General features: G+C 39.7%; 8 protein-coding genes and 1 long non-coding RNA gene across 16 annotated transcripts; 6 read left to right on the forward strand and 3 right to left on the reverse strand.

Annotated features, from left to right (window-relative positions):
- The first annotated feature begins 5,926 nt into the window (after window positions 1-5,926).
- Window positions 5,927-16,436, forward strand: idh2 (isocitrate dehydrogenase 2 (NADP+), mitochondrial). The gene is given in 11 exon segments (NM_001004799.1): window positions 5,927-6,185; window positions 10,575-10,666; window positions 11,547-11,712; window positions 12,399-12,559; window positions 12,642-12,785; window positions 13,087-13,223; window positions 13,399-13,550; window positions 13,894-14,006; window positions 14,716-14,813; window positions 15,741-15,836; window positions 16,081-16,436. Coding segments are annotated over 11 exon segments (1,368 nt in total). The 5' UTR covers window positions 5,927-6,064; the 3' UTR covers window positions 16,169-16,436.
- Window positions 16,437-29,305: 12,869 nt separating this feature from the next.
- znf710 (zinc finger protein 710) lies at window positions 29,306-95,315 on the reverse strand. Of its 2 annotated transcripts, none has more exons than XM_018092461.2 (5): window positions 94,931-95,315; window positions 37,183-38,676; window positions 36,481-36,672; window positions 33,289-33,463; window positions 29,306-31,416 (listed from the first exon to the last, which is right to left on the reverse strand). In XM_018092461.2, exons 2-5 carry the CDS (start codon window positions 38,656-38,658, stop codon window positions 31,247-31,249), a joined length of 2,013 nt encoding a protein of 670 aa, XP_017947950.1. In that variant the 5' UTR covers window positions 38,659-38,676; window positions 94,931-95,315; the 3' UTR covers window positions 29,306-31,246. The 2 variants fall into 2 exon arrangements, with proteins under 2 accessions (XP_017947950.1, XP_002932284.1); XM_002932238.5 differs by lacking the exon at window positions 94,931-95,315 and adding an exon at window positions 73,594-73,956.
- LOC116409775 lies at window positions 78,720-85,150 on the forward strand. Of its 2 annotated transcripts, none has more exons than XR_004222049.1 (3): window positions 78,720-78,950; window positions 83,325-83,384; window positions 83,793-85,150. It is a non-coding gene; the product is annotated as an uncharacterized LOC116409775 (long non-coding RNA). The 2 variants fall into 2 exon arrangements; XR_004222048.1 differs by lacking the exon at window positions 78,720-78,950 and adding an exon at window positions 79,595-79,646.
- Window positions 95,316-95,624: 309 nt separating the features above from the next.
- arpin (actin related protein 2/3 complex inhibitor) lies at window positions 95,625-105,435 on the forward strand. 4 transcript variants are annotated; one of them, XM_012958820.3, is made up of 7 exons: window positions 95,625-95,727; window positions 95,825-95,993; window positions 96,420-96,495; window positions 97,787-97,919; window positions 99,485-99,691; window positions 99,917-100,083; window positions 102,902-105,435. In XM_012958820.3, the coding sequence occupies exons 2-7, from the start codon at window positions 95,902-95,904 to the stop codon at window positions 102,905-102,907; spliced, it is 681 nt and encodes a 226-aa protein (XP_012814274.1). In that variant the 5' UTR covers window positions 95,625-95,727; window positions 95,825-95,901; the 3' UTR covers window positions 102,908-105,435.
- Window positions 105,436-111,426: 5,991 nt separating this feature from the next.
- ap3s2 (adaptor related protein complex 3 subunit sigma 2) lies at window positions 111,427-144,963 on the forward strand. Of its 2 annotated transcripts, XM_012958920.3 has the most exons (7): window positions 111,427-111,686; window positions 112,202-112,293; window positions 113,169-113,280; window positions 126,402-126,473; window positions 134,462-134,569; window positions 142,044-142,106; window positions 144,584-144,962. In XM_012958920.3, exons 1-6 carry the CDS (start codon window positions 111,618-111,620, stop codon window positions 142,062-142,064), a joined length of 474 nt encoding a protein of 157 aa, XP_012814374.1. In that variant the 5' UTR covers window positions 111,427-111,617; the 3' UTR covers window positions 142,065-142,106; window positions 144,584-144,962.
- Window positions 144,964-171,769: 26,806 nt separating this feature from the next.
- On the forward strand, window positions 171,770-217,876 carry anpep (alanyl aminopeptidase, membrane). Of its 2 annotated transcripts, none has more exons than XM_031899221.1 (21): window positions 171,770-172,084; window positions 194,528-195,383; window positions 196,800-196,942; window positions 198,791-198,933; window positions 200,930-201,059; window positions 201,195-201,349; window positions 201,905-202,018; window positions 203,257-203,400; window positions 203,617-203,682; window positions 203,785-203,850; window positions 205,124-205,299; window positions 207,154-207,227; window positions 208,161-208,294; window positions 209,564-209,619; window positions 210,497-210,644; window positions 211,062-211,153; window positions 212,224-212,334; window positions 212,782-212,949; window positions 213,513-213,653; window positions 214,607-214,688; window positions 216,962-217,876. In XM_031899221.1, exons 2-21 carry the CDS (start codon window positions 194,749-194,751, stop codon window positions 217,115-217,117), a joined length of 2,934 nt encoding a protein of 977 aa, XP_031755081.1. In that variant the 5' UTR covers window positions 171,770-172,084; window positions 194,528-194,748; the 3' UTR covers window positions 217,118-217,876. The 2 variants fall into 2 exon arrangements, with proteins under 2 accessions (XP_031755081.1, XP_031755082.1); XM_031899222.1 differs by having other exon boundaries at window positions 194,682-195,383.
- Window positions 217,877-223,047: 5,171 nt separating this feature from the next.
- On the reverse strand, window positions 223,048-228,149 carry cfap161 (cilia and flagella associated protein 161). Its single transcript, NM_001126563.1, is given in 7 exon segments — window positions 223,048-223,253; window positions 223,830-223,903; window positions 224,629-224,787; window positions 224,950-225,031; window positions 226,326-226,564; window positions 227,287-227,376; window positions 228,032-228,149. Coding segments are annotated over 7 exon segments (873 nt in total). The 5' UTR covers window positions 228,101-228,149; the 3' UTR covers window positions 223,048-223,093.
- Window positions 228,150-246,191: 18,042 nt separating this feature from the next.
- Window positions 246,192-247,458, reverse strand: tlnrd1 (talin rod domain containing 1). Its single transcript, NM_203654.1, has one exon. It carries the CDS (start codon window positions 247,344-247,346, stop codon window positions 246,282-246,284), a length of 1,065 nt encoding a protein of 354 aa, NP_988985.1. The 5' UTR covers window positions 247,347-247,458; the 3' UTR covers window positions 246,192-246,281.
- A 4,633-nt stretch (window positions 247,459-252,091) lies between these two features.
- mesd (mesoderm development LRP chaperone) lies at window positions 252,092-255,668 on the forward strand. The gene is made up of 3 exons (XM_002932237.3): window positions 252,092-252,337; window positions 253,066-253,298; window positions 254,719-255,668. The coding sequence occupies exons 1-3, from the start codon at window positions 252,191-252,193 to the stop codon at window positions 254,975-254,977; spliced, it is 639 nt and encodes a 212-aa protein (XP_002932283.1). The 5' UTR covers window positions 252,092-252,190; the 3' UTR covers window positions 254,978-255,668.
- The last annotated feature ends 4,702 nt before the right edge of the window (window positions 255,669-260,370 follow it).

Raw genomic sequence — 260,370 nt, forward strand, 5'->3', positions numbered from 1 at the left:
TACGATCTTTCGTGCGAACGATGGTCGCACGAAAGATTGGAAATCGCCACGTGTGTGGCCACCTTTAAGGCTAGGAAATGCACGAGAAAGTGTGCTATAAAATAGGAACACATACAGTACTATGTACACTTTGTTTACAAGGATAAGTATTGTCTTTCTGTTGTAAACTATTTTTATCTGTTATATAACTGTTTGCCAGTTTACAAGCACTCATTTGGAATCTTCGAAGATTCCCTTATTCCTGCTTTTCTTTTTTTCTGCAAATGATTAGTACTGTGTCCTCAAAAAACCCAGCAAGCTGCAACATTGGCAAATGGCTCCAACTGATTTCAGTCACTGATAATTATGACTTTGCATCTGTCATGTAAACCTAATGCGTGGATGAGATCTGTCAGGCAAACCTTTAATTTAACTTTTATTATATTTATAGAATGGTGAAATCTAAGCAACTTTTCAATTGGTCTTCTTTATTTATTTGTTTTAGTTTTTTAATTATTTGCCTTTTTTCCCCAACTCTTTGCAGTTTTTAAATGGGGGTCACTGACACCAGCAGTGAAAAAACTATTGCTCTTTGAGGCTATTGGGATTGTTATGTTTTGTAGCTTTCTTTTCTATTCAGACTGTCTCTTATTCGTATACCAGTCTCTCATCCAAACCACTCCCTGGTTGCTAAGGTAACTTGGACCCTAGCAACCAAATAGCTGCTGAGAGCTCCTGAACTGAAAATGAAATCACAAAAAAACTACAAATAAAAAATGAAGACCAACTGCAAATTGTCTCAGAATATCACTCTGTAGATCATACTAAAAGTTTACTAAAAGGCAGTGATGAACTGGGGGGTGCAGGGCCCACCGGGGATGCCGCCCCAGGGGCCCTGCAGGTGCCCCTCCCCAACCGCGTCCACTGCACCCCCTAAACAACCCCAATCCCCCCCGCAGGGGCCCCCACCCTGCATCCTCCACTGAGCGTGCATAAGTTTTATGCATCAGGGAGGAACAGTTGGGCGGGTACCATGAGGCACTGGGATGCACCTGTTTGTCGTTTGGTATAGTATGTTTGCTTTTTTTGAATTGTTTGGTTTAATTTTGAGCCAATAAATGGTTGTTTATTGCACTGACTAAATTGTTTATTGATGATCCACCATACAAATAATGACTCTAGGCAGTGGTAAATATTTACAGAAGTAAGTAGGCAGCAGAAGCACATGCCTAGGGCGCACTTATTTTGAGAAAGTGAGGAAAGGGATGTAATACCATAAAAAATAGTTTATTGCAGGCTACTCTATGCTATCTTTGTCCCTAATCCTTACATGAGACACAAACTCAGTATGGCACAAAATTAGCCTTTTTTATGGATGGATGACCAATTTTCGGTACATAAAATATGAGTCTGTGTGTTTAAAGGGGTGATTCACATTCAGGTAAACATATAAGGGGCGATTCACTAAAGTGCGTTAAAACATGTGCTATTTATAGCATGTGGTAAAAATTTTAGCGCGTCTAATTTTTTGCGTCTTAACGCACGATTCACTAAAAGCATACTTGCGGTAATTTAGACGCGAAGACTATTTTCGCGTGGTATTTGACGGAACGCTCACTAATCAACGCATCGCGCACAAATATTCGTGTGAAAAAAATGCACGCCATATTAGGCATACACGGCATTACTTTCGTAAAACTACTTTTATGAAAATGACCATTTCCCTGCAAACTGGAGGCTGCATCACTCTAGGGCCAACACATACTTGAATAAATCCCACTGCAAAGTCCATATTTTATTGCCAAAGGCTCATTAACTGTACTTTTTGTACCTACTCAAGTAGGTGTTAATTTTTCGCAAAGACAAATGCGATATTTAGCGCGTCTAAGTGTTTGTGAATCATGCATTAGTATTATTTTGGCGCACAAATTAACGCATGTGGTAGCGCGCAATTTAACGCACGTTATATACGACTTAACGCATGCGATAACACTATAACGAATTGCATGTTTTTTTCACGTCTATTTTAACACAAAAAAACATGCGATGTGCGTTATCGCACTTTAGTGAATCAACCCTATAGTATGTTATAAAATGCACTATTCTAAGCAACTTTTCAATTGGTCTACATTTTTTATTTGCTGCAGTTTTTTAATTATTTGCTTTTCTTTTCTGACATTTTCCAGCTTCCAAATGGGGGTCACTGACCCCGCAGCCAAAAAACTATTGCTTTTTGACGTTATAATTTTATTGTTCCTTTTAATTCCTTATCTTTCTATTTAAGCCATCCTCTATTCATTTTTTATGTCTTTCAAACCACTGCCTGGTTGCTAGGTTAAATTGGACCCTAGCAACCAGATAGCAGCTAAAATTCCAAATTAGAGAGCTGATGAACAAAATGCTAAATAATTCAAACACTGCAAATAAAAAATAAAGACCAATTGCAAATTGTCTCAAAATAGCATTTGCTACATAATACGAATAGTTAATTTAAAGGTGAACGACCCCTTTAACAATCAGCTGATGACCACAAACATACTCCTGATCAGGTCAATGATCGCTCTGGTTTGTTTACTGAGCAATCAACTTCTTTGGCAGTCAAATAACTTAGCAGGGCCACACATTGGTGACAACACTATACTGCTGGATGTTTACTGAAATGTACAAAATATTGGCACGTGTTGCAATATTTTTAACCCTTTGATTACTGTGGTTGGCTCATTTGACCTATGTCCTGTAAAGAAATGTGTCCCATGAATAAAAGAGCCAACCACAAACATGGAACATGGTTTTTATGCTGGCACAATAGATTCTACATTTGGTAATACTTAAAATACATAAATGTAATAAAAGACAATCCCCATATGTAATACAAGGCACTAAGTTTACCCAGGAGCAGTAACCCATAGCGACCTCCTTCCTACTGTGTCTCATACCACATGGCACTTATATATATATATATATATATATACACATATATGTATTTATTGTATTTATTATATCACTTGTCCTCCCTGTGTGTAATTTTGTATTCTGTAAGACTGTACAGCGCTGCGTACCCTTGTGGCGCTTTATAAATAAAGTTATACATACATACAATAAGATGTTTGCTTTGTAACAGGCAACCAGTAAATGCTACCTGCTGATTGGTTGCTATGGGTTGGCAAACTTAGCGACTTATTACATAACCCCCAATAAGGTTGCCCAGGAGCAGTAACCCATAGCAACCAATAAGCAGGAAGCATTTAATCGTCACCTGTAAAAACGGGTGTCTTTTATTACATATGGGGGAAGGAGCTCTGTATATCGCCCTTCTAGTGGTATGCTGCCAGGCTCATCAATAATAAGTTGATTATACAATGGTACAAATGCTAGGGAGTATCTGACTGACCACTTCTCTTGTTCCCAGTTATGGTTTGAAAAATCAAAGGGCTAATATTTGGCAAAAGGGCAGAAAAAAAAATTAATTACATGCATACATACATGTGACATACAATCAGTTGACATATCCACCATTATGCACATGCTACCCACACCAGGAGCTCCCAACTGCTGCAAAAGTGGGGTCTTTTTTTTTGCAAAATACCCTGTATATTATCGCTTCCCCTATCCAGAGTGCAGGCTCTGCCACAAGTCCGACGGGGCAAACAATTTTTAGGTGATAGGCTCCCTTTAAAGTAAAATAGGTATACATTGTTTATTTATGAAACATGTTTAATCACTTGTTTTCTGCTTTAGGTTATATAAAAAAATAATAAAAATTCACATTTCAACAAAAAAAAAAAAGTTTATTTTAAGTTTAATCACAGCCAGACCACTGTCAGGTGGGTGTTGCCATGCAAAATGTACAAACTGTTGATATTTAGAGACCATATAATCAAACTATAAACAGCATAATTTAACTTTAAAGATGTTCGCTTTAATTGCAATTCTTGTTTCAAACTGTACAAAACAATTTCAAAACAAAAGTCATGTAAACATCCATTATTTTCTCTCCAGATGAACTAATTATACTACCCTGCACGGCTGTGCTTGGAAAGTTAGGGAAGGTTATGACATTGAGAACTGTTCAGTAGGTCACATTAAATGAGACTTAAGAATATATAAAGAAGGTGGAGCACTATCACACACCCTGTACTCTAATTAGCATAGGACTCAGGTTGATTCACCTTGAGACACCCTGTAACTAAGCAATACAGTAATTACACTGCCTATTCATACACATGCACTTGTGCAGCCTACTCTAGGCAACAACCTTCTTTTATATACACACCATGTAAAAAGTATTAGAATTCAGAGATCTTTCAACCTGAGCCCCATTCTAAAGCTACAACTCCCAGCACCCCCAACAGCAAAAGAACTTTACAGTCAATGGCAGTCCATCAGCAGCTCAAAAGTCATGGAAAATCACAGGGATATCCAAGCTGCCAAATTATCCAGATAGCTGCCTGCTGCCAGGGAGACTTTATTTAAGGCACCAGGGCTGATTTTATCAAGGAGGATGGGGGGGGCAGCATTTGCTCTGGGCTACCACTATCAAAGGGGGTGGGGGAATAAACTGCATCCCTCTAGCTGTTGATAAACTGCAACTCCCCACCATGTCAATCAGTTACCACAACAGGTGGATATACTGCAGGTTAAATATCCGATTTATGCAATTCCCACCCTCACCCAGATAGAACCCAGTCTTCCTGCACTAGCAGTTTTCTTCTCTAGTTGCAACCCAGCAATTTTCCTAAACATACAACCCTCTACCCCAATAAACATGTCTAGCTGTAACACAATTATTTTATCAATTGAGACACTGTGTAAAACAAGAATGTGCCAGTGCACTATACTCTTTTAAATAAAGGAATGTGCCTAAAAAGATGTGGATTTATTGAGAATTTTGCTCAAAACACTCAGCACACTGCATTGTAGGATAGGAACCAATCAGCAGCTAGGCTGACCTGATAGGGAACTGAAGCCTTTGCTTGTGTGATTGCAGGGGGGATACCCCCCTTCTACTGTGCTTCTGGCGGGGGCTGTTAGAACACACACACCCCTCATTTGGGGAGACCATTGCAGATTAATAGGAAGCTCCAATAAAGTGGTCATTTTAAAAGATAATGATCATTTACAGCCCAGAGTGAATCCAGCACCATAAATGATTCATTATTGCCAACAATATTAGGGCAGTTTTAACTTATGCTATATGTCTCCATTAAATAAATGTGCCCAGTAATTTCATGTCACACAAACACAGCTATGTATTGCCTTACCAAATATGCTAAAATGACCCCTGCAACAAAGTTCTATAAGGATAGCCAGCAGCATGTGTTATTAGACTAAGCAGCTCTCCCATTTGCAAACAAGCACTGCTGTGTGTAGCCCCATAGCAAACCCCATATACCCACACAGGAGACTCACTCCCCCACCAACCAAAAGCAAAATGGAAGCCTGCTCCAAACCAACCTCACAAGAAAAAACTGCTAAGTCTAAAAATAGCCTGTCTACCCCATATGTACGTGCCCTGCAGCCTCAATCACATACACTGATATTCTCACTATGAAATCCCATCCACAAATAGTACTTTGTTAAGTACTTGCATAAAGCCAGCCATTAAATGAGGAAGGAGAGAGATTCTCACTGCCTGTGTGGTTTAAACTGAGCTGCGTGTCTCACAAGTCGTTCCAAAGATCAGGTAGAGACCGCAGCCCGACCGCACAGACAGCTAAGCGAGCCCCTTGCTGATACAGGCCAAGGAGCGAGTGCCGCGGCTGCGCTGTAAAGCGCTAAGGGCTCACCTTCAACTGCGCACCGAAATGAATGAAGGAGAAAATAGGACAAGCGCGCCCTACTCTTACTATTCCCGCCCACGTTGCGCACTCTGCCCCGCCCACTGTGCCTGACGTCACTCGTCATATATAATTCGGCGCTGCTGACGTGTGCGCTCTTCAAGCCGGGCGGCACGGGGGTGAGAAAGAACCTTCCAAGCGAAGCTAAAGCGGAAATCTGACAAGCTTCCTTTCTCTCACCCACCGGGGTTCTGCTTTTGTCTTCCCGCCTCCTTCTGCCTTGTTATCTTTCACCAGAAGAGTTAAAAATGGCAGGCTACCTGCGAGCTGTTAGCACTATCTGCAGAGCATCCGCCGCCGCCTTGGGCAAGAACCCTGGCGTGCTCGCCCCGGCCCTCAGCCAGCAGCAACTGCAGCAGCAACGGAACTGTAAGTGACCTGAAGCCCAGTCCCTTCCCGCACTTGCACCCTCTGCTCTGCACCTGATAGCCCCCAGCTCCCTGACTTTGCGCCCCAGCGCCACTTGCTTGCGCCTCTTATACCCTCGTATGTGTCCCGTTACGTACTAGTGCGTCCAGCAGCAGGGGTCCTGGCCTTCATATAGTAGGAGAGATGCGCCCATGGGTGCAGTTATAACGGGATAGTTTGCACAGGGCAATGAGAGGATCGCTAAGATGTGGTGTGTGCGCTTTCCTGGGGTGCCTGGGATGTACTATAGTCCGGCTGGCCCGGTTGTTGCGCACAGCCCATTCATTCCCTCGGTGTGCGTGTAGGGCAGGCTTTGTCCTTGTGGCTACGGCCTCCTGGCTGTATTATGCCCTTCCTGGGGATGAGAGGATTTCTCTAGCACTCGGGAGGATTAGCTGGAACATTTCATCTGCCCCTGGCAAAGGTCACCCTGTAACGCTCTGACCCCCGTTAATCTCACGCTTACCGATATTTATTATTCCCAGAACAGTTACACGTTTGCCCTTACTCGTCCTATTGCCAATTTAGGAAGAGGGAAGGCCCCGCCCACAGGGCCGGGCTTGACTGGTCCATGCACAGATAGTGGAGGGTATAATGGGCACTGCAGATGGAGCCAGCCCACTATCACTTTACACTCATTCATTCCTAAGCTCTGACCAGTCACATGCATGTCACTGCTGTAGCCCTGTCTGCTAGAGCCTTAGCCCCATATGCTTTAGCCATCAGGGTGAATCCAGAGGATTACATTAAGACACATGGTTGGATAAAGCCAATATCCATGCCAACCAATTGATGTGATAATGGCTTAAACTGCCTTTCTAACCTTCTTGTAGTGTCTATATGTTAAATTAGGGCTATTTGACTTTCTCAGTTTAGTTCATGTTGATCATTAATACAAAAGTCTGTGGAGTCCTCGGGCTGGCCAGGGGCCATAATTCCTTTGGAATGCAGCACCTATTCGTGTGGTTTCCATTAAAGCCCTTGCCTGAGTGGTTTACATTAGCGTTGATGAACTTAGAAGATTGCAAACAATATTTTTATGGTTAAGCATCCATTATTCATGTATGATGTAGAACAGTGATCCCCAACCAGTGGCTCGGGAGCATCATTGCTAACTAATCCATTTGATGTTGCTTCCAGTGCCCTCAAAGTAGGTGGCCATCTTTACATTTCTGACTTAAAGACAAATTTTGGAAGCACAGACATTTATTCCAAGCAGCGCCTCCTGCAGTCCACATTGGGCTACCAAATAGCCAATCACAGATTTTATTTCAACACTTTTTACATCTGAGTGTGGCTCACAATTAATCCATTGAAACGGTTAGCTGTGACCTAAATAAAAATGCAAAGGACAGAGGAGATGTTCCTTTCTGTAAATGAGTTGCCGCTTTCAGTACCTCTTGGTTTTTTTCTCAGTAAATTATTGGTACTGTAAATATAGTATGTTGAATACAACAGTAAGGGTGGCAATACACACCAGTATTAACTGCCTTGTGGCAGACAATAAACTGCCAGATTACATGATGGTAAATTACAATAACCATTCCTACGTTTTCTTTGGTTCTAGAAAACTTTAAATTGTTAAATCAGGATTTCCTTTTTTAGTAGTGAGTAGCTGAGGAAAGATTTTATATTTACTTAGTTAAGGGAGTCAACTCCCTTTTTATACTGCAAGTGTTGTCACTGGTAGGGTGAAAAAAGCATACTACCAAACAGATACACCGTTTTAAAAGTTAAATTTAAAATAGGCCTAAAGAAGTGACTTGAGTTTGCATATTAAAGGCCACCAAGAGTAAAACTGAAAAGGCAGTTGCTGTCTGCATGTGATAGAACGTCAGATGGAAAGTATTTGAAGTTTAAATAGCACAGTCCAAGAAACCTGGTGACAAGACTAATATTTAATGAGTGTTTAGCCTCAACATTGTTAGGATAAGGAGAATGAGTTGCTTGGTTTTAGAATAAATGTTACTGCTTAAGGCTCTACAAAACCCACTTTGAGCCTATAGAGAGAGAACATTTGACTGGTGGAATTCCCATACCATATGTGTTGTAGAATGTAGATAAACCGAGTTAATGATTATCAACAGACTTGTTTCTATCTCTTCTCCAAACAGTGAGCAGTTGCATGTTCTCTAATCTCGTGAGCAGCTTGACACTGTATCTGTTTGACCTTCAGAGCTTTTTCAACAAAAAGCGAGGTTGCGGCCTAGTAGATAGTACTTGCATCCAGAGACCTTTTATCCCCGCATAAGTGAAGCTACCGTAAAGCTCCGTGGCCATTTACAACCCCCCCATGAAGTTTCTGTTTATGGAGGAAATGTGGGGCATTTGGCTAAAATGTTGAGTAAATTATTCTTTCAAGATCGTACAGAGCTACAGTCAGCTGTGCAAACATCATATTTCCAAAGTAGCAGGCAGCTCTGGAAAAATCATATGTTAACTGAACTTGGACAGACATAATGCCTGTCATGGTGGTTGTCTTGTTTTAATATAAACAGTGGCTTTTCTTTAACCAGCATTAACCACCGCATTTAAAATGCTCATTTATAAATAACTGTTTTAAATGTTTGTTTGGAAATCTTGCTTTATTTTAATGACTTGAGTATAATACAATCCCCTTGGTCTGTGCTTGTGTATGTATGTATGTTTTAAAGAGTAATGTTTTTTTGTGACTGCATACATACTGAATTCCATACCTGTAGCATAAAAAAATTAAGAATATCATGACCTTCAAAACTGTAGTTTCTAAATTTTATAATGGATATGATCAACATTGAAGCTGTTTAGTAGTTCTGTGTACACCATAAAAATCATGACCATATGCCTTTAAAGTGCTTGAGTTTCTGACTCAAACATGAATGATTTTAGCGAGGCTTTTTTCATTTAAATATTTACTGCTTGCCTACGAGTGCAGCTCAATCTGACTGAACAGTCCAAAGATGCAAATACAGTATATGGCCAGTATATCTGCCAAAAATGACATGTTCCTTCTCTTGAAGAATGATGAATGCGAGAACAACTGATCTGGAGCATGGGTATTTTATGGGTGTGCAACCACACAAGCCTAACGTCGCCATGTGCAATGCCAAACCCCTCACTGAGTTGTGTAAAGGTCACTGCCATTGAAATCTGGAACCCTGGGGAAATGTCCTCTGGAGTGATAAAATGCATTTCACCAACTGCCAGTCTGTCAGCAAAGGCCGGGCTTGGTAGATGCTGGGAACAAACTACCCACCCGATTGCATAATGCATATGGTAATGTTTGGTTGAAAATGAATAATGGTATGGGGCCGATCTCTGTGTGGTTTAGCTAGGGCACCTGGTTCTAGTGATGAGCAAAACCTTATGGTGGCCATACACGTTACAATTTTGATCTTCTGCGACCATTTTGCTTATTTTAAAAAATTATTATTTTTATTCTATGCATGGAACCGGGCAAAATCTGAAAAAGTAAATGTACATTTACTACTTGCTGGCCCTACACAACAAATCGGCAATCCCCCCAGAAGCCTGCAGCCTAAAGGCTACAGCCAGAAGAGAGGGGCATTGTGTTTCTCAGTGACCTACTGATTTGTATAGTTGTGCTCAAACAAACCAGAAAGTAGAATGTGGCTTGAAGTATGTGGCCGTATGAAATGTAGGCATTATCTAAAGTTGGTAGCTTTGTATTATCTAAGGAAAAATCTCTTTAAATCGGTGCTGAACGTTCTGCTTTAATCTAGTTAGTCCTGGACCGAACCTGTTGCAGAGGTGAACGTATAAACTGCATTGTGTTAAGCTTATCACAAAGTTTTGGAATGTAGTATAACTAGCTTTTGTTAGTGGACACTGGATGTCTCAGAAAAGTGCCTTTTGCATGCAGTTGTAGCACTTTTCTTGATCCCCCTAGAACCACTGTGCAAACCAGAATGCAGCTGCCCCTAAAATAAGCACCTTTTTACAACTTTGGATAAAATTGTAAGTGAAATTTATTTTCCACGCCTTTAGTGAACTGCAACTTAGTTTTTTCCATTGACTGGCAAGTAATAATGGAATGGACTGTGAAGCCTATTAACAATGCATACAAAATTATTTTATAAGGGGCAACAAGTGTCTGTCTACAGGACTCTGAGCATAGTTTTCTGTGTGCAGTAGAGCTATGTAAAAACTGAAAAATGTGGCCTCTTCATCCTTTAAAGGCCTTTCTAAAACATAGCAATTATTTGAAATTTAAGGTGAATTTAGGTCAATAATCACACAAGTTTGGCTGCCATGATTAGAAAGGAAACTGGTCAAACAGATAGCTAGAACCCAAAAACTACAGATGTTCAATTAACTAAACCATACTTTTCCTCTGTTCTGCTTATACAGATGCTGACAAGCGTATCAAGGTGGCCAATCCAGTTGTGGAGATGGACGGTGATGAGATGACCCGTATCATCTGGGAATTTATAAAAGAGAAGGTAGCATTTAATTTATGGATTTGTAGAATAACTTGTGTGAGCCAGAAAATGAATTCCCATACCCCAAGCATTAACAGTTGAGTCTGAGAGTTTAAATACACCTATGCTAAAGATGTTCAAACAACTCCTCCTTAGGAAAAATTTACTACAAGCTGAAGGTCTTACTAGCATCTGTACAATGAATTATGCACAAGTATAAAAATCAGTTTGTAGTGACCTGCTTGCAGACCATGTGGCTCAGTTGTTTGTCATCTCACACTTAATAAAATGACTTTGTAAATATGAATTATTATACACTCAGTACACGTTAGGTGTGAGATTATATCAGTGACTGATCCTTTAAGGGGCCTGCCACCCTAAGAAATCATTCAGAATTCTTTTTTACTGTTTGTCAAACAAACTGTATTTACACTACATTATTTAAATCCTATTTCCATAAGTCTTGGAAGTCACAATCACAGCAAGCAGGCAGGTGCTATTTTGTGGCTACAGTAATTGAGGCAAACTTTGCAGCATCCCAAAATCTTGTTTATCTGCCAGAATGGGCGACCTGATGCCCTTACCCGTGCACAGGCTACACCATTATAGAGCCTGGGGAGAAAGGATAAAATAGGAATGTGGAGTTCAGTGACGTCTAAATACAAATGCTAAATAGAAAGTGAATTGCCGGCTGCCTCTGCGCCTAAGGTGTAGAGATGAGGCAGGCAATGTATGATTGGAAAGTGAGATTTTTCAATTCCTTTACATGTTTGAATGTTCTAATAAGAATTTGAGTTAAGTTTAATTTTAAAATGACTTTTATAATACAGCTTATCGTCTGGGTGACAAGTCCCCTTATTTGTTTTATATATATATATATATATATTTTTTTTTTTTTTAGTTGATCCTGTCAAATGTAGATGTTGAGCTGAAATACTTTGATCTTGGGCTTCCGTATCGTGACCAAACAAATGACCAGGTCACCATAGACTCTGCACTGGCCACTCTGAAATACAATGTTGCTGTGAAATGTGCCACTATTACACCAGATGAGGCAAGAGTTGAAGGTAAATGACCTAACTAAAGTAGCCTTGTAACTATATGAATGATTCTGGAAAGTATTACAAATCAGAATTATGCTTTGATAGATTATATGTCAGAAAAAAAAAAAATCAAGATTGTTTTAATACTGTTACTGGTGTGTGTTAAATGTCAGTCATAGAATTGCGCAAAAATGTTTCATTGGTAAATTTCTTATATACACTGGTAAAATACAGCTTCTCCTTTTTCCTTATTAATGCTAGTTAATAACTTGATAATTATGGGTAAAGCCTGTGGAGAAGACCCCAAAACTACACCGTCCACCTTTTATTGAGTTCAGTGTAAACGGCCTGGCACTGTTTGTCGAGGCAATTTTCAGCCTACACATGAGCCACCTGTACAAAGTGTCAGCTGGTTCCCCTTGAAGTCAGTGGGAACCTGTAAAGAGGTCTGTTTCTTTGCCAGGGAAAATGCAGTGTAAAATCCTGTTATGATCTAAACCTTGAACTTTAGGTAGTATCTCAGGCTATGGTGGTCCAAAATGCTGTTTTGAATTGCAATTATCTATTATTATTATGAAATGATGCTTTGTGAGAATAGGAGGAATTGGTTACTCTCCTATGCAAACGCAATCTATTTTTTCCCACAAAGCTTTTCTTCTAAAAACTTAGTTTATGAGATAATCAAACCTTTAAATATGTTTCCCTTCTAGAATTTAAGCTGAAAAAGATGTGGAAGAGTCCCAATGGAACGATCAGGAACATTTTGGGTGGAACAGTGTTCCGTGATCCAATTATTTGCAAGAATATTCCTCGTTTGGTACCTGGATGGACGCAAGCTATTACTATTGGCAGACATGCCCACGGAGACCAGGTTAATTTAAGTTTTAAAAAGTTAAATGATTTAGTGCAAATGTGTTATTGTGGGCCTGTCTTATATTGCATATGTCTTGCAGTACAAAGCTACAGATTTTGTGGTCGATCAGGCTGGAACTTTCAAGTTAGTCTTTGCTCCGGCAAATGGAACTGCCACAAAGGAATGGGAAGTGTTCAACTTTCCTGCTGGAGGTGTCGGCATGGGCATGTACAACACAGATGAGGTATTTTACAATAAAACCTTTAATGCACCACTTTGTACAGATTGTATGCGCTATAGTATATCTGATTTAAGGGTTCTGACTGGTTTTCACCCAAAAATATTTTGATTCAGCAATGTTGATAGGAATTGTAGTAGGGGAGATATCAGCCCTTAGGATGTTGGAACTTGTTAACTAACATAAAATGTGAACCTGGTTTTCTTGAGGATTCAGTTATGTTGCTAAAATATTTCTGCTAAGTTTTCTTTAGAAATGATTTAATTTTGCCTGAACAAAGATTTAATGTAAATGTTTGTCCTTGCAGTCCATCTCTGGGTTTGCACACAGCTGCTTTCAGTATTCCATACAGAAAAAGTGGCCCTTGTATTTGAGCACAAAGAACACTATTTTGAAGGCTTATGATGGCAGGTTTAAGGACATCTTCCAGGACATCTTTGAGAAGTATGTTATCTTTTTGATTGTATTGATTTTCCTATTAGAATCAGGAGTGTTTGGTGTACAAAACCAATAATGAACTGTCCTCAAAAGATTTATTGTATGTAAAATAGAGACAATATATTTTTTTTTTTTTCTTTTTCATTGTAACATTTTTAAAACTTTATTTCTTTCCCATTAGGCATTACAAGCCAGAATTTGACAAACTGAAGATTTGGTATGAACACAGATTGATTGATGACATGGTTGCACAGGTTCTGAAATCTACCGGAGGCTTCGTTTGGGCTTGCAAGAACTATGATGGAGATGTTCAGTCAGATATTCTTGCTCAAGGTATGATTGTCTACACTATTAAGACCAAATGATGTGAATGTTGGCAGTCTTCATTTTGGGTCAGATTGTATAAACACTGCATCTGGCCACTGTGGGGCATACAGAATTTGTTTGTTTTTTTTTTTTACATTTACTTTGTTACTTGAATCAGCCCTCTACTCTGCATACACTGCAGTATAGACCCACTAAAGTCTAGCACACTGCAGCAGTGTATGTTAGTATTGATCCTAGACCTTTAGTACTATTTTAAGCACTATTGTGCAAGAATGTTTCTAAAGTGTCAACTCTCCCCCACCCCTTTTAAATATTGTTGCATATGAATAACTTTACCCTTCTTCTCTAGGCTTTGGTTCACTTGGTTTAATGACCTCGGTCCTGGTTTGCCCAGATGGAAAGACTATTGAAGCTGAAGCAGCTCATGGAACAGTCACTCGCCATTACAGGGAGCATCAAAAGGTCAGTCTGTGTATTGTTTCCCTTCTAGAAACCAGTTGTGACTACCCAGTAGAAAGGCAGTGATGGCCAACTCTACTTTTTTATTTGATTGGATTTCTTAAACAATGCTATATCAAGGGCAATTGTCATAATTCAGTAGAATCACACACTGTATAATGTCCTTTTTCAAACTGGCATTGGACTAGGTAAGCCAGCCTGTACCGTTGTGACTTGGGAATGTTTTAGTTTGCCTCTGCGTTTTTTTGGAAAACATTGGCCCTAAAGGGGTGGTATGTTATAGAATGGCCTCTCCAAGCAACTTTTCAATTTGTCTTTCTATTTATGCCCTCGTATATTCAGAAATCTGGTCTTTCAAACCACTTCCTGGTTGCTAGGTTAAATTGGACCCTAGCAGCTGAACTAGAGAGAGTAGATGAAGAAAAAGCTAAAAAAAAAAAAGACCAATTGCAAATTGTCAGAATAGCATTCTCAACATACTACTAAAAGTATCTTTAGCTGGCTATCGTGTGAAACACTAGTACTGTTTTTGTAACTTTTTATTTGGTAGTATTAAAGCCTACATTCTTTCCTGTTTTTGAGTAACAAAATGCAGTGGGCAAATGCCTGAAACATTTCCCTATAGATACAAAAAGCAGTAAAACACTTAACTTGGCTCTAGTTTCCTATAGCAACATTAATGTGTTTTTTTTTTTCCTACCTTGCATTTTAGGGAAGGCCAACAAGCACTAACCCTATTGCCAGTATTTTTGCATGGACAAGAGGCTTGGAACACAGAGGCAAGCTAGATGGAAACCAGGACCTAATTAAGTAAGCACTGGTTAAGGCATTCTCTTTACCATAGTTGCCATCATAGGTTTCAAAGTTTCCCCATTCAACACATAATGACAACAGATACCATCGGGTTTGCGCTTTTAGCTTTTAAAGTTTTTTTTTAAGAAGGAAAGCCATTTTGGCATTTTACTGCCAATAGATTAGCCACATTAGTGCAAGCTAGAACGCTATTTATTCAGCAGAAAGCTTTACCATACCCAAGTAAACTGGTAGCATAGATCACACATTCTGATGGGTGAGGGAGTGAATTCTTATCGGAGGGGGGGGGGAGCAGGGGAAGGGAGAGGAGCGCTGTGCAGACTCCGCCCCTGGGAGTGAATGATTTTTCTGAGGAAGTCTGATACCAAAGTACATGTCTACACAAGACTACAAAAATCCTGTTTCTTTTGATAGAGGACTCGGTGTAGCTTTTCTGTGAATGCTTATGGCTGTATTGACATAGACCTTTCTAATAACGCTTACTTAGTTTTTAACTTTTCCATCTCATTTAAGAACATTTTTCGCTCCGTAGGGACTTGGCAATTTATCCACAATTTACATAACTTGTACATTGGGGCAGTGATGGGTAAGAAATTCTGTTGGAAGGCCCTGTAGTGTTTCTAGACAATGTGGGGTTTGTTTAGCTCCTAAAAAAACACCCACTTCATAAGACACACATTAATATACCAAACCAGGTCTTGGGTTTTATTCGGTTGTGTATACACTTACAGTTGCTTTAAATAGAAACTGCTGTGTTGGCTGCTAAATTTTAATTAAGGTTATGCATATAGGTAACCTCTGGCACCAGGCTTTGTAGCTGTTTGACAGACCTATGTCTGTGCCCGTGGGGTCTGGATGTGGTCAGATTTGCTGAGTTTGGCTCAAGTTGATTTAATCTCTAATTGGATTCTGTTTCCTTCCCAGCTTCTCTTTAACACTTGAAAAGGTCTGTGTGGAGACTGTAGAAAGTGGCATCATGACAAAAGACTTGGCTGGCTGTATTCATGGAGGCATGAGCAAGTAAGTGCTAGCTTCTTTGGTTTAAAATCCCAAGTTTGTTTTCTTACTGCTGGTCACAGGAGGAAACTGAACTGCATAGTGCAACAAAACAGGGCCCTGTTTGCTAGAGCTATACTGTAATTGCAACCATATTTGGCTTTCAATGGTTAACTGCATAGTGTTACAATATAAACCAAATTAGTCGGTAGACTGGTTAATCTTGCTACATGTCCACCTTACTAAAGCTTCTATTTTTTTTTCCCAGCGTTCGTCTTAATGAACATTATGTGAACACGACAGACTTTTTGGATGCAATTAAGAACAACCTCGACAAAGCTCTTGGGAAGAATTAACATACTGTAGCTTAACAGCCTGTTAACTTTTTTACCTCATTTTTAACCATTCAAAATAGGAATTGCCAAAATAGCTTGGCTCTGGAACAAATTTTTTAACCCATTAAATGCTGGTCGAATTTTTAAACACCCTAAAGTACCGCAACTGAATGGGACTGGTCCTTAGAGTTGCCTGTGTTTAGTGCTGGACCTAAATTTTTAATACACCTTTATTTTGTCAGCAACCTCTTACCTGGTGCCGTGTACAGAAAATAAATATTGGAAGATCTTGTATTGTGGCCCCTACCTTTTGTTATGGGTAAATATTTCTGTAAAATGGTTTTTGTAGTTTTTCAGGTTTGCCTGCACAAACTGTTACAGCCTAACACAATCACATGTATGGGGTAATGTTACTGCAAACTTTGTCCCGGCAATAGCAAAACATAGCAACCATCTAATGTTTGCTCTCAAACCAGTGACCAGCAGTAAATGCTTAATGCTGACTTGTTGCTATGGGATGCTGAACCTGATGAAATGCTACAAGGTTTATTACATTTTTTTTTTTTTTTTTTTTTTTTTTGAGGCCTTACAAATTGGTGGGACCACTGGCTGACTTTTAGGTGGCATACATGGGTCAATAAAAGATGCTGACTTGGCTCCTCCAGAACAAACTGGCACCTTATTTGCCTTTGTATGGAGCCTTCTTACCCTATGCCTGATAGGTATCTGCCTAATTATTAGCAAGATATCCATCAGGCTTGTAGTTGGGTGAAAACTGCATTGAATCTGTCCTTTCCTGACAGGCCTAGTTTCTCTGATGGTTACAAAATAAGTGGATATAATGGTGTGCCCAGCTTTACACTATTGTTAAACTGACAGTTCAATGGAAGATTTACTTGGTCAGATTGCCAGATAAGGGGATCCTTAAGGTCCCCATACATGGGCCAATTCTAGCTGCTGATAACGGTCCCTTAGGGCTCTGGCACACGGGGGAGATTAGTCGCCCGTGATTAACTTCCTGTTCGCGGGCGACTAATCTCCCCGAGTTGCCTACCCCTGCCATCCCACCGGCGAACACGTAAGTCGCCGGTGGGATGGCAGACGCGGCGGGGCGATTTGCGCGAAATCGCGCCGCCGCATGTGCCATCCCGCCGGCGACTTACATGTTCGCCGGTGGGATGGCAGGGGTAGGCAACTCGGGGAGATTAGTCGCCCGCGAACAGGGAGTTAATCGCGGGCGACTAATCTCCCCCGTGTGCCAGAGCCCTTAGACAGATTCGGCAGCTATGTATGGGCACTACCAACAGGCCTGCCTGACTGATATCTGGCCTGAAATTCTCGATCGGGCAGGTTTAAAAATCTAGTTGAATCGGGGACTGCATCGGCTCATTGATGCGGTCCCTGGACAGACTTTGCCTAGACCCACCATAATTTGATCGTTTGGCCCCAGGGCCAAACAATCGAAGTACCCTGGATTCTCCCGATATCGCCCACCTGTAGGTGGGGGATATCAGGAGAAGATCCGCTCACTTGGCGACATCGCCAAGCGAGCGGATCTTAAGGTGCATGGGCACCTTTATCCTTACAGAACCATGGGCTGTTCTAGGCTGGCCTGAATGATTAAACAGTCTAAAATGTGTACAGCGGCTGACTATGTATGTAGATCTCTAGGTGGCCTGTATTATACTATAAGTTATAAAATGACTTTGTAAAAATATTATTGTGTTAAAGATGTTATACTGTATAAAGGGTAAACTATATGCACAAAACATTGTATGGTCCTAACTGCAAGGTGACCGCTTAGGCATGGTGTTGCCACAAAAGTGAAAGTCCTAATAAGAAAATCTCAGGTCCCAAGCAACTCCAGTTAATGAATCCATATCTGTACTTGAATAAAATCAAGGGTCACTTGGCAGCCATGGCTACACCATAAGAACATGCTAAAATTATTTTATGGCAGAGAATTTTCTATCTTTAGAGATTGCTGAAGTTCAGTTTATATCGGTCTCTGGTTGATTCCTTGCTTTGACTACACCCACTTTTATGAAACACAAATATGAAGATAAATATTCTGCTATGGGTTTATACAACATGCGTGTAAAGTGCATAGGTGTATTAAAGTTGTGTTTGTGGTCTTTCCTACATAATTGCACTAATCTGGCTCACAAGATTAGGTAACCTGCACTTGCCAGCCTTAGACTCACACTGGCACTATAAAGGTGAATTTGCTCCCAATATGTGCTGCACCAGGAATGAATATAGCAGTGCCTGGTAGCTGTGTCCTGAGGATGCTGTCAGTTTGTAACTGAACAGCTGGAATACTGGAAATTCTGTAAAACTTCCAGTATTTAGGATATTATTTAAACTTTACTAATCTACCTGAGCCATTGTAATATTATCCTCCAGCTAGCAGAAGCAGGTTAAACTGGCACTATATTCATATTTCTGAATGTTCATTTTAATATCCCTCAACTGGCAGACTTTAGTTACATAGCTTATTTACTTATTGGTGCCATATCTTCTGTAGTCTTGTGGCACAAAAACAGACATTTTTTCCCCCCCTCTCTAACCCAATCCTGCAGATGGCCCTGGGTGCCAAGTGAGCAACACATTGGTAGGCTTGCTGCATTGCAGTGCCTGTGTTTCCTCTGGGTACTTCACTTTCTTCCCACACTCCAAAAACATATATAGGAGAGTGAATTGGCTTCTGATAATATTGGCCGTAGCACGTTAACTTCATAGCTTCACTGGGCCAGGGACTGAAGTAAATGGTGTATCCTATTGAAAGCACTGTGGAATGGTAGAGCTATATTATAGCATTTACAAAATTACTAACTCTACTACAGGTAAGTTACATTTCTACTGTCATTAGTAGATGAGTGGTGTCCCTCCCCCCCATTGGCATAAAGAGCATCCTGACATTGGGGGCTTGACCTAAAGGGGTGGTTCACCTTTAAGTCAAGATTTAGTATGTTATAATCTAGAACTTCCTACATACTAAAAGTTAACCCCAAAGGTGAACAACCCCTTTAAAGATTGTTTTCCTGGGCCCCCTCGCAGGTGGGAGATTCAAATGGCTGTCAATCTCCTACCCAGTCCCCAGGGGACATGTGGGCAGCCCTCCCTCCCCCACTAGTTTTGCTAGGTCAGGCCTTTGTGGCCTGGTCACAAATCTGGGCATGATGATACATGGTGGATATTGTAATGCCATTTTATTTTATTACCAGTCTGAGTGAAGTTAGCTATTTGTGTCTACCATGGTAATGGTAATGGTGGGGGTGGTCCTGTTGGTGTATTATGCCGCACTATGATAGCAGATGGAGGGCAAATGAAGGTGACACTTTTGTGGCCTATGACTGCAAAACTGCTATAGAGGAGCTAAAACAGAAAAAACGGTCTGATTATGCTTTCAACCTTTACTATTTTCATTACCCTTAAAAAGTTACTTTCTTAGCCCTTTTCTCTTGACTTTCAACTGCTGTTAGTGGACCTTCAGTTCTTAGCTTGATGTAGACTCAATTTTTAGTTCAATTTTTTTTTTGTGGCTTCTGAAATGCTTGGTGTGTTGTAGGTTACTGAGCTCTGACCAACTGATGGTGTTGTATCTGTAATGTTTTTATTATATGTTCAGCCTGACCAGTACCATAGAACAAAGTCAGCACAGGTAGTATTCTCCTTGTAGATTTCATATCCCACAGCAAATAATCAATATATAATGCTTGTGTTGGGTCTTGTAACCAATCTTGTATTAATGGACTATACAGTTACAAAGATAAAGAACCTGCAACTTATCCCTGTGGTTAGTTTTGCTCTGTATATTACTTTGTCAAGGAGTAGGCCCTCCCTCTGGCTACTCCTATTGCTGAAACAACATAAAGTAGATCCTTTTAGGGTACTGCCTGCTCAAGTCAGGTGTAAAGTACTCCCTTCTGTAAACTAGCAAATGTAGTACATGGTGCAAGTCTAGATGGGCCCCAGTAGTGTGCTCCTTGCCATCATGTAGTGTGTGCCTTTACCATATTCTAACCAGAAGATGGCAGCATCTCCTCTGCTTGGAGCACTGCTCCTATTTCTTTCTGTAGATGGTTGTGAATTGAATGAAAAAGGGAGTCTACCAATTGTTTTATATTCCAGGGGATGCTGGGTAGTCATCACTGTTATAGACATAGGCTTGCTATCCCTAAACAAGAGAGATTCCACTATTAGCATGCCTGTCTCTGTCGAAGCAATCAAGAGAATGTGAGTTTAAAGGAGAAGTCAACCCAAAATATAATTTTTTGCCTAGTAAAAGAAAACAAAAATATAACTTTGCAATATACATTCATTACAAATTTGCAATGGTTTTTGAGTTATTTGTGAATATATAATTGCTATTAAAAGCAGTGTTTGTCCTTTTCTATTCTCTACCATGGTGGCTCAGACACAAGGCGGCAGACTGACAGACCTGACTTGTTGGAGGAGCCTGGCACTTGCAACATTATTTAAAAAGTAACAACCAGGAGTTCAGCAAATTATATTTACACACAACTTTTAAAGCACTAACATTTTTAAATTAACTGATATTGGAGAGTTGTTTAGAATTATGTTTTCTTTTATAAGGCAAAAACTTATTTTTGGGGTTGACATGTCCTTAAAGAATCAGATTTGAATGAATCACTTTAGCTAGCCTTGGCTACAGAGGCATATGTTATTAATGTACTTCAATAAGTTTCTCCTACTCCCATGTAACTGGAGGAGTCCCAAGCCAGACTTGTTCTGCTGATTGGCTGCTGGAAGGGGGTGATAACTTTCATATTTATCTATAAAAACCCAACTACCACCTGCCTATTGAAACTCTTGTGTAAACCTGAGATTTAAATATTCATGTGATAATCATAGTTACATAGGGTTGAAAAAAGACCAGTGTCCATCAAGTTCAACCCATCCAAGTAAACCCAGCACACCTAACCCACACCTACCAATCTATACACTCACATACATAAACTATAAATACAACCACTAGTACTAACTGTAGATATTAGTATCACAATAGCCTTGGATATTCTGATTGATCAAGAACTCATCCAGGCCCCTCTTAAAGGCATTAACAGAATCTGCCATTACCACATCACTAGGAAGGGCATTCCATAACCTCACTGCCCTCACCGTGAAAAACCACCTACGCTGCTTCAAATGGAAGCTCCTTTCCTCTAATCTAAAGGGGTGACCTCTGGTGCGTTGATTGTTTTTATGGGAAAAAAGAACATCCCCCAACTGCCTATAATCCCCTCTAATGTACTTGTACAGAGTAATCATGTCCCCTCTCAAGCGCCTCTTTTCCAGAGAAAACAACCCCAACCTCGACAGTCTCACCTCATAGTTTAAATCTTCCATCCCCTTTACCAGTTTAGTTGCACGTCTCTGCACTTTCTCCAGCTCATTAATATCCTTCTTAAGGACTGGAGCCCAAAACTGCACTGCATACTCAAGGTGAGGCCTTACCAGGGACCTATAAAGGGGCAAAATTATGTTCTCATCCCTTGAGTCAATGCCCTTTTTTATACAAGACAGCACTTTATTTGCTTTAGTAGCCACAGAATGGCACTGCCTGGAATTAGACAACTTGTGATCTACAAAAACCCCCAGATCCTTCTCCATTAAGGAAACCCCCAACACACTACCATTCAGTAGATAGTTTGCGTTTATATTATTTCTACCAAAGTGCATAACTTTGCACTTATCAACATTGAACCTCATTTTCCAGTTTGCTGCCCAGTTATCTAATTTTGTCAAATCGCTCTGCAAAGCGGCAGCATCCTGCATGGAACTTATAGTTTTGCACAATTTAGTGTCATCAGCAAAAATAGACACAGTACTGTCTATGCCCACCTCCAGGTCATTAATAAACAAGTTAAAAAGCAAAGGACCAAGGACTGACCCCTGCGGTACTCCACTAACCACACTGGTCCAATTAGAAAATGTTCCATTTACAACCACTCTTTGTACTCTATCCTTCAGCCAGTTCTCTATCCAATTACAAATATTATGTTCTAGGCCAATATTCCTTAATTTGATCATTAACCTTCTGTGAGGTACTGTATCAAACGCTTTAGTAAAGTCCAAGTAGATGACATCAACTGCCATTCCAGCATCAAGGTTCCTGCTCACCTCCTCATAAAAGGCGACTAAATTAGTCTGGCAAGATCTGTTACGCATAAAACCATGCTGGCACAAACTAATAGTATTGTGAACTGCAATGTATTCAAGTACCCTATCCCTTATTACCCCTTCCAAAAGTTTTCCTACTACTGATGTCAGACTAACAGGCCTATAGTTTTCAGGCTGAGAACGGGATCCCTTTTTAAATAACGGCACCACATTAGCAATCCGCCAGTCTCTTGGCACCATGCCAGACCTCAATGAATCCTGAAAAATTAAGTGAAGAGGTTTGGCAATCACAGCGCTCAGCTCATTTAATACCCTGGGATGAATCCCATCCGGCCCTGGACCTTTGTTTACCTTTACATGTTCAAGTCTCTTTTGAATTTCCTCCTGAGTGACCCACGCGTCCGTAGCTAAATTACTAGAACTGGGCATATTACAAGGGAAGCCTTCATTATCTGGCTCCTCAGATGTATAGACAGATGAAAAATAAGAGTTCAAAATTTCAGCTTTTTCCCCGTTTTCATCAACCAACGTACCCCCCCGTGATAATAAAGTTCCCACCCCTTCTTGCTTCATTTTTTTACTATTCACATAATTAAAAAATAATTTAGGATTCTTTTTACTCCTAGCTGCAATATCCCTTTCCATCTCTATTTTAGCTTGCCTGATAGCTTTTTTGCATGCTTTATTTGCTTCCTTGTACCTGATGAAAGTTTCCGCTGTCCCAGCTAACTTGAGTGCCCTAAAAGCACGTCTTTTCTTACCAACCTCGACAATAACACTTTTATTCAGCCATAAAGGTTTTGCTTTGCGATGCCTCTCCTTGCTTACAAGGGGGATATACTGTTGTGTATACCTACAAAGCAATGTTTTAAAGATGTTCCATTTTCCTTCAGTTTCCTTCAAACAGTTTTCATGTGCTTTACTTTAAAAAAAAATTCCAATATTTAAAACCTGGTTTCTGGGGGTCAGCACTGCCCCTTTACTAGAACACAGATTCATTCTGAGATTTATTATTTGAATCAGTCATTCAAACCATTGTCTGTATGAGATACATACATTTAAACAGAGTTACACAACACCACATTGTATCCTTTTAAAGTGCAAAGAAGGACCAATTGCAAACTACCTTGGAATATTACTGTAGCAGGGCTTCTAAAGGCCTCTGTGTGTGCAAGGGTCAATAACAGCAGAAAATGAAAGGTGCTTTGTGTCTAACTATAATGTAAACCTACAGCTTTAGAAGCTGAGAGTTTGTATAAATGAGCTGCTATGGTGCGGTCACTAAATCAAAATCATGGTCTCTTGCTTAAATGCAAATCCTAAGTTGTTGGGCTGAACTGATCGCACTTATCATTTCAAGGGACTCGCACAATCTAGTTACGCTTACAGTAATAACTGTAGAGACTCGCACAATCTAGTTACGCTTACAGTAATAACTGTAGAGACTCGCACAATCTAGTTACGCTTACAGTAATCACACAAGGGGTTCCATTGCCCATCCTTTCATTTGACTAGAAATTGCCTGTAAGTGCCCAGTGCAGCCTGGTGCTTATCATTCATTAATGTGGCTCTGCAGGAGGTTTAAATCATTTTGTTTCCCCAGTGTCAAACTGATGCCCCTTGGCACCAGCAAAACTCACATTGGGCCTTCCTACTCACCCTACTATTTGGTCTTGTATGTGTATTTCTTTGTCAGAAACCATTTCTGTATAAAAATAAAGAGAAGAGAAGGATAGATGAGTAGAAGAATAAGGAAGCCGAGTGAATAAAAGAGGGAAAATAGCGTGAAGAAGGGGCCTGGCATTCAGTCCAACACTGGTTCCTCCAACCATAAACTTATAGAGCACCGGCACTAATGTTCAAAATCATCGTGTTGGCTGTTACCTTTATATCGTGTAGCCAAAGGAGCTGGCCAGCTGGACTGTAGTCCACCATATTTATAGGAGAAAACAGAGTGGCCTGTTTAGTTGCTATGGGTTATACTGTAGTACAATCAGATGGCTTCAAACAGCAAGCCAGTAATTTCTACCTGCTTATTGGTTTCTCTGGGTTACTCTGGTGCTAGCAAATCTATGGCCATTTAATACATTACCCCAATTGTTTTCAACAGTACAACATCATAAAAATGCCAGCATCTAATGTATAAAATGTCATTAGATAAGATAGTTAATTACTGTTTTATTATTACAGAAAAAATGAAATCATGCTTTAAAATTTAAATTATTTGAATAAAATGTACTCTAATGGGTTTCTGGATAATGGATTCCATACCTGTTCTAGAATAACTAGTCCTGGAAAAGCCCCTGTTGGGTTTATGGGTGAGATATTCCAGGTGTGTTGGTTGCACAGGTTCTATATAGGTGATGTGAAATGTATAGAATGGTAATATTTGCAGACACCTATAAGTCCTAAATGGCATTTTGCCAGGGATATGAGGCCTGAGCTATAGTTAGGTGAGCATTCCCTTTAAAGCTGTTAGTCTCTTTATGAAGAATAGCAACCATGTGATCACCCAAAGCAAATGGTATTCTGTGAAAGGTACAAAGAGTGAATGTGCCTGTGCACACTGGAGTAGGCTGGGAATCTGAGCTGTAACTATGGCAGCCACTACTCAGCTGGAGAGGAAATGAGCCTATGACAAAGCATTTCTTACATGATCTTCTTTATTGAAACATATTAAACATTGCTGCATTTCACTCATAAATAAAATTCCATTTTCATTTGTTTTATTATTGCCAAGTAAACATTTAATAGGAAACTAAACACAGTAGAGCTCCGCACAGTAGAATTCAAAGGAATCTGGCAACTGTACATTGGGTCCGGAAATGTCCTTATTATTCTAGCACATCCTCTATTAAAGCAATGGCCTGTGGCTGTGGGACTCTGGTGTGCCCCGCGCACATGGGGTTTGGGTGCTATACTCAGTGGGTTAGTTAAATAAGCAATAGCCCCACCCACGAAAAGAACAGGAGTTATCTCTGAATACATGTCCGTGGAACTGATCTCTAGTCATATATTAGTCTTGCAAATTGAGCCATTGTTAATCAGGGTTACCTACATACTGGGGACTGGTTTGCGTTAATCAGTCTGTGGTCATTATGTGCTTTCTGTTTTTGAGTCAGGTCTAGAGTCACAGATTTGTGAAATGCACAAACCCATTCATGATTATAAAAGTTACATGTCTCTGTTTGGCAACAATATTTATTTACTGCACTCTTGAGTCTGAGTACTCGATGCTTTAATCCATATATACTCCATTTAGAATATATATATGCTGATTCACAGTGGTGAATAAATACAGCTTTATATATGGCCAGGGGGACTAATGAGAAAAAAAGAAATAAAAAGAATAGTCAATAGAAATTCTGTATTAACTGTAGGACTGAACAAGAAATAACTGGAGAAAAACTTGATAAATGGCACCAATCTGTTCTCCTTATAGCATTAGAGATTATGCCAATCAGTACAACAATTTGTACAACCAGTCTTCCTTTCCCACCATTACAGTGATACTCAGCATATAATAAGAATAACCCGCTCACCAATGCTCCCAGCAATCTGTGGCTAGCATAAGGGCTGCCCGGTGCTACAGGCCTGGATATAGCTGAGGTTTTGGTTATGTGCTGATAACTATTATTATTAAGAGGTAGTTTGTTCTGTAAGCGCCACTCCAGCGGATGAATTTGGCTTTAGAAAGACATTCATGTGCCTGAATTTTCCACCTATAAGAGCACACATTATACCATTCCGTATCTCTGAGGGAAAATACAGGAAAGAATTTAGAGAATTTTCAATGCACTATGGGGCATATTTATAAAGCTGGGGAGACAATCCTATGGTAAAGTAAAAGGAATAAATGCAATTTGAAGCCACCTATATGTGAAGTTCAGTGAAGGGCTCTAGCCAACAGTGGTTTTGAGTTCGCCAGATCCAATTCAGCATATAACATAAAAAATAACATCATCCACTGGAGAGCCAAGCAAGTTATGTGTGTTTATTTAGAGATGCCCAGCACTACATTATTCAGACCTCTTGGGTCCTTCCTCTGGTGCAGTATGGTAAATAAAATGCATGAAAATGTGTTTATTTTTTTCTTTTTATAAAAATGTTAATTTATAACTCCCCACAATCAAGAAAGTGTAGATGGGATATAATTCTTCACTATTCCTCTACTGAATGTGGATGGCTCATATGTTATAGCCCCTCTGTATTACCCCAGGGGGTCCTTAGTTTAAGACGTGACAACGCTAGAGATTTTACCTGCCCTAAAGAGGCAATGAGTAAGGAGCATGACATGGATTCACATAGATCAAAATGTGAGCAATTCCATGAAAGCATAATGCTAATCAGACTTTCTTTCTTAAGGGTAAAGTATCCTTATTCTATTTATGCTTTGTTCAATTAGGGGGAAATAAACCTAAGTGAAACCCAAAGTAGAAAAAGGGTACACCATTCCTTTAATAACCATTTTCTTCTTTTTAGCAGACACATTTGCTACAAAAATGGCAATATCAGATGGTTAAGTGTTTAGCTAGCCATAATAAGCGATTCTTCACTAGGGCTAACAAAGACTGGGCCTGATTGGGATTATCCGATAATTTGGCCACTTGGCCAAGATAAATTAAAAATTGGCAGGGGTGGTCCACTGGGAAAGGACCATGTCAATGTGCCAATGTGGTCCTTACCCAGTGGGATTTTACAACCTGCCCAATAGATATATGCCTGATTTTCCAACAAGATATCAATCAGCAGACCAAAAGGGCCCCATAGACAGGCCAATAAGCTGTCAACTCTGTCTGGAGGGGCAAAAAGTCAGCAGTATTTATTGATCAGGTATGGCCAATTGATTCACTTTGTATACAAATTCAGTTATTTGGATGGATATGCCATAGGTTTGCCGGTGCATGTAAGTAGTTGATCAGAATCAACCTGAAAGGGTGGAAACAGTAAGCTGTTTGGCACCAGAGTGAGAATATGCTGTAAAATCTCCCTCTTTATGTGTCAGTGATCTGAGCTATCAGTTACATAATTAAACAAGGCCTTTCCCCCTGGCTACTGACGATATATTGGTGGGCAACACTAACAGCAAAGCACAAAAGAGGGCAAAAGTCCTTTAGAAAATATAATCAATATACATTCTTTATAAAGTACTACAGCTTCCGATACATGGTGACAAAACATATCACATAACCACACTGCTGCAAAGCAAAGTCACAATCATGTAGTGCCAATATAGAGCAGGGCCTGGGCCTTCACCACTCTACTCATACACTATATAAAGCTCTGTCTCATTTTGGTAGGAATTCTAGGAGATTTATCTTTGGTCTAATTCATCTTCACTGTATAAAGGAGCCAATACAACATTGACTAAAACAGTTGCAGATAAATGAGGGATGGGAATCTTTAAAACCTCAAATGTTGCAGAACTAAAATTTTAAGTACCCCTACAGCAGCTCAGTTGAGATATGCAGGAGCCCATAATTCTGCAATGTCTGAAGCAAAGAGACTTGCCACAAAGCAACCCTTAAACAATAGATACATTCATGCCTTATAGCCGAGGTCGTCAGACTTTTTTGGGTACAAGTCTCCCTGTACCCCTTTTATGCGGACTTACAAATATTAAATATATATGTATTTTTTACACAGACATATCTGACTTCACATATTGAAAGGAAACCATGACTTCCCTTAGGCCTAATGTAATGCAACCCCTTCCCCCACCATGTCTCATTGTGAAGTGATGGATTCAGGGATCGGAAGTTCCCCTGCTTTCCATAGTAGGCGATGCAGAGATTCTCTGAAAAGCAGGAGTTCAAGTCCTACTTAGTGGAACAAGCTGAATGAGGTGTTGCAGGACACTGTGAGCCTTATGTGGTGGGAAAATGGCTCCTGCAAAGCAAGACAGGCTACATGGTTCCTTCCATTCTCTGGAATCAGGTAAATTTGTGTAAAAAAGAAAATAGATTTATAGTTATATTTTGTATAACTATTTTACGTACAACAAAAAAATAGAGGCATATTTTCCCTTTAAATCACCAGACTGATTTTGAAATGTAGTACTTTTGCTACAAGAGATGTAAGTATCTTGGCCTGTCCATTGCTTTGGGGCAGTGCTGTCCAACTTCTGTGGTACCAAGGGCTGGAATTTTTCTGGCCTACATGATGAAGTGCTGCTAATGGCCAGTTTTGACCACTCCTCTTTTTTAAACTGCACCTTCAACCCACACCCATGTTATCACAAGAGCTTTTAAGACCATACCCACATTAATGGTGCTCATGGCGGTGATACCACACATCATTCATATGTCAATGAATTATATTATGTCATTAAAGACACACCCTTAAATCTATATGCCTCCTCCTCCCCTGTGGATAGCACAGCAACCCCCAGCACATAATTACACACTTTAGGGACCATATAATGACTATTTCCAAATGCTAACAAACTCCTAGAACAAACCCCTGCCAGGTTCACCTCCCACAGGCAGCATAGGGCAGGTATGGCACACACAGGCTGCGTAGGGCAGGCAGAGTATGGCACACACAGGCAGTACTCGGCCTGTCCTATGTTGCCTGTGTGTCCCATACTGTGACTGCCCTACCCTGCCAGTGTGTGCCATTTTGCCTGCCCTATGCTGCCTGTCTGTGCCATAAATGCAAGCAGCATAGGGCAGGCAGTACCTACAGGCACTGCTCCTACAGTCTGTCTGAGGTCAAAACAAGTGAACAATGTGGGTGATTACAGTCTGAGCCTGAGGTGTGAGCACTAAAGTGGTTGAACAATGCAGACACTAAAATGGTGAACAACATATGGTCTTAAAGGTGTAAACAGTACAGTTTACTCTTTTAAACAGTACAGGGGGATTACATCGTGAATCTGAGATGTGAAAAATGCAGGGGGGCGGTTAATCTCAGTACTGATACAATTTAAAGCTTAAACAAAGGTAAGTAGTTACATCAGCCAGACAGGTGGGGGGCCACACAGAGGGGGGTTGCGACCACCAGTTGGACAGCACTGCTTTGTGGTATCTGCTGGAATCACTGGAATCACTGTGTACAGCAGTCCTATGCAGAATAACTATTCAGTCCTTCCTGGTAACCTTGGCATTGTGTGATCCACTCCCCATACCCATTGTAGGAGACAGAATCAGCTCTGAACATTAAAAAAAAACATTTACAACAATTCTGTGCAATGATACAAGTATAAAAAAAAACAACTTTTTTTGATATTTTAGTTACTTTTCAAATATTTTCTCTCCTATTATCAAGACAAAAAGCTTGAGTGGACCAGTGTGTTTGGGCAAAATGAGGTATGACCACGTTGGCATAAAGGGGTGCCCTAATTTCTGATAAAAGCCTTGGCAGAAAAAGGTTTAATTTAGCAGTGGGTCTTCCTGAATATGTTTATTCTCATACATGTGGGTGATCTAAACAGCTTTAGAAACTGGAGGACGTGGACCCCTACCAATGATGTGATTTAAACAGGATGCCAAAGGGTTGTTTTTGACCAAACGGGCCCAACAATGTTCTAAGTATGATCTGCAAATGATCAGTTCTTGCCCAAATAAGAACAATCTGATTTTAATTCTTTGGTCTTCTATGAAAACCCAGTAGGCCTATGACAGTGTAAGCAGATTTATGCAGTAATATCCACCAACTTTGCATGGCCTCCATAATCTGATCCTTTGGCCCACCAGTTGTGCAGCATATAACTGGCTATGGACCTGAATATCTAGCAGTCCATGGAATGGCTGTGTATGTGGATATGTATGACCAGCCTGAACAAGAATCTTCTAGATCCTACTTAACAAGATTATTGGTTAAGTGCTTTTCTTGAGAAGTTAGAAGTTTGGTACTAAGGCTACATAGACACAAGGTTATGGAGAGTGAGAGGTATGGGTGCACTGTTTGACCAGAGAAATAGGGGTTAATGACACAGTAGTGAAAATGAGGTTTCTGTTCCAGTATCCCCAACACTCTCTACTCCCCTGTGTTTCCACTTTTCATCTTTAGTAGAAAGCAGTAAATCCACAAGAGGTTGTAATACCTTATTTACATAGAACCCTTCTCTTTGTGTTGTATGGTTGAGGGGTATGGGACAGATAGTAGAGTTTAGATGCCTGCCTATATTTCACTTTAACTCAACTGCCTCTGGGCAGCTGCAAAACATGTAGTTAATATAGGTCAGGCTCAAAGTCGGAACAGTGCAGAGGTAGAGCTGATTACACTGCAGTTCAAATAAAGAAATTCCCCTCACATTATCACTAAACCACCTGTTACTGTTACGCTGTAGGTAAAACATGGAAGGTGATTACCTGCTGCAGATAGTGGCAGTTAAATGGTAATACTCTACCAGCAAGTCTTTCCCTTTACTCTAAGGTGGTTTTTGGGTTTAATTCACATTTTTAACAGTTCTGTTCCAACCCCACATGAGATTCCCCTCAGTGTAAGAGTGTAAAGCATCTTGAAAGTAAAACAGAATGAGTAGCTGCCCCTAAAAACATCTATGGGCTGCCTGTGTTTTAAGGTCAGAGGACACCCCTAGTCCAAGTGACACTGAAAACAGAAAGTTGGATATACCAGTGCTCAAACTACAGAAAGACAAAAGCCAAGTCTGTGCCTGGCCCTCACCCTGACTCCTCTAGTGTCCTACAGTACAGATTATTTTCTAATCAAGGCAAACAGGCGTCTCACAGCCTAGAGAACTCAGCCAAGTGCCATCTTCAGAAAACCAATGACGCAGTGGACAAGCAGAATCACGTGATTTCTCCTCCGGTGCCTCCACCATTTCTCTAAGACATACGATCACAACAAATACAGGCTGTTTTCTCATAGAGGTCAAGCTCTGATTTGTTTTCCAACATTGGAAGAATGAAACAAAAGACCATCTGGGACAAGTATCCCATGTGTATCAGAGAGCTCATTCTTCACATAAAGATCAATGCTTTTCAACTACAATACATTGTAATAGACCATTTCCTTCATGGTCTGTTCAGTCAGCACATGGTTCTCTGCAGTATTCTCTGCTTCTCTGTAGCCATAGGAACTTTCCTCATAATCCTCCATTTCTTGATGGCCATCCATGTCACGAGCATCTTGGTCTGGCAGGTCCATCATGGGATCTGTAGAGATGCACAAAGCAGGTTGAATGGTGCACAAACGCATTGCTCTTTTACCAATTGTTCTCCTTATCATATTGTTTGTTTCACTTCAACTGTGACACTTTAACCTACTCTAGTAGTCAATAGGAGGTGATTGGAATGTTAATACTTGCTTTCAATGTAGTATTGAGCTTTAGGTATTCTGTTTTGTGAGGACACTTAAAGGGATACCGTCATGATTTTTATGGTCTACTTTTCATTTTTAAATTACACAGTTTACATAGCAAATAATTCACTCTGCCATTTAAAATGTTATTCTTGAACCAACAAATGTATTTTTTTAGCTGTAATATTGGTGTGCGGGCAGCCATCTGTGTATTGTGCCTGAGCTTTCAGAAGGAGCCAGCACTACACATTAGAGCTGCTTTCAGGTAACCTATTGTGTAACTGGAAAAGTCCCAAGCCGGACTTGGATCTCTTACTATTGAGTGCTATACTGATATTTACTGGGAGCTGCTATCTTGCTACCTTTCCATTGTTCTGCTTATTAGCTGCTGGGATGGGGGTAATATCAACTCCAACTTGCAGCTCAGCAGTAAAGCGTGACTGAAGTTTATCAGAGCACAGGTCACATGACTGTCGCAGCCTGGTAAATGAAAAATATGGCTAGCCCTGTGTAAAATTTCACAATTAAAGATTAAAAAATCTGTTTTTGTTTTTGAAAAATGGATTTCAATGCAGGATTCTGCTGGAGAAGCTCTATTAACTCATGGGTTTTGAAAAAACAAAATTCCCATGAGAGTATTCCCTTAAAGAGTGGGGTCTTCGCCTTCTTGTAGACATCTTAAAAAACACAGGAAGGTAAATCAATGTCTTTTTTAAAAGGTTGGTTCACCATTATGTTAGCTTTTAGTATGTTATACTTAGCAACTTTGTAACTGGCCCACATTATTTATTTTTTTACAATGTTTTAATTATTCACCTTTCTCTTCTACATCTTTCCAGCTTTTAAGTGAGGGTCATTGACCCCAAAAGCCTAAAAACTATTGCTCTGTGAGGGTACAATTTAAATTTTTGTTGTTACTTGTTACTCCTCATCTTTCTATTCAGTCCCTCTCCTATTATTGTTTAAGTCTCTCAGTCAAACCTCTGGTTGCTAAGGTAAACAAGACCCTATCAACAAGATAGCTGCTGAAATGCCAAACCGGAGAGCTGCTAGACAAAAAGATACATAATTGAAACACCACAAAAAATAAAAAACAAATGCAAATTATCTCCAAATATCAGTGTCTATGTTAAAGGGTAATTTAGGTGAAGACCCCTTTAACATGTCAAATACACACATGTTAACAAGATAACTTGTTAACACCATTCCATGTGCTGGTTAAATGTATGGAATGTATGCAATACAGCAGCATGAAATCATAACTATTCATTTCCAGGGTTAAAGCTAATACACATCTGTAGAAAATGGAATATTTCTGACTAATCTCTATGATCGCTGGATTGTATATGGAGCTTGATCATTGGTCTGTGATCCCAGGTACAATCATGCCACATTTATCAGCCAAGTGGGAAAGCCATGTTGCCAGTAACGCCCTGCAATACGTAATAACGATATGGGGCCCATCAGTCAACCTGGAACTGCATTCCAACCACTCGGCTAAATGCAATTTAGTCATTGGTAAATGCGTACAAATTGCACCATATCTGACCAATCAGAAGACTGATCCTGTGTTTAGCCAGCTGTTTTGCATAATTCCTGCCTGTGATAGATACACAAGCTTTGGCACTTTATTCTACATCAGTTAACAATGATAAGAATGTGTAAAACAACAACATAAGGAAATGAATACATATGCATGAAACAACACAAAACGTTATATATCATACCTTGGCTGTCTAAACCAATGTCCATAACTCCATGCTTCACCTTCATGTGACGGCTCAAATTTCCCTTCAGGTTGAACTTGCTGGAACAATAGGGACACTTGAAGGGCTTATATCCAGCATGCAGGTGCATATGACCCAGCAGGTTGTACATGCGGTTAAAGGACTTCCCACAAACCTAATTAGAAAAGACAAATTAATATGATAGAAAACACAGTGATAAAGAGAAACACAGGCCTTTAATGAAACAGAACTGTGAATGCTGAGCATAACACAAAGCAAAATGTACGCAAAGCATGTTTATAGTTAATTAAGGGACAACTAAACCTAAACTGCAAGTTGACTTGATTGGGTTATGTTACATGACATTAATGTTATAGCAGGTAGAAGAGCTGTATTGTGGTACTCGTGAGCATGCCTGCCTCTTTTATATCCCAGTTTAACTTTACTCCTCCTGCTGCGAATAACCCCCCTAATGTTGAGCTGCACAGATTACATATAGGCATATTTCTTCCCTACAAATTCCATTTTCTGCACAGGGGATTTATCGTAGATTATAAAAGGAACTCTCTCAGTGGGGCCCCTTATACAGATATAACAGCCCAAGCACAGTTCTTACATCACTGACCTTATTCTATATTGGTATGCTGATTAGATTGGGTCTTATCATAGGCAGCTCAGTAAATATTAACTTTATGGGGAATATTTATCAAAATGTGATTTTAGTGTTTAATACTTACCCATGATCTATTCATTCGTATAGGACTTTTAGAAGCATATTTATCAAAGGGTGAAAGTTAAGGTGGCCATACAAGTTACAATTATGATCTTTTCTGCGACCATTGGATTGTTTGTACACTCCACTAACATTAAGTAGAAACATGCAGGTAGAAACAAAGGAATTCTATCCCTGTCTGATGATTCAGCATCAGTGCTCGATCAAAATTTTCTGTCCGTCCCAATCGACAAGGCAACCAATATCTAAGGTCTTTGCCGATATTGGTCACCTCGTCTCCTGCCATACACGTACCGATTATTGTACAAAACGAAGTTGTGTGTATGACCACTTTATGTATTGAGCTATTAACTCACATTTTGATAAATCTGCCCCTTAATGTAATAAAAATGCTACAGCAGGATAACGGGGGCATGGACATTTAAAGAAGTGCTGCCCCTAGTGGTACTAAATACCTTGCATCTCTCTCACTTCAATGATCATCTTTGCAAGCAAACTGGAAAATGAAGGATGCAAGGGGCTAGGAGTCCCCCAGATAATATGCAGAGGCTGCAGGTATCTGTTCTAGCAATTCAACTTACCATTACATGTTTGTATGATATTGTCAATAATAACAATTACTCTTCATATTTTAGATTTCATTTTTTTTTTTAATTACCTTCCTGTTCTGTCTCTCTCTTTCCAGCCTGAATTTATCCCACCTGCTTGGCATCATGTTTTATTTCAATGCCCGTATTTACCACTAAACCATTACCTAGAGAAAATCTAGTGGCTTAGGATCCAAGGAATATGCCATTTTTTTCAACAGGCAGGCAGATCTGAAAAAAGACATTCCTGACTGCAAGTCTGCAGCTTCTTACAGCAGCTCAATTCCATTTCAAGGCCTGACCTCTTTGTATTATTCAGCAGAGCAATGTAGGCAGGAGTGCGCATGGAATAATAGGAGGGGAAAATGCAATATGCATATATTGTACCAGGTATCTGTGTGTGTGCTAACCTTTTGCTTTCGAAAACCTCTATGCTACAAACTACCAGTTAAATACATATAATGTTTCTTTATATTTATGCTTCTGTCTCTTATGAAGATGCACATTGTTGCTTACGCATTGATATATGTTATAATTTATTAGGGATGCATCCAAATCCAGGATTTGCTTTGGGATTCAGAAAAGACATGGTAACATCTGGTAACATCAGAAGAGGAATAGGCCAAACGCTACATACTACAGGATGGTAAAGCCCGCCTAATAGCATTTGCATTTTTTCATGGGCAGCACCTAATTGTTCTGTTACCAAGAGAGATATGAGCTGGGCATAGAACAATCCTCTCTACTTTTTAAATAAGTAGAAAATACCATCCTGTATGCATTTTATGAGCAACACTATGAGGCCTATTTATTATACTGTGTAAAATGAAATTCGTCAAAAAAGCAGTGTAAAAAGCTGTGTAAAATAAGTGGAGATGTTTGCCATCTGAACGCCAGATTTTATGCCATTATTTTACATAAGTTCCGGCAGAAGAAAAAGTGTGTAAAAATTATGCCAATTTTACACCGTTTTTTATACAGCGAAGCCTGGCAATGTGTTTTTTACACTGCATAATAAATTTGCCCCTAAGTATTTATGTCCACTGGGAGTGAGGCTATGTAGTATCCAAGGGGGATCAATTCCCTCACTGAGGTAGGCTCTCATATGTATAAACAGAAATACCCTGCACATTTAAAACTATGCCCCCATGCTTTAGTGTATTTATATACAGAATGAATAATCCTGGTCTTTTAACCTCACTAGAGGGACTAAAGGGCATCTCCGTGTTTTGGGTGACTAACAGGCAGGTTCCACTATAAAACAGGGTCAGTGGTATAAAAGTACCCACATCCCTAACAAAAAGCCTCTTTTTTGCAAACAAATGGGTGTGACACACTGGTTATCATTACCACCTCACTCCACTGGCCCTTAGATTTAATATAACATACATGTAGAAGTTCTCCTTATATTTGGGTGGGTTTACTCTGGGTGGTCTAGTTTGCCCCAAAGTTAAAAATACATACTGGCTTTTTAGGTGGCTTCTCAGTTTGTGGACCTCTGGTTAGGGGAAATCAGACTGCCAGCTCAACTAGCATAGGAACTGATGTGAATAATTATATGTAATAAGAGGAAACTTTGGTAACAGTGAGTCATTCAAACACTTGTAGCAGAAATGGAATTACCCATTTATCGAAACACTGACTGGAAACCTGCAAATCCATAGCGCAGTCCCTTTTCTGAGGTGCTATGTGTCTGTTTGTTTTTTGCTATTAAAAACAGATTTTCACTCAACTGTATCAGTGCAGAGAACAGAGCATTCTATCTATAATTAAACTGATCCTTATGTTTCTGTAGTCTGTTTATGTTTTGGTCCACATCCTCTGCTATAAAATCTTAGTAGGCCATCAATACAGGGGGAGTCAGACTTGTACCTTGCATTTGAAGGGCTTGACAGGGGAGTGGACTATCATATGAGTCTTCAGCGTTTGCTTCTGCACAAACGTCTTAAAGCAGATATGGCACTGGAATGGACGGACACTGGCATGGATCAACATGTGGCGCTTCATATTGGCATGCAGGGTGAATTCCCGCCCACATACCTCACACTTAAACTCCTTTACTCCCTGAAAGAGTAAGGAAACAACAATTAATCAAAATTACTTTAGATAGAAAATAATGACACATTTTGTTTTAAAATAAATATGTACTGGCAATGAACAAAAGACTAGAAGAACAAATACTGGAGCATCAATAAAAGATTAATTTAGTTAGTTTGTACGGACACAAGAGGGAGCCAAAAAGTTTCTTCAGGGATAAGAACTGTGCTTGGATAGCCAACCTTCACTACCATTATAACTGTAAACATGTACCAAAAACATTAAGAGATACAACCAGGGTCAGACTGGCCCACTGGGATACAAAACTACCTGTGAGTTCAAGAGTCAGTGAGCTCTCCAACCCACCCAACCATTTGCCTTGTACTGCTATACTATGGTCATTCCCCATTTCTGTATGAAAACAAAGAGAAGAAGAATAAAGGTGAGTGAAGATAGAAGGGAAAAATAGCTTAGAGAGTGTGCCTGTGGTCTAAGGTTTTCTGGTTTCAGCTGACCACCAACTCCTATAACACTTACCTTGTGAGTCAGTGAGTGCTGCTTAAGATGATGGATCTGGCTGAACTCCATGCCACACTCTTTACAAACAAATGGTCGAACATTCTGGTGCTTCAACATATGGTTTTGCAACTGACTGCGGTAGTGGAATGACTTGTTGCACTCCATACACTGGTACATGGTAGGACCCTGGTGTGAAGAGATGTGGCGTTTTAATTGTGTCAGGGTGGCAAAGTCCAGGCCGCACTCAACACAAACATGGCAGCGCCCATTCTCATGCTTTACTTCATGAGCTTTTAACTCACTTGGGTAAGCAAAGCCACGACCACAGAATCGACAGCTGTAAGGTTTAATGTCTGTATGAAGCAGCATATGCCTTTTTAGGTGGCTAGTCTGTGTGAAGGCCTTATTGCAAACCTCACACTTGTGTGGCCTAGTGCCTTGGTGCGTGAGAAGGTGTGTTTGCAGGTGGCTTGGCTGTTTGAAGAGTTTATTGCAATGGGGGCAGGAGTGAGGTTTGATTCCACTATGACCCAAAATGTGTGTAACTAGATTGTACTTTGAGGTATAGGATTTTTCACACATACGGCACTGCCACCGCTTTTGCCGGTCTCCAGCTTCCACCAAATAGGAATCATCAATCTGAACATTTATATCTAGACGGTCCAGTTGAGCCTTTTTGTTGCGCTCAATAGATTCAGCGGTGTCTGTTTCAAATTCATTAGGCTCGTGCCATACATAGTTTTGTCCATGGTCTTCTGTTTTTGGGGATCCCACAGCTGGACCAACTGTGTCATTAGGTGGAAGCAAACTAGAACCAAAGCTACATTGCCTCTGCATGTTTTCCATGCTGGGGTTTCCTGGAATCATTGGAATAGAAGGAAGAGGGTATGTGTTCTGCACTGGATGCTGTAAGTGTTGTAGGTGTTGGTAATCCGTCTCTATCTCATGACGCTGTCTCTCCTTTAAGTGGCGAAGTCTTCGTGGCCTCCTGCGAAATGAACCGAGGTCAATCATTTTCACACTGCTGCTCTGCACAGAGCTTTCACTTGCTTGTTCCTGGACATTCTGTAATGGCTTTCCTTCTGGTTCTTTTTCTTCTTTATCAGGTTGAACTGTTACCTGGTATATTTTGCCTTCTTCCTCTTCCCCCTCTTCTGTTTTTTCATATTTAATTTTTGGCACCACCCTTACTGGTGGCCTTTTCTTCCTCCTTGTGAGCTTTTCAGAGTCCAAGGCCTCATCCTCTTGAGGTTCAGCAGCAACCCTTGTTCCTGTGTTCAGGTAAGGCTCACCTTCTGGTTGTTCAGCCTCAATGGGCCCATTTTCTGAAAATTCACTCCTAGAGGCTGGGAAGAAGCCGCTAAGACTAATGGTGGCACCAAAAAGCTCATTATCTGACACCAGCCCTAGAACTGCTGCTTGTGCTAAAGAAAGCACCACCACTGCATCCGTCTGAGTGCCAAATTCCGTAAACCGCTCCATTTTACATACCATCAAGTTGCTGCACCTTCCCTGTGAAAACACAAGGCTCACATTACTATTACTGCTGAAACAAAATGATTTGCCTATAACAGACATTCACTCACCTTCCCTCCTATTATTACTACAATTACCCAAATCCCCTGATGTCTCTAAGGAGATGCCTAAAGCTGGAATTCAAAAACAACCAGACATAAGACATTCCCATTGAAGACATCAATTCCCTAATAACATTAAAACAGAAAAAAAATAATGTTTTTTTTCTTAGACTTTTCTTAAAAAGAGCTAAAGAGACAAACTGCTAATTGTATATTATATATATATATATGCTAAAAGATAACAAAAATTCCTTATGTTATGGCACACATAAGCAGTAATCTCCCCAAATTGTGAAAGTCAGTGGTAATTCTCCAATGTGTCCACCTTTTCTTAAAGACAAAACAAAAAAAATATACAGAGAAAAAATACCAAGTTTACCATTAGCGTAAGGGCCCTGGCACGCTGGGTATTTGAATTGTGCACATCTATTTATATATATTCATTAGTGTTATTAAATACACCTTCACACAGGAGCAGCTCCGCCTCCCAACATTTCATTATCTAGCTCTTTGCAATCTATTTTATCACTAATGAAACAGAATGATTATCACTCAGTTAAAGGAACATCCCTGAAATCAACTTTACTGTCTGCATTAATGGACTATTTAGGAAAACAATCCACCGAGACTGATTATGCCTGTAACAACTTAACAAATAAAAATACAAAATCTTTTCCTCCTGAGAAACTGATCATTAATGTGAATGAGCGTAAATGCTTCCTGTGCTTCTACAGAATTCGAAACAAAATTGTAAAGCCAATAGGCCGCAAATAATAACATTGCTCCTGAAGCAGATGAAACAGTGTAGCGGCAATATGAAATTTAACAAATTCAGTCCAGGGTGAGTGGGCAATGACCCCCCAGTGTCCTAATTTTGACACAAAAGGGCTCATTTGCGACCAAAGGTGGAGTTGCCTTCCACGTTCAGTTGCACGTACAACCCCATTCATTAAAAGGTACTTGTGTCAAAATGTACTTCTTGCACTACTGTAGAGCCCCTGCTCTCCCGTTTCAAACTGAGCACTGCTGCACCTGACAGCTTGTCAGTGGGTGTACTGCACTCACATCTAAAGTAAAATTGTATGTTTTAAGACACACTAGACTGCAGTTAAGTGAAGCATAGCCATAAAAATCCTTTAAAATATAGCTTATAAACAGTGCTTAGTGACATCATGAGTTATAATTGCCGGTTACCGATGCAGTTGGTATCACTGAAGATTGTGTATTATAAGAAAAAGATGAACCCTTTTATTAAATATGAGGATATTAGAGGCCACTTCAGATCTAGCACCTTTGTATGGCCATGGAATTGACTTAAAATATTCTTCTATTTTACAGTAGTGGGTACATCATTCCCTGTATTACCATTTATTTTCATTTATAGCACAGACATGTTAACACAGCACATTATAACAATGATACATTATTAACAAGGTTTGAAATGATTGTTTTTCTACTTAAGTGATGATGGCACACTGGACTCTTTGTTGCCCACAGAAAATTGTTCTTTAAAGGCATTTTTGCAAGATTATGCAATTCAAATGTTTTTTTACCCATGGCGATACCCATTCACTCCAACGGAATTCTATTTTCGGGTGCTTTTTTTGTCTGTGTGTGTGTTATTTCCTGGGGGCAACAGTGCCCCGTGTGCTGTTACCATTAACATCATCTTTGTTTTCAGGCACAAATCTAAAATACTTTACATGACACCATAATCAAAGAGTGCCAGTTATGGATTACTAGTAGTGTAAAAGCATCATAATGGAAAATGCATGTTCAAAGAGATAATCCTATGGGCCACACATGGTCTGAGGATAACTGTTAACTACAGTGGGTCAGAAAGATATTCTATGGCTGGTGATCCGGGGGAATGAGGTGGTAGTGAGATGCAGCAATACCAAGTTACCTCTTTCCTGCAGCTACAACATAAATATATGTTATATGTTCCAATTAAAATGATCTCTCAGATATTTAATTACTTTAAATAATGTCCCTCTCAAAGCTTCTGTACACAAACCTCTGCCAGAAACTGAAATGGATACTAAGGTTCATTACAAGCAATGCTAAATAAACCTACTTTCATATGGATCCCTGGTTGTTCCAAGCCTGTACTCTTGCCCCACCAGCAGAGCATGTTTTCTGGAGATCCACAAAGAAGCATGGGCATAGGTGGATCAATCAGTAACACAGCTGGATCTGTCAGAACTGCTCATCCAATTACTCAACAAAATCGCTTCATGTGTAGATATCCAAAAAACATGCACTGTTGCATATGTATGTATGTGTGTGTGTGTGTGTGTATATATGCTCTTGCGCTTAGGTATAATCATTGTTAGTGGTGCGCACCAACTCGCTGTCTACTATATATTAGTATATATATATATATATATATATATATATATATATATATATATATATATACATACAGTGGCTTGCAAAAGTATTCGGCCCCCTTGAACTTTTCCACATTTTGTCACATTACAGCCACAAACATGAATCAATTTTATTGGAATTCCACGTGAAAGACCAATACAAAGTGGTGTACACGTGAGAAGTGGAACGAAAATCATACATGATTCCAAACATTTTTTACAAATAAATAACTGCAAAGTGGAGTGTGCGTAATTATTCAGCCCCCTTTGGTCTGAGTGCAGTCAGTTGCCCATAGACATTGCCTGATGAGTGCTAATAACTAAATAGAGTGCACCTGTGTGTAATCTAATGTCAGCACAAATACAGCTGCTCTGTGACGACCTCAGAGGTTGTCTAAGAGAATATTGGGAGCAACAACACCATGAAGTCCAAAGAACACACCAGACATGCCAGGGATAAAGTTATTGAGAAATTTAAAGCAGGCTTAGGCTACAAAAAGATTTCCAAAGCCTTGAACATCCCACGGAGCACTGTACAAGCGATCATTCAGAAATGGAAGGAGTATGGCACAACTGTAAACCTACCAAGACAAGGCCGTCCACCTAAACTCACAGGCCGAACAAGGAGAGCGCTGATCAGAAATGCAGCCAAGAGGCCCATGGTGACTCTGGACGAGCTGCAGAGATCTACAGCTCAGGTGGGGGAATCTGTCCATAGGACAACTATTAGTCGTGCACTGCACAAAGTTGGCCTTTATGGAAGAGTGGCAAGAAGAAAGCCATTGTTAATAAAAAACCATAAGAAGCCCCATTTGCAGTTTGCCACAAGCCATGTGGGGGACACAGCAAACATGTGGAAGAAGGTGCTCTGGCCAGATGAGACCAAAATGGAACTTTTTGGCCAAAATGCAAAACGCTATGTGTGGCGGAAAACTAACACTGCACATCACTCTGAACACACCATCCCCACTGTCAAATATGGTGGTGGCAGCATCATGCTCTGGGGGTGCTTCTCTTCAGCAGGGACAGGGAAGCTGGTCAAAGTTGATGGGAAGATGGATGGAGCCAAATACAGGGCCAATCTTGGAAGAAAACCTCTTGGTATCTGCAAAAGACTGTCTTTCTATTTCCCCTCTCATTCGCCCAAAAGCCAAATTGATTGGGACAGCAGGAAGCAAAGAGAATCCTTATCTGCTAATGCACTATGTATTGGCCAATGTACCTTGTCTAATCGCTGAACCTGTGAATATTCATTGTATATTAATATCAGTTTTTAACTTTTGAACCATCATTCATGTGCTGAAAATTGTATCATGTGATTTTGTTGTTATTGTTCAGCTTCAAATTTCTTAACTCCAGAACAAAATAAAATACAGATTTATTGCTAGGATAATAATCTGTAGGCAAGGAAAATGTGACAATACCTGTGCGATTAAAAAAAATATCCCTGTAACAACAACTAGCAATGAATATGCTGCTTGCCACCAATGGATAAGGCCACTACTATAAAGGTAACAGAATAACTATAACCAGGGTAATAAACTTCCCAGTTAGCCAAATGAAAATGGGAAAACTGTGTGGCACATCTTGGCTTTTACCTCACAGAGATCATTGGGCCATATGATACCTTCTCTTCACTGTTGCTATACATGTATTCCCAAACACTCAAGTTTTTCCCAGAGAAGATCTGGAGTACCCAAAATGCCAAAATCCAAACAAGAAAACAAAGCCAGAAGGGTGAAGACTCAGACTGAGCTCATTAGAGATTCCTCATTGAGTGAAGGTGCTGCATAAATAAGACTTTCCAAGAACTCAGCATTTCGGAAAGGGGGAGAGAAACAGTTAAATAGGAAGAGTGTGGTAGAGCCAGACAAAGAGAAAAAAAAGTCAGACGGGGGAGGAGACAGCTGCAGAAACAAGGGACACTGTCACACAGGGAGGGAGGACAGGAAAACAGAGAGAGAGAGAGACAGAAAGGACAAAAAGAAAGAGGGAGGGAAAGGAAACAGAAAGAAGAGGAGGAGGGAGAACAGGCTGAGAGAAAGACAGAGACAGACAGGGAAACAGGGCAGAGATAACATGAGTAATAAAGGCACAATTTTTATGAAACATATAGTTTTAGTGACCGTAACATCCATCTTACCTGCCCGAGAAGTAAAGAGTATATATATTCACATCTGAACATTTTCACACAACTAAATTTGTTTTTCATGATTTTTAATTTTGTAGCCTCCTAAGTTATCAGCATTGCCTATTAACAACTAGAGTTTATGCGTACCTGTGCCATAACTTTGTGTCCCAGAGGCTACTCTGGCACGAGGAATTGGGGAAACTAATACCAAGGGCTTCAGAGGTGCTGCAAAATATTTTCTAACAATATACATAGATGCAGACTGCAGCTCCTGGTGTTCAAAGGCTTCCCCACACACCTTGGCAGGCCAGAAATTAATTGGTAGGGTACTATCAGACACTTAGAGAATAAAATCACTCACACATACAGAACATGGAGGGGAGCTGTGTGTTTTGGCTAAAATAAACACGCTGGGGCATATTTATCAAGGTGAGTAAAATATTTATGCCAAAAAGGTCCAAACTTTGGTGTAAAATAAATGCTATATTTACAGAGCGTTGTTTGTACTGCAATCACAGAGATAATCCATTACAAAAAGCTAATCAGCATATTTTAGAAATAAGCTAAAAGCAGCCGCACTCAATGCTGGGTTTTACACACCGCTTTTTCAAAACTTTTTTCACAATTTTGCACTTAGATATTTGCATAGAAATCATTTAAACACTCTACAGATCCATGTGGTTGTTGTGTTCATCTCATGTGTGATGTGGCACACAGGTCATTCAAAGAAAGATCAGCTTATTTGACAAGGTCCTCAAACAAGCTGATTTATGCCCAATATTGCCACCCAGGTGGGAAGTCAAATCAGGCTGGCCCAACTGTTTGGCCACAGGGCTAACAATCCCATTATAAAAGGGGCTTTTGCAGATCCATCAGGAGTGGACCTAACTCATGGCCTTATTTAGTTCTTTACTAAAAGGATTCTCAAAACTTGGACAATATATATCTTGCTTATCCCAACCAGGTTAAAAACTGTTTGCATGGCTTATTTGATTTCTATGGCTCTTTCTTAAACTGTGCATATACAGCCTTTTCCACTTAGGGCAGGGGTACACAGGGAGATTAGTCGCGCTGCGACAAATCTCAGTTGAATGTAAATCACCGGTGGGATGGCATATGCGTCGCTGCGATGTCCCGCAGTCGCCTGAAGTTCTCTTCAGAGGAAACTTTGGGCGACTGCAGGATATCGCAGCAACGCATATGCCTTCCCCCTGGCGATTTACATTCAACGGACTAATCTCCCCGTTTACCCCTGCCCCAATGGCATTGTGGAGAGATTTGTCGCCCGCGGCAATGGATGTTTGCCCTTATTCAGTCCCTATGCCACAAACTGGCTGACAATGGAGGCCTGCCAGGAGAGACTACATGTTACCTGTCTCATTTTATGGCAGATATCAGTCTTGCAGGCCGTTAGGAAGCCTCTTACCTGTGTCAATACACTGCCAACTTGGCCTACTGGGGCCGTCTGCAGTTTACAACCTACGTTGGCCTCTAAAGGCATATATTTATATGACTCTTAAAAGGATATTGACATTTGAGAAAATTGTGCCTATGTCCTTACCTCTAAGTAATGCACCATTTAACTCTAAAGGTGGCCATACACGCACCAATAATATTGTACGAAACCTCGTTTCGTACGATATTCGGTGCGTGTATGGTATGTCAGCGAGTCGACCGATATCGCAGGAAGCTGCTGATATCGGCCGACTCGCCGATCGGACCAGTTTGAAAATTTTGATCGGGCACCATAGAAGGCGCCTGACCAAAATCTCCCTTCAGCGCTGAATCGGCAGAAGGAGGTAGAAATCCTATTGTTTCTACCTCCTTACCTGCCGATTCAGCCCTGAATGGTGTGTGGCGGATCTGACAATGTTTCGTGCGGCCGATGGTCGCACAAAACATCGTCAGATCGCCACGTGTATGGCCAGCTTAAGGCATGTTGACTCCTGGCTTTGTGCATGGCAATAAGCAGAAAACAGCTAAGTTTCCACCACTGTTCAGGGCCACAGAAGTAAAAAAAAAAAATGAGAGATGTAGAAAGGCAAATACAGAATAGTGGTAGTAGTGCTATAGAAAATTTATTTATAAAAAGCAAAGCATTTTTTAACAGTATAAAGTTTATTTTATTTTACAAGTCGACTTAAAACTAGTCTGGTATAGTAGTGTCATAACATGAGACTGTTACTGCAAGTTCTTTTAATTTCAGCACTCACCCAAACAAAATATCCATAAATCAACCACAAAATATTTAATTTGTAAGCTATCTGGAAACGATAACGAACTGACAAAATGCCCAGTCTCAGTAGACCTTATTCACCAAGATCAGTAAGTAAAGGTGGACACACACAGGCAGATTTCAGCTGCAAATTCTGATCCAGACTGATTATCTGCCCATGTATGGGCACCCCCGACGGGCTTACCCGACCAACATCTTTTATTTTATGAAAGAAATTCACATAACAGTCTTGATGAATGAACAAAAGTACTTTACAGTTACAGATCACTAGTGACAAACATTAATACTGTGCTACAAAGCTTGCTATGCACAGCCCACAATCATATTACGTGAAGGATTTAAGTAAAGGGTCAAAGGTTTCATAAGTAAAACTGCAACCATTTACAGTACAGTGTATTAATAAGTACATCATATCTTACTATGGATATTGTCTTTGCTTGAGGTTCTCTCTGACACTAATGTCTTTGGGTCCCTCTCTGACACCTGCTGGGGTAGTGACCTTCATTCTTGTCTTTGTAGATTCTTCCTGAATTCCATTCCTATCTTTTAAATATATAATTTGCTACAGCTACAATGTATATCAGCTTTCACCACCTTGCCTTCACTATAAATGTACATTAACTGTGTTAACACTGTTAGCCAGGGTGGTGCTGTACAAAAGAATTTATGCTTACCCATACTTAATACATTAACTCATATTCTTTAAATTTAAACACAGGCCCATCGTCCAGGTTGCTGCGAGAAATTACAATAAAACAAGACAAAAAAAATTAATTTGGCTGAGCAAGTATTGCCATACTTATCTTCCCTATCAATATAAGTGGAACTGAGGATCAGTTTTTTTCAACCAATTAGCAAACATAGACTGATTTAAAGTAACATTTTGTCCTCAATAACACCCTGGCTTACCAGTGTGGACCAAAACCCCTTCCCTAAAAAAGGGTTAAGATAATAGCTTCTAATCAGTAACTATACAGGGGAGTGGCTGGAATTTACCTTTAATCTTACAAACTACATGATCACCATAAATGTAGGCTATAGATAGTAGAACATATGCTTCTCCAAAGAAAAGAGTTAAACTGGAAATACCTTTCAAAGGAACTGGAAACAAAAGAAATGTGAAATGTACAGGTGGGTGAAAAACTGTTCTCAGAATAAAAAAAATGTATAAAAGCCTGTTATGTTCATTTTAGTAAAGGCAGAATATACATATATGCAACTTCCCTTGCTGGGAGACAGAGGGAATGGGAGAAGTGCAGATATAAGGAACAGAAAGATATTAAATAAGAGGAAGAGGGAGGAGGCATTGGTCTGTGAGGAGGGGGGACAGAGAAGAAAAAGGAAGAGAGATGAGGCAGATAACAGGAGAGAGAGGGAAAGGGTGAGGGGAAAGCAGTGGAGGGACAAGAGAAAAAAAATATGTATAGAGAGGCAGGCAGAAGAGGTAAAAAAGAAATAGGATAGGAGGGGGTAAGTGATGGAGGAGAGACTGCAAGGGGGGGGATGAATATGCAGGGAGAAGAAAGAAAGAGCAAGACAAAAAGAAAAGCATTATGATAGAAAGAACTAAAGGACATTGGATAAGAGAGCAGGATATGGAGAAGGGAGGGGAAGGTGGAAAAGGCAGGATGAAAATTATGACAGTGGAAAAGCAAAAGAAGAGGAGATGTATTGCTGGTATAGGTACAAGATGGGCTTGTTAGAAACAGAAGGGGCGGGTGAGAAGAGAAAATATGATGGAAAGTGCATGAGTGAAAGTGGGGGAATAGAACATATGAATGGTGGGCTTACAGAATACAGGAGCTGGGACATTAATTACCAGTACTATACAAAAGGTGCAGAATGAGATGGGGCTAGAAGGAAAAACTGAAGGTGAGAAAAGAGAGGGGAAGTAGGCTGGGGAGACCACTGAGACCTATGGAAAGGAAAATTAGATAAGTCAAAAGCAGAGAAAATAGAGGAAAAGATGAGTAGAAGGTTGCTGCTTGGGGGAGCACAGGACAGTTAATACAGAGGACAGAAGGATAGAGTAAATGGATGGATCTGTGTAGGGCAGTCATGCCCAACAGGTGGTCCAGAGAGCTTGTGGCCCCTCTATGCCCACCTGCAGCCCATCCTATAGTACTATAAATGAGGGCATTGTCTGTTGCCTGCACAAACCATATGATGTGCATAGTTATGTTTGCATGCATGCACATAAATATAATTCATAACTATAATTTAATAGAACAATTATGCTAAATACAGTAACTGCTCTATCCACAAAGTTGTACATATATAAACTGTTCACAAAATTACATTTATATTTTAATTTTATACTACAGAGCACTTGAGCCACATTGAGCGTTTCCATCCTTCTTGCAAAAAATCAGCCTTCCTATCTCTGTTATATGTCTTTCCTATTAATAGATGTGGATCCAAGTCTAAAGTTTTACATGCTGGTCTGGCCCAATACTGGGTAGGTGTCAATCCCAGCCACATCATGCGAGGCCCCTGACATCTTGCATGTTTCCTATCACTGCAGCAGGGAGATGGACAGTAGGCGCACAGTGAGGTCAGAGTGACGGAGCAAATCATATAATATAGGTCTGGCGAAAGGCACAAGCAGGGGAGAGCAACTGCAGAGGAGGGTAAAGCACCTTGACGTGAAGAGAAAGATAGCAAAGGGAGACATGGGGGAGACATGGGGGAGGCAGGGCACCGAGGGAGGGGAAGAAATGAAAGAAATGAGGAGACAAGGAAAGAGTGTGCTCTAGAAAGATAAGGGGAATGGCAGACAAGAAGGGGGGCAGAAGAGAATTATCCAGATAAACAGGAAAAAGACAGGGGGCGGGGCAGGCTGTATCCTTAAGACAGAGAGAGGAAGGAAAGAGTGGGAAAATCCTGGGGTGAAAAAAATACAAGCAGGATTAACTGTAAAGAGAAAACAACAGCAGGGGTGGGAGGAAGAAAGGAGGAGATGAAGGGGGAGAGACAGATGGAAGACAGGAGAGGGGGAAGGGAGGGATGAAACCAGGAGTAAAGGAGATGTGTGGAGTGGTGATGGAGAGGAGATATGAGCAGATAAACAGCAAGCTGATACAAAAGCAGGACCTAAAGGAGAAGGAGACATAAAAGAGTTAAAGATAGGGAAGCTTGAGAATCTCTGACAGAGAGCTGAAGCTGTACTCAAAATAGATGAAACAAACACATAGAGCCAAAAAGGAAAATGGGCGATGTAAGTGTTAAAGTAAAGTGTGACGTGCTGCAAGCCCCTGAGCTAGATCATCTCTTGCCCATAGCAATGTGCAGGTAACATTCATGGCCAGGGTATACCCATGTCTCTGTATATACCCCGGTGCCTCACACCCTCTTGTAGGCTCACTGGCTCTCACTGGATTTGGACGGAGAAGCCCCTGTGACACCTCTTTATAATTATTATAGATTGGGGTCTTTTTAGTTGTTACATGTATTTGATTGGTCTGTGTAGTCTAAACAATGTAACTTTTAGATACCCGTTATTCAGTATTCACTCAGTTTTAAAATGTACAGATTAAATGAGCATCAAATGTGAAATCATAAAATGCATTTTCATTATTTGGTTTTAATAATCCTTAAAAGGTAAGCACAGCGATAAGCAAACATATTACATGGTTCTTGTTTGGGAGCAAGACATTTGCTATCCCCTTAAAAGACATTTAAAAGCAAATAGGACATAAGGGGATAACACAAGCCCAAATTTGTAGTGGAATAAATAAATCTTTTCCCTTATAAGCCGATATTGATGAAAATGCATAGGATTACATTAAACAGTAGCAAAGATACTGACTGTTTAAATAAAACAATTGATGTGAATCAGAACTTTCAGCTGCTGTTCATTACATGTGCTGACATCTGGCTGAGAATGCTGGGAGTCCTCATTCACATCACTTGGATGGCAATGGACCTGACACATGAGAAGGGGCTTACCAGATGGTGGGAAATGCCCTAAATCGTTCAGCAATAAAATGTCCAAACACTGGAAAATACGAGCTGCATGCAGGTGAAGGGCCATCATTTGGGTGACAGTAATTCAGAGGGCTACTGTTACCCTGATATAATACTATAACTGATTTTATGCAATTTTCCTACCATGTGCACTGTTGGGCTCCACTAAATCTGGCCATACACGCACCGATAATATCGTACGTATCCTCGTCAGATCGCCACGTGTGGCCACCTTAAGGGCACTAACTGCATCTCCTAAAAGACAAAACTGTTTGGTCCTGGTGGCCCCTGTTTCACTGGATTTTATGAATACCTCCCTGGGCTTATATTAATATGTTTACAGAACAATTAAAAATAATAAAGTAAGTAAACGTAGCCCCTACTTATGTGTAAGGAATATGCTAAGTGGCTTAAAGCATTCCAATATCATTTCATTATCTGCTACAAATTGCAACTATGATGGTTACCATATACCAGGGATCCCCAACCTTTTATACCCGTGAGCCACATTCAAATGGACGAAGTGTTGGGGAGCAACACAAACAAGGAAAAAGTTCTAATAAAAAGTGCAAATAAGAGTTAAAATTGGCTTACATATCCCCTATGTGGACTGGTAGCCTATAGAAGGCTCTGTTTGCCTTTACACTGGGTTTTATGCAATCAATACTCGCCTCCAAGCCAGAAATTCAAAAATAAGCACCTGCTTTGAGGCCACTGGGAGCAACATCCAAGGGGTTGGTGAGCAACATAGTAACATAGTAACATAGTAACATAGTAAGTTGGGTTGAAAAAAGACATACGTCCATCAAGTTCAACCATAATGCCTATACCTAACCTGCCTAACTACAAGTTGATCCAGAGGAAGGCAAAAAACCCCATCTGAAGCCTCTCTAATTTGCCTCAGAGGGGAAAAAATTCCTTCCTGACTCCAAGATGGCAATCGGACCAGTCCCTGTATCAACTTGTACTAAGAGCTATCTCCCATAACCGTGTATTCCCTCACTTGCTAAGAATCCATCCAGCCCCTTCTTAAAGCTATATAATGTATCAGCCAGTACGACTGATTCGGGGAGGGAATTCCAGAACTTCACAGCTCTCACTGTAAAAAATCCTTTCCGAATATTTAAATGGAACCTCCCTTCTTCTAAACGGAGTGGGTGCCCTCGTGTCCGTTGGAAGGACCTACTGGTAAATAAAACATTAGAGAGGTTATTATATGATCCCCTTATATATTTATACATAGTTATCATGTCACCTCTTAAGCGCCTCTTCTCCAGTGTAAACAGACCCAACTTGGCCAGTCTTTCTTCATAACCGAGACTTTCCATACCCTTTACCAGCTTAGTTGCCCTTCTCTGGACCCTCTCTAGCTCAATAATGTCCCGTTTGAGCACTGGAGACCAAAACTGAACAGCATATTCTAGATGGGGCCTTACCAGTGCTCTGTAAAGGGGAAGAATAACCCCCTCCTCCCGTGAATCTATACCCCTTTTAATACAGCTCAGAACCTTGTTTGCCCTTGCAGCTGCTGCCTGGCATTGCTTGCTACAGCCAAGTTTATTATCTACAAGGACTCCAAGATCCTTCTCCATTATGGATTTGCCTAGTGCAGTCCCATTAAGGTTATACGGGGCTTGCATATTTTTACATCCCAGGTGCATGACCTTACATTTATCCACATTAAATCTCATCTGCCACTTAGCTGCCCAGATTGCCAGTTGGTCAAGATCCTGCTGCAGGGATGTCACATCCTGGATAGAATTGACTGGTCTGCAGAGTTTTGTGTCATCTGCAAACACTGATACATTACTCATAATACCCTCCCCTAAGTCATTTATGAACAAATTAAACAAAAGTGGACCCAGTACAGAACCCTGAGGGACCCCACTGAGAACCTTACTCCAAGTAGAGAATGTGCCATTAACAACCACCCTCTGTACCCGATCCTGTAGCCAGTTTTCTATCCATGTGCAAACGACTTCACTAAGACCAATAGACCTTAGCTTAGAAAGCAGTCGTTTGTGGGGAACGGTATCAAATGCTTTGGCAAAATCCAAATAGATTATATCTACTGCATCCCCACATGTTGCTCTCGAGCCACTGGTTCGGAATCATTGCCATATACTGTACTCCCTATTCCTTGTACTTGGTTTTGTTCATAAAAGGCTAGTACTTGAAACAGTTTAAGGATGTAGTTGGCTTCTTTCTGTTATATCAGGCCAGTATAATCACCTTACAGACTGGCTGCTAACAGAAGAATGCCATAGCGATGCTGAAGTGTACAAGGTTAAGACGAGAAGAGTTAAGGGGGGCTGTTGGGTATGTAAAAGGGAGGGGGTGATTCTGTGTCTAGACACAATATGCTAGGAGGACTTGATTCCCACTTTGAAAATCTCTCACAGAAATAGGACATTACTTTTTTACTGCCCTTTCTCAATATCAAAGATCTAGCAAGTCACTGCTAACACTGTAACATGTCCTGTTACAACTGAGAATTAACTGGATATCTTCAGGTGTGGAAATATATATTTCTCTGACGTGCATTTGTCAATGAGGGTGTTCACTCGAAAAAGCTACTATAATGAAACTCTTCCTATGTTTCTGCACTACATCTTCATCAGAAAAAGAACATTAGTCTGATAGAATAGTAACATTACTCAGTTTAGAGTAAAACACTGAACACGCTGAGTGGCTAAATAAATGACTTTGTACTTTTCTCATTCCTAGAGAACCCCCTCCACTGAAGACTGGCAGAGCAAAGAATTTCAGGCAAAAATTAAGCTGGAATTTCAGGTCCCACCGGTGCAAGCACAAATAGGTTTTCAAACTTTTCTGGGTTCAAGCACGCTTTGTGTTTCAATACATGTTCAGGGCCCCCTTTATTAAGAAGGTTATAGAGACTTGAGTACACTGAACTGTCAATCATCCTGCTATGGTTCTAGGATTGTCTAGGGCAGAAAGTAAATCTCACACTTCAAACTACACTTCCAGAATCTGCACCTCATCCACATTACAGAGAACAACAGGTAAAAAGCAGTGGTAATTTTATAATGCAGCAAAGAAGACTTCCCAGTAGTAATATCCAATAAAAGGCATCAAAACTGCCCCTATATATGGGATAACATAAGACAGCATTCGTTCTTCCATTTTTAAGTGCAATTCTCCCTTCATGCTAACCAATAGATTCCACTGAGTTGCAGCCCCTGCTATTTTTGGTCCATAGAGACCAAATGTGATGTGATTGTCCACTGGTCACTATACTTTTAACTGTGAAAAATGTGGCTGAAAATGCCAGGGGAAAAATGAAAAATGTTGGCTCCTTGCATTAAGCCTGTGTAGTTTAACACACAGTCATGTCTTTCTTGCTTTTCTGCAGACATGTAAAATCCTCAGTTCCCTAATGTTAAACTTCTTTCTGAACCCTGTATATTTAGTTACTACATACAACTCTGAGAGACAGTAATTTCTGGAGTACGTTCATGTAATCAAGTCTCTCACCTATTAGAGGTTTTATGTATAGCTCCCTTCAGTTCCTGTATATCTGTTCTGAGGGGGAGGACATACCAACTGGAAGGATAATCATAATCCCTTGCAGTGCATTAATCAAATCAACTACACCTAATCATTATCCCTGTTAGTATTACATCTTCTTCTCTTATGCACATGCAAGAGTAACCACTCTACAGATAACATCAAGCAATCCATATCTGCTCATTCTGCAAAAAAAAAAAAAAAATAATTTCCTTACACCAAAAATACATATTTCAAGGTAAACTATACCTCCTTTATGACATGGGTTCATTCATTCATGAAGTCCACATATCCATCCAAGGTGAGGGAGGGGCTGCATTACACTGTGAGCCTAAGGGGTATTGGGAAATAGTTCTTATATAATATGACTTGAATTCAGTAAGAGGACAGGTAAGTTTATGTAAAGAAAAAAATATGTATTTCTGGAAGTTTGAAAGTGTTGATGCAGCTTTCCTACATAACACCAACTGAAAAAGCTCATGTCTGGAAGGGAGCAGCTTTTCACAACCAACCAAACTTTTTTATATCTCTTATACTGTAACACCCGATCAACCTTGTTTAGTGCTTTACAACCCCACTTTTACAAGCATAATGTTTGTTCCCATTTTGCCATTTCTGAAGCTGTGTTATAGATTGTAAGTGTGGCCCAGGTGGTCAAGATCAGGGACGGGGGCAAAGGTAAAATGCTCCATTCTCAAGGACATTTGGTTAAATTACAGGGCATCAGCCACACCAACAAATTGGATTGCAAGCAATATGGAGTGGAGATTTGAGTGCTCATTAATAAACAAAAGTGCCAAATCACTAAGGAGGCATTTATGAAGGTATGTGTGCCTTTACATACTCCTTACAATCCTGTGCTTAGTGCCAATGTGTAGCTCAACCTGCTTTGGTGAACTGCAAACAACGGGAAAAGTACAGGGCCTACTGATACAAGAGAATCCTGGAATTAACATCTACTATAAGGATATGTTACTTCCAGTGATGACTTAGTGTGCTGTAACTACACACGCAACCAGATCGGTACTGGTTCTATTATCATTATTATTAAGGCAGACTAAATGCAACAGATAAGATTTCCTACATTGTCTTCATTTTCTTCCAGTCAGTATTTGGAACTTCTCCCTGAAGGGGTCAAAACATAAAGCACCTTTGGCCAAAAGATACAAGCTGTTGTCTCACTTCCTACATTAGTTTCCTAGTCATATTGCCTATTGTGTAACAATGTATTGTTCAATTATGAATACATAAATAATTCTTTGATTTTTTTTTTTTCGGACAGTAACACCCCAGTGCAAATTTAATCAGCAGGCTACCCATGGAGCAACTTGGTGATTTTCATCTAAACTGGCAGCTCATAGGCTGAGCACAGGAGGTAGTGTAGCAACATCTTACACCATCTTAAGAACCCTTAGCAACCAATCAGCAGGCAGGCAGCATTTACTGTTTGCCAGATAAATTGCTATGGATTATTAGACTATAACTGACCAGCCTGCAAGATGAACAACCTGTCCATTTACATATACTTGACAGGTCTCAACCCTATTCTGGAGTCACATTGGTAAACCAATTCTGTTACAATCCATACAAATGCATAAACCTCAGTAGATTTAATGAACTAACGTTTGATTACATTAAATGCAAGGTATAGAATTTATTTTATTCTTTTTAAGTAAAAATTCCTGGCAGCCAAGCCCCAATTATGGCTATATTATAGGGCATCTTTAGGCAAACTTTGTATGGAAACAAAATGCAATTTTAAGCAACTTTTAAGAATACATCAAACATTTTCAATGATTTAAAGTTATGTGTAAATTATATATGAATTTAGCTTTTCTTGCAATTTCTTTTATTATGCAAAAATGAGATTCTGGATATACTTTACATGCTGCTTTTTCAAAGTCCAGCATGCTCTAAGAATGCTATAAACAAACGTAAATTTGTACATATGTGGGCTCATAAAAAAAATGGGAAATATACATTTCATACAGAAAACCTAAATGTGCTCAGTCTAAAATATTCAATTTAACAGCCATTTTTGTGCTTACCAGATTGGGTACTATTTTGGTGGCTTTCTGCCGTGTTTTTATTGAGCATATTATGAAGTGTATTATCATAATATTATAGTGCAGCAGCACAACAAGAGAGAGGACATGTATAGAAATGGACTATTCAGCCAATAGGTCTCTGATTTCAGAACTCAGTTACAATTAAACATATTCCTCAGAGTACACAACCTAAATCTTTAGTGAGGCACACAAAGAACAGGCTAAAGTCAAGCACAAAGTAGGGCAGTCCCTTCCTGCCACAGACCTCATCAATATCAGAGAGACCTTTCTGTCTCCCAGTTCAGAACCAATTTCACCAGTTCCACATGCGGCTGTTAAATGATAAATGACAGCTACCTACAACATAGTACAGATCTGTATATTTTTCACCCTTGAGAAGGCAGAATAACTTTTATGCAATTACAAAGAATGTACAATAGCTGCTCTATTACATTTCCACAAGTTTTTTCACAGGCTTGAATTAGTATTTTCAGCCTACTGAATGTCAATGTGATTGCGCTGGGAAAAAATGCAGTGGGCAAAAACCACCCCAATGTAGACCAGACATCTGCAACCTGCGGCCTACACATTCATTATGCTATACCTTTATTGCATTGGTAAAATATGCTACATCTCAAAATTTTAAATGAAATAATATAGCAACATTGAATGTGGGAAGTAGGAAAATGCATCATATAATATTAAAAATGAGTGGAAAAGAAGATAGAGTATGCCAGGTTTTTTGGGATCCAAGTTACTTCTTGCTGTGTGTTGCAGTGTGGATAGATGCTATACAGAGCTGTTTTGGGTTCTTTAAACGTCACTTTTTTTAAAAAAGCCATAAACACAGAGTTAAGGCATCTCAAAAAACGCTTTGAATGACATTAGCATCAACCTGCATTTGTCAGGTGATAGTTGGCCAAAAAAGCTTTCAGAATTTTTCTAAAATATGCAGCACCCAAATGTGACATTGCCCACACTAAGAGCAGCGTTCCATTTCAGAACAGCAAACCAAAATCACTGCATAACCTGCTTCACCATGAAGCCGCACTTCTGTTATACAGTATTACACAATACTCTTTCATTCAGAGCAGAATGGAAATGTGATTATGAGTTATGTCTCCCAGTACTCTGTTAGCCAACTGGTAAACTGAAATATCTAGGGGCCTATTTGTAAAGGTGCAAAAATATACTTTAGAGGGAAAAACTGGAAAAAGTTACAATTCTACAGATATGTTGCCTTTCTTAAAAAGGACAAAAGTGTTGAACATCCCTTTTATTTGTGCTTTCACTGCTCATGTCACTTTCTCCCTCCTTATGTTGCTCTTGCAATTCCCTCCCCCTCAAGCATCTTTTAGGTCTGTCTTCCTTCCATACCTCTCTCGATCTTTCTTTCTCATTCTTTCTGTTACCTTAGCAACAGCTATCTTAGTTCTCTGGATCCTGCGTGCCTTTCCCCCTCTTATCTTTCTCTCTTTTTTCCCCCTTTCATCAATCTCTGCATCTTTTAGTGTTTAAACCTCTCTGCCTTTTGTCTGTCCCTTCGGTGTTCTTCCCCCCATGGGCCTGCACATGGAATAGGAACTTCTTTCGACAAATACATGAAGATCTACTTCTGGTTGGGGTCATACACTGCAAAATAAAATATTAAACAAGATCTTAAATGTTACATTGCTCGCTCCACTAAAACATAAAGGCCAGCTAATGCAACCTTATTGCTATAAATCCCCAGAATCTCCTGTAAGGGAGTTGCTCATTTACACCATTAATAGCAGATATTGCATCACTGCTTTTGAGGTCCAGTCCAGAGGGCTCACCAACTGTACCTGTTCTTGGGATATCATCTCAATCACAAAACCTGTACCACAGCCAGGCCTAACATCTGTGGTAAACATGGCGAGTTCCAATGACTGAAACATTTTTATAATGTTCTTTGTGTCATCGTCCAACCATGAGGAACATGTTTTACTACCCACAAAAACTGTTGTTATTTTTATTACTAGTATGAAGTTGGCACAACCCAATTTACAAAACTATTTTCATTCTGTTATGTTTGGTATGGTCCATTTAAGTACATAAATCCAGTCTGTCTAGTCTTACCTGCCCTTGAACAGAAACTAAGGCAAAGGAATGCTAGAAAATGTGTAGCATTGTGAAGTTGCTTGTTTTGTTACGTTCTACATTCTTTATATATACAGTAGATATAAATATATATATATATATGTGTGTGTGTGTTCCAACCATTTCCCAGGAAGCTTACATTCTCTGTTCCACCCAAAGTCAAGTTATGGGTATAAAAGAGTTTCCTGTGAATGTCAGTTCAATTGTCTGTTTGCTAGTAGCATCCACGGACCTCATTATTGTATCTGAGAAGCCCTATCAACAGGATGTGAACAAAGAAGAACAATGTTCTGTATGGCAGGGATTGATGTGAATGGTGAACATTCTCCATAAAAACCTGTGCAAAGCCTGTTGGTGCTCTCTAGATAAAATGATAAATCAGTAGGGTCTCTGCTCACCTATGTGGCCATTTGGATGCATGCTAGTCTGGGGGGGGACAACATATGTTCATAAACGTGCATTAAGCGGAACACTGGGCCAGCAGTAAAGACTGAAGAATATAATGCAGCCAAAACAGACTGGGAACTGATCCACAATGAGGCTGTGAAGGACCTGCTTGAGAAAGTCAAGATGACCACCAAAACTTCTCTACATTCAGTTACCTGTTTGGTGGCAAATATAATGTAGGCTCCATACTGCATACTTTACCCCTTTAATCGCCAGCCTGCGTTGGTCATTACATTTCTAGGCAATGCATGATGTACAAAGCAACCCAATACTGTAGAGGAAGAGATGTAGATTATAGTATGAACATTTAACTTTTCTGACAACATTGTATAAAGATTTTGTCACTTAGTACTGAATATATGTTCTCTTTAATAAACACTTACTGACAGCAAGAAAAAACATTTTTAGGATTCTTCGAAAAAAAGTTATAAAAGTACAGGCTTTAACCTTTCCTATTAAAGGAACTTCGCAAATGTCTCTGCAACTGAATAAGCCATAGTATTCCACTATCTGGGTTTACTGAGCAATGCCTTTTGCAGGAATAATCCCTCAAAGTGACTTTTTTTTAAAGTGGACCTGTCACCCAAACATAAAAAGCTGAATAATAAAAGTCCTTTTCAAGTTACACATAAAACCCCAATTCCTATTTTTAATAACACATCTATACCCATTATAAAAGGCATTTAAAAATCCCAGCTGTCAATCAGACAATACCTTTAGCTTTCCATTCAGCACTTCCTAGATGTCACTGCACTTCTCACTTTTCCTCTCCCTCCTCATCACCTAATTATGTAGCCAGTGCATGGGTATGGGCATCTGGTCATCCAACAAGATTTAGGGGTAATGCAAAGCTTGCCTTACTAACAGTGTCCACAAAATGCCAGCTGCCTGGTTACTGCGATTTTGTAGTTCCAAGACTAAAGGAAACACGATTTATACTATCTATATAGTGTAAGTGAAGTTTATTTTGCCTGACTAACATGATAGAAAATAATTTTGAGTTATTTCTTAGGGTGACAGGTCCCCTTTAGGAATCTTTTTGGCCACCTGGTAAGTAAGACTACTTTAAAAACATTTAGGTTGTATTTATAAGTTGGAAAAATAGCTACTTATAAAACCTTCAACAATGTAAATGTATTTGACCCAGTAGAGTAGTTAGACATTTCAGGCCCCCAAGTAAAATCATTTTACGAGCCAACCTATAATATGTCATTTTCCATGAAACTGATTGTCAGTGCTTCACTGGATCTCCAATACCTTTTGCACCACCCAAGCCAGAACAGGGTCTAATTTCTCTCCTCTGGGAGAATAAAAACTACTTTTAGATATGTCTATGAAATAGTGGGCAGCAGCCCATAGAACATTACTGATGCACTGCTATCCCATGACAGGCACCTGGATTTTTAGAGTGCGGACTACATGGGGTATGTAGTATTTTGTTAATTAGATAATCTAATAACAAATTTAGAACATATTTAGAAAAAATATGCAAATTTGCAAAATCATAAATAGCCTCCTGCACCAGCATTACAAACTCTGATGTCATGTTCCTGTTCTATTTCCATATTCCTATGACTGGCTAGGCTTCTGATGGGTTAATGAAGAACCCTTATTTCTCGCTGTGAAAAACAGGAATATCTCTGTTATTAAATTAGATAGGCAGCTCATCATTAAAAACAGGCTCATGTCCTACAGCACAGCTAAAACCCACCTAATTAAGGCAAATGCACTTCTGCAAATACTACAATGCAAAGCAGTACATCTAATGAATATTTGCATGAGGACCTCCAATGAATATTGGTTGCAAAATATACAGTTTACATAATTTAAGCTTTTATAGGTGGCTTTTTTTTACTGCAAAATATTAGGTGTCTTAGTGGGTATACAGCAAGCAACTGTGAATTATGCTTAGTTTATGACTTACTGGCAGTTTTGTATTGTGTGTAGAGTATTGCTATGTATGGAGACATGCAAAATCATAAATAGGGTTATGATTTTCTAGAACAAAATACCAGCCAAACTATCAAGGTTATCTTTCTTCCCTATTCATAACGTTGGCACCAAGCATAATTTTTACTGGCCATGTGCCAATCATAACCATGAAGCCACAACATTGCCTCTGCAGTTGTAGGGATTTCAATACTGTGTCCTGTTCCTAACGCTGTAGTTCAGTAACAGCTGGATGTCCACAAATTGGATACCCAGTACTATCTACAAGGAACATATAAAGGAAAAGGTCATTAGGGCTTTTTTTTAAAAAAAAAAAAACAGATATCACGATCATCACCCCATGTTTTAAGAAAGAAAAACACCCATAGCAGAGTGTTCACTCCCTAATGAGAGATACAGTTCAGCAGCAGCTGAAGAGCTACAATTTGAATCTTCCTGAACCATTTAACAGTCAAAGGAAGAGGGAAGTGTTGTGTTATTTATGCCTCAGAGACCAACAATATTCTAGAGAATTCTTGGGATCCTTTATTTTTTAAATGACAGGAAATGATGAATTAATAACTTGTTTATTTTGTGTTTCTTTGTAGCGACAATCCTGTTTGTTCAGTTTTTATCCCATCCCCCATAAAGTAGGGACGGAAAGCTCAATGTAAAAGAGAGAGAGAGAGAGAGAGAGAACACACACACTAAACACCACAAGAGAAACTATAAAAGGAACTAAATGCAGAAAGAAAATGAAAAGAAATAGAGGGGGGTGGCGAAAACACAAAGGAGAGCAAATGAAAAGAATGAGGGAAAGAAATGAAAAAGAAAGGGATTGTGAATAGAGAACTGTACCCAGATGAATAGTTTGGGGATAAAAGAAAGATTGCCTGAAAAGAAACAGCCACATAATAAGAAGAAAAAGAGCTCTCCTTCAGAGGCAGTGCCAATCACAAGTACAATGTGGATGATTCCTTTCTTTTCTCCTCTTTCTACATTCTGCTATTCCAAAGCCAGGCAAGGAGGAGCTGGGAACCAGGAAAGCGAGGGGGAACATAAAAAGTGCTCAGCAATGTAAAGCAAGCAAGATACAGGAATACATGGTGCAGGAGGGAGACATTACAGAAAACGGTGTTATTTTTACAGGCTAAATAGTGTTTTTTATGCAAAGGTGGAATTTTCATAGAAAGTATAGTGAGGGCTGCTATTATACATATTGAGCTGTTTAAACCTTATGCCCAATAGTACAATGCAGTCCCTGCATTCAAACAAAAGAAATAGATTTTCTGATGAGGGATTTCATATTTCAAGACAAGTCTATGCAGGATAAGCCCTGTAGAGTTTCCAGCCTGATTATGGACACAAGTGACAAACTCATGGTCACAGGCAAAGAAACCAAACTTCATGAATCATAGACTTGTGCTAAACTAGGTGTTTAATAGCCCCACACCAAGCCCTGACACCAGTTGGAAGCAGATTTGCTGTGTGAGAATTAGCCTGGAATCTGCACAGACAGACAGCATGAAAACAACAGAGATGCACCAAACCACAAAAGGTATAGGATCCCCATAGAGTCCGTTTTAAGCAAACAATTCTAATTTTTAAAAATGATTTCCTTTTTCTCTGTAATATTTCAGAGAAGGATCTTGTACTTGATGGTAACTTGCATGCATGAATCCATATTGGTGGCAAAACAACCCCATTGGATTTATTTAATGTTTATGATTTTTAGAAGACTTAAAGGGCACCCATTGCCCTAAAATTGGAGGTGTGGGCCAATAGAGCCCATGTTCTGGTTAGGGAAACAATAGTTTAATTATTTTTAATGCCCCCTGCAAGCTCTAGGCCCAGAGCTCCTGGGGCAGGTAGCCATGTCTAGTGATGCACATGTGCAAAATGAGTGCTTCTCGCAGTGCGCTTGTCATGCACACGTATGTGACGTCACATGCATGTGCATAATGAGCAAAAGGTGTGACAACTCTCTGTGCCACAACATGCCCACCAGAACAAGGAGCTCCCTCCTGGTGCGGGTTGCATACTGCTGGGGTAAGGGTGAAATCTAATAAAAAAAAAAGTTTCCACCAACATCTGGCAAGGGAAACAATTTTACAGTAAGGTACGGTGATCCAAATAACATAAAACTCCAGGTCCCAAGTATTCCAGTTAATAGATCCTACACCTGTATTTGGTTCTGGATTTGAGCAATTAAAAAAACATTCAACATCCAAACTCTAAAAGTCACTTAAATGTGACATGCTGGACTGCTGAAGGTAATATTTTCCCCACATTTTTTTTTTATTACTTTTAAGTCTGAATACGCAAATTAGGCTTTGGATTTGGTTCAGTATTCAGCTTAATCCTTAGTGCAGTAAAATTAAAAAAAGAATGATTTGGTGTATCCCTGGAAAATTTTGCTACTGGTTATAAAGGTATGCACATCTAAATAACAGTTAACCCTGCAAAGCTGAATAGCTAAAGGTAGTGCAGTTGTCATAGTAACATTCAAGTCCTAGGCTCATGGCAAGGTAGAAGTTTTACCAGATTATGTTACCAAAAGCACGTCAGTCTAACAACAAACTGCTCCTCTTTTCCCATTAACCAAAAGCAACATTCTACCTTTGCCTCATCAAAGAACCATCCAGTCTCAGTTGAAAATATTTATATACATATTTTCACCTCAAAACTGCCTGTGCTTGCATCTGCACATGATTCCCATAGGCCACATGAGTTATTAGATGCATTTTCTAACTTTCACCAGTGGAAAAACAGAGGGCACAGATCCCACAAACCCCATGGGGTGGCCCATGGGAACAGGGGACCTGCAAGAAGATAGGTCAGGAGGAATGGGGTGCACCATTGGACTGTGAAATTGCACTTTGCCTACATAGTATGTAAATGAAAAAAAGAACATTTAAATGGGACACAGTGTGTGAAACCTGTGGTAATTGTGGCACTTGGAACAAATTCTCCATGAGGGTCCATGGGTACATAGCTACACCATGGCTGGATCTTACAGGCAATACCCTAGATCCAGCTAAAACCATTTTTTTAATTTTTGACAAAATTAGAAAATTACCTACTACCTCTGAATTTAATTGCTACCTGATGTGTCCCCTAAACCTTATTATTTAGGCCTCAGCACTGCCAGTAGATACACTGTCTGGTAGGTCATGTAAATGGAGCTTATACTTCAAATATTTTGTTTTTTCCAAAATACATTTTTGTTCTATTTCTAAGGGAAATGTTAGTAAAGCTGCAAAAATAATTTTGCAATTGCAGTACCACTTCCTGCCTTTTGAAAAATATTTTCTCGTAGACAGCAACAGGTTAAATACTACCAGAACCAGTTTATGCCTCAGAAATGCAGAAAAAAATCTTAATTGACAATTTTCAAATGCAAATGACAGCCCCTACCCATTTTTCCAGCTGAAAGAAATGTACAGCCCATGTTTTATTCCATAAAGAGCATTAAAACACCTTGAAACAACAGAAGAAAAGCCATGGGCTAGTCTTCCCTGTTTTAATGCTTATTGGTGTGAAGAATTTTCATGACAATGTTATGAGGTACCTCAAAGTTTCAAGTATTTGTTTGGGAAACTGTTGTACAGTGAACCCCTCTGTATGGCTATAGATCCCGTAAAGAAGAAAATACACTTTTTCTCCTCGTCACATGAAACTGGCACTCTGATCTGAAATGCACTGAAGAAAGCCCCAGCCAAGACCTTCTGTTAGAATCCCAAACAAAAAGCAAGTTTGTTTGTTAAGGGACAGTCTTGGTGGTATACAAAGCAGCACCTTTAAAAATATATTCAATACCCTGTCATAATGAACTACCGCCGCCTCTCCTTCCAGTGAGGTGACTCCTGACTCCATTCCCCAGGATCTCATCTGTCAGAAACCTGTGCAGGAGTTCACATCACTCACTGTCAAATGGCCAGAGACAGCGTCTCCTCTTCCCACCCAAGAATTGTTGCCTCTGGATCTGTTCTGCGGCTTGGGAGTCTTTATTCTTACAAATAGAAAGAAGAGAGAGATGCTGTAAAATCAGCTTTTACCTTTTATATGATATAGTGAAGGAGTGTGTGAGTTGGTTTAACAGGCAATTTTAGATGAACGACTGAAACAGAGCTATCACAGGGCCGAATTTGTGAAGCATTGCTGATCATTATCCTTGCCAAGTAGCATCTAAATAGTCACTAAAATGTTATTTATGTTTTATGCATAACCACAAGGCATTCATACATACAGCATATTTTTTTTGTAATACCATGAACTCCTGTCTATTATTTAGGGCTGTTGTTGATTCTTAAAATAATTTTATTTAAATTACATCATATCATTCCCTGCCCCAGTAGGGCTTACAATCTAAGTCCCTATGACATTTAGATGCACACGCTGTGGTTAATTTGTTAAGTCCTATTTGCCCTACCTGTATGTCTTAAGAGTGGTAGTAAACCTGGGGGAAACCCACACAAACACAAGGAGATATATATAAATATCTAGGTGGCATCCCTAGTATTTTATATGAAGTAGTCATTTTTAATTGTTTTTTTTTTTATTTGCCTGCCATCCAACAAAATTGTATTGTCACTTGTGCTTTAATATGGTGTCTAATGCAATTCTCAGACCTGTCTATTTGCAGTATGAATCAAGGTACATATTTATATTAAAAGCAAGGCAAAATGCAGGCTCTTTACAGCACTGCTGCCTGGGAATACATGTGACTGATTTAGATAGGGGAGCAGGAGTAATAAGCCTGAACTTAAGAAAGAAGAACCTAAACTATATCATATTATGAAAGCACTTATATTACAGAACAGAACACTACTTTTGTTTGCAAGAAATAAATGTGGGGTAGGATCTCCTTAAGGACACTAAACTGTGCTAAACCTGCCATTGTGCACAAATATATTTACACATTATAATACTTTTAGAAAACTAAATGAATCTGGTGTAAGCTACTCATATCACAATAAAGGTCATCCTACCATGCATAATTAAATATTAAAAAATTCTTACAGAAAAGGATCTATAGCACATAATGACCTGCTCCTAATTTTGAACATCTGAATATTAATCTGAATCCCATATACTACACTGATTATAGCTTGACTTTATAGCTGCAACAAATGTTATGCTGTAATCAAATGTTCCTATCGGTTGATTGAAAACTCTTGGAGGAAGGATCTATACATTCCATGCTTTATAAATAAAGCATAATAATAATAGTTTCCCATTGCTGTTTTAACATGTATACTGTGTTGTCATTGATAAAATGTATAGCATATCTATTTACTATGTAAAACAATGCTTACCCGCTGGCACTGTACAAACACACACACACATGCTCTTATGAGAATATAAAAAGTTTCACTCCATTTGTGAAGAATGTTCCAAAGAAAAATGCCTAGAAGAGATTTCAGCCGCTGAATATTTTATGGGAATAAAAGCAGTATTCATTGTATAATAACATTGCCAGTGAAAAGGTTAAATGCAAATAGTTTTTTAAAAATGTAAAAGATTTACAGGGATGAAAGGATGGTCCACTATTAACACGATGACACAATTAAAGGGATAGTTCACCAGTATTCAGTGTTTTTGGTCTTTTTAACTATTAGCTCCATTTTCTTCTGCCTCTCTCCAGCTTTCAAATAGGACCATAAGCCGAACAACAAATGCTCTGTGTGACTACAATTTCATTGTTATTCTTTATTACCTACCTATCTATTCAGGTCATCTCCTTTTCATCTTTCAGTCTCTCATTCAAACCACTGCTTGGCTGCTAGGGTAATAGACCCTAGCAACCCAATAGCTCCTCAAATGTCAAACTGTAGATTTGCCGAACAAGAATAATTAAAAAAAAAAAAAAAGGGAGAGAAATGGTCTTAGCATATCACTGTTTACATCACATCAAATGCCTTAGATGCCTGTTTTATGCCAGCAGTGACCTTTCATTAAAGTTTTTAGCATCTACAAATCTTACAAAATAAAGTAAAAAAAAGAATACACAGTGTGCATGTTTCCAGAAAACCTGCTTTATAAGAAAGAGGATAAGAGAACAGGAAAGATAAATTTAGAACGCTGGAAAGTCATCCATCATTTTGTACTCTGATTTCCTTCTTCAAGGAAATGATCATGAAACGAGAAAGATTTTCCTCCCAGATTACCTACATTTTCACACACATCTTTAACTACCCAGAGCCATGCATAGGAGTACGGCTGAATATTTCATCTTACATTTATCCAACAACAAAGGGGCTGCCAATCTGATCCATGCAAATACCGATGGCACTAAGGAGAGTCAGGTTCTTCAGCACCATGTTTTCCCCCATATACACCTGTCTAAAATAGGAAAGATTTCTAAAGTAACAGAAATATAATATACTAGCATAACTGGGATTTACCTTTACTGGGTACAGAAGCATGTAAAACATATTTGGTGTCTGCTTTATATAGAACAAAAATTTTTTAACCACTTATCCCCAAAGAGTGAACACCCCTTGCTCTATCCCTGGTAGAAAAAGGGCACAGTCACAAAGTTACTTTCATGCATGCAATCCTGCTAGCATATTCCACAGAGCTGTACAATCTTTATTAACCAAAACCTTATTACACCTATGGGATCTATTATCTAGGATACCTGGGCCCCAGTGGTTTACAGATATGGGATCTCCATACCTAAAAAAACAATTAAATATTAACTAAATCCAGTAGGATTGTTTTGCCACCTATATGGATTCATGCAGCCTAGTTACCATTAAGTACAGGGTACTGTTTAACATGACAAAGAAAAAGAAAATGATTTAAAAAATAAGATAGTTTTTCCTGTAAATTAGAGCTCTCTGAATATTGGGTTTTTTAATAAGGTATCCCATACCTGTAGAAGATTACTACTGCCATCTGTAGTAATGAATGGAGGGCACATAAGTCTGACTTTGCAAGCCTTTTCCCTAAAAACTGCGCATTGCCATAAATACTGAATAACCTTAATCTGGACAAACAGCATTTAACAGAATTTCCCTAAGTAAATTCCTGTATATAAACAAGAGAAGAGCTGCTTCCTCTTTGGTGATTTATATAACAAAAGAAGAGCAGCTTCCTGTTCTGAAGAACAGGAAGTAAAATAAAAGGAAATTGGCTTCAAAAGGAATATTTATTTCTCCTAAGAAAAGGCAAACACATTTTTTAAATGGCAACTGAAAACTTAGTAACAATGAAATAGACCACATGTACCCATGATACGAGGCTGCTGTAGGACAGTACACGTAGAGCAGCAGGCCAGCATGTACAGCAGCCGGCCACTAGCCAAATTAAATTACTGCCCTTTAAACTTTAAATCATATCTCACTGACATCCAGCTCCTAGAGATTGCCCCTCAAGTGTTGATGTAAATAGTGAATAAATAAAGGTTTTTCTTTTAATGGTTTGTGGGGTTTTTGGCTGGTATCAAATTGGCTCACTGACCAACAGTGCATTATGCAGCTGTGGGATTTTGTTAAGGCCTACTAGAGTATATTCTTGCTTTATCAGTGGTATGTTTCCAAGGAGAAAGAGAAACGATACATTTAAATACTTTGTAAATCACTTTCCACTGACTACAATGGGGCAGAAGAGCCATAATGTAGCACCCAGTTATTACTGGTATCTCACAGTTGGCCACAAATATTACATATGTACAGGGCCATGGGGGATAAAGAGCATTTCTGAAGGCAACCTGGAAATGACAAGTAAAAGCAGCAGCTCAAGCAAGTATTATAGCCCTGAACCAATCTGGTCAGGTGATAACCTAGGTTTGGGGAACATTTCATTCCAAGATACTCAGACATTCATAGCTCTGTTTTCATCCATAAAGCATCATAGCCCTAAGCGAGTGTATCCACCAGGATACCAGGACTCTAATGGGAACATTCACTAGTGCAAGTCAGTTTTGTATTTTCACAGAAATCCCTAGTAATCAAATAAACCAGCAACAATAAAAATGAAACTCCAAAAAAATAAAAAAAATCTGTATTATTATTTTAGCACTTTCTTAAATTTGTGTTTTGCAATAAAAATGTCTGCTTTGTGCAACAAGTGACAAAAAGACTTTTGTAAATGTTTTTGGTTTTTTTTCTTATTTGTCTTTAGTAAGACAAATGAAATGCTTCTAAAAAAAAAGCTTATGTTACTGTATCTGGCATACAGATACAGAAGGTTAATATATATTTTGATTTTAGACAATTCTGCAGTTATGTGGGCCTATGTAAGTGAGCAGTTGTGTGGGCCTATGTAAGTGAAACAAAGAACAGAGCACTTAAGGCTGTGTAGAGCTTACATTATGTGAATAATCTTTTCTCTGATTTTACCATACCTGTCTACATAGGATTACATGAGTAGAAGCTCGAGATTTTTTGCCTTTGACTTAGCACCCCTTGCTGAAGATATTCAGCCCAAGCCCACCCTTTCAGTAGGCAATACTATGCCACAGTCATGCCAAATTTAATTTAGTGGCTACAGTGCACGTCAGGGGACATTGGCATTCATCCCACACTGGCAAAGCCTGTTAAAACTACTCATCGGAACCAGGAAAGCCCACATCATGCTAAGCACCTACCGAATGATAAAGATTATGGGAGAAAATGGCAGTTTGAAAAGAGGAAGTCCACAGCATGTGGCTCTAAGGCAGCTTGTAAAGATCATAGCCATGTTTGTTCACACCCACAGCTCAGCTCTGAATGTCTCCAGTATGATCATTGCAACAATAGGATTTCAGAGAGTGATCACAGTGAAACGCCACTGGGATAAATGGGGGGGGGAATATATCTTGGAAATGTTTTGTAATAAATGTGTCTGGTACATATGTTTTTAAACCAAGTCAGAGGTAAAAAGCTGAAGACTGCAAAAAAGCTAACTACAACATCCAAGTTGTGTTAGTGAGGTCTCACGCAAATATTGCTCAGAAGTATTGTCCCTGAAGGCTGATTTATTAAACCAGTGAAAAAAAAGATTGGCACAGTTTTCAAAGGTTTTTGCTATTTTGTTCATTTGATCCCAAATTGCACCTGAGCAAGCAGATAGTGGGACATGGATATTTACTTCCAGGCCCTTCAACTGCATATGATACAGGGGCCCTGTACTAGGACACCCTAGTAAAGCTCCCTTGCTCCTTGTACATATTACAATTTATGGTCTGGTTGCAACCTGATAATTTCCACCATCGAAAAGTCACACCCACTGATTACTGTGGATCTATTTGCAGAAAAACTGTAACAATTTTAGCTTATATTAGAAAAGATGTCAGTGGATTCAAGTTCCTGTGAATCAATTATGGGTGAAGACACCCGGAGCTACTAGTAGCAGCTACTTTTTCATGGCTACTAAGCTCCACAAAATACCTTGCCATAGACAAAACTGAGAACTGCCTCTGCTAAAACACACACAGAGACAATTATCAGTAAATGATCAGCATTGTCTATTTTAGTAGCCATGACAAGTAGTTGCTCCATTTGTCTTCACCCTATACACGTGGCGATCTGACGATGTTTCGTACGACCATCGGTCGCACGAAACATCGTAAGATCCGCCACACACCATTCAGGGCTGAATCGGCAGGTAGAAACAATAGGATTTCTACCTCCTTCTGCCGATTCAGCTCTGAAGGGAGAATTTTGGTCAGGCGCCTTCTATGGCGCCCGATCAAAATTTTCAAACTGGTCCGATCGGCGAGTCGTCCGATATCAGCAGCTTCCTGCGATATCGGTCGACTCGCCGACATGCCATACACGCACCGATTATCGTACGAAACCTCGTTTGGTTTGGTGCGTGTATGGCCACCTTAAGGGTGATGGCAGACGCGGTGGGGCGACTTCGGGAAATCGCCGAAAAAGACTCGTGAGTCTTTTTCGGCGATTTGCGCGAAATCGCTCCGCCGCGTCTGCCATCCCGCCGGCGACTTACATGTTCGCCGGTGGGATGGCAGGGGGAAGGCAACTCGGGGAGATTAGTCACCCGCGAACAGGGAGTTTTGCCGCGGGCGACTAATCTCCCCGTGTGCCAGAGCCCTAAATGTTTGGTATATTCTTCTTCATAAGTAATTCTGAGTTTATCACAGGTCCATGTACAAATGTTGTAAAAGCAGGAATAGCTAATTAGTGGCCCTACAGTATAATTTCAGCAGATATCATGTGGATATTTCTGCTATATCCTGCTATATACTGGACAAGTAGCAGACCAAATAAAACACTTCTGAGCTGAGTTCAAAACTTCAGCAAAACAATCCCCAGCTGGAGGGCCCCAGATTCAACATCTCCAATCTGAAGCAGCTCCCAGCCACCAAGGGGAAACACACACATGGAGGCATCTTTTATTGTAACTATTCATCACTTCCATAATATGCATCTTTTCCTAGAAGTTTGTCTGCTACTTTGCACAACTTATCCATACATGCCAGCATATTTGGAAGGTGGCAGTAGACCCGAGAAACTGAATCATGAAAAAAGAACCATATTGGTTACATGACAGCTGAAAAAATTTTATTTCTAAATGTCACACCATCTGTAAATATATTGTTTTGAAAAACTGCTGAACATGTTGAAATTGGGCAGTTGAGTATGGTTGAGTGCAAGTGTTTTGGTCCTTACACCAAAAATTAGTGGGAAACAAAGTACTCAGCATTGCCACCATTCTGTTGTATGGCAATGGCAGAAAGTATGGGTAGAATCAAGTATGGGTGTGCCCTTTTGGAAGATTGTTGGTTGGACATGCAGTGACACAAGAGGAAAGAGAGGACTACACCCTAAAACTTACAATCTAGTTAGTAACTTACAGACAGAATTAAGATGGTCTATTTTTGGTTTTTTACAATAGATGAAATATGCACTGACATTTATCCAAACAAATCATTGGCATAATCCAAAAATATAGTTTAATGTGTGCATAAAACCTGCTTATATAACTGCAGTTATGTATGTAGTAGTGAATAGCCAACAGTTTGCTGATGCATTTTTCAAAGGAATACCAGGCATTGCTATTGCTGGATAGAGTGCCTTAGCCAAGGCAAGCATTATGGCAGCTCTCACTCAAATGTAAAAAAACGTTCTTCTGTGAAATTTAAAAATGTAGCAGGCCAAACAGACAGTATTAAAGTAATGCTGGCTCAGTCACTTAAGGGCAGCACTGATTTTGTTGCTTCAGCAGCCAAAATATAGACACAATACCTCACATAGAACTGAAAGTTGGGTTGCTGCTCTTTGCTGGTTTGGTGGTCTGTAAGAAATCATTTCTATATATTTTGGTGGATCTGTATATTTCAGCTGCTCTGAAAATACAGAAATTTCACCATAACAAAGTGTGACCCTAAGATATCAAGTCCCGGTTACTTTGAACCTCTTCCAATGGGGCGCAACATCTACTTTGACAGCACTTCTGGTGCATTAGGCCTACCAATTGTGCCTAATATTTCACAGTGTATCAAAGAGGAAAAACCAGCACTCTGGCATACGGAAGGATGCCAAGCTTCACATACTGTACATAAATCCAGTGTAAAGTATTTGCCATCTCACAGCAGAGGGCAAATAATTCTATTACTATGCTCATTATCCCACTGCTAGGCAATCCCATAATCACATGTATAGATTTGGAATGGTTTCAGACAGAGTGGGGAACAATTAGTTATTTACATCACCTACAATATTCATTCATAGGAACAGCTTGTTTTACAACCCTAAATACCTACAGGAATACTAAAACAAAATTGATGAACTAAACCTGATCCTATTACAGGTATGGGGCCCCTTATCCGGAAACCCGTTATCCAGAAAGTTCCAAATTACGAAAAGGCCATCTGCTGCAGACTCCATTATAAGCAAATAATTCAAATTTTTAAAAATAATTTCCTTTTTTTCTAATAATAAACCAGAACCTTGTACTTGATCCCAACTAAGATATAATGAATCCTTATTGGTGGCAAAACAAGCCTATTTGATTTATTTAATATTTAAGTGATTTTTAGCAGACTTAAGTTATGAAGATCCAAATTATGGAAAGACCCCTTATCCGGAAAACCCCAGGTCCCGAGCATTCTGGATAACAGGTCCCATACCTGTACTAGATACCACACCTGCCATTATTTTTGTGGAACCCCCATCACATGTGCAGAAATTGACAGCAAGCTCTAATTACAAAGAAATTGATAACATTTCCCTGAGGGAAGCCAGCAGCTTTTATTTCAGTCTCTTGTAGCAAATAAATCTCAGTATTTTAAGGGATCTTTTTTGCTCCCCAGCTTTAAAAACTACAATTCCCAGCACCCCCTTAATGTGAAAGCTGTGAGTTGACATTTAACGGCTGGAGAGTGGCTAAAGATAGAGCCCTGTGCATAAATTGTACTACTACAAGGGTGCACTGTCTGCCAAGCTGGGCTAGCCAGTATGAATGAGGTATGCCCACCCTCCCAGCTGTTTCTGAATTCTAATCCCAGAATGCATGATAACATCAGCAGCCAGGGAATGTGCATATATGATGATTAAGGGTCACAGGATAAACACTCATCCCAAAAACAGATGAAAGGGTGCTGTGTATTTTGACACTAACCTAATACAGGTATGGGATCTATAGTCCAGAAACCCATTACCCAGAAATTTCTCAAATATGGGGATGCCATTTTCCATAGAGTTCCATTTATGTGCTACCTTGTACTTCATGGTCACTAAAACTAGCATAACCTCCTGTTGGCAGCAACAAAATCCTAGTGGGTTTTTGTAATGTTTAAAATACAAAAGACCCCATATCAGGAAAACCTCAGGTCCCAAGCATTCCAGATAACCGATTTCATATCTGTAATATAATGAATAAGAATTTCTTTAACTAACCCTTGTGTGTGAGATAAATCCTGCTCATCGGCCTGCTGTGTTTGGAGTTGGTGACATTCACTGGCAGAATTACTACAAATATGTTGAATGAATATAATGTGTTTTCTCACCCACTGTTACTAAGCACAGCAGCAGAGGCCGTTTGTGGACAGCTCTTTTTTCACCCCATTTCATAATTTATATTAGTAATCCGAGTTTCAAAGCACAAGCTGGTAGGTAACAGGTTAATGGGTGAGTAAGCAAAAGAGGAGGGGCCAGGCAAAGTAGTGCTTTATTTATAGTTTACTGTTTAGTTGGGCAATTAGCCCATTCCATGCCAGCCACCTAACACAACACAAGTGAGAAACTGATTATACATTATTACTATGTGTAATAAAGTAACCCAGAGATAAACTGTCGCCCTCTAGCTGTTGTACTACAACTCCCAGAACCCACTGCCAGACAATTTGTAAGAGGGCTGCAGGATCAGTTATCATTTACACTGTGGAACAAATGCAGTGTAGCGTGTTCCCAGCAGCTGCAGTTGCACATAGTAGAAGTACAGAGATACATGTAGTTCCTCTGTAGATGGATAATTCCTCTCACCGTGCGCCACAGCTTTAGAACAAAATAGTTTCTTTAAGGCAAGGGCTACTGAGAATGGGGGTTCATGGGAAATATGAAACATGACCGCAAACCCCAATTCAGCAGATATTCTGCCGTGGGAAAGGTTCGCATCCCCGGGCAACCGAACGCTCAGTGACATTGACTTCGGTCTTGAGAGAATTATGCGCCAGTCAGAGGCAGGATAAAGTTTGTAACCATCCTAATGAAGCCGGAGGGTGGGGGAACTTCCAGTCAGAGAATGAATGCACACGGAATAGAGGCAGAAACACGTGCAGTAATGTTTGAGGGGGCAGCTCCCACCTTCACCTTTCTTAGGTTGTCTTTCCCTCCTTCTTATCTCCTTCTCTCCATTCTCCTCTCCCTACCCCCTCCAGACGCCATCTCTCTTCCCTCTATCTCTCTGTCACACAAGTGAATGTGGAAGTGAAAGAGAAGACTACATGTTAGCGACCGATACTCCCCCACCCCTGTGCAAGGCAATGGCCAGGTCCTTCTGCCGAAGCTTCCTAGGGGGTGTAGGTACCATCAATGGGGAATACAGGGGGGAACCTAAATACTCTGTGTTTGGAGTCTCTTTTGCCTAGGGATAGAAGGAAAGAAAAAGTGTTACTTACCCTGAAGGTGAAGTGCAGGAGGATCCAGGCTTCAGGTCAGGCAGGGGGTAGCAGGGTATTTTCCTGTTCCCAGGGTGGGGGAGCAGAGTAGAAGACAAACACTAGCCAGGCAGTTTCTGTTCTGCTGAGCTCTCTTATCTTTCTTTCTCTCCCTCTCTCAGCTCTTTCTGTCTTTCTTTAGCAGGAAGGAAGAAGGGAATGAGGCAGGGCTGACGTGAATGGATGCAAAACAGCTCCTCCTAACCCTGCTTTCTCTGTCTGCGAAAGAGAGAGAGAGAGAGACAGAGGGAAAGAACTGAAAGAGAGAGAGAAAAGCACCCACCCAGCAGCCCTCTATCTATCTTTTGTTTTCTCACTTCCTCCCCTCCTCCACCAAGTTTTCTTTCTCTCTAATCTAACCAAAGACTGGGGATTTTTTCCCTTTGAAACTCTTCTAGCCTCATTAAAAGCAGAAGCTTTTTTTCTATTCTCTCTGTTTTTCTTCCTCCTTTTCTCTTCCCTCTTTTTTAGTGTTTTGGTTGCAGCTTGTGTTTTAAAGGTCAGATCATTTTTCCAGCCTATTGCTATGTAAGATGTTAAATTCTGGTCGCTGTCATACAGAACTTATATGAGTCTGCTAGATACATTTCCTTTGCTGTGACAAGTGTAAGCTCAGGGCTGGCATAATCAGCATTTTGCAATCAAGGGCTATGACACACGGAGCTACTTGTTGCGACTACAAAATACCAGAAAATACCCTGCCATAGACAGTACTGCGAATTTTCTGGTAAAACACGTAAAAACAATTATTAGTATTGCCTATTTTTGGGCCACGACAAATAGCTGGTACAAGTAGCTTCGTTCGTCATTGCCCTAAGGGCTCTGGCACACGGGGAGATTAGTCTCCCGCAACAAATCTCCCTTGTCACAGGCGACTAATCTCCCTGAACTACCATCCCACCGGCGAACATGTAAGTCGCCGGTGGGATGGTACACGCTACGCAGGCGATTTTGGCAAATCGCCGAAGTTGCCTCGCAAGGGATTTTTGGCAATTTGCCAATATCGCGCCGCCGTGTGTGCCATCCCACCGGCGACTTACATTTTTGCCGGTGGGATTGCAACTGATGGCAACTCGGGGAGATTAGTCGCCCGCGAACAGGGAGGTTTGTCGCGGGTGACTTATCTCCCCGTGTGCCAGAGCCCTAAGGGTGAAGACACACTGGGCTACTAGTAGCAGCTACTTTTTCAAGGCTACTAAACTCCAGTAAACAGTAAGAATTGCCTCTGCTAAAACATACATAGAGATAATTATCAGTAAATAATCAACATTGTCTGTTTTAGTAGCCATGACAAGTACCTGCTACTAGTAGCTCCATGTGTCTTCACCATAAAGGGTTACCTAAGCACATAATCAGAGGCTGTTTTGCCCTTTTTCATTAATAATTCTGATAGAAAATAGGGTATTATTATCATTTGAATGATAATTGAAGATCTTGCAGATCTTATTTAATTTAACTATATAAACAATCTGTCTTTATGACTAAACAACAAATTTACAAGGTCCACTCTTTTAAAAGTCTATAAACCTGGTGATTGTTCTTTAATAGTAACCTAACTTTAACACTACATACCTACAGGCAGCTCAGAGGATATTACACTTATTCTGAAAATAGTCAAAACATTATTTTATGCATTTGGTGTTTGTCCCCATAGACCACATAAATCCGATGCCAAAGAATGTACCACACAGGAGCTACACCTCCATCTCCATGAGAATAATTTTGAATGGGTTACGATCTTGTTGAGACAAAGAGGCTACAACAGTCATACCTATCCTCATTAGATCAGTTCTTAAATAATCCAGAATCGTTTTGGGGGCAAAAAATGTAACACACAGCAACCACACCTCCATCTTCGTGGGACCAATAATTAAATGAGGTGCCATCTTTTTGGGGGAAAATAATGTACCACACAGCAGCCACACCTCCATCCCTATGAGACCAATTGTTGCATGAGGTGCTATCTTTTTTGGGTGGGAAGAATCTACCACACATCAGCCACAATTCCAGCCAATTAACATAGCTTGATGTAAATGACAACAGATAACCTTTGGGTGTTTGCAATTTTTCTGGTGGTATCTGCTGCTCATTTCCCTTCATTGTTGCTCTTGGGATGTGTAAAGTATATGGCTAATAGAAGTCACTATAGCTAGAGAATTTACCGTACTAAGAAAAGCACTGCACATGGGCAGCAATAGGAAGTAATATATAGAAATTCACTGTATGAAAATCCTATTACTCCAACATCCCCAAATACCAAAGGCTAAATATAGAATGCTTCATGATAAAACAGTGTAGTGTCATATATGTGTCATAGTTCCCACACACCTAGACATTTGTTTGTTTATGCTTTTTTTAGTTGTACAAAGCAACATTCATTTCTTTGCACTCTTTCATTACCACTATTAATTGCCCTACCACCTTATAAACACCTACATAAGAAATGAGAAGAGTTAAATAAATATACATATATTATTTTTAGCTATAGTATAACTATAAATCTCAGACTCACTGACTGTGATCCTAGGATTCAGTAACTTTATTGCAGATTTCTGCAACGGATTTATGAAACATTGGAAAATGAGTAGTGATCTCTAGATGCCCTTATTATCCTTTATAGGAATCACATGCAAAGGTCAGTGTGGGGAAGTGTGTTTTCAAGTAAGTTTCTTATAAGTTGTATATAAACACTATTTTGCCTCTGTGTGAATGAAGAGTTCTATGATAAGGAAACTCTGAAAAATAGAAACACAAATATATTTGGTAACAAATCTGACTTTGAAATAGGTCCATTTTGTTTGATTACAAGTCCCTAACTGTAGTAGCCCTAGATAATTTTAACTGCATTGCCATGTCTCCAAGAAACAAGAGATGAAACCGCAGCAATATATTCATATCAAGCATTTCAGATAAAAATATATATTTTTAGCTATTCAGACCGTTGATTATACCCTTGAAGCAATTTTAATACACAAATTCATATTCATCTCATCAAAACATTCAAACATATTTTCATTTACTTATAATGTGCCAAGTTTTTCCTGTCATACACAATATGTGGTAAACTTCCTCTGAAAGCTTGTGCAAATTCTCTCTTATAAGGGCTATGGCACACTGAGTATTTTGATCACCCCTACTTGTGGTTATTGTTGCTAACTGGCAAGCATTCAAGTTCTAACAGTGAGTGCCAAGCAACCTGTGGTTCCTTTGATTCAAGTTTATGGGGAGTGATTCGGGTGGCCAGGGTTTTGATCACCACCAAGTCACAACAATCTAAACGCTAGATGTGCCATAGTCGTAACAGTAATTAATAACATCTGGCTACCTAGGTTGTTGGTAGACTACAACTCGTTTGCTGTAGTTCAGCAGTGGAACCTCACCAAAATGTATCATTATTTATTAAAACAGTGCTAGCAAATAAAGCAGGGCTCTATGACTGTTTATAACAAACAGGGGGTCTTACAATACTTTAACAAACAAGGGTTACAGAATAAAAAGAGGACTGGAGGGTCCTGCTTACATAAGATTACAAGGCACCTTTAAGATGGGATTCCAGGAGTATCAAGTAGAGATACCCAAGTAAAGATCCACGCTGCTCCAAACAGTGCTATAGTTTGGAAACCAGTGTAAAAGGTTTGGTATGTCATAATTAATAGATTTTATATTGTATGTGCCTTTTACAGCAGGCTGTGTGAGGCAACCTTCAGTTTTCTACTTACATTCTGGTCTGAAAACTAATGAGTTCTAGGAAGACATGAATGTACTCACTATTATCTCTACTCGCACTGCAAAAGAATCATGAAAAATTCAGCCTGCAGCCATAGATTTGTATCTAATGATCTATCATCTACGTTGCACCAGTTGCTTCTATATATCAAAAGTATTTTGTTACATTCGCAAAAACAAAATATGTTTGTATAAAGTAACTAAAGTGTTATATGTCGTTCATTGGCAAAAGCAGTTTCCTTTGTGATTGTCACTTTCAGTTCTTCAGTGTTCTTACTAAAAAATGCACAGTGGTAAATGAATTTATTAAAAATGCACCCCCCCCCCCCATTTATTATGAATATGAATAGAAAATGCCATACTTTGGCTGTGAAAGATTTTATTTTAGCAATATCAATTTTTGATCACTAGGGGTGCTGTTTTACTGCTTTAATGTTTAATGTGTAAATTCAGAGATGCAATTTTCTATGCTTATGTTACATTTGCATATACTTAAAGGTGTCGTTATTTTCATTGTTCACATAGCTTCAACATATTCTGCAGTTCTTTATAGAGTCTATACATCATTCATATCAGTCCCTTCCCCAGGGGAGCTTGCAAACTAAGGTCCCTATCACATTCACACACATTATGGTCAGTTTATTAAGGCACCAGTTAACCTGCTTGTATGTTTTTGAAGTGTGGGAGAAAACCCGTGCAAGCATAGGGAGCACATATATACTCCTTGCAGATAATGCCATGACTGAATCAGGCCTTGGACCCCAGTGTTTCAAGGCAGCAGTGCTAACTGTTTTTTTGGAGTTCTTGAATAATTTACATATTTATTTGCAGCTTGTCCATTTGGAATTGCAAAGCCTATACTGTTTCTTTGTTCCTATTTACACTAATTGCAAGGCACCAGTGTGGACATCAGAATGAAAAATGAACAGGAGAGGGCCTCCACGAAAAGATAAGCAATAAAAGGTAATAATTACAATAAAAAGGTAGCCTTACAGGAAATAGGTTTATTGGTTGAGGGGCTGAATGAGAAAAAAACAATGTTGCAGCAGACTGAGCATAAGCTTACAACAACATACCATGGGGACAAATAAGGGGTGTATCAAGGGAAAGCAGGAAACTAATCTGGCCACCTGGTGGGAAAGTGACACGGCAGAGAGGTATATGCAATTTGTTGCTCTACATTAGTAGCTTAATATGTACATAGATTCCGAAGCTCTAAACCAAAAGGCAGGGCTAATTAAATTGCAGTCCTCTGATTCTTTATTTAGCGTGCAGCACCCTCAGTCAGGTGGTTAAAAAAAACAAAGAAACAAATAGCAACCATAGTTACACTACAGGCCCTAAGGGAAGTGAAACCCCTAGGTGAAGTTGGGGAAAGGAACCCTGTGAAGGAGATGTAGAGTAACAATAGTACATCCTGTAGCGGCAGCCTCTTAGGAGTGGGAGGAGATAGACAGGGTAGCTAGAAAGAGCAGTCTTGTGGTCCACCAAGGAGATCTAATGTGGGGTAAACTCACTAGTTTAGGGACTTAAATGGTTAGGGAATTCTGCATATAAATCCTTGGATCACCCTTGCGGCAGCCTGAGACACTGTAAGTAAACTCAGATCTGGTAATCAAGGCAAGAAGTTCTTGTCCCAGTTCCTTATTGCTACTTCCATTACTCGCCCACCTCCACATGCTCACTAAAACAGCCCCACCTTCTGTTCGCTAAGTGAGAGTTACAGTCCAACCTTCTCTGAATCCTTCGTCCACCTATTGCAAGAGAGAGGGTAATGTATGTATGTATATCAATGTAAACCAGTTCTGCCTGAGAGCAGCTATATTAAGGAATGCCTGTCTTGGCAGCATAGCCAAGACAGGCATAAAACATGTTGTATGTATCTAATCTATTTAGAATTTATATAGAGCATGTTTTATACCTTTTCCTTTTAATACATGGGTAATACTTTGGATAAAGTAAAATTAATATTTATTTTTAATGTAGGTTCATATTTGTATTTTTTATAAGTATGGACTATATTGCTTTTATACAGTTCACTGGGTTTTGGGGTAACTTCTTATATCAGGGATCTCTAGAGTGCAGCTATATAACTATAGGCAACTTTTGATTCCTAGAACTATCACCCATCAGAGGGTGCTGGAACACTGAAGGTTGCACACTTTTTTTTATTGCTGTCGGTATAAATGTTTGGCTAGCTAATTAATCATAATATGTTCTTCCAGCAGTGAAATAGACTGTCAGAGAATGCTGGGAGCTGCAGTTTAGCAACAGCTGAGGCACTGCAGGTTGGACACCTTGTTCTTGCAGTTTCATAAATGTATTTGCATTACATAAATCCTTCTAATAGTGAGTAATATCATAGCTGTAACTTTATATTGTTTGTGCTAATTATCTCAAATGTAAGTGACAGCCAATGATAATAATATGCTGAATAACTAATGAAGATAATACCAACTAGATTTATTGTATATTAAGATATATGATATTGCAAGGGATGCTTTAATAAACTGAAAATACATGTTCCTTTAGCATCTCACTTCCTGCTTCCCCTGATGGTAATGGCTAACAGCTTCCTGGAGCCGCAGTAAAGTATACTTCCTCTCCCAAATAAGGAGAATTCCAAAAATAAACAAAATACATTTTATATAAAATAAGAGGACTTGTATGCTAAAACATAAGGGTAATACAATCTGTTTTAAGTAAACTTCCTCCCTGCCTGAGCAGCAGATAAAAGATGGATGGTGCGATGGCATGGGAGGAAAAGGATACAGATATCATGTTTCCGTATAGACACTGGCACCAATGTAGCTATTGTGAAAAGAATTTAAAGGATAGGTAAGTCTTTAAAATAAATGATTGTAATATTGATGAGAATGCTATTCTAAGCACTTTTTCATTGTTTTTCCCCCAAGTTTTGAAAATATTAAGGGATATATGTACAGTTAATAGAAATGAATTTTCTTACAACAGCACCATGTGCCAGTCAGTTTCTGACAGTGATCCAGGAGAGGAAATTGTCAGGAGCAAGAAAAGGGCTGGTTCTTCTGGTTAGGAAAAATATTAGACACCTCAGATCATTTTTTCATGTCTTTGCAAAGAACATTTGGAATCTAACATTACTTATGTTATGAACGGCTTATTTTTTTCATGTTAAGAAATATTTTTAAAAATGTTTTTTTTTTAAATTGTATTGTTGTCTATGGTGGTGTAAAAAAAGTTTGCTGAATTTGCCCCTAGAATTCATTTTACCACTGTTGTTTTATTTGTTACCTTGTAAATTTAAAAGAGGAATATTAAGGGAGAACTAAAGCCCAATTAAAGAAGTAGGCAGAAATGTTGTACATTTTGTTTTGGGCTCTGTACCAGCCCAGGGCAACCACAGCCCTTAGCAGGGAAGATCTGTGCCTCTGTATATGCCCCAGTAGCCCCCCATCTTCTCTGCTGATTCACTGAACATGCTCTGTGCTGCTGTCACTTACTGAGCTTAGGGACCCACTGTATATATACTGTGTATATAGAATATAAATGTAACAGTATAAGGCTGATTAGTAATACATTCAGATTCACATTACATGACAGATCTGAAACCAGTGCAATTCGCATCAGAATTGAATAATCAGCCCTGTAGCATCAGCTTATATGACAGACAAATCTCATTTTCTGCTTGATAATTTGCAACAATCCCTATGCTTAGCTTCTCAACAGCTGCCCAGGGCACAGTGAGCATGTGTATTGTCCTGGACAGTTCTAACAGAATCCAAAATGTATAGCAACTGAGACAACTGTAAAGACCTATATTAAAATTTAAGCCAGTGCAGTCTGTTTATTATATAAAATATATATAATTTTAGGGTTTAGTTCTCCTTTAAAGGAGAAGGAAAGGTAAAAATTAAGTAAGCTTTATCAGAAAGGTCTATGTAAATACAGCGATAAGCACATACAGAAAAGCTGCACTGAGTCCACTATCAAAAGAAACAGAGGATTTATTGTCTTCTTTTGTGTATACATGTATTTTGGTATCTGACTTCCTCTCTCAGGAAAATCCTTCATTCCTGGGGCTGGAGTCTCTCCCTTCTCCTGCTTCCCCCTCCCATCAGAATGTGTGAGCTATGCTACCAACGGCTAGAGCTACAGCAGTAAGCTAAGGAGACCAAGCTAAAATAGCAGCTGCTATCTTAAACAAACGGAGAGAGAGCTTCTATGGCTCTTCTGTGGTAAAGCTTTCTGTAAATATAGCATTCTAGCTTGCACTAATGTGGCTAATCTATTGGCAGTAAATTGCCAAAATGACGTTCCCTCTCCTTTAAGTGAACCTTGGGTTTCCTTAAAATAGGGCTCCCCAGGGAATATGGCATGCCATAGCAAATTTTGTCCATACTCAGCTCTGACCAACCCTACTGTGCAACTTTAACTATATTTAATTAGTGGTTGACGTGGCTCATAAAAAGAAGAGGGACAGAATATGCACAGCACTTATTTTAGCCATGCTGACCAATTTTAGCCGACCCACTTCCTAAACCTGCCAGTCCCTTCTCAAGCTGTTAGTTATAGCTTCTAATGCTAACAGACTACTGTTGCACAAGCATGGCAGTCCCCTCATAGAGGAACATTAACTTTTTACAGGTAATTTAAAAGCCTTAAATACTTTTAAGGCAAAATTATAAAGAGCATGAAAAGTCAATGTTATGATATATGAAAAAAAAAAGGTTGGATTTCTGTGTCTGTATATCTTTAAGGTAATGTCAAAGCAATATTGAGCGCTGTCAACATTTTATTATGCCACACCCACTTTTAAAGGCCACTTCCATTCTAACATAGACCACTCCCACTTTTGAATCCACTACATACAATTTACTACAGTAGGACCCCGAATTTACGTCCCCGGATTTAACGTTTTCCCACCTTTTCCACCATTTTGTTGTGGTCCCATTAATTTGTATGCATTCCTATGGGCTCTCTTCCCGGGATTTACTTTTGTATTTCCCGCATTTTACATTGTTTTAAACATTCCTCTCCGTAGCAAATCGCTTCATTTTAAGCTGAAAAGGGCGCTTACTTTAGGAAGTAAAGTTTCCCCATATCTTGCGATCGCAGGCACCATCTTGGGAAGGCCAGCATCACCACTATCGCCTCACTTGAGCCACACTCAAATGTAAAAAGAGAAGGAAAGTAACACCAACATAAGAAACGATCTGAGGGCACCAAATATGATTGGATATTTGGTAGCCCCTATGTGGACTGGCAGCCTACAGGAGACTCTGTTTGCCAGTACACCTGGGAGCAACATGTTGCTCATGAGCCACTGGTTGGGGATCACTGGTCTGGACAGTGTTGTGTTAGGGTTATTTATATGGGTCCCTGCAGACACAGCCTTCAAGGAGTGACAGTCTATGAAGAGACTAAGCAATCTAAAATCAAGATGACAAGGGACAGACCCCCAGCTCTTAGCATGCAGAACTTTGAGGAAGATGTCCTGATGTGATTGTGTATGCAAGGGAACAGAAGGGAAATTTTAGCCGTGTATGTTAAAATGTTAGAAACTTTTTTTTATTAATCTGTATTTTCTTCTGCTGGACTCTAACGTTGTCAGAATCAATTCAGTCCACTACATTAGCTAAATATTGTCTTAAATGCTCTTCATGACATTGCAACATATTATGCCTAAATTGTTATATGGCGGTAGGAGGAAAATTCTCAGCATTCATTTTTTTTTAATAAAAATCTAAAATTATTTTTTACTTTTCATCTTTTGGTGGTGTTAAGTTGTTGTTGAAGAGGGCAGGCCCACAAGTTAGGGTTTCCTCCACCTCAGATGATAAACATGGACATCCTGTGTACACATAAGTAGACCAAAGGCACTTTAGTTTAGGTAGATATTGGGATCTTCCAAAACTGAGGAGGATTGTTGTTTTGAATATCACAGAAATATAGAATTCATTAATCCTTGTTCTTCTTACTTAAAGACTCTGCTATGGGGACCATTTAGGATTACATTTTATCAGTGCTTTTTTAGGACACACAGGGTAAGTAAATTTGCTTACAATATTTTGCCATTGTTTGTCTTTTTTGCAAGCCCCTATCATGTTTATCTAAAATTCAGACTCTTGAAATAGATTTTTTTAAACTATAATCTTAGTATGTTCCCTTTTAAGGTTCAAACTGCACAGTGTTCCTGAATTTACTGTAACATATAAACATTTTATCTCTCTCATCGCTCTCTATTCCATTAATCTCTCACTCCATCTCTTTTATTAACCTATTTTAAAATAAAATATTCTTGCCAAAATTGATTTTTATTTTCCAAGACTCACCTCATCTGTACACATTTCTTATCCTTTTCTAATCCAACTCTTTAAATTAACCATTTCTAACCTGTACCAATTTCCTCCCATCATGGTTTGAATTCTAATATTCAAACAAATTAAATATAGGTTATTCTGAGGACCAGCAAGAAGAATCCACTTCCCAATTCAGTTGCAGCTGCCATTGTGGGGTCCACCTCATTACCGTCTGCCCAGTATCAGCCTATCCTGGGCATTGAGGAGTCGACCCCACATTACCTTGGTCCTTGCCAACATGTAAGCAAGAGGAGTATGTGCAAGTGACCTTCCAAATTGGGTTCATGCCAAATATGGCAGTAAGCTCTGTCAATAACTGAATAACAGAACTCAGAGGAGCACACACATGTGGCCTTCCAAAGCATGCTGAAGGACAACCAGCAAGGACGTTTGTATCCAGCAATGGAACGCCCCATTGTAGTTTACCACAGAAAGCTCAGTGTTGCAGAGTAGACAGATGCAAAAAGTCAAGAGATCCCATAGTCCTACCTGCAGCTGCCCAACTCAAGTGGGTCCTTCAGGGGTGCAGTGGAGGGGCCATGTGTCCATAGGGTTATGGCTAAGCCTTATCTCATCTGTGTCATTCTGTTCCCTACCTACACAATTCAGGGTACTATATTCTCAATTCCAACCTGAATTAAACAAATCAATCGGTTGAAGGAAATACATTTCTAAGGTCAGCATGCAGGCAGAGGTAAAGGTGCACACACATTACATCAGCTTGCATTGACTTCTGCAGGGAGTATTCTGTAATATATGTTAACTTCACACACAGACATGTTCTAATGTAAATAAATAGTTAAAAATTGTGCTGCAAACTAGCATTATATCAGTGTGTATGGAAACTGTAAAAAGAAAAGCCTGACTGGAGTGTCACATAATAAGTCAGCCACTGGCGAAAGGCTGTAAAAGGCTAGGTGCCTTCTGGCCAAATATTTAAACCTCCTACAGAAACACAAAAGACACTTTTTTGTCAGTGTCTGTTAACTGCAAATATAGTATCTCACTGCAAAGTGCTTTTCTTTCTCCCCCAAAGAGCAAGTTAACCTTACAACCCACTATATTATTATCTGTTTTATGCTTATACCTTATTACAACTGGACCTTGTATAATGTAATTAATCTATCTTGCTATGCCTTATGGTTACATTAGGAATCTCCAGTTTTATTAAGCCTGGCAGTAGTCAAGTACCTGAGGGCATCTCCTAAAGAAAAAGGTGGGTACTCATTGACAGAAGAGTGTGCTGAGATTACATTTGCACACTTTTCCTTAGAGAATATTCTCTTCTTTCAAACAAAAAATAAGGATGTAAAAATGTATTCGCTTTATGCTGCTTTATTTGAATTGTTCAATAATTCACATTTATTCAAAAAGTAATAAAAGTATTGTTTGTGTAATATGAACTATTCAGGCATTACAGAAATCTTTTTCAGTTGCAGCCTTCATATTCTAGCCAGTTAGGAATGTTTTGTGTGTAGGAATCCTCATGATGATTTTACAGCTAAAGAACAAAGAAAATGTAGGCATTCTAAAAACTAGGAGATGTTATAGATGTTACAAGGCTAAATGACTTGACGTAACAAACTGTTAGCAAAATACCAAAAAGTATGTTTGTGAGCTTTAGGCAGAGGCATGGAAAGCCGAACCTACACAAGTCTACTGGGTATCCAAGAATCTTTCAAACTAGAAATTTTTCCAAGCCTAGAAATATACCTACAGAACCCTGTTCCTGTACTTCCTGTGTTGCAGATAGGCCTGTGGCATGTGTAACACTCCCAAATCAGTATAAGATGCACATTGTTGACCATCTGAAAGAAGAATAAAAGCAATACTAGTAAAACTCCTAATATAGATTTAACTATAATGCAGAAGTCTGTTCTTCCTGTGCTGAGGATGCGACTACACACCCAAGAGTATGGTATTGTGGACATATTTGGCTTTCTTGCACAAGAAGAAGATATACGGACAGGGAACTCTCGGGACAATAGAATAACTGTAGGGAAAGGAAAAAACTGTAAAGTGATTGGAGATTCCTGAGATAATGGGCTTTAAAAAATTGTAGGGGGGAGTAAAGAAGATTCCTTAACTGAGGATATTGCTGTGGTCATATCTGACACATCCAAATCAACAGAGAATGGTCTTGTGGGCATATGTGGCCTTTTTACACAGTAGGAATATATAGAGACGGAAGTTTAGAGATAGAGGAATAGCTATAGACACAGCTCATTTATTTCTGCAAGTGTAGTTGTGGGTCCCACAATATCCCCGCAGTCATTTGCACATAAAATCACTTTCATTAAATGTACTTTTGTCAAAATGTGCTCCATGCAAATCCATATGGTTGCACTCGGCACCACCCAGCCTTTCCTGCCCATTGTCGAACTGGCCCACCAAGATACCAGGAAAACTCCCGGTGGGCCCAGGTGTCAGTGGGCCCTCTTGCTTCTAACTATTTGGCCAGTTGCATGGTCATTCCCTATTTCTGTATGGGAAAAAGTGTTGGAAGGATAGAGAAAGAGACTTGGATAATAAAGAGGTTGAGGGAGGAGAGGTTGGTTTGCTGGTGGGCCCCTGGCATCTTAGTCCGACACTGTTCCTGCCTTCTGTTCTGAATCAGCCATTGCTATCCCTACTGGCGCAGGAGAGCTACTTCAACCTCCACTGCCACTAGGCGCAGCACACTTGCAGGGGCGCAGATGTCACTCACACAGGTAAAACCTAAAATGATGCTAGATGTATTTGTGTCCAATGTGTGACAACTGTATAGCCAATTAGGCTAGTGCCACACGGAGCTGATTCTCGGCCTGCAGTTTTACCCTGGTGAACAGGGTCAGTGACTGATGGATGCCATCTATAACATATCTGCCTTTCCAATAATGCATGATAACATAACACTAAACTTGTAAAGCTTTTAAAATAGATAAATGGCAAGGTCACTTGGCCCTTACTGGTGATGAAGTTGGAACCAAGGCATAAGCAGAGCCAAAGTAAGCTAAAATAGTCCAACACGCAAAATCAAAGGGATTAAGAGATGCGGAATAAAGATTATTCAAATATAGTTAAGTATATGTAAAGACCATAGATTAATTAGAGCTATTTACTAAGTTTTTATGAAGCGTCAGTCCCACCTAATGAATGTACTAAACTGAATTAAAGTCAGGTAGATAATGTGATATATTTAGATTTTGCTAAAGGCTTTGATAACATTTCACATAAAGGACTAGTGTATAAAATTAGGGCAGTAGGACAGATTGGGTGATACGGTTTTCCTTCAGCAGAAAACTGGCTGCATAACAGAGAGTTATTAGAAATGAACATATCCTCACTGTGCTAAATTTGTACATTCCAACTTTGCTACATTTATTTAGAGATCAGTACTGGGCCTAGTTATTTTCAGTCTTTTCATAAATGACATTGTGGATGAGCTAAAACAAAGGTTGTGCAGCATTATGGGCCTGCTTTTGTGGACCAACATTTGGTTAAATGAGGGGTTCACCTTTGAGTTTAAAAAAAAAAAAAAGGCACATAATTCAAAAACTATAAAAAATAAATAATGAAGACCAGTTGAAATGTTGCTTAGAACTGGTCATTCTATAACATACTAAAAATTAACTTAAAGGTGAGCTCTTACAACCCATCAGAACATTTTAAAGGACATTTAAAAGGAGATTAGAATTAATTTGCCAAAATGCGCTGTACTCTCCTTTTAATAAATTGCAGATGTTGTGGCAATTTTTATATTTAGTGAATATATGTCAAATTTACCCATTGGTCCTCTAGTAATAATGCCCCCAGGTTTAATAGTAGTAGTACTTGTTAGTTATGATCATGGTTAATTGATAAGGAATTTAATTTTTGAACAGAAAACATTAAACCATATTTACTAAGCAACTATGCAACACAGTAGATGCTGGGGAAAGAAAAACATATAGGAAATAATATATATATATTTTTTTAAATAAATACTGAAACTGTTAATGCCCCTATACCTCTTGGGCCTTCCAGCAGTTACAGGGTTTGCTTCCCCTACAGTCACAGCCCTGACTCACATGCTACAAGCTTTGTGGAGACTAAAATTCTAATACACACAACATGTAGAAGCCTATTTATCAAAATTCGTATATATGTGTAAATTTTGTACTTCGAATAACCTTAAAATATTTATAACACGAATGTTACCTTATTTATTAAAAAAATGTGAGTGAATAAAACCATTTAAAAAATTGTAACGTTCACATTATTTAATATTCAAGGTGTTTGGTTTTATAAATAAATAACGAAAATTTGCACTTTAAAGCATTATTTATATCCATGATTATTAGCACAAAAAACATGAATTGTTACAAAATATGAATGTTAATATATATCGCCCCTAGTAGTTTGTAATAGCTAGAATATGGGAACCACTATTTACAGGAAAGCGTTAACTATATTTGTTAGTTTATGTATAGTTTCTATATATTTAAATCTAGGCCCAGATACAGAGATCTTATTCCAGATATAAAGATTGCAGCTTCATACTGTTTAGTATAACAGCACACGCTGCCTATACATCCTCCCTTCCACTTACTCATTTAGGTTATCATGCAAGTCTCAGATTTATGATTCAGTGCATCACTATCCATGAAAGCTCCAGTGCACAAGGCACTCTGAGGGATTCTGTAACAGCCATTTGAATACATAATTTGTAAGACAGCCTATCTTCAAACAGAAAAAACGGATATAAATGTTTTTGTAGGAAAATGGGCAAGTTTATTAAATCGGAAGTATATTTTCAAACTAAAACAAAGTCAAGTCATAAATTGAAATTAATATTCTTCTTTAGACTTCATTGTGCATTTTTTAATTTTGTTGATACTGACAAATAAATGTTACAAAACTCCTCCCCCACTACTGTACTGCTAATAAATAGCTAGGCATGGAATCTTGATGAATGTTAGCAGCAAAGGATTTAAATTTATACTAACAGCAAGCCCATTGTTACGATGTAATTGTGGCTAGCATTAATTAGTAAATCACTTCTACTACTATTTAAGGTTGGTATGATTTGCTCATTATGTACTTGAGGTTGGTATCCATTGGAAGGTCCCACCTACAAGTTTACTACTAAAATAATTGTGGGGAGTGCCAGGTAGTGGCGTAACAATAGAGGAAGCAGAACCTGCGGGGGGGCTGGGGTACAGGGGGGCCCAGACAACAGGCTCTGCTTCCTCCAATGTTGCATTTAAATTGCTGCTCAATGCTGGCTCTTAGGAGAGCAGGCAGGAGCGGGGATTTAAATGAGAATGGGGTGAAGTGACAGGGCGGAGAGACACGTCAGCATGGGGAGAGGAGAGAGGTGGAAGGGTGGCTGCTGGGTTTGCTATTCTGCGCCAGGCCCTTACGAAGATTTATTTGCACGGGGGCCTGGTACATAGTAGTTACACCACTGGTGCTGGGTATTTTAAAGGGGTAGTTCACCTTTAAGTTAACTTTTATTGTGATGTAAACATTGATATTCTAAAACAATTAGCAATTGGTCTTCATTTTTTATGTTTGTTTTCAGTTATTTAGCTTTTTGTTCAGCACCTCACCAGTTTAGTATAAAAGCGGCTATCTGGTTGCTAGGGTGCAAATTACCTTAGCAACCAGGCAGCAGTTTGAACAAGAGTTGGGAATAAGCATAGAAAGATAAGCAATAAAAAGTAACAGTAACAATAAAATTGTAGCCTTACAGAGCAATAATATTCAGTTTCCAGGTTCAGTGATCCCCATTTGAAAGCTGTAAAGAATGAGAAGTAGAATGCAAATCATTTAAAAACTATAATATATAAATATAAAAAAACAATGCAAAGTTGCTAGGAATGGGGCATTCTATAACATACTAAAAGTTTAATTAAAGATGAACCACCGATGCATCACAACTGACCCAGCTGTGCTTGCACTTTGATGTAAATCAGACGCTATTGCGCTGAAAATTTAAAAAGTCCTGTTGGGGTAATTTCTGGCTTTGGTGTCAGAGAATGTGTGCTCCCTATTCTTTCACTGCAACTGTGCTGTGGAACAGAAAGAAGGATTAAGGCAACAGTGCAGAGTACAACTGGAAGTGCAAGGAGTGCATGTTGACATAAGCACCTTTAATGAACGGCATTTTTCATGCAACTAACTGTCCAGTGGAACCAGGGATTAGTGAATTTGCAAAATGCATTTAAGTCAATGCATGTTTATACCGGCAATTTTTGTTTGTGCACATGGATTAAAGTTTATGGGCAGTTTTTCATGGTTACTTCTTTGCAGCAACTTGTTTTGCAAAATACATTGGGGTCTATGGGGGTTTTGACACTGAAGATGTTTAAAAAATATCAGCTGATGGGAAAATGACAAATTTTGCCGCAAATTCACTCATCACTATAAACAACCCCTTATATGTCCTGGATACGTTGCATAGTAAAACAAGGCTACTGCCATGTCTGTGACATTGTTAGTTTAAAGTATGATTAGGAAAAGTGACAAGCTTTCTATTGCAGGTATTCAGTTACAAGCTGTTGATGATAATTTAGATCTACACATCAGAGCAGCTTTTATTAGAAAGAAGAGGCTGTTTGTCTTTTTACAGTATTTTTACAGTATTTGTGTATTCCATGGCCAGCAAATTTGCTTCAGCATGTCCATCGCCCCCTCAATAAACAAACCTATAGATTTCATCTACATAGAATAAATCACCGCCTCACAATCGTTGAGCGAAATAGCCTGCACATTAAAGACATGCACATTAAAGAACAGATGCCTAGTGTATTTTGGATATTATGATGTACATGGATGTATTATGGTACTGGATATGCACATTATTTTACCTGGGTGCTGTTCACATTATTAACGTGAATGTAAAATGCAATCAGCTCAATATTCATTTGAAAACAGTTCTGCTGATGAATTTATATTTCATAGCAAATCCTTTAGTAAAGGGAAAAGCTACATGATTCATATTTAAAGTGATACTGACGCTAAAGATCTACTCTTTAAAATAGTAATGTACATTAAAAAGTTACCTATAGGTAATGCTGATCATTTTTCCCTGATAGGGCTTTCTGGTTTCAGTGTCTCTTTAAATCCTACTTTTAATTCCATATAAGTTAAGTAAATAAAATATACCGGTACATGGTTATATTATTCTGGAAAGAGAAACCTATTTGTGAGCAGCCTTACACATGCAATAGCAGAACAATACAGTATATCAGCATTTGATGCCAATGAAACAGTTCCCCTAAAGGGCCAGCGTAGACTGCTAGCTTTGTTTATGATTTTTTAAATTTAACATTTCTGAAGCATGGAGCCTCCTTCATTTACTCAGCAAAAAACTGTACCTAAAAGTTATTATTCATAACTGGATATTTTAAGGGGATAAACAGCAATGATGAATACTATGGAACAGAGGCTCTAAACCAGCTCACATTTCCTCCATATTTGCGATAGTTCATTTGTTGTTCATCCAGTGTTTTGTCAGCAGCCAGACCAAAGGTTCTAAGGGCAGCCCAATGAACAAGGGTGGAGTAGTCCATTGTTAGACATAGAATAGGACCCTGCTTGCACACAACAGCTCTTTTCTATGCACCTTTTGTGTGCACTGAACTGCGGATTGAGTTATGCTGCAAGTTCACAATGTGCTTTCATGAGAGGAGAGTCTAGCAGCCAGACTTGCTCTGAGGCTTCTCCATTTACTGACACAGAAGTGAACCTGGAGCATATATTCGGTGATAAAAATGTGCAACTGCTATTTATGCATGAACAAATATATAAAATGTTCACCATTCTAGTCAAACAAAGTAATGTTTGTATATTAAGTTTCTGTGTGACTGCAGTTTGTACAGCACTAGCAAATAAAGAGTGATGGGGCAGCTATTAAACATGACTGTATGAAAGAGAAGTTATTCTTAGTATCCCACAAGGGCAAACACATTCCAAGCATGAGTATTTGTAAGCCTGTTAATTAAATGTGAATGTCACCTGACCACCAAGAGAATGCATGATACTTATAAAAAATGTATAAGACTTGAGTGCATTTAGAATGCAGTGCAAACATTATTCATTTGCTCAACACAGACTCTCTTCAATAAATCAGATGGTATACCACAGAAAATGGAATACTTTAATGTACTCATGCTTCCACTTACTGATATATATATATCTTCATTCACACAGAGATGAATTCCACTAAAGGACTAGGGAAGCACTAATTTTTGGCTATCCCATCTCGGCCAATATTTGCCATAATATGCTATACAGTTCTGCACAAACAGTTGATGGGTATTGGTCATTTTTGTACTGAAAGCAGCAAGATTCACATCTTAATAAACTGCTTTAACAGCTAGTATCACCCACAATACCCTAAGAGTGTTTAAGTATTTTTAATTTAGTCTGCTCTTTGAAATCAGTCAGATAGGCAGTGACAAAGGGCCTCAGCCCAAAAAACATTCACTTCAACAGAGGTCAAGTCTACCGCCAAGCTTTGCTGGCATACAGTGACAGATGACTTTAGACCTTTCTACCACCGTGATTTTTTAGCTGAGCATAGTGGTGGGACGTTTTTGTTGCCCAGTTGTGTAATAACATAAAAATGCATAAGGAAGCCTTTTCATGTGATTATAGGGCTTATTTTTGTCCTTAAGTGCATACCTCCCAACATTTGAATAATGTAAAGAAGGACAAAAAGAAATGGTGTGCATAGTGCGGCAAAAATTTTTTGACCATGCCCATTTTTCACACCCCGTAAACACCACTCCCATTTTACAAAATTTGGCAGGTTAATTAAAGTTTGAACACATTTCTGGGGGTTTTGGGGTTTTGTTTTATGTGTTATTAGTTTTGCTAATAAAGGTAAAATAGCCCTTTAAGCTGCAAGTCTCAGTTCCCCCAAGAGACCTGTTTAACTTATTAGTTACAATTGTATCTCAGTGCAGGTGTTGCTTGTTACCTTTTCTGGGCTCTCTGCCAAAAGCTACTTTTTTAATTAAGTTTGAGAAACATTGTATCTTTTTTATTGTTCAGCGCAGGTTTAGTGCAGGAGATCAAAGGGAAATGAAGGACTTTTCAGAAAGAATACAGTACTGCGGGCTGACTGTCAAAATCGGGACTGTCTCACTTAAATTTGGACAGTTGGGAAAGTGCAATAAGCAAACTGCAATTTGGAGCTCAATCAGTCTGTCTGGCATTTCAGGTGTTCAGTTTTATAATTTCCGTTGTTCAGCATGCAAGTGATGGTGTCTACTATTGTTTCGGTGCAAGTGTGCTTTACCTATTAAGGTAGGGTGCTGAGGGAAACCTGGAGCTACCTCCTGGTCTAAAGGTGGCAGTAGCTCCAGGGTTCACCTGGATCAATAGTTGCCACAGTGCACCTAGCAGAAGGCAGAAAGGACTAAGCAGAGCAGGGACAAGTGCAACTATAGAGAAGAGCAACTCACTGCAGAAAAATGCGCAAGCTGCACATTGCACTTGCGAACATGAATGAGCCCTTATAAGTGTCAGGAGCCCTGGGAGACCGGTGTTCCTTTTTACCTCATAGTGAAGCAGCCTGCAGGTCTGTGCACCGTATTGTGATTTAGCCGTGGGTCTGGATGCATTCACGTCATGATGTTACTTATATATAAATAATTTTACCTATCCTTGCCCTGTGCACTACAGTCCTACATAAGCCTTGTTTCTGCTTGCTCTTCTTCTTGTTGACTCGGTACCTGTTGACAAATTGGGTTACATTCTCAGATGCTCATTTGTGTATATATCTATGTATATTTTTATTTATATAGTGCTAACTGTGAACACACTGCTTTACATTAGTAAAACATACAAGAATCAACACAATGAATAAATTAATATAATAATGAATAAATATAAAATTATAGTTTCATTCAAGATTAATTGCTAAGTGTACGATACAAGAGAAAGGACATTCTTGCCCCATAGCGCTTACAATCTTAGTTATAGTATGTTGCATAAGGATGCTAATACTTATTGTAATCAGTCCTGCCCACTACATTTTGTGTTTCATGTGTTATAAGTTCATCATATGACATTTCCTGTCTGCTCTGTTTATGTCCATTTTTCTGCAGCGTTTTTGTAACCAACATGGCACTTAACACAGGAAGGCCGACAAAGCATTACTTATGTTCTACAACTGCAAGAGAGCTAGGTAACTGCTTCAGTGCCTGGCACATGAAAAACCCACCAGGCCAAAAACATTCATCAAAGAATCCTGTTTGCAAGGCCTGGGGCAGATAGTGCAAGCAGCCAGTGGCTGTACTGAAAGACTTAAATCTGAAAAAAGTTAGTTTTTGTTTCCTAATGCTTCCCATATATTCACACAGACCAAGTTGTAAATGTATATTTAGCCAAACTAATGTAAAATCACCTCTGAAGATTGAAATAGCTTTGTAAATAGCTGATAGAAGAAATTGAGCTTCTGATCTAAGAGTATAACCAATATTGATAAACAACCCCATTTCCAAAAATGTTGTGGCACTGGGTAAAATGTAAATTTAGAGAGAATGGGATTATCTGCAAATCATTTAAACCCTATGTATAACAGCAAATAGTACAGTGTTGAAACTGAGAAATCCTAAAAACACAAGAATTAGAATGATGGAGGGCACTTCAGGCTAAGATATAATTGCCCTTTTCAACTAGTTCATCAAATAGAAAATAAGCATAGGTTCTAAAGTTTTAAAATCCCCCTTATAGAGGATTATATATACACTATAAACCCACATATAAACCTTGCAAAGTAGAAAAAACATACCAAGTTGTTACTGCAATTAATAAATATAATATGATTATTGTGTAGCAGCAATATTGCATTCATAAAGTATACACACAATATCCATCAGTGAACAAACAAATTCATACCACCCAGCAATAAGCAGAAAAAAGATAACGGCAGATACTCTGGACCAGAGAATACCCCAATGTTTCGGCTCAAACGCCTTTGTCAAGGGAAATCCCAAAAACACACCAATATTTATAGAAGCTAACAACCAACCTACCCACCACTGGATGTTTTTTAATTGGTGGGTGGGTTGTTTGTTTCTTTAAATATTGGTGTGTTTTGGGGATTTAGTACTGCCTATGACTAAGTGCCATATGGACACAGAACACATAAGGCAAAGAAGTGTGGGGTTTGTATATTTTATGACTAACCCATTATATAAAGCAAACCATTAATTTCTTGTTGTAGTTATATTTTACACAGTGTCCCAACTCACCCTCTCACTGGAACAGGAAATACACAAGTGTGATTGTTCTCACAGCTGTATGGATTAAATGCCGGCTGCATCAGCTCATGCCTGTTCCCTGGAGGTTGCCAATTTTTGTCCTCTGCCTCCTTCATCATATTCATTTATATAAGGATATACATCTGTTTTCTGTTGGTTTCTTAACCACACAGCAGAACTTAGGCCACTGGCACTTATAGGCATATGCAGTAGGGTGAAGGCAGGCACAGTGAGTTTATATAACTTAGAGATAAAAAACAATAATACAAACATGTAGCATTATGATTGTATAACGTGCGGCTTATAATAAATCATTCTTTTGGGAGAGGGATGTATTAAATGTGCTACACTGTTACAACTGTGCTGAATCAGGACATATACTCTTTATGTTACAGTGACATCTAGCGGCCGGAACTTATGATGGAAAAATATGCTTCCCCCCCCCCCCCCCCCAAAAAAAATGTATCCTCAACTTTCCTAAGGAAAAAAACCTGCTGAAGAAAATAATTGTCTAGTTACACAGCGCAGGCGTAGCTAGAAAGCTAATTAAAATGTGGCTCCTGCCGACGTTCATCGGGTTAATGCGCACACAATATACAATGTAACCAGCAAATAGCTAGAAGCACATCCCCAAGTATGTATACACTGGAAATCTACACTCGGAAGTTGCAATTTAGAGAGACCGCCCAGCAGTACGTCGCGTCATTTCAGACTAAACCACTGTATTTGGGGGGTGGCTAGCTTACAAGACCTCACTATTGACTAGAATGTTCGAATAAGGCCCGTAGGTAACGCAATGAAGTGATAGTAACATAATAACAAGCGCCACACTGGCGGTGTTTTTTGAATGTCAGGCTCCTGCTTTCTGATGTTCAATTCTTTCAGTTATAGGTATCCCCTGCGGGTGGCCGTTCCTGGTATTTGAGCTTCCTGAATGGAGAGTATCTTGTGTTGCAATCGAGATGAGTCGGATATATCACAATACGTCTCTCCGAAATAAACCAGTGCACGATGAGCGCATTGCTGGTTCTTGGGAGCCGACTGCCTTCCAGCGGTAATAGTGCAGCAGGAGGGCCCCGGGTCATTGGGGGAATGGAGGTGTTACAGGGTGGCTCTGTCAGCCAGTATGTCGCTGTGTAGGAGAGAATGGGTGTGTAGGGTCAGATATGTTCAGCCAAAGAATGTATAGATACAGCATCTCTTTATATTCACTGGGCTTCTGGTTCTGACTCCTGAAAGAGTAGCAGAAAGAGCTGATTAACAAAGCTTGGCTTTTAACTGCAATTCCATTTAACAATAACTGTAATGTTTATAGGAAACTTGCTTACAATGACATTTTCCTTAATTGAACAAACGTTATTTTTGGCTTTATATCCCCTTTAAGGTGCTGAAGGGGATCAGACAATTTTGTTAACTGTAGCTGTTGCAAAGTGACCCTGTTTTGCTACTGAGTAGGATCATATTTTGTCTGTCTTTCCAGGGGCGCAGGGGTTTTGCTGGAAGGGACCCTGCTGGATTTCTCAAGACATTCCCTTACAGACAGCAAGGGGAAGAAGGTGAGACTGTGCATGGAACTAGAGCTGGGGAATACCCATCCAATTCTAATGTTAGAGTAACTGGAAACAGTCACACTTCTATTGATTACTCCTCATATAATTTTTTATGGCACGTTATCCTCTGCTGCAGAGAACAGTGCTGGTCAAACTGTCTATTTGTCACTGCTTCTAAATTGGGCAGAATTGGATGCACATGAAGCAGTGACAGGAGGACCTTAGTGCGAAACCACAAGCATTTTGACACTAAGATCCACCCTGTAATCACGTGTGTGGGTGTTCAGCACTTTTATATGCATTTAACAGATGAATACATTGTTTAGGAATAAATATATGTGCTCAATCATTTGCAAGTTAAAAGTTGCAATGAACACAGTTGGGTCGAGGGATTTGGGTGCCCAAGACAGCCCAACGGAAGCCTCACCCCCTAACACTGCCAGACACAAAGCTGCAGCAAAAAAGGGGAAGTTGTGCAATGAGGCTGTGACAACAAAATACATATAGACATCAACGAGATCCTCTGCACTCACCCATTACCAGTATATACAGGACATTAAGACATTCTGTGCATTCAGCTACCAAGCAATGCCCTTCCCTTGTTTGTCCATATATTGCAATATACTTCAATCTGGCCAACTACGTCACAGTCATCCCCAGTCTGGCCAGTCCTACACTTCCTTTTATCTGATTCATTAAGATTCTACTGCTTCAATTCCCAGACCAGGGATGACTTTGACGTAGTTGGTCAGATTGAAGTATATTGCAATATATGGACAAACAGTCCCTGTTTTGCTTAAAGGGAAGGGTATTGCTTGGTAGCTGAAAGCACATAATGTCCTAATGTCCTGTCCTATATATATTTATAATGGGTGAGTTCAGAGCTAGCCTGGAGAGAAGGTAAAAAGTCCCTAGGCTAGGGACTTCAGGAAAATACAATTAAAAAGCTAAAATTAGCAGGGGAACAAAAAGCAAAATAGACTAAAATATGGCATTTTGTACAACATAGAGCAGTGGTTCTCAACCTTCCTAATGGCGTGACCCTTAAATACAGTTCATCATGTTGTGGTGACCCCCAACCATAAAATTATTCCTAAGACCATCGGAAATATGTGTTTTCCGATGGTCTTAGGCAACTCCTGTGAAAGGGTCATTTGACCCCCAAAGGGGTTCCGACCCACAGGTTGAGAACCGCTGACATAGAGCAAAGCTAGAGCTATTCAGGAAGTAAGACACTGCACACACAACAGACTGATTTGCATTGTTTTGTTTTTTGTTTTTTTTACCTTCTCTCCAGGAACGATGGTACATTCTGTATCTGATGCCAAGCAAAATACATCGCAGGCATTTTGATAGTAAGGGGAATGAGATTGAACCCAACTTCAGCGACACCAAGAAAGTAAATACAGGCTTCCTCATGTCTTCTTACAGTAGGTACTACATATATATTTATATTAAGGCTTTCTTTTTGCAGCATTGATTCTTGTTTGCCTTCAGAAGTATAAAGGGCATGTGTTATATGATGAAATAATGTCCCCTCTTTTGTAAAATAAAACAATAAATAAGTCACCCAAGAGTCTCATGACCATATAAAGCACTTTCCAAGGTGAATTTTAATATCCAAATAGGGTACATTATTTGTACACAATTTTCAGTGACAGAAATGACATCACTAAGCAAATGATTAGAAGTGATGACATAACTAAGCACAGTTTTGAAGGATATAATTTACAGGTTATTCATGACTCTTGTTTATTATAATCTTATAATATACAGTTTGGTCATTTCCCCATGGGACCAAACCGTAAATTTTATCCTTATAAATGGTGAGTAGTGATGTCATCAGTTATAATCGGAGCTTAGTGATGTCATTCCTGTCACATGACTCACTAAACCTTGTATATTATAATAAATAAAGTACCCCCTATTGTAAAATATAGGGGATATCCATGACCTTGTGCTTTTATATGGTCATGGAACTCCTCTGTGACTTATAATATCCCTATATTTTACAATTAGAAAAATATGAGGATATTAGTCACATCGGAGTTCCATGACCTGTATAAAAGCACTCGGGCTTCAACCTACATTTTTGGGGGTATACTTTTCCTTTTAATGCAGCTGATGACATCACCCAGTGCAGCAAATAGCAGAATCACTACAAATACAGGTACTGAGCCCTACAGGCTAGGGACTTCAGGGAAACATAATTAAAAAGCTAAAATTAGCAGAGGAACAAAAGCAAAACAGACTAAAATATGGCATTTTGTACAACATAGAGCAAAGCTATTCAGGAAGTAAGACACACAAACTGTAGATTATAAATTATATTAAGGGGGTACATTATGCTATATAAAGATATTAGTAGTCACTTCGGAGTTATATACTTCTCAGTGACTTATAATATCCTTATTTTACAATAGGGTATACTTTATTCACTAATAAATAAGCCTTTAAGAGTGTCAATTATATCATTATAAATTATGCTTAGTAATGGCATCACTAATAATTGGTGCTTAGTGGTTTATTCTATGTCACATAACTCACTGAAACTTGTGTATGTTCTATAAACAGTTGTTTTACCTGGGTGCCCAGGCTGAAAAACAACATAAACAATGCAGGAGAACAGCACTTGGTCAAACAGTATTATATTTAATACTCAAGTTCCTTATCTGCCCATGCACCATAGACTGGTCAACATGGGACATGGCATATGACATTTACAAACCTGCCCAGTTGATGAACTCACCATCATCCATAGTAATCGTTTCCAGCATACAGTATGGCCAGCTTTCGACATAGGTTTTCCATCTTGGCTTAGTGTTTATGATGTAATACTTGGCAACTTTGTCAAGTTCAAATGGAACCAACATCAATCCCTGGATTTGCTGTTTTTGATTATATATTCAGCTATATATTTTGCGGCTTAACCAAGGGACCAACACTTTATTTTAACATTTGAGCTTATTGTTGATTTTTTTTTTCTCCCTATCAGAGGTTGAAGCAAAGGGTGAATCTGACAAAATATCTGTAGAGGAGCTGATTCAGCTGGTGAACAAAGTGGAACTAATGAAGATAAGTGAAAAGTACACTCCTAGGGAAACGGTTGCCTTTTGGCTTCCAGAGGTAGACGTGGAGAAGACTGAGCTAGAGCTGGGTGAACAACTACGAGTAAAAACCATGGGAGACAGCCCCTTTGTATGTACGTATGAATGCCTTAATTCAAACAGCAGAACCTTTGACTATGCAAGTGTGCTGCTCTTTGGCTGTGCTTGCTCTTTTTATCACTGAAGCTTGTAATAAATGGGTTTTATTCTGACTTGTGTCAGCTTGCTTGATATAATTAATTTTATTTTATCCAATTATTTCAGTGTATATGAAGCCAAACGTTATATTCAGATATAGAACTAACTAAATGTTTTTTTAGTTTCATTAGCGAAGGTTGACAGCGGGACTGTCACCAAATGCAACTTTGCTGGAGATGCACAGGCTGGAGCTTCCTGGACAGACAACATAATGGCTCAGAAATCACAAAGCACTTCAGCATGTTTTGAACCCAGGGGGCAAGGAGATGGAGCGGAAGATGATGAATGGGTATGAAAACATAATTTTAAGTTGCAACGTCTTGTATGGTGTCCACATACTTTTGCCCTTTATAGTGTGCCTGGATACAGCACTGGCCAAACAAAAGCTTAGGCACACCTGGCATTTCCTCTGCTGGCACAAAAAGAGGTTGAGAAGATACCAATACCACCAGTGAGACTGGCTGAAGTTAATGGCAACTAACTATCACTGCAGCAGATGGGCAGATATTGGCCTAAAAAACATGCTTAAACATTTTTGGGCCATATTCTGTCCCATGTACAGTGACAGGCATTTATGCCCAAGTTTGCACTAGCGATATGGGGTCTTTCAATGCATGAGAAAAAAATACACTGGTGATATAAGGTGTTTTTACATTGGCAGAGAAAATGCCACTTGTGACATTAGGAACTGTTTCTAATGTAGTGATTTGCTTCTTACTTATCTGTGGGGGAAAAAAAAACTAATTTCAGTTTTTTTCCATGGGTAGGAAAAACACAGTCAAAGAAAAAGTGATATTTCCCACTACAATACTTAAGTTAAAGAAACATAATCTGTCACTGAAGGAGAGATTGTAAGCTCCTTGGGGCAGGGACCTTATCCCAACTGTGTATTGAAAGCTCTAAGCTTTGATTTATCTATTATTCCAGTATAACTTAATATAACTATACCCCTGTTTGTGTTCACACCTTGTAAAGCACTACGTATATATGGTGCTATTTAAATAATTACATACATACGTGTGGTGCGCACAGTGGAGAGTGGATTCTATCACTGCTTATATACACACGGGATGGTAACAGGCCATGCCAGTCTGCTGGTGGAGAAAATGCTACGTGTGACATTAGTCAGATGAGCCAATGTTTTAATTATAAGCAATAACTAGAAATTTGATGGGGCGGATTACTAACGTAGGTGCTAAATTCCACTAGTGCAGGTGTCCATAGTGGCCAATCCTTAGTTAGTCTACTAGTGATTAGTCTACTTAAGTTATAAAATGAGAGTAAAGGTGGCTATACATGTTAAGATCTGCTTGTTTGGCGAGGTTGCAAAATGAGTGGAGCCTAAAGTGGCCGATATCGGGCTAATACGATCATTTAGCCATAGGGCCAAATGATCGCATTGCGACGGGTATAGTAGCCATCGGCATCAATGAGCTGATGCAGCCCCTGATCTGACAGGCAAATCAAATCTGCTTAATCGACACTTGCCCGATTTTGTCCAAATATCAAACGGGGAGGCCCATACACAAGCAGATAAGCTGCTGAATCAGCTTAAATCTGCCCATGTATGAACACCTTAAAGGAGATGTAAATGTTAAAAAAACAAATCATATATTTAGCCTTAGACTACTATTCTCTACACTTTACACTACCTTAATTTTTAAAATAAGACTACCTTAATCCACCGTGTCCAGCACTTCCCCCTGGTGCTTTGCAGTCACATGTGCCATGTTTGAAAGTCTTCAGAGAGAGCAGAAGCCCCCACCCTCCTGGAAAAAAAAAGCCTGCTCATGCACAGGCTGGCTCCTGCTGCCTCCAGGCATGCGCAGAAGGGACTCTCCCCTCCCGACAAGTTGTCGGTGTAGTGAGAGACCTGAACAGGAAGTGGGGGCGGAGCTTCACGCTGAACAAGGAAGGAGTGGAATAGAGCAGAATGTAACTCAGCAACCAGGTAAAAAAGAACAGAGGGACAAAGGCAGGCAATCTGGGAAGCTGTTTAGAGTTATTTTATTAATAGAAAAAAAAAAGGTGAACTTATTCTTTAAGGTTCTGACTAGTTATCAGTAACTGCAATGGTGAAATGTATGACCTAAATACAAATCCTTGGATTAATTTTATAACTTGCAGCAGCCTAATCAGAACTAATTGTATATTAGCTACTAAGGGTGATTGCACTGGTAGAATTTAAAGCCTGTGCTAGTAATCTGCCCTATCAGCTTTTCCACACAAAATAAATGGGGCATTTTTGCTTTTTTTTTTTTTTTTTTTAACCTAAAGGTGGTCCCCAAATGAGTGAATCTTCTACCAATATGCCCACCTAAGGTGGGTGATATCGGGCTAATTCGATGGTTTGGCCCTAGGGTCATATATAGGGGCATTTGGACTGAGGACTGCGTCAATGAGCTGATGTGATCCCTGATCCAACAAGAAAATCAAACATGCCTGATCGACACCTAGCCAAGTTTCGGCCAGTTGGGGGTGCCCATACATGGGAAGATAAGCTGCTGAATTTATCTAAAGGATTCAAATCGCAGATTATGCTTGTGTAAGGCCACCTTTAGGGCAGGGGTACACAGGGAGATTAGTCGCGCCACAACAAATCTCCATTGTCGCTGGCGACTAATCTCCCCGCAATGCCATCCCACCAGCTAGAATGTAAATCGCCAGTGGGATGGCATACGCGGTGGCGCGATTTGCCAAAATTGCCTTGAGAGGGAACTTCGGGCAAATCGCGGCACCACGTATGCCATCCCACAGGCGATTTACATTCTAGCCGGTGGGATGGCATTGCAGGGAGATCAGTCGCCCGCGACAACTAAGATTTGTCGCGCTGCAACTAATCTCCCCTTAGGGCCATTGTTGGCAATAAGCATTAATCATTAACTCAGCTTGCTAAATCCTAGCAACCTTGCCTCTTGTCACTTTAAACGTGGAAAAAGCATTGGGAAGATATTTTTATCCACAACTGTAGTCTAAAAAACTCGCAGCAGCCATCAAAGGGGTTTGTTTGCCATAGCCATTAGTGTAAATCCTTTTTATAAGTAATTATCTTACCAAAATGTAATTGCTGCTTTGTGAGTGATGATCTGTATCTCTTCTTTTTCTAGGATTGAAAATTGAACTTTTAACTCCACAGTAGCAACTAATCTGGCACAAGCTGTTCTCTAAATGGATGCCAAACACACCTTGCCATCAAAATGATTTTTGTAATGATTGTCAATGTTTTAGTTAATTTGAAATCCACTTGTGAATGAATCATCCAAAAATAAATATATAATTTTTTTTATAGTGCACCATACTGTAGGAGCTCACTACACATATCCCACACAATGTATGTACTTTATTAAGCCTGTAATATAAAATGCATATCTTATATGTATATATGTAAATATATGTATGTATACACATATATTTACCCTACATATAAAATACAGTACATATAACCTCTTTAGCAATGATTTGCATTATGAGTGGAGAATAATGGCAGATTAAAGACCTACAGGTTTATTTTAAGCACTCAACATATGGACTATTTTGTACACCATACAAGCTTAAGGGAGACATTATGTACCTGGTACAGATGCCAACTCAGGAGTTATGTACATCCAGCAATTCCCATTGTAGATAAATTTGGACGTATCGTGCTAAACCAAACGTGCACTTTATAATTTAAAAAAAGCATACTTGAGTTGCATTTTCATTAATGATCTTCCTGACAGCTAAAAATCATTTTATCATTTTGTTAGTAATTGTATCTTTCTTTGGGATTATTTTTCCTTTAAAAAGGAATATAGATTTAGTTGCTTTTCTTATAGGGAACATATTGCCACCCCTTAGCCCCTACCTCTTTGGTTCTTTTCACATTTATGCATCTTAGTGGTTGATCATACATTAATAGCAAATTGCTCTAACAGTTTTTGCTGCAATTTTCGTATCTGTCCCTGTCCCGCATTATATACAGGAATATTTATTTGAATGGTGAATTAACAATTTATTGCAAAATTCACCATAACAAAACTTTTACCAAAAAAAGTCCTTTAAAGTTATTATGCAATGCAAAATAGGAACGGCACACACACTTGTGTTTTATGGGTGCTTCAGCTCTTTATTTGGCTACAGAGAGTACAACAGAAGATAACATTTCAGGCAGTTAAGTCACCCTTATACAATTTGCTTCGTTTTTATATTCTCGATTTGTGACACATTTTTTATCAAATAAGTGTTTTGGTTTTTCGTTTGTTTTCTTTTTCGTCTTAATTATATTTTTTTCTTCTTTGGTGGGATCATAGTTCCTGATGTCACTTTTGTGTTCATTATTCCTAAAGACAATTTACAATACTTTGATCGTATTTTTTATTCAGTGCCTTCTATTTTCGCCTCTTTCTAGCTTTCAAACAGGGGTCACTGAACCTAGCAGCCAATTTATCTATTGAGCTATTCATCTTCCAGTCTCCCATTCAAACCACTGTCTGATTTAGGGTTGCCACCTGTCTAGTTTTGACCCGGACAGGCCAGTTTTTGGAAGGGCTGCCTGGGTCGAAACCTCCTGCCTGGTTGATGTCACGGACCGCCTCCTCCTTGCAATGCCACGGCCCCGCCTCCTCCTCCCCACCCCCGTGACATCACCCCCGCCCCCATCCCAGCTAAGAAAGCCGGCTGAGTCGGATTGCTAGGGTAGATTGCACCCTAGCAACCCAGTAGCTACGGAATTTGAATTTTCACTGGAAACTGGAGAGCCACTGAACAGAAAGCTAAACAGTTAAAAAGTGACTCAATTGTAAATTATCTCAGAATATTTCTGTCTGCATCATATTAAATGTTAATTTAAAGGTGAAATAACAGTGTATGTTAAAGTACCCATGATGGCCCTATGTAGCATTGCCCCCAGGCTTGATTTTAGTCTATACAGTGATGGAACATAAATCTACTGTGTATGTTTAATGTGTGCATTCCTGGGAACCTGGTACTTATATTCAGTGGCAGGTTTTTGAGGTTAAAGGGTTAATGTGCCTTTAATGCATTGATATGTAGGCAGTCAGTAAAGCACAAAGCAAACCCACATGCACAATCCAAATAAATTGAACAATAACTGGAATGGGAATATATTTACAGCCATTTATTGCTCAGTTTCCTTTTTCCTATGCTGCCGCCACCACCACCACCACCGCCTCCCCTAAGTGAATCTATAAAAGCTTTTATTTTGCAGTGAAGTTAACATTTCATGCCTCCCTTTTCCATTTGCAATCTGTTAATAGTCTGTTTCTGGGCAACACTGTCATAAAGCATGGCCCAGCTACATGGTACCTGAAAGAAGCACCCATAAAAAGCTTACAATGTATTTTTAATTCTAACAACTGAGATGGTTCATTTACTGACAAAGAATTATTACAATAATGTTAGCTTGGGATGCTGCTATTTTGTAAATTACAGATTTTACATTGCTGCTATTTACTGATCCTTTGAATGCACAGGTCTCAGCTAATGGCAAATGAATTTGTTTGTTACAAATATCAGCAATGAGCCACAATTTACCATACAGGAATTCTACAACTGCTTTTTCTGGAAGGTTGTGGCATATTGTCTTTTCACCCTGTGATAAACATGTCACTATTCCTCAAATATATATATATATATTACTGTATTCTCTGGTTTCTCATTTTTATAAAAGATTCTTTGCGTATATCTTTCTGATTCACAGTGGATTGAAAGGTTGAAGTTTAGGATATATTATCTACAATCATTGGGACCTAGGGCTTTCAAGATAAGGGATCTTCCAGTTATTTGGATTACCATACCTTAATTCTACTAAAAATAATGGAAACATTAAATAAATCCAATAGGAGTGTTTTGCCACCAATATGGATTCATGCAGTTCAGTCATCATCAAGTACAAGGCACTGTCTTATAATTACAGAGGAAAAAACATTTTTAAGATTGATACCATGGGAGAAGGCCTTCCTGTAATTCAAAACTTCACAGCTAACAGGTTCCTGGATAATGTATATTTGTTAAAGAGATACTGACACCAGAAATGAAACCTTTTTACATCTATCATAACATCGTGTTTGCATGCTGTTTATAATTTTGCCATAAAAGTATCTGTCCAATGCTTTTACATTCCCTATCTGATCCCCCATGTTCCTCTATGAGGGGGCTGCCATATTTGTGCAGCAGGAGGCCATTAGTATTAGAAGCTATAACTGACAGACTGAGAAGGGACAGTCAGGTTGGCCAAACAGTCAGGTTTAGGAACTTCAAGTAACAATTACTTACAAAAGCAGCCCTATCAGCAAAAAAAATTAACATGACCTTTGGGTAACTTTTTATGTAGATTCATATTTTAAAAAGTAGTTTTTTTCATGTCGACATCACTTTAAAGTTATTGCTGTTGAAAGCAGCATCTGTCTAACTGGTTCTCTTATCCCCATAGCTGAATGCTGAAAAAATGTAGCAAACATCCAGTTCCCACAATGCCTTGCAAGAAGTCTGGTTGAGAGTTGGCTTCTACTATATTGTTTCAAGAGTCAGAAACAGTAGTGACTACTTTTATTGGCAATTACATTAACAAATAAGTTTACACTAAAAATATACATAGCATAGCGTTAGCATTGCTAATGATTATATTTTCTATAATTATGTAACATAATTTTTCCAAAAAAGAAAACTCAATAAATTTAAACCTTTTTGGAGGGCAGTCTGCAGACTCTAAATAAAATCACTAGAGGGCAGAAGTACCAGACAAATGAAGTTGATACAAAAAAAAAAAAGGTGACTCTAATCTCACATTTTTATAAATATGCCCTTTAGAGATTGCCACCCACTGATAAGTACACTTTTAAATATCCCATAAAAATGCATAGAAGGTGGTGAATTTTTCTGTGGTGAGCGCTAATCAAACATATTGCTAAATCTGCCACTAATTGTTACCTTAACTATGAACTGCAAAACAGAAATGATGCATGAATGCATGATACCCTGACCTTATGTCTCAGCCCTCCCTTTTAGAATGTAAGCTCTTGCGAGCAGGGCCCTCCCCTAGTGTCTCCGATCCTCATCCAAATATAACTGCAAACCATTTTTGTGAATTGTTTATATGTACATGTTAACTGTTCTGTCTTTTGTACCCCTCTATTCTGTAAAGCTCTGCGTAAATTAATGGAGCTATATAAATAATAATAATGAAGGTTACATTTGCTGAATATGGCATTTTATCTCACAGATAAATAAGAGTTTTCAGAGTCTGGCTTTTTCCTATTATCTATTTTATTTACTAAATTATATAAAAATTAAAGATTAATTTGAAATATTACCTGTACTTGCTGCACAGCTTGTAAAGTCTTTGAATAAGCATGAAATAAAAGGATAGTAATATTCTATAACACTTAGGGGCAGATTTATCAAAACACGAGTTCGAATCCCGAATGGGAAATAATTCGGATTGGAAACGAAATTTTCTGAAGATCGCAAATATCACGAAAATGCTTACGAAAAAATTGTATTAGTCACGATAATATCGTATTGGCGATCCGAAAGTCACAAAATTTTCGTAAGAACTATTGTAAACAGTGGCAAAAACAGTCCAATTTTTAAAAAAAATACGAAAAAGTCACACAAGCGTCGATAAAATTGCGGAAAATACGATTGGAGTGGTTATCAATGGGTGAAAGAGCTCACCATTGATAAGAATTACATTCACATTTATTGGATTGGTTGCATACATCACTTTACAATCAGCCGCTCTCTGGCACTAAATCCCACTACAAAGCTTGCTCTCTACAATTATGCCTAAACCCTTTAAATTTGTTTGTTGTCTTGGTGCACAAATGAGAATGTATTAGGCATTTAAACAAAAAGTGTCTACCTAATGTTTAGTGATTAAAAACAGGGAGAAACTAGAGTAAACAGTATATTATGTGGTTTGTAGACCTTTTCAGGTGGAGTGCAGCTTTATCAATTAAGTGAGGGACGAGATGTTAGTATTTTGAGTACATATGTAGTACTACAACCACAGATCAGGATTTGACTCCCATACAGTAGTGCTGTCTACCTTGTAGCCATCGAACTGTTCAGATACCATAAGGGCTGCCCTACAAGCAAAGGCGGACCACCCTAGGCAACCCGGTAATCACATCACCCCCATGAAAGCATGCATGGTGACATCCAAGAAGTGGGGGAGTAGGCCACTCTGGGATTGCACACAGAACTTGAGGGTCCCAACCGGGTGTAGGCAGACAGAAGTAGGTGCCTAGCACCCCCCACTGTTGTGCCCTAGGCACGTGCCTCTTTTGCCTACCCCTAGGTAAAGGCCTACATTTTTGAGTGTTGAGTAGCCCCTATAGGGCAAATTTGTTTATAGGTTATGGGATTGTGGTACTGTAAGGGCTCTGGCACACGGGGAGATTAGTCGTCCGCGACAAATCTCCCTGTTCGCGGGCGACTAATCTCCCCGAAATGCCATCCCACTGGCGAAAATGTAAATCGCCGGTGGGATGGCATATGCAGCGGCACGATTTCAGTGAAATCGTGGAAGCTTCCTCTCAAGGCAACTTCCGCGATTTCACTGAAATCGCGCCGCCGCGTATGCCATCCCACCAGCAATTTCATTTTCGCCGGTGGGATGGCATTTCGGGGAGATTAGTCGCCCCCGCGAACAGGGAGATTTGTCGCAGGCAACTAATCTCCCCATGTGCCAGAGCCCTAAGGGTTCTTACATTCGGTAGAACAATAAGGTTTTATGGGCTTGTTTGAAAATATGCCACTTTTCTACTCACATTGCCAAGTTACAGACTTATTAGCATTTCATATGAATGTGCTTTATTATATTTCCCAGAATTCAATAAATACATGGTATCCAAGTAAGTAAACAATGTGTGTCCTTGGACTACTTTAAAAAAAACTTGACTTGTCCCTGTTCAGTAAGCAATAGAAACTAAAGGCACTTTCAACCACAAGTAAACAAACAAATAGCAAGATAGTCTGGAATTCAGCCTGCAGTCTTAAGGACAATGCAGTCAGTCTATGATTTGCTTAGATAGGCATAAATGGTAGCAGGAAAGCCAACATCATAGACAAGTAACTTAATGCATGTTTTTGCTTACCACCAACAATCCCTTCTTATCTGTTTTGCTTTTACTTAGAAAATTGATAAGCAAAGCTTAGTGCACAACCCCCCCCCCCCCATCATCAAGTGTCCAAGCTCCAATCTGTGGTGTTCAGTCTGCGCCTGATTTTTTAGCCGCAGGGTTGCTCTGTCCCTGGCAGCTCCAGGGTGTGGGCAGAAAGGACTGACAGGCATTTAATTAAACTATAAGGAAGTGGTTTTATACGCAACTAAATGCGGGGATAAGCACAAGTTGCCCATAGCATTGGCAGGTATAAACGAGCCCTCAGAATCAGGCCGTAAGTCACTACAGAGGAATCATAGGAAATAAAGGACTTAGTGATCACTTTATGGTCCCTGTGATTATAAAAAAATAAAAATTATTCCAAAAAAGGTCAGTGATAAAAGAAATACAGGTATAAGATCTATAATCCGAGAATGCATGGGACCGTGGGTTTTCCAGAAAAAAGACCTTTCCATAATTTGGATCTCAATACCTTTAGTCAAGCCTGCTACAAAAAAACAGACATGGTATAAAACCAAAAGGATTGTTTGCCACCAATTTGTACTTATGAAGCTTAGTTACAATCAAGTACAAGATTTAAAAAAATTGATTTGCTTAAAATGCACTCTATGGCCTTCCTATAATTCAGAACTTTCTGGAAGAGTGGTTTCCAGGTAAGGAAACCCATATCTGTTAATGCATATTAAATAACATTCAAGTTGCTTTACAGTACATTGTTGGTTTAACTATCAGGAAGTTTTATTATACATTAAAGTACCCAAATGATGCCTAGAGAGGCTGTCCCTGTAATCCTTCTATACAAGCCAGATGGGCAGTGATGAGAGAAGCCCCAGACACCAAGTCAATTTGTAGGTTATAAAAAATAGCTGAGCTTGGACCAAAGGTAATTGCATGAAGGGAGCTTTTGGAATCTTTTGGTGCTGTGTTTTTAGGCTACTTGATTATGCAGCACCAGAAGAGCTCTGAATAACCCTTTCCTGTGTGGGAAACCAGAAACACCATACCTACAGTAAAGTATAGTAATATAGAACCATGTTGTGGGGCTTCTTTTCATCAGCAAGGAATGGAAATCTTAGTAAAACAGAAGGAAGAATGGATGTGAAATACTGCAGGATAACCTGTTTCCGTCGGCTAATAAGTAAATTTGGATAAATGTTCATCATTCAGTAGGACAATGATCCCAAACATGAAGCCAAAGAAACATTGGCTCAAGAACAAAAAGGTCAATGTCTTTAATGGCCCAGCCAGAGCTCTGATCTCAGTCCAAATGAGAATCTGAAAATTGAGCTGCACAATCATCATTTGTATAACCTGAACAGCCTAAAGCAAAATTTGCATGGAATTGGCCAAATTTACTTCCAGTGCACATAGCTGGTACATAATGACTCCAAGGACAAAGAAACCTTATAAAGAAGTATCTTATAATATAAAGGTATCTATTAGTATGAGTTACAGCAGTGACTGATTCCAGCATTCATTGTGGCATTCAGTAGAAATGCGCTAGTAACAGAAAGTGAGTCCAGGAATTGGCTGCTGTCACCAATATCTGTTAGTTTCCACCCAATTGCCCCGGGCAGTCTCGATGCACATTCACAGATTTTTCCTAAATTTTACATGCTCAAAAATCTCTTCTTAAAGCTGGCCATACACGCACCAATACTATCGTACAAAACCTCGTTTCGTACGATATTCGGTGCGTGTATGGCATGTCGGCGAGTAGACCGATATCGCAGGAAGCTGCTGATATCGGACGACTCGCCGATCGGCCAGGTTAGAAAATTTTGATTGGGCGCCATAGAAGGCGCCTGACCAAAATCTGCCGTCAGGGCTGAATCGGCAGAAGGAGGTAGAAATCCTATTGTTTCTACCTCCTTATTTGCTGTTTCAGCCCGGACTGTGTGTGGCGGATCTGACGATGTTTCGTGCGACCGATGGTCGCACGAAACATCGTCAGATCGCCACGTGTATGGCCAGCTTAAGACTTGAAACTTCTAGAATGATGTGCAGCTGGGGTCAAGGGGAGGGATTTTTTTAGTGCTTGTGCTTTAGCAAATCGTAGGGCAAGGAATTGCGGGTTATTTAGTAAGATGGCAGCGGTGTTCTGAGACATGCCAGGCTTCATGGCAACAGCTAAAACTATTTCAATCATTCCATTAGCTGAGCGACCTTATTTAACTGTACGGGAACTACTTTGTAATTCGGAACTTTCAGGGACCGATACCTGTACTAGGATTTAAAGCCCTGGCAGTTCAATTACACAGATGCCCAAACAGCGCCCCCACCAGTAGTGACTGTCTATGGCAGTCTGCATGGGCCCCTCTGGCATTTCATGATCAAAATCCTTCCCTGTAATTTAGCCCTTATACAGCGTTTTTCAAAAACTTGACATGCTTTTGCTACTTTGCACAGTGCGGCAAGGTAATAGTTAATTGATGGAGCTGTGGCCTTTAGAGGGGAGCACTGGAACGCTCCCTTCAGTTATACCTGTAATTAAACCCGCTTTGCATTAATGTACAGAGGAAATATTGCAGCACACGTGTAACGCCGCTGTTCTACACAGAACCTCCACATCCCCTTAGTCCCAATATACCGGAAATCCCTACTGCCTTCCCACTGACTCACACTGAAGGCGGAAGTGGCGCTGCCTCCCCGCTGTACTTTGCATTCTAGTCGCGGACTGAACGTTATCTCTGGGAGGATGATAAAAGCGATCCTTGTGTTTAATAATCATGGCAAGCCAAGGTTCTTGCGCTTCTACCAGCATTTCGTGAGTGACTATTGACCGTTTCGAATCGGGTTTCGATTATGCTGTTTTATGGGGCTTGCGGGGAAGCCTTGGCATCTAATTGCACCTGTGGGACACGCACCTTCTCATTTAAACATACTGCCCTGCATTAAAATGTACTTATGCCTCTTAATTGTAAAAGCTTATCTCCGCTTATAAACAGTGATCATGCTATAATAAGAATGTCACAGCCCCAGCTGCAGGTTTTACCTATCCTGTAGTTCCAAGAAAGTATTGGGCTGTGGGCATCACACACACACACCTACTAAATAAAATTGTGGTGAATAAAATTGTGGTGGGCACAAAGAAACACATTTTTTTACATATAAAATGATTTTTGACCATGTGTCCAAAAGTAAATAAGTGGAAAAGTTTGCTATAGGGCAGACCTTTCCCCATCTTGTTAGTAAAATGTAAGTTTAATTAAATGCCTTATTTGATCAAAATCATCTCTTGTTTCAAATTGAATATTTTCATTTTTTTTTTTCACCCCGCAGCCTGAAGATACGCAACAACAGATTGTGCGAGAGACATTCCATTTAGTCTCAAAACGAGATGACAATGTCTGTAACTTTTTGGAAGGAGGAAGGTAAAGATGTTTTTTTTAACTGAATATAGTGTAAAATGATGGAAAAGAACAACAAAATAACAGCATTTTGCAATGTAATATTTTTCCTTCTCTATATTAACTACCCTTCTGTTCAGTTGCAAATGAGTCCAAAATGCTTTGATACAATAAGATAATAAGTTTGCATTGCCCTCTGTCCCCTCATTTGGGAATTCTGCCTGAACAGTTTGGTAAACTGTGTTTTGGAGTACTGGTATCAGACCCATAATCTGGAAACCCATTTCCTAGAAAGTTCCAAATTACGGCCGTCTCCCATAGACTCCAATTTAATCAAATAATTCACATTTCTAAAAATTATTTCCTTTTTCTCTGTAATAATAAAACAGTACCTTGTACTTGATCCCAACTAAGATATAATTAATCCTTATTGAAGCCAAAACCATCCTTTTGGGTTTAATTACTGTTTAAATAATTTTATTAGCAGACTTAGGGTAGGAGATCCGAATTACGGAAAGATCCCTTATCCGGAAAACCCCAGGACCCGAGCATTCTGGATTCCCCAACTGGTTCCGCTGGTAGATAATCTGATTCATCTGGTGTACCATGTGTTTGTGGGTTTGGTTATATTAAAATAAAGATGTCAAAACATATTTGGATCCTTTCGGCAGGTTACATACAATTCATCTTGATTATTGTATTTAGTAGTTTGCCCTTATCCTGTAACTTGCACCAACCAAATAGTTATTTGATTTCCTTCTTGTTATTTCACCAGGTCAGTAATAACTTTCCAGAAATGACACAGATAAGGAAGTAGTGTAAACATATCCTTTATTTATATTATAATTGTTTGCAGTTGGACTGTCTAACCCCCTTTCATTTTTTACACTTTATTTTAGCTTAATTGGCGGATCTGACTACAAACTGATTTATCGCCATTATGCCACCTTGTACTTTGTGTTCTGTGTAGATTCTTCTGAAAGTGAGTTGGGCATTCTTGACCTCATACAGGTAAATACTTACTTTGAAAGATTTTCCCCTTCACATACTCTTGTGAAAAACCATTATATTTGCTCATTCTGTTTGTTCTCGGTGCATTCTGTACTTTGCACGTTGAAAGTGATTTTTATGTTGAGTAACAAAAATGTTATTCATCATTAAACTTAAAGAAGAAGGAAAGGTAAAAACTAAGTAAGCTTTATCAGAAAGGTCTACGTAAAAACAGCCATATGCACTTACAGTAATGCTGTACTGAGTCCTCTATCAAAAGAAACACAGGATTTCTACTCTCTCGTTTTGTAAACATGATGGGCCCGATTCACTAAAGTCCGAAATAAGGAGTGCTATTTATAGCATGCGTTAAAAATCTTATCACTTCTTATTTTTCGCTTGATTCACTAAAAGGACACTTGTGATAATTAAGAAGCGATGTTCTTGGCGTTATTTATCTTGCAACGACATATTTTCAAGCAATATATTACGCAGCGCACAACATATTACGCAGCACGTTGCTTGAAAATATGTCGTCGCAAGATAAATAATGCCAAGAACTTCGCTTCTTAATTATGACAAGTGTCCTTTTAGTGAATCGAGCGAAAAATAAGAAGTGATAAGATTTTTAACGCATGCTATAAATAGCACTCCTTATTTCGGACTTTAGTGAATCGGGCCCGATGTTCCAGTGTCTGACTTCCTCTCTCAGAAACAGCCTTAATTCTGGGGGCCAGAGTCTGCAGTTCTCTCCTCTCTCCCCTCTCCTGCTCCCCCCTCCCACCAGAATGCTAAGAACTCCCTCCCCCCCCCTCCCTTAGAAATGTGTGATCTCAGCTATAAGGGCTAGAGACTGCAGGAAGGAAGCAACTTAAAATGGCAGCTGCTATTTTAAGTAAACAGAGAAAGCTTCTAAAGCTGTTTACTCAGGTATGTTAATGGTCTCTGCAGAATAAATATATTTTTCTAGGTGGCACTAATGTGGCAAATCTATTGACCGTAAAATGCCAAAATGACTTTCCTTCTCCTTTAGGGCTGTGACAGATAGGGAGATTAGTCGGCCGCGACAAATCTCCCCGAAATGCGATTTGCCAAAAGTTGCCTTGAGAGGAAACTTTGGCGATTTCAGCGCCGCATATGCCATCCCACCGGCGATTTACATTCTAGTCGGTGGGATGGCATTTCGGGGAGATTAGTCGCCCCCGAGAAGGGAGATTTGTCGCGTGGCGACAAGTCTCCCCGTCTGCCATGGCCCTTAAGGTGATAAAAGAAAAAATGTTCTGCTTATAGTCCCTAAGCCTTAGTAGGTGGGTTTATGTTTCTTTCTGTAAATCTTGAAAAATAGCAGAGACTTAATCATACAAATAACTTAAAAACCATTACAAATTTGTAATGAATCTATGTTTCCAAGTTGCTAAGAATGATGTCTTCTTTAATTAGGCAAAAAATATTCTTTGGGTTGACGTCCTTAGGGCATGCACACACCGATATTATCGTGCAAAACCTCGTTTTGTACAATACTCGGTGTGTGTATGGTGGCTCGAAGAGGCAACTGATATCGCAGAAGGCTGTGGATATTAATAGGCTCATCGATCGTCCAGGTTAAAAGATTTTGAACGGGCGCCATTAAAGGCGCCCAAGCAAAATCTACGCCCAGGGCTGAATCGCCAGGTGGAGGTAGAATTTCTATTGTTTCTACCTACATATCTGACGATTCAGCCTTGAATGTCAGTGGAGGGTGGGAATGATCTTTCGTGTGACCATCGGAATTGCTACGTGTATGGCCACCTTTAGCTGCCAATTTGAGTCCCGTAGACCAATTCAGCAGCTTATCTGCCCGTGAATGGGGACCTCAAATGGCCCTACCCCAATATCTGGGCGAAACTCACCCGGGTGTCAATCGGGCAGGTATGATTTCTTTATTTGGATCAGGGGCTGCATCGGCTCTTTTTTTCCACGTCCTTTTTTACATAAAGGCAGTTCCTGCTTCTCGGCTTGCTGTGCAAATACAGTGTGTGTGAATGCTGGGTTAGTCAACAAAGACAGCACACAATAGTAAAAATACCTGCTGCCTTCCTGGCTAATAGGTAAAACCTATTAGTTTGCAACTAAAAGGAGTTTTGATCCTGCTGGTTATAATTTGTTCCCCTTCCTTTTTATAAATAATTGGAGAGTATATTGCTTTACTGTCTCTTTGACATCTTAATTGCTCTTTATGCACTAAATATCCAGTTTGTAGTGTATGCAAAACAAGTACTGTGGGTCAGATGGCAGATTTCAGACAGTCATTTTTGTGTAGCACCCACTAAATAATTTGTTTTAAATCTGCTGGCTTACAACAGCAGGACGGGTATAACTTCCTTATGTAGCTTCTGTTCTATTCATTTTTCCTTTCATAAGCCATTCACTGAGTTTGAATTTATGAGTTTATGATATTTGTATTATTAACAGAGCCATGGTTTATATTTAAAAGAGGGATATTGGATAATTGGAAAAAACTCTAATTTTGTAGTCAATTATGAATATATGGTGCTGGTTTCACTTTGGGCTAAACATTAATCTGTAAAAATGGGATTTTGGGGGAGTTTCTCAATAAATCAGTAAGAAACACAACCTTTTAGGCTCAATCCTTCTATAGGAGTATAATTCACTGGTATATTCTTAATTTTGATATGATATGTCTCCCCTAATAGATATGACTTAGCTTTATGTCCTGTAAAAACAGTTGCATAATTGCAACTGTTAAAATGTTTCTTTGTAGGAATTCTCTTTTCTCTGAATGCTTTTAGTGCAAAAAGAATAAAAACTGCACAGAAATCATTCCATTTAAGCACTGATGTCAAGCTAGGACTATGCTGGAAGCTTCTGGGTTTTGGGAAGGAGAAGGAAAGGCTAATAAAGAGTTAATCTCAAGCTGCAGGCATACCTTCAGTTGTCTCAATAGTGCCCTTAAGTCTCCCCATATTTCACTTGTTCAGATGATCAGAAGGCAAACAGGAAGAAGAAAACGCTGAGCTGTGTAAAGAAAGTTCCCATAATGCCTTGCTCCTGCACCGAGACCCAGACCAAGTGAACATGCTCAGTTAGTAAAACTATGAGTCAGCTTCCTGCTGATTGGCTCAGTTCCACATTCCTAGGGGGGGGGGGGGATTGAGTTCTTAGCATTCTTGAGGGAGGGGGGACCAGGAGAGGAGAAAGAGCAGAAAGCTGCATGTCTCTGGCACATGAATTACAGACACAAGAAATCTTTTCACAGAGAAGTCAGTGCAGCGTTTCTGTGAGTGCTTATGGCTGTATTTACATAGACCTTTCTGATAAAGCTTACTTAGTTTTTACCTTTCTTTCTCCTTTACGCCCTCAAACATTCATCTGGAAGAGGTTAAGTTGGAGCGTAAGCGACGTGTTTGGCCAGTAGTCTTGTTTGTATTACCTCCAGGCTTTAAACTCATGTTTACATTTACCCGAACAATTGGGTTAAGCACAGCACACAGTTCACTGTTTGTTAGTAATAAAAAAAAGTCCTTTAAAAAAAGGTAACATATAAAAAAGTACAAATAACTGATAATTTTCTTATTACAAAAATTTGTATTTGATTTATTTTTTCCATGATCAGTGTTATTTCTAAAACACACTTAGAATATTTGCAACTTTTTAGTTGGTCTTCATTTTTCAAATTTTTATAGTTTTTAAATTATTTGCTTTCTTCTGCCTGACTGACCCCGGCAGCCAAAAATCTCTTGCTCTGTGAGGCTGCAATTTTATTGTTATTGTTACTTTTAATTAGTAGAGAGGTGACTAGTTTCAACAGAGTACACCTATGTTTTTCGAGAAATGAAGATTATTAGTCTGGTGTCAAGGGGTAATATAGGTTAATTGCACATCTATAACAACAAATGTTTACATCGGAAAGCTTTATACAACACTTTACGACATTTGGTCGATGTTGCTTTATAGGGCCTAAGTTTTACTAAAAAACGAATATATTGTGCAGCCTCTATAAATCCTGCAGGCCATCCTCCAAGCCTAAGAAAGCTGTATTTTGCATAGTGACCTATTAATTCCTACATTTGACTCTCTCAATTTTTCTATCTTCAAATGTTGCTGGTTATTAAAACTGGTCAACTGCATAGATAATATTCAGAAATATGTTCTGCGTCTGCTTGAACCTGGTTACAGGCTGTGACTGGCACTCTGTGGATTCTGGAAAATGCCAAAGGGGCTTCTGTAAGATGCCATAGACCAGGGATCCCCAACCTTTCTTACTCGCAAGCCACAGTCAAGTGTAAAAAGACTTGGAGAGCAACACAATCTTCATAATAAGGTCTAAGACTGGCTATTAGGCAGCCTCTATGCACACTATCAGCTTACAGGAGGCTTTATTTGGTAGTATATCTTGTTTTTATTCAACCAAAACTTGCCACCAAGTCAGGAATTCAAAAATAACTACCTGGTTTAGGGGCACTGAGAGCAACATCCAAGGGGTTGGGGAGCAACATGTTGCTTACGAGCCACTGGTCAGGGATCACTGCCATAGACACTGTTAAGTAGGCTGGTGGGGCCTCTGTTTACTTGAAATACCAGGGCCAATTTTCATACCTAGTTTGAGCCTTCCCAGTCAGTTGTAATTATTGCTAAATAAAAAATGTGTTTAATGATTATAGCAATAACAGTGCAAATTATGTTATAGATATGGTAGGTATTGTGCTTTCTTGTATAGATCCCACGTCCAGGCAAAAGTGGAATTTATTTTAAATGTAGTATGTTTCTCATGTAATGGATGTGGTCACGGGGCACCATTTAACCCTTTAAGTGCCAGCCGAATTCGTCATTTCAGTTCCCCCCAGTGCCAGACGTTTTGTGAACATTCTGTGCTCTCTCAATGTAGGGGCTTTTATTGGGGGCAGGGTTAAGTTTAGGTAGGCAAACTATATATTGTTTTTTTCAGGAGAACCTGAGCTTTCCAAATCTACCTGAGTTTTTGTGTATTTCCACTTCTGGAACAAGATTTAGAGCTTGAAATACAAAAAAAAAAAGAAAAAATGCAATTTTTCATGATATAAGGATTTCTACCAGAAACACATTTTATTTTATGGACAAAAATTCAACTGATTTGGAAAGCCTCATGTCTCCCGAACGTGCCAATACCTGATATGTATAGTTTTATTGAGATTTCTGACTTCTATAGATCAAAAACTCCCAGCAGTAAATTACTAAATTTTCAAAGCATTACAGCAGAATACGGCACACTTTACATTCCAAAGCCAAAAATCCTGGAACATTAGGTTTACCCCAGGAAACCATACATTTTTGAAAACTACACATTCTGACGAATCCGAAATGGGTAACTATGTCTTCCAACTCCTAAGTACCAAACGGCAATGCTTTACTGAATTTAGCATTTTCTATAAAAAATTATGAAAATTCTAAAAAATCACCTCAAATCTTCCATTTTCAAGCACCTTATCTCCCACATAACATTAGGTACGAAGAAAACACACCCTAAATATAAAAGCCAGGGGTCCACTGAACAGTTTGATGCCCATTGTGCATAGGATCACCGATGTATCTGGAATTTAGAGACCCCAAAAGGAAGTTAGTACATACAAATTGCCCAGGAGATCTCTTTAGCTACTGAAAATTCAACACATTTACTGCATTTTCTGTGGGATAAAAACACAAAAAAATACATTGACCCCCCAAAATCATATATTTTTGGAAAGTACACATTCGGACGAATTCAAAATTGGTACCCATGTCTTTCTACTCCAAACTACTGAGTCGCAATTCTTTCCCAAAATTGCCAGTTTTGATGAAATACCTAAAAATCACATCAAATCTTCCACTTTCAAGCACCTTATCTCCCACATAACATTAGGTACCAAAAGAACACACCCTAAATATGAAAGCCAAGGGTCCGCTGAACAGTTTGATGCCCATTGTGCATAGGAACACCAATGTATCTGGCATTTAGAGACCCCATAAGGAAGTTAGTGCATACAAATTGCCCAGGAGATCTCTTTAGCTACTGAAAATTCAACACGTTTACTGCATTTTCTGTGGGGTAAAAACCCAAAAAAATACATTGACCCCCCAAAACCATATAGTTTTGGAAAGTACACATTCGGGCGAATTCAAAATTGGTACCCATGTCTTTCTACTCCAAACTACAGAGTCGCAGTGCTTTCCCAAAATTGCTAGTTTTGGTGAAATACCTGAAAAACACATCAAATCTTCCACTTTCAAGCACCTTATCTCCCACATAACATTAGCTACCAAGAAAACACACCCGAAATATGAAAGCCTAGGGTCCGCTGAACAGTTTGATGCCCATTGTGCATAGGATCAGCACTGTATCTGGCATTTAGAGACCCCATAAGGACGTCAGTGCATAGAGATTGCCCCAGAGGTCTCTTTAGCTACTGAAAATTCAACACGTTTACTGCATTTTCTGTGGGGTAAAAACACAAAAAAATACATTGACCCCCCAAAACCATATATTTTTGGAAAGTACACATTCGGGCGAATTCAAAATTGGTACCCATGTCTTTCTACTCCAAACTACAGAGTCGCAGTGCTTTCCCAAAATTGCTAGTTGTGGTGAAATACCTGAAAATCACATCAAATCTTCCACTTTCAAGCACCTTATCTCCCACATAACATTAGGTACCAAGAAAACACACCCTAAATATGAAAGCCAAGGGTCCGCTGAACAGTTTGATGCCCATTGTGCATAGGATCAGCACTGTATCTGGCATTTAGAGACCCCATAAGGACGTCAGTGCATAGAGATTGCCCCAGAGGTCTCTTTAGCTACTGAAAATTCAACACGTTTACTGCATTTTCTGTGGGGTAAAAACACAAAAAAATACATTGACCCCCCAAAACCATATATTTTTGGAAAGTACACATTCGGGCGAATTCAAAATTGGTACCCATGTCTTTCTACTCCAAACTACAGAGTCGCAGTGCTTTCCCAAAATTGCTAGTTGTGGTGAAATACCTGAAAATCACATCAAATCTTCCACTTTCAAGCACCATATCTCCCACATAACATTAGGTACCAAGAAAACACACCCTAAATATGAAAGCCAAGGGTCCGCTGAACAGTTTGATGCCCATTGTGCATAGGATCAGCACTGTATCTGGCATTTAGAGACCCCATAAGGATGTCAGTGCATAGAGATTGCCCCAGAGGTCTCTTTAGCTACTGAAAATTCAACACGTTTACTGCATTTTCTGTGGGGTAAAAACACACAAAAATACATTGACCCCCCAAAACCATATATTTTTGGAAAGTACACATTCGGGCGAATTCAAAATTGGTACCCATGTCTTTCTACTCCAAACTACAGAGTCGCAGTGCTTTCCCAAAATTGCTAGTTTTGGTGAAATACCTGAAAATCACATCAAATCTTCCACTTTCAAGCACCATATCTCCCACATAACATTAGGTACCAAGAAAACACACCCTAAATATGAAAGCCAAGGGTCCGCTGAACAGTTTGATGCCCATTGTGCATAGGATCAGCACTGTATCTGGCATTTAGAGACCCCATAAGGATGTCAGTGCATAGAGATTGCCCCAGAGGTCTCTTTAGCTACTGAAAATTCAACACGTTTACTGCATTTTCTGTGGGGTAAAAACACACAAAAATACATTGACCCCCCAAAACCATATATTTTTGGAAAGTACACATTCGGGCGAATTCAAAATTGGTACCCATGTCTTTCTACTCCAAACTACAGAGTCGCAGTGCTTTCCCAAAATTGCTAGTTTTGGTGAAATACCTGAAAATCACATCAAATCTTCCACTTTCAAGCACCATATCTCCCACATAACATTAGGTACCAAGAAAACACACCCTAAATATGAAAGCCAAGGGTCCGCTGAACAGTTTGATGCCCATTGTGCATAGGATCAGCACTGTATCTGGCATTTAGAGACCCCATAAGGACGTCAGTGCATAGAGATTGCCCCAGAGGTCTCTTTGTCTACTGAAAATTCAACACGATTACTGCATTTTCTGTGGGGTAAAAACACACAAAAATACATTGACCCCCCAAAACCATATATTTTTGGAAAGTACACATTCGGGCGAATTCAAAATTGGTACCCATGTCTTTCTACTCCAAACTACAGAGTCGCAGTGCTTTCCCAAAATTGCTAGTTTTGGTGAAATACCTGAAAATCACATCAAATCTTCCACTTTCAAGCACCATATCTCCCACATAACATTAGGTACCAAGAAAACACACCCTAAATATGAAAACCAAGGGTCCGCTGAACAGTTTGATGCCCATTGTGCATAGGATCAGCACTGTATCTGGCATTTAGAGACCCCAAAAGGAAGTTTGTGCATACAAAGTGTATACACTGCAATATAAGCTACCGGCATGTGCATTATGCGGCATAAGACCCCCTAACAGTAAGGAGACCCTAGAAAACTATACATTTTCCGAAAGTACACAATCTGACAAAACAAAAATGGGTAAATACATCTTTCTACTGCAAACTACCAAACTACAAAGCTATGCTAAACAGAACGATTTTTTTGACATTTCTGAAAATTGTCACAAAGCTTGCATTTTACCCCATTATGTACCCCCACATTTTGTACCGTATCAACATGAAACATTCTAAATATGAACACCAGGGGTCTACTGAACAGTTTGATGCCCTATATGCATAGATTTACCAAACTATGTGGGGTACAGGGGCACCCAAGTAAAAATAGTGCATATGAATTTTCACATAAGATGCTTCGGCTCATGCAGTTTTTGCACCCGGTATGTGTATTATGTGCCATACGACCACCTAACAGTAAGGAGACCCTAGAAAACCATATATTTTCCGAAAGTACACATTCTGACAAAACAAAAATGGGTAAATACATCTTTCTACTACAAACTACCAAACTACAAAGCTATGCTAAACAGAACGGTTTTTATGACATTTCTGAAAATTGTCACAAAGCTTGCATTTTACCCCATTATTTACCCCCACATTTTGTACCGTATCAACATAAAACATTCTAAATATGAACGCCAGGGGTCTACTGAACAGTTTGATGCCCTATATGCATAGATTTACCAAACTATGTGGGGTACAGGGGCACCCAAGTAAAAATAGTGCATATGAATTTTCACATAAGATGCTTCGGCTCATGCAGTTTTTGCACCCGGTATGTGTATTATGTGCCATACGACCACCTAACAGTAAGGAGACCCTAGAAAACCATATATTTTCCGAAAGTACACATTCTGACAAAACAAAAATGGGTAAATACATCTTTCTACTACAAACTACCAAACTACAAAGCTATGCTAAACAGAACGTTTTTTATGACATTTCTGAAAATTGTCACAAAGCTTGCATTTTACCCCATTATGTACCCCCACATTTTGTACCGTATCAACATAAAACATTCTAAATATGAATGCCAGGGGTCTACTGAATAGTTTGATGCCCTATATGCATAGATTTACCAAACTATGTGGGGTACAGGGGCACCCAAGTAAAAATAGTGCATATGAATTTTCACATAAGATGCTTCGGCTCATGCAGTTTTTGCACCCGGTATGTGTATTATGTGCCATACGACCACCTAACAGTAAGGAGACCCTAGAAAACCATATATTTTCCGAAAGTACACATTCTGACAAAACAAAAATGGGTAAATACATCTTTCTACTACAAACTACCAAACTACAAAGCTATGCTAAACAGAACGGTTTTTATGACATTTCTGAAAATTGTCACAAAGCTTGCATTTTACCCCATTATTTACCCCCACATTTTGTACCGTATCAACATAAAACATTCTAAATATGAACGCCAGGGGTCTACTGAACAGTTTGATGCCCTATATGCATAGATTTACCAAACTATGTGGGGTACAGGGGCACCCAAGTAAAAATAGTGCATATGAATTTTCACATAAGATGCTTCGGCTCATGCAGTTTTTGCACCCGGTATGTGTATTATGTGCCATACGACCACCTAACAGTAAGGAGACCCTAGAAAACCATATATTTTCCGAAAGTACACATTCTGACAAAACAAAAATGGGTAAATACATCTTTCTACTACAAACTACCAAACTACAAAGCTATGCTAAACAGAACTGTTTTTGTGACATTTCTGAAAATCGTCACAAAGCTTGCATGTTGCCCCATTATGTACCCCACATTTAGTAACGTACCAACATAAAACACTCTAAGTATGAACGCCACTAGTCTACTGAACAGTTTGATGCCCAATATGAATAGATTTACCAAACTATGTGGGGTACAGAGGATGCCAAATTGAAATACAGCAGACAAAATGTCCATGTGCAAAGACAAGTAACAAAGAACAATGTAAAAAGCAATAACATTGATAAAGATAAAAAAAAATCACTAAAATAATTTTTTTTTTTTGCCTAATAATATCTGCGGGCAGAATAACAGTTTGAGTATTTTGGCTAGGGCAAATAAGTTTTACAGACAAAGTCAAGCAAACAACAACTATGCATAACTGAAAATGCTATAAAATGGCTAAACATGCAGTAAAATACCCAAAAATCCACCAAAATCACAGAAAATGTAGTAGAAACACCAAAATAATACACAAAAGGTATTGCGCAGTGCGGTTAGCGAATACACTATCCGCAATGGCAATAAAACATTTTTTTCAGGCAAGAATAAAAACGATGCGATTAGAAAAAAAAAAATAATTACAAAATTACATAAGTGTGTAAGTGTGTGTGTACATGTGTGTAAAATGTGTTTTGTGTGCATGTGTGCGAGTGTGCAACCAAGTGTGAGTTTTCTCTAAGTGCTGTAAGTGATGAATGTTTGAAAACCTCCCAAAAATGCATGTGTGTGTGTGTAAGTGTGAGTATAAGTGTGTATTAGTGTAATAAATGTGTGATTGTGTGTTTGTGTGTGTATTTGCCACTTACTTGGGGTCTAGAAGATCAGGATCTGCAGGAGAAACTCGATCTGGCACAGCAGCATCAGCCCATGTGAGGGGGCGGGGCAGGAAGCAGGGGGGCCAGAGGGGGAAGCTGCGGAAGGGAGAGGAGCTGCACAGAAAGCCATGTGGATGGCAGGTAAGTCCCATGGGGCCCCTGGGTGATCGCTACCCAGGGGCCACTCGTTCCCCACCTCTGACTATTGTCTGGAGGCTGGGGAACGAGTGGGGAGCGAAGGAATGGCTTGAAAAGCCATTCCTCCGCTCCCAAAACCGGAAGTGCAGCAGGACGTAGAATCTACGTTCTGTGGCACTTTGGTCCTTTGATACACAGGACGTAGATTCTACGTCCTGTGGCACTAAAAAGGTTAATGGGATGGTTTGATTCATATATCAGTGCAGTGTTTTTATTTTTGGAAATATTGGTATGGTAAAGATTTGATACAAGCCAATTTCTATTGAAATTTATGACACTCATTCAGCATTGTTCTCATTCACTTCTTTAGACTGCCTATTTTACTGGAGTGTAAAATCTTTGGCATAACTCTAGAGGCACCAGAGTTTATTTTATTCATATAATGTTTATTAATATGTCACCAAGCATGTGTATTGTATTGTCCACTGTCTTTCTAAATTGCAATGTCTGTATTTTCAGGACATGGCCTCTAGTACAAAAATCTTCCTGCAGGTTTTTAGTTAACATTCACTTTTTGCAAGTTTCTTTTTCAAGTAATGTATATACAGGTATCGGACCCCTTATCCGGAAACCCATTATCCAGAAAGTTCCAAATTACAGAAAATTACATCTATTGGCATTAAAGGACAAGGAAAGGCTAAAATGTTAGGCACCCCCAAGTGACTTTAAAGGAACAGTAACACCAAAAAATGAAAGTGTATAAAAGTAATTACAATATAATGTACTGTTGCCCTGCATTGCTAAGTAAGCTGCTGTGTAGCCATGGGGGCAGCCATTCAAAGGAGAAAAGGCACAGGTTACTTAGCAGATAACAGATAAACCCCCATTATATGGGGCTTATCTACTAGTTATCTGCTATGTAACCTGTGCCTTTTCTCCTTTTTTCCAGCTTGAATGGCTGCCCCCATGGCTACACAGCAGCTTATTTATATAGTAGCTTTGCTGTAGCAAAAACACCAGTTTTTTGCAGAGCAACAGCACATTACATTTTAATTACTTTAAAACACTTTGATTTTTTGATGTTACTGTTCCTTTAATTGCTTACCTTAGGTGAAAACAGCACCACCTGTACCTGTAGCGATCGCTTCCTCCTTCCTGCTTCGTTTTGCCGGCAAATTCCCAGGACCGGCGCATGCGCATTAGAGTGAAAAGCCGACTTCTCTGTTAAAGTTCCGCTTTTCACTCTACTGTGTATGCGCCCGCGAGTGAAGGAGGAAGCGCTGCAGCTACCCCGGGCTGGTGCTTTCTCTCCGAACAGGGGCACCAGCCCGGGGTAAAAGGTAGGTGAAGCCGTAACATTTTGGCACCCCCAAGTGACTTTGTATTTCCTTCTCCTTTAAAATGATTCCCTTTTCTCTGTAATAATAAAACAGTACCTTGTACTTGATCCCAACTAAGATATAATTAATCCTTATTGGAGCCAAAACAATACTATTGGGTTAATTACTGTTTAAATAATTTTATTCGCAGACATAAGGTAGGAGATCCAAATTACTGAAAGACCCCTTATCCGGAAAACCCCAGGTCCCGAGCATTCTGGATATGGGGTCATATACCTGTACATCTAAAACTCCATTGAGCTTGATAACCTGAGACTGACTTGTGGAAAATAAATTTAACAAATCACAGCAGAAAATCAAACACTGCAATAAAAAAGAGGATTCCACTATAATAAAAATGTTGTTAAAGGTACTTAACTGCAATATGTGGTGTGATTAAACTAAACATTTTACATTTTTTGCCAAGAAAATGGCTTTAATAAAAGTTACTTTTATCAGATATAATTCCAGATATGTTTGCCCTGAGTATAGAAAATGTATTCAGTGCTACTGTTTTTGTTTCATTGTTCTGCCTGTAGCTGCAATGCATAGCTGTATTGCAGAAACCCCCTTTGCAGACCTGCTGGATTCAATGTAAATAATATTTTGTAGCCAAAATTGCACAGTATATTAACACAAAGATGAATTTGGTGTTTTTTCTCACTGCCTGCAGGTTTTTGTAGAGACACTTGACAAATGCTTTGAAAATGTATGTGAACTTGACCTGATCTTCAATGTAGATAAGGTATGTAAAATCATGCCATAGGAAGATATTGGGTAATGCTCCATTTTCTATATCCAGTAAAAATATAACTGGTTGGTTGTGTTGTGTGATTTTTGGACACTGGGGAAAAAAAGCCTTTTTAAAGAAGAACTATAGCTTAACAAAGTAGTAGGGCAGAAATGTTGTACATTATGTTTTGTGCTTCTGTACCAAACTAAGGCAACCACAGTCTTTTAGCAGGGAAGATCTATGCCTCTGTATATGCCCCAGTAGCTCCTCATTTTATTTTCTGCTAATTCCCAGCACATGCTCTGTGCTGCTGTCACTTACTGAGCTTAGGGTCTGACTCATAAAGTACTATATATAGAGAGAATGAGAGAGAGAGAGTATAAATTATAATATCAGGCTGATTAGTAATTAAGATTTTCATTACACTCCTAACAAAATCCAGGATGGGGAGCTTCTGTACACATTTTTGAATGCCTGTTCAGTATATAAAATATGGCATTTCCAGCCATATTCATTTTTAGAGTTTAGTTCTCATTTAATACAGTTTGGGGTATATTAATGGAGATGCATTTTGGGGATATAAAGAAATGTTTTTATGTCTATAGAGATATACCCACTCAAGAACCTTTACATATAATGCATTTTCAGCATCAAGTATAGCCTCCAGTTTGTAATTTCCACTTCAGGACAGTGCAGCATACAGATGACTATAACACTAATGCCACTAATGTTTTGGGATTGTGTCTTTGTGCATTTAAAGTCTCCAAATATGCTAAAATTTTTGTTTATCTTTGCTCCCCTTTTAAAGGGATTATGCACATCTGTGCAGCAGTGCAAACTCTTACGTTATTTCTTCATCATAATCCATCCCCACAGCCATAAACTGATTTGTGATGCCGAAGGAATGTTGTGCACAATCTGTAGAACTAAATATACCATTATTGAAACCTTGTTTTATACGTTGTCCTTATGGCTTCAGTGTCATCTGCATAGATAAATCATGCTGACATGCATGTTTTTGCAATTTATAAATCTATGGACTATTTCTGCTGAGCTTCAATAGATTACAATCACCCCTGTTTGTAGCATAAATATACTGTGAAACAGAACAGTGATTGCCATTAATGCCAGTTTGGTTAGTCACAAAATAATTGACTTATTATAGGGCAAATGTATCCTATTCATAATTAGGTTACTATTCTATGCATTGGTATAGGTATATTAGTATTGTTTGGTTTGCAATTCAAGCCCTGTTTATCTGCAGATAATAAATGATTGCTTAGCTTTTACTAAACACTATACTCTAAAATTGCTGACTTAGTTGGCACCTTGTGGTAAATCTCAAATGCTTGAAGCATGCAGATAAAGGAGGGTCTGCTATTTCTTTTACATAGATGACTCATCAACATATGTTCAGCTAAAGCTGGTCCTACATGTACCAATAAAATATTGTGAAACCTAGTTTGGTCTGATTTTCGGGCCGTGTGTGGGCTCATAATCATCGCCCCAATAATTTTCGTACCATTGCGATCGGTTGTTTAGTCAATCGGCCACGTTTGAAAAGTCCGGTCGGATAACGATAAAATCTGCGCATGTATGGTGTATCATTGTGCATTGATGATAACCCCACCTTTCTGGCTCCTGTGTTTGCTTATCTTTATGTTAGTTTTAAATGGTACTGAGATTACCTGACACCTCAGATTCAGGCTGTAAGACCCTTTATCGTTCACACCTGTATGACCCTGTATTTTTACACCTGTAAGACCCTGAGTGGTCATGATCAGTTACTTACATAAACGTGATAGGTTTCCCTGTCACCTTCCCTGCTTTGTCTGCCCTGCTCTACCCTTCCTGTGTGCCATACCCTGCCTGCCATTTAGAAATAGTTGTTAGGGGGTCCCTAAGGTGTGTAATTATTATGTGCTGGGGGTTGCTGTGCTACCCACAGGGGAGGAGGAGCCATATGGATGTAAAGGTGTGGTTTAGTATGACTTAATAAACTTCTTTCACATATGAATGATGGTGGACATACAGTGGCTTGCAAAAGTATTCGGCCCCCTTGAACTTTTCCACATTTTGTCACATTACAGCCACAAACATGAATCAATTTTATTGGAATTCCACGTGAAAGACCAATACAAAGTGGTGTACACGTGAGAAGTGGAACGAAAATCATACATGATTCCAAACATTTTTTACAAATAAATAACTGCAAAGTGGGGTGTGCGTAATTATTCAGCCCCCTGAGTCAATACTTTGTAGAACCACCTTTTGCTGCAATTACAGCTGCCAGTCTTTTAGGGTATGTCTCTACCAGCTTTGCCCATCTAGAGACTGAAATCCTTGCCCTTTCTTCTTCGCAAAACAGCTCCAGCTTAGTCAGATTAGATGGACAGCGTTTGTGAACAGCAGTTTTCAGATCTTTCCACAGATTCTCGATTGGATTTAGATCTGGACTTTGACTGGGCCATTCTAACACATGGATATGTTTTGTTTTAAACCATTCCATTGTTGCCCTGGCTTTATGTTTAGGGTCGTTGTCCTGCTGGAAGGTGAACCTCCACCCCAGTCTCAAGTCTTTTGCAGACTCCAAGAGGTTTTCTTCCAAGATTGCCCTGTATTTGGCTCCATCCATCTTCCCATTAACTCTGACCAGCTTCCCTGTCCCTGCTGAAGAGAAGCACCCCCAGAGCATGATGCTGCCACCACCATATTTGACAGTGGGGATGGTGTGTTCAGAGTGATGTGCAGTGTTAGTTTTCCGCCACACATAGCGTTTTGCATTTTGGCCAAAAAGTTCCATTTTGGTCTCATCTGACCAGAGCACCTTCTTCCACATGTTTGCTGTGTCCCCCACATGGCTTGTGGCAAACTGCAAACGGGACTTCTTATGGTTTTCTGTTAACAATGGCTTTCTTCTTGCCACTCTTCCATAAAGTCCAACTTTGTGCAGTGCACGACTAATAGTTGTCCTATGGACAGATTCCCCCACCTGAGCTGTAGATCTCTGCAGCTCGTCCAGAGTCACCATGGGCCTCTTGGCTGCATTTCTGATCAGCGCTCTCCTTGTTTGGCCTGTGAGTTTAGGTGGACGGCCTTGTCTTGGTAGGTTTACAGTTGTGCCATACTCCTTCCATTTCTAAATGATCGCTTGAACAGTGCTCCGTGGGATGTTCAAGGCTTTGGAAATCTTTTTGTAGCCTAAGCCTGCTTTAAATTTCTCAATAACGTTATCCCTGACCTGTCTGGTGTGTTCTTTGGACTTCATGGTGTTTTTGCTCCCAATATTCTCTTAGACAACCTCTGAGGCCGTCACAGAGCAGCTGTATTTGTACTGACATTAGATTACACACAGGTGCACTCTATTTAGTCATTAGCACTCATCAGGCAATGTCTATGGCCAACTGACTGCACTCAGACCAAAGGGGGCTGAATAATTACGCACACCCCACTTTGCAGTTATTTATTTGTAAAAAATGTTTGGAATCATGTATGATTTTCGTTCCACTTCTCACGTGTACACCACTTTGTATTGGTCTTTCACGTGGAATTCCAATAAAATTGATTCATGTTTGTGGCTGTAATGTTACAAAATGTGGAAAAGTTCAAGGGGGCCGAATACTTTTGCAAGCCACTGTACCTGCAATGAGAACCAACCATTTGGGTTTTTTGCTGTGCTATCACCATTAATGTGGGGATGATCAAAAAAGCTCTCATGATAACATGGGTGTGGTTTTAAAAAAGGGGAGTGGTCACAACTGCCATCTGTTATTGGCCCTCCACCATGTAGTCCAGAAAATTCTGGCCCTTGGTACCACAGAAGTTGGACAGCACCGTTATATAGAAACAGCCTCTGTTAAAGGAGTTGTTCACCTTTAGGTTTACATTTAGTATGATAAAGATTGTCCTGCTCTAAGCAACTTTAAAATTGATCTTCCTTTTTAATTTTTTATAGTTTGGCAATTATTTGCCTTCTTCTTCAACCTCTTTCCCGCTCTCAAATGAAGGTCACTGAAGCTGGTAGCCAGTATCTTTCCACTATGTGAGCCATTCCTGATCCCCAGCATTGGTGTCTAAACTCACTAATGTTTTCTATTCATCCCACAAGTATTCTTTTGGGTTGAAGTTAGGGCTTTCTGTGGGTTAGCCATGTTTATACACTCCCAGAGCACCTATTCCTGTACTGAATTACCAAGAATGTCATTGTATACTGTAGTTTTAGCTTCACTGAAACCAGGAATCCTACCCCTAACCATAAAAAAGCCACAGACCATTCAGCCACCAAACTTTAGAGCCACCAGTATGCATTCATGCAGGTTGTGTTCCCCTGATAACTGCCAAATCCATTTTTTTCCCATCAGGCTGCCAGATGGTAAAATTACATTGATCATTCTTTGGCTTCAGAGCCCAATGGCACTAATCTTTACATCACTCCTGCCGTTGCTTGGCATTGCATGTGGTGTGGTTTGATTGCATCTGAACATCCATAAAACCTTCCTACGAATAGATCTTGTGCTGCCATTGCTTCTGAAAATAAGTTTTAGTATTCGGATACATTTGGCTAAAAACAAGCAGATATTTTTACTTTATAATGTATTCCATAACATCGCTTCCTGCTCCAAAAAATGAGAATACTAGAAGTCCCTTCTAAGGTGTGTGACCTATTAAAGAAGCATCTATTCCTTTATGTGGGTATTGAACTCCTTGGAAGATTTTATTATCCATTACTATATTAGAATCAATTAGAATGCATGGCCGCCATCTACTGTTTAATATCCTCCAGAATCTGAACAATGTAGGCAGTGATAAGTAATAATATTTATAAGAATTTTAGTTTTTTACATGACAGTTTTCAGTATCTTCCTGCTTGTTTAATGCTGCGTTCTCTGGGACTGCTAACATTGAAAAGAGACCTCTGCTATGTGGTATTAAGCGGGATCATACATGTTCATCTCGCACAATGTGGTTTCCTGTGATTCATGCTCATGAACAAAACCCTTTAATACCTTCACTAACCTTCCTTTCAGGTTGGGCTTTTACCCACAATTTAGGCACACTGTTATTTTACCCCTGGATATTGCAGGCCTCTATAGAAATATTACATAAAATGGCTCGTCTGTAAAATGCTGCTTTATATAAATTATCCATTTTCATAAAAATATATATATTTCAAGTAGTATGTGCCACTGGATTTATTTATTTTATCCTGTGTAGAAAAACAGCCATTTAAGTACTAAGGGCCATTCCCCGGCTCAGATGAATCACTGTGCTCATACACAAACCAAGGCAGGCTCAAACTGGCAAACTGTGGCTTTAGGCAAACGCCAGAGGGGCTGCTGTAAGATGCCATAGACTGTCACTATTTGGCTGGTTGGCGGCTGTTTGGACCTCTGTGTACCTAAAATGCATGCAATGGTTTGTTTTAATCCCAACCTGGGCCTGAAACAAGGGCACACTTACATGCTATGTTACATCATTCAAATGAATGGACAGAGCTCTGTCTTTTTCTCCCACACTTCTCCATGTTATAGTTAGAGCCTGTATTTGCTGAGGGAGCACACAGACCATCACAAAATGGTAGCTCAAGGTATTTACTGATATATGCCAGGTAAGATTCTTTAATAGGACTCTTATTAAGGTATCAGTTAGCTGTTGGTTAATTATTTATTCAGAATAAGTATTTATTTCCTTATAAAGGTAACGTTACATAGTGAACAAACCATGAGGCGGATCGCAGCACACAGGAACAGCATTTGCCTGTCAGTGTTCACACTGGGCTGACTTCAGCCTAGAAAAGCAGATTGGAGTATATTGTTGTATCATATTCGCCTTCAGAATTTTGTTTAACTACTGTCAAAATGCCAATGCAAAGGGAACTTAGGAGACAGGAAGCTTTCCTCAGCCAGGACAGTGTCATAGGACATTACCCCCCACCTTGTGGAGTTAGTTTTGAAGCACATTTATGACTTCCCAGCTTTTGGGCTCAGCCAATCATACAGGAAATCCCAAGTGACGTTGTTTACGAACTGACGCTGAGTTTCGTGCCAAAAAAGCTTTGTACGTTTGCCTGAACAAGCTTTTGAAATGAAGAAACCTAAAAGCTGCCAAGTTTTTCTTTGTAACAAAAACCCAGTAAAAGTGACATAAATTGAGCAGGGTTTCCTTTATGGTTGCCTCAGCCTGAAAGTTCGGGCAATCATAAATATGCACCATAGAGTCAGCCCTTAGCTTTTCCGTTTGATGTAAGTGGATTATAGACACTATAAAAAGTAGCTGGTGGTTGCACATTATTACAGGTAACTATAATCAAAACACCATATGTGCTATTTCCCTAGAATAATTAAAAGTAGTTTAATTTTCTTGTCCAGAAAATAATGATGTTTTATTTAACATGGATTAAGCAAATACTTGATAAGATATGATAACAGGCTCAGTTATGTACCCAGTTCTAACAATAATTGCAGGCAATGACAAAGGTCAGCATAAACATTAGTTTGATAATGCTGTGCTTTCCTTTTTTTTCCTCCATATTTTACTGCACAAGAAGGCAGAAGACCTTTACAAATTTAAGACATGAGTTTAGGGTAATAAAATGGATTTGTCCCACTATCATTTTTTCTTTAATATTTGGCTCACCTGATTTACCTCTTGCACATAAATCACATCATTCTTTGTCATCTAACCCTACAATGACGAGATCTGTGGCTCAGCAAAATCCTTGATGCTAGGTATTTCTCATAAGGTATTACTGCTTACTCAGAAGTGAAATATTTAACACAAGCTGTTCCTACAGAAAAAGACCATTATTAATCATTAAAAATATATACACAGTGTCCATCAGGCAATACAAATATTTTCAAATTGATCTACACAAACCAACAGCTATAGAAATCATACCTGCCACTTTGCTTGAAAAACAGCTCATTTTGCAGTGTTAGATATAGTGAAAGTGTTAGAAATCATAAAAAATATAAAATAGTAACGGCATTGTAAAACTGGTTGGCTTGCTGATGCAGTCCTCTGCTGATTGGCTTTTTTAAACCAGCTTGAGATTTTGTGACAGATATTAGTTGGGCAGGCCACTGGGCTGCCCCCATACATGGCCCCTTCAGCATGTATGGCCAACTTTAGATGAATATCTAGTTCTATTGTTAATCATAAATAAGTTTACACGTGATGTGTCTCCTTCTAAAGGTCATACCATGTTGACATCCACTGTAGTACTGTACTTGTTTAGATCATTTTATTATGATTTAAGTAAAATTGTTTTGTTTTTTTAACTTGTCTTCACGAGGTTACCAATATATATCTGATTACTCTTCTATAATTATTTTATAGTATGTTGCTTACCAAGAAGCAGGCCTGTTCAAGATACATGGCTGATCAGTTTCTGGCACTTTCATTATTTGGCTTCTGGGATTGAAATCATGAAGTGTTTCCATTTTGCCTTCAGGTTGGCTGATGACACTGTAGTATCTCAGTTTTCTGGGAATTTATGGTGTCTAGGTTTATTTTGTAAAATAAACTTTTAAGTATTTTTATTTTGTTTCTTTAAGTCAAATGTAGCAGTTAATTAACAGACAAGCTTGATTGCTCTGTGGCCATGCAGATGTTATTTTCATTAAAGTGCCTGAGACCAAGAAACGATAGACCTTATAATTTTACATAAACAAGTTTGAGTATGAGTAAAGGTATTTGAGCATGAAGAACCTCTGGTTTAAATAAATACATTCTTTTTTTCTTATGGGATGTTCACTAATGTATTCAATTTTGTGATTTTTACAGGTTTTGACCCACTGATGTAGCAATGTACACATTTTAGAGATTAATCCCAATAAATAATAAAAGGCACAAGGATTACCCAGATGCTGAAACCCATAGCAACAAACAATATCTTTGCTTTTACAAAGATCAGTAAATGCTACCTGCAAATTGTTTTTTAATTGCACCTGTTATGACCTAACCCCAGTATCTATTTAATCTTTACTCTGTCTTCCTAGGTGCATTATATCTTGCATGAGATGGTAATGGGTGGGATGGTGCTGGAGACAAACATGAGTGAAGTTATCACTCAAGTTGAAGCTCAGAGCAAATTAGAGAAATCAGAGGTAAGTATTTTATACCTTTCCATACACCCTACATAGAGATAAAGGAGCACAAGTTGCAATATCTAGAATAAGGCATGATATTAATCCCAAACTAACAGCCAGCAAGCTCTTAAATCCTCTGTCAGGAGTCATTCAAATATAATATACTCTTGGCCTGTGTTGGTAGAAGTTGTTTGTATGCTTTAGAAACTCTACTATAGTTACTATATAAAATACCCTGCTGTGTAGCCACAGGGGCAGCCATTTAAGATGGAAAAAAGAAGAAAAGGCACAAGTTATGTAGCTTATAACAGATAAATTACATACTCTGTACTCTACAGAGCTTATCTGTTATCTGCTATGTAACCTGTGCCTTTTCTCCTTTTTTCAGCTTCAATGGCTGCCCCCATGGCTACACAGCAGGGTATTTATATAAACTATAGTAGGGTTTCTTCAGCAAACAAACAAGTGTTACCAGTGCAGGGCAACAGTACATTATATTTTAGATAATTTGATACATTTTCATTTTTTGGTGGTACTGTTCCTTTACAGATCAAACATTTAGGGTGATGGCACACAGGATGGTTTGTTGCCTTTGGGAAAACTGTGCCGCTGCCAATAAAACACATAAATCAGTACCAGATGATGAACATCTTTTGTTCAGCTCACTCTTGTTATATTTTGAACAAACATTCCAATTGTTCTTGATTCAGAATGTTGTCACTAGATGTTCCATAAATGTTCTAACGATATATACACCCTATTAGATTCCTGGTGCTGGCAGGCATGCTGCCACACTCTTAAGACATTTGGGCACTAAAGAATGATTTAGAAAACACAGAATCAACGGTACAATTTACCTTACATCAGGGAGATATACAAACATAGTACTTATCTATATTTTGGATATTGTTTCTTACTTGGTTTAAGTTTTTTTTTTTTGGTAACTATGAAAACTGAAAATAAATTAAAGGGGATTTACTTATTCATTTGGGCTTATGGAGGAAAGGTGCATGAACTAACATGATCTAAACTTCCAGAAATATATATAAATGTATTTTCTTACACAGGCATACTGGATAGAGGAAATCATGTTAGTCTGTCTGTGATTGCAGGAAAGTGTTCCCCACTTCCCTTAAGCTGGACATACATGTGGCGATCTGATGATGTTTCGTGCGACCATCGGTCGCACGAAACATCGTCAGGGCTGTAACAGCAGATAAGGAGGTAGAAACAATAGGATTTCTACCTCCTTCTGCTGATTCAGCCCTGATGGCAGATTTTGGTCAGGCGCCTTCTATGGCGCCCAATCAAAATTTTCTAACCTGGCCGATCGGCGAGTCGTCCGATATCAGCAGCTTCCTGCGATATCGGTCGACTCACCAACATGCCATACACGCACCGAATATCGTACGAAACGAGGTTTCGTACGATAGTATCGGTGCGTGTATGGCCAGCTTTAGGCTAACCTCTAATAAAACACCTAATTTACTTTGTCTACTGTGAAGTGATGGGTTCTAGGAACTTGAAATCCCTCTACTTTCCCTAGTGAGTGGTGCACAAGCTATCTTGAAATCCCAAGTGGGGTAGGGAACTGGTCCCTCTGAGCACAGACAGACTATCATGATTTCCTTTTAATCTCTTGAATTAGGAATGCCCATGTAAAAATAGAAATACATTAATATTTATTTAGGAAGTTCATATAATGCAATTAAATGCATATATGTATATTTTCCATTGTGAAATTGTCTTATAGCCCATAGGTTGCAAGTCACATTAAACTTATTTACAGTTAACATGAAAAGGATTCCACAACTTAGTCCAGTAAGTAAGTGACCCCACTAGTTATTTTTTGGTGCTGTGCCTTATAAAGAACCATTTTTTTTAGGTGATTTTCATAAGGAATTAATGGCTGTGAGAACCACGCGTGTTTTGCATGTAGTTGTTAATTTTCATTGGGGGGGGGGTAAAACTTTTAGGGTGTATAAAAACCTTCCTTCACTTCATTTCTTCCATACATACTAATGTTATAATTGTTGTAATTAAGAATCATCTGGCTTATCTGGAATGAGGCACGCAATACAGCAACAATTACTTTTTTACATAATTCAGTAATATGGCTAATTAGCAATTAAGCCATAACATAGTAAGTTAGGTTGAAAAAAGACGTACGTCCATCACGTTCAACCATAATGCCTATATCTAACCTGCCTAACTTCTAGTTGATCCAGAGGAAGGCAAAAAACCTGAATCTGAAGCCTCTCTAATTTGCCGCAGAGGGGAAAATTTTCCTTCCTGACTCCAAGATGGCAATCGGACCAGTCCCTGGATCAACTTGTACTAAGAGCTATCTCCCATAAGCCTGTATTCCCTCACTTGCTTAGAATCCATCCAGCCCCTTCTTAAAGCTATATAATGTATCAGCCAGCACGAATGATTCGGGGAGGGAATTCCACAACTTCACAGCTCTCACTGTAAAAAATCCTTTCCGAATATTTAAATGGAACCTCCCTTCTTCTAAACGGAGTGGGTGCCCTCGTGTCCGTTGGAAGGACCTACTGGTAAATAAGGCATTAGAGAAGTTATTATATGATCCCCTTATATATTTATACATAGTTATCATGTCACCTCTTAAGTGCCTCTTCTCATGCTACATGCTACAAAGCTGTACAAAAACCAGGCAAGTCTGCAACATCCATCTGAATTCACTGCAAATTAGCAACACTAAGGGGCCGATTCACTAATGTACGAATCCCGAAATCCGATCATTTCACAAATGTCACAAAAATTCTTTGTTTGAATACAAAAATTTTGTACTTACGATCTGAAACTTCCGAAATTTTCGTGTTGAAGCGATCATTTGCAAATGGGGATCCAATAGTCACGAAATTTTCGTATCCCAACGATTGTAAACAGCGCAAAGTCCTTTCTGAATTTGACACTTCAATGCATGATGTGGGAAGCTTTCCAAAGGACTCAATGGCACTCTGCAGCTCCAACCTGGCCAAAAGAAAGTCACAATACTGAAACTTGAATGAATTCCGAAACTTTCGTACTCGTTGCAACAAATATATATTAACGTAAATATCGTAGAAAATACACACAGTTCTAAAACTTAGAAAAAATACACATTTTTTGTATTCGGACTTAATGGTACATTGATAAATGGGCCCCTAAATGTAGAATTATTATGTGGCAGTTTTTAAAGAGGAAAGTAGGTGTACCCTTTAACAGGTTTGTTAGATCATTTTAATGCGTTACGTGCCAAGGTACTCCTCTTGAAAGCAACACTGGTTTTAATCAATCTTCCACTGTGACAGTATTATTTGTTATAGATAGTACTACAGGAACAATTTGTTATAGATTTCTTGGTCAAAATGTAAGAACATCCAGATGTGTTAAAAACATCAGCCAAGACTTCTACCTCCAAGGAGAGATTCATTTTAGTTTCCCAAGCCTTCACACGAGAGAGTTACTGAACTCTAGGCTTTGGATTATAATGACATATCATATGTACTGTGGAACTTTATGGGTGAAAGAAATGTTTTGGAAGGTCAGTACTTGGACAATGCTTTTTCTGGCAGCAGATATAGCACTGGGCCTTTTTGCATATTTATCGACTCTTCTATAGTAGTTTTTCTCCCTATTTTAGTTTGCAAACTCTTTTAGACTGTATCAGATTGGCTGGGATTTGTTGATGGAACAGCAACATTATAGTCTTGGGGCCTCATTAATGTTGGCAGGGTAAAATGTTTTTTGCATTAAAAATCACAACTCTCTGAGCTCACAAAATGAACTTCCATTTGCAGCACCATGTATATCATCAGGACATAGGCATGCGTTGGTAGTCCCCCTTCCTTGCACTTCATTCAGGACTAACAAGGAAGGAGTTTCAAAGGACAGTTAGTTTACTGGAACCATGCAAAAAAATTGCAGTTAGCACCTTTTTGCACAGTATTTTTCCACATTGACATGAATTTGGTGCCCATTTGGTAAATCTGCATCTAGTCGCCAGGGCATCAGTGTAACTATTGTATCTATGATGGCGTTTGGGTGTGATTCATTAGGTGCAAGGAGGCGCAGTTTGCCAAGGGGATCCTGCAATTACTCCATACTTACGGGAAGTGAAATGTATACTTGTACCCTGTTTCACAATGGGCGTATTGATGCATGATGCTAGTTTGCTATGGCAGTTACTGTGTTTTCACTGGTGCAACTCTGTGCTAATATTTGTTCCTAACACATCTCCCTGCGGTTGTAATGAAGAACTTTTGCCTTGGGTTTAAAGGGACATTACCGTTACATACTGTTAATACTGTTTCATTTTTCTATGCCAGTTTTGTTTTCTGACATATTATACATTGAGATGTATTATATTTATATAGTTAAAAGGTCAATGTATCTGTTTACTCTGCCTCAGCTGAACTGTATCTTAGTCATGCTGATAGATTAGCTAGAGGTATCTCAAAGCAGCAGTGTAGTAAATGTTATTGAGCCTTTCCGATAAAAGATACTTGTCTTATTAGGGCTCTGGCACACGGGGAGATTAGTCGCCAGCTACAAAACTCCCTGTTCGCGGCGACTAATCTCCCTGAGTTGCCTTCACCTGCCATCCCACCGGCGAAAATGTAAGTCGCTGGTGGGATGGCACACGCGGCGGCGCAATTTCGCACAAATCGCCGAAAAACCCTTGCGAGGCAACTTCGGCGATTTGCGCGAAATCGCGCCACCGCGTGTGCCATGCCACCGGTGACTTACATTTTCGCCGGTGGGATGGCAGGTGAAGGCAGGTGAAGTCGCCCGCGAACAGGGAGTTTTGTCGCGGGCGACTAATCTCCCCGTGTGCCAGAGCCCTTAAACACAGAGACTGATACTGAGAATATATCTACAATATCTGCCATAAAGTTAGATAGGGTTGGTGGGTGCTAGAGAGACTGCAGAAATAGTCATATGAGGACTAGTCATATAAGGAAATGGATTCCTCTGTTCAAGTAAATAAAATTGCAACACCAGTGGGAAAGGATTTTGGTGATATTAGTCGCCCGCAGTAGCAAAGATTTGTCTTGGGCGACTAATCTCCCTGTGCCAGTACAGTGTAGTCTAGATGTTGTCAGCATAGATTTCACTATTTCTATACTACATCGGTGCAAGTGTACTGGTAAGTTCATGTGGATGAGGAAGCAGTGTTACGGGAGTGAATTTCTACATTAGGGTGAGTTAAATATCTATAGCCCTCAACTCTTCCAAATACTGTTTTTTGGGAATACTAGGACCCAGGCCCAGGCTGGCAGTCTGGCAAATGCCTGAGAGGCTGCTGTAAGATTCCATAGATAATCACTATATACTGTAGTGGGCTGGTGGGACCTCTGTGCAATTGCAATGCCAGGGCCTTTTTTGAATCCCATTCCAGACCTGCTAGGACCTAGCATGCCAGGGTCTTTGTTTTTTTTTGTTTTTTTTTCAACAGTAGCCCTGCATCCCTTAATTACCAGAAAATATGCCCTGCTGCAGCAAAATATTTCTTAGAAATGCTGGATGCCAAAAATATCCTGTTTGATCACATATATTTTTTTCACAGTTCATCTTTTGCCAGCTTATCCAATTAATTACTTTATATCAAACAAGGAAGTTTATAGTCACCGGGATTCCTCAAGGCAAAATCCACCTTATCTTAATTTATTGCACATTTATTATTTAGGATATAAACTTCAGTAGATACTCTTATCATTCTTTAATAACCAACAATATAAGTGTTATAAGTGTTCCTTATCTCACAACAATGTGACCCAATCTCTGTAACATCTACCTGATGATGTAGGCAAGTGTGACTTTAGCCTTAAAGGAAAAGAAAGCTACTCCAGCATTTTATTGCCAATAGATTAGTCACAGTAGTGCAAGCTAGAATGCTATTTTTATTCTGTAGAATGCTTTACCATACCTGAGTAAACAGCCCTAGAAGCTTTCTCTGTTTGTTTAAGACAGCAGCTGCCATTTTAACTTGGTCTGACTTCACTTCCAGGCAGCAGCATGGGGTCAGGGAACAGCTCTGGGTTTAGATTACAGCACAGGTGGGAGGGGGGAGAGAGCAGATAGGGGAGGAAGAGAGAGGTGCAAACTGAGCAGGCTTGTGCCATGCCCTTAAGGATTTTGATAAGATCGTGTATACAGAAAAGAAGAAAGGGGACACAGTGTTTTTTTTACTGAGGCTCAGAGCAGCAGTTCTGCAAGTGTTTAAAGTGGTACTGACATGAAAAAAACTACTTTTTAAAATATTAATCTACATATAAAGTTATATTTTTCGCTGTTAGGGCTGCTTTTGTAAGTAATTGTTACTTAAAGTTCCTAAACCTGACTTTTTTGCCAACCTGACTGTCCCTTCTCAAGCTGTCAGTTATAGCTTCTAATGCTAACGGCTTACTGCTGCACAAATATGGCAGCCCCCTCAGAGGAATATGGGGGATCAGATGGGTAAAATAATAATTGGACAAATACTTTTATGGCAAAATTATTATTGCAAAGACAATGTTATGATAGATGTAAAAAAGGTTTCATTTCTGGTGTCAGTATCTCGGCTTTGTTTGCATGGACCTTTCTGATAAAGCTTACTTAGTTTTTACCTTTCCTTCTCCTTTAAAGGAGACCTTTCCCTCTTCATGACTGCTAATTTAGTTTGGTACCTTTCGTGCCTCACATTACAGGAAGCATAGTTAAGTAGATAATAGATTTGATTTTTAATACTTCTGAAGATATACCAGCTGGCATTATAGCCGAACAAACCCTTTTCTTATTTTTTTGAAAGAAATAAAGTATTTGTAACGTCAGAAATAAATCACCCAATTCCAACATTTTACACCATTTTACACCTATATACAAATGCATACATGACAATGTTCTGTACTTCCTGCCGTTGGAGTAAGGAGCACACAGATTCTGACCTCCTTTTGCCAACATAGTAGATACAATGGATTTCAAGTACAGTCTTACTGTATAGCAGAGTATTATTGCTAAAGAAATGATAGCATTGTCTGTAGTGTTTATTTTTTTAAAATAAACTTTGTTTGTTGCAACAACCGAAGCAAATAGAGGCACTGTACTATGTCACAGTGGCTTTTACAATCATGATATTGCAAAACAAGCTTTCACTCCATTGCAGTTAACACAGAGACAAGAGTATGTTTAGTCTAATTAAAGTATAAAAGGTTATGTTTCTAAGGCCAACACAGAATAAATATACACCTATGTCCCTGCTTTATCAAAATAACTTTGTACATATTAGCCATTCTAATTTTCTTTCTAAATATCTAAGCATATGTTTGATTTTAGGATTTTCCCAGCAAGATGATATGCTGTTTGTTCTCTCACACACAGTCAGCCATCTGCAAATTTGCAGCTCTGTATCAGGTTTTGACATCGGGCCCAAAGACACTTGCCAGCACTGTCAAGGCTTTCTCCATAAACATCCTAATACTCATTTTTTCTTTTTTTGCCATGTTAGCTATTTATACCTGGATTCTAAATTGTCATACCTTAAAAGAACTCTTCAGATCGTTTGGAAGAGGTAAGCTGGGCACACGCACAGATTTTCACAAAATCTGGTCAGTTTCCAACCAAACTGTATGATGGTCTGAGCCAGCATGTGGCCCCCGAAATAATGGCCTAGTCATGCAGTTGAAATGTCAGATGAATGAAATTCTGCCTACATATGTGTGATTTATTTATACTTATCTCAGACTTCTTGTTAAATGGGTTAGTTAGTCAGATGTCGGGGAAGTTTCCTATGTGTACATCATTAAAATGTCAAGTGTTTTTATATTTTGAGTGGTCAGATCACAGATCAAATTTTGTAGTTGACTGGTACTGTTGTATCTGATCAGAAATGGAAAAAAAACCTGAATAATGTCTTTTAATTGCAGTTGACATAAAAACCAAGGTGTCAAATAGGTTATTATTTTAGTTTTTTGGCTGGACTTTATATCCAGTAAGTCCAGAAAAACACTGGAAACAGCAGGAAATATTCGTCTAACAACTGTTTGCCTTGTTTGCTGCAGAGTAGTGCTGTCCTGTTGTCCTCACAGTAATGCCTGTCTGCGAGCCAGTTCCTGGGTGTGTCACTGACTGATTTGTAGGGTAGTTAGAAAATGACAAAATTAAATAACAAAATCTGTACACTTGGCCACTTAAACGCTGCCATAAAATAGTTGTCCTGTTCTCTGCTGTGATCATTATTATGTGTGTGGCTGCATGGTTGGGGGGATTTCACATATTTTAATTCCTACCAAAGTGCAGTGAACAAGGCCACTTTATGCAGAATGGTTGTTGATGACTTCCAGCTTCTGAGGACAGCTGCAGAGTGTTAGGGAAGTTTTAAGGCTTGAAAGTTAGACAGCCCTGTCATATGAGAACTTCTAGTGGTGTTATTGGTATGCACTGCTATGTGAATGCAGGAATGTAGTATAGCCCTTTTATGGTGGACTTGCTTGAAATCATTGTTTTAATTCAAAAGGTAAGTGCTCCAGCCTAAGGGCTACAAGCAAAATGTTTGTTGGGTACCTCTTGCTTTTTGGAGTTTCGTATTGAACTTAAAAATCTAGTAAAAATTTGTTTTTTATCTTATAGTGGATTATAGGTTCATGGCACGAGGTGTTTCAGTCAAATTGCAAGTAAGCTGCCAGTGGGAAAGTGCATAGCCATCGCAATTTTCTATAAGAAGAAGTGGAGGTCAAAACACACATGTTGCATGATATACATGTAGAAATTGGCATTCTGGAATTGTTTGCATTAAGTCTCTCAGTTTAATTATTAGCATGTGGGAGAAGCTCAATAGACTTCTGTCCAAAACCAGTCACAGCTGCAAATGCCTTGTGTTGCCTGAAGGGAGAACCAGTACTTCCTCCAGTACTTTCTGCAGTTGGTTTAGGAAAGCCATCACAATTGGGCTGTCCCAGTAACTACTGCTAGAAAGATTTTGATGGGGAAGTTTCAGGGGAAACTAGGATACAGAACTTTGTATCCATATACAGGTGTTTGATCAATACTGCATACAGAGCTGTCAGTTTGCAAATAGCTGATCAAATACATTTTACTCTTACACATAGGCATTTTCATAAATTTGGGATGCAGGTTTGAGCATACCATAAGCCATAATCTAATTATTTATAAATTATTGTACCAGGTTTTACCTACGAATATTTAGATCTTTATTTTGGCATAGCCAGATTGCATTGCATTTTTCCAAATGCAACACTCACTTTACATTTTTTTATGCTTCAAACATACTCAACATATATTAAAATTGAGAAATATTATTTGAACTCAAAAACTAGGTTTAAAAAATACTTTTAAAAACATATAAACATACTCCGTGTACATTTTAGTAGATGCCTTTGTTTCAAAAATCATACAATCTTTTCATAAGGAACACTTAGGAAAAGGGTAGAGTATTTCTTGGTTAGGACACAATTGCTATGGCTACCTCATGCTGCTATCACCAATGTTAGTGTGGAAATAAGTAAAGGTCAAAAAAAGCCAGTGTTTTACATTTGATACATTCCAATCCCTGGAAGTTGTAACTCCTTTTCTACTGCTGATATGGAACTGAATACACCTCCTGTTGGCCATTATAGCCAACAGGCTATAACATATTCCCATATAGCAGCTAAGGAAAGATGGTGGTCCCACAAGTAGTAAACAATATAGATTTACAAGGTCCAGGGACTATGGTCGCCAAATTTAAGTTAGCAACTCAGGTTGTGAGTCTGCTTTGTGTAACGGATGATAAAGCATTGGCTTTTCTTGTCTTTTAATCCACAGTCCTGCAGTGCATAACATGTTTGGGCAGTCATTTGGTTGTGTGTGATGTTTCAAAATGGCCTTCCAGGCCCTCTTGACATGGCAGTTGGACGGAATTAGTCCTAATATAATATAATAGAGTATCTGTATGTCACAGCACCTCTATGTTAACTGACCTATTTTTTGTTAACTAATAGATGTGTCTGTTTTCATTATTTAACACACATTTGTCTTTTTCTGGGCTAGGCCGGGTTCTCTGCGGCTCCTGCAAGGGCAGTTTCAGCCATGAAGAATATGAACTTGCCAGACCTTCCACGAAACATCAACATTGGTGACCTCAACATTAAAGTTCCCAACCTCTCTCATTTTGCCTGAAAAATAATCTGTGTAATGGTGCTTAATGTGATGTCTTTCAGGTATCATCTCATAGGAAAACATGTATTTAGTACCTTCCCTATCAAAAAGGGATTAAGAAGCCACTGTATGAAACAGTGTGGCCTAATATGTATATATTGTACAACTTTGATAAAGGAATTCTATGTTGATATGCAAAAGTATCTTTTATTTGATAATATGTTAGAGCAGAAAGAGTGCTGTAATAATTAAAGTGCTGAATTAAAATGAATTTCATGTGTATACTAATTCCAGGCAACTTAGTAGAGTGGGAAGAAAGATTATATAAAGGAAGCACATCTGATCTGAAAATTTAAAATATATAAAACCTTTTTAGAATAGATCTTTACACGTATAAAACCAAGCCACTATCATTTTCAGTGGAGATTCATTAAAATATTTAGGAACTCCATTAAAAATATTCTGCCATTACTAGTTGTTATAATCCCTTTTCTTCTATGTGTACTAAATATTACAGTTACCCTAATTTAGCAACTCCAAAGAATTGCTGTTCAGTAAACAGGATTCCCCATAGCAGCTGTTTAGCAGAGAGCCACATTTGCAGCCATGTGGTAAGAGCCAGTCACTGAGTCATATCCTTTATCCAAAGAACATTGCAGATGTTAAAAAAGATGCATTTTAATGTAAACATGGTATTAGTTGGGAGGGAGAAAGCTGAAATACAAATGACTGCTATATAAATTGAGCTATTATACATGCAGATGTATGGGAAGGTGTCCAAAGATTTCTTCTATAAAATGATGTGCAGCAATCTCTTTCCGTACAGAACCCTGTGATCTAATGCACCACTTGCCAGAATCTTCAGCCAGTTATTCAGAATATGTTGGGATGGTATACAAGAGCTTTTAGGGGCCATAAATCATTCTTGGCAACTCCTTCCTCTTTCTTATCTGTATGCTCTTTAGGGCAAGGATCCACAACCCTTTAAACCCAGAGCCCTGTATGTTATCAAGGACAGGATTAACAACATGTGGGAACAGCCCTTTGCAAATACAGGCCCATCAGGAGCACAGCCATTAGCAAATTATGTTATTTTTGCTTTTCTGCTTGTATATTAAAATGGGAATTGGAGTCAGTAAAGTTTACCTGTGACAAGATGTAAGGAAATGTAAATGTATTTTCATTCTTGCTACTAATATCCTTTGTACAACACAAGTTTCCCTAATGATAGCAACATTCTAAGACCATTCTACAATTTTAAGGATACTTTACATATTTGTGGTTTAAAAGGAAAGATATACATTGTCTACTTGCCAACCACCAAGGCTTAGACCGCCAAATATGGCGGCTCTGAACAACAGTGTCTGGCTCTACTCAGATGAGAAATATACGATTATGAGTTTGGGGAAGGGGCCAATGCACCTGAGAAAATATGTGGGGGTTTACTTCTCCTTTAAAGGAGAAGGAAAGGTAAAAACTAAGTAAGCTTTATCAGAAAGGTATATGTAAATGCAGCCATAAGCACTTACAGTAAAGCTACACTGATGAGTCCTCAATCAAAAGAAACACAGGATTTCTTGTAACCTTTTTTGTAAACATGTTCTTAGGGTATCTGACTTCCTCTCTCAGAAATTTTTTTTCATTCCTGGGGCAGCTTTCTCCTCTCACCCTGCTCCCCCCTCCCATAAGAATTCATAAAACTCAACTCCCCCCACCATTAGGAATGTGTAATCTGATCTATAAGAATAGAGCTGCAAGCATAAATCTATGAAGACCAAGCTAAAATGGCAGCTGCAATCTTAAACAGAGAAAGATTCTAGGGCTCTTTATGATAAAGCTTTCTGCAGAATAAATATAGCTTTCTAGGTGGCACTAATGGGGTGAATCTATTGGCAGTAAAATGCCAAAATGACTTTCCTTCTCCTTTAAAGGAGAACTATACCCCCAGGCGCAAAAAGCACCCTTAACTATCATTGGCTAGACCCCCCTTACCTCTCCTTTACTGCATAGTTTTAAAGTTTACAATGTGTCCCTATCGCTAAGTGTCTTCAGTAGGTAAGAAGATGTCGGCGAGGTACGCGGCTGCACTTCTCTGCAATTTTAGTTAGCGATTAGCAATAGGATTGTAAACATTAAAATCATGCGGTGAGGGGGGTTTACCCAATGATAGCTAAGGGTGCTCTTTGCGCCCGGGGGTATAGTTCTCCTTTAAGCATTACTGCTGTTTCCTTACAGAAATACTATTGAGCAATGACAAGATGAAACCTCTTAGAATTTAAAATAATCTAGGTTGTATCCACCCATATCCTAAACCACTAAAGTGGATAAACAGCTGTGGTTTGAGACAAATTGATGTAGAAGCCCCAAAGTATCAGTGCAACACTCATACAAAACTGGGAAGACAAAAGCTTTCAGTAAATGTTTGATATTCTTTTTGTTCCTCTCATTTTGTAATGCATTACTGTAGGGTATAGATACTGTACTGAAGGGGCGTTAATGATAAACAATAATTGAAAAGCTGTAGGGTGGCATGTGTTGGTGTTATTGAGGTGTGTCATTTGCTCTGTTCCTCACAGAACTACTTCTCCGAACTTACATATGTGAAAAGTGCAGTTACATGAAACAAATAACAATCAAGAACATCCATTGCGTCATTGCTTAGCAAATCATAACATTTTGCATTTCTTTCTTGTATTGGATCTTACATTAACCTCTCCCAGCTAGGAAGCTTGATATGGCTGTGAGCACCCTTTCTACTGATCTGTTTAAATTAGTGGTGGCATACTTTCCCAAAGAGCAGTACAGTGAAGATTTTGCATGAAGAAAATTCTAACCAGTCCTATGCTTGAGGGTGGTCTGGTCAGTAGATGAAAGTTGTATACATTTGCAGATCCATCAAAGCTAGTTGTGTAGAAGAAGGTTCCTGACTAGGATTTCATAATTATTTCTCTTACCATGTATATAGCATTAAGCTTCTAGGATGAACTTGAGACTTAATTGTGTAAGCCACTTATCTGTTAAATTTAACTTGTCATATGACACACTAATTTCTCCTAGTGCATTGATGGCAGGAAGGTGCACAGTCAGTTTAGCTTTTAGTGAATTTATCACTTGCCTCTGTGCCTTACCTTACCTTGGAAACAGGGGTGCTGTGGCTTTATGCAGATACACAATAAATACAATTTTTAATCATTGGGTCTAGTACAAGAGAGTCAATATGCAGCCATCTCTGACTTAAACTGCAATACAAAACCTCAAGCAACAATTGCAGTCGCAAGTAACATTACTTAAGGACCATTGCCTGCAATCTATTTCTTATTTATAGTCTCTACAGTCAAGGTTGCCTAAAATTTGCTGCATATTTTTACTGTGCCAGTCAGCCCAGTGTGACTGCTTAAACCAAGGTCTAAAGAAAACAAAGCCAATTGCAGTACTTTTTAAATATGTAGTTATCAAATAGCGGCCACAAAAATGTAAATGGAAAAATTTAACAAGATAATATTATGAGTGAAAGTAATAGTTTACCAAGGTAATATTATGAGTGAAAGTATTACATATAAACATTTATTTAATAGCTTGGCATAAATATTTGACGAGACATATTCTGGTATAAAAAGAGAGAATGGAACTGTTCAGCACCTTGGACAGCAGAACTGTTAGAGCCAAGGGGCTTTGGATATATAAAGGAATCAATAACTATATCATGTACTTTGCCCTCTTGAGCTCATTTCATTTCAATTTCAAGATGTTTTTTTAATAATGCTAAAGTAAGTTTATTATCCAGTACCACTAGGTCCTTCTCTATAAAGGATTTGCCTAACCTAGGTATAAAAGTCTTGCATATTTTTAAATCTCATATGCATGAACTTATTTTTATCAGCCCTGAATATCATCTGCAATTTAGCTGCCCAGATTGCCAGCTTGTCCAAATCCTCTTGCAAGCATGACCTGGGTGGATTTAATTGTCCTGAATAGCTTTGTGTTATATGCAGATACATTGCTTACAATGCCCACTACAAGTAACTTTTAAACACAAGTGGACCCAATACAGGACCCTGTGAAACCCCATTAAAAACTCTACTCCAAATGTTTTTGGCAGTTTTCCCATGTACACACAGAATTACCAAGATCAAAAGACCATAGTTAAGCAAGCAAATATTTATGCAGCACTGTATCAAAAGCTTAAGCAAAATCCATGTATACTACGTCTACTGCAACCCTACAAATCAATTCACTGGCACCACACCAGATAAAAATTAGAAAAAAAGGCCTATATAAAACTGAACTAAGCTCTCAAAGTACATTGTTCTGTTAAAGGAAACCTATACCTCAAAACAATGTTGGTCTCTATAAAAATACTTCATAAAAAAGCTTATATCTAAAGCCCTGCTTCATGGAAAAAAACCCATTTTCATAAAAATATACTTTTTTTTAAAAATATCTTTTTATTTAAGGTTTTCCAATTCCGTTATTTACAAAGTTGGCACCATAAAATCAGAGAGAACATATTTTACAGATCTTACAAATTTGGTGCAGAAAAGCATAAAGTTATAACATAAAACGAAAAATGCGCAACTTTTCGCGTAAGTTTTAACGCTACGCAAAATGCGCAACTTTTTACGCAACTTTCGTAATGGATAGGAAAACTCGCGTTTTTACGCAAAAATCGTATTGGATCCGAAAAATTCGTAAAGAATCCGAAAAAATCGCAAAACATACGAAAAAATCGCAAAGTACCGATCATTACGAAAAAAACGCAATCGGACTCCATTCGACCCGTTCGTGGGTAAGTAAATCAGCCCCTTAGTATCAAGTCTTAAAGGGGGTTATAGATTAGATGTTTAATACTTCATCCATGGTCCATTTTTCTCAATGGAGTCTGACACTAAGGCCGAGAGGTAATGTATGGATTGAATGTAATCTAAACGAGAGTGTAGTTGGGACCTGTATAGGCCAGGGACTAACCAGTTTACTGCTATTACCCATCTAGAAGCAGAAAGGATTTGTACTGTCAATGTCATTTGTTTCCAGGTAAGTCTAATGGGAGAGAGCAAAATGAATGTGAGAATGGGGGATGCAGTTTGGAGATATTAATTGGAAAACCGCAGTCCAAAAAGTTCTGCACTATAGGGCATGAGCACCAGGAATGATAATTGTCTCCTACTGCAACCTCTGAAGCAAGTAGGGGGAAAAGTTGAGAGTTTATTTGTGAAATTATACTTGTGCTTACTTCCACAGCATAAATGTACTTTTTAAGTAGTATATACCATTGGGTACTCCTAAACAGATAACTGCCAACTAAGAGTTGCCCCCTGGGATCATACTATTCATGGTGCACACAAACAAACCAAGGGCACACATATATGTTAGGTCACATCAGCCAGTTACTGGACAAAGTTCTGTCTTTTACTCCTACACTACTTCCTGTTACAGTTAGAGCTGCATTATTTCCTTTCAGGTGATCTCTGAGGGAGCACACAGCCCATCACTAAATGGTGGCTCAAGGTAATAAATGTGACAGGCCAATATTTTCTGATATATTTATTCCACTTTGGTAAGATTCTTTAATAAGCCACTTAAAATGACAACTATCTGTTGGTTAAAGTGGTTGTTAACCTTCAATGTCCAAATCTTATTAAACCACCAACAATGATCTCACTGTAAAAACAACTTTTTGTACCTGTTAAGTCAGTTTTCTGAAGGGGTGGGAGTGGCCTACTTTGAACCTGACACACTGAGAACTTCCTATATGCTTACATCATCACATCCAGGCTTTGCCCTTACCTTTCTCCTACTGGACCAATTCATTGGTTGCTCGAGCACTCTAACCAGTTACATAAACTGAAAGGCCATTGGTTAATTTCTCCCTTGCAATGGCATAAGCTAACAGACTCAGCATAATACAGATCCAACATACTGTTATGTTAGATTTGCAGCACTCTGTCACAAGCACAGGAAGCAGTGTCAGACTGACAGGAGACACAGCCAATAGGAGTTTAGTCTGCTGCCAGTATTATGTGTGACATCATATAAATAAGTAAAAAAGCAACTGGTGTTTATAGGGGTCACTGTCCCCACCAGCACAGGGTCTGTGCAGAAGTGAAGGATCAGCAGGGGAATGATTTTGATTTGAATATCTCTTCAGCTGCACATGTTGTTGGTAACTATGTACATGGCAAAGATTGTTCAACTAATTCATTCTGGGGGTATAGTTTTCATTTAAACCCTGTATTCTGTGTCAGTTGCTGACTTTATCACATCTTTTGTTCAAAACTAGTACTACTATGGCCTTAGATCCACTGACTAGTTCTAAGTAATATTTGTATCACAGCCGCACAAAGTGAGTTGATATAATGCACGGTTTAATTCTGGCCCAGTTACCACTGTTGCATGTCTAGTGTAAGCTCCCTGTGATGGGCTGTCTCCAGCTCGTGCTATGATGTTTCTGCATCTCAACTGGGTTTTATGTAAGTCAGTGGTCTAATGGTTTGATCTGTAACAAGGAACTGGGTCAGCAACCTGCATGACCTTTCTGAAAATTATCCATTGTACACCTGCTTTCACAGTATTTGAAAATACGTTTCTTCTGTTGTAAACATAATAGCAAATAATACAATACAAGGGCTTTATGACTTTGCTTATAATGTGTGCCAAGAGAACCTGCGGACTTACAGGAATCACTTGTATCAAGTAGCCACAAATGTTTTTGATTAACTAAACAGCAACTCAATATCTGCTTATTTATGTTTTCTTTAATCCATCTTATTCTTTTCTTTAATCCATCTTATTCTTTTCTTTAATCCATCTTATTCTTCAGCACCACTTGATCTGTGTTCTTTTCATTTAAAACAAATTTAAGCATTTCTGTTTGTTTTGACAGCAAATAGCCATGTATGCCCATGGGATGGTTTGCCCACATCCTCTAATGGCTTACACATATGATAGTTTGAAAATACTTCCAGCTCTGCGTAAGAAAATTGGCAACTGAAAGGTTTGAGATCACCTCCCCTTAATGTTTGTTTAGGCAGTAATACAAGAGCACGGTATCACCACTACTGCAGAAATCCAGTTGTCTAGCAAGAATGCTGAATGAAGTGGAATGTATGAAACATGTCTGTGTGTGTGTGTGGTGGGGGGGGGGGGGGGTTAGTGCGTTCACTCTAAAGTTTGCTCATATTTGGTTATAATGTTTTTTACTGATGGTAGCATACTCTATTCTCTGATTCAGATGATGCAGAGTCATGGGTCACTGCACCAGCTGGTAGGGGTAAGGGGTTCATATAAGGTAAATCCACTGAAAAGGCAGCAATAATACACCCAAATCACCTGAATTGTGGCCAGTCAATGTCATATGAGCTTGTGCATACAACAAACTGAATGTGTCTTGCTTAAATATGTTCATTATCAAATGAAAATTTTAAATCTCTTAGTGGTCCAGCAATCATTTCATCTTAAAAAACTGTTTGAGCATGAAATTGATTTTCTTGATTGGCATTTTTCCATCAGTTAAAGAAACAGTTAGCTTTAAAGTTACAAAATTAAATTGGGGTGGTAACCCACAGAATCCAGTAAATGCTTTAAATGGGTTACTTGAATAGGGTCACAAAGGCCCAAGGGCAAGATTTGCACCCACTCCCTGACCCCTTGGATGTGCACACACAAACACCTTTAAACATGAATCTGTGATCTTTAAGGCACATCTTCAGTTGTGTCTTCAATGGGCCCCTTAGTGGTCCAGGCCACTACACCCCCTGCACCCCTGGTAATTATGCCAATGTATTATAATGAAAGTAAATGATAGACCAGTTGTTCATGATGCAATTATAACAACTCCTAATTGTGTTTTTCTTATCTTCTGCTTATCAGCTGTGCTCAGCCAGTGGTGGATTAATGATATGAGAGGCCCCTAGGCTACACTCCCCCTTCTAGGCAGCAGTCCATATGCATTTCTAAGGGTCCACTGTGATCAGGGGCCCATCTAATTTTATTAAAATGATTATTTCCCTTCTTTATTTTTACTTACGCTGTATGGCATGCAGAAGATCCAGGCACACATGCACCCAAGCTCTCATCTCTACATCAGGTTGGGTTCACCACGCACAAGTAATGTCATTGGCATGGTATACCCAACCAGTGCCACCCAGCACAAGTAAAGGTAAACATTTAAAAACTCATAAAGAAAAATCTAGATGGGCCCCTGATCACACTGGACCCCAAATCTATAGCCTAGGTTAGTCTGTGCATGAATCCACCCATGTGCTCAGCAATAATGAGTCAGTTGCAAACATATTAAATTGTGAATCGTCCAATACCTTGCACTTCACTACAGATGCAACTGCATCCAAGGTTGGAACTGAGTATTGTAGGAGAAAAACAGGAGTGTGGCTTGAAAAAAACAAAGCCAGGCCAAAGTCAGGGAAGGTTGTACAGAAACAGATATGTGGATAGGCCAAGAAATAGGGCAGGCAGCAGTCCTCACAGCCCTTAACTGAGTGAGGAATGAATCCAAGTAGGCAGCAGCAAAGTCCTGGATCAGGTCTGATCAAAACACAGAAAGTTCATACATCATGCTAGACCAGGAGCATATAAGCAATCAAGCAGAGTAAAGGTCCCCATACACGGGCCGTTAGTAGCTGCCGATATCAGTCCCTTGGACCAATTCGGCAGCTAATCAGCCCGTGTATGGGCACCCCCGACAGGCCTGCCCGACCGATATCTGGTCTGAAATCGGCCAGATCTCGATCGGGCAGATTAGAAAATCTAGTTGGATCGGGGACCGCATCGGTGCATCGGGGACCTGGATTGACTTTTCCTATGCCCATCGTAATAATTAAATTGTTTGGCCCCAGGGCCAAACAATCGAATTATCCTGGGTTCTCCCGGTATCGCCCACCCTTAGGCCCGTGTATGGGGACCTTAAGGCTCTCAGTAAAAACCCCTGATTACTGATTTGCTGGCATCTGGTCTTACCTAGGTAACAGAGGCAGTAGCAGTTGGTTACGAGAGATATTAACTTGCCCATGTTCAGCTTTCTACTGCACAGACCAGGGCTCTATGGACTGTGTTCTATTGCACAGACAGCACACATGGAGGCACAGCCTTACCCAAGTTGCCATTGTTTCTTCTTCCTCCTCTCAAGAACATACTGGTTGAGCTTGGAAAGTACATTTTGTTTGTGCAAGGCCTCTAATTTGATGTAAATAGAGCAACTTGCTGTGGAAGCAAACTCATGCCATAAAACAAATTTACAATAAAATAATATTTTCTAAGTTCTGCGTGCCCTTTAAATGTTAATGAATCAATTTTATGTTAAATAAGCTAGTCATTTATCTCTTCCCTCTAAACTGAGCTGAATTCATCTTATTGTTCAAACTTCTGATTAATTGTCACATAGGATTTTGTGTTTCCTCCTGGCTGCCCCCCGAGCCTGTTATCTGCTCATCGTTCCAAACAAACGTTTCTTGTTTAATGCCTGGCACCATTCTTTGCCTCTTCCTGTGCTCTTAGTGCTTTTGTTCTCCACCTGTATATTCTTTTAGATTCAGTGGAATTTCTGTTGGGTTCAGTTTTTAACCTCTTATTGGACTGACTTCCCTGGGAAATATGTATTGCTGATATCCAGCTGACAGTTTAAAAAAGAAAAATAGCTTATTTTGAGCTCTTGAATTCTAGATTGCCCGATTTAGACCTGATAGGCTATTTGCCTGGGTTAAATATTGACACTATATTATATTTTAGATTATAGATGAAAAATAAAAAAATATGAGACCCACCCACTGCTCAGAAAAGAGACGTATTCCAACATGCAGAAAGTGTCAGAAATTTGCATGCTTTTGCCACATTTTGGGGCTAAAGCAGGTTATACTGTATCTTCTGAGGGGGCAATACATAAATAAAAAATAGAGGGGTCATCTAAATGCCTTTAAGAGGGGCTTGGATGATTTCTTGAACAACCTTAGTATCCAAGGCTATTGTGACACTGAAATATTCAGTTAGTATTGCTGTTGGTATATATGGTTTATGTATGTGAGTGTATAGATAGGTCAGTATGGGTTTATGTATGTGAGTGTATAGATAGGTCAGTATGGGTTTATGTATGTGAGTGTATAGATAGGTCAGTATGGGTTTATGTATGTGAGTGGATAGATAGGTCAGTATGGGTCTGTATATGTGAGTGTATAGATAGGTCAGTATGGGTTTATGTATGTGAGTGTATAGATAGGTCAGTATGGGTTTATGTATGTGAGTGTATAGATAGGTCAGTATGGGTTTATGTATGTGAGTGGATAGATAGGTCAGTATGGGTCTGTATATGTGAGTGTATAGATAGGTCAGTATGGGTTTATGTATGTGAGTGTATAGATAGGTCAGTATGGGTCTGTATATGTGAGTGTATAGATAGGTCAGTATGGGTTTATGTATGTGAGTGTATAGATAGGTCAGTATGGGTTTATGTATCTGAGTGTATAGATAGGTCAGTATGGGTTTATGTATGTGAGTGTATAGATAGGCCAGTATGGGTCTGTATGTGAGTGTATAGATAGGTCAGTATGGGTTTATGTATGTGAGTGTATAGATAGGTCAGTATGGGTCTAGATGTGAGTGTATAGATAGGTCAGTATGGGTCTGTATGTGAGTGTATAGATAGGTCAGTATGGGTCTGTATGTGAGCGTATAGATAGGTCAGTATAGGTCTGTATGTGAGTGTATAGATAGGTCAGTATGGGTCTGTATGTGAGTGTATAGATAGGTCAGTATGGGTTTATGTATGTGAGTGTATAGATAGGTCAGTATGGGTTTATGTATGTGAGTGTATAGATAGGTCAGTATGGGTCTGTATGTGAGTGTATAGATAGGTCAGTATGGGTCTGTATGTGAGTGTATAGATAGGTCAGTATGGGTCTGTATGTGAGTGTATAGATAGGTCAGTATGGGTTTATGTATGTGAGTGTATAGATAGGTCAGTATGGGTTTATGTATGTGAGTGTATAGATAGGTCAGTATGGGTCTGTATGTGAGTGTATAGATAGGTCAGTATGGGTCTGTATGTGAGTGTATAGATAGCTCAGTATGGGTCTGTATGTGAGTGTATAGATAGGTCAGTATGGGTCTGTATGTGAGTGTATAGATAGGTCAGTATGGGTTTATGTATGTGAGTGTATAGATAGGTCAGTATGGGTCTAGATGTGAGTGTATAGATAGGTCAGTATGGGTCTGTATGTGAGTGTATAGATAGGTCAGTATGGGTCTGTATGTGAGCGTATAGATAGGTCAGTATAGGTCTGTATGTGAGTGTATAGATAGGTCAGTATGGGTCTGTATGTGAGTGTATAGATAGGTCAGTATGGGTTTATGTATGTGAGTGTATAGATAGGTCAGTATGGGTTTATGTATGTGAGTGTATAGATAGGTCAGTATGGGTTTATGTATGTGAGTGTATAGATAGGTCAGTATGGGTCTGTATGTGAGTGTATAGATAGGTCAGTATGGGTCTGTATGTGAGTGTATAGATAGGTCAGTATGGGTCTGTATGTGAGTGTATAGATAGGTCAGTATGGGTTTATGTATGTGAGTGTATAGATAGCTCAGTATGGGTTTATGTATGTGAGTGTATAGATAGGTCAGTATGGGTCTGTATGTGAGTGTATAGATAGGTCAGTATGGGTCTGTATGTGAGTGTATAGATAGCTCAGTATGGGTCTGTATGTGAGTGTATAGATAGGTCAGTATGGGTCTGTATTTGAGTGTATAGATAGGTCAGTATGGGTCTGTATGTGAGTGTATAGATAGGTCAGTATGGGTCTGTATGTGAGTGTATAGATAGGTCAGTATGGGTCTGTATGTGAGTGTATAGATAGGCCAGTATGGGTCTGTATGTGAGTGTATAGATAGGTCAGTATGGGTCTGTATGTGAGTGTATAGATAGGTCAGTATGGGTTTATGTATTTGAGTGTATAGATAGGTCAGTATGGGTCTGTATGTGAGTGTATAGATAGGTCAGTATGGGTCTGTATGTGAGTGTATAGATAGGTCAGTATGGGTCTGTATTTGAGTGTATAGATAGGTCAGTATGGGTTTATGTATGTGAGTGTATAGATAGGTCAGTATGGGTCTGTATGTGAGTGGATATATAGGTCAGTATGGGTTTATGTATGTGAGTGGATAGATAGGTCAGTGTGGGTTTATGTATGTGAGTGGATAGATAGGTCAGTATGGGTTTATGTATGTGAGTGGATAGATAGGTCAGTATAGGTTTATGTATGTGAGTGGATAGATAGGTCAGTATGGGTTTATGTATGTGAGTGTATAGATAGGGCAGTATGGGTTTATGTATGTGAGTGTATAGATAGGTCAGTATGGGTTTATGTATGTGAGTGGATAGATAGGTCAGTGTGGGTTTATGTATGTGAGTGTATAGATAGGTCAGTATGGGTCTGTATGTGAGTGTATAGATAGGTCAGTATGGGTTTATGTATGTGAGTGGATAGATAGGTCAGTATGGGTTTATGTATGTGAGTGGATATATAGGTCAGTGTGGGTTTATGTATGTGAGTGGATAGATAGGTCAGTGTGGGTTTATGTATGTGAGTGTATAGATAGGTCAGTATGGGTCTGTATGTGAGTGTATAGATAGGTCAGTATGGGTCTGTATGTGAGTGTATAGATAGGTCAGTATGGGTCTGTATGTGAGTGGATAGATAGGTCAGTATGGGTTTATGTATGTGAGTGGATCGATAGGTCAGTGTGGGTTTATGTATGTGAGTGTATAGATAGGTCAGTATGGGTCTGTATGTGAGTGTATAGATAGGTCAGTATGGGTCTGTATGTGAGTGTATAGATAGGTCAGTATGGGTCTGTATGTGAGTGTATAGATAGGTCAGTATGGGTCTGTATGTGAGTGTATAGATAGGTCAGTATGGGTCTGTATTTGAGTGTATAGATAGGTCAGTATGGGTTTATGTATGTGAGTTTATAGATAGGTCAGTATGGGTTTATGTATGTGAGTGGATATATAGGTCAGTGTGGGTTTATGTATGTGAGTGTATAGATAGGTCAGTATGGGTTTATGTATGTGAGTGGATCGATAGGTCAGTGTGGGTTTATGTATGTGAGTGTATAGATAGGTCAGTATGGGTCTGTATGTGAGTGTATAGATAGGTCAGTATGGGTCTGTATGTGAGTGTATAGATAGGTCAGTATGGGTTTATGTATGTGAGTGTATAGATAGGTCAGTATGGGTTTATGTATGTGAGTGGATAGATAGGTCAGTATGGGTTTATGTATGTGAGTGGATAGATAGGTCAGTATGGGTTTATGTATGTGAGTGTATAGATAGGTCAGTATGGGTCTGTATGTGAGTGTATAGATAGGTCAGTATGGGTCTGTATGTGAGTGGATAGATAGGTCAGTATGGGTTTATGGATGTGAGTGGATAGATAGGTCAGTATGGGTTTATGTATGTGAGTGGATAGATAGGTCAGTATGGGTCTGTATGTGAGTGTATAGATAGGTCAGTATGGGTCTGTATGTGAGTGGATATATAGGTCAGTATGGGTTTATGTATGTGAGTGGATAGATAGGTCAGTATGGGTTTATGTATGTGAGTGTATAGATAGGTCAGTATGGGTCTGTATGTGAGTGGATAGATAGGTCAGTGTGGGTTTATGTATGTGAGTGTATAGATAGGTCAGTATGGGTCTGTATGTGAGTGTATAGATAGGTCAGTATGGGTTTATGTATGTGAGTGTATAGCTAGGTCAGTATGGGTCTGTATGTGAGTGGATAGATAGGTCAGTATGGGTTTATGTATGTGAGTGTATAGATAGGTCAGTATGGGTCTGTATGTGAGTGTATAGATAGGTCAGTATGGGTTTATGTATGTGAGTGTATAGATAGGTCAGTATGGGTCTGTATGTGAGTGGATAGATAGGTCAGTGTGGGTTTATGTATGTGAGTGGATAGATAGGTCAGTATGGGTTTATGTATGTGAGTGTATAGATAGGTCAGTATGGGTTTATGTATGTGAGTGGATAGATAGGTCAGTATGGGTTTATGTATGTGAGTGGATAGATAGGTCAGTATGGGTTTATGTATGTGAGTGGATAGATAGGTCAGTATGGGTTTATGTATGTGAGTGTATAGATAGGTCAGTATGGGTTTATGTATGTGAGTGGATAGATAGGTCAGTATGGGTTTATGTATGTGAGTGGATAGATAGGTCAGTATGGGTTTATGTATGTGAGTGGATAGATAGGTCAGTATGGGTCTGTATGTGAGTGTATAGATAGGTCAGTATAGGTTTGTGTGTGCTGGGTTCACTTGGAATGATTACATAAAGAAAATGTAATTCCAAGCAGCCGGATACTTTGCACTCCCTGGTACACTACTTTATCTTTTCTACTTTCCTTCAGTATCTAATATCTCCTTTCTGTTATCTGTACCTTCCTATTATGCGTGACATTTTCCGCCAGGACCTAGTCCGCCCTCCCTGACCTTTTCTTTTTCAACGTGCCCTTCCTTCCTCCTATATCTTTATGCTATTAAGTGATAAAAGCTATCCTAAAGATAATGTTCTAGTAACAGCGTTTCTATCTATCCCAATACAAACAGGTTATTAGAGGAAGATTGATGTGGATGGTTTTATCAAACATATATTGTGCTATGATAGAGGTGAATAGGGGCCAAATGTTCAACTGTTAAAGGTAATACATGTTATTTATAAGTAGTATTTGTTTTTCATTTTTATAATCAGAAACAGATGATAAAGCACAAGGGACTGACTAAATGCAACATTTCTTCCCTGTACATCTGGATTTCCACATAAGTGAAAGTTTCCATACTGATATTCAGCAGAATCAGAATTAAATCCAGTAACCCTAGTTAATACTAGTTGTTGTTCTGATACTGCTAGCAGCATGTTAGAGCTATGGCTCACCAGGAGTTTTGATTCACTCCCAAAAGATGACGATGGGAAGAAGCATAAGTAGCCCCAGACCCAAGATTATTTTTTAAAACGTACTGTACAGTAATCAAATCATGTGGCCCTTAAGAAATCAGCTTCACTGGGAGACAAAACAAAAACATTTATATAAGATAGGGATTAAATAGAATCAATGTAACAGGGCCATGAATTAATTATGGCTAATGCACTTCAACTATGCCTGGACTGGCAATCTGTGGATTCTGGCAAATGCCAGATGGGCTGCTGTCAGATGTCATAGACAGTCACTATTTAGTGGGCTGATTGGGGACTGTATGGGCTTCTGTGTACTTGAAATGCTGGGTTCTGTTTTTAATCTCTCTGTGGGCCTTATCACAACTGCCTGACACCTTCATAAAGTACTGCACTTACTCTGCTTTGGTGGCACACGTTAAGAAAAGTCACCAGTAATAAAAGAAAAATTGTAGACAAACCTGAGAAGGGTTTGAAGACCAATTTAAGTTTGCCAATGTTATTTAGATATTGTCGTTGTATTGTTCAACATTCCTGATGAATCCATGGGGTTTTTAAATAAAAAGGTGCTTCTTAACTTTTTGCTGACTGAATCAGCAGACCGGCTGACCCTTCTCCCTCAACTTTCCTCTTCTGCATTAAGACCGGAGTGGTAAATCTCTAGTATAAAGCAGGTACTATTTTTCCACAAAAAAGGGGGGGAATTCTCGATTAAAGTTACTGGGGTGCTATCTGAGCTTGTCATGACAGAGTTGCCCCTACCTATTTATCTTGTAGCAGTTTAGCCAATACTACCCACCCTATGTCGTTTTCTCCAGCAGAACATATGGCAAGTAACTTTTATATGTATGTTATACATACATTCATACAAATATCTCTGGCTTTATGGTCTGAATTGTCCTGTTCTGAGCAGCTCTGATCTAATCTTATTTCTGGAGGTTCAACCAACCCAATAAAATAACGCATAGGACAATAGGACCACAATCACTTTGGGAGTGAAGGGGATCAAATAATACATTTGCCAGACGGAAAACTGCCAGCTGTATTACTGTTTGGATTAAATCACTTTCCCACACTCCCCACTACAAATTTTCTTTACATGTATTCATTCCTTTAGCTGATTCTTCTAAAGATTTATGGACATGTATAAAACTAGGATTGTTTCACTAAAAGTTTAGCCTTAAACTTGAAGGACTGTCGTATCCATTCTGCCTTATCTGTCAAGGTCAACAACATAATGCATTCCTGGTGTTAAGAGAAAGGGGATATTACAAAATCCGGTCTTGTGCTGATTGACGAGCCAAGTATTTTCAAGCAGGGGAGAGGGAGTGGTGACGGCCATGGTCCAATTTTCTCCTTGACTTGTCCAAGCAATGATTGCTTCCATTGCAAAACTTTACAGGCAAGTCTAAAGGCTATGTCTTCTGCATTATTCATCATCAGCACATTTCTTAATGTGTAATCCATTCCTAACTGTAGTATCCTGACAAAGCTTTTATGTCTGGATACACCAAAGATGTCTATGTGAAATCAGGGCTGGCACTAAGGGTAGGCAGAAGTGGCACGTGCCTAGGGTGCAACTGTTGGGGGGCACTAGGAACATATGTCTCCTGTTGCCTGCCTCTACTACAAGCCCATCTTTCCCCACAGCCTGCAGCTCATTTTACCTCCCCAGCCCAATGCACACCCATTTGTTTGTGCTCCCCTACATACGTGCGGGGGTTGGAGCGGCTTGGGGACGAGGGGGTGCTGGGTTGCCTAGGGCGCCGGGTCGGCTTGGCCTGACTCCATACTGGTATGAAAACAATCCTATTTGCTTAATTTAGGGGCAGATTTATCAAATTTATCAGATTAGAGCTCACCACTGAAATACCCACGCACTTTCTGTTCATTCCTATGGGACTTTTAGTGTATTTATTAATGGCTGAAAGTCAGAATTCGCCATTTGATAAAAATGGCATAGGAATGAATTAAAAGTAGGTGGATTTTTCTGTTCGAATCTCACATTTTGATAAATCTGTCACTGTATGTTTAAATGTTTTTAGCAGACTTTCGCATATGGTGAGCCAAATAACTGAAAAAAATAACACTCTATCCAGAAAACACCAGGTCCCAATCATTATGCCCCATAGATCCCATGCCTTTAATATACTTACAGTAGTAATTTATCAAGTTTGCCATATTTGTTTATATTATTGCTACTGAAACCTTTGCCACACTGTGCTGAGCACTCTGTACTGCTGTCACTAACTTTGTACTGCTGTCACTAACTTTGTACTGCTGTCACTAACTTTGTACTGCTGTCACTAACTTTGTACTGCTGTCATTAACATTGTACTGCTGTCACTAACTTTGTACTGCTGTCACTAACTTTGTACTGCTGTCACTTACTCTGTACTGCTGTCACTAACTTTGTACTGCTGTCACTAACTTTGTACTGCTGTCACTTACTCTGTACTGCTGCCACTAACTTTGTACTGCTGTCACTAACTTTGTACTGCTGTCACTTACTCTGTACTGCTGTCACTAACTTTGTACTGCTGTCACTTACTCTGTACTGCTGTCACTAACTTTGTACTGCTGTCACTAACTTTGTACTGCTGTCACTTACTCTGTACTGCTGTCACTAACTTTGTACTGCTGTCACTTACTCTGTACTGCTGTCACTAACTTTGTATTGTTGTCACTAACTTTGTATTGCTCTCACTAACTCTGTACTGCTGTCACTTACTCTGTACTGCTGTCACTTACTCTGTACTGCTGTCCCTTACTCTGTACTGCTGTCCCTTACTCTGTACTGCTGTCGCTAACTTTGTACTGCTGTCATTAACATTGTACTGCTGTCACCTACTCTGTACTGCTGTCACCTACTCTGTACTACTGTCTTACATAGAAAAACAATTACCTAATGTAAAGGCTAGATTCAGCAACACATGAGGATCCAGAGATGTATTGTGGATTGCAGAAAAATGTAAGTAATATCAGAAGGAATTCATTGTGATTTCTAACTTATGATGAATACAGTGATATTGTATATAATTTATGCAGCCTTAATTTTACATGCCATTTGCTCGCCACATTTGCAAACTTATTGGCCAATGTGAATCATTTTATGCTTTTGCACAGTATTTTCACTTAAATATACAGTATTTTTGCATAGTAGCTGTGCACTATAATATTACTATTATACTATTATAGCACTATTATATATATATATATCACTATATCACTATTATAGCACTATTATATCATTTTCCAGACTATACTTTAACTGCTGCTGCTGTTGTAACTCTTTTCAGGTGGAGGAGGCAGGAAACTAGACAGACTGAAGCAGATGTAAAAAGTGTTGGTGAGCCACACAAGCATAAAAAAGTTCTTTGGTGAAGCCAAATAAGAGATGTGATTGACTATTTGGTAGCCCCATGTGGACTGCAGGATGTTAAACAGGAGTAAACCTGTGTCTCAGTGCTTCCAGAACTTGCATCCAAGCCAGAAATGTAAAAATAGGCACCTACTGGGCCACTGGGAGTTACATCAAAGGGGGTGGTGAGCAACATGTTACTCCTAAACCCCTGGTTGGGGATCACTGTAGTAGAGCATGCCAGTATAGGGTGCTCCAGAGAATAAATTTGGCTCTCTAACTAGGTTTGTTGGAGCTAGATCCATTTAAAGAGAAAGGTATATTTTACAAGAAATGTCAACCAACCCAATGTCAATAGGGAACTAATAATTTGCTCTGCATTTTTGAGACCTTAATTCATGTTACCATTTAGTGTGCAGAGGAATGATGGGGGTATGTATTAAAAAGCAAAAAGCTTGCCCAGGAGCAGTAACCCATAGTACCAATCAGCAGGCAGGATTTACTGGTCACCTGCTAAAAGCAAACATCTTTTTGGTTGCTATGGGTTACTGCTCCTGGGCAAACTCAGTGCCTTTTATTACATAAGGGGATTAGTGTTGAAAATGAAAATTCAGGAGTGGATAGTTTTATAGATGTAATGGTAATGATAGATCTTCATTTAGCTCCTGTTTTTTTTAGTAGGGATTTATTAGGTTTGATTTATAAATCCTAATTTTAAATACAGCTATTAGTGTTACATAGTTAAAGGAACAGTAACACCAAAAAATGAAGGTGTATAAAAATAATATATTATGTACTATTGCTCTGCACTGGTAAAAGTTGTGTGTTTTCTTCATAAACACTACTGCAGTTTATATTAATACCCTGCTGTGTAGCCATGGGGGCAGCCATTTAAATTGAAAAAAGGAGAAAAGGCACAGGTTACTAAGCAGATTCTACACAGTTATCTGTTATCTTCTTATGTAACCTGTGCCTTTTCTCCTTTTTTCAATTTAAATGGCTGCCCCCATGGCTACACAACAGCTATTTCTATGAACCATAGTAGTCTTTCTGAAGCAAACGCCCAACTTTTACCAGTGCAGGTAACAGTACATTATATGTTAATACAATGTAGATGCAGCCCTAGTCCTGTAAGATTTCTATGCTGCACAGATCAGATCTGCGCTTTATTCCCCAGGCCTGGGATTTTTAGTTGTGCAGCTACTGGCGTGCCAAAGGTTGCCTATCTCCTCTATAGATCTGCTGATTCTTGACTGCTTTTTTCACTGCCCAACATAATTAAGACAAACGGTACAGACAGAGCCAGATATAGCCAGTTAATTTGTTTTGGCTCTGTTCTTCTTGGCTTTCTTACCAGGAACAAAGCGTATTGAATTATTGTGAAATATGGCAAGGAGAAAGATTTGCTTCCTATTAGATAATGTATTGGCAATGAAAAATGGAACTGTAAAGCCCCCCTTTGATTTATAAAAACAGATTTGTTTTTGTAAATGTAACAAAGAGAAACAGTTATATTTACATTTGAATTATTTTCTTGCATTTTTCAGAACATTTAAATAAAAGAGGGATTGCATATTGGGAACCTGCGCCTTCCTGGGGATGTAGGTATGCACTACAAAAAAACTCTCAGTCTCTGGTTGCAACAATATGGCAGCAGTACACCAGTGAAATTATTGGATGACTATTCATTCTTGTGAGATGATTTTCTTACATTCACATTTGTATACATGTTGTAGAGTTTATTACTTATTACTTTTCTGACAAGTCACGTGTACAATCTATTCTTGCTATATGGGAATACAGTCAATTATCCAATCAAACATATTAGTGGTATAGTGCACCGACCAATTATAGATAAGCAAAAAGAGGAAAACAGAGGCAAATGCTTAGTCACCCAAGTTATCCCCAATAGCAAAGAAGTATAAATTCTTCATTAGTGCAGAAATATTCCTGCTGGATCAACTGAACCCATAAAGTGTCACATTACCAAATCATTAGTGCCTGCACAGCTGGGAGTCATAAGTCACCTCTACCAAGAAGGAAGTGCAAGGAACTAAAAAGGCTTATTGGAGCCAGTAGTTATGACAGGTACTTAGAGGTCAGGGATACAGGGTTATTTTAATGATTTATATGACTTCATGTTAGAGGGGGCCGATTTATCAAAATTATTATAATTTATCAAAAATTTTTTGCGTCTCCAAAAAAAATTGCTTTATTCCAATATTTATTTCCCAGTTTATTTAAACATTCAAGATTTTTGGCCTCATTAAAAATGAATGGAACAATGTGATTCTCGCGTTTGTTTTTCCGTTACTAGCGCAACTGCAAATATTCTGTCACTTTTTAAAAGAAATAAAAACAGGCTCTAGAGAAAGGAAACATGAACACGTGCTTATTTTATTCCCAATCGAGTTTTTAAGATTAAGATAATGCAACAGCGTCCCAGAATTCACTTAAATAGTCCCATAGACATGGCCAATAATATATATACAGGTATTAGACTCGTTATCCAGAATGCTTGGGACCAAGGTTATTCCAGATAAGGGGTCTTTCTGTAATTCAGATCTCCATACTTTAAGTCTACTAAAAAATCAATAAAACATTAATTAAACCCAATAGCATTGTTTTGCATCCAATAACGATTAATTATATCTTAGTTGGGATCAAGTACAAGGTTCTCTTTTATTATTACAGAGAAAAAGGAAATCAATTTTTAAAATCTGAATTATTTGATTAAAATTGAGTCTATGGGAGACAGGCTTTCTGTAATTCGGAGCTTTCTGGATAACGGATCCCATGCCTGTATATATTTCCAGTAATGTATTTCCTCCAGATATCGAGTCAGGCTGATTTTTCCATATGGCTCCTTAGGTTGATGTGAAAGCAGAGAGCTATCGAGTGCGACTCAACCGCTCCATGGGACATCAGGTGCTCTGAAAAGGCTTTCCAGTGGCAACAATAGGAGTCACCTGTGGAAAGCCCTTTGCATCGTTTCCATAATCTGAAGTTGCACAGTTTCCTCCTGCATGCAACTTTTTGCGACTTCGGAAAACAAAGTCATGTGAAGGACTTTCCCCAGCGACTCTTATTGTTGCCACTGGAAAGCCTTTTCTCAGTGGTTTGTTGCTGCTATAGCAGAGATCTAACCGCTCAGTGGGTTCTTCTAAGGTAAGAGCGACAAGCAATGTACCTACTGTATTTGGTAATCAGAGGGACTGCTTAATAACTGAGGAAGTTTAAAATGTCCATAAATATTTCAGAATATATTATCCTATGTTCTTAACACTTCTCTGTCTGATCACTTATTCCAGTTCCCAGCAAAATAATTCAATAAAATAATTCAGTATCTGCCCACTTCCAGTCATTGTATGAATATTTCTTGGCAATAGTCAATAGTCTAACTAGAAGTTAGAAGCCTGCAAAACTGCACATCAGTCAGGACCCTTCTGGGCCCTCTTTTTTTTTGCCCCACCCTCCAAGGAAGTTGTAATGCTACATCACCATTGTTATTCTTCTGGAAAGGGGTGATGCTGACATATAAAAAGGAGTTATATTCAGCAGACTATGTTTGACCAATGACTATGTGACCCATGAAAAAAGGCCAATCACATCATTGTTTTCTCTCAGCATTCAAAATTGAACTGTCTATGACAGATACTGCTGATGGTTTTCTCAAGAATGTGTTTTCTAGCAGTCCCCACTTACTGACAGAGTACCTGCCATAAACACTGTTTTCTATTCAGGCACAGGCTTTTGATCAGTACAGTTCCCCCGAGAGGAAAGCAATCATGTAAATTATCTTTTTATAAAGAGCATAGTGACAAACTCTATTAATGTGTGGTATGGAAACTGTAATGCTGCTGATCGCAAGATATTCCAACTAATTGTTAAAAGAGCAGATTATATGTGAATCTTGCCCTTCAGTTCATGATATTTTTAAAACACATGGTTTCTGAAGGGCAGTCAGTATTGTAGAAGATCCTTTACACCCCTTTTGTAAGTTTTTTAACCTCTTGCCACCTGGCAGGCAGTATCAAAGTATATATGCTCGATCAGCCAGATTAAGTAAGAGTTTTATTCCACAAGCTGTAAGACTTTTGAACGATCTTAAATTTTAATTATGTCAGGCTGTTGTAGAGCAAATTATGTGGTTTCTTTTAAAATGGTATTTTTCTTTCTTTTGGCACAATATTGAAATATTTTAATATTGCACATTGCACTCTGGAGTATTGGTTACAGTAATGGTTTTCAGCACAATATTTATTAATAAAGTAAAAAGTGACCTGTAAAAGTGTAGGCACTAAAATGAAAATTGGAATTGTTGGTTTGCTAAGTAGATAGCAAAATTAAAGAGTTGGTTTGATTTTTGGCTCATTACTATTTATTCATTGCTTTGTATATGTATATGCACAATATGTGTTTGCACTTTAATTAGTATGTATGTATGGAGAATGTAATATGTTTCTTTTGGGTGGGCCTCCAGTTTGCAATTTTGTCTTATTTATATACATTGTATGCAAATGTGATGTCAATAAAGCTTGACTTGACTTGACTAAAGTCACAAAGGCCTAAAGGAAATATCAAAAGACATTGACTTTTGGGCTGAAATCAAACTGTGGCTCCACTACAGCCCAGTATCTAAGTAAAAATAAAAAAAGAATATATAAAAGAATAATTTTTCAGTACACTAGAAACTATTGACATTAAAATGAAAGACAGAAATAAAATGTATCACAGGCCATGCTTGGATGTACTTAACTTTCCCAATTACAGTAATTTGTTTGTCACAAGCAACTATTTTATTTCTACACTGTATTCCTGAACAGCATCTCTCTACAGTGCTTCTAAACATGTCCCTCCTGTATGTCTTACTGTCTATATTCTCCTGATAATAATATTTCCCTGTTATAAATTCATAAATACTACAAGTAGTGGCTTATCGCCGCTGGTGGGCTGGTTGGATAATGTGCTCTTTGGGCACTCATCTGGATAGCCATATTGCGCTGTTCTAAGCAATCAAGCCAGGGAATGATTTTTTGGATTGCTCTGTGCAGACTGGTCAAGTTCTGCAACTCACAGAAAAACAATTATGAACAGACCTTATTTTGTGCATAAGGAAAAAATCACTCTGCATCAGGAAAGGAACTTTGTTTCTCTGTTGCAAGTAGGAAACATATAATTGTTATATGCTATAGCATTGCTGTTACCAATTGATCAATTTAGGGCCCTAAAATATAGGTATTTGACTTATTCTACTAAGGTATATAGACATTGTTATTAATTATTAGATCTACACTGGCCCCTCAGCGACTGAAGGCTCTGCTTCCTCTGTAGTTACACCCCTGATCCACAGACCACTATGTCTCCTCCAAAAAAGTTTATAGTTAGACTTGCACATTCAGGCAGGTAGCAGTTCCTCTACCAGCAACCAAACTCAGATGAGTTTGTCAGACTGCCATCACTTAAGAGAACCAGATTCTGATACCCCAGAGTCTGAAGGCTTAGATCTTTGCACTACTCCCACCAATGCATGTCATTGCAAATCTTCTGATAAATTGTTCGCTATGCTGGCATGGAACCCAGCAGTGAGTGGTAAAACTAGATGGGATTTTAGGAGGTATATCTGCTTACTATTGGCCAAGTACAGTGTCACAATTTTAATACCCATATAGTTTAGGACAGCCTGGTTTGGTGGCAACAGTATAACAAAGCTGGGCCGAGCTGACCAGGTGAACTAGGAACCCTGACTGGCTTGCCCTGCCCTCGCCCCCCCCCAGGGGAGGGGTTGCCAGGGCCACTAGAGGCAGTGTCAGATTGGCGAGCTAAGGACCCATCAGAAAACCTTAGACTGTGGCCCCAGTTTTTCCTTCTCTCTTCACTACCTTCTTTATTCTCTCAGTCATTTATCTATTCTTCCTTCCATCTTTTCTCTTTGTTCTCATATAGGCATACAAGGCTAATGGCTGGGTGAACAGGAGGACCTAGTAGTAGAAGTCACAGCACCCTCTAAAGTAAAAAGGGTTTTTTACAGTGAAAGTTGTGAATTCTCTCCCTGATACTGGCAGATACATTAGATAGCTTCAAGGAAGGGTTGAGTGACTTTTTAGCAAGGAAAACCAGTGTTACTGAAAATAGCTCTTAGTATGAATTAATCCAGGAACTGATCCGATTGCCATCTTAGAAGGATTTATTTTCCCATCTGAGACAAACTGGAGTTTGGTTTGTTTGCCTTACTCTGAATGAACTAGCAGTAAGGCAGGTTTTATACAGAACTAAATGGTTAGTGGTTGTGTGCTTTTAATTCAGTAAGAAATCAAATATTTTATCTAGTACTTGAAACTGATTCAATTATCATTTGTGAAAAGCAATATAAAAAAATCCAATGTTTTATAAAAACCATGTAGGATATTTGAGGAGGAGGGCCTTGCCTTCCATGACCCATGCTGTTTTACAACAGTACCAGACAAGAGAACATTCTGTTCATTACCATGGTATAGAGTAAGAAAGATTAGCCAGTGGGGGGGTGGGGGTTTTGTTTCTGTACATGTTAGTAAAAGGTAAGCATAGCAGATAATGTATTACAGGGATGCCATCAGCAAAATAAAAAGGTTTTATGTCTACTTTAAAATAATGACAAAAAATATGAGAATATTGTAAACAACGTTATACCAATTATTTCTGATTGTGTGCAGGATGTTTAGGGACTCATGTGGCTGTTATCCTCCTTTCTGTAAATAAAAATCATCCCTGCCAAAATATAAAACCGAGTTTTTTAATATCTTTGTAATGTAAAATTTTCACAGTAAAATCCGGGGATAACAAGGAGCTGTGTTGCATGCAGCGCACCGCACAAAATTTTTATATGCCACATCCATGTGTTGTCTACTCCTCCACTGCTGGACACCCACTCAACATAACAGCCTTCCCCTGAAAAGCTCCAAAATAATTTACTATATAAAATATACTATTAATACATATTCCTTCCTTCAGCAACAGAAAAGCTGGCATAGGAAGTTTGGAGGACGTGGGAGAAGGAAAGGAGGTCAGGTGACAGTAGATCGCTCCTTCCTTCTGTCCTGGAATAGTAACCAAAGTCTGAGGGGCTGCTCTGTGTCAATGGGACAACTGGGGACAGTTTTTATAGGTGGGGATGCTTGCTGGGGTCAATTTTCCATGGACAGGGAATTTGAAACAGGGTCAGTACCACTGAAACAGGCACTGATGGTTACCTTACTATAACATAGCCACGAAGCACAAAAATTACGCATGCTCTATATAAAATGCTTGTTTAAACCACTGAATGAACATTGCTTCATTCATGTATTTTATATTAATTGTGTATAAACCCTCCCAGTTGGGCCTCCCTGTATTGCCAATCTACCCCCAGCAGCTACTGGATTTGCTGTCTCTACTGTAGAAAGCCAAGTTTTGCTCAAAAGGTTTTCAGTTTCAAGGAATACCCTATAAGCTGAAGCTTACCCACTGGGTACTGAAGCACAGCCATGTTAGGTGTTTATCGAAAATCAAATACAGACCCATTTGTCCTTGCTGGGACTCATCAGTATAGTGTATCATGCAAATCCAGAAAGGTGGCTATACATCGACAGATTAAAGCTGCCACTTTGAGTCCTTCAGACCGATTTGCTGCTTATCTACCGTGTATGGGCCCCTCCGACAGGCCTTCCCAACTAATATCTAGACAAAAATCTTCAAGATGTCAGTGAGGTAGGATTTCTTCTGGATCAAGGGCTACACCGGCTGATGTGAATGACTGAATTTTACCATGTCTGGCCACCTTAATACAGTACATTTGTTGCTAGGAAAGCTCCACATCATTTGTAATCAAAACTGAGGTTAGAAAGCAACATTTTTCTCTAGTGTATTACATTTTCATTTAATACTATATAAACTAAATATCACCCACTGGAGTTTGAAGGACAGCCAGGGCAGGTTTTGATCAGACCAACCCTTGATAGCATGCATAGAGGATTGTCCTCCAAGAACTTTGTGTGCAGCCTCCTGCATGGCAGCTGCTGAAAGTCTTATTTGGTTCCCTAATCGGAGGGGTTAAATGCCACCCTACAGTGGCAGGTAAGCAAAGCTATTTATGCCCTTCAGCTTTCTTATTAATGTTTCATGTCAAATCTGTGAACACTTTGGCTAACTCTCCCTATGTTGTGATATTTTCAGATCATATATAGAACAATACAAAGTTAGCAACAGTGAGAAATTGGAGAAAACTGAATGACTTCAGGTTGTGCATCATGGGTGAAACACTCAGCAGCACTTAGATAAAATGCAACAAAGATAATGAATGATTCTTTTATCTGAATTCACAGTTACTTATTAAAATGTGTTACAATTTTGAATTATGCTGATATTTTGCAGTCACTGAGGTGGAGCATAAATACATTCCACATCTATTCTTCTATGGCTTACCAGCAAATCAGAACAGCAAAATTACAATTCTTTCCTGAAGTCATGCTATAAATAAAAATATATCTTAATCGTAGTCATTGTGTGGAAACTGTTACAAATATATCTGTATTGCTAGATACAGAGTCAGACATTCATTTCCATAATGTATAGTGATTCAGTGTAGTGATTCTGAGAAAATGTGCCAGGAGGGCATTTCTCATCTGCAAACTGAGCCTGAGCTTCCAGACCTTGTAATTAGGCAACATCAGCCCAAGCCCACAAGTGGTTAACTCTGAATATGTGCTGTTCAAGCAGTGGGTCAGGTTACCAGCATTTATGTTCAGAGAAATTCTCCCTACCCTGTTTCTAATTTTGAGAGAGAGAGGGAAGTTGAACTTATTTGGTGTAATAGAGCAGACCTTTATGAGCTTTGTTAAGTGTGTGGGTCTGTGTGGGAGAAAAATGAATTTCAGTTAGGAGAATCACTCAAGTACCATCACGTGGAATTCGGAGACTCTCAGCTGTGTGGTCCTGCCATGATTTTTCCTGTACTTATTATTCTTAAGAAGGGAAAGGGACATTATTGCAAGGCTTCCTATGTATGCTAGAGCGGTGCAACAAGCCTATATGCTGATGAATCGTTGGAATGAATAGACAAAAGGTGAGTGAGGATTGTCTGGTTTAATGTTTCCAGTGGGAAAAAAGAGTGAAACAAATGGTTCTTTTTATGCTCAGGATACCTTTTTTAGGCATCATGGTGTCATATGTTCTTGCTTGCAGTTTTAAGATAAACTTTCCTGAAACCCCTGAGATTTACAACAAACTGTTATGTTTCCACACATTTATACACCGTGATTTCTGGTGGAAATATTTTCTCTTCAAACTTTTTTTTGGAAACATATATTCTAATTAAAGGTAGATGCCTTGGTTCACATATACTAAGTCTGCCCATCTGCAAGTCTGCCATACATGTTATGTTGTTTTGCCAAAGTCATTTGAACCTGAGCTACTGTGCAAATATCATCAGTGCACAAATGTTTATGTATAGGTATGTATAGGTCATGGCAGGACACCAAAGCACAAGGGTCAGAATATGGAGGATGCTACGCACACACACACACACACACACACATACACATACATACACACACACACACATACATACACACACACACACACACACCTAACATTGGGCATTAATGCCCGATTTGTGAGCACTCTCTCTAGTTGCACCTGCCTTCTTATGGTTTGCAGAGGTATCAGTGATGAATTCTTTGAAAAATAGTGGACTTTATGGCCATTACATTGTCATTTGGGTCAAAGAAGTGTAAGTTATATGTGAGCATTTGGAGAAATCTTCTAAATAGATTGAAAATACTAACACATTCTTAGCACAGAGGTTTTCAGGCCATTTTGGTTTAATGTCCTCATCCCCTCTGTGTAGACCACCATTTGGCAAGTCCCCTTGGCTCACTGCAAACTCAAAATACTGTCCTGCTGCTATAGACTCAGGAGAAACTAAGGCAGCCAATAAGCACACACACCAAACTCACCCTAAATTAACTTTATTTTGGACACCTGCCTTAGTTAGAACTACTTTGGATCCACCTCAGATTGCCAACTTTTTGGTATATTAGCTGCTGAGTCAGAGAAAATGGCACTTAATACCAGTGCTGTTTACAGGATAGGAATTCATCTAGAAAAGATGTGAACCCTAGCCCCAACCATCTCCCTGAACTTGTGTGCTCTGACAGCAAATGGGTGATTTTATTGACGGAATTGTGCTGAGCCTACCAAAATCTGATTTGCTAAAATGGAAATGACTGGACATGTGTTTCATTGCAATTTGGACTTTGGGCCCTCTGAATGTTCTAGCCCCACAGCTTGGGTAACTATTACCTTAGGGCTCAGTTACTAAAGGGTAAACATTTTTTGCCTATGCTCCTTGATGTTTGCACCCACCACTGTAAGGTGCAAATCTTGCAATTCCAGATTTGGAGCATAAAGATGTGCATCTGACACGGAATGCCATGCAAGTAGATGCAACATGTAAGGATGGTACGTGGGTGGACCATGGGTGCCCACATGCATGTTCCTTATTAGAATGCCTTTCAAAGTAGGGTTTCATCTCACCCCTTTAAAAGATGACAACTGAATACACATGCTGCAAGTTGGGTGCATCCAGCAGCACATGTATTTAGTAAGTGTCCTCTTTTAAAGGGGTGAAATAGCAACTAATGTTATTGTTGTTTCTGCCAACTCTATGGCTAATCTGAAACTCCCTAGCCCCTCTCTGACAGCTGAAGGTTATAGCAGTGTTGTAGTTCAGCAATGACTAAAGGGCCATGAGTTAAGTTACCTGTTTAACTTTAAATGCAACTCTGCAACTAAGTTCTGGAGTTTTTACCAAGTTCCAATTATTTTTTAGTTAAAGCGGTTGGTCACTAGGTGGCAGGCCAAAGGTATGCACTCTGGTGTTCTTAAAAAATTCAAATGATTTAATATATTTTAAATAATTCCATCTATGTTTTACTTTTTAGTCCAGTCCATATGTGCTGCCTTTCAGTTGTGGTGCACTACGAGTTGGCATAATATGTACACTGGAAACAGAGTCCATTTTATCTTTTATATATAGTGGTGTTTCTGCTGTTTTCCCCAAAGATTCCCCATGTCCATAACTACAGGGTTGGCCTTAGAGTGAATGGTGCTAAATATTGCAGTAAACACCCTCTGCAATGAGAGAACCACATATACGATACAGCATATGTCCTTTTAGTGCATGCTAACAGACTGATAGAAATAAATGATTAATAAAGAATAGTCATAATTGAAAAAAATGAATGTTTTATCTGGATCAATAAACAACACACAGTGTTAAGAAATGTAACGTTGCTTTGGGGAAAAAAATCCACTTTTTGCCTGTATTGGAAATGGTAATCAAAGAGTTAAGCTTCCTTGTTTCTCTTATGCTTTATGGCTGAGATTCTAGCTATCATTTATAACCCCAGTGCTCAGAGATTTAAAATTCACCGTGTATATCACTGTAGGATTTTGAACCCTGAAGGGCACTGACCCCTAGGCCTTTTTTTTGCCTGCAGCCAACCGCAGGTCCCTCATAATTATTGTGTAAATAGATTAGTAAGATGCCACCCCATCATTCCATGTGGCTCTTTGTGTGGCCACTAAGGTTGAAAAGTCCAAAGATCAGTCCTGACTAACGAGTAATTGGTTCATGACCCTGTATAGGAAGGGAAAATAGCACTGCAGAAGAAAGCAACATTGGCACCTTTCTTGTGTTCAAGCCCCCTACTGCTTGACAGAGAGAGGAGATCAATAATGGCACAGCTGAAGGGGGCCTGCTAAGGATGCAGGTCAGAGGTATCACAAATTAACTGCTCTTTTCCCTCCTCTTGGTCTGTGCCAGATGTGTACTCCTTGAAAGAATTTGTAAAAGTTTATATAGTGGTCTTGGCATTTCTTCTGCTATTTATTTGGTGTAATTTGACCCATCCCTGAACATTTAGAAGGGAAAGACAATTTGGAGCCGAGTATCTGTGATGAATCAGTTCCCTCTGATCTGCACAACATGTTTTTGTTGCACATATAGCTACTGGCCGGCCTGGTTGCCTGCAGAGTTTTGACCTCCGTTGCAGATGACCATAGATTGCCAATTAGTGCCTTGTGCCCTGCCCTTTTGGCAACAAACGATTTACTATATAATGCCTGGTGATAATGTTTAGAGGTATTGTCTAGAAATCATGTCTCAGGCTGGTCATACACGCACCAATATGATTTTCAGACCCTGTGTGGGCTCTGAATTATTGTCCCGATAATTTTCATGCCATGGAGATTGGTTGTTTAGTTGATTGGACAGGTTAGAAAATTTCACTTGCATAATGATAAAATCTGCATGTGCGGCCAGTAGCTATATGTGTGCAACAAAAACATGTTGTGCAGATCAGAGGGAACTGATTCATCACAGATACTCGGCTCCAAATTGTTTATTGTGTATCTGACGATATCCTTGGGGGACCTACAGTGCATTTCCAGGAAGTCACTTTTGTACAATTCATGTTTAGAACTTTATCCTACAATTTCAGTCTAAATGTTAGTTTTAGATTGTTGCATTTAAACGTACAATTGATATCTAAACATTCAGAAGAAGACTAAAATCTGAACCTGTATGGCCACCTTTAGCTTCTGAGCTAGGAAATGTCTTTGGGAACCATTAAAATCCGAAAGATTTTACTATTAAAGATCAAGGTTGTCTAGAATATATTTTGCAGGTGGCAGACCTCCCAGATGTACAGTACATCATCTTAACCAGGCCTTGGGAATCCTATCAAGGCTGTGATAAAATATATGTTTGGCTAACTCAGTTAATAAATACAAAACTGAATAATTTAACCTTTAATACATGCACTAGTGAATAATTAATCAGAGCAGGTTAATTGGGTGCACTAATGCTCCCCCAGGTACAAGCCTGTATGAGTGTGTGTACCTTTTATGAATGGCATAAATGTTCAAGCAATTCCATTTTATTGCCCTGTGCATGTGGTTGCTTTCATAAATGCCTTAAAGAGATACTGACATCAGAAATAAAACCTTTTCCCCATAAAAGTATTTGTCCATTGCCTTTACATTCCCTATCTGAGCCCCCATGTTCCTCTATGAGGGGGCTGCCATATTTGTGCAGCAGGAGGCCGTTAGCATTAGAAGCGATAACTGACAGGCTGAGAAGGGACAGTCAGGTTGGCAAAAGAGTCAGGTTTAGGAACTTCAAGTTACATTTACTTACAAAAGCAGCCCTATCAAGGAAAAATGATCAACATGATCTATAGGGAACTTTTACTGTACATTCAGATTTTGAAAAAAAAGCTTTTTAGTGTCAGAATAGAATGTGGGTGAGTTTTTATGTATTAAACTCCAAACACACATTTTGATAAATCTGTTTCTAATTGCACATTTAGGGCTCTGGCACACGGGGAGATTAGCCACCCGCAACAAATCTCCCTGTTTGCGGGCGACTAATCTCCCCGAAATGCCATCCCACCGGCGAAAATGTAAATCGCCGGTGGGATGGCATATGCCATGAGAGGAAGTGCAACAATTGCGTAAGTGTGTGTTCTAGGTGTTACAGCCACATTCTGGACCAAGGGCCTAATTGGCATCTAGTTATACAAATAATTAAAGTTTTTACCTTACAGGAATAAATAACTGCTATACAAAAGGGACATAGTATAATGCATATGCAAGCTGTGAGGTACATATGAACTCAGCACAAACTCTTGCACTGGGGCTCTTGGGCCCCTAGTTGTGTCCCTTTGATTATGTTTCTAATTGAATCTATAATTTAGGGGAGCTTTCGTAAATGGAAATCAGGCTCTTTAGTACATTATTCTGGTGGAGAACCAACAAACTTTTCCAGTGTATGATAGAGTGGTTAGCCCCCAGTCCATTTTGTAATTTATAATGAATGGAGCTCTTGGTAGAGGGGGGTACCCCAGGCATGCAGTGGAGCATCATCAAAGGAAAACCTATTCCTTCTGGACCTAAACTTTATATAAGGCACAAGGAGAGAGACAATAATGTTCTGGCCAAATGAAGCAGCCAAAGCCCTGGTAGTTAAAGCATTAAACTGGTATATTTATGTGGACACAATATGTGGGCACAAACGGTTCCAGTTTGCTGTACCCTGTTTAATAAGAGATGTCCCCAGGGTCACCAAGTGAACTTTACATCTGTACTTCTGGCTTGTGGGAGCCTTTAAATCCTTTTCCTTTGCTGTTTGTCCACTAGTATCACTTTTTATCTGAAGTGTTCATAGGTTAGCAATGATATAACCTTGCATTATCAATACTATAGAGCCTCTTCCTGTTATGCCCAAAATTAGTGCAATAAGAAATTATCTACAGATGTAATACATTGCAGGTACCCTTTGCTCTAATTATCTAAGCGATAATGATTGTGCATAATAAACTGAGATTAATTAAGTTAAAGTTTGTTTTTGTGTTAATAACATGGTTTAAAGGGGAAGTGCATCTTCCAAACACTTTATACAGTTGCTTCTTATTTGTGTATTGTCACCTACTGTATAGTCAACGAATGCAGTAAATTGTAGCAGTTTAAAGAGCAGGCAACCCTAGCTGCTACTGGGAAACACCGGGCAGTAAAATAATGGAAATTCAATTACAATTTTAAAAAATGTTAAAAGAAATAAAATTAAATAAAAATGCATTGTTTCTTGTATACTAATTGAATTTGAACTGAAAAACATGTTTGGAAGGTTATGTGCAGCATTAATGTTTCATTATGGGACAGATTTTGCAAGACCATTGTTAGTCAGAAACACAACATAACACAATGTTTATATATTCTGTTTATCACTCAGACCACAAACAAGTTCTCATTCCCCCCCAACATCCCCTGGCTGTACTGTCCTTGGCCCTGACCACACTACATATTCTTAGCTGGTTTGTAATTTGCCAAACCCTGAATGTGAATGCTAGGAATCATAGATCAACAACAGCAGTCAGTCAGTAAAGCACAATTCCTTTAAACCAAATGCTTCCATGTAAAGAACTGTAGTTATTGGACAGTGATGCTGCATTGTTGAATACTGTCTCTAAGACAATGTCATGTGAACTTTGATTTAATAATTTTGTGCAAGTTTCTCTTCCAAAGAAAATTTGTAATTTCTCTTTTATGTATTTCACATTTTCTCTGGAAAAGCAGAGGAGAAGGAGAATCTGAGTGATATATAACAGATGGCATGAAACTAACCTTGTGATCAGCCTGTCATTGAATTGTTCCAAGGTGAGGAGGGAGCAGGACGTTTTTTTAAATTTAGTTTATTATAACATGAAGATAGCCTTCCATTTGTTGTTACTTTGCATGCTGTTCATATCACTATTCTCTTTACTGTCCAGCATTTTATTGGCAGTGTCCTACTGACTTGCTCTAGGGCAGGGAAAGCTGGCAAAAGGCTATAATCACAATTGCTAATGATTAATCTCATCTGACATAAAATTGCTCATAAAATGCAAACGTTATTTATTTCCAAACATGGCACCTTGGAGTAAGGGTTTGACTCATGATTACTGAATTACCTGTCAATAAACCGCAATTAACCATTAAATATAGATAAAGCAAAAAAATAACTCAAACAAACAGCCCACACAGCAATTTATCCACTTACCTTATAAAAAATAGTAGATCATTGCCCTAGTGCATCTTTTGAAAGAACTGTAGATTTAGATTTTTGAAAAAGTTCATAGCTTTGCATTTAAGAACAAATATGGCATAGGTATTCCTTCATAGTAGATTTGTCAGGCAAAGTTATTTCCACATGCTATGCATAGTTTAGTTATATATCTACAAGCACATGTGGTATTTACCACCCCAAGCAGTATATACTATATGGCTCATCTTATGCAGCCCATAAAACATTACTATACAGTCACTGTACTCAGATTTCCATGCAAGCACAAATGCAATTTCAAGCACAATCGCAATTATTTTTTCACAGAATTCCAGTGTCATTGCAGTCACAAGAGGGTTAGGCCCCTGATTCATTTGCACTGTTCCTACCTCTTTAGGTGCAAGTATGCTGTGCTTATTGACGCTGGGTGCAAAGGGATCCTTGGAGGTGGTGGTAGCTCCAGGGTTCCCCTGTGTCAATAGATGCAGCAGCACTCAAGTTAGAACCAAAGGCAGCGCTAAGCAAACTATACAGAAGTGCAAGGAGCACATTTTGACAGTGATGTTATGTGCAGCTGAATGTGAACATTATGGGGAAAGCAACTGCACATGTGGATATACATAAGCTCTTTTACTAATGTATTTTTTTTTTTGGTGCTAAAACTTGATTTTTTCACATAAAAAAATGTGAATTTATTATGGAACAAAACCACATAAAACACTAATACAAAAACTTCTCCTTCTAAAAGCTGTAGAGGTTATGTAGTAGTCAATGGGAGTTGTCCTAAGCAAATTCTAACAATTTTCATATCATTTGTGGAGTTAGAGGTTTTTGGGTTTTTTGTTTGTAAGTCCACAAAGATTTATAGGAAAATGTAAAACCACCAAAAATTCATGGTTTTCATGTCCTTTTCTTCTGCATTTTAATTCATTCATGCAACTCAATTTGGATCTTTAAATAAATGACAAGACATTTGTGGTTTTAGTGGAAATGATCAGGTTGATAAATGTGCCTCCATGTCTTAAATAAAATTGGGTACAAGTATTTACTTTTCTATTTTTTATGCAGGTTAGAACCCAGCACATAACAGTATAAAGAAAAATCATACGTTTAGTTCCCAATTAAAAAGAAAACATTTCATTGGTACACATATATATAGTAGCAGGAGGAGTAGAAGCATCGGTACCCCACCGTCAGTTACCTATGCTAGCCACCAGCTTGATGTGCAAACCCATCTTTTCAGTCTTCTCACATGTTTGTCAGCCAGCCAATCACAAATCAGCCAACTCTGCACCATTTCCCATATTTAAAGGCTAAATTGATATTCTGTAATGACCTATCCTATTCAATAACACTGGGAGAATAGGTAGCGCTCCAACACTAGTACTAAAAGGCTACCCTTTCCTAGCACTCTTAGTTACACCCATCAAATCTCCATCTTATTTTAGCTTAGCTTATTTTAGGGCATTGACTCAAGGGATGAGAACATATTTTTGCCGCTTTATAGGTCCCTGGTAAGGCCTCACCTTGAGTATGCAGTGCAGTTTTGGGCTCCAGTCCTTAAGAAGGATATTAATGAGCTGGAGAGAGTGCAGAGACGTGCAACTAAACTGGTAAAGGGGATGGAAGATTTAAGCTATGAGGTTAGACTGTCGAGGTTGGGGTTGTTTTCTCTGGAAAAGAGGCGCTTGCGAGGGGACATGATTACTCTGTACAAGTACATTAGAGGGGATTATAGGCAGTTGGGGGATGTTCTTTTTTCCCATAAAAACAATCAGCGCACCAGAGGTCACCCCTATAGATTAGAGGAACAGAGTTTCCATTTGAAGCAGCGTAGGTGGTTTTTCACGGTGAGGGCAGTGAGGTTATGGAATGCACTTCCTAGTGATGTGGTAATGGCAGACTCTGTTAATGCCTTTAAGAGGGGCCTGGATGAGTTATTGAACAAGCAGAATATCCAAGGCTATTGTGATACTAATATCTACAGTTAGTATTACTGGTTGTATATATATAGTTTATGTATGTGAGTGTATAGATTGGTTAGTATAGGTTGTGTGCTGGGTTTACTCGGATGGGTTGAACTTGATGGACAATGGTCTTTTTTCAACCCTATGTAACTATGTAACTATGTAACTAAATATAAAAGCTCCTTGCTATTGTATGGCACCAATCCCATATATGCTTCATTACTAGCATTATTACCCACAATATTTGCCTGGCATTCCTAGTGTTCCATGGTTACAGAATTAAAGTGTAAAGATCTGATTTTCATTTATTCAGTGTGTGATCTTTCTATTACCTCAAACTAAGAAGGTCAAACATCCAGGATTTCACAGGTTAGAACAGAGTACACCATCTCCTTGCCCAAAGCCGTATATCAAATTCTTTATGGCTGTTTAAAAAATAAACTGCAAATGTACATAGTACCTCCTAGGTAAATGCCATGATATTAGCGGAACAATCATACGTACAATCTGAAAATATCTGAAAATTTCATCAGAATGGAAAAATATACAAATACTATGTGGCCCACATTGCACTATGCCCTGCACATGCATCTGCCCAGTGCCTTATGAAAGAACAAAGGGAAACTGCAGTAAAGTGTCAGTTACCCATTTTCCCTGATGTTAATGGTCCCCATTTTCTATTTCCAACTGGCTTATTTGGCACATATATATTGAAGATTAAGGTTTGTAGCGTGTAATCCTGTCACTAAAGCAAAACCCCCAACAACCAACTTCTATCATAAGATAGTAATCATAATAACCACTCAGACAACATAATTAGTTTTTGGAAAAAGGGGAGGTCATGTTTATTAAAATGTTAACGATAAAAATGTGGGCCCCAAATCATTCCTATTTAAGGGAGAACACACTTTGCACCACTGCAAATGGGCAGGCCCACCACCAGTTGTCATAGCCGACATGTATGGGCCTCTCTCGGAAGCAAAACCAGTACCAGTGAGCCCCTCAGTGGTTGCCCCTCTGAAAACACACTTGGGCTTCTCCTGTAGGCATACTCGTTGACCTGGAAGCAAAACCAGTACCAGTGAGCACCTCAGTGGTTGCCCCTACTTGGTTTATCCCCAAGGCCAAAAAGCAAAATCCGTGTGAAATCGCAGAAGTTGCCTTGAGAGGAAACTTCCGCGATTTCAGTGAAATCGCACCGCCGCGTATGCCATACCACCGGCGATTTACATTTCCGCCGGTGGGATGGCAATTTGGGGAGATTAGTCACCCGCAAACAGGGAGATTTATCATGGGCGACTAATCTCCCCGTGTGCCAGAGCCCTAATTTTCCACTCCTCTATAGCAGTCCATTGTTTCCAGACAAACCCATTAACTGACTCCACTGCCAATTGTTTTTCAATTAAGATACCCCCTGACTGATTTCATTGCTATTCCCATCACCTATTGTTTATCAATTAATAAGCCCCTCAGACTGATTTAATCCGGCCTATTACCTACACAGCACTTATGGGGCTTCTTTTGTATTTACTACACTCAGCCTCTTCTACAAATCAGTAAAGACTCTTCTGGGCCTGATAAATTCATACCCACCCCCAGCAGCTGCAGGGTCTACTGCTCATCTTGCTCCTGTATATATGGTGAATTTGTGGGGGCTAGGTTCATTATAGTGGTTCACTAGAACTGCTAATCATACATGGGATTGGAAAGAAAGAGATATTAATTGCAATGCAAACATATACGTAACTCCATGTCCACATTTCTCTCACAATGGGCGTAGCAAGACAATAGGCAAATACACTTGTACACATCTGCAAGCGGCATCATTTCTGCAGACATTTGATGAGAAAAGAACTCCAAGGTAAGGATTACATTTTGGATTTAGTGGTGGAAACAAATTTAGGTTCCTTGAGTAACATGCAGTCCACAGTGAAATGCAGGCAGTCTGGGGAAGTGGTATCATTCCATTCACTACCAGTAGTTCATTTTAGTATGTTCTAGAACAGAGGTCCCCAACTTTTTTTTACCTGTGAGCCACACTTAAATATACAAACTGTTGGTGAGCCACACAAGCATTAATGAGTTCCTTAGTGATACAAAATAAGGGCTGTGATAGTCTAATTGGTAGCCCCGTATTTACTGCTAGCCTGCAGCAAGCTCTGTTTGGAAACCTGTGTCTTATTTGCTTTCAAAATTTGATTTCAAGCCAGGAATTTAAAAATAGGCTATTGCTTTGAGGTGACAGTGAGAAACATCAGTGGAGGCGCTAAGCACAATCTTGCTCATAAACCACTGGTCGGGGATCACTGTTCCAGAATTTCCTATTCTAAGCATCTTTTTAATTAGTCTTTGTTTCCATCATCTTTCAATTAGTATTGGGGGTCGGGACCCATAAAATGGGGGGGGGGGCTGGTTACTTCTAATGTATTGATTAGTAATGGTTACTCTGGAACATATCTCCTGGCATTTCCTATATTCCTCCAATGCTAATAGCCATGCATTTGCCTCTAGTCACCACCTGCTAACAGAGTTATTTATGGGACCTAGCAACAAAGCTAGCATTGATACATTTTTATGGGGGGGGGGCTGCTTAGTCACTCCAGGACCCCTAGTAAAAGTGTTTGCCATTTAGTTTTTACACATTTTTTAATGTAAGCTCCAGAGAAAATAATAAGCTCATGTACCTTAAAGAGATACTGACACCAGAAATGAAACCATTTTTACATCTGTCATAACATTGTCTTTGCATACTATTTATAATTTTGCCATAAAAGTATTTGGCCAAGCTTTTACATTCCCTATCTGATACCCCATGTTCCTCTATGAGGGGGCTGCCATATTTGTGCAGCAGGAGGCTGTTAGCATTAGAAGCTATAACTGACAGGCTGAGAAGGGACAGTCAGGCTGGCAAAACAGTCAGGTTTTGGGATTTCAAGTAACAATTACTTACAAAAGCAGCCCTATCAGTAAAAAATGATCAACACGACCTATAGGCAACTTTTTATGTAGATTTATATTTTAAAAAGTTGTGTTGTCGTGTCAGTATCACTTTAAAGTATAGTTCATGATGGTAAAGTGATGGTAATTTCCATCTGACCTTCCAGTGAGGCGATAGCTCTCCCTGTGCCCATTAGTTACAGTAAGTCTGTGTCACTTATATTTTCACCAAAATGGTCATATGTAAACCAATATTGTTTCCCAATGGATTCAATTACTACTGGTGACTACTGATGACTTCATATCTTATAAAAGCAAAAGACCTCAGATGATGTTTCTGACTAAAACAGTGTTCCTGGCATTTCAGGGATTTCCAAATTGCAAAATCATTTCCATGCCTTGCCAGGAAACCATTTGATTTCTATTAGAGGAGCTTTAGTAATAATCATATACATGTCCAGCACAGAATCAGTACATAGGGGGAAAGTTCAGCCAACTGGCCTAGGACAGGATGAGATCCCCCAGTACAAACAAACAGCACTCTTTGTAAGCCGTGGGATTACTATTATAATTTAATTAATTGCCTTTTCCTCAGCTTCCTTGTATTTTACTTACTGGGAGGGCAGGTTAGGCTTCCAGTTAGTTGTAGCACTCCCACACCCTTCCCTTCTAATAACTGAACTAAAATAGAACCCTGTTTTTAAAAAAAGAATGGATTGCTAGTAAGTCATAGGCACGGGAAATGTGCATTGATCAAGCCAATCACCTTAGCATTTTTATTATTATTATTATTGCACACCTCCAGTAAGCATATTCCCTAAACATACAATGTATAGAAATTATGTGCACAAATATATAGCATAGAGATGATCCACAGATGCACAGATTCCTTGTTCTATGGCAATGGCAGATAAGCGGTGGCACTTCAGATGGTTTGAGACATCTCTTAACATCACTTAGCATCCTACTAACAGCTAAAGAGACGTAGGTTGCCCATTAATTGAATTGCCGACTGGTTGTGCAGGGGACCTTGTGAAGACTAAGTACCTAAAGAAGAATTTATCAGGTTGTGATTGGGTGGTAAGACTTTAAAATCTCCAGTTAAATTCAGTCAATTAAGGCTAAGCTCCCTGCAAAAAAACTGAAATGAAAATTTAAACAGAAAACTTATATGGAGATAAGATGTTTGGCAAGTTCTCTTGGATCTCTGTTTGTTTCCCACTAAATAATGAGTTTCTAATGCTGGGCAGCCTGCATCACTGATAAGAGGTTTGCGTCCCTAGGCTTGGCTTAGGTGGGATTGGTGGAGTTTATTGAATAATTCTGTGGTCAGTATCCTAGACAGCAATGTTTTGTGCAAATATCTGTATAGCTAAATCCATAGCCTTTTATATGGCTCATATCACCTAGACATGTCCAGTTAGTAGTATTGTAGCTTGTCTGCGTGTATCTTGTTAGCAAATAACTAATATTGTGTCCCATGCGTTCAGTAATGTCACTATAGTCCAATACTGTATGTCCAGGTACAAAACCTTTACCAGGCACCCTCCCCCCATCATCCTTACTGATAATGGGGAAAATAGCACAGCATTCCCCAATCCTCATGGTAAACCCCTTTTTGGGGGACAGGCCCTAGTGCAGTCGCACATCCAGCTCCCCTGAATTCAAAGCAGATTTAAATCCAATAACCAATTTGATTGGAAAACAGTTTGTAAAAAAAAGTGGTTGCATGTCTTGCATAAAAAAGGGCATAAAGTCAGGGGATGAAAACACATTTTTTTTGGTCCCTGGTAAGGCATCACCTTGAGTATGCAGTGCAGTTTTGGGCTCCAGTCCTTAAAGAGATACTGACACCAGAAATGAAAACTTTTTTACATCTATCAAAACATTGTCTTTGCATGAGCTTTATAATTTTGCCATAAAAGTATTTGCTGATGCTTTTCCATTCCTTATCTGATCCCCCATGTTCCCCTATGAGGAGGCTGCCATATTTGTGCAGCAGGAGTCTGTTAGCATTAAAAGCTATAACTGACAGGCTGAGAAGGGACAGTCAGGTTGGCAAAACAGTCAGGTTTAGGAACTTCAAGCAACAATTACATACAAAACCAGCCCTAAGAGTGAAAAAAGATCAACATGACCTATAGGTAACTTTTTATGTAGATTCATAATTTGAAAAGTAGTTTTTTCGTGTCAGTATCACTTTAAGAAGGATATTAATGAGCTGGAGAGAGTGCAGAGACGTGCAACTAAACTGGTTAAGGGGATGGAAGATTTAAACTATGAGGTGAGACTGTCGAGGTTGGGGTTGTTTTCTCTGGAAAAGAGGCGCTTGCGAGGGGACATGATTACTCTGTACAAGTACATTAGAGGGGATTATAGGCAGTTGGGGATGTTCTTTTTTCCCATAAAAACAATCAACGCACCAGAGGTCACCCCTTTAGATTAGAGGAAAGGAGTTTCCATTTGAAGCAGCGTAGGGGGTTCCTCACGGTGAGGGCAGTGAGGTTGTGGAATGCCCTTCCTAGAGATGTGGTAATGGCAGATTCTGTTAATGCCTTTAAGAGGGGCCTGGATGAGTTATTGAACAAGCAGAATATCCAAGGCTATAGTGACAAAAAAATCTACAGTTAAAACCCCCAATGGGGTTTGATGGGAAGGGTGGATTTTTGGTCTCACAAAGAGAAACTGAACAGAGACTTGAAGATGAGAGAATATATGCTGATTAACCTTAGGTTTAGCCATAGATGGGGCAATGGAGACTATAAACCATTATTAAATGAATTTGGAATTTAATAAACAAGATGTGATAACACAAAACTTAACAATGCACAGAAGGAACAAAACAAATATACAGGCCAGGGACAGGGAGAACCAGCAGGTTGAGATGGAGTCCAGTAATCAGGCAAGTTGTCGGGACAGGCAGTCGGCAACGGAGTCAAGGAACAGGCTGAGGGTCAAAACTGGGAGATCCACAAGAACAAGGACAGGCACTGGAGCGTGGGAACAAGGCAGGGGTCACATAACCAGGAAAGAACTCAAGAACTAGGAACTAGATGGGATCACAGGAACACAGGTTGGAAAGATCTCAGCTAACAGCTAATTGATTAAGTAAAGAGCCAGGGGCAGGATTATAAGGGGTCTAAACTGATTAATGAACTACACATGGCGATAATGTGGTGGGTGGAGGAAAGGGAGCAGATGACAGGAATACAAAAGGAATTATTATTATTATTATTATTATTAGAGAAACATGATTATAGCTAGCATAAAGGTCCTCCAGTGGCTCAGTTGAGTAATACACCAGCATTTCAAGGAACAATTCAGGGATCAAATCCCAGTAAAGGTGGCCATACACGTTAAAATCTTCTCCAGATATACCCACCTAAACTGGCTGTTATTGGGTTGATTCAATTGTTTGGCCCTAGGATCAAATTACAAAGAAAGGTATAGTAGCCATTGGACTGTGGACCACATCAAAGAGTCAATGCAATCCACAATCCAATGGGAAAATAAAACCTGCTGATTTTCAGCCAAATATCGATCTGGGAGGCCCCATACATGTACAGATAAGCTGCTGAATTGGTCTAAAGCAGTGCTGTCCAACTTCTGCGGTGCCGAGGGCCGGAATTTCTCTAGAATACATGGTGAAGGGCCACTAATGGAAGCCAGTTTTGGCCACTCCCCTTTTTTGAACCACACCCACTTCAAACCACACCCATTTTATCACAATGGTGGTAGTGCAGCAAAAACCCAAATGCTTGGTCCTCACTGTGGGGATATCAACAGTTATTCATATATGAAAGAATTATATTATGTCATATTAAGACACACCCTTAAATCCATATGCCTCCTCCTCCCCTGTGGATAGCAGAGCAACCCCCAGCAACATAATTACACACCTTAGGGACCATTTAATGGCTGTTTCCAACTACTAACAAACTCCCAGAACAAACCCCTGCCAGGTTCACCTCTCACAGGCAGCATAGGGCAGGCAGAATATGGCACTCACAGGCGCACTCTGCCTCCCTTATGCTGTCTGTGTATGCCATACTCTGCCTGTCCTATGCTGCCTGTGTGTGCCATACTCTGCCTGCCCTATGCTGCCTGTGTGTGCCATACTCTGCCTGCCCTTAACTATCTTGTGTATTCCATACTCTGCCTGCCCTATGCTGCCTGTGTGTTCCATACCCTCCCTGCCCTATGCTGCCTATGTGCCATATTATGCCTGCCCTATGCTGCCTGTGTGTTCCATACCCTCCCTGCCCTATACTGCCTATGTGCCATACTTTGCCTACCCTATGCTGTCTGTGCAGGGGTTGAACAATGCAGAAACTAAAAGGTGTGAACAGTACAGGGGATTACATGTTTAAACATTACAAGGGGATTACAGCCTGAATCTGAGGTGAGAACTATGCAGGGGGCCGGTTAATATCAGTACTGATACCATTTAAAGCTTCCACAAAGGTAAGCCATCACAGCAGCCAGACAGGTGGGGGGCCACACAGAGGGGGGTCGCATGCAGGCGCCAGCAGGCCGCCAGTTGGACAGCACTGGTCTAAAGAACTCAAATTGGCAGATTAAATCAGCCTGTGTATGGCCACCTAAAATCCTCACAAAAATGTACCAAAAAGCACTTTATTAATTAAGTTAACAATATACTTAATTAGCTACCCAGGGATTTATATTTGGGCTCCATATATCTGCCACCTTGTGGTCGCATCGGGATTTTCCTTTCTCAAAATCTTTAATAAGAATCCTTTTCTTTTTTAAAAAGCATCCTCATTCAATCAGCAATGAATTGTGTGATTAACAGTGCCATTTCAGCCACAAGGGAGGGTGAGACCCATGTGTTAGCTGGCACGTCAAGAGTCAGTTTTCTCTTTTTTTTTTTTTTATAAATGTGGCATGGGGGCGGATATAATGGATCTACTGCCCCAGGTGGAAGCAGACTTAGATACCACTTGGTGATTAACAAATGTTCTGGTTTGAACACTAAAGACCATTTGAGGATCTATATGTTTGGAATTCAACCAACAGATCAACAGATAATCTATATACTGGTGACTTTTAAAGTGGGTTTATGTGATTAATTTTTATATTGCTTTTTATTATTATTATTATTAACATTTATTTATAAAGCGCCAACATATTCCGCAGCGCTGTACAATAAGTCGGTTACATACATTGGACATACAGAGTAACATATAAAGCAATCAGTAACCGATACAAGAGGTGAAGTGGGCCCTGCCCAAAAGAGCTTAGGTAAGTAAGAAGCTGGACAGTGGGGATGCAGTAGATAAAATCTATTTGGATTTTGCCAAAGCATTTGATACCGTTCCCCACAAACGACTGCTTTCTAAGCTAAGGTCTATTGGTCTTAGTGAAGTCGTTTGCACATGGATAGAAAACTGGCTACAGGATCGGGTACAGAGGGTGGTTGTTAATGGCACATTCTCTACTTGGAGTAAGGTTCTCAGTGGGGTCCCTCAGGGTTCTGTACTGGGTCCACTTTTGTTTAACATTATAATTAATGACTTAGGGGAAGGTATGGTAAGTTATGTATCAGTGTTTGCAGATGACACAAAACTCTGCAGACCAGTCAATTCTATCCAGGATGTGGCATCCTTGCAGCAGGATCTTGGCCAACTGGCAATCTGGGCAGCTAAGTGACTAGGCCCGAATTTGTGGTGAGGCCCACAAAACTTTAGCGCATCCCGTTCCCAGTGCCCCATATGTAAGTGGAAAAGATGCTCATGTGCGCAATCCTGAGGGGGAGGAGTTTGGGGTTATTATAGATAATAAACTTGACTGTAACCATACCTCCCAACTGTCCCGATTTTCGCGGGACAGTCCCTCTTTTGACAGCTCAACCCGCAGTCCCGGATTCTTACTAAAAAGTCCCTCATTTCCCTTTGATCTCCTGCACTGAAGCTAAAAAAGATACAAATTTAATTAAAAGTAGCTTTTGGCCGAGAGCCCAGAAATCTTAATGAGCGACACCTGCACTTAGATACATTGTTTCTCATTTTTAATTAAATAAGTTGGCAGAGAGCCCAGAGGTAAAAAGCCACACCTGCACTGTGATACAATTGTAACTAATAAGCTAAACAGGTCTCTTAGGGGAACTGAGACTTGCTGCTAAACGGGCAATTTTACCTTTTTCAGCAAAACTGTAATAACACATAAAACCCCCAAATCCCCAGAAATGTGTTCAAACTTTAAATAACCTGCCAAATTTAATCAAATGGGAGTGGTATTTAGGGGGTGTGGTTGCAATAATGGACGTACTCAAAAAAATTTGCTGCGCTGTGCGTGCCATTTATTTTTGTCCCTATCTCCGTTGTCTCAAAATGTTGGGAGGTATGTTGTAGCAAGCAATGCCAGGCAGCAGCAGCAAGGGCAGACAAGGTTTTGAGCTGTATTAAAAGGGGTATAGATTTGCGGGAGGAGGGGGTTATCTTTCCGCTTTACAGAGCGCTGGTCCCATCTAGAATATGCCATGCAGTTTTGGTCTCCAATGCTCAAACGGGATAATTTTCCCCCACTGTGCCAAACTGGAGAGTCTTTAGAAAATGTTATTGCCTTCCTCTGGATCAACTAGCAGTTAGGCAAGTTATACAGGCAAAAAAGGTTGAACTTGATGAACATGTCGGTTTTTTCAACCTAACTTACTATGTTACCTACAATAATACAGGTTTACTGGAAGATTCTGCATCCATGCATTTCATTAGGTAATTAGATTACATATTTTGTGCAAAGCTTGGGAGTAACTATGATCTGTAAAAGGAAGTGATTACCCCAAGTGTAAGGCAGGACAAAGATCTTTGCACTTATGTTTACGTATTGTGTTGGTACTGTCTGGTTATATAACTGCTGTGGTTAGAAGAAAGAGATAAGCAAATTATTTATGGATATGGCCTTCTTATATGAATTGCTCTCTGTTAATGTTTATCAGTTTCCATGCAATATCTGACTGAGATAATAGCAGAGTCATCATGCTTTAATGAACTTTCCCGATGTAACAAATAGATTATTATTATCACTATCCATGTATAATGCCACTGCTAGTGACAAGCGAAACTGTTACATTTACTTTTGCTGAAAAACGTATGAAATGGTGCAAATTCTGCCAAAATGCATTGGTGTCAATATATAGGTGAAGTTACATTGTGGTTTAGGCTCTGCAATAACGTAAAAATAACGTATGTAAAAAGTATACATTGCCCTGTCTTGTCAAAAAAGATTTTTTTAATTACTTTTTTTCCCAGTGAAGCATTTCACCCCTGTTGAAATTGCAAATTTTGCTCGGAAACTGTACCAACGGATAAAGTTTGCATATCCCCTATATATATTATATATAAATATATATGCAGCCTTCCAACTGCTGTTGCACTACAACTCAAATATAAGCTATCAGGCTTTTGAGAATTTAACATTGCCTAGGAGTAAAGGAAACAACCTATTTCTATATAGAGGCAAATATATAATTCAAGACAATTTGCTTGGTTTTGAAAAAAAATGTTTATATCATAATGTTATTTCTAAGACTATTAAAAAATGTGGCCGGCCTGTCTCACAATTGAAAACCAATTCATAAACCGATGGTGTGTGCATATTAAAAGTCTTGTTTTATGAACCTTTTTCTAATCTATTTGACTTTTAGGAGATGTAATTAGTTTTAGTTCCATAACAGATGTAGAGGGTGCAAGTTGGATCAACTAGGGTCCTTATAGCCTCTTTTAGTTCAGCATCACCCCCTTTTATATTTGTTTCTGTTCTGAATACAGCTCGACACAAAATAATTCAGCACTGCAATTGCGCATCGCCCTTCTGTGCTTCATGTCACCTTAGTTAATTGCCATGAGCAGAAGGTTAGGGGCTAATAGAAAAAAGTCCATCAATGTTCAGATCAAAGAGATGATTATAATTTCCAAGACCTTTCATGATGAGCAGAAAAAATGGAAGACTATTAAATTAGGTAGAATATTGCTATGTTCCTATCGGTCTGTCCAGCTTTACTTGTTCAGCTAGCCATACGTACTGTGCACAAACATCTTTACGCTAAATCTGTTTGTGATGAGTTCTATATAACAATGAAAGTCTGAAAAATTTATGGAACTACTGATATTTCAATCACTGGTGTATGAGGAAGTATCTTTCCAACATTATTGCCCTGTTATAAATGACAGCAATATTTTGCCTCCACTGCAATTGTGGGATTAAACTTATTGGGACAGGTGTTAAGGGGCTGTAAACCCTAAAACCACCATGTTTTTGCCATGAGTTTTTTATTTGATAAAGTGCACAAGAGTCAGGAGTCTGAATCTTTAGTGCAGAATGGGACACACAGATACTGCTTTCCAGTGCAAATTAACATTCACATATAACTTTAAAATGTTATGTATATTGGAAAGTTGCCATATGGCTAAAAATGCTGTATTTTATATACTTTATATACTTATTGCACCAGCCTGAATGTTTTAGGCTTGTTTAGGAATGTTCGGTTGTGCATGGGAGTTCCCCATCTTGGATTGTGTTAGGGGTGTCAGTGACACTGCACATGCCCAATGTGCTCTGGGCAGCTGTTGAGGAGCTAAGCTTAATAGTTGTCTCAAAAGCAAAAAAGTTTGTCTGTCATAAAAGCTGATGCTACAGGGCTGATTATTAAAGTCCAATGCTATTTGCACTGGTTTCAGAGTTGCCATGTAATGGGAATCTTCATTAATTCCTAATCAGTCTTGTATTGGGACTATCTTTACAGTATATTGTGAGTGGGTCCCTAAGCTCAGTAAGTGACAGCAGCACAAAGCATGTGCAGGGAATCAGATACTGGGGCATCTTCACGCCTTGAGCTGGTACAGAAGCACAAAATATAATGTACAACTTCTTTAGTTAAAGGGATACTGTCATGATTTTTATTGTATACATTTAATTTCTAAATTACACTGTTTACATAGCAAATAATTTACTCTGCCATTTATAATTGTATTCTTGAACCAACAAATTTTGGTACTATAGGTGTGTAGGCGCCAACTCAGTGCATTGTGCCCGAGTCTGAGCTTTCAGAAGGAGCCAGCGCTACACATTAGAACTGCTTTCAGATAACCTATTGTTTCTCCTACTCCCATGTAACTGGAGGAGTCCCAAGCCGGACTTGGATTTCTTACTATTGAGTGCTATTCTGATATCTACTGGGAGCTGCTATCTTGCTCCCTTCCCATTGTTCTGCTGATTGGCTGCTGGGAGGGGGTGATATCACTCCAACTTGCAGCGCAGCAGTAAAGTGTTTCTGAAGTTTATCAGAGCACAGGTCACACGGCTGTGGCACCCTGGGAAATGAAGAATATGGCTAGCCCCATGTGCAATTTTAAAATTAAATATAAAATAATCTGATTTGAATGATTGGATTATGGTAATCGTGTTACCTCTATGGGTTTACATGTCAGGGAATCCCCTACTTCTATGAATGGTGATACATCATTGAGATTAATGTCAAAGTGCAGTTGGTGTTGATTTAACAATACTAGATACTTTGCTCTGAAGGCTATCCTTGTGTAACAATGGTGAAACAGACATACTGAAAGACACAGTAGAGCAGTGCTGTCCAACTTCTGTAGTACCGAGGGCCGGAATTTTTCCGACCTACGTGGTGGAGGGCCGATAATGAAAGCCAGTTTTGACCACTCCCCTTTTTGAAACCGCACCCACTTGAAACCACACCCATGTTATCACATGACCACACCCATATTAATGGTTGTAGTACAGCAAAAACCTGCCATCCCTACCCTGCCTGTGTGTGCCATACTCTGCCTTCCCTACCCTGCCTGTGTGTGCCACACTCTGCCTTCCCTACCCTGCCTGTGTGTGCCATACTCTGCCTTCCCTACCCTGCCTGCGTGTGCCATACTTTGACTGTGTGTGCCATTCTTGGCTGGTTTGTGCCATACTTGTCCTGTGTGTGCCATACTCTGCCTGCCCTACCCTGCCTGTGTGTGCCATACTCTGCCTGCCCTATGCTGCCTGTGTGTGCCATAGTCTGCCTGCCCTGTGCTGCCTGTGTGTGCCATACTCTGCCTGCCCTGTGCTGCCTATGTGTGCCATACTCTGCTTGCCCTATGTGTATGGCACACACAGGCAGCATACAGTGACACAATGCTGGCACTGCTCCTACAGTCTGCACAATAACTATATATTAAAAAACGTTTTAATTTTAGTACCACTTCAGTATATGTTCTCTTTGTAGTGTGCAGGGATTATTTGTGGGATTATTTGTTGGTCTGAGGTGTGAACAGGGGAACAATGGGGGTGATTACAGCCTGAGCCTTATGTGTGAACACTGCAGGGGTGAACAATGCAGAGTTTAAAAGGTGTGAACAACACAGGGGATTACATATTTAAACAATACAGAGGGATTACAGCCTGAATCTGAGGTGAGAACCATGCAGGGGGGCAGTTAACCACAGTACTGATGCCATTTAAATATTACACAAGAGTAAGCCATCAAAGCAGCCAGACAGGTGGGGGGGCCACACAGAGGGGGGTCGCGAGCCGCATGCGGCCCGCGGGCTGCCAGTTGGACAGCACTGCAGTAGAGACATCTCAATACAATTTTTTTTATTCCCTAAACCATTATTTCAGATACAGATATATTTGTGGTTTTGGAAAGATTTCCTTTGTAGCCCTTGTTCCCTGAACAGTAGCTGGCAAGAAACATAAAGGAATTAAGAAATGTATTAAAACTGCCAATTTTATATATGTTAAGGTTTGGCAAAGTTATAAATATAATTACATATATATATAACAGGGTAAAACCCCTTTCACAGAAGAGGGGCAAGGTAGTAGGATGGGTCTGCGCCTGCTCAGTATGTATTTTATCCAGATAGAATACATACAAAATTGCTTGTAAAATGTATTTTTGCATTACAAATTGAAGGAAAATGCCTACATTGGCATTGTTAAGCCTTATCTTTGGTAACTAATCACCATTTTGTCCCCACAGGAAAAGCTGCTTTTCTAGAAACAATTTTGACAAAAGTGACTGTCAGTGTTCATGGTACATGTTGAAGATCCATAAATATAGACCAGTCTGTTTAACCTTTGGACTTAGCAGTTAATGTTTCACTAATTAACAGTGTGCTTGTACGACCCTCTAGCCCTATCTGCTGAAGTGAGGAGATATAAAGACGCAGAAATTTTTTTGCCACACATTCTACCAGCACCATGGGCAAGGGATTTTATGTCAGCAAGCTAGTATTAGCTGTTGGCATCATATTTGCGGTGGCTGCCGTGTCTACTATCATAGCCCTTGCAGTTGTTTACTCTCAAGAAAAAGGCAAAAATAATGATGTTGCGAAGCCACCTGAAACAACTACATCTAGCTCAGGCACATCAACAGCCACCACAACTACCACCGCAACTGCCACCGCAACTGCCACCACTGCTCAATCCAATGACCCTTGGAACAAGTATCGACTTCCAAAAACATTGTCACCAGTTCATTATGATGTTGAGCTTCAGCCATTCTTGGTGAAAAATGCAGATGGTCTTTACGTGTTCCGTGGCAAAAGTACTGCCTTCTTTATATGCAACGATGCCACTGATCTCATTATAATCCACAGCAACAAACTTAACCACACCAAATTCAATAGCTTTGATGCCAAATTACAGGATGGTGCCACAGACGTAGCTTTGAAAAGCACATTCTTTCAGAAAGACAAGCAGTTCTTGGTGGTACAGGCTGCTGCGAATCTGGTGCCTGGGAAACAGTATGGTCTATACACAGAGTTTGTTGGGGAGCTTGCTGATGACCTGGCTGGATTTTACAGAAGTGAATATCTTGAAGACGGTGTAACCAAGTAAGGCTGCCGACAGTATATTATATTCTTGTAGTGGTACCCACTGACTATATTACTTTTATTGGATAACATAACTCTTAGAGCTTTTAAGTATCTTGTGTATCTTAGGTTCCAATTTTAAAATGATTATTGCATATGCATCAAAGTATTATTTCATTCCAGTGGTTTAACTGTTTCATGTTTGCAAAGACAAATAATATCTACATAATAAATCTCCCCAAAGGCTGGTCAGGGATTTGAATGCTTATTTTAATTGTACAAAATCAGACCCATTTAATTATGTAAAATAGGGAAAGTTTGTTGGAGATGCATTCATTTGAATTCATTCATTCAATTGGATAAAGGTTTAATAATCATTTATTAAACAGAGTGACACCTGAAACATGGTGGCTCAGCTAAACCAAATACTGTAAAGTGGGGGTGCCCATAAGTCTCTGTATTGATAACTGAGTCACAACGTAGAGAGATGATCAATCCTGTGGTGTTTAAGTGCCAGACAAAATTGTCAAACCTGCCTGATACATATCTGGCTAATTTTTGACCTGATATTGGACAGGCTGGCTGTTGGAAGCGCCATCACTTAGGGCTTAGGCTGCTGAATTAGACAAGAAGGAGCAAGTTAACAGGTTTTATTGGCTTTAGTTTGAACTGACCTCCCGTTATCCTCTCACTGGTGCACTCAGTTCCTTTAGCACTCTAGCATCCAGGTTCACTGTGATTGTGTGACAAATGCTTGGAATGTGGGGCTACACAGGTAAGGAAGGTGCAAGACATGGAGTAATATTTATTATATGTAGTAAACTACATTTAATAAATATGCCTCAATGCAAGCCAGTGCCAACATCCTTTCAAAGGGACATTCTTATGAACAAAAAAGGAAATCTTTCTTATTCAGCAGTTGTTAGTGTTGTCTTTCCATTGTATATACTCTGAAGCCTCTACACCTGTTTATGTCAATTCTTTAGAAAGACTCACTTTACCTTTAAAGGTGTTGTTACTTGTTAGTAAACACATATTTGTAACCGGAGAAAACATCACGTGAAACAGTGTCAGACTGGCGTGTGTGGGGCCTACTGGGGCTGCCACTTCAAGGGCCCCCACCCCAGTCACAAACTTATCCACAGGGAAAGACAAGCACTTATTGCAACCCCATCCCCCCCAACCACATGCGTGCATGCCTCTTTATAGACGCAATTGGGAATGTTGGGGGTAGCACACAAGAGCACCCACAGACAGTTCCCAGTGGGGACTGGGAGATGGACTGGGTCAGCAGAGCCCACAAGGGCAGGGGCCCACCAGGTTTTTTCCCAGTGTCCCACCAGCCTGTCCGACACTGAAGTGAAATACACTGCATTGTAATATATCATGGGCTAATAATGTCTGACTCTTAATTACTGAACATGTTTTTGGTGACAGGATCATTGCGACAACTCAGATGCAAGCTCCTGATGCGAGGAAAGCCTTCCCCTGCTTTGATGAGCCAGCAATGAAAGCCACTTTCAACATCACCCTTAAGTACAGGCAGCCTTACAAGGCCATGTCCAACATGCGAGAAATCGGTAAGTCACGTTCTCCCAAATCCGTAGTACATGAGGAACATTGGTAGTCCAGATATGAGATGGAACTACAATTGTCTTTAAAATAAATGGGAATATATCACAAAACAGGATAAATTGTATTCAGATGGTACCAGGAGAAATGTGCGGAAGATGTCTAAATAATCACACAACACTTCTATACAGCGTGATAGTTATGGCAGATGGAGATAAGTGTGAAGACTGATAATGTATACAAACTAAAGGGTGCTACACCTCAAAGAAAGATCACATCTATATCTCCTAAATAAACATTTAGTACTAATTTATTCCAATAAAAATACACTAAGGGCTGTGGAACACGGGGAAATTAGTTGCCGCGCGACAAATCTCCCCTAAATGCCATCCCACTGGCGAAAATGTAAATCGCCGGTGGGATGGCATACCATCTCCTCGTCTTTCACTGCCCTAACAATGGGATGTAGATATCAGGTTTGCCAACACATAGGTGTTGCTCCAGGATGATTGTATCCAATATAGCTGATTAACAAGAATATCATTGGGTCCTTAGTGCCTAGTGGATCTCAAAAAGTTTGGTCAGTAACAGTTACTGTCTCAGGGTTATATAGTAAAATCGTTGGCAGACCTTATCAACAGCTACACATCTGCGAGCTTTAATGGAATAACATTGTATTGGCAACACTTACATTTACATTTCATTGTAAAAGTGTATTTTTTTAATGAATATTATAAAATGTATACTATAAGTATGCAGCCCTCTTGCTTTATGTTTGTTACAAGCCTTCCCAACTCTAAGGGGCTGGTTTATTGTTGTCTGCCAAAATGAATGCAGTATCAGACTGGGGTACCTGGGACCTTCCAGAGAACCTCACCCCAGGGGCCCAATAAAAAAAATAAGCACACACTGCAGACCACTGCCACCCCCCAACCCTGCTATGTACAAGAACAAGCAGGGCTATTGCAACACATGGAAAATAACCATATTAATAAAAAAACTTGCCAATAAGATCACTGCATAAATAAACAATAAAGACATCAATCCCAGACATATTAGTAAGATTACTGCAGATAAAAAGAATTTCCTTGCCAACAAGCAGAATGCCACAAACCTTTCTTCTCCTGCCAGTACCTTCTTTCTGCTCTGATACTGCCTGCCCCAATCTACCTTCTCCATAGCTGAAAGTTCTGCCTGCATAAAAATGAAATATGGCTGTGTGTTCCACAGTGGCACAAATTTAACAGTGCCCAGCAAGGTGGATGGCAGACGGTGGCCAGGAGGGAGAGAGTAGGCTGTCAGCAGAGTCTACTGGGGAAGTCAGCATGGCTAGGGCCTACTGGGGCCACCCTATGGGCCAGTCTGACCCTGACAAGCCTAATCACCTAAAACCTGTCAAATGTCTTATTTCTTGCAAACACTCGCTTGTGAATAAAACACTTAAAAAAAAAAAAACCTCAATACATACAAGAAAATGCATGTGAGTTCATAAATCACTCACCTTTTCTGCAAGGGCTTTAAATTATGATTTATACTTCCATATGAAGCATCATTTACCAATACATATTTAGATACTGATAAGCTATGAACTTCTTAGACCAAAATTCCCCCCCCACCCCAAAAAAGGGGTTGTCATTCAGTTTTTCTAAAGCAAAAAGTTTTGATATTTTTCTCCCATACCAAATAGTGCATTCAGTGTATCCCTAATTTTTTAGTAACTGTAACTTTTGTAACAGTTTCCTTTGGCTCATCGCTATACATTTCCCTCTGAATAAACTACCTCTTGTTTGTTATGGCACCTCACATGTAGGAACAGATTTCATGATCGTAACTGGTAATTACTTGTTTTATTCTAGATCGAAGCACTGTAACTGAAGATGGACAACAATGGACAGTCTCAAAGTTTGACAAAACTCCAAAGATGTCCTCATATCTGGTGGCATTCATAGTGTCCGAATTTGAGGCAGTTGGGGATCCTGGCAATGCTACTGTTACTGGGGTAGGTCCATTTGCATTGTTGGTATATTATTTACAGGGAAACAAACTGAGAGTAAAACCATAAAAAAAACCCTATTTCTGTGACAAAGTAAATGGAAAAGGGTTGGAGGTTAGATATCTGCTGCAATTAATGTTTTAACTACATCTCTTTCTCTTTGTTGTTTAAACCTCTGCCTTTTTGCTGAAGGCCATTGATGGGATAGCTGCAGAATAGAAAAGTGCAAAGTGAAATATATTCACAAATGCTTACAGCACTTAGTTCATTCTTACCCAGGCCATTATTTATAATCTTCTTAGACTCCCTCATATCTTGTAGGGTAACCATGGACTGGAGGAAAGCTAACGCAATTTAAAATAAGTTTACAGTATGAAGCTAGGAATTAGAGAGAATTTGAGTGGGAAGTTATTAAAAAACATTTTAAGAGATCATTTCAATGGATATGTACTAAGGAATAATATTAGAGGTCAGCATGGTTCTTTAAAGGATAGATAGTTTTAAACACATTTTAAACAAATAAATTGTGGCATATCCACTTAGATTTTGCCAAGGCTTTTGATGCAGTGCCACATAAACATTGCTTTATAAGCCAAAGTCTGTTGGTCTTGGCAGAAAGATCATGTACTGAGAATAACTATCACTGGTACAGCCTTTATATAGTCAATACTTCTGTGTGTCTGATCTGTCTCAGAGTTTTATATTGGGCCCAAATGTATATAATCTGTTTATTATTAATGACTGAGAAGAGGAAACTGAAGGCAACACATCTGTGTTTAATGACTATACAAATCTTGGCAAATTAATCCAACCAGAATATATAATTCTTCAGGGGAATCTGAACTGTCAATCTGGGTGTCCAAGTGGCAGGTACCATAGATAAGTTAGGTTATGCACTTGGAATATAGATGTATGCAGACTACCCATGTCCTTGATGTGACTAAAATAAGCGAATCCTTAATAGAGAAGGTTTTAGGCACACTTGTGCATAATAAACTAGCAATTTCAGTCAAAAACCAAAATATCCAACAAGATATTGTCCTATATCAAAAGTGGTATAGATTCATGGTGGAGAAGGTACTTGTTACCCTACACAAAGCCCTGGTAAGGCCCCCTTTACAACACATAGTGCAGTTTTGCTTCCAGAGATGAGCGACTAGCCTCATAGGGGTATGGAAGATCTTTGTTATGAATTGAGACTTGCCAAGTTAGGACTGTTTATACTGAAGAGGGAAGTATAACAGTGGCATGATCACCATATATAAAAATATAAGTCTATGCACTATACCAGTATTTGTCATACAGCTCTACAGAGCCTTTAAACAAATGGGACCACACAAATTCTTTGGAGGGTCACATCCGGCCTGTGGGCCTCCAGCTGAACAGCCCATCAGGCCATTTCATGATATCAGAAAAAGGAAATTAATTCGATGAAAAGGGTTGAAAAGGATTTTATACACTGAGAACTGTATAGTTGTAAAGGTTTCTCTTGTTGTAATGGCAGAACATTACATAGTTTCAAGAAAGTGTTGGTTCCCTTTTTAGAAAATACTAAAACACAAGACTATTTGTATTAATACTGTTAGTATGATGTTGATCCAAAGAAGGAATTTCTTCTCCTTATGAGGCAAAGTGGATAGAGTTTAAAATTGTGACTTTTCTCTTTCCTCTTAATGTACCTAGAGAAGTATCTGACTGATGTGTGTCCTTTTCTGCCTTAGCTATTATGTATTACCAAAGCCATACCAAATGTAAGATGTAAGGTGAGCTTTTATTTGAATACAAGTAAGGTAATAAAGAGAGCAGAGCCACAGATTTTTCAGAAGGTATGACGAAATGGAGACTTGATCTGCAAAGATTTTATCCCTTTATGGTTTGTTTTTTATTCAGATGAGAAGGTTGTAAATGACAGAAGAAACAGAGAAAGAACAATGTTTGTACAATAATGTGTTTTGTTTGTGTAAGTTGTGCAACAAATGTAAAAATAAGCTTTGTTCTATAGGTACAGATCTGGGGTCGTAAAAAAGCCATTCAGGACGAGAACCAAGGGGAATACGCTCTCAGTGTTACAAAGCCTATTCTTGATTTTTTTGCGGAATATTATCGAACCCCCTACCCTCTGCCAAAATCAGGTTAGTATTATGGCATTTAAAGTCTAGCAATGAAAGCTGCAAAGCCAAGAGTGTGTGGCACATGTTGTTGATGTGGTTATGGTGAGATAACGTCATTTACTGAACATATTTAAATCAATGCATTTCTTCCTTTAGATCAGGTAGCGCTGCCGGATTTTAGTGCAGGAGCCATGGAAAACTGGGGACTGGTGACATACAGAGAGACAGCCCTGCTATTCGACGATCAAGTATCATCCATTGGGAATAAGGAGAGAGTAGTCACAGTAATAGCCCATGAGCTTGCCCATCAGGTAATGTATTCTGCTCTCCAGTCTTACACAAATAAGCCCATGAACCAGAACAGGGCTTAGATTATTGTATTTCTATTATGAAACAACCAAGATAAATTATTATTCTATAAAACAATGCAATAGCATACACAGGAGAAATTGTATCACAATTGTAGTATAAATTTAGGTTATCCTGCAGCTTGTGTTGTCATATAAGATAAACCTGTTGTGAACTATCTGAATCATTGCATAACTGGTTCTGACTCCTGAAACAATGTAGCAGAAGACATAATAGACATAATAGACATGGAGAAAAACTGGCTTGACTTGCTGGAATAAGAACCAGAGAACAAAATATACTGCTTGAAGCCTAATTGTAAATTGTCTTTAATATTACTCCTTACATCATATTATAAGTTAACTCAAAGATGAAAACCCCCTTTAAGCTTACAGGTTGGATAACAGAATCTATTGGTTCATGGTCATTAATAGAGGCATTGATACAATTTCTGTATTAAAAGTAAATTACACCATTTTGTCTAAAAGTTTGTTTCGCTAACATGGTCTGTTTCACAGTGGTTTGGAAACCTGGTAACCATACGATGGTGGAATGATCTATGGCTGAATGAAGGCTTCGCCTCCTATGTTGAATATTTGGGTGCTGACAAAGCTGAGCCTAACTGGAACATAGTAAGTTCTGTTCTACTTAAGTGTTAGGCACCACAACTCTAACCAAGAGGGATGCCCACACAAAATAATAGAAAACTTGATGAAAGGGTCAATGCTGACAGTGCTTAAAGGATTCTGTCACAGCAAAACATGATTTTTACAAAACGCATCAATTAATAGCACTTCTCTAACAGAATCCTGCATTGAAATCTTTTTTTTAAAACAACAAACAGATTTTTTTAATTAAATTTTGAAATGTGACATATTTTTAGTTTCCTAGGTGCCCTCAGTCATGTGACTTGTGCTCTGATAAACTTCAGGCATACTTCACTGCTGTACTACAAGTTGGAGTGATATTGCCCCCATCCCTGTCCCCTATTGAGGAAGTCAGCGGGACCCAGCATGACCAGGGTCCACCGGGATATTTCCCAGTGTTTTCTGTGTGTCCTGTCCCCAATGTGAGCAAAGTTTAGGTGCGGCTGGGCGGCATGCCACCCCTAAATGTGTGCCGCTCTAGGCCAGCGCCTTTGTGGCCTCGCCACAAATCTGGGCCTGCCCAACTGTAACGAGCCATTTACAGGGATCCCAACCTCTTAGAATAAAAAATAAATTGTGATTTCAATTAATTACTCATTCTTTTATAACCAAAAATCCTGCCACTCAAGTGATTAGTCAGTGTCCTTTCCCCCTAATCTTGGGATTAAATAATTTAATGTTCTTTGGTAAAAATGTGCACGGCTGATGTTGCCGTAGTTTCACTTAACAGTCCTTATTGTGGCAACTGCATCTGCAGACACAGATGAAATCCACAGCCTCCAAGGCTAATTAATAATAAGCAGAGATGCGTGCAGCCACAGAGGGGGCAGCTGAAGTTTTATATGTCAAGAATCATTGTATAATTCTCCAGGCTGTCTCTGCATTGATAATAAAGTATCTCTTTGGCTGAAGTATAGGGTCAAAATGACAGCCCAATATTTGGTTGGGGATCAGCTAGATATCTAGTGAGCAGGAATAAGAATAAACTAGAAGCAAGCTATTAGCAAAACTGCTATCATGTGCAAATTGTAAAAGTGCTCAGAAGAGCAATTTTACATTCTTTTTTTAGGCCTTTACTTTTCCTTTAAAATGAGGTGCATAACTTATTTTAAACCAGTTTTATAATCTGTCTATTCATAAAACTTATGTCTTTGCCTTTGCTTGTTTGTTTCCCTGTGGCGTGTTATTGACTGTACCTGATGTTGTTTATTCCTGTGTAACAGAAAGACTTGATAGTGCTAAATGATGTGCACAGAGTCATGGCTGTCGATGCACTGGCTTCCTCCCACCCCCTCACATCAAGAGAAGATGAAGTGAACTCACCCTCTGAGATTAGTGCACTTTTTGACTCCATTGCTTACAGCAAGGTAAGAAATCCCTAGTTTCCTTGGCCATAACTGGAGATTAATAATATTTATGGAGGCTAAACTTCCCCAAATAAAACCATATTTCTATTCTAAGTTCTCCCTTGGAAAACACCTGTTGGAAGCCTCCCCAAACGAAAATCCCCCTCCTTCCCTGTTAGCAAGGCAATACAGAGCTGGCCTCAGAAAATCCATATTATATTTCTCCTTTTTCTCTAGGGTGCCTCTGTTATCCGAATGTTGTCAGAATTTCTCACAGAGCCTCTGTTTGTTGATGGACTGGCGGTAAGTGTCAGCCAGTAACAATGAAGTAATGACATAATCTCTTGTTTTCAATGGCAAAATAATAATAATAATAATAATAAAGATAATATTATATTCTTTCAGAGTTACCTGAAAGGGTTTGAATACAGCAACACTGTATATAGTGACCTTTGGACACATCTGCAATGGGTAAGCATAAAATTAAAGTGCAAGCTTTGAATTATAAATAGGTTGTAGAAACATACCTGAATATCTGGGAACACTGGCTGACAAGGGGGAAAGAGAATTAGAACACAGGAAGGCCAGACAGTAAGGGTATATATACCTTTGTAGTGTTCAGCTCAGCTTGACCATGCTTGGATGCATCTCAGTCACTTTGCATGAAAATTGTATTTACAATGAGAAGTATCTGTATATGCGCGCTCTCCCCGGGCCACTAAATGGCCTCACAAGAAAATACAGAAATGTTATTTTCTAGCTTAGTTTTTAAAAGGGGTTGTTCACCTCTAAATTCACTTTTAGTATGATACTCTGAGAAAAATTGCAGGGTCTTCAATTTTTATTTTTTTTGTGTTTTTTCAGTTATTTTGTTCAACACATGTGTTCAATAGCTCTCTGGTTTGGTATTTTAGGAGTTATCTAGTTGCTAGGGTCTTTTTTTACCATAACAACAAGGCAATCATTTGAATGAAAGACTGAAATATGAATACAATAGGATAGTGACTAAACAGTAATAAAGAGTATTATAGTATAATAGTAATAAAATTGTAGACCTCACCAGGGCCGGAACTAGGGGTAGGCAGAAGAGGCAGATGCCTAGGGTGCAACGATTGAGGAGCACCAGGCAGGAGCCTCTCCTGCCTACCCCTAGTGCTACTTAGTCATTGCCTCTGCCGCTTGTCATTAGCGGCGGAGGCAATGACCGATCTAATCGCCCCGCCCCCCCTGCACCTCCTCCTGTGCTTTGGCGTGCATGCGCCGTTCGGGGGGGGCGGGGAGGTGGGCGGAGTTGGCCGACCGGGTTGCCTAGGGCGCCCAGTCGGCTTGGCCCGCCCCTGGACCTCACAGAGAAATAGATTTTGGGCAGCCAGGGCCTGTGACTCCACTTAAAAGCTGGAAAGAGCCAGGAGAAGTAGACAAATAATTCAAAAATTATAAAGAATAAATAAGGAAGACCAATTGCTAAGTTGCTAGGAGTGTGCCATCCTATCAAATATTAATCATTAACTTCAAGGTAACCTACCCCTTTAATAGTGATTCTACTTGCACTGAAACACTGTAACACAGGCTGGGCTACCTGCAACCCCTCATATGTTTCAAAACTACAACTCTCAGCTTGCTACTGAAGGCTCTGGTGGTGCTTAAATTTGTAGTACAGTCCAATAATATAAGTTTGAGTAATAATAATGGAGCTTAAAGGTTAATACAGAATTAATATTGTATGCAATGATTTCCTTCACAGGCTGTAAATAATCAAACTGCAGTGAAACTTCCGCTGCCCATCAAAGATATTATGGATACTTGGGTCCTACAAATGGGATTCCCAGTGGTGAAAATAGACACAGCAACTGGAGTGGTTACCCAGAAACACTTCCTGCTGGATCCGGACTCAGTGGTCACGCGGCCATCACCATTTGAGTAAGTATGAATACAGTCATAATTCTTTTTAGTATGCGCAGCTTAGTAACGTGTAAATGAGTGATTAGCCAAAGGCCAGAAGGGAGTTTTGAGGGGAACATTCAGGACAGAGATTTGTGAAGAAACATTACTTTATATAGAAGAAGGTACAGTGGTTCTTTAATTCAGAGGCTTTTTTTTTTCAAAGCTTAATTTCCTATAAAGTATATTCAGCTTTTAGTCATAGTAGTCACAGACATATTTTACCCAGCTCAGTTTCAGCACATTACACTCGCAGTGGCATTACTATGATTTAAAGCAAATGTGCAGTGCCACCATAAAAATATATATACCCCCAGTTCTTATCACTGTAGGATGAAGGGCAATGCCCTATGGCATATTGATGTTCATGTGAAAAAAACTGAAAATGTCTGTTGGCCAGCAGATTATGGCCCTTGTAGCTTCCTGTAAGATTTGTAGCCCACAATTAAATCTGCGGTACAAATCTCCCAAAAATTACTTGCCACAGTACAACAATAGGTTATAAAAAACATATTACTGCCTCCCCTTCGCATTTTCCCATGATTAAACCAGATCTATGTGAATAACATATTTTTATTTGCAGTGATCCTAATGTTATACTGTGGCACGTCATTTTCAGGAGACTTGTCCCCCGTGGTAGCACAGATTTAGCTGTAGGAGACAATACTCACAGTGTGCCGTCACCCTTAGGGGAGTGGATGATAGTACACCAGGAGGAAAAAATGCTGAGCTGTGTAAAGAAAGTTCCCATAATGCCTCACTCCTGCACAGTGAACATGCTCAGTTAGTTAGACTGTGAGGAAGCTTCCTGCTGATTGGCTCAGATCCACATTTCTAAGGGGGGGGAGTGAGTTCTTAGCATTCTTGAGGGAGGGGGGAGCAAGAAAGGGGAGAGAACAGAGAGCTGTGTGGCAGAGGAAAACAGACACAACAAATCGTTTGACAGAGAAGTCAGTGCAGCGTTTCTGTGAGTGTTTATGGCTGTATTTACATAGGCCTTTCTGATAAAGCTCACTTAGTTTTTACCTGTCTTTCTCCTTTAAATAGAAAGAATAAATGAGAAACATAGACCTTTTTAGCCTTTTTTGAGCATGTAAAGCATTTTGTCATAGTGGCTGTTTTTAAATAGCAATGGCCAGTAAAAACCACAGTCATTAAATTGCCCTCCTCTACAGAGAGCTCCCTCTATTCTACCTATCACATATACTTGTCCCTGTAAGTATGCATTATTTAGGAAGCCCTCTTGATTTCTCTGAAAATACAGTAGTTATGTCATGCTTTATGGCTGACATTTCACTTTTCAGTTCCCCTCCTACAGGAGCCCCCCCAGGCATAAAAGTACATACTTTCATACAATTCTATCTATGCATGTATGGCTGGCAACCTTTAAGGTGGCCATACACGTGGCGATCCGACGATGTTTCGTACGACCATCGGTCGCACGAAACATCGTAAGATCCGCCACACACCATTCAGGGCTGAATCGGCAGGTAAGGAGGTAGAAACAATAGGATTTCTACCTCCTTCTGCCGATTCAGCTCTGAAGGGAGAATTTTGGTCAGGCGCCTTCTATGGCGCCCGATCAAAATTTTCAAACTTGTCCGATCGGCGAGTCGTCCGATATCGGCAGCTTCCTGCGATATCGGTCGACTCGCCGACATGCCATACACGCACCGATTATCGTACGAAACGAGGTTTCGTACGATAATATCGGTGCGTGTATGGCCACCTTTAGGCTACACACTTCTTCATTATATTTCCATTAAACTGTGGTGATATAAATTTCTTCTATTGTGTATTTCATGACTAATGTTTTTCTTACTTATTTTTTAGTTACAAATGGAAGGTACCAATTAGTTATAAAATATCCTCCAAAGAAGACAACATATGGCTACAAAATGAATCAGGTTGGTACTAAAGGGAGTAGCATAAGGGTGCCCATCCTTCAGCCAGCCCTCCAGCCTTCAACTTGCAAATGATTATGGGAATTGTAGTTCATTAACAGGGATAGCTTACATGAGGGCAAAAGAACCATGGCCTAGCATTAAGTGCAGGGCTCCCCAGTGCCTGGCATCCCCTGATATTTCCCAGTTTATGTGTGTTCTAGTTGATGCCCGCTTACTGCCCATGAACCTCCCTTCTTCTATGAAGCACTGTTGAAAACAGAGTATGGTGGGTGCAAATGTTGCATTCTAAGAGCAGAAAGAAATGTGCCTCTGGGGGCAACATGCAGGGAAGGTGCAAAGTAAAATAAAAAGGGGGCTTTGCACATGTCTTGTGGGTTTTGCACCGTGCTCCATTGTTTATAAAAGAGCCCTAATCTCAGTCCTGCCCAAATGTCCAAGTGCATTGAGCTGTAAGGACAATATCACATTATTTTTTAAAAGACAAGGAAAGTTAAATTCACTGAGTGTTCCAATTTGTTTGACGAACCCCAGTGAATAAAATCACTCACTTTTTACCCTGGGCTGGTGTTCTGTAAAACTACTGGTGGGGATAGTTTGCCCACTACTACGCCATCTTCAGTATTGCAAAACTGAAAATGTTATAATTCTAAGCATGTGAATGATTCAGGCCAGCCACAAGTAGCTCTTATAGTATAAAATAATAATGTTCCTTTGAGACACAGGCACCACCACACGACTTCCCCAAGATCTATTCAGTGTGGGCTTTCTGTGCCAAGCAGTTAATTAGTTATTATTACTAGAAATGTATTGAAATTATGAATCTGGGCACTACTGCTAATGCCTGAACAAACCCCACAGTGTGCTTGTATGATCACAGAAGAAAAAATAGAATAACATGGCCACCCTCTGTCTTAATTTCTTTCACTTTATTAGAAACCGTTGAAGATTTTAAAATAACTGGAAATGACTGGCTTCTGGTAAACCTAAATGTCACTGGATATTACAGAGTAAACTATGATGACAACAACTGGAGCCGCCTACTAAACCAGCTGCAGACCAGTCACCAAGTAAGTAACATAAGTAAGACAAGAGCAACAGGGGTATTGCTGTATCCAAGTATTTGAGCACCTCACCTTAAAGGGGAACTATCATGAAAGCAAAAATTTTATATAAGCTTCACCCCATAGAATCTTTTTAAATATAATCAAAGATTAGCAATATTAGCAATATGTCTCTCTACAAGCTGGTTTTGTGTTGGAGTCAGATTTTTAAAAGGCAGTTTTTTTTGTCTAATATAAAAGTTACTCTAGCTCCTACAAATAGAGGAATGTTTTGATGAGAGGAGGGGAAATAAAGGGTAATGTGATTATTTCAACTTTTATATTTAGAGTTTCTTCTGTCTACTTCTTTGAGATGATGCTTTTATTACATATCTAGTATAAATAAATTTAAGGCAACTGGACTTGTTTGGTAATCATTGAAGACGTTCCCATACCAGTCAGTTGAACTGAAGAAGCTGTTCGGATGAGTAGTGAAACGTCTTCAATGAATTGATTAAGGTGTGCTACACAATGGACAAACCGGCTAGTTGTAGCCCCAGGTGCAAGCTGAACCCTCAGCCAGGGTAAAACAATATCCAGGATAAAATGAAAAAACAGCAGCACTCCGGAAATGTTGTAGAAAAAAGTGACTTTACTCAAGTGCACACAGCAACGTTTCGGGCTTAAACCAGCCCTTTATCAAGCCAAGGCTTGATAAAGGGCTGGTTTAAGCCCGAAACGTTGCTGTGTGCACTTGAGTAAAGTCACTTTTTTCTACAACATTTCCGGAGTGCTGCTGTTTTTTCATTTTATCCTGAAATGTCTTCAATGATTACCAAACAAGTCCAGTTGCTTTAAATTTATTTATACTAGATATACCATGACCTGGATGAATGAAAATCTTCATAGACTTTTATTACATGTTTGTTTTCATAATAGTAGATAGGAGTGACACTCATTCATGGCAGACAGTTGCCTGCATTTAAAGTTATGCTCCCATACAGGGCATGCATCTCTATAAATGAAACCTATTCTTCTCCCTGCCACTGCACCATCCAGGCCCTCCACAGTGTAAGAGGGAAGTTTGACCATAGTTGGCCTATACCAGACAAAGAGAAGTAAGACTGTATTGTTCAGTACATAGAACAATTCATTTAAATAACATAATAACATTTTGTTTGGTAAAATCATCATCTGGAAATATCATCACACAAATGACTAAAACATTATTAAAACTTATCTGATGATAGAAATGACCGATACGTTTCAATGAACTATTTTTATATTGTGTTTCAGGCAATTCCTGTTATTAACCGTGCCCAGATCATTGATGATGCCTTTAATTTAGCCAGGTAAGTATCACTTCTGTCACCATAGCCCATAAGCTGTGCCTGTGCTTATAAATGCTGTCTGAGCAAATAGTGCAAGGGGAAGGTTTTTACTAAAACCCTAATATTGCTCACACCCCAGCCAGCCCTCAAAGGAAACCAACTGATTAGTCAGCAAGATGGAAAAATGCTCCATTTTTTTGACAGATCAAATTTTCAGTCTGGAAAAAACATCTGCAATCAGTTACTCTTCTACATGTCTTTCAAATGCTGGGAGTTATGCCTACCCACTTGAGTCCTTATATTTGTCGATCATGCCTATAGTGGGCTTCTCATCAGTCCATTGCTTACTTCTGGAATCAGGCCCAGATCCGTGGGAAGGCCACAAATAGTGATGAGCAAATTCTTTCGGCAGGCATGGATTTGCAGCGAATTTCTGCATTTCGCCATTGGTGAATTGTCTTTCGAAACTTCCACGGAAATTCACCACGTCAAAATTAGTCGCACGTCAAATTGGGCGCGGTCACATCAAAATAGGCGTGGATGCATCAGTTGCGTCAAAATGGGCATGGTCGTGAAAAAAAAAAGACACGAGTGACAAAAAAGTTGTACAACTAACACATTTAACGGATATTTTGCCGTTTCGTAAATTTTCCTATCGTTTCACAAATTTTTGGGCGAAGCAAAACGGGACAGATTCGCTCATCACTAGCCACAAAGAACCAGGCATAACTGTGGCCCTATGTATATATACTGTTTATATAAATAAAAAGGGAATGCATGTTCTCTGCATTTGGACCTAATGTATTAGACTTTAATCAAGGAAAGATAAATGAAAGATAATTATTTAATTATTATTTGAGTATTGAAATTGACTTCAGAATTATGCTTTATGTTTCAGGGCAAAACAAATAACCACAATACAAGCGCTGGATACCACTAAATATATCTCTGCAGATAGAGAGTACATGCCATGGCAAGCAGCTCTGAGCGGTCTGAGTTACTTTACACAGATGTTTGATCGCACGGAAGTCTTTGGACCCATGAAGGTCAGGACACAATACCATGCCTTGCTGTTTGTTTATTGTCCCACCTGTGCTACAGCAGCATTTTCCCAAGTTAGAATATATTTAAGAAAAGCTGCGTGGTGGAAAACTCCTGACTTCTGAAATCTGAAATGTTATTAGGTGTAACGTTTATAAAGGTCTAATCATCCAAAGTATATCATCCAGAGTGATTCCTCCACATATAATAAAAGGCATGATGTTTGCCCAGGTACAGTAGCCTATAGCAACCAATATGATATTTGATTTTAAACAGGTGACCAGTAAATGCTACCTGCTGATTGGTTGCTAAGGGCTACCTCATCTAGACAAACTAAGCACCTTTGACCAGTCCGGCAAAAAACACCTGAACTTCCATCAGTCAGTAAATTAATATCTCTCCTATTTTTTTTTTCTCTACAGAAATACATGAAAATGCAAGTTAACCCACTGTTTGAATATTTTAAGCAAGAAACAGGCAACTGGACAAACAGACCAGTATCTCTAACTGATCAGTAAGTTTGGATAATCTGCCATTGCATACAATTAGTATTCCCAGAAGTAAGACATAATATTTATGGCGATTAAGCCAGATCGCAGAGAGATATATGTTTTACTTGCAGCGATCCTAATGTTATGAAAAGGCAAGGCATTTTCGGGAGATTTGTTGCCCATGGTAGTGAAGATTTACCACAGGCAACAAATCTTACCATGTGCCATAGAGTAAACAGATTTTTTTATATTCAGTTCTGAAATCTGACCGGGGGCTAGACATGTTCTTACCTTCTCAGGGTGCCACAGCCACTGCTCTGATAATCTTCAGTCACACTTTACTGCTGAGCTGTAAATTGAAGTGCTATCACCCCCTTCCAGCAGCTGATCAGTAGAATAATGGGAAGGTAGCAAGATAACAGCTCCCTGACATCTGTATTGCTAATGCCCCACCTAGTGGTAGATATTAGAATAGTACTCAATAATAAAAATCCAAGTCCAGCTCACTCAAGTCATGACTCCTCCAGGTACATGGGAGTAGGACAAACAATAGGTTGTTTGAAAGCAGTTCTAATGTGTAGTGCTGACTGCTTCAGAAAGCTCAGACTCAGGCAAAATGCACTTATATGGCTGCCTACACACCAATAAATGCATAAATACTTTTATTGGTTCTAAAACAACATTTTAAATGGTAGAATTAATTATTTGCAATGTGAACTGTGCAATATAGTAATAAAAACTTTACCATAAAAATCATGACATGCATGCACATAATGTGTGAGCCAGGGCACAATATCAAGTATATGTTGTGGTGTGTGTGTGTGTGAACCTAAGTGACTCTAACAGAAGCACATCTGGATCTGCTGTTGTGAATTAGCTAGTGTAGAGAATGCAGTTGTGCTTTCAATGCCAAATGAGATTAATTTAATATCTTTAATTAAAATTAAAGTTTTTAAAGTTCCCATTTGTTGCTTTTTGCTCAGAGCCTACCTGAATCCAGTGGTAGTGGTTCTGTGCCAGGCTGGCTGTGCAATTGAAATGGATTTTAGAATTGGTTTGGGTGAGTTCATGCATTCTGTTTTGTGTTTTTTAGGTATTGTGAAATAAACACTCTCAGCACTGCATGTAGCTATGACATTGAGGATTGCTTGAAGTTTGCCTCTGAACTCTTCAGTCAATGGATGGCCACCCCACAGCAAAACAAGTAAATATGTTTCCCATAGAAAAATAAAATAGTTTTAACCTTTGCAGCGTTCTGTCCTGTCTACAGCAGAAAAGACAAGTAGCTGGCCAAGGGACAGATTTAGGCTCACTCTCTCTTCCAATGCAGAAACTGGATTACAAAATCCCCTATGCAAATGAAATGCCTATACAAATCCTATTAAAGAAGGAGGGGTTATAGAAAGGGGAATGTTAGTTACCAAAGCCTGACTTTATTCCTTATAAGTGAGAGTGTCAATAAGAAATCTTTTAGTATTGACATGTTTTTCCGCGTTTTATCAAGTTCATAGACCAGTGGTCATGAATCCTGATCAATAAATCTATCAAGTGACGTGACAGAATATAAACTGCTGGAAGTGGGCTTTCTCTGTATAACATGTGTATTACAACAGCTTCTTTGTGTAACTCACTTTTCTCATTTCTATCAAAGTATCCATCCAAATTTGAGGACAAATGTTTACTGCACGGCCGTAGCACAGGGAGGAGAACAGGAGTGGAATTTTGTGTGGGATAGATTTCAGTTAACAGATATTGCACAAGAACAAGACAAACTGAGAGCAGCTCTAGCCTGCAGCAAGGAGCCATGGATCCTCAACAGGTAGGCATTGGAATATGTATATATCAGTTCACCCTGCTAGACAAGTGAATATAGGATGTACTGAAGGAAGACTAGAAAACCTGTAGTACATTCTCCTTTAGACCACTTATGTGCTATGGATAAAACAATAAACTCGTACCTTATGGCCAGTTGTGTGAAAAAAAGAAAAAATAATGGTAAATGAACAATGCATATACATAACCTATATTCCGGTATATCGCTCAAGAATATATGATATTTAAATGTAACATTATAACACATTACAATGACAATAATGGTAAATCCACAATGGATATATATATACACTATATTCAGCTATAACTCTCAAGAATATATAATATTTAAATGTAGCATTCATTATTCAAGAATGTCAATTAAGATATATGATCACCTAATACAATCCTATGGTTAACCAACTATGCAGTCTAAAACTGCTAATATCTCAGAAGCATTTAAAAACAGAAAATTAAAATAAACTGCAAAAGTGCAGTTCAAGCATTCTGTACGTTAACATTCATTTTTCTGTCTAGATCTCATTTAATAACCTTTTCCTGTTTTTACAGGTTTCTGGAATACTCCTTGGATCCAACAATGATTCGCAGACAAGATGCCGTCTCCACCATCAGCAGTGTTGTAAATAACCCAATAGGACAAAGTCTTGCCTGGGACTTTGTTAGAGCCAAATGGAAGACACTGTATTCTATGTACGTATCTCCTCTGCTCTGGGGTAGGCATGTGTAATATGACTGAGGTAAAGACTGTCCAAGGACAAGCTGGCAAATTGATCTCTCAATCTTTATTTTACCACCTAACACAACTAATGAAAAGCTCTAAAACAGTTGGCTTTAAAGATATATATGTTATAAACATTACATAAACAAGCCAGAAAATTGGTGTTATTGAATGTTGTAGATGGGGGCTGTCTGCAAAGGAATTGAGCCCTGCGGGGATATTTGCTAATTTACAAGCAGTATTCCTATGCATGCAAAATTACTTTTTTTTAGAAGTAGGGTAGTGAGAAGCTTCTCTGTTCCCTCTCAATATAAAGGCATTTTAGAATACACTGAACAATTGTATTGTCGTGCCATAATGCCAGTGTCTGGTGACAGTTTGTGAGTACCCAAAAATTCATTTGAGTGCGGGCTAGTATATACAGCAGGTTGAGTGGCAGTATCTTGACAGCATGACAAATGCACACAATTCATTTCATGGCAGTTAATCTCTGCTTCTCACTGTGCTAACTGTGCTCTTCTCACACATTTGCTATGTGCCCCCCATTTTCAGAGCAAGTAAACTAAAAGTGATTTTGTCTAAAATGCAAACAAATGGGGACATCTGAACTAGAAAAAATGCCTGAAAAAGTTGCTATGAAATGTTGTTGTTACACCCATTAGGCTATTCTCTGTGGCACTAGGCACTTACTTTTAAGAGCTGTCTAAGTAACCAGAATAATTAGAAAAGGTTTGGAGCTTTAAACGACCCATTTGTCTGAATTGTCTCTCTACCTTCTGACCAAATGTTAAAGTGCCAGGCCCTTCCCATAACTGCAGGCGCAATTATCTGTGTTACACAGGCATTCACTGTGGGAAGGAAAATTGTCCATATTATATGCTACAAGTTTGTAAAATAGAGACTTTATTCTGTTTCCTACAATCAGGTTTGGAGAGTCCTCTTTCTCTTTCGGTAACTTGATTGAGAGGGTGACACGGAGATTCTCTACTGAATTTGAATTGCAGCAGGTGAGTGCTCATAAATGTTTCCTCTTGGTTCCTATTAACACAGGTGAGTGCAAGTTTCATGTGCCGGATATGTATGCAAACCCTTTCATATGTGTCTGGAACTGCATGAATTCCTGCAGTGAGAAGAGGGTGAAAAAAGGGGACAAAGTAGCCCCTACTGGTGCAGTTGTGGCATTGAACTGAAATTATTGACACTTACATGTCCTTTTACTCCTGAAACACTGGCTGTCAATGTCTTTATATATTCTTGTTAGTCTCCGCCACTCCTCTCAGAGGCACTACCATTCCACACCACCAACATATACTACCATCTCTTTTCTTAAACTTTTCTCTCTTCCTGCTCCTTAAGTCTGGAATTCCATCAGTAAAGTCTTCTGTAAGGTTCTCATTCCCTTAACATCTTCAAAACTAATCTCAAATCCCTTGGAGCACAAGCATGGGAAATGGCTCAGTGTTGGCACTGATGGGCCAATGACCCATCGATTTTGAATAGCAGCATTAATTATCTTTTCATTATATTTATTATATTTATTTATTATAACACTTGTCCTCCCTGTGTGTAATTTTGTATTTTGTAAGATTGTACAGCACTGCGTACCCTTGTGGCACTTTATAAATAAAGTTATACATACATACATACATCGTGCAGTAACTGCTTCCCTTATTATAAGGGATTATTAGATGGGTGGTGAGGCAAGGACTATTGTGACCAGTCAGAAACAGGACAGGTAGGAGCAGGACAGAGCAGACAAAGAGATTGGAACTAGTAGGAGTGGGATGGAGTGGGCAAAGGAACAAGATTAGGCAGCACAGACTCAGGGATAGGACTGGAGCAGGAACAGAACTGGAGCAGGGATAGGACTGGAGCAGGAATAGGACTGGAGCAGGAACAGAACTGGAGCAGGAATAGGACTGGAGCAGGAACAGAACTGGAGCAGGGATAGGACTGGAGCAGGAGCAGAATCAAGAGCAAGAACTAGGTACAAGCTACCCACAGTATTCAAGCTATCAGAGACCAATGCTCAGGCAAGGAAGAGAGGTCAAGTAACAGTTTAAATAGGGTTTGGCCAGTTCAGATTGGATGACCAGTATACTGCTGGGTTGTATTTGGAAAGCAAAGTCAAATCCTAAGAATAAATGAGGATGAGAGAACTCACCAGCTGCTCTACTGGCCTAATGGTTAAGGAGAAAGGCCAGAAGCCTGTAGGTTCCTGGCTTGAATCCCAGCTGATTCTAACACTTAAGTATTTCATCTCTCATCTCTGTAAATGTGTAAACACAGTGCTGGTTATATATATGTAATGGCACAGGGGGTTCAAAATACTTGTTTATGAGAGTCATCTGAAAGTGTTTGTTCAAGGGCTATTTCTGGCGTTTTTTTGGCTGAAAATATGCACTCCTTTGCCAAGGTGCCCAGGTGATTGCCCTAAAAATCTGCTAAGGGCCCCTATTTGTTAGTTTGTGTATTACAGCAGACAGGTACATAAGGGTACTGGCACACGGGAAGATTATTCACCAGTGAGAAATCTTTGCTACCACAGGCGACTAATCTCCCCGAAGTGTTGCATATGTTTTCCCATTGCTAATTTACTTTATTGCCAGTAGGAAAGAATCTCAGGGAGATCAGTAGCCCATGGTAGGGTAGCTTTATCACAGGCAACTAATCTTCTGGTGTACCAGTACCCTAAGTGAAATGCTCTAATTTTATTCTGTTGTGAAGGAACAATAAGTAAGTACAGCACATGTCCTGTAAACAGAGAGTTAAGCTATCCACACACAGCAAGGTCCTCTTGTTAGGCAAAGTCAACAGACAAGGCGATCTATGCCCCCAACCCAAAAATCCGATCATAATAAGGGCCTGTACAGATCCATCTATGAGCAAATTAGATTTTGGGGATTTTTAAAACTGTCCTCGGCCAGATATCAGTCAGGTATGCTGTTGGTTTGGCCTAATACATGGGTCAATTAGCAGCTAACTCAGTCTATAGATGACGGCTAAGATTGCACTATAATGGGCAGATTTACACAGTGTGGTCAGCAGATCACTGACACTCCTGGACTTATTTTTAATTGGATGGCTAAGGCAAACATTTGAAGTGCAGTTATTTAAAGCATTTTTTTAAAGAAATCATTACAAAATAATATGATTTTAAACCATGGGTAACTATATGATGAATTAATTAGGATAATAAGGGATATCTTGAGTTTAGGGTTAAAAAATACAATACCTGTCAATATTATTGCGCTCCTCATGTGTTCTACTCTTTCTCCAGCTGCTGCAGTTTAAGGCTGACAACCAGAATCCTGGCTTTGGAACAGCATCACAGGCACTGGAACAAGCCATTGAAAAAACCAAAGCAAACATCAACTGGGTAAACCAAAACAAAGCGGCAGTAAAGAAATGGTTTGAGGATGCCGTAGTGCCTTAAAGAAGCCCTTTGGAAAGGCCAGGTTACCTGCCTGCTCTGTCTCCTGTTGGAACAGTTTCATCTCCCCAATAGGTTTCTCACACTATGCGCCAGATGCCTTAACTCCCGACATGCTGGGAGGATGAAATGTGGCCAATTCTGCGGCATGCTTCTTTTGCACATAACTATATTCCCACTTTCTTGGGCTTCTGTGAAAGAACTTTGACTATTGACTGAGAAGCTCATATACAATCTGATAGGAAATGCTTTAAACACCAATGGCAAGAAATTGACTTTGCTCAGGGTTTCACTTGTTATATTTCAAAAATTCCATGACCAGTTGCAGGCCTTCAGCTTCCACTGCCCACTGCCAACTTCTCCCAAGAGTTAACAGCAGCTGGAAATCCTAAATTCCACTTGAAATGCCTTAAACTTGTGTCACATGTCTTGGCACCTCAGCCTTCTCAGTTAAACCTGTGGCAGCAACTTCACTATCCCTTCCCATTTTAATTAATAAGCATTGCAAGGATGGCACACAGACTATCCCATCATTGGCTAAAACACTCCTATCCATGTGAACAACAAAATGCTGCATCAGTAAAGGAGCAGATATCTTACAGCATTTATTTATAGTTGTCCGATCTCTATGTAAATCTCTTTGTAAATAATAAAGTATAGACTTTCCGTACAATGCTAAGTTAAGTACCTGGGAAATGCAATCAAATGTCTGTTTCTTGTTGTGCAAAATCTAAGAATAAAATTGGATATGGAGAAAAGAAAGTGTCTTTGGAATATCTGAAACTCTTATTAAAATTAATGATGTTTTTTAGTATTTCCGTAGCCATACTAACCCAAGGGCTAATCACGTCAGGTGACTGTACATGGCTTTATGGTTGGGATATCTGGCCCACAAGTTGAACATAGGCAATAAAGGCAATTGTTTCCTTAAGACAGTATTACTCATTAGTAACATGCATCAAGTGCTAATGTGCTGTCTCAGCTTTTTCTGATAAACTGCATTGACTTGACCTGCTGGGTATTCCAGGGCTCCCTTGGTGGCTTGTGTCCAGTGGCATAACTAGATGTTACAGGGCCCCACAGCAAATTCAATGTAGGGCCCCTTAATACTGTTTAATTGACCTATTCTGCCAAGATATACTGAAATTGTTAATTATGTAGGGCCTTTACACTCTTGGGCCCCCCTGAAACTGTAGGGGCTGCTTCCTCTGTAGTTACGCCCCTACTTGTGTCCAGAAAAACAACTGCTTGTGCCATGTGAACTGGTCAGTAGTGTAGATATTGACACTGCACTAAAAATGACGCTTCCTAATAAAACAAATGCATAATTTTATAAAACCAGTAACAGAACTACTGGGGGGGGGGGGGGGAGGCAGTGACTGCTGCCTGTGGGGCTTACCAAAGCTATTGGGTTTAATTATGTTACTGAAGAAAACCAACACTAATTTATCACCCTTATTGGTAAATGGTACAAGTTGGAGTGGTAAAATGCAAAATAAAGGCACAAAATGACCAGTAGTAAACAAAACACTCACCGAGTAAACGTGGTGGTCCAGGTACACCAGCCCCAGACCCTCAGCATAGGGTTCATAAAGCAAAAAGCGACAACCACCATGGGCATATAGGCACTCAGGAAACTCCACAGAAGTCACAAAATTTTTTTAAAAGTAAAAAGGACTTTAAACAAAGATACATTAAAACATCTCCAAAGGCCCTATGTGTTTCATGCCCTAGAGAGGCACTTAGTCATGGGCTAAATTTGAGCCACAGGAAGTAAATATTTATAGAAAATACAACCAATGAAAAAAAGTTAGAAAAAACAGGAGACAGGCTCTTAAAGAGACAGCGTCCGTCTCAATTACATAATATACAATATATACAAAAAGTTAAAAAACAAAGGTTAACTAAACCTTTATAAAAGACTCATGGGTGGGTACATACAGTAAGTATAAATGTAAAGGAATATACAGGCAGATACGTATACATTATTTATTCAAATTCCGGTGTAAGCATAAACAAAACACAAGATTCACCCCAGAGTTCCAGACAGAAATTAACATAATAATTAGCACGAGACATCAAATTCTGCATTCATACCTGCTGGCATCCTGGTGTTTAAAAGATCCAGAATACCTCACGTTTCCGAACTAATTTGGGAAAGTTACCACAGCTATTGCTTAAACTCGCTTTCTTGATTTCCTGGACACTGAAATATCTCAAATCCCCTGACACACATAAAGGAAAATGTCTAGAAACATTAGAAACAAATCACTAATATATAGGGGCACGTAGCACATTGTTTGTCTCCACTCCTGGAGTGGGCACAATTTATTGAGAGCCCGTAATAATAACACAGGAATTCTATGGAATAAGTGCACTTATTAGAGAATGGCAAATTGCATCCAAAAATGTTACACATTGCGCTATATTTGCAAACAAGCACTTCTATACTGATGTTTGTTTGCTAGCATGGGGTAAGCCCACTGCCATTCCAGGCAGCTTTAATGCTAGCTACTACCCCACTCAGCTGTGTTTACTTACCCGCAAGGGAAATGGCATGGTTAATGTACACTGCTGGCTCCCGTTCTATGGATAGAATTGTGCAAACAATGAGCACTTTCTCTCCATCCGGCACAGAGAGCACTTTTATTGCAAATCATCTGCAAGCTTTATTCACAGTGTTTCTACTGTACAGTAGTAAACATTATTTATCTATTCTGCTCTCATCCCTGTCTATGCCCACACACACATTTATTACATAATCCTAAAAAGAAGGAGCACCAGCCATGTATGCCTTACCATAGTCAGATAAAGAGGGTGTGCCTATTCTTAGTGGTGCTGGAGGAAGATGTTCCAAATGCCTATTCAGACACAGAAACCAAGAGCCATTAGTGATAGAGCTTCTGTAGTGAAGAAGGGTGGAAGAAAGTGGATGAAAGGGCAAAAATGCACAGAGGGGCACCTAGAACAAATTATCAGTTATTTACACCTTTTACACAAATTATCAGTTATTTACACCTTTTACACAAATTATCAGTTATTTACACCCTGGACACAGATGCTAAACCACCAAATCACACTTAGTGCTCAATTAATAAGCACTTGTATTGGAGGCCTCGATGCACACTGTACTGGCACTAGGTACCCTCTGTTTTTACTGTCCATCATTCTGAAGTGCAAGGACCTGTCCACAGACACTGACAGTAGGGCAGAGTGCACAGTATTTTTACACTTTGCATTCTGCCCCGTCATCTGTAAATGAACCCCATTATCACTAAATGTCTTCTACTTTCAGCTTTGGGCTAAGACAATTGACCTGCATATGAAGTTTTTGTAGGTTTCTGTCATTAAGAGAGAAATAAAGAAATATCCTGCCTGACTGCATTACTAATTGTTTGTAACTCCTCTTGCCAGAAAGGCCTCCCAGTTTCACCAACCCCTCAGTGAGGGTCTCACCTTCACTTACCAGTAATACAAGTTATATGGATATGGTTTCTTGCATTTGACCTGAGTTGGACAATGTGGTCCTTTCTAAGCTTGATTTTGGTCTGCCTGACATCTCTACTGCCTCCTATTTATTTTCTCAAGTGCTGCTGCTAGAAAGGCCACACACTTACTTAAAGTCCTACAAGTTGTTTGGGGGTGATCCTTGACTCCTGTCTTTCCTTCTCTGACCATATTAACACCACTCTCAAAACCTGTCACTTTTTCTTATGCAATATTGCCAAAATCTGGCCCTTTCTTTCTACTGCAACAGCTAGGCTGCTCATGCATGCTCATTCTATCCCACCTAGACTACTGTAACCTGCTACTAACTGGCAAGTCCCCATCTCTCCTCCCTACAGTCTGTATTAAATACTGCTGCCAGGATTCTCCTCCTCTCACCCAGGAGAGTTCAGGCCCTTCCCCTGCTAAAGTCCTTATTGTGGTTTCCCATTAAACAAAGAATATCTTCCTAAAGCCCTCTGCGCCTTACTACATCTCTTCTCTTGTGTCTCCATATGTTCCTGGCCGACTCCTCCACTCCACACAGAGCAACTGCTAGTTTGCACCTGCCACTACTACTGCTGTTTCCCACCTTAAACCTTTCTGCCTTGCTGCCCCTTGAATTTGGAATGCCCTCCCTGATTTCCACTGGAGAGAATACTCCCTCAGTATTTTTAAAACTAAATTTAAACTACCTCTTGGAGCACTCGCACAGCACCTGATCTGGGAACTAGCACTTATATTGCAGTGTTACCAACTGTAACCTACAGCACTTATAATTGCCTATTTGTGTCTGTAAGTTACCCTCCCATTTAGATTGTAAGCTCTATGGGGCAGGGACCTCTATCCTCTTGACTCTTTGATTCTTAACTTATTGCAACTGTACCTTGTATTTTTTTGTATTTATTGTTATACTTTGTATTTATCTATTATTATTTTAATAACCCCGTTTGTATTAATCTATTCTACTGTACAGTGATGCCTACATAAGTAGCACTTTACAAATATATACATACATACATACTTCTGCCCACCTTTGGGGCTGTCTTGCAAGGGACCAAGACACTGAAATATGGGGCGACTAAGACAATTTTGCTTGTAATAGCAATGGTCTCAACTCAGTGTTTTGCCAGTACCTAACTGACATTCACTAAGTGGTTCTTGCCATGCTTATATCTGTGCTGTCCAACTTAGACATGTAGTGGGCCAATTATTTTTCACATAAGTTGGAGGGCTGGATTAAATGAAAATGATGATTTCATACAGTGAAGTCTATGGAGCCTTCAAACAGATTGGGGGCCATAAAAATCATTTTGAGGGCCACATATGGCCCATGGGCCTCCACTTAGGCAGCCATGCTTAATATAATATGGGGAACTGTAAGTAGGCAGAACATGGAATTTTTGGATACAAAAATCATGGCAGCTGAAGTAAATATGCGACAAGGGCTGAAAAGAGTGGTATATTCTCACCTAACCTATGTAGACTCAGAGACTAATGTAGACAAGATAATAATTCAACTGAACCAGTAATTGTTTGCTGGGGGTGACAACACTGGTCCAGTTTTGCAACTATTTTAGTAACAAGTCTAAAACCTAGTTCTTTAAGGTGACAGTGATTGGGGTGAGACTTGCCTGATCATCAATGAAAGTTACCTTGGGATTCTTAAATCCTTTTGATTAGCATTAGGTCAGTGCATAGGTGTAACTAGGTGGGGCAGTCTCCAGTTAGATTACCATTCATCTGCACTTTATTTTTCTGTTTGTGTATAAATCTGTCAAACTTTGATAAAACTGAGTGAAAAATCCTTCACAACTTGCAAATCTCCCATGACCCACGGACATGAAAAATGATTACTCTGAATTCCACTTAGTAGACAATTACATTTAAAGATACAAGTAAGTTTATTGTTTTATAATTACTTTGCCCCTAGTGATGTGCGAGTGGCACAAAAGTGATTAATCGTTAGAACATAAGCTCCAGTGGCGCAGATACTTAAGTGAATGATAAACAGCCCTTTATTAGGACTGCATAAGGTTGACAATGAAAGTAGAAGAGTCTTGTACTGTGTAAGCCATTCTATAGAAAATGAAAGGAAAATAATAAAGACTAAGTCTGCCATCTAGTGTTTATATTGAACATTACATCTGCATCTAAGGCATTATAATTATTTTATTATTGTGCTGTATTTATATAGTGCCAACACATTCACATTTAAGCTATTTAAAGAGATTATACATCATTCACATCAGTTCCTATCCCATAGGGGCTTACACTCCATCTTCCCTATAACAGATACACACTACTGTCATCCATTTAACCAGCCTGTATGTATCCCACACAGACACAAGGACAACGCACATCCTGCAGATAGATTGCAATCAAACTCTAGAACCAACCACTGTTCCATCCTGATGCCCAGGTTAAACCAAATAAACAATCAATTATCCAGTCTCATTATTTAGACATTTTATTGCTAATGAGTACTGTTTCTCAGTGCACGTGGTCACTGGGTGCAGGTCTGTCAAACATGGTGCTCATCCCATTACTAGGATTGCCAGTCACTACAATCCAGTGGTTTTCATTCTCTTCAGCTTTGTGCCCATTTAAGAATGTATGGGCAGTTATCTCACATTCTTTGCCAAAAAAAGTCCTAAAAGGCAAAACAATATGGTCATTATATTAAAGTCTGTACTTTGAAAACAATTTTTAAGTTAAAAATTACCATTCTTGGGAAGCTTGTAACTCAATTACAGGAGGTCTGGTCCGACTCCTGGCTTTCCCAGAATATTAGATATATGTTGTCTTGGAAACATTGGAGACATTACTACATACTGGCATGTTTCTAAACAATTGTAATATTGTATTCTGCTGGTTTACAGCATTCACCGGCCACACTATGTGGCAGCCGACCCCAGTGGGGGGTCCCAGCCCATATCAGACCCTCCAGCCAAAACACCCCAGACTCAACCCTGCAGCCATCATGTCTTATAAAGCAACATCTACGTTGTCCCCACTAATATCAGACATGGATGGGTCAGACACTGCTATATAAGAGATTGTAGCTTCCCTACTTGAGCATGGCCAAAATTGGTAGAGGGTGGGTTAGGCTAGGGATGTGAAAATGCAGGTCGATGGTCCACTAGTTGGTTACCACCCCCAGTGGGCCCAAGGTACCCAGTCTGTTGCTGAATGGTATCAAATAATCATGTAATATTACATTACTTACCAGAGGACTTGCTTCCTCAGGACAGCCAAGCACTGATTGGTTTTGCTATGAACTATAAGTAATTTAGTGTTTGCCTTTAAAAGAAAGAAAAGGAAAGAAATACTGTAAGCAATGATTTTATATTACAGCAATATATATAGGAGGTAGATAAGAACTTTAGAGCAAATGCATGAAAAACATCTGCTGCATACACATCCTTTTAACAAAAACCAGCAATGTAGAAAGTAACATTACTTTCATGTTACAATGATAATGATTAAGTGCCAAGTGCACGAAATGCGAAAGGCCATTATGCAGTCTAATTGTCTACAATAAAGCTTCTATGATTTTATCTACTTTTGCCTGCTTGTGGGATCTGTGAGTGCCTGCCATATGTATTGAAGTTAAAATAATTTGCCACAAGGAAATTTCACAGCTCTCTATTCATTTGTACAGGACTTTTTAGGACATTCACACAAAGTGTGAGGTCTCAGTTCCAGCCCTGATAAATATGCCCCTAATGAGCAGAGGGCTGTGAAATTTCACTCTGGTAAACAGTGGCAAGCATTTTCACAATCTGATAAACATATCCCATTGTGTGTGGTCAGTAGAGTTGTACAGCTGGTGCAAGGTAGGAGAGGGTGAGGGAATGAGTGATACATGTCCATTGCCTACCAGCTGGGCTGTGCTAGGAAGCAGTGTAAATGTACCATCTACATGGAATGCCTTATTCCTAAATTGTAAGGCCTAATCTGCCCCATTGGATACCCACACAGGAATTTTTTTCTGCATGAGATGAGCCAAAATCACCATTACATACCGGTACTGGGAAGCCTTCATTTTCAAGTCGCAGCTGAGGGTCCAAGTAAATGAAATTCCAGCAGTTCTGATAGGACAGTTGGTCTGTTAAACTAACCTCTTGTAAGTAAGACTTCTTGCTGCTTTTTAGAAAGGTCTTCTGGTCACTAGTTAAGTGCAACTGGAAAGCACACATAAAGCAATACACATAAAGCAATACTTTAGCTAAACTTTACCTAATATTATAGAAGGTGCTGTCATTGTTTAACTGTATTTGTAAGAGATTCAGAGCTTCCCTAGGGTGGAAAGGAATGTTCCAATCATATATTATCAACTTACTTACATGATTCATAAATCCTTCTGTGGTTCTTAGAGCAAAGTTCTGCCCATAGTGAACAGGCTCTCCAACATCACTGCCATCAACACTGTCAGCAAATGAAAATTGGAAATGATGATTTTGTAAGAACAATGGATGAACCATAAATTATCAGTACAGCAAAATCAGGGGCAAATGTTAAGGGAAAATAGTTAAAGGTTAATGGCTCAGCTTTCTCCCTACAGAATAATTATAGGGGAATATTTGTATTACCATAAACTTATGGCAAATAGCTCTGTAAAGGCCATAGGAAAAAGTCAGGAAGTTGTCCATACTATGAAGGCTTCAACTTACGTTAACACCACACTAAAGCATTTCTATTTGGTTGCTAGATATAGCTTTGTCTTATGTTTCAGTGTCTAGCTATGGTTATTTATCAGTCGTATTCTGCATTTAAAATGGTCAGAAATTGCACCATTGGTCAGATTTTCACCAAAAATTAGATGAAGTTCACATACATTGTACCGCTATATATGTAAATGGGTAGGAGAATAAGGTTTTAAATAAAAAAAACATTAAGAAAGGAAAAGAAAAACACAGGATCTGGACCTGAGCCCCTCAGCATAATTACATGGCACCGCCCCTCAGACAGATTGGGGGCCACGGGCCACCAGTTGGACAGCCCTGCTACAGAGGAAGCAGACTGTGGGGTCTATTCCTCTATAGTTATGCCACTGCACATACCCCTCCAGTCTGAAGTCAGATAAATATGTGGTTATTGCAGTACCATTCTGCTCTCACATCATAAAGTGGTTAAAAACAATTTATAAATGTGTGTTTTCAATTTCTGTATCAGTATAGCTTTCCCGAGTGAAAAATCAATAGTGTAAGTTGTCTTTTGTAAAGGTAACTCCATCCATTCCATTAGAAATGCATGAAGCAACATTTTACTAAAGTGTAAATGGAGGCAGGCTAGGAAGTATCCACTAATGTAATATTCTTTTCTTGGCAACTATTCCCTTTTGCAGATTTTGATTGGTGTTATGTGTATGAGTTAAATATCACCCACTCAGGCGACAGCAGCACACAGTACACTAGAATAGTTGTGGCACAAAGTCGTATTCAGAAGGCTTCTATATGTGGGCAATCCTAGAAACAGTGTAAGTGTGATTTGTTTAGTTAAAACTATACAAACTCTTCTGAAAGGGACCTTGCACACAATGAATGCCAGCCGCTTTTATTACAAAAACAATTCCTATGTGATACACAATTCCTATGTGATAATGGTGTCACACTGACATCATAATAACATTTTTAGCAATGCTGACAGCATATTTAGTTCCCTCTATGATATTTAGGAACAGGTAACCGTAGATTAGGTGGCAGTGTGTGCTGATACAGACCTGGTGATGATAAAAGCATTTCTGACTGTCGGCTCCAGGTTTGTGCTGCCACTGACCCCACACGGTGCTTCCAAATGAGTTTTTGAATACACGGCATTTTCATTCGGATTTACAGACAGGGCATAGTTACCATTCGTGGGAGACGTGTTACTCAGTGACTGCTCACTGTTTTCAGGATTAAGAAGCATCACCACATCCCCAAAGTGAAGACATCCATCCTGGGAAATACTCAGCTCTGTCTGTAGCAGTAAGGAAGAGAAATGAATAAGCTACACAGCGCAGGAGGCAGAGCAGGACAACATGCAGCAAACACATCACCATTACTTACTTATATAGCAGCAGCAAGTTACACAGCACTTTATGTTAGTTTTTAACAAACAGGGACCTAACAATAATTTAACAAACAAGGGTTACAGAGAAAAAAGTCAGATCACAGCAAAAAGCTGTAATTTAACAATGGCCACTAGCGGGATTTACATGAAAAGAATAGAAAAAGAAGAAAACAAAGTAATAAGAACTAAAGGAAAAAGAAGAGAATGAGCCCCCCAGGGTAGGGGATTCATGTCATTTCTGGGGCTGTTCTCTGTAATGGGGAGAACAAAGTACAGCATGTACTGAAGATAAAAGACACAGTATTAAGGTGGCCATACACGCACCGATAATATCGTACGAAACCTCATTTCGTACGATATTCGGTGCGTGTATGGTATGTCGGCGAGTCGACTGATATCGCAGGAAGCTGCTGATATCGGCCGACTCGCCGATCGGACCAGTTTGAAATTTTTGATCGGGCGCCATAGAAGGCGCCTGACCAAAATCTCCCTTCAGCACTGAATCGGCAGAAGGAGGTAGAAATCCTATTGTTTCTACCTCCTTACCTGCCGATTCAGCCCTGAATGGTGTGTGGCGGATCTGACGTCAGAACGCCACGTGTATGGCCAGCTTTAGTCGGAATATTTACCTTTTTTAATATATTTTTCTTCAGGTTGCTTGTTTTCTGTATAAAAAGTTCTCCTTTATCTTTTTTTTCCAGATAATCTTTGAGAATATCCTGCAAGAAAAATACTTATTATTATCTGTATAAAAGAGCCTCTAATAACATGCAATCCAATGAACATGACATGACTGCTAAAAAAAACAAGTTCTATAGCCACGTACACAGCGGCAGCCCCAGAGAAGCAGAACAAAAGTAGTGACAGAACAAAGATCTAACTGCACTTCCTTCCAGGATAAACACTGACAGATATATATTGTGAGAGACAGCAGGGCACTTGCATACAGAGGAGCATTTGGGCCAGCAAGAAAAACTATTCTGATGAATTATGATTTTTAAAACTCAAAATTCTGACTTTTCAACTAATAATTATGACTTCAAAAAGTCCGAATTTTAAGGTTAGAATCAAGAGTTTAAAAGTAAGAATTGTGAGTTTTAAAAGTCATAATTGAACCGAATTTGCTGGCCCCTGTACCCTTCTGTACCCTAGGACTTGAAATAAAGTGAAACAAATGAGTGTACCAACGTTTTCAGTATTTTTTGAGACCTTTGTACGCGGTATATGTAAACGGTATAAAAATGGTAGCTATAAACAGTGGTACTCTGCACCCCCAACAAAATATATATTGGTAAAGTCCACCGCGGATAACGGGACAGAATTACGCTCCATGGGATGAAGCTAAAAGCTTGGCCGGCCGGTACCAGCCTTTACCTCCTCCAGAGCGACATCCTCATTCCAGTTCCCCAGCCGCACGGACGGGCAAAAAGTTCTAAAGCTCATGGTGAATCCGCGAAACTTCTGCCACTTCCTTATCGATGCAATTCTGCTGCCATAGCAATCAGTGCGTGTTTATGAGTTGTCAAGGAGACGAGGGACTTCAGAAATGTCGCGATCTTAGCAGCTAAGGGTTGGCGCTTGCGCGGCCATATTGTGGTTGGAAGGTTCTCTGCGCTGACATAGAGAGTAGTGCTGACCTCTAACGGTATGAATTAGTACTGTCAATGAGTAGGTGTGACTTCTATGGAAGAGCGCTAGGGCCACCAAAAAAAAAACTCTGGTGAATTATGACTTTAAAAAGTCGAAATTATGACTTTTAATCTCATAATCATGACTTTAAAAAGTCAAAATTATGAGTTTTAACAGCAGGTTTTGTAGAAACAGAAAAAAATCTGACTCTTTAAAAAGTCATAACTATGACTTTAAAAGTTAGAATTTCGACTTTTTTAAGTCATAGTTCAGCAGAATTTATTTATTTTTGGTGGCCCCAGTGCTCTTTCATACTAATGGCTTTATCTGGATGTAGCAATAGATTACAGAGCTGCAGCCGGAGTGAAGGAAAGGGCAGCTACATGCCCTATAGCCACTGCACTGCAACAGTGAATGAGGGCTGCAACAGCACCATTAGCACATACCTCCAGACATGGCAGTAATATAAAGGGTAAGCACCCACAGAGTGACTTACTCTGAAACCCTCTCTGAAAAGACATTTAAAAGCAAAGAGCCAAGAACAGACATGTGCTGTAATCCACTATCAACACTAGTCCAATTCAAAAATGTTCCATTTACCAGCACTTTTTTTTTATCTATTCCTTAGCCAGTTCTCTACCTAAGTACATATATTATGTTTCCAGCCAAGTTTTTAATTTTACCAGTATCCTTCTGTGTGGTACTGTATCACAATTTGTAGCAAAATCTAAATAGGTCACATCCATTGCCACCCCAGTATCAATGCTTCTGCTCCCTTCCTCATAGATGGCTACAGCAACAGTTCAAATTGTTTACCAAACTTAAAGGGGCAGTATTTATCTACACAGAGCTTATTTTTTACATGAGTAAAGTAAGTAGAAGTAGCTATGCTGAAAATACATTCTGCCTAATCTTTTAATCAGAAAAATATCCATATTTGCTTGTGTTCTTTGAGTTTTTTGCCACTGGTGAAGAAAATGGTATGAATGACATTAGCCTAAAAGTGCTCATACACTGGCAAACATTAACTGTAATTTGGCTTTTTAGCAAAATTTACTACCAATCACCATGCATTTGACACTTTGATTGCCTTCTGATCTGGTATCTGATGTGAGCTTATTCAGGTGTCAGTGAGTTTGAATGGAAAATCCCACTGGGCAAAGCTGGCATCGAGCTGCGTATGTGGCCCACACCCAACTGCTCTTCACAAGTGCCTTGTGTGATGAACACTGAGTGTTGAGGCTGGCTATATGAACTGGCTATCAAACAGAGGCAAATGAATGGGGGCAAAATTAGCTTATGAATAAGCGGAGGACGTTGTATTGTGTCAGTGTTGGAATCCTGCCACCTGGGTCTAATTTTAGAACAGACTGAGCAGATCCCTTCCTGCAGGCCTCTGTTTGTCTCTGTAGTGCTAGAGACGTGTGCAGTTTCCTGGATGTGCCGACTTCCACAGCCAAGGCAAATAAAATCTAATTATATTAATGTGAAAATACAAAACGACAAGGTACCACAGATGTCTAGGAACTGTACTGCCAACAGATACTGTCGGTCTAAAGCAGTTCTTGTCCATGTAATATCTGAAGTCTCATGGCCTTGGCCTATGGCAGAATAGCATGCTTTAATGCATTTTTCTTTCGAAAGGGAAAATTGTTTTAATGGTTATATCCATTTTTTTGGCATAGACCTGTACAGTAAAATATTCAGGACTTTGATTAATTTTCTTGATACATGTATGGGAGCCCTTATCCGGAAACCCATTATCTAGAAAGTTCTGAATTACTGAAAAGCCATCTCCCATAGACCCCATTATAAGCAAATAATTCTAATTTTCCATGTAATAATAAAACAGTACCTTGTACTTGATTCCAACTATGATATAATAAATCCTTATTGGAGGCAAAACAAGCCTATTGGGTTGTTCAATATTCAGTATTTAAATGATTTTTAGCAGATTTAAGTTATGGAGGTCCAAATTACCGAAAGATCCCTTATCTGGAAAACCCCAGGTCCCAAGCATTCTGAATAATAGATCCCATACCTGCATTATATGTCAATAGAACCCCAGTTTTACGTACCTGGAAATGAAAGTTTCCTGGAAATGCAGCCGATTAGTCATGACCCGGCACAGATACGTGTTGTTCTTTTCTTCTTTTCCATCCTTTCCCGGAATGTACAATTTGGATTTTTCTTGTAAAAGAGGGGTTCTATTGTATATATTTATGAGTATTTTTTTATATAGGTTTATTCACACAGGTGGAAACTACCATACTGGTTGTTCTAGAATTGCTACAATATATCTGTCAGGCCCTAGTAACGGTGCCCTTGGAATGCTGCCCTTCAGTTACTTATTATAAGAATGACAGATGCTTGCTTGGTGTACAGAGCAATACATTTGACCTACGTGAGTCTCAGACATAAAAGAACCTTTTTACTTTTTTGAAAAATGGATTTGAAGCAGGATTCTTCTGGAGAGGGTGTATTAACTGACACATTAAAAAAAAAAGAAATACAAACCTGTTTTCCCATGACAGTATTCCTTTAATACAGTAGATTCTGTTAAGCAGACAAACAGATCTCCCTATACGTGTTATGTGCCTCTCACTCTATGGCCTTTTGGTAATACAGGCATGACCATGGGGGATACATCTGTGTTATCTCACTGCAGGATGCAGAATAACTACAGCTCCCTTTACTGTGCAGCAAGGATATGCCTCCACCCTGTCCTGTGTCCCTGTTTTGGTTAGGAGCCCATTGAGCAGTAGCAATAATGAAACTGGAGGCTTGCCAATACAACGCTGATAGCTAAGGAGTTTGCCTTTACACGCATCCTGCTTCTCAGCTGGAGCTTGAAACATCAAAAAGCTTAGTAAATTGCTATTATCTTGTTCTCATAGTGATATGACCTCCCTTTGTAATGATGGAAGGAAAGGCAACCAGATCAGCTCAAGAGAAACAAATTATCTTCACTGAAGTTTCCAAGTGCCTCTTCTCTGTTCTGCACAGTGTTGTTTGTTGTTTAACTGTCTTAGTAACTTGTAATGTCCCTACTCTTGCATAGGTATCACTTACTGCAATTTCCCTTCCCCATGTGTATAGGTATCACTTACTAACTGCAATGTCTCTACTCCATGTGTATAGGTATCATTTACTAACTGCAATGTCCCTACTCCATGTGTATAGGTATAATTTACTAAATGCAGTGTCCCTACTCCATGTGTATAGGTATCACTTATTTTTGGTGTGGTAACCAAAATCAGCTCAACAGAAACAAATTATTTTCACTGAAGTTTCCAAGTCCCTTTTCTTTGTTCTGCACAGTGTTGTTTGTTGTTTAACTGTCTTAGAAACTTGCAATGTCCCTACTGTTGCATAGGTATCACTTACTGCAATGTCCCTACTCCATGTGTATAGGTACCACTTACTAATTGCAAAGGCCCTACTCCATGTGTATAGGTATCACGTACTAACTGCAGTGTCCCTACTCCATGTGTATAGGTATCACTTACTAACTGTAATGTCCCTACTCCATGTGTATAGGTATCACTTACTAACTGCAGTCTCCCTACTCCATGTGTATAGGTATCACTTACTAACTGCAATGTCCCTACTCCATGTGTATAGTTATCACTTAAGGTCCCCATACACGGGCCGATTCTAGCTGCCGATATCGGTCCCTTAGACCAATTCGACATCGCCAAGCGAGCGGATCGGCCCGTGTATGGGGACCTTTACTAACGGCAGTGTCCATACTCCATGTGTATAGGTATCATGTACAAACTGCAGAGTATCACTTGTTTTTTGGTGTGGTTTTACACTTGTAGAGGCCACATTTCATTAAAGCATTTTTGTTGGAGAAATAGCTTGTTTTAAGAAGGAACTTAGAATATGTAAAAGTCTTTAAAAAAATGTAGATAACATAGGTAATCACATTAAAGGACATGTAAAGTGTATTTCACTAGGGGTTGCAGAGTGAAATAAGTTGCGCTGACAATGTTGGCACTGTAGAGTAAACCCGGCAGATCCACTGTAGTGCTCATGCACACATCGCCGAATGCCAAAGAATAGAAGATCGAGGGTGCAGAGATGCCAGTGCAGTGCTTAGGTAGATTTTCCATGGGCCATGCAGTTTTCTTCTAACAGGAGCACCAGCCCAAGGAAAAGCTTAGCAATCTATTTCACTGGGGAGTCCCTTACATTTTGGCAAAAAAATTAAAAAGTGAAAAAAACTTTATATGTCCTTTAAGTATTTATAAAGACCTACAGAAGTAATGTGTATGGTGTTCTTTCTCTTTGCATCCTAGCTGTGTTTAACCTGGAGCAGACAAAGGGTCCCAAAGAAACCCTGAAACCACTAGACTATTCTTAAAGCTCTGTGGCAAAATACAATACATTGGTATAGAGCTTACAGTTCTATTTTTTCATGTTTGGTGGACAGTGTGTGGCCAATTTCCTTTGTCAACCATAAGGTGACATAATGGAGTGGGAATGTACACAGCTCAGGGAGCTTCCTGATGCATGGCTCACAGCTGCATCTAGTATTCAAGTTATTATGGCCGCAACTGAAATTGAGATTTCTCAGAATATCGCACATTTGGCCCTTTAATCTGCAAATCAAACCACTGAATACATATGGGATGTGCAGCAGAAATACCGCATATATCTACAGTGGTGTGAAAAACTATTTGCCCCCTTCCTGATTTCTTATTTTTTTGCATGTTTGTCACACTTAAATGTTTCTGCTCATCAAAAACCGTTAACTATTAGTCAAAGATAACATAATTGAACACAAAATGCAGTTTTTAAATGAAGGTTTACGTTATTAAGGGAGAAAAAAAACTCCAAATCTACATGGCCCTGTGTGAAAAAGTGATTGCCCCCCTTGTTAAAAAATAACTTAACTGTGGTTTATCAATTTCAATTTTCAATTTCAATATCAATTTCTGTAGTCACCCCCAGGCCTGATTACTGCCACACCTGTTTCAATCAAGAAATCACTTAAATAGGAGCTACCTGACACAGAGAAGTAGACCAAAAGCACCTCAAAAGCTAGACATCATGCCAAGATCCAAAGAAATTGAGGAACAAATGAGAACAAAAGTAATTGAGATCTATCAGTCTGGTAAAGGTTATAAAGCCATTTCTAAAGCTTTGGGACTCCAGCGAACCACAGTGAGAGCCATTATCCACAAATGGCAAAAACATGGAACAGTGGTGAACCATCCCAGGAGTGGCCGGCCGACCAAAATTACCCCAAGAGCGCAGAGACAACTCATCCGAGAGGCCACAAAAGACCCCAGGACAACATCTAAAGAACTGCAGGCCTCACTTGCCTCAATTAAGGTCAGTGTTCACGACTCCACCATAAGAAAGAGACTGGGCAAAAACAGCCTGCATGGCAGATTTCCAAGGCGCAAACCACTTTTAAGCAAAAAGAACATTATGGCTCGTCTCAATTTTGCTAAAAAACATCTCAATGATTGCCAAGACTTTTGGGAAAATACCGTGTGGACCGACGAGACAAAAGTTGAACTTTTTGGAAGGTGCGTGTCCCGTTACATCTGGCGTAAAAGTAACACAGCATTTCAGAAAAAGAACATCATACCAACAGTAAAATATGGTGGTGGTAGTGTGATGGTCTGGGGTTGTTTTGCTGCTTCAGGACCTGGAAGGCTTGCTGTGATAGATGGAACCATGAATTCTACTGTCTACCAAAAAATCCTGAAGGAGAATGTCCGGCCATCTGTTCGTCAACTCAAGCTGAAGCGATCTTGGGTGCTGCAGCAGGACAATGACCCAAAACACACCAGCAAATCCACCTCTGAATGGCTGAAGAAAAACAAAATGAAGACTTTGGAGTGGCCTAGTCAAAGTCCTGACCTGAATCCTATTGAGATGTTGTGGCATGACCTTAAAAAGGCGGTTCATGCGAGAAAACCCTCAAATAAAGCTGAATTACAACAATTCTGCAAAGATGAGTGGGCCAAAATTCCTCCAGAGCGCTGTAAAAGACTCGTTGCAAGTTATCGCAAATGCTTGATTGCAGTTATTGCTGCTAAGGGTGGCCCAACCAGTTATTAGGTTCAGGGGGCAATTACTTTTTCACACAGGGCCATGTAGGTTTGGATTTTTTTTCTCTCTAAATAATAAAAACCCTCATTTAAAAACTGCATTTTGTGTTTACTTGTGTTATCTTTGACTAATAGTTAAATGTGTTTGATGATCAGAAACATTTTGTGTGACAAACATGCAAAAGAATAAGAAATCAGGAAGGGGGCAAATAGTTTTTCACACCACTGTATAAAGATTTAGTTTATTCATTCAATGCTGGGAAAACATTCAGCAACTACATAAGATTGTAAGCTCTATGGGGCAGTGACCTCCTTCCTACTGTGTATCATAACACAGGGCACTTAATATATTTATATTTATTTACTGTATTTATTATAACACTTGTCCTCCCTGTGTGCAATTGTATATATTGTAAGATTGTACAGCGCTGTGTATCCTTGTAGCACTTTATAAATAAAGGCTGCTGCAGCATCACCAGTGCTCTCACCAAACTCTTAAAAGACCACTAACCCCATTTGGGGTGATTAGTTGTCACGGGTGACTAATCTCCCCGAAATGCCATCTCACCGGCTAGAATGTAAATTGCCGGTGGGATGGCATATGCGGCACCAAAATCGCAGAAGTTTCCTCTCAAGGCAACTTGAGTGATTTCGGCAAATATTCTCGTTGGTGGGATGGCATTTTGGTAAGATTAGTCGCCCCCGACAAGGGAGATTTGTTGCGCATTGACTAATCTCCCCGTCTGTCATGGCCCTTAAGTGAAATGCATGTATATGTTTGTATCTTTTTGTCAACTATTGTCCTGTTTTATCAGAGAACTACTTTAATTCTTTCCTTTTAATCTTAATGCTGAAAAGTCCACCTGCAAACTACAAGTTAAACTCTTAAAGGTCTTCAGTTTGAAGAGATATCTGGTTAAATGCAAACTATAGTTCGCTCTAAGGTTACTGAGGCTGAATAAATACAGGCTTGATGCAAGCAGCAGCATCAGTCTCATTTTAACTGCAAATGAGACCAATTTGGCCACCTACATTGTGGCCCAAATTAGGCTACTCCAATTATTTGGGCACTGGCAAAAAACAGATCATAATAGGCCCCTATGCAGGCCCAATGGGACAGCATTAACAAGAATTTTAAACCCACTGTTGCCTAGGGTGCAAGAGTGGGACACAAGACACACAACACTTCTGTCTGTCTACCCCTAATCTGCGCCCTCATCCTCCTACCACCCACTTGTCACTTACCTCCCCAAACTTCCCGCAGTCATGACCTCAAGTGTGTGCTGGTTTGCATAGGGGGTTGATGTGACTGGCTGGTTTGCCTAGGGTGCTCATCCGCCTTGGCCCAGCACTGGCCATACATAGGCAGATAAGTTGGCGATTATGGGGCTGAATCGGCAGCTTAAATCTGCCTATGTATTGCCAGCTTTACTTTGGAAGGTTGCCTGACTTTTGACTGACTTGATTTTAATGCTGAGAAATGTATAGGACAATAAAATCTTCTGTTATATTATTGCCTTTAGAGTGTGCTTAGCCTGCATTTCTAAATGTGTATAGTGATGTTAACCTCAGAGTAACAGCACAAAATAACACAAAAAGGCAGGCACACAGTCTCATAAGGAAGGAGTTACGTGAATTCCTCTCATGCTTATGACATTATTTATATAGATCATGTGCAATAAATCAGATGTAAATAAGGAGGCAGTATATTTATAATTTGTTACTCACTAGAGGGAAATTGCAGTCTTTGTACTGAATTAGACCAGAACAATAGAGGGCAGGGTGTGGATCCTGCATATTCACTCACTGTCCAGTGGAAGGGAGTGGTGGGAATCTGCTCAATGAACCAGCCCCTTTGGGGGTTGTGTGGTGTATGATTGCGAACATACCAAGGAAAGCCCACTACACAGCCTGATCTGCAGGAGAGGTACACACGCAGGAGCTGTGCCAAGTAGTATTTCAGTTCAAGTTATTAATTACCATTTATTTCTTATTATGTACATATATTAATGATTTTTGCCTCAGCAAAATAGCAGTCCCAAAGGTACATATTTTAGGTTCTGGGTTGAGAAACCGATTCCCATGTAAATAGGGAATATTTTTGTAACCTAAAGGAAACTAAATCCTCCACATGGTTTTTCCTAAAGGAAAGCTATACCCCCAAACAATGTAGGCCTCTATATAAATATATTGCATAAACAAGCTTCCAATTTAGAAAGTATCTTTGGAATCCACATTTGAGGGAACCCCCTCACAGTAGGGGTAATTCACAAATACCCCCTAAAAGACAGTGAAGACGGACTGTCTGGCTAGGGGACTGTGAGGTATGAAGAACCAGGCAGGGCCAAATGAATCAACAAGGTAACTAAATTATCATACCTGTGCTACAGTGGAGTGGTCTGTCTCAGGGTAGATTCTTAGTTAATTTTTCTTTAGGCCCATAAAATATATATCTTTTACTAAAGATAAAAATCGTGGCACCCAGCCATTAGCTTGTAACTAGGGCTCCCTACAGACTCCAAACACTCCCATGTTATGAAGATCCATCTCGGGATTATCCAATATTAGTTAGGTGTGTTTGGTGTCTATGAAAAGAGAATTACATTTCCCACATAATGCTCATGGTTCCATAATTTTGTTGAATACCCATAAGTATTTGAGGCTAGCTGGAAAATAAAAATGTCACCAGAACAGCCATTTACCAAATGGCGACCCACCCTCACCTTTCTCCTTGGATAGGGGCATAACCTACCTTGTAACCTGTATATCATTGGCCCAGACAAATGGGAAGATATATGCCTTTTTGGGGACCTAACTGCTTGGGAGGTATATGATCAAGGGAAAGGATGTAAAAGGGCTTGTAGCCACATACACAAGTCACCCTCTCACACTGCACCATTTACCAGCTGAATTACCTTTCCATCACTATGGTGTCCTGTAGGAGACACACTTCACAAGTAGGGTTAGCATGAAGAGGCCTGTGCCAGCAAGAGTGGGATCCTGACCATGTCAGGACCATTGATATGATTAGTGACCCAAACACGTGCCCTGAAAACAGACTGGTCCAGGTCCCATACTTGGGTGGCCAGTCATGGCAAGTAACAGGGGCCAAGATGATTGCTGTACAGCCCAGACAGTCTCATCATAATTCTCAAATGATCCTTTCTATCATGCTGATGGATTAATCCTGAGGTTATTTTATGACTTGATTTCCTATTTAAATCGAATAATATTTCAGTTTGTCATGAAGCTGAATGGTTGCTTTGGTTACTGCCATGCAGCTACACTGTATAACCATGTTCTCCATGATAAGGCTGATGTCCCATGGAGCGTGTTAGTCACTGGCGATTGATCTCTGCTATTGCGGGTGACAGGAGGAAAGGCCAATGCATCGTTCAGCTTTGCCAAGTCACGCAAAGTTTCCTCTTGCTGGAAACTTTGAACAACTTCAGAAAACCAAAGTAATGCGTAGACCCTTTTTCTGTGCCAGTATGGGGGGACCTGACACACATATCCATGCACTGGCTACACAATTAGATGGTAAGGAGTGAGGGGGAATGTGAGGAGGGCAGTGACATCTAAAGAGTTCTGAATTGAAAGTGAAAGTAACTGTCCGCCCCACCCCTATGCCTAAGGCATAGAGATGGGGCAGGTAATATATGATTGACAGCTGGGACTTTTAAATGCTTATATAATGAGTATAGATGTGTTAATAAAAAAATTACTTTGGGTTACATGTTTAGTTTGAAAGGGGCTTTTATTATACAGCTTTTTATGTCTGGGTGACAGGTCCGCTTTAATGTGATACCTGCTGTAGCTCCAGGTAACAGTCTAAAATAATTTGTTTGTTTAAAAAAATTAAAAAAAAAAAGCAACCAAATATAACTAGGGCCATGTATTCATTTTCATATCCCCCAATATATTCAGCCTGTGATACAGTATTGGCTTATGTATGGCCACTATTTTAATTGATCAAACAGGACGGTATCCAACAAGTCAGTCTATGGGCTGAACAGATAAAGATGCCCGTCATTTCTGCCTTTCTATTATTCCACTTGGGTTTATTCAATATTTAAATGATTTTTAGCAAACTTAAGGTATGTAGATTCAAATTATGGAAAGATCCCTTATCCGTAAAACCCCAGGTCCTGAGCATTCTAGATAACAGGTCCCATACCTGTACTGTCACTGCATGTGGTTTGGTGAACGTAGCTGGCCAGACTTCTGCACTCCTCTCCACTATAAGATGATGCAGGGTAGTTAGAATGAAATGCTGGAATTTGTAGTCACCAAATTAGTCCTAAATGCTTATGGTGGAATTACGGTCATTCAGGCCTGCAGTGATAATACTGTGAAGTCAGTGGCATTTAGCAGCTGGTGTTGCCAACTGGCCACCACCGGCAATATTTGAAAGCTTATATGTATGCCTATTGTTTGAAATAGCAGTTTACTAAGTACACTTTACACGGCTTGGGCAAATTCCATGGCCGTGCTCTAGCGCAAAGGCTAGATCTACCCTCAAGCTTAACCAGGTTTGTCTTAAGAACCTCACTTCTGTAGGAAGACAAATTCTGAGGTGCAGGGATGGGCCAAATTTCCTTTACATACAGGAAATGGGTGATGCCTTACATGAACATATTACTCAGACATTTAGACTTTGAAGGAAATGTCTTCTGATAGCCACAACTATAGGTTTCCTGTTTTGAGTTTACATTTTTGGCATATGTTCATGTGGACAGGAAGGGTGAAAATGAACAAAAGGTCAAAACAGATCCCCTTTATAGGCAGAATCACTGCTTAGCCTAAATAGTAGATGAATATGGAAGTACATTGTCCCCTTTTAATGTGGGCTCCATTACATCTGTAGTAACATTTTATGGACAGGGATTGGTCCAGCTGTGGGCACTGTGGTTATTTGGGTATACCACTCTCATCAGCAATATAACAGTAATAGGCCTTGTTGAATGTTACTGCAAACGGCCAGATAAATCCCACCCAGACACTCCAGTGATATGGGGGCTTCTAAATAAACAAAATGTAGAATCTTAGGCAACTGCCACACATTGCATATTCTCGGCAAGCCGAAAAAACTCTAACCGAGAATACGCCTCTACACTTGAAAAAACTTTTACTTGTGCCTGCTCCAGGAAGCATTAAATTTGCTCAAGTGCAGGCACGGGTAGCCAATATCTGCCAAAAATGCAAAGTCTTGCACCCGAGCAAATGCAGTGCTTCCCGGTGCAGGCACAAGTACAAGTTTTTTCAAGCTTAGGGGGTGTATTCACTGCCAGCTTCTTTGGCTTGCCAGGAATACACAACGTGTGGCATTAGACTTAAAGAAAAAAGGCTAATTGCAATTGTATGATTTATAAAACATGCTCATAAATGGGCATATTTTTATTGTGAAGCAACTTGTGTATTTTTTTTTAGGTTTGTCTTATTAAAAGCAGTATCACAGGGCATGGCAATGATAAACTACGAAGCACTATTCCTGTCTTTGTATACTTCCTGAATTATACACAAAATAACATACACAACATCTCCTAGCAACCTGTCAGTCACTCCCCATCCAACATGATATAAACTGAATGGTAACATTCAAAGCCTAAATAAAGTAGTAGGCTAGAAATGTTGTACATTATGTTTTGGGTTCCTGTACCAGCCCAAGGCACCCACAGCCCTATTAGCAGGTAAGATCTGTGCCTCTGTATATGCCGCAGTAGCCCCCCACCTTCTTTTCTGCTAATTCCCTGCACTGCTGTTAGTTACTGAGTTTAGGGACCGACACACAATATACTGTATATATAGAATATAAATGTCACAATACAAGGCTGATTGTATTTATAGAACACAGACATGTCACAATACAAGGCCGATTAGTAATTAATACTACATGGCAGCTCTGAAACCAGTGCAATTAGCATCAGAAATTAATAATTAGCCCTGTAGCATCACCCTCTATGACAAACTTCATTTTGTGCTTGTAATTTGCGATGACCCCTAAAGCTTAGTTCCTCAACAGCTGCCCAGACCCACTGAGCATGTGGGGGTCGCAGACACTTTCCAACATGGGGAGCTTCTGTGACAAGTTAGAAGTCCTGGCTCATGACATGCATATCAGAGAAACACAGGCAAGGCATGGCAGTAAACTGGTAACAGCTAAGACTGTACTCCAAAGGCACACAAAACACTAGAATTTTTTTTTTTTTTATTAACACAATTGCAAAAATGCTAATTTTGGCAAGGGCTACAGTAGTTTTGTGAAGGTGAACTTTACCTTTAAAGAAGGTGTGAGGAGCTTTGTGGCCATACAAAGCACATAGTGCGCAGAAATATTACGTTACCTTTCAAAACACTAACTTTCTTCATAATAGACATTGGACCCAATTTTAAAATGTAAGCGACAGACTGCAACTGTGCAGTTACCCAAAGCAACCAACCAGCACAGGAAAATATAAGGCTAATGCCAGACAAGGTGTAGGGCGGATATTTTCGGCAAGCGGAAAATCGCTTGCCGAAAATACCGCCCTATGCCTCCTACATGTGCCTGCACCTGAATGAATTCAATACTCTCGGGTTCAGGCACATGTAGCCAAAATACGCATAAAAACGTGAGACTTTCAAACCCTTGTGTTTTTATGCATATTTCCGCTACAAGTGCCTGCACCCGAGCATATTATATTCATTTGGGTGCAGGCACAAGTAGGAGGCGTAGGGCGGAATTTTCAGCAAGTGTTTTTCCACTTGCCCAAAATATCCGCCCTTCGCCTCGTCTGAAATCAGTCTAAGATGCTCCCTTCAAATCAAGTTAGCAGCTTATCTACCTGAAAAATGCTTTGAAGATTGATTGGGCCAGGACCACATGTGGTTGCCTTCTGTTGGGCCAGCACAGGCCCTCGTTATGAAGTTTGTTGGCCAAATGATCAAATCAGCCCAATTTGTCCCAACACATAGGTGCCAAATCAAGCATAGATCTGTGTGAGTATGGCCAGCTACTCTTGTACTAGACTAATCCAAAAATAATTGCTGACTGGTTCCTAAAGGTGACAGCACTGGTGCAATTTAGCACCTATAAGTAAAGCAACATGTGCCATGGAGACAAAATTTGGTGTGCTGGGTTCCAGAGTTGTCACGAGTGAGTTGGAAATTTTGTGAACACCCACTCCTGAAACTGGGCCTGACAAAAACCTTGAAAACCCAAAGCCACCCTGCTCCATTACCTGATGTTAGAAGTTACTTCAGCAGGAGCGCTGGGCTCTGCAAATGCTACTTTCAAAAAAAAAAAAAAGGCTAGCTACAGGGAGCCCAGCCCCAGCATAAAAATGAAGGTATATGTGCTACAATAATGACGCGCACCTGAAGTGGTGGCTCAAACCCACCCAACCTGCAAATCTCTAATGTGTTGTTACTGGCCTTGCCATCTCCCAAATACAAAGCCCTCCCCTGGTAAACGGGCACCTGCAAAATATACCCCTCCGCTTCACAACCATATCATGAGTTACACTTTTAAACGAAATGCATTCTATTCCATAACTGCATATTTTCATTTTATACCCATTCCATAATTGAAGAAAAGTGGTCACTACAAGTCCTGTTAGGTACGGAAGGAAAGAACCATAGGAACTGGAAAGGTTACAGAATAAGTACTACATACAATGTATTTATATACCAAATACAAAAAAAAATTCAATAAATTTGTTCAAGATTTGGAAAACATAACTTTTTAATAGGTGAAATAAATACTCCAGTACATGCATGGTAAAAACAACGATAAAAGGAAAAAAAAACAACAAAAAACTGATAGTGTACAGTTAGGAGACACACTCATTGCAGCCCACCTCCCAGCAATCAGTCAGCAAAAAGGGTACTTTTGTGTTATCAGACTGCGCCATCCTGCTGCCACTGCACAAGAGGATACATTCAACATTGTTGTACTTGACATCTTCCTAACAGGTTTTAGGGCCGAACTGTGTGTTTTTTGGGATGTAGGATTAAATGCCTATTTTCCAAATCCTAACATCCGGTCCTAAAACCCTAATGCAAAGATCTTCAGCATGTGGAACCCAACCCAGGCTGAAGATCATTGGCCTGAACCCTAAAACTTGCTCCTTAGTACAGGAAAAATGGCCACAACAACAAAAAGTACACACAAAGGTATAAGAATCACTTCTGCCTGTCTTCATGGGCTTCCAACACACTCCACTCACAACCCAATGCAGGATATCAAAAAGGAGCTACATCCAGCAGCTAACATAAACCCATACACATGTCCAAGAAAATGAGGTAACCTTTTAATTCCTGCACATCACACTCAGCAACAATCTGCTGGAAAGTTCTGGAAGACGTTGGCTTTAATCCGCACCCAGCACGGGTTTTAAGCCCTAGTAATGCCACTTTAGTGCCGAAAAAGTTTTAACAGATAACTCTGCAAAGCCTCACAAACTGTTCTGGCACTAAAAGCGTTAAAAAAAAAAAAATAAGGCTGTGAAAAAGTTGTCCCATAGGAAAAAAAACAACTAATATCTTGTCTTTGCTCAGAGATGGTAATGAAATGGTTAGAGTCAAGTTTATATACTAGCATCATGGATTAACTGTGTTGCTTTACCCTTTATATATCCTGGGCCCTTACATCTTGCTGCACACTGTGGCACATACCAAATGGGAACCTGAATTGCAGAATCTATGGGGTTGGCACATTGGTACTTCTGCAGATTCTACAGTGGATGGCACCTAAAGTGTCAAATATTCTAATTCCCTTAAAGGAGAAGGAAAGCCTAAGTCACCCAAAGTGACTTGAATTGCTTACCTAGTACCCCGGGCTGGTGCCCCTGTTAAGAGAGCACCAGCCCGGGGGAAGCTGCTAGCGCTTTCTTCTTCCGCATTGGCGTGATGTGCATTAGGGTGAAAAGCCGAACTTAAACAACAAAGTCAGCTTTTCACTCTATTGCGCATGCACCGGCCCAAGGATTTCGCTGCAGAAAAAGGAAGCGAAGGTACCCCGGGCTGCTGCAGTTTTCTCCTAACAGGGGCACCAGCCCGGGGTACAAGGTAAGCGATTAAAGTCACTTGGGGGTGCCTAACATTTCCCCCCCCCCCAAGTGACTTAGACTTTCCTTCTCCTTAAAGACACAGACAGCCAACCTGAAAGTGTTGCTGATCAATAAGTGTAGGTTTGCTTACTTACTGAGAGTTCATATTATAATAGGAAGCTTTCTAGTGCCAATGGGAAAATGTTACCCAAATTGTATGTATGCATGGAATATACCTTCCCTGCCTATAAGGAATGACACAGTGCTGCTTGCCAAAGCTGAAGCCCCTACCATAGGGCACTCTGTAGCCTGTGCCCCTAACTTGGATATCTACATAGACACTCAAGCAAGGGGGCATGTCTATGTGCCTCACCCTGCTGAATACAGCACAGACGAACTCAGGCAGCACTGTAATTAAGTGGGCCACAGGTCCCTGCCCTCGACTTGAACCATCTCTGACAGCAGAGCAAGGTGCAAAGTGTGAAAAACCATGCTGGCTTGTGCCTTTTTACACTATGCATCCTGCCACACTATGACTAAATCATCCCTTTTCTCTAAGAAAAAGCCTCAGCTAAAGCAACAGCATGGCAACTGCCACATTTATATTAGAAAACATGCAGTAAACTAATGCTCTTTGCATAGTGCCTTCATATACATTAATAAAATATGGGTATATTTCTGCAATTATATTTCTATCACATCCAGTTCCCTAAGTGGTAGTGCATGTTTAAGCAGTTTTTGCAAATAAACACTTTTTCTTACTTATCGCAATGCAGTTATTACTGTTCTCCTTCAATGCGTCTCTTCTTCTTCTTCTTCTCAATTCCACCTTATGGCTTATGCTGTTTGACAGTGGCAGTAAGCAGCCACTGACTCATATTTCCTGTCGTTTATAGACCACATGGCTCATTTAGCCAACCAAGAGGGAAAGACGCCAAAGGAGGCCAGTAATAAAACAGTGAGCATCTGGAATGAAAATCAAATACTTTAGCTGTGAAACTGATTAAAAGACAGTAAAACTATGTAGATTTGTATCTAAGCATGGCATACCCTTTATGGGCGTCTGTACCTGGAGTCTGATTGCAGAAACCATTCCAGGTACCTACCAAATGACTGAAATGGGACATGGTACAAATAGTCCAAAGAAAAATACTTTCACTGCGCACCTTTAAATTTGAACCACTTCCGTCAGAAGGTCCATTCAACAGTAATGGAGACACACACTCAATATATGCAGTTGGGGTACTTACCCCATTTATTGTGATCACCTTAGCTTAGATCAACATTTTGGGGATGAAAGGAGGGTGTGCCCCCCGCCCCAAAAATGTTGATCTAAGGTGATCACAATAAATGGGGTAAGCACCCCAACTGCATATATTGAGTGTGTAGCAATCTGCCTACATGGTACAAATAGCCCAGGACCTGTGACTTGTTAAAATGTGTGCCAGCGAGGGCATTCAAAGTGCTAAGAGATCTACTGTGCATTCACATCTCAGAGCTTTATTTGTGGGTTCTGATTTTCTTTATTGACACAAAATGCCTAAAGGTAGTGATTTCACAGATTTTTTTTGCTCCATATCCAATAGAGACCATAACATGGCAAAATGAACTAAACAGGAATGGTTCTTCTGTATAATCTAGCAAAACCTTTTAATGATTTACAAGTATAAATTATAACTATGATTTAAAAAAAAAAAAAAATTTAAATAATAAAGGTGTATTGGTGTTTAAAACACATTTTGTAGGGAATGAAATAAAGAACCAGTCATCTTTACACACCTGCCTCCCACTCATATTAGTGAAGCACACAGCCTATGTATATGCCTGTATAAATAAACCTGGTCTGACTGTATGCATCAGGGCCAAACAAAACCATATCACTTCTTCCCAAAACACCACTACACACATCAGAATGAGACGCAAACATTCAGTTTAAAAAAAAATAAAAAAAATAAACAACCCCTTCAAGTCTGCTAATATGCAGCATGATTAATTCTTCATGGCAGAGATGCCCCACCCGCAGCCCACCAGCTGTTACTGGGCTACAACTCACTGTATCCTTTAAAACAGTTCTGCTACTGGAAGATGCAGGGAGTTGTACTTGCCCACAGTTGGAGGATGGCAGGTTGGATATCCCTGCTTTGGGTCTCTCTCATACTGGAGACAGGATGAGACTGCAAACATCAGACCCAGCAGACTGAGTCAAGCTAGCTGCGCTATGTAGTTGTACATGATCTGATTTTCATCCTATCAAATTGTATTTTTAGGCAACTCTATTGTCTGGGGATGCAATTCTTCCACTGGCAGCTTTGGTCAGGTGAAGCTGTGGCATTCTGCCCACCCCCATTACACCTAATAAACAAACAGATCACACAGTTGCAACAGACCAGCTTGATCACTTTACTTCAAAGGAGCATCTAGTGGAACTGAGCAGATGGAAGGCAAGTCTATAGTGTAAGAGGCCTTATACCTCTCCGGCTGTACCTCCAGTCTCTCTCCCACAGTGGGCACTAGGTGCTGGGCTCTAACATTTTGGGGGGCTGCATGGTGAATATCACTGCCTTATTTTAAGCACCACTCTCTGCAGATAAAACCTGCAATGGACATTTTATTTATGTACGGCAGATACCACTCAATGTCTGCACTGCACCACCTCTGCGGGGGTTTACAAACATTTGGGGGGGGGATGCAGTGAACGGTGTTAACCTGAAAAACAGAGCAAATGCTATATTGCAATTACTATCTAATTGCTGCCCTTGTAATGGTCATAATGGTACAAGAAGGGGCTCTAGGGCACTTTACCCATTTTTGTTAGCACTGCCCTTTGTAAGCGCCACTGCTCTTTACTACACCCCCTTATTCTTTGGTAAAGTTTGGGCAAGAGGCACCCCTAGTCTAGAGAGATTTCACAGAATTGGCATTGACTGGGGGCAGAGTCCTGGGCGATGACCTCTCCCTCAGCGCCTGAGACAGCAGATTGCAGCCATCAGAGACGGCACAGGCGGAGCTCCTTAGCCTGTCCTTGTAGTCAGTCATCTTGCTGCTGCTATCAGAGTGCTGGGTTATATCCCTGAGGCATTGGGTCAGGAGCACACAGGCAGACACCACACTCATGGCACCTCCTAGGATGGCAGTCTGCACAGCTTTGCCCTCTGGGTTGAGAATGGCAGCTTTCCCCAGGAACTGGGGCTCAGTGGCAAAGCCCACCAAGGCATGCACGGCCTGCACCAGGGGCCCGCTGAAGAGCGCACATCGGTTGCGCGACAGGTCGCTGGGGGAGGTCTTGACTTCCCTGACGCAGGCCAGCAGCGCGGTGGCACTGGTGCTCATACACTTCACCCCCAGCTTGAACTGCTCCCTGGCAAACTTGTCCCGGGACTTGTCGCTGGCCGCGACGCTGGCATCCGTCAGAATCTTGAGGTTCCTGGAGAGGTTCTGGGAGACTTCCAGCAGCAGCTGCGGGGTCAGTTCCGCCAGGGGCACACTTCGCAGGGTGGCACAGCTCTGCTCCACTTCGTGCCGGCATCGGGTCACTTTGTAGCGGTCCACAAGCCCGGGCTGAGCGGCCTGAGAGCCAGGCACCTCCACGGCGGCCAGGTACGCGGCGTGAGCCGACAGCTCGATCAGGGACACCACCAGATCGCCCATCTCCTGCACCGTGTCGCCCACCTCAGCGAAGCGGCCCATGTTGAGCTGGCTCTGCACATCGTGAGTGAGGATGGACAGGCCCTTGGTGCGAGCGATCACCGTGTCCCGGCACTTCTCAAAGGCCTCTCCGAGCTGGAGCGAACTCTCCGGGCTGACAGGCCGCGGCTCGCTGGACAGAAGGAGCAGGTCGGCCACCAGCTGCATCTTGTTCTTGCACTGCTCGCAGATGGTCAGCAGCTTCTTGCGAGGCTGGGCTGCTGCTCCGGAAGCTAGAGAAGACCGGGCTGAGCCGGAGCCGCCGCCGCTAGCCATCTCTCCCGGGGAAGAATCTCATGCCTTGGCCAGTGGGAGCGGTATCCCGGGGGCTTCCCAGCCGCATCATCCCATGGAGGGTTACGGGCGCTGCCCGAGCACAGTGCTTGCCTTGTGGTCTGCACTCGGTACACAAGCACCCTCCTAGGGCTGAGGAAGGCTCTCCGGCTCCAACAAAGTGCCGCTCAATTGACCCACCCAGCCTGCGCCTCTCCCGGCCCGGATAAGGAACGTGGGACGGCGCCGCCCTGCGCCCGGACGATGACGTCACCCACAGAGCTGCCATACCCGCACAGGGAGGATAGAGGAGCACAGCGCCGCCTTGCGTACTGACTGGGACAAACCGCATGAGAGCGCCAACTAGTGGTCAATAGTGTGTAATGCGCAAACATCAAATCATTCTTGGCAAGCAGTGTATCGTGTGCCAAACGTGGCCTGACTGAAGTTTGTGCTATAATGGTGGGACTCACTCAGTGTCGGACTGGGAACCCAAGGGCCAACCGGAAAACCTAATATACTTTTTTAGCAGTATGTGCTATTGGATACTCAATAGGGCACACAAACAAGCTAAGGCACACATAAATGCTAGGCCACAGCGCTAGTTAATGGACAGAGTTATGTCTTTTGATGCCACACTTTTTCCTGTTAAATTTAAAGCTGCATCATTTCTGGTCATGTGATCTCTGAGGGGGCAAACAGTTGTAGAGTCTTATTATTAACACTTATTTATAAAGTGCCAACATATTCCGCAGCGCTGTACAATAAGTGAGTTTCATACATTGGACATACAGAGTAACATATAAAGTAATGAATAACCGATACAAGAGGTGAAGAGGGCCCTGCCCAAAAAAACTTCTATAGTTACAGCACTACAGGCCCCTACAATACAGTTCTGAGAGTTACCTGATACTCTGGGTGCCAAAAACTAGCATAGCCATCTTTGCCAGTGGCTAAACCTGAACTGGGGGGAGCTGATGGCATCAGGGGAGGGGCAGTGATGCTGGGGTAGACATGATGACATCAGGGGAAGGGCTGTTGCATCACTTAGACACAATTGTCTGGATTTCTGTCTAGTTTTCTCAATGTTTTAAACCAGTTCAAAACCCTATCTCTGTATATTCTGCTTGATGAGTCAAATGCTTTAATTAAAAGTATGGGATCTCTTATACAGAAACCAGTTATCCAAAATGCTTTGAAATACAGCAATGCTAATTTAGAAAAAGAATTACACATTTTTGATTGATTTGCTTTTTCTTTCTGTAATAATAAATTAACTGTATTTGATGATAACTAAACCATGTTGATAGCCAAAAATCGCAATGAGCATCTTAATATTTAATGTTTTTCATTTCTTGGCCAGATTATTGGTTGGGTTTCACAAGTCCGAATATCAAACGGATAGTTAAGACCTGGAAAAGCCTAAGAAAAACTGAACTGTCAAAACAGGTGGCCACCCTACTACAAACTGCCAGCTGCCAACTGCAGTGTCCAAGCACAATGTGTGCATTGTATGATGTGCAGTCTGCAGGGGATGGTTCAGTGCTTGTACTTACACTATGTCCATACTATTGCCTAGTGGGCTAAGCATGCAACTGTCTACTCTACAATGTAGTAGTTTAACTACCTCTGCAGTAAGAGAGACCCTTACATACATCATGATGCAATAGATCATTGCCCCCACCAAGTAATGACAAGCGGCGGGGGCAACTAGGGGTAGGCAGGAGTGGCTCCTGCCTGGCACCCCCAATCGTTGTGCGCTAGGCAGCTGCCTCTTTTGCCTACCCCTAGTTCCGGCCCTGCATCTGAGCACGAATGGCATATCAGGAGCGGGATTCCACCATCCTGCAAACTTTTTGGGTTGCAGATAATGTGTCCTGTATGGACATTTCATCTGAAGTTTTATCTGTCAGTGGATGCGGGTATATGATGACATATGCAAAAGTAAAGATAACCCAAAGCTTCTCTACACTTCCTGCAGGTCAGTTTGTTTGGGCTGAAAGAACAGAACCGTGCGAATGGCCGATAAATCCAGTTGTACAGAATCCATCCACTTACAGTTAGACAGTTGACAGTTAGTCAATCTATCAGATATGGTAGAACCCCCATTTTATACTTTTTAGGGGACCCTGTAAAATCAGGGAATGCATTATTCATTATATGTTGGCGGGACCAAAAAAAAAAAAAAAAGTGTGAAATGAGGGAAAACTGAAATTCAGAGTATGTGAAACAGAAATTTCACTGTATAATGGAGAAACTGTGTGCATGTTGACATCCACAGAAACAATGGCATAAATACAATTCAACAGAATCCGTAAGGGTAAGAACCTATGTAGCGAGTTACTCGCCTATGATAGATCTCTGCTATCAAGGGCGACAGAGACTTCTCTTGTTGCCAGTGGAAAGCCTTTTCGAAACGCTTACTCGCCTGTGACAGCAGAGATATATTTTGGGTGAGTAACTCGCTCCGTGGGTTCTTACCCTAAGAGTTACCTGATTATGACTTCCCTCCCCTGGTCTCCTGTCACTATATATCATTTCCCAGTTTTATAGTTTCTCTGGCTTAAATTCAGTTCCCCGAAATCGCAGCGCCGCATATGCTATCCCACCGGCGATTAACATTCTCGCCGGTGGGATGGCATTTTGGGGAGATTAGTAGCCCACGACAAGGGAGATTTGTCGCAGGTGACTAGTCTCCCCGTGTGCCAGAGCCCTTAAGTGTGCATATTGGGAGAATATCTGCTCACTTGGTGACTTTGCCAAATGAGCGAATCAGATGGTTTTAGAACGGTGTAGGCTTTTACTGTTCATATAAAAAATAAACTTACAGATCACTTGGGTTGGACTCTATCCCAGCAGTGCTTAGCATTGTAATAGCAGCTAGCTGAGCTGCACATGTGGAAAAAGGAAATGGTGTATCAGCAGTCAGGACTTTGTGAAAAGATTGGACAATCAGGCAAGGTTTCGCTTTAATGTTTTAAAGCGAAGAGCCATGTGCAAATCTGCTTTATGTGTTATCTTATCTTCCCATGTGTATTATGTCAATAGTTGTCCACCAAGAGCCAGGGAATTTCAAGCAGATATATTCAATCCATCTCAAACAGGAACTGCAGACTAATCTTCCTCTTTTTTTAAAAGAATTAGCCATAACATTTCCCCAAATCAACACTTTTTTGACAGCTGTGTATACAAACACACACACATATACTGTATACATATACAGTATGTGTACATTTATATATACTTTTATTATAATACTGAGTATCACACTGCCATTCTGTACTGGGGGTCACTGGGCTATCCTATAACAGGCTTTCAGTTTGTTTTTACTAATTACAGTGGTGGTCAAAATTCCAAGTGTACCATTAGCTTAAAACTGGCTCTATGTTAGTTAGCAAGGCCCTGTTTTTAGAATTCAGATGTCCATCTGTCAATGCACACACTGATTGTGAAGAAAAAATGCACATTTATGTGTTTTTGTGCTTGTGTATGCACTGATATGCATATTCTGTGTCTGAAAGTTCATACTAAAAATGAGATGGAAGGCAGGGTATTGTGTTTTTTTGTTTGTTGTATTTATAGAAAATGCAATGGTGTCACTATGGCTATTAGGTTTGTCACCATTTTAAAAGTAGGGTGGAGTGATGATGCAATATGGTTGGACCAATGACGTAAAGGGGCAGGCTGAAGACATAAAAAAGCAGAAGGTGAAGCTGTATTCTAAACAATCTGTAATTGCTGGTAAATTAGTAATCTACAGTGGTTCCTCCCCATTTCCCTGCCACACCCTGCTCCCCCTGCCAAATCCACCCATCTATGTCGTACCTCCAATCCTTTTAATGTCATAACGCAGCCCATCCATGTCCTGCCCCTTCCTCTTAAATCATCTAGCTTCTTTTCAGTGCCAGGAAGTATTGCCTCCAGCAAATGGTGGAAACATATATAAAATCCAGCTGGAAGGGCTGTACTGATTAAAAAAGTTTAAAAACAATGAGGGCCGTATTTATATATCGGCACCCAAGACCCAAGGGCCTGTACCTAATGCAGCCAGGGGCAGATTTGAAAGTTGAGTGCCCTCAGGCTACTTACATTCCCACTGCCCACCCCCACATTTGCTTGCACCCCCAGCCCCGTCCCCCCCCCCAAAAAAAAATTAAAAATCTCCCCAACTGCCGCTAGAGACTTGCTGTGTAAATCAGGTGGTGGAGCTGGTGGGTGAGGAATCAGGCATATTGTTGGCGCAAGTGACATCATGCTTAATGGAAATGATGTCACATGTACAAGAAGTGCCTTCATGCGCAGCTGGGCACAAACTTAAGTCTGGGTCTGGTGGCCACCCTAATGTTTATGAGCCCCTTACCATGCAAAACAGATATTTAAGAGGTGATTTGTGAGGTAGCAAGCCAAGGTGTTAAAAGTCAAGAAAAAAAGTCAGACAAAAACTCACTGTATATTATCTATATGTATATAGATATGTATAATATATATGTATAAAAGGGTCTTTAGGCAAACTATCATATTGCCACAATTTTCAAACAGGAAATATTTTGTGAAAATATTATTTGAGCTTAAACACAAGGTTTAATTAAAATAGCTGACGATTTGGAAAGTTTCCCCACGGATAACACCAAAAGGACAGCCTAGCTGCTTTAAAAACCCTAGCTACTGTTCAGACTTCGCCCAGAATAAAAATGGACGCGGGCGGCTTTGAAACGTCATTTATCTGACAAACCAATAGATGCCGCGTCCTTACCGCCTCTTCTATTCCAATGAAGCGACCAATAGGGAGAGGTCAGCGTGCCTGGGCCCCACCCCGTTCCCTGAAGCGCAGCTAGAGGTGGAGGAAGATGGCAGCTATGGGATTGCGAGTGGTGTGTCTGTGCCTTGTGCTGCTTGTCGGCCTTACCGCGGCTGCTGAAGAAAAAAAGAAGAAAAAGAAAGATATTCGAGACTATAATGATGCGGACATGGCCAGGCTGCTGGAGCAATGGGAGGTGAGCCGTGTAGTCCCGGGAGCAGGTTCTGGTACCGCATATAAAGGGGATCCCTACCGTGACTGTTCCATTTACATTTATCACATTCGAAAATGTTTTTGCTGTTGAAAGCAGCGTTTGTTTATTCCTTTCTGCTCTCTTAAAGGAGTGGTTCACCTTTAAGTTAACTTTTAGTATGTTATATAATGGCCAGTTCTTAACAACTTTGCAATTGGTCTTTGTTACTTATTTTTTTTTGAGTTTTTTTTTAATGATGTGCCACCTTCTGACTCCACCTTCTGACTTTCCAACTTTCAAACAGGGGTCACTGCCCCAACAGCCAGAAAACAGTTGCCCCATAAGGCTACAATTATGTTATTATCACTTTTTATTACTTATATTTTTATTCAGGTCCTCTCCTATTCACTCCCTGGTTGCTAAGGTAATTTTTTCACTAGCAACTAGATATCTGCTGAAATGCCATACTGGAGGGTTGCTGAAAACGTGAAATAATTTAAAAAAAACCCAAAGAATAAAAACCAATTGCAAATTGTCTTAGAATATTGCTCTCTGCAGCTAACTAGTGAACTCAAATGTAAACAACACCTTTAATCTAATCTTGGCAGAAGTTTTTGAGAGTCAGAACTAGTGGTGCAGAATGATTATCAGCCAGACTGGTATTGCTGTCCCTTACTCATACATTGTCATTTGTTACTTTTATTGTTTTAAATACTTTTTTTTGCCTGTAGCAAGATGACGATATAGAGGAGGGGGACATGCCTGAGCACAGAAGACCTCCAGCTCCAGTGGATTTCTCAAAGATTGATCCAAAAAATCCAGAGGGTGTCTTAAAAATGACTAAGAAAGGCAAGACCCTGATGATCTTTGCTACAGTGTCGGGAGAACCAACAGAGAAGGAAACGGAGGAGATCACCAGTCTGTGGCAGGGCAGCTTGTTTAATGCCAACTATGATATCCAAAGGTAACATTGCCTTAACCTCTTCCCTTCAAGCAGCGGTTCTTTTAGTATAAAAAGTAACTGTAACATACAATCCACATTATTGGCAACCTATAGCTTTTTTCTGCCAGAGAGGTAGATTCTATGTTGTTGGCAGGGAAAGGGTTACTGGTAGTAATTAGGGGGAAATGGAACCAAAACTTCTGACCTAAAGCCCATGTTTGTGTATAAGGGGGCAGAGTTTGGTCTCATTGTTGGTTAATGAATGATATATGGGAGCAGGGGGGACACAGCTAAACTAAAGGGTGCCAGTGTGAAGTTATACACCATTGTTTATAGCAGAATTCTGTTGTCAGTGGGCTGCAGTACATCCACTGTAAGCTGGTGGTAACAGGCTGACAATGCTGTAATTGCAATGATGATTCCCAGTAAGGGTGAAACTCCACAAGCAGATCGACAAATGCCTCCAACAAGTCGGGTGTAGTCGCGTGGGTCAAAATATAATGGGACCGATGCAGAAATTTGATATGTAAACTACATGTAGATGCATCTGCATCCAACAAGATAAATTTCAGTGGTGTCAGAATTTTTTTTTCTCATTGAAATACGTTGACTGTCGGATGTAAACTCATGAACAAAAGAAAACATCTGACTTAATCTGATCTGACATTACATTACAGCCTATTGGAGTTTAGATTTTGTCGGATCCTACAAAATCTCGTGCTGTTGCATGGTGGATCAAATCTCACCCACAATATTTAAATAAATGTACTTGTGGAGTTTAGCCCTAAAGGTGAAACTGGTCTACACTTGGGAATCCGATCAGCATACTGCCCTGACTGTGACTTAAAGCCCAGTGGGTGAGGCTTACACGTTAAGATCCACATATTTAGCGAGGTCGCCAAACAAGCGAATCTTCTCCCAATGTGCCCACCTAAGGTAGGCAATATCAGACTAATTTGATCGTTTGGAAAATTGAACCCACCCAATCGACACCTGGACAATTTTCTGCCAGATATCGATCAGGGAGGCCCATGGGAGCCCCCATAAACAGGTAGTTAAGCTACGGAATTGGTCTAAAGGACTCAAATTAGCATCTTAAATCTGCCCTTGTATGGCCACTTTTAGTTTTAAGGGTATTCTCATTATTTGGTCTTAGGCCTTTCCTTATTCGTATTCTATAATAATTTTAAAAGTGCTCCCTTATTACTTGGGTAATTAACTTCTACCTAATTACCAGACCAAACAGGTTCAATTCCAAGCCTGAGAGCTTCAGAACAAAAAAAATAAGGTAATAATCGTAAATAATTAAAAAGGAAAAATGCAATGACAAAAGAGGCCAACATTGTTCTTAAGGCACTATTGAGCAAGTTTTCATCTCTATATTGTTCATTATCTAGCTAGTTCTGATCCCATGCTTTCCATTGTCTGTCCCCCCCAATAGATTCATTGTTGGTTCAAACCGTGTGATTTTCATGCTCCGTGATGGGAGTTACGCTTGGGAGGTTAAGGACTTCCTTGTAGGCCAGGAGCGCTGTGCTGATGTGACTGTGGAGGGCCAAGTGTACCCTGGCAAAGGAGGAGATGGCAGCTCAAAGTCTGACAATCAGACTAAGCCACAGAAAAAGAAAAATGGAGAAAATAAAAAGGCAAAGTCATCCAAAGAAAGTAACAGAGCGTCCTCACCAAAGGAGGATTTATGACCCATGGATCGCTGTTTTCGGATTGGACCTCTGGGTAAACTTTTATCCTTTCCAAGATTTTTTATGTTGGAGAGCAAACGGCTTTAAACATAATTCTGTCCTGTTATTGGAGAACATTCTCTTGCCTGCTGGGAAAACCGTGCCATCTGTTTGATTTGTGTGGGACACAGCTTGGCCAGGGCAATAAACATCTTTTCCTCCCAATAAATGCAAGATGTCATGTGCAACGGAATGAGCCCTAAACTAGGAAGCGTATTGTCTCTGAGTCCCTACCAGGAAGTGTTCCCATTAAAATTAGGCACAAAGGGCAAATACATGCATGAATGGATGTTGAATGATTTACTGGGTAAATGAAAAACCTGGTTTGTTAACCAGCTAGGCAGTATTATAACAGTGGATTTTTCATAGTATTAGTTACTTAGAGGGATAGTACTGTCACACTGTATTAATGCAGAGATCCAGTTTTTATGAAATTGTGTATTTGAACATACTTTGCATTTTATTTCTTATTTTTCTGTAACAGTCTTTGTATGATGGAGGGTGTAACAATAGATACGTCTTATTTTGATGACCGTGTCCCTTTTAAACACTTGCCACTGGTACCAAGTTTTGAATGTACTGATGATATGTTACAGTTTTTTGCCCAGCATTTCATGACTTTCTTCAATACAGCTTTTTTTTTTTACACAGATGTGCTATATAGTATATATATATATTTTTTTTTTTAATGTAAAGCCTATTTTAGTTCTGACATGGTTATAACTGTATATAATATACTGGCCATACACGGACTGACTTGAGCCTTTCAGATTGAATTGGCAGCTTATTGGCCCTTGTATGGTTGGTACCTGTGTCATGGCCTACAATATCTGGCCAGATATCAGGCAGTTTTGAAGAACCTTTTGGTTGAGTATAACATTGATGCATTGCCATGGTCCTCACTGATAGGCCTCTGTGGATCCTTTAGTCCTTGTACATTTATATCAGCCTGATTTGGCCCTCAGGCAGGTGACCTAATAGGGCAAAGATCCGCTCGTTTGGTGACCATGAATGATTTCCCTAAAACGGTGGTCCCCAACTACACAATACCACAATCTAAAAGGGCAGTATCAGGGGCTTCATGAACTTCATACCAAGCAGTTACCAAGTTTTTTTTTTTGCATGCTGTTATTCATATTGCCAGATCATTGGTTAGGAGCTCAGCTTGCTTAACCCCAGGGTTGGGGAACCACTTGCTTTGATTGGAAATATAAAGAAAATTAGCACTTTTTTTTTCTTTCTTGCTATTCTTTGGGTCTGTACTACCAGGCATTATTATTTTTGTTTTGGGAATTTGTTATTAGAAAATCACCCAGCATATGGGCTAATAAACAGGCATAGGATAAATTAAGTACTGTGTCTGTGCCACAAGCAGAAATGCAGTCCTAGAAATTCTGCAGTGGGATCTCTAGTCATCATGCTCTGGTCCTCTGCTTATTGTCCCATTATTATTATTATCATGAAAAACCTCTCAGTTCTACAAACCCCTGTATGAGGCACAGTTTTAATGTCTTTCCTTACTAAAATTGGATGACACCCCAGTTCCAAAGTGGTGCAGAGAAAAAAAACATGTCCTAGACTCCCAAATTGCATCATGCCTCATCAGTTTCATCTGACACAGCAGTTTAATGTATAGCAGCCAGTTAAGATTGGGAGGAAATCAGGAAAACCTAACCACAAAACTGAATGACATGGATTCAGTTTAAAGGGTCACATATTAATCCAGTTTTACTATAAAACTGGGTAACATGGTGTGTAATTTCCCATTTTCAGCTGCCCTGGGCAACTTAAGTTTCTGCCATCACATCCATTAAACTTTGCTGACACATCACCCAGTGCTGCGACTGATCAGGTGCATCTTGGTTGGGAACTAAACTCAGCCTGGAAAATGCTGGCTGCTTGGCCCAGGCTCTAAGTACAGCAGATCTTGTGCATTTCATTTAAATGCAATCTGTTTGCAATCCATGCATCTCGGCTACCTTGCTTTTAGAGATGTCTCTGGGTAATATTCACCAAAGGTATTGCTTTAAATATGAGAGAGAAGAAAGGCAAGGGGAAGAAAATTGGAATATGGAGGAGAGATATTATGAAGTAACTTTCATGGAGGGGTTGATTCTAGCTTTCCTTAAAATTCCATCCAGGGATGCCATATTGGTTTTTTACACATTTTTGTAGCCCCTGTCTGTAGGACGAGCCCTCAAGCACTTTACATTAGTGACAGTATGTAACAGTTTGTTGGATAGAGAGAGGTTTGAAAATCCTGTCTGGAGAGGATCACATGGGTGCATTAATACTGTCCCTGGCAGATAGGTTTCAGTTGGCCTTCAGTATAATGTGATTGTTAGGCCAATCATATCGGTGTATAGCCATCAGGGGCACCCTAGGGTCTGCTACCGCCTCTACCAACAGCTCAGACGACGCTAACCCACTGCACCCACACCCTATGCCCCTTAGAGCAGGTTGAGTGTGTGGTATCACTATGCAGAGAGTATGCAATTCTTTGCGCTGCAAAACTCATTTAAAAAAAAAAAAATTCAGTATTAAAGCATGGAAGTTTGGCTCTTAAAGTTAGCAGAAGTGGGTTGGTAAAGTGGTAAAGTGCCCCCTGAAGGCCAGCTTTACACTGACTCAGTCTGAAGGACAAGTTTTCCATATTGACTTTCTTATTCTTGTTCCTGCTGTTCAGGATTGATCAATAATCCTAGTGTCCAGGTAAGGCGGAAATTCCTTGCAGGAGAGAGACCGGATACACAAGAAATAAAAATTTTCTGTAGAGCTGCTTAGATTCCTGTAGTCTGTATGTCCCAATGTCTCCAAATGGCAAATATGGACAATGTCACACAACTGAGCAATGTGCAATCATGGTGAAGTTTAATTTAAGATACATGCAGTATCCCAAATAGAGAAATACAGATTTAATATTAGCTCTGTTAGCTCTGCCCAAGGACTGATGTTCTGTGTTGCAGTTAAGGCTAATGCCACACGAGGCGTAGGGCGGATATTTGCGGCAAGCGTAAAAGCGATTGCTGAAAATTCCTCCCTACGCCTCCTACATGTGCCTGCACTCGAATGAATGAGATACGCTCGGGTGCAGGCACATGTAGCCGATATACTCATGAAAAGGCGAGATAATGCCAAGTCTCACGTTTTCATGCGTATTTCAGCTACATATGCTTGGGCACATATATACAGCAGCAGGGGTACTTAGGGCATGCTTTATCAGAATTCCTTAAACTCCTTTTAATACATCCATTATGGTATTGTAAGGGCAACCATGTACAGTCAAGCAAGTGCCTACACTATCATTCTCTGATTACTTGGCCAGACTTCCATTCTCTGCTCATTCAGAGAAGCACGGAATATAACTTCCAGTTCAGTGAAGTGCCTTGAATACACAGGAGCCATGAATAATATATACTCGAATATAAGCCGAGGTACCTAATTTTACCTAAGAAAACTGGAAAAACTTATTGACTCGAGTATAAGCCTAGGGTGGGTAATGCAGCCGCTACTGCTAAGTTTCAATAATCAAATAAATAACTGATAAATAAATAGATTACTTTAGGGAAAGAAAAATGCTACAGCAGCAGACAAAAGCAAGTTTGGGAATGCTAAAGAAGCTGCCATACTAATTATTAAGTACTTGGTCGTGTGTCCGTGCGCCCCAACCCCCATCCATTCTCAGCCAGTGACACGGGGGTATGTGCCAAGCCTCTGGCTACTCCGGCAGTGATGGTGAATGGTAGATGGTGAAGATGTAATGCGCTCGGCGCACCCAACCCCCCCCCCCCCCGCCCCCCATGGACGGATGTGTTCTGTTCCAGATCCTAACTGCTGCAGAGAGACCTGCAAAGAGTTAAGCTAAGGGAAGACGTGTAACTGAGAAGAAGAGAAGCATCCCCTCGTAGATAATTAGTGAAGACAACGTAGAACAAATACAACCCTACCCACCATGTGAATCAAGATGGTTGACAAAAAAAATGTTGATCTTCCTTGTACTGTATATTAATAAAATGTATTCAGATCAGATGTTTGTAAGGCACAAGAAATATAATGCAGAGTACCTCGGTGTCCGTGTGCCCCCACCCCCATCCATTCTCGGTCAGTGACACGGGGGTATGTGCCAAGCCTCTGGCTACTCTGGCAGTGATGGTGAAGATTACAAGAGTCGGCAGGACGGACACAAGTGGAGGTAGGGGGGAGGTATACTCGAGTATAAGCCAAGGGTTACTTTTTGAGCACATTTTTAGTGCTGAAAAACTTGGCTTATACTCGAGTATATACGGTATCCTTATACTGTGCATAGTGGCACCACTCTTTTGTATGGCTCATTTCATCACAACCCCATATTGGAAAATATAGGACATTAGAAATCACCTCAGAGTTCCATACCCAGAGGTCCATAGCCACAAAACTATTCAGTAGCATCTAATACCCTTATACTGGATAACTGGAATATTTATTATGCCTTATATCAGGGATCCCCAACCTTTCTTACTCGAGAGCCACATAAAAGTTCATGGATGCACACTATCAGCTTACAGGAGGCTTTATTTCCTAGTCCTATTCCTATTCAACCAAAACTTGGACTGGGAGCAACATCCAAGGGGTTGGTGAGCAACATGTTGCCCCCGAGCCACTGGTTGTGGGTCACTGCCTTATATTAAAGGGAAACTATAGCCCCCAGAATGAATACCTAACTAACAGTTTATATTATGTTAAGTGACTTGTGGCTAAAAATCTCACCAAATTGCAATGTATATATCAGTAAATATTGCCCTTTTACATCCTTTCCCTTGATCCACCATTTAGTGATGGGCTGTGTGCTCCCTCAGAGATCACATGACCAGAAATAATGCAGCTCTAACTGTAACAGGAAGTAGTGTGGGAGCAAAAGGTAGAACTATGTCCATTAATTGGCTGATGGGGCCTAGCATGTACGTGTGCCTTGGCTTGTTTGTGTGCACTGTGAATCCTATGATCCCAGGAGGCGGCCCTTAATTCTTAAAATGGCAGTTTTCTTTTTAGGAGTAACCAACAGCACATACTACTAAACAAGTATATTTTTATGAAAATTATTTAGATGAAGCAGGGTTTTACATATGACCTTGTTTAGGGAATATATTTTTATAGAGACCTACATTGTTCGGGGGTATAGTGGGAGGTACTTGTTTTTAAAAGGGTTGTTCACCTTTAAATTAACTTTATGTATGATTTAGAGAGTTCTATTCTAAGATTTGCAGTTGGTCTTCATTTTTATTTTTTAAAGGTAGATTTTATTTGTTTTACAAAAGTTCATTTTTATTTTTGACATTTTGTTTTTGTTTAGTAGCTCTCTAGTTTAGAATTTCAGT

This window comes from Xenopus tropicalis, chromosome 3 (assembly GCF_000004195.4).
Source record: "Xenopus tropicalis strain Nigerian chromosome 3, UCB_Xtro_10.0, whole genome shotgun sequence".
NCBI classification, from domain to species: domain Eukaryota; kingdom Metazoa; phylum Chordata; class Amphibia; order Anura; family Pipidae; genus Xenopus; species Xenopus tropicalis.

Coding starts and splice junctions, on each gene's coding strand:
- znf710 (XM_018092461.2), bottom strand. CDS start 38,658: ATGGTATGTAAAATGGAGCGGTTTACGGAATTTGGCACTCAGACGGAT. Junction 33,464..36,480: donor TCAAGCCCTTCAAATGCAAG/GTACAAGTCTGA, acceptor TTTTCTAATTAG/GTTTGTGGGAAGTCCTTTAA. Junction 31,417..33,288: donor CATTGGTTTAGACAGCCAAG/GTATGATATATA, acceptor GCATCTCTACAG/ATCCCATGATGGACCTGCCA.
- arpin (XM_012958820.3), top strand. CDS start 95,902: ATGAGTCGGATATATCACAATACGTCTCTCCGAAATAAACCAGTGCAC. Junction 95,994..96,419: donor GAGCCGACTGCCTTCCAGCG/GTAATAGTGCAG, acceptor CTGTCTTTCCAG/GGGCGCAGGGGTTTTGCTGG. Junction 99,692..99,916: donor GGGAGACAGCCCCTTTGTAT/GTACGTATGAAT, acceptor ATGTTTTTTTAG/TTTCATTAGCGAAGGTTGAC.
- ap3s2 (XM_012958920.3), top strand. CDS start 111,618: ATGATAAAAGCGATCCTTGTGTTTAATAATCATGGCAAGCCAAGGTTC. Junction 113,281..126,401: donor GCATTCTTGACCTCATACAG/GTAAATACTTAC, acceptor CACTGCCTGCAG/GTTTTTGTAGAGACACTTGA. Junction 126,474..134,461: donor TGATCTTCAATGTAGATAAG/GTATGTAAAATC, acceptor CTGTCTTCCTAG/GTGCATTATATCTTGCATGA.
- anpep (XM_031899221.1), top strand. CDS start 194,749: ATGGGCAAGGGATTTTATGTCAGCAAGCTAGTATTAGCTGTTGGCATC. Junction 198,934..200,929: donor GCAATGCTACTGTTACTGGG/GTAGGTCCATTT, acceptor TTTGTTCTATAG/GTACAGATCTGGGGTCGTAA. Junction 210,645..211,061: donor AAGTCTTTGGACCCATGAAG/GTCAGGACACAA, acceptor TTTTCTCTACAG/AAATACATGAAAATGCAAGT.
- tlnrd1 (NM_203654.1), bottom strand. CDS start 247,346: ATGGCTAGCGGCGGCGGCTCCGGCTCAGCCCGGTCTTCTCTAGCTTCC.
- mesd (XM_002932237.3), top strand. CDS start 252,191: ATGGCAGCTATGGGATTGCGAGTGGTGTGTCTGTGCCTTGTGCTGCTT. Junction 252,338..253,065: donor GGCTGCTGGAGCAATGGGAG/GTGAGCCGTGTA, acceptor TTTTGCCTGTAG/CAAGATGACGATATAGAGGA. Junction 253,299..254,718: donor GCCAACTATGATATCCAAAG/GTAACATTGCCT, acceptor CCCCCCCAATAG/ATTCATTGTTGGTTCAAACC.